Source organism: Odocoileus virginianus, chromosome 13 (assembly GCF_023699985.2).
Source record: "Odocoileus virginianus isolate 20LAN1187 ecotype Illinois chromosome 13, Ovbor_1.2, whole genome shotgun sequence".
Lineage (NCBI taxonomy): Eukaryota > Metazoa > Chordata > Mammalia > Artiodactyla > Cervidae > Odocoileus > Odocoileus virginianus.
Genome location: NC_069686.1, coordinates 12,398,249 through 12,650,257, shown reverse-complemented (window position 1 = coordinate 12,650,257; position 252,009 = coordinate 12,398,249). Strand labels below are relative to the sequence as shown.

Genomic DNA, 252,009 nt, shown 5'->3' with positions numbered 1-252,009 from the left:
CCCCAAATGTGGGAACTGTAGATAGACACTGTAATGTGGTCCCATCTTTCACCCAGCCCAGTCTTAAATTACTGCAGTGACTCAGAGTAAGTATTTCATAAAGTAGAATGAAATTAGATCTCCTTACAACATCCTGCAAGATGAGCAGTGTGCCTGAAATAATACCCAGCTTCTGTTCAATAGCTTTCAGTTACTTGTAATATAACAATGTATCATGTCTTCTAAGTCTTGTTATTATCTTTGTCTTTAGTTCTCCCAAGAGCATATTTCATGTGTGATATCACCATGGCCTTTTGAGGCCTGTTTCCTCATCTAGAACATAAGATAAAGGCTGTGTAAACACAGATACTTATAACCCCCTTCTCCCAACTTTCTGCAAAAATACCCTTGAAAACATTTAAGAAAAAAAATTGGTATCATTCATTGAAACTTAAATAGATAAGACTAAGTAGATACATTGGTAAGAATAGTAGATACTAGGAGAAATGTTTACTATAAAGCAGTAATGAGGTGGATTTTCTTTAATAGCTGACTCAAATCCCACTTTGAAACAACTTGTCACATGAAACAAGATGATACCTTAGCTTCCCAGCTTCTAACACTCCTTATTAACTTGTATATAAGAAGGCTATACTAATAATTTGATGTTTTGCATATAGGGTTATCGTTATCATCTTTCTAAAGTCCATATATATGTGTTAGTATACTGTAATGGTCTTTATCTTTCTGGCTTACTTCGCTCTGTATAATGGGCTCCAGTTTCATCCATCTCATTATGAAACTGGAGCGATAGCTATTGAGAGTCCCATCAGAAAAGGCTTTCATTCTGCGTTTCTTAACTAGTGGCACTGAAGCTGCACTGTCTTGGAGCTTTTCCTTAACCAAGAGAACCACAGCTGACATTCACCTTGGGGTGGAGAGTTGTGGAAGAGATCCCACCTCTGAGCAGAAGAGCAGTGCTGAATGACAAAGGCAGCATAAGCAGCCCAGAGAGATCTTCCGCCCATCAGCAGATTAGAACACTTAGAGCAGATTTTTTAAAATACTCATCCTCTGTCTTAAGAACTTTGGTCTTATTGCATGAAAATCCCTTAGCCTCTTCCACCCTAAGCCTAGATCTAACAGACATCCTTGCGTTTCCTGGAGAAATGGAATGGGCCTGACATTTCAGACAATGTGCTGGATATTACATCAGCACTTTAGTGAACTCTGAAAGAGCTTAAAGCAGTCCCTGTGTTCTGCCAATTCCGAAATCAGCCTGGCTACATGTGTCCTCATTGAGAAATGGGCAAGAGATTTACGCTACTGGCATTTCACAAAAGAAGGCCGAGAAAGGATTACAGTTTCTTTTGGCAGAGGAAGGGAGGATTGGGTACATTCTTTAGCTTTTATGAAGAAACATTAAAACATTCTCTCATTAAAACATTTTTTACTTTGACATTTAATGTAAGTTGAATCTTTTTAAAATCGGTTAAATGCTCAGTAATGCTGGTCATCAAGGAAACATTAAAACCACAGTAAGATACCCCTCCACTGGTAAGAGCAGCAAAAATTAAGATATCAACAATACCAGATGTTGGTATGAGTGTGGAGCAACAGGATCTCTCAACCTGCTGATGGGAGTGTAAATTGGTTCAACCACCTGAGAAATATTTGACAAATACCTGTTAATGTTAAAACATACATCCACCCTCAACTCAGCAGTTCCACTGCTAATGTGTGTATCCAAAAAAGATAAGAAAATACATGTCCCGAAGATGAACTTTACTGGTAGCTCAAAGTAGAAGCAGCCCCTAATGGCCATCAGCAGAATGGATACTGTGAAGTACTCTATAGTGAGGAAATGAGCTAATTTGCTTGCTACATGTAATAATTTGGATGAATCTTATGAACATACTGACCAAGGAGCCAACAAAAGAAAATGCTATATGATTCCCACTTGTGAAAGGGTTCAGAAACAAAACTTAAGCAGAATTAATTGGGGAGGGGTCACAGAGGGATAAAAGGGGGCTTGTGGTATACTGGTAATCTTGTCTTTCTGGATCTGCGTGGTGGTAACTTTGTGAAAACCTTTTTGAGTTGTGCTTTTTATGTTTTATGCATTTTTTGTATTTGTCTTACACATCATTCAAAGTCTTGGTTTCTTAATGCATTAAACAGTATCAACATGAGGCTAATGAAACAGACACTCCTGCAGTGTGAGAGAACAGCAGTAGCCTGAGGCATTCAGAGGGAAGGGCTTTCTGTATCCATCCAGTGCGTTTAAAGCAGGACGTGTTAGAAAATACCTGCGTCCCCGGCTCTGGTACGACAGGGCATTATGACGACAAGGACACAGAGGAGCCAGAGAGGAGGAAAAGATAGGGAGAAGCTAAATTAAAAGTTGTGTCAGAAATAGTAAATAGTCACAGATTAAAGAAAATCTAACCCATAGTGAAGAACAGTAACTACCACGCTGCTTGCAGAATGTTACGGATTCTCATGAACCAGCAAAGGGAAGACAGAGAGGTTCCCCCAACTTGGTATCAACCAGATTAAAGCTGTCTTCATCTGTGTTCTAAACTGTGCTTAATAAGCTCTCCTGTAAGGAATTCCGCAACTTAATAAAGTTACAATAAATCCAAAGCACCGATACAGGAATGTATTGAGAGAAAATGTGGAGATACAAAAGGCTGATGATGAAGATTTATCCTGTGAATAATAGATGTTCCCTAAGAAGGCAAGATGAATTAAACAAAAAAAAAAAATAGTTTTGATAGAAGAAACCTTGATTTTTAAAAGGGCTCAAGTCTGAAGATCTTCATCTGCACATTAGATGCCAGCTGGAATGGAACAGTGTCTACAGGGTTGTGTAGTTCAGGATTTCTTTACTCCAAATGTGAAGGTAACAGAAAAGGATTCTGTGATGTTCATTGTACTGCTCATTTTGAAAAAAACACTACATAGGAAAAAAGTACTTGAATATAATCAATACACTCCCAGAATGAATCAATATTCAGAATAAAAGAATGGGGAAAGACAAGCCGGTGAGTATTGAAATCAATGCAACAGTTAGAATAATACAGATAATTATTGTAAATCTGATATTGAGAGCAAGATTTATTAAATAATCTCAGTCTTTGAGTGAAGGCCAAGAAAGTATGGAAATTTCCCTTTTTTTGTGTGGGAGGTGGGGAATTAAGTGAAGAGAAATTCTTTTGTAAAGAAAAAAGTTACTGTGTTTTTTACTTGGAAAATTAAGTGTAAATTTAACAGTGAAATCTGTCAAGGTGGATAACAATAAAATTAATAACAGAATGTCTCTTGTCAAAGTCCTTGAAAAAAACATGAATGAAACTATATGAGATAAAAGTCAAAAAGAGCACTTAAGATAAAAAATTTTAGATCATTTAAATTCTAAAAAGAAAGTGAAATAGTTTGCTTCTTCCAAGAGACTTAAATCAAATCTTGTCATGTACATGTGGCACAAAAAGTATCTCAGAGTACAATGTACAGGAGGAGGTATAAGGCTGAATAACAACATGTACACTAATATAGTTACACTCAGTAGTGAAGACAGCAAACCTTAATATTTATATGCAGGGTAACATAGGGTTAAAATACAGAAGTACAAAAATGGTTTAGAGATTGTGCTGAAGACATCACAATGGTCTGTGAATCGTAACACTAATCAAATAGAAGGGAAAAATTACTCTTAAAAAGTAAGAAAAAAAAAGATATGTATGGTGATGAGAATTACATTGTCTCAAATAAGATAGTTTACAAATTGATCAGATAGTAATACTGACAAATAACAAAGCCAGCAGAGGAGACCCAGAAAGATAACTTCTGAATACCAGCTGATTTAGAATATTTAACCGCAGGATTAAAAACAACATGGGGAAAAAAAATCCTTAAACTTGTTCTTTTCAGCCTCTTTGTCCTAAAGACAAATTGCAAGGAAATCACCCTTTTCTACACTAAGCCTAGATCCTTTGAGCTTCCTTGAATTTCCCAGAGGAATGAAGTGGATCATTGTTTGGTGTCCATATGACATCACATCTGAGTGGAGTGTAAAAGCTGAAAGCAATCCTTGGAGCTGCAAGATTTCCCTGAAGTGCACGTTAAAGGGCAGAAGTTGTGCAGGGCATGTTCTTTGATCACAGGATAATAAACATAGAAAATAATAAAAGCACAAGCACCTGCATAATAATTTTGAAAAAGTCTTCTAAACAGCTATTTTGTCAAGAAAAACACACTAAAATACAGTGAAAACAGCAAAAATAGAGGATAATGTGTAATGCTGAAAGGCAAATTGATGGTCACTCAGAGTGAATGGATTAAACCTACAGCACTAGAAGCAAAAGTAACAAAGATAGGATTGACCTCTGACACCAAAACTTAGACAATTTAGTATCAAAGTTACAGCTTCTGAGTTCACCCAGAGATACAGATACAAACCTAAGAATTCTAGAAAGTACAAATAATATGTCCAAAGAACAATTTACCATTTCTATGTAGGGTTTATCTTTTGATGAAAAAGCAGCTTGCTTTAAAAATCAAAACAGTTACTATATAATACATAGTTTAACAGGGCCATAATGAGATCTGTTGACCTGTTGGTTGCTTGTCCATTTTTGTGATCATACAAACGCCATAGACTTTTTAGGATATGCATGGTTTACTTGGAACAATCACTGGCTAGAGGGGTAGGATTAGCCTGATTTATTTAAATAAATCAATGCCTAATCTTCATCTCTAACTGTATGACTCCTGTATAATAGGAAGGCACAGAATGGATATTGGTGAAGCAATGAAAGTGTCTAAAACTATTTCTTAGAAAAATAGCTAAATTTACTGAACTCTTTAACTGGCAAAATTGCCAGGCTAATTGGTTTACACACTTCTCAAAACCTGTGAAGTAGGTACTGTTATTCCTGTTTTTACATAAAAGCTGAAGTACACTCAAAGAGATGAGTGGGGAATCGTCTTTTCCAAAATCACAAGAGGGGAAGCTGGTCGTCCTAAGTAGCCAGTCTACATCGAAACCCTTGCTCTTAACCTCTACGATGAGTATCAATGGCTATAACAAAGAATTCAGAAACTATTACACAAATGTATGTTTATGCAGCAACAGGAAATCCTTCTAAAATTATGGAATAGCATTGGGATAATGTGTAACATTTAGTGAAAGCAAGCAGGATACAAAACTATATACATAGTGTGATTTATAATTTTTTTTAAGCTAGATTGAGTTTGAAAAAAACCCAACGTGTGTGTGTTTGCTTTTCACTATTGTCCCAACTCTTTTTTTAAATCTAAAATGTATACTGTATATAGGGTATATACAGGGTAAAAGTATACTGTTTGATCTTATAGGGGTATAAGATCATAAGTTTTTGTAAACAAACTCTTATTTTTGTAACCTCAAGCCCAGCTATCCTGTTTACACATAATGGGCACAAAATTTTTGTCCCCCTGGAATACCACATAAAGGAATCCTGTGTGTGTCTCTTCCTAGAGATTCTGTAAACAAGTCCATATTCTCTATAAATATTCTAATATTTATATGCCTCTTTAAAAACTAGGGCCCTACTTATGAGATTCATTTTCAAAGGTTCTGCTAATTTTAATTTCAATTTTATGTTTTTGTTGTTTTTTTGCATTCCTATTGGAGACTAAACAATCTACATACAAATCTCAGTGGTATTTAAAAATAATAGCATATATTGAACTCTATGTCACTACTGTTCTAACTGTAAACATTTTCCCACTTAGTTCTCATAACAGTTCTATGAAATTAATACTGTGAAGCACAGGGAGATGAACTGACTTCTGCCAGGACACAAGAAAAAATATTGGCGCTTGGATTCACACTCAGGAAGCATGATTCCATGTTCTAATTTAAGTTTACATACTGTTTAATTCAACCACTGTTCTTTGTTTAAGAATGACATGTAAAACCTTTATTGTACGAATGGAGCATGAACAGGGAACTTTATTCCATTGTTTACGACCCTTTGAGAAAGTGGGTGGGAAAAAAATAGAGAAGCCTAACTGAGATGAAGAAAGCAAGAAAGCAAAGGATTACAGGTGGCAGGAAAAAGTGAATGACTCAGTGGTTTGGGGTTCAAGGGACACAATGAAGTGGAGAAGACTTCCTTCCACTTAGGTAGCTTAGTCTAATTATTATATATTTTGAAAAAATGTTGTAACATGGAGTCAGATGCCACTTGGGTAAAGCAGGTTGGTTCCTTCCAAATCTACTACTTTCAAAGGATTCGCCAGAACCAAAGAATTCACCTCTTCTGTCCCCCTTAATTTGTCCACACTTTATTCTCTTTTGTTTGTTTTACAAGATCATTTTGCCTTGTTTTGGAGATTAAATTACAGTGCAGTGCAGAAGTCATAAATGTAGGGTTCAATGAATTTTCACAGATGCATACATTCGTGTAACTCACTGTAAGAGACTGTTCCCATAGGTCCCTTATAAGTCTACATTTTCTTTTTTTTAAGCTTCACATATTTATTACTGAGCCTCATAGACTGCTAGTGAGGAAACAGGGAACATCAGGAGCCAAGCATTGCATCTCCCCCATAAGCTGTTCAGACAGTAGTGATGTTCTCACTGTGACTTGAGTGGTTAATATACAAGTGATCTTAACACACAGCATGTGTGCCACTTTATATAGGAGGCTTTTTATAGAGCCAGCTTGGTTTTTCTACAGTGTCTTCTCTTGGAGTTGTACCTGATTTTATTACCAGTTTTCATTCAAATCCATTGAGGAATGGGACAATTCTGCTTTTGTTTCTTGGCTTGGAATCACTTGATCTTGAAGGTCTTGTGAGAAAACATGGTGAGCGAACTCCCAAGTCTCCACTTCGTGCAAGCAGAGGTACTGTCTCTCTTATCAGGAAGCTGTATACAGCGAACAGGCCTAGAAAACAGTCTGCTGGAGCAAAAGGCGATTGGTTTACTGTCCGGTATAATAATGTCTCCTTCCAGGGCAAAGGACAGGCAGACTTGTTGCCCTTTATAAAAGATTTAGGTTCCCTAATCCTGAGGTTCCTCAGTTCCGTCATCAACCTAAGTAAGTATGTGCCCAGCACCCATCTGGGCCCCTCACTGTCCCCTCCTGTAACACTTAGGAGGTGAGAGGAGGCCGTGCAGACACGGAGCTCGGACTGCCAACTGTGCTGTGGATAATAAAGTCCCTTGCCTCTGACCCTCTCATCCATGAGACTGTGACAGGTTAACTGGTTATTTTGCAAGCAGGGTAAAATTTCAGACCCTTCAGAGTTCTTGACAACTATACTCCCTCAAAATTGTCACTAGTTGTTCTCATTCTTATTTTTTTTAATCTCTTTTTGTTGCATTTTGGAGTAATTTTTTCATAATGCCTTCTAATATAAAGACTGTATACAGTCTAGATTGCCTGTTAAGTTTTTTATTTCAATGATTATGTTTTTCTAATTTTTCTACTCTTTTTACCCATTACTGAAACATGTCTGATTTTGTTTCCTAATGTCTTATCCTTTTGAAAAATGTATGTATTGCTTCATCTCTGAGAATATGAAACATTTTTTTAAGTTGTCCTATTATTTCAGATTATTTTTCTGATTATTGATTTTGTGGCAGTGTTTCTTAATGGTAGATTTATGTGCTTTGGAGCTTTGATTTTCGTGTTCGTTTTGAGTGGGGAAGAGTGGTTTTGTTACCTACATCTCCCTATCTAAGGATTTTGCAGTTGGCCAGCAAGCTCCAGGGTTCTCCAATCCCAAACCAGATCTTCCACTGACAATTTGAAATTTCTCCCCTGTGTTCATTAGTTATTGCCAGTACAACCCCAAAAGCTCAGTAGTCCACAGCAATAAGCATTTCTCTTGCTCACCAGTCTGTGAGGTGGCGCTGATTTAAACTGCGGTCTGCAGTCACCTGGGGCAGTTCCAAGTGTGTTCAGTGTTGGGGTCAGGCTAAGGGAGAAGCAGCTCTCTGGGGGGGAGGGGGGTCATCTCCTGATAAAGGCAAGAGCACAGTAGGGCAAGACCCATTGTACAAGCGTTCCAAGCCCCTGCTTATATAACATCCACAGATCCCTCACTGGCCAGAGCAAATCCATAGTTGAGCCCCAAACCAAGGAGCAGGTGAGTGTAAGTATACTTGCCTTTTGTGGGAGGCATTTCAAAGTTAGAAGGTAGGGACTTCCCCGGCTGTCCTGTGGTTAAGACTTCACCTTCCAGTGCAAGGGGTAGGTTTGACCCCTGGTTAGGGAGCTGAGATCCCACATGCCTCAAGGCATGTATATAAAACAGAAGCAATATTGTAACAAATTCAATAACGACTTTAAAAATGGTCCGCATCAAAAAAAAATCCTTGCACCCCAATGTTCATCGCAGCACTGTTTATAATAGCCAGGACATGGAAGCAACCCAGATGCCCATCAGCAGACGAATGGATGAGGAAGCTGTGGTACATATACACCATGGAATACTACTCAGCCATTAAAAAGAATTCATTTGAATCAGTTCTAATGAGATGGATGAAACTGGAGCCCATTATACAGAGCGAAGTAAGCCAGAAAGATAAAGACCATTACAGTATACTAACACATATATATGGACTTTAGAAAGATGGTAACGATAACCCTATATGCAAAACAGAAAAAGAGACTCAGATGTATGGAACAGACTTGTGGACTCTGGGAGAAGGAGAGGGTGGGATGTTTCAGGAGAACAGCATTGAAACATGTATATTATCTAGGGTGAAACGGATAACCAGCTCAGGTTGGGTACATGAGACAAGTGCTCGGGCCTGGTGCAATGGGAAGACCCAGAGGGATCGGGTGGAGAGGGAGGTGGGAGGGGGGACTGGGATGGGGAATACATGTAAATCCATGGCTAATTCATATCAATGTATAACAAAAACTACTGTAATGATGTAAAGTAATTAGCCTCCAACTAATAAAAAAAAAAAAAAATCCTTAAAGAAGGCAATTTATATCTGCCTCACATAAAAACAAATGCACCCTTAACCCAAGGCCCTCAAAAGCCTCATCTAATCATGGACTCAGGATCAAAATCCAATATTTTATGATATATATCAGATTTGAATGTGGTTCTCCTTGATCTATAAACCCATGAACTAAAATGTGTGTTGTGTGTGTGTAATCTTTCCTTCACCCCTCACCCTTACCCTACATGGAATGATGGAACAAGGATATATTAGGTGCATTTAATACTCTTAATCGAAAAGGGGAAGATCAGAAGGCATTAGCATTCACTTCTTCTGAAATACCCTAGGGAAAATATAACCTGTCCCCCTACTCTGGGAGTAAGGAATTTTTCTTGGTTAGACTGTAATTTTTCTCCCTGGTAGTGGGTGTCCAGTCTGTTCTCTGCTGCTGTTGATTTCATGCTCTCAGGAAGCTTAGATTTCTGCCACTGTTATTGATCACTTCCAGAGAGTGCATTGAAGAATATGCCCCTTTTCATGCTAAGAAGGTTTCTCAGCTACTTCCTGCCTATGAAATGTTGTTGGCTCAGAGATCTTTTTATATCAGTCTCATTACCTTTTAATCCTATCTGGTGATTATTTTTTCCAGTACAATTCTCTCAAAAACATGGATTTTTAAAAATGTATTTGTTTTGTGTAAACTCTACAAAGCCATACCCACAATTCCTTTGGGAACATGACATACTAGACTATTAAAAGGAACTTCCACCCATTAGCCTTCTGAGAGATCCTGCCCTTAGGTTTTTTAGAAGTCCCATTATCTTGCTGAGGGGATCTTCCAGGCATCACCTTCTTTCAGATATCTTACTAAAGGAAGTTACAGCAAAGTCCTTAATTATATTTTTCCCCCAAGCTGAATCTGAGGTTCTTCCTGACTGGAAATCTAGAACTTTGCTTTCCAGATGCACAAGTTCAGGGCTCTTTAAACCCCTCTGAATTCTTGCAAGTTGTAAGGTTTTTGTTTTTGTTTTTCCTGAATTAATCTCTTTCTTACAGCACCTTTTAAAATGGATCTAAAAGTAACATGCTACTAACTTTCAACATAAGCCTAGAAACCACCCTCAGTCTTTCATGTTACCAAACACAGGTTGCCATTTTTCCAGCTTCTGTTCATGCTATCTGCCACCTGTTCCCTACACTAATAGCATATATTTTACGTTCTTAATACAATAGCATCCCAGTATTAGGTTTCCCATATCAGCCAGCTATGCTGCAATACAACCAACCACAGAATCTCAGTGGCATGTAGCAATAAGCTTTACATTCTCTCCTGAGTCTACAGGTCAGCTAGAGAAGTTCGGCTCCACATCACAGGTCTATGCACAAGTAGAACAGTTCTTCTCCACAAATATTCATCTGAGCTGGGTTCCAGTTTGAGGGTAGCAGCTACCCTGGGGGAAAACTTTTCACTGAGGTGACAGAAGTGTAAAAGCACAAGCCCCATTTGTACTCATCGCTACGTCATGTCTGACTGTTTGCGACCCCATAGGCTGTAGCCTGCCAGGCTCCTCTGTGGAATTTTCCAGAATATTGGAGTGGGTTGCCATTCCCTTCTCCAGGGTATCTTCCTGACCCAGGAATCTAACCCATGTCTCCAACATTGGCAGGTGGATTCTTTACGACTGAGCCTCCTGGGAAGTCCTATAAGCCCCATTAGGCATGCACATTTCAAAACCCCTGCTTTCCATCACATCTACTAATGTCCCACTGGCCAAAGCAAGGCCCACAACTGAGCCCAAGGTCAGAGTGTGGAAAAGTACACTCCCTCTTGTGTAAAGAACTTCAGAGTTAGAATGGTGTAGGATATGGATACAAGGAGGGGAGAAGAACTGGGGCAAGGAATTTATCACATCCTGTGTGGTAATATGTGAGATGCTGGTTGGCAGGCTGCACTTCTGTCCTTCTCCTTCAAGACATATACAGCTTCTTCCAAGAATGTGGTGCCAAGCCAGAGTAAGCAGCAGCTTTTTAAAGATTCCTCATAAGGAGGTCAGGGTAAGTGAGGGTCACCTAGCCCAGATCCTAGTTCTTAGGCAGTGAGCTTGTCTCTTATCTCCATCTCATCTAGTGCACTTTTATTCTCTGTTCCTCAAAAGGATACAGACTCTCAATTGCTTCTACCTTCTTCACCACCTACAGGCCTGCAAGCCCATGACTCCACCTCCTTACTTTCTTAATTGCGTTTATTTTCTGTTCTTGGCTCACAGAAATGTTTATCTTATTAAACAAAGTTGTGTCTTTTTCTTTTCTAAGCTGTGTATATTGTTTTCTTTCACATATTACATATTACAGCTTTGAATTTGGAGCAAGGAGATAACCCTGAACCTTGAACTTTCAACAGCATTACCACTCAGAGTCCTAGAATCCTGTGTGAAGCTTCTCTTTTATTTTCTGTGATGGTCTTTAAACATAAAATGTGTTTTAAAATCTCATAGCACTTAAGTATGCCTAAATTTAGTGTGCTACAAAAAATAACCAGTTTCTTGAAAGATAGACAAGATGTTCAAGTTCAGTACATTTAAAAAAAAAAAAGATCAGGAAAATTATATAAAGCAAAAATAGAAAACAGTCCTCTATTCTTGCCAGTAAATCTGATCACTAAAATAAACTATGACTACTTTTAAATGCATATTTTAAATAGTATATTTTATTACAACCTGGTTATCCCATTCTCTTATCCAAGCTTTCATCTGTTGTTTTTTTGACTTTTTGTTATATAAAACTTATTATAGGAAAATTCAAGTATATAATATACACAGAATAGTGTAATGACTTCTTTATACCCATGACTGAGCTTCATAATTATTTGTCATGGTAAATATTGTTTCATTTATAGCAGGGGTTGGGAAACTATGACCCATATTAAATCCAGCCTACTGGCTATTTTTATAAATAAAGTTTTATTAGAACACAGTCATGCTCTTTTGTTTAAATGTCTATGCTTGTTTTCATGCCACAATAGCAGAAATGAGTAGTTACAGTAGAGATTGTATGGCCTGCAAAGGCAGATCCTAAAATGTTACCATCTAGCAGCTTACCAAAAAAAGAAAAATATTTGCTGACTGCTGGCCTATTACACTCTCATCCACTTCCCTCAGCAAAAAATATCTTCCATATTTCATTTTAAAATATTTCAGTATGTATTCTAAATGAAAAAGTGTAAGTTATTCAGTCATGTCTGACTCTTTGCAACCCCATGGACTGTAGTCTGCCAGGTTCCTCTGTCCATGGAATTCTCCAAGCAAGATTACTGGAGTGGGTTGCCATTTCCTTCCCAGAGGGTCTTCCCAACCCAAGGATCGAAACTGGGTCTCCCGCATTGCAGGCAGACTCTGCTGTCTGAGCCCCCAGGGAAGCCCATTCTAAAAGGGAAGGACTCTAAAAAGTAATACCACTCTCACACTAAAAATTCAGCAATTCATTAGTCTTATCTCTTCTACAAAATCCCCACTGAACAACAAGCGGGAATTCTTGAATATTTCTTTTTTTCCTAGCTCATTATCCAGGTCCACTCAGTTTTAACAAGCTACTTTCTTAGCTTTGAAAGAGCTACAGACTTTTCTGTATTTTGTTAGTAGTTTATTCTCAATTTTAATAGCTTAGCAAGCACTTAATCTGTCGATCCCAAAGAATAAAACATTCTGAATTTAACAAAGCATGTGAGAAAATTGATAAGCAATAATAGCACAATCATCAGATTTCAACAAAATTGCAATTTAAGATATATTAAAGGTCCTATAAAAGATATGGCATATCAAAGCAATCTCGCATTTTTAAAAGGCTAAGAGTGGTTTTTTTTTTTTTTTTTTTGCCACACTGGTTTTTCTTTTCTTGAGACTAAGGAGTTCACTTTTAGAAGTTTTAACATGTAAGTGATTATTAGAATTTCTGTGTAACATTTTATATTAAAATAGCTTTTTACTGTTTACATGTCAATTTTATGGGAGCTATCTCATTTAATACTTATAGCAACCTAATAAGATAGAGATTATTTTCATACTAAATGATACACTAAATGATACACAAACCCATATTGTCTGCTTAAAGTCCACCAACCACATTGCTGAACTGGCAGTCACAAATTTTACATAGACCAGTTTTAAACAGGTTTTATCACCTTTTATAGGCCTTTTTACTATAAATGCACTATGCTATGCATGGTATTATTAACTGCATTGCTTCTTAGGTATGCTAAAGATAATCTGTACAGTGAAGATATTGCAGTGAACTCTTATGAACCTTTACATATTTTAGGAGCTTAGAATTTCAAGCACAGAGCGTGTATCTTTCAAATTCAAAGAGCAAAAAGTAATCCATTACACAGTTTTCATAAATTCTTCTTTAGCATTTCTTGTACATGCTTGTGATGGGTCCAGGGTACTAATAGAGAGGGGGGGTCTTAGAAAAGACCCCCTTAGAGGCTTAGAAAAGTGGCTGATTTCACAGTTAGGGGGCTCAGCTGGTAAAGAATCCATCTGCAATGCGGGAGACCTGGATTCAACCCCTGGGTTGGGAAGATCCCCAAGAGCTTCCCTTGCAGCTCAGACAGAAAGGAGTCTGTCTGCAATGCAGGAGACCTAGGTTCAATCCCTGGGTCAGGAAGATCCCTTGGAGAAGGAAATGGCAACCCACTCCAGTACTCTTAGCTGGAAAATCCCATGGATGGATGAGCCTGGCTGGTACAGTCCATGAAGTTGCAAAGAGTCGGACACGACTGAGCGACTTCACTTTCATTTCACAGTTAGGGCAGAGGAAATACAAGTAAACCTGGAACATCTTTTTGTGCTGGAAACTAAGGAAATGCCCTTCAAAATGATGAAGGGGACCATGTCAAAAGAACACATAAATCAACTTGAAGTGAATGCCCCTAGATAAGTCTGAAACAATTTGAGCACCAAAATAATAATAGTAATAAGTTATAACCCATTGAGTGAAATATGAATCTGAGTCATACTGATATAAATAAATAAGTTGTAAGTTTGAAAAGAATGAGATACTTACATGGCCTCAAAGTACCTGCCTATAAAATACGGATTAAAAAGGGAAATGGGGTTATTTCATAATAGAGAGGCCTGGAAGATGTTATTTTAAAAGTGGACACCCTAGTAATCAAGTAATCAGACAAACTAAAAATGTAGAACACCCCTTCCCCCAGCAGGAGATGACACTTTGTCACTTCTATAAGATTCCTGCCAAAGGGGCATAATCTTTTAGGGTGACATCTATGAAAGCCACAGTGGAACATTCTAAAAATTGCTTACCTATAATCTTCAAAAGTGTCAAAGTCATGAAAATCAAGGAAAGATTGAGGAACTGTTCCAGACTGAAGACTTCTAAAGAGACATAGAACTAACCACAACACTTATTTCTGGACTAGTCCTGTGTGCTATAAATGCCACTGAAACATTTGGCAGCACTTGAACAGGGTCTAAGGATCAGATGGTAGTAATGTGTCAATGCTAGTTAACCTCATCTTGATTGGTTGCATTATGGTGAGATAGGAGAGTGTCCTTGTGCATAGGAAACACACACAATAGTATTGAAGGGTAACAGGGCAGTAGGTTGGGAACTTACTCCCAAATTATTCAAATAGCAAAATTCTTAGTACTCTTTTTCAAGCACCCTGTATGATTGACATTGATTCAAAATGAAATGATTTTTTATGAAAATACAAACTTAAATGCACACTAAGTGACAGCAAATTCTCACAGATATATCTGTCTCTCTCTTTTTTGGGGGGGGGGGGGGGACGGTGGCATGCTGGATCTTAGTTCTCTGACCAGAGATTGAACCTGTAACCTCTGCCTTGGAAGCTCAGTCTTAACCACCAGGGAAGTCCCTGTCACATTCTTTATTGTAAAGATTTCTTACTAGGCTTTCTACATGACAGAAACTAGTGTCTGAAGGCAACTGTCTGTAAAAGCTTTAATAATGCCACATTTGTTTTTCCGTTGGGAAGGGGCGAGCAACTGAAGAACAATAAGATCCATCTATTCAAAGCTGTTTGCTGAGCGACGACACACAAGAAGCTCCACGGCAGGTAGGAATGTCCTCTCTGTGGCAGCCACTGTGAACACTATCCAAATCCCCTTGCGGGACTGAAGGCCTATTCCCCCAGCTGCTAGGGCTGCTGTGGGCAAGACGGCCCTCAGCTGTCAGCCCCCTTCAGGGACTGCCTCAACTGAAGAGTGTTTTCTTCCCTCAGTCCATGTGCCCTCCCCAGGATGGTCTGCATCCAGTCACTGGTCAATGGAAGGGTATGAAGGCCTGGCCCCCTTACTCCAATTCAAGCATCTCCAAGGGTTGTCTCATCTTCAGACAGTTCCAAAGGGCTGTTTCCCGTGAGAACCCATCACAGCCCAGTTGCCCCCTCTGCCAGTCCTTTGCCCTTCCCTGCCTCCCCTTGCGTGGGCAATGACCCTAGGATGCGCTTCATGAACCTCCTGTCTGCTAATCTTCTCAGAGTCTGCTCAGGGAAGCCAACCTGTGCCAATCTCTCTCTGTGATTTTCCTCTGGAGTCAGGAAGGATCATTACTTTTCAATTTTTTGACTATTAAACAAGGCGATATTTTTTAGCATTAAAATTTTATGACTTGCCCTCTTGCCCTATCTACTTTGTGCTCTTGATTAGCTGGCATATGATGAGGAGAGGCAGGGACCAAGAATGGCTCAGAAAGAACACACGCAGAAGCCAAAGTCTGTCTTGGAAGGCCAGATTGACATGTAGGACAAGTGTGTTTTGCCTCTGCCTCCGTTTTCTCAGCTGCCCTCTTTCCCTTTCAGTCCTGGCCTCCCAGTGGTCTGTGTCCAGTGTACTCCTATTGGATGGCTCTTCCTTTCTCCAAAGACTAACTCATTCTCACTGAGGTGTTTGGACTTTGTGTGTCCTGCTCCTCAAAGAGTTTGCAGTGGAAAGAATCCAGCGGTTGTTTTTTTTTTTTTTTTTTTTTTGAGGCTTACTATGGTTCAGAGCACTTCCCAGAGAGTGGCAGAAGGAAGGTAACTAACTAGTCTGTCAGCATTAATAAGATGGATGTTTTTGGTACCCTACTGAGTCATCCACACAGAGAGCAATCCTCTTCTCCATTTATACTTTGATTGAAGTTTTCGTATAATAAGTCCTTGGGGAAATATCTTGGGAAAAATAGTATTTGGAGCTACTTCTATTTGAAAAATTGTGATAATTCTTTACCACAAGCATTAGCAGATGAAAACATTTTTTGCAGAAACAGAGTGAGGTTTAATTCTTAGAGACATATTTCCTTTGTTAACATCTATTTTCAGTGGACCATGGACAATACAAGTCAATGTTTAGGTTAAGAAAGCAATAATTTATGTTTAGAGCAGTGAGATTTAAAATTCTCCCAAATTAGGTAGTTTGGGATGTCTCTAAGTATTTTTTAAACGGTTCAAGTTAAATAAATGTGATATGCTATCTGTTTTACAAATACCTTCATTTCCATTTTTTTTTCTTTACTAAGACAAAGTATTATTTGAATGTTGCATCTTGATGCTTCAAAGTCTTGTCTAGACAGAACACTAAGCTTATTGGTTTGTGTTTGTCCAATTATCTCTTTTCTGTTTTTTAAATTGGCCATTTATTGATCATTTTTCAGTTTTTCCATTAGTCCCATTATTTTTTAATAATATGCCAGATGGCATAGTAGTAAAGAATCCACCCACCGATGCAGGAGACACAGGTCCCTTCCTTGGGTTGGAAAGATTCCCTGGAGAAGGAAATGGGAAGCCACTCCAGTATACTTGCCTGGGAAATCCCATGGACAGAGGAGACTGTCAGGCTACAGTCCATGGGGTTGCAAAAGAGTCAAACACAACTTAGCAACTAAACATCAACAACAAAAGTGATAGCTAGCGGTTCCACCATTAGTATTTTATGTGGATTTTTTTTGCAGGGAGGGAGGGTGTTTGTTTTTTTGTAGTTTAAGATCATTTTATTGAACAGGGAGAGGTGGGCTGAGGCAGGGCAACTTCAGCTCCTCCAGCCTGACCTCAGGGGGAAAACACCCCCTCCCCGCCCCCCATCCCCCTGTCTTGTGTATTTTTGGTTACCAGGACATGAGTTTTGTCAAATCATAGACCTCGGAAATCAGTTGTATAAAACTCTGTTTTAGTTTAAAATATGAATTAGCCTCAGCTCTTTCATTTTAAAAACTATATTTCTGGTTCTATTTAAGAATTGGGGTTACTTAATCTTCCTCATTCTGTGAGATTTTAGATCTATTCATGTAATCTCAGGTGTCAGATTGATTTTTAGGACAATTCTAAAGAAACCAGCTAAAGATTGACATAGCTTTTTTCCTCCTCTGTTAGTGATTTATGCATGTAGTGTTCTAATTAGTTTAAAGAAAAATGTCAAAGACCTTTCCCTGAAGAGTTTCCATCTACTCATGTAAGTAGAATCAGATGTACAGCACAAAATTAATTTGTAGTGTCTAGTTCTCATTAACCAAGTGAGTCACTTTTTAAAAGATTTTTAGGAGATTACAAGGTAGTAAAACGTGTGTTTAGACTGGAATTCAGGTGAGGATCAGGTGAGGATTAAGAAGGGGTTTGAACAACAACAAAAACAAAAAGTGATAATCGAAATAGGGTAGAGATTCTAGAAACGTGGTGATTATTGAAATAGAGTGGAAAATAAAAGTTTGCCTTCAGATAACTCTATAATTTGTTCATGTTTTTGTTCACTAGTAGAGAGCATGAAAGTCACATTTAAATCTTAGTTCTGTTAACAGAAATGTCAGTAATGTCAGTGCATTTTACTAGGTAATAAAATGGCTTCATTTTCCTTTATTTCTTTCATATGTTTTGTGTCTCAAGGAGAAAACCAAAGCAAAAGGATATTGGTGCTTTAACATTTTGAGCATATTGTAAAAATTGGCAGTATAAATTTTATGATTTTAGATCTTTTTCTTCAATACTGCACCATTCATCTGGGAATGCTGACTTTGGAGGATCTATAAGCATTTCACCTATGCCAAAAATAATCTAAACTCCGTTGGAAAAAAGCACAGTTAACATTTTAATGCGTACTTTTTAGTCTTTATTTTTTGTCTTTTTATCCCAGGCTTCTATTATACTTTTACACAAATGATATCATACCACTCATTCGATTTTAAAGGTTACTTTTAATTTGACTATGTAACATGAATATTACCCCATGTTTTTATTATTCTTATGCAACATAATTTTAAAGAGCTATGAAGTATCCTGTTGTATGGGGCTTCCCAAAGAAGAACCTGCTGGTGGTAAAGAAACTGCCTGCCAGTGTAGAAGTAAGAGATGAGGTTTGATCCCTGGCTTGGGAAGATCTCCTGGAGAAGGGCATTGACCTCACTCCAGAATTCTTTCTTGCCTGGAGAATTCCATGGACAGAGGAGCCTAGTAGGCTACAGTCTATAGGGTCGCAAAGAGTTGGACAAGACTGAAGCGGCTTTAGCACACACATCCTAATAGTGATAGTATGAGCTATCACCTCACACCAGTCAGAATGGCCGTTGTCAAAAAATCTACAAACAGTAAATGCTAGAGAGGATGTGGAGAAAAGGGAGCCTTCTTGCATAGTTGGTGGAAATGTAAATTGATACAGCCATCATGGAGAACAGTATGGAGATCTCTTTTTGAAAGAAAACTAGGAATTAAACTACCAATCCCACTACTGGACATATACCCTGAGAAAACCATTATTCAAAAAGACACATGTACCACGCTATTCACAATAGCTAGGGCATGGAAGCAACCTAGATATCTATAGACAGATGAATGGGATGAGTAAAGAAATTGGGGTAAATATATACAATGGAATATTACTCAGCCATTAAAATGAATGAATTTGAGTCCGTTTTAGTGACGTGGATGAACCTAGAGCCTGTTATAGATTAAAGTAAATCAGAAAGACAATTATCATATATTAGCACACATGAATGGAATCTACAAAACTGGTACTGATGAACCTATTTGCAGGGCAGGAATAGAGATGCAGTCATACAAAATAGACGTGTGGACGCAGCAGGGGTAAGATCAGGGTGGGACAAATTGACAGAGTAATGTTGAAACATATACGTCACCATATATAGAACAGAGAGCTAGTGGGAAGTTTCTCTACAACACAGGGAGTTCAACCCCATGCTCTGTGACCGCCCAGGGGGGTGCGATGGGAGTGGGGTGGGACGGAGGTTCGAGAGGGAGGGACGTACCTACACCTGTGTTGATTCATGTTACTGTATGGCAGAAAGCAACACAACTTTGTAAAGCAATACAAAATTTTGAACAAGTATTCTACTGTGTATACAACCACAATTCATTTAAAACCATTAACTTTTGTTGGACTTTTAGTTTGTCTTCAATTTCTTCTTATTATGAACGACATCAAAATCATCAGAGAACAAGTTTGTAGCTGAACATTTGGGCTACAGGCATATTTCACAAAGATAAATTCTCAGATGTGGACTAACTGGATCAAAGAATGTGTATGTTTTTCAGGCTTTTGATATATGTCACTAAGTTGCTTCCAGAAAGGCTGTACCAAATGATATTCCAATGAGCAATGTATAAAAGTATCTGTTTCCATACCTTCCCCAAAATTGAATTTCATAATTTTTTTACAATCTTTGATAAATGGAGGAAAAAAACTGGTATCTTATTTTTCCTAACTAAAAATTACTTACCAGATTTTCTAATTATGCCAATCAATAATGTTCATTACAGAGAAATAGTTTATTAAAGATTGAAAAAATAACCATAATGCCAAGAGTAACAGAAAACCAGCATTAACACATTCTTTGTATATACAGACATTTTGTTGTGTCTTTTACTTTTTACATCATGCTTACATTAGATAGATTTGTACCTATATTCTCTTCTAATAATTTTAAGAATTGCTTAATTTTCAAATTTCTAATTGTGATAAAACGCTGATATAAAATTCACATCTTAACCACTTTTTAAGTGTACATTTCAGTATTTTTTATTATATTCACATCATTTTGCATATAATCATCATAACTTGTACATCCTGAAAAACAAACTATTGGCAGTATACAATTTTTCCCTTCCCCCAGCCCCTAGCAACCACTTTGTGTTTCTATGAATTTGACTACTTTAGGTACATCATATAAATGGAATCATGTAGTATTTGCCCTCTCATGACTGGCTTATTTTGCTTAGCATAAGATCTTCAAGTTCAACCGTGTTGCGACACATGTCAGAACTTCTATCCACTTCAAGGCTGGATATTCCATTGTATGTATATGTGTGTGTGTGCAGTCTCTTAGTCATGTCTTACTCTTTGGGACCCCAAGAACTGTAGCCTGCTAGGCTCCTCTGTCCATGGAATTTTCCAGGCAAGAATACTAAAGCAGGTTGCCATTTCCTAATCCAGGCGATCTTCCTGACACAGGGATTGAACCCACATCTCCTGTGTCTGCTGCATTGGAAGGTGGATTCTTTGCCACTGAGCCACCTGGGAAGCCTTTCAGCTCCTTGAGGTGTATACTCATAAGTAGAATTAATGAATTATATGGTAATTTTATTTTTAATATTTTTGAGGGACTGCCATGCTGTTTTTCCATAGTGGCTGCACCATTTTACATTCCCATCAACAGTGCATAAGAGTTCCAATTTCTCCACATTCTTGCCAACACTTGTTATTTTCTGTTTTATTTGTTTTTTATGGTAACAATCCTGATGAGTGTGAGATGATAAATTATTTTTCTCTGTCTGCCTCTCCCCCTCTTCCTCTTTCCACATCTTGAATCTGCTTCTCTTTAATCATTAGCTATATGATTTGGGGCCTGCTTTTATGCTTTACACATAAAACTAGAAACGTATCCCTGATGCATCCAAGCTCATCCTTATAGCTTACTAACCAAACAGAAATAGTGCTTCCTTTTAACCCCTACTTGGAAAATCTCAGGAAAGGACCCTGATTGGCACAGATTAAATCATACACCCATCCCCTAGACCAGTCACAATGGCCAACAGGGTGTAGTGTGATTAACTCTTCTTGTTCCATATGCCTGTCCTTTGGGGAGATGGGGGTTACTGTATAACCATATGTCACCGCCCATTCAGCACATAAAGAGGATGAACACCTCCCCCAAATGAGGAGTGGTGTGAGTAGGACAGATTCAACCATGTGTAGTATCACTGTGAACTGGGTAGCCAGCTCAGTGAGTGTCTGCTACACGAGGAAGCCTTAATAGTTGTATCTGATATACATTTGAAACCTTGATTACTAGATTTTAAATTCTTCATTCCCTGATGTCTTATTTTTCTCCTCTTTTGCAAAAGAGATATGAAAGAGAAGCAGACTACTCTGATAAATGATTTTCTTCATTCCAAGCTGCCTATCTTATTTCAGGTTCACTGTCTAAAGACAAAGCCTGATATTTGATGAGGGGTGTACTCTATTTGAAAAGCGTTTTTAACTAGGAATTGTATATTCACCTGCAGCATTTCAAAATTTATGTTTATACTCTTGTTCATGTACTTTTTAATTCTATCATCTCTGAGAAGCTCAAATATTACATACCATCTGTTTCTGTGAATAAAAAGTATGTTTCCTGATGAACAGAGCTCTTTGTCACTAAGAAAATCAGACTTTTTTTTTAAGTAACATGATTTTAAACCCCTGTGGTAGGAAACCAAATTATATAATTTAGTGTTAAATAAAATAGAGGTTCATCTACTGCTGTTGCTAAATAAATGTTATATTTAAATTTAATGCATTAATTTACTTCCTTAAAAGTGAAACTAAATTTAATTTATGTCAAGGAAATTTCTGTTACCTTGTTAAGCACTTAACAAGTGCTTATAATTTTTAAAATAATTTGATATTAATACTCTTCTATATATCAGAAATAAACTTGCTTTTCTTTTTTTAAAATACATCAAATTATTTAACTCCTGATTCTGAGGCTGTAAACCTTCAAAGCCAGAAAATAGCTTTAATAATGATATAATAGCTTTGATAATAGCCAGTGATAATGATTAATATAAATTAACTTGTGGAAAAAGAGATACAGGAAAAAAACTCCAGCATCTCACTGCTCCTACTGCTACTGCTAAGCCACTTCAGTCGTGTCCGACTCTGTGCGACCCCGTCCCTGGGATTCTCCAGGCAAGAACACTGGAGTGGGTTGCCATTTCCTTCTCCAATGCATAAAAGTGAAAAGTGAAAGTGAAGTCGCTCAGTCATGTCTCACAGAGTGCCTATAATGGAACAGGAGAATAAAGTCAGATTTTCTTGATGTCTCCATTCTGCTCTGGATAAGTTTCATTACAGTATTATTAGAAATTGTACTTCCTCTAAATATAAGACAAAATTAACATGAGATTTTAAGTGAGCAATATATTAAACTACACATTGGCATAAAAATATAATAATGCTTCCCCAGATAAAGGAAAGATAACTAATTTATGGTGATAATGAGTATAGTAGTCAATGTTTATTATTTAATTATAAATAAATTATAAATGATTATTGAAATAATATCATAACTGGCATATTCTTACTTAAGATTCTATGTTAATCACAAATCAGACCTCTGGTGAAAGTGAGTTGAAATGTCTAAAATAATATGTAATAAAACAGTTGACTAGGGATAAGGCCAGCTTTGAGCATTTGTTGTTATTGCAAACATGTTCACTGTGTTTATGATTTATACTTCTATATTTCAAAAACAAATTTAGACTACTAAAATAAAATACATCAGCAGCTCTAACAAAGCAAGTAATGAAAGGAGCTGAGAAATTATCAATTTACACTTTTCTTTTTGAAACTGTCAGTTCCTCAAAGAACTGTGACTTTCACATCTTACTCATCTCAGTATGATCAGCAGTAGCACAGTACTTGGCTTATGAAGGCTCTCAGGAAATGTGTGCTGAATGAAAGGAAGAATGAAGATAACAACTGGAAAAAAATTAAAAGGATTGAAAAATATGGGAAGAGAGAACAGAAAGAAAAGTGGGGAGGGAGGTGAGAGAGGGGAGGAAGATTTTAAACTTTTTGTTTTCAGTTTCATTGTGGGTCTAATGTCACTTGATTAGAGAAAGCGCATCAGAGTCCCTAAGACCTGGAGGCAGGGGAAAGGGGAATTCTAGAGGACCAGATACCAGAAGGCACCACAATCCTACTGCTGGGACCTCCTACATCTCCGCTGAAGACAACTGTGTAAATAACTACTGACAGGACAACCTGAGGAGTCTAAACCTGTCCACCTCTTGGTCTTCCTTTGAAATGACTGCTTTGTACATTGAATTCTCAAGGGTTTTCAAAGCCAGGAAAGAGAGAATAGAGGGCGCCATTCTCAATTCCTCCCCCCGACACCAACCATCACCTCCAAATCTGATCATTCACTATTGAATTTTGTTTCCAAGTGCCTATCACACCTCTTTCAATTCTAATCTTGGGTCTTTGATGTTAAAACAGGACATAATATCCTGAACACTTTGCTGAATCTCCAAATTTATAAGTACTTCTCAAGTAGGTATTAATTGATTCTCCCATAACATGTAACTGAAATTTTTAAGTGCCCCCATCAGAGTCTTGTGGCTCGGCTGGTAAAGAATCCGCCTGCAATGTGGGAGACCTGGGTTGGGAAGATCACCTGGAGAAGGGAAAGGCTACCCACTCTAGTATTCTGGCCTGGGGAATTCCACGGACTGTGAAGTCCATGGGGTCGCAAAGAATCGGACACGACTGAGTGACTTTCACTTTCACTTTCATCAGAGTCTTAATAATAAATGCAGGATTAAGGTTCATCGCTAAGCATTCTTAGCATTAATTCAAGTACCAAAATAAAGTGTATTCTACATTTCCATTTTATCATGATTGTGATAACACAACTACCGAGTCCATCCTGAATCTGTGTACGTGATGGGGAATGCCATCCTCACTAAGTTGCATGCAATGCTTTCTCATTAGTTATCAGATTCATATCAGACTTATCCAAAAAGCAAAAAGTTCCCTAACAAATTGTGTTGTGAAGAGCTTGGGAAGCAAACACTCTCATCCTTTGTGAATACAAATTGGTACAAACATTTTGGAAGACAATTAGGCAACATTATCAAAAATTTAAAAGCATATACCTATAGACAGCAATTCCACTATGGGAATTTTATAGATGTATATACATGTCTGTGAAGTAATTTATATATTAGAACACATACCAGCCAAAAATTATAAACAAACTAAATAGTCATCATCAAGGAACTGTGATAACAGTTCATTTTATATGTCAGTTTGCCTGGGCCATAGTGCCCAGGTATTTAGTTAAACGTTATTCTGGATGTTTCTTTGATCTTGTTTTTTGATAAGATTAAATCAGTGGACTTTGAAAAAGCAGGTTGTCCTTTAATGTGGGTAAGCCTCATCCAATCACTGAAGACTGAATGTAACAAAAGACTACCTCATATAGTAAGGAATTTTATCAGTAGATGGCTTTTGAACTTGAAATTCAGCAGCATAGCAGCCCTGATCGTCAGCCTGATGGCCTTCGGAAGTGAACTACAGCATCAGCACTTACCTGGGTCTCCAACTATTTAATCTGAGTTTCAATCATATCAGTACGTGTTATGGTATGCAATATTTTCTATATTCTGCATTTGAAACAGTATTATAATCATTTTAATTTTTTAATTGGTATATACATTAGCTGCATTATAAATATATGATACAAATGCATTTTCTATGAAACTTACATATTTGTAATTTAAAGTTTGAGTCATTAAAATGCAAACAACATTTACATTATATGCTTTCACAAATTCTGAATGTGTTTATTTCACTTCTCTAATTATTGTTAATGCAAGATTTCTTTTAGCCCTTTTATGTTTGAAAAATGCTTAATAGAACTTCTGAATGGTAACTAAAGTCAACAGTTCTGTAACATGTATTTGAAAGTTGTCAAGAGAATGGATCTTAAAAGTTCTCATTCACACAAAAATTGTAACTGTGTGAGATGATAGATGTGTTAACTAACCTTATTGTGGCAATCATATATATATATATATATATATATATATATAAGAAATTATAGCATCATACCCCTTAAATTTACACAATGTTATACATCTAACATATCTCAATAAAGCTAACTGAGAGGTAGGCGGGGGAGAACTTTTAAGATTTTCATCCCAGCTCCAGTAATACTTACTAGAAGGAAATGTCACAATGAAATCCATCAAAACATGCTGCCATGTTTTTCTTCATGTTGTTCTTCACACACACAAATGATACCTGTCATCATTCCACAGCTATGTTACTGTAATTCAGTCAAATTGGTTATGAATCATGAATGTTCTGTTTTTTAGTCTAATTTGAACAGTTAATGAAATTTAGTGAAAATAATTCATTCTGAAAATGGCATTCCCAATCATCTGTCAGACACCCAAAGTAATTTTTTAAGTCTTCTCCAATGTATACTTCTAAAGGCAAAGATGATATTTTTATACTTAAAATCATGAATATATATGGTCAATTTGACATAATTACTATTATTGTAAAAGCCTTCTGTTTGGGATAAAAAGACAAGAGATAGCTTAGTTAGGCATAAACATTTCTTTTAAACTATCCAAAGAAAATGAGAGTAATTGAAATATCTGAGTATTCTGTTAATAAGTAAGGCATTTGGTACCCAGTATGAAAGTGAAGGAGGAGAGTGAAAAAGTTGGCTTAGAGCTCAACATTCAGAAAACTAAGATCATGGCATCCAGTCCCATCACTTCATGGCAAATAGATGGGGAAACAGTGGAAACAGTGGCGGACTTTATTTTTTGGGCCTCCAAAATCACTGTAGATGGTGATTGCAGCCAGGAAATTAAAAGATGCTTGCTCCTTGGAAGGTAAGTTATGACCAACCTAGACAGAATATTAAAAAGCAGAGACATTACTTTGTCACAAAGGTCCGTCTATTCAAGGCTATGGTTTTTCCAGTGGTCATGTATGGATGTGAGAGTTGGACTATAAAGAAAGCTGAGCACCGAAGAATTGATGCTTTTGAGCTGTGGTGTTGGAGAAGACTCTTGAGAGTCCCTTGGACTGCAAGGAGATCCAACCAGTCCATTCTAGAGGAAATCAGTCCTGGGTGTTCATTGGAAGGACTGATGTTGAAGCTTGGACTCCAAGATTGGACTGATGTCCAATACTTTGGCTACCTGATGCAAAGAGCTGACTCAGTGGAAAAGACCCTGATGCTGGGAAAGGTTGAGGGCAGGAGGAGAAGGGGACGACAGAGGATGAGATGGTTGGGTGGCATCACCGACTCAATGGACATGGGTTTGGGTGGACTCCAGGAGTTGGTGATGGACAGGGAGGCCTGGTGTGCTGCGGTTCATGGGGTCGCAAAGGGTAGGACACAACTGAGCGACTGAACTGAACTGAACTGAATCTACAGTAAACCATGTGATGTGTATTTAAAAATTGCTGACCTCATACATGGATTCCAGCATACAAATATCCAGCATTTATATAACAGCATGTACCAGAAGCCCTTAATACACATATGCCCAGATAAATTAATGTCCCCTTCTTAGCTCATCTGGATAATTTTATGTGCCAAAAAAGAAAACAAATTACAGGAAGGGGAGGCAGGAAGATGTAAGGGGTAACACAGCATTTTATGATTTATCAAGGTTTGAGACACCATTATTTCATTTTAAATACTGCTGAAGAAAATAATATACCTAGCACTGTTAGCATTTTTGCTAACTTCTTATTAAACAATGTTTAGTAACCACAATACTATTTGTTATTGTCCCAGTTTGTGAGAGGAGATTAGCAACAGCTACTAATGTTAAGAACTAATATATCTAATCCTCCTTTGGTTACTTTGGTTAGGTAGATATTTATTTATTGTTTACCCAGCATTCATTCCTCCTTTTCCTTTCAAACAGCATTTAGATTTACTTTGGGGAAAATTTCCCCTTCTGTTTGAACGGGATTTACCTCTACCCTAACCCCAGGTCTTTGGACCTGACTGGCCCGTAACTCCATGTTTGGCCACTTTGACTGGTTTAGGAAGAGTGGTTTATGTGTTCATTGCTGTATGCTAACTTTGTAACTAACAACTTTATTGTATTCTCTTACAGTTTTTGTAAGATTTCCTTGGATTTTCCAAATATGCAATCACATCATTTTTCCCAATTTTATTTGGGTTTTCAAATATACAAACATATCATTTGCAAATTATAATAATTGTACCCATTTTATCCCCTTTTTTCTAACTATATTAGCTAGTACCTCAAAAAAGTGTTAAATAAAGTTTAGTTTTAACTTCTAGAACATCCTTGACTTGTTCCTGACTTTAACAAGATGTTTCCAGTATTTATCCATTCAGCATAGTGCTGGTTTTTAGGGTTTAGGTATGAGTATCTTATCATGTCAAGCAAGTTTTCTCCTAATCCTATGTGATTGGGAGGTTTATTTTCTTAAACCAATAATAAATATTGAACATTATCAAATCTCTTAATAGCATATATAAAAATTATTTTCTCATTAGATCTATTGACATAATAAATTATTCTATGTTAAATTTCCTAATATTTCATTATCCTTATATTTTTTAGATAAATTTTACTTGGTCTGGTATATTGCAGTCTCAATGTGATACTGAATTCTTCTTACAATTTTTTATTTATTTTTTAAATGTTTTATATATTTTATTTTTTATTTTTATTTTTTTCATTTGTTTTTATTAGTTGGAGGCTAATTACTTTATAATATTGTAGTGGTTTTTGCCATACATTGACATGAATCAGCCATGGATTTACACGTATTCCCCATCCCGATCCCCCCTCCCACCTCCCTCCCCACCCGATTCCTCTGGGTCTTCCCATTGCACCAGGCCCGAGCACTTGTCTCATGCATCCAACCTGGGCTGGTGATCTGTTTCACCCCAGATAATATACATGTTTTGATGTTGTTCTCTCAAAACATCCCACCCTCACCTTTTCCCACAGAGTCCAAAAGTCTGTTCTGTACATCTGTGACTCTTTTTCTGTTTTGCATATAGGGTTATTGTTAACATCTTTCTAAATTCCATACATATGCGTTAGTATACTGTATTGGTCTTTATCTTTCTGGCTTACTTCACTCTATATAACGGGCCCCAGTTTCATCCATCTCATCATGTTCTTACAATTTTTTAAAGGAATTTTACAGTCATAGTCATAGTGAATTTGGTTTGCACTTTTTTTAAACACTGTTATTAGGGTTCATTTAAGTAATTTAAGTGGTTTTCTTCTTTTAATATGCTCTGAAGCACTTTAAATAACATTAGAATTATCTGTTCCCCTATACATTTCATGTGAAACCTCTGGGCCTGTTTTTCTTCAAGAGAGAGGAAAACAAATTAGGTTTTACACAACATTTTTCTTCTGTGATAGATCTATTCATATTTTCTCTCTCTTCTGGAGTCAATTTGGGGCAATTATATTTACCTCATTATACTACACCTAAATAATACCATATATAAGGTATTGTTAAATTGAGGCCTATAGATATTTTCAAGTGTCTATTTATTTCTGCATCCCTGTGTCCAACTTTATATTCATAGATACAATTATCTATGGCAGGATTAAGCACAGTCTCGTGATTCTTTTTATTTCCTTTGCCTAAGTGATTATTTCTCCCTTTTTGTTTCTTATTCTGTGTATTTGTGCTTTCTACATTTCTTTGTTGTTGTGATTATTTAAGTTTATGCTATATTGTTACCGTGTTTTTCTCAAAAGATAGTTTTTGTATGTATTTATTAGTTTCACTACTTTTAACTTTCTAAATTATTGATTTCTGTTTTATCTCTATTAATTTTTTCTCTTTCCTTAAGACTAATTTGTGATTTACTTTGTAACTTATTAACTCATATATATTTATTCTTTCCTTTTTATTAGAAGTCCTATAAGATACCTCTGTGAAGTACTTTACCTGTAACTCGGTTCTAATACAGTTTTTCATTGTCCTTATTTCCTATATAGTCTCAAATTTTAGTTTAAATTTCATGTATCACCCAAGAGTTGAGAGTGCCTGCTTTTCAAGTTTCTAGGTAATAATGGTAGAAACTTGATGTAATCTGGTTTTGCTATTAATTTCTATTCTTACTGTATTGTGATTGGACAATATTGTTCACATTTTTCCTTTCCACAATTTGTAGAAATTTTCTTTATGGCTTAATCCATGGTCAATTTTTATAAATTTCCTTTGGAAACTTGAAGATATATTCTCTGTTTTAACAATAAGGACTGTCTTATTCACTATATTATTTATTAAATTTTACTTATTTTTTGTCTTCGTGATCTATTGTGGGCTGAAGTGATTAATTTCCCTTCATTGATGCATTTCTATTTCTTATTGCATCACCTTGGATTTTTGCTTTATGAATGTTAATGCTATTTTATTTAATAACAGATATAAATTATCCATATTTTCTAGTGAATTGTACTCTTGAATGTTATAAAGAGCCCTACTTTTTCTTTTAATAGATTTTCCCCTGAATCCAACCTCATCTGGTATAAGATCACAATCTCTGCTTTCTTTTTCTTTGTATTTGCCCAATTTACTTTGGCTCATCTTTTTTTTTCACTCTTACTGAATTACTTTGTTTTAGGTATATCTCTTGAATTCAGCACTGAATTCACTTTGTGATACAAACAAAATATATGTTTTTAAAAACAGGTGAGTTTAACCCATGTGTATTGACTGACTGGACAGACGTTTGGTTTCAGTTTTTTCATGTTATTTTGTAACTGTTTTATATTTTTAAGATGATGTAACTAGTAGTCAGTGTTCTTTGATTTTTTTTCCTTGTGTATTTCTTATGCTAAATAGAAAGCTGATATTGCTCTAGTTGTTCTCTTCTCAATTACAACCTTATAGAATGCCCCAATCCTCTATTTATCAGACATATCTATTTTCCTACTGTAAGCATTGATTAAATATTTTCTCTTCCACCTCCTATTCCTTTTCTACTACATATTTTAAAAATTTTATTTATAATTGGCTTTCAGTTATTTAAAAAAATAAGGAAATTAACATATTTATGTGCAATTTACTTTCTTTCCCCTGCCCCTTGTAACCCTTATTAGTTTTTCACTTTTGCATTGTCAGGCATATAAGCTTTATGTTTTGTTCTGTCACCCTGATCCCTGTACTGTTTTATTCTTAGATAAATACATCTGTTGCTCCCTGACAATCCTCTGTAGCAGTTTCTCAGGTCATCTCTTGTTAAACCTGTCATCAGATTGAATCATTAAGTAGGGCTCAAGGGAACAATGTGCATGCTCAAAACTTTGCTTTATATTTTTACACTTGAGCAACAATTAGGTAGCATCTTTGGCTTACATCTTTTTTTCCTTAAAGATTTTCTAGCATTTCTATTACTATGGAGAGAGGTCTGTAGCTAGCTCAATTTTTTTTTTTTACTGATATTTGAAATTCAGCAACTTTAGTAAGCTATGTTTGGGTGAATTTCTCCTTGAACATATATTGGGTCCTTTCAAGATGTAGGTTCAAATATTATTTTATTTTAGGAAAAATTTTCATTATTATATCTTTAATTATTATTTAATTACTTTTGTTTGTTTTCCTCACACATCAATGACACATTTGGCTCTCCTTTGCTTGCCTTTTATATCTGCCATTACACTCTTTTGAAACATTTTTATTGAAGTATAGTTGATTTACAATGTTCTGTTCTTCGCTGCTCAGCAAAGTGAGTCAGTTATATATACATATATCCACACTGTTTTTAGATTGCTTTTCCAGATAGGTCGTTACAGAGCATTAAGTAGAGTTCCTTGTGCTATATACAGTTGATCTACCGTTACTTTCTAATCCTTTAAAATTTTTTTTCATTTCCATTTCATGTTGCTTACCTCCCCATTTCCGTCCAATTTGTCCCTTTCTGTATTCCCACCAGGATCTGTTGGCCCATGTATTCTTCACCTTTTGTTTTCACAATGGATACTTTTTTCTTCCACTCTTCCATGTACCCTGTCAGTTCACATCTCATTCTTCCCTGTTGTGTTAATATCTGTTTCATGTACTCTTCTATCTCTGCTTTATGGTTTTTACTTATAGAGGAGATTCATTTATTCTATTCTTAAGATTCACAGTAAAATGTTTGATCATAATTTTCAGCAGCTCTGTGGAAATTTTTCTGGTAAGTGTGCTTTATTAACCCTCTTTTTTTTTCTTTGTGTAGTATCTATGTATGGATACTATGAATATTCCTTCTTGATTACTTATCTCTGAAATAGCTGAATTTTTCCTATGCCACTATTTGCAAGAGGTTCATGTAGTAGAAGGAGTGGGGCCAATCATAGGCTAGCCTAAATGTCTTTATAACCTTAATTTTGTGTAATTCTGTTTAACTTTTGCTTCTGCTCAGCCAGAGGACTCAGGCAGTGGATTTTCACCATGCATTTTTCTGCTGTGCCATAGAGACAGACTGCTTTCTGTAAATATAGCTTGTCACAATATTTCCTCGTTTAGATCCTCTTGCACTGCTACTCATAACCAAACAGATCCTGGCCAGCATATGTACTTTGTCCTTCCTATTATAAACAAGGATTTTCAATTTGGGAAATGAAGATGTACCTGTCACCTTTAAGAGATGTTCTTTGCCTCCTCTAAGACTTACATTCACAGACCTCCTCTCTAAATGCACCCCTGCGCTATCTCCACTGCTTTGGGAGAACTACTCTTCCCATTTTTTTTTTGTGGTTTTGGATTTCAGCTATTTCCTTAGTACAATGGGAAATAATGGCTGGTGAGTTTTTTTCTAGCTTTCCTTTTTTCTCCTTCCTTTTCTCCTTCTTCTCTTCTTTTCTTCCTCTCTCTTTTCTTCCTTTCTTCCTTCCTTCCTTTTTTCTTTTCTCCTTTCTTTCTTTCTTCTTGTTGCTTTTGCATGATTTCCAGTGAGAGAAGAGAGAAGTGGCAACTTCACATTGACTCCTTATGTGTATTTTGAAGGTAGAACAGGATTTGACGATTAATTAGATATGAGAAGTGAGATTTCTAACTTGAGCAATTAAGTGGAGTGTGGTATCATTCACCAATAAGGAAAACCCTAGAGGTTTGATAGGACAAAAATCATTGACGTGTTAAGCTTGAAATGCCTGTGAAACATTAAATGGAAAGGTTTTAGTAAGAACTTGGAAAACTATGTTCACAACTCAGAGAATAGATTTAGACTGGAGGAATTACCTAGAGAAGAGAAGCACCGAGGGCCCTGGATGAAAGCTCAGAGAACCCCAACATTTGGAAGTTGGTAGAAGAGGAAACCATGAGAAAGTTGAGAGAAGTGCAGTTAAAAGGTCCAGTAAGATGTCGATAAAAAGGTGTGCAATGGATTTCACCACATGGAAGTCACTGTGAACAGCCTATGGTATTTCAGTAAGAGCAGTTTGCGTGGACTGCAGGGCTGCAGCCAGACTGAAGAGTGCTGTGGAGGGAAGAGGAAGTGGAGAAATTTTGCTATGAAGGTTGATAGAGAAATGTACAGTAGATGGAGAGATGCTGATAAGATCAAGGGAAGCTTTTTAGAATGGACAGTAGGGCATGTTTTTATATTGTTGGAAATGATCCCAGGGAGAAGGAGTGGTTGATAACTTGGGAGATCAAGTGGGTAAGTCAAGGAGCAAAGTCCTTGAGGTTTCTAGAGCAGCTAGGATCCAGAGAACATGTTTTGGCATTGATGGGGGTTGGGTGGGGGGCAGTAGGAATCCACATTTGTTCAAAGCTGAAAATGGAAAGCACAAAGCTTCTGTTCAATGATGTCTATATTCTCAACAAAGACTGTTGTAAGATTGTCAGCTGAAAGTTTGGAAGTGACATGAGGTAGCAGATTTGAGCAGGGGGGAGAAGAAAGCATGACATAGTATTTTCAAGAGCCACAGAAAGAAAGCTATCAAGGAAGTAGCATGATGGCCGTGTTATATAACAAGCACTTTTGAGGACTAAGATTCCAAAGATAAAGTGGGGCCAATGTGTCATTTTCTTCATCAGTGTTCAGCTCCTTAGATGCAGGACAAGAGAAAATAGGGTAGTTTGGTTCTTACACGGTTGGAATTTAGCCCATCAGAAGACGCAGTGCAGAAATGGAAGTTACCAGTATTTTATTGGAGAATTATCATGGTGTTCCCCGGGATCAGACTAGACAAAAAGAGACATGAAGAGCAGAAGGGCACCAAAGACTAGTGAGACAGTGGTGGGGTGGATGGAAATGGTAGCCTGTGTTGGATGTCCTTCCCAGCAATTAGGCGCACACTTGTTGTTTTCTTCTCTTCAACTCTGCTTATCTCCCTTGGACACCTAGGCTGCTATAAACTAAACTTTGTACAATATTTTCATTTCACTGTAGGCCAAAAATGAGCTTCCCTTGTAGCTCAGTCGGTAAAGAATCTGCCTGCAATGCAGGAGACCCAGGTTCGATTCCTGGGTTGGGAAGATTCCCTGGAGAAGGAAATGGCCTAAAATAGTTCTGTTGAATTCTACCTATAACTGAGGAAGGAAGTCACAAGAACATTCAAAATATGTTATAAAACTTGCTACATCATGGAGTGGGGGTGGCTTCAAAATTAATTGTGTACAAGTATGTCCAGTATTCTAGCCTGGAGAATCCCCACGGACAAAGGAGCCTGGTGGGCTACAGTCCACGGGGTCGCAAAGAGTCGGACACAACTGAGCAACCAAGCACAGCACAGCATGTGTCCATGTACATGGGCTTCCCTGGTGGCTCAGCAGGAAAGAATCCTCCTGCAATGCAGGAGACGCAGGACATGCAGTCCGATCCCTGGGTCTGGAAGGTCTCCTGGAGGAGAGCACGGCAACCCACTCCAGTATTCTTGCCTGGAGAATCCCATGAGAAGAGCCTGGCTGGTTATAGTCCATGGGGTCACAAAGAGTTGGACGCAACTAAAGTGACTGACCACACGCACACATGTCTATGTGTAATTCTTCATTTCATTATTTAAGAAAAGAAAATATACACTCCTCTGCTTCTCGCACGTAATCACATTCTGGGTCCTTCATCAAGAGTGGTTTAGTTCTGGAGCAGACTTGTGCCTGATCATCCCATAGCAACAGGTTTATCAAATACATAGGAGATGAATGGTTTGTAGTTGTTTAGTTGCCAAGTCATATTCAACTCTTGGGAACCCCATGGACTGTAGCCTGCCAGACTCTTCTGTCCAGGGCATTTCCCAAGCAAGAATACTGGAGTAGATTGCCATTTCCTTCTCCACGGGATCTTCCTGACCCAGGGATCAAACCTGGGTCTCCTGCATTACCTGCATATTCTTTACTACTGAGCCAGCAGGGAAGCCCAGATAAATGGTTTAAGAGCAACCAAAATATGACTAGTGATAGCTGGTCCTCAAAAGAATCAATTTCACAGACAGAAACCTTGAGAAAGATGAATGAATTAATGAACTTTTATATACCCGAACCATACAACATAAATAATATGTATTTAAAGGTAATGTGAATTAAAAGAAAATAATTAGAGGCAGGTAGCATCAAATGCAGGTCTATATGCTTTCTAAGATTTCTTTGTATTTTCTTTTTTTTTCCTCTTTTTTTTCTTTATATTTTCTATTTGCTTTTTCATTCCTTTAGTTTTCATAAAGAAGACCCTTCATCTGATTTTCTACCATCCTGAACACTCTCTGATATCACATGTCATTTTTTTCACTTTATATACTTTATTAAATAATTAAGCAAAATCATAAGTAGCCAACTATAAAAGGCATGTACTGGGGTTCTGATATTAATTTATAGAATCCCTTCTCCTAGAGAACTGGCTGGATCTCTTAGTCAGATGTGGCTACTAAGACAATAATATCTTTTTTGGTCTAGTCTCAACCTCTATTTTCTGGTTCTGCCAATTCTCTCTTCTCCATTGCCCCTAAATCAGTCTGCACTGGACTCCACTTCAGACATCAGGATATTTATTATTGCTCCCCACTTATGCACCTTAAAATTCACTTCAGCATAGATTTTTTTTCTTATTCATCAGTTGTGGTGCTTCCTTCCAAAATGTTCTAAAATGTCCTGAAACTTGTCAGATAGTAAGCAAGCAAACACAAAAAGCTAAGCTTCCTTCCTTTTCTACCTGTGAGACCTGCAGTTTTTAATCTTACTCCTGAGTGTTTCATGTTCTGCCCAAGACTGTGGTCCCAGGCAAAGCATTTTAAATTCTATTCCTTTTTAGCGTTAAGAATACCTTCTTGATCACCATTGTCCTATAGAACTTGCATTGATGGTGAAAGTGATCCATTCTGTGCTGTTCAGTAGAGTAGCCACAAGCCACATGTGGCTATTGAACATTACAAGATGGCCGATACAACTCTGGAATTCAATTTTAAATTTTTCTTTAATTTTAATTAATGTCGATAAAAATTTAAATAACTTGAGTGTGACTAGCACATACTTTATATTGATAAGTGCAGTTCTAATTGTATTCCATTTTAAAAATCTATCCCGAGTGGCCAAAAAAAGAGAGGGTTATTACACTATCTTCATAATAATATTAAATGTCTTCCCTGGCTGCAGTGATTGAGAGAATTCCCTTTTCTTCTATTTTAAGGCAACACTCACTGGGGCCACACTATGTTTCTGCTAATGCTCACACATTGTTCTGTGGTCAGTATATATTCCTGAGAGCTGATAATGGATGAGTTCATTGCCCTGCTATCGGGGAAGGGAGAATGGTCTCTTCTGAGTTCTTCCTCTGCAGAGAGAGCTGAGCACTGAAGTTTATCTATTAATAAATCAACAAAAGCCTCAATTGTTCAAGAAAGTTTTCTTTCCAGCTGAAATCAGGGCTTCTGTGAGGGAATCCAGAGGAATCTATGAATATGCTTCTGTGTATGTGATACTCATCCACAGGGCAGAAACAAATGGATGATTAAATTGTTCCTGGTGAGCTGGGAAGGTGAAATGGTGTCAGAACTACCACCCCTACCCCCTGCCCCAGCCAAGAGAGAGGCAGGAATTCCTTGCGGAAAGCTACCTGGAAAATGATAACCTATGGTGTTAAAATATAGTACATTAATTCAGAACCAGAAACCTTATCCTAGAAGTAAGGCCATATTTAAGTTATTCATAACTTTGTCTAGTTATTTTCATTTACTTTGCCCTTACTGTCTAGTGAAGATATTTTGGAAATGTCAGTGGGTGACAGCTCTGCTGAATGGAACCAAAGAAGAGAATGTTGTGTTTGGGCCAGAATTCCTGGGAGTCAGGTATGGATAAGTCAAGGAAATCCAAATGAGAACACCCTGGGAGGTGGTGATGGACAGGGAGACCTGGCGTGCTGCAGTCCTTGGGGTCGCAAAGAGTCGGACACGACGGAGCGACTGAACTGAGCTAGAGAAGTATCTCTGTGAGACAGACCCAGGCCCTCCCCCCAGTCTTGACTCTTAGTTCTCGGCCTCTTCAGTAAAAGCCTGGGCAGTAGGGTATATTGTTTCACTCATCTACATACATTTAGCCTTCAGATGTCAAGGCTCCTGTCCTTAAAGTGAAATTGGTCTCCATCTGTTTAGTTTGTGACTTGGGTTTTGAAAAAAGAAATCTAGATCTTATGAATTACTTCTGGCAATTTCCTCTCTGTAAATGTTGATTTCCTCTATGTTGATGAATTTGACTACCACTGTTTATTAACATCTCCAAACCAATATAAAGCAATAGTTTTTGGTTTTGTTTTGGAAGTTAAGACATACATCGTGACTTGAATATTTTTACAGTCTTATGATCATGGAATAGAGCTTAATAATACAGTAAGAAGATTGTGAGGTTTCATATTTATGAGGAACTGATTTGATGGGTTTTTCTTGCCAGGAAATGCTTAACAGTTGAACAGTAAATATATGTACAGTTCAGAACTGTCCTTGTGTTAGGTGAGGGAGCCATAGCTCTGGACCTCGTACTTTAGAGGTCCTTTGTGATCCTCCTTCAGCCACATGCTCCCCTTGAGGCACAGGATGTGCAGGACCCAGCTGGCACGCCCACCAAGCCTTTGCCCCTCTTTTACACCACACTCTGGATTACCAGGACCCTGGTGCCAAGGAGCAGCTGCTTGAGAAAAGTATGGACAGGGCTTAGAGGTGGGGGTTGGACTGTCCTCCTGTCTGAGCATGGAGACCCTCTCAGAATGGGTGAGAGCTGGAAGCAGGGAGAGAAGAGGACAAGGACGCAGGTACCAGCCTGGGTGTATCTTCCTGCACTGCCAAGTCATCTGGTTAGAACTGCAAGGAATTTGAAAATTCTGAATACCTTCCAGGTAGTCACAACAAAACAGTTGTCAAGGTAGACCAGAAAATATTTCATTAAACTGTTTGATTTATAATATTTGATTCTTTCTATTAATACATATGGTGTCAGTCCTCTATTTGTGTACCTTCTCAGGGAATGGAAAGATGCTCAAGGCCAAAAACAGAGTTCCAGAGCTTCCATTAATCAATGTGACAGTGGGCAAGTCACAATCTCTCAGTGCCTCAGTTTCCTCTTATGTCAAATCAAAACCTTACCTGTGTATTTCACAAAGTGGCCATGTAATTAGAAAATGAAATGTTATATCTGAATAATACCACGTAATCTGTGTAGCAATACATACCACTACTGCTTTTGGTATTGCCCTTACACCTAACACTACTACATAGCTCTTTTTTTCTGTATTGTATATCAGATAAGACATCCTTACATCTCATGAGCTAGTTTGAGCTACCATGAGCTATTATGGTACAATCTTAAGAATCTTACCAATGTAAACCTATCTTGACACCAGCTTTGACAGCATAAGCCAAGGGCAGATAATGCTTTTGATGACCATTTAATCTAGTGTTCCCTACTACTTTCAGTGCAAAGACTCAATATTGCTGTAAAAGCAAGCAAACAAACAAAAAATCATTGACTAATTAGTATACTATTTATTGAGAAGAAAACTGTTATAACTAAAACCTACTATTCATGGCAGATAGATGGGGAAACAGTGGAAACAGTGGCTGACTTTATTTTTGGGGGCTCCAAAATCACTGCAGCTGGTGATTGCAGCCAGGAAATTAAAAGACACTTACTCCTTGGAAGGAAAGTTATGAGCAACATATACAGCATATTAAAAAGCAGAGGCATTACTTTGTCAACAAAGGTCCATCTAGTCAAGGTTATGGTTTTTCCAGTAGTCATGCATGGATGTGAGAGTTGGACTATAAAGAAAGCTGAGCACAGAAGAATTGATGCTTTTGAACTGTAGTGTTGGAGAAGACTCTTGAGAGTCCCTTGGACTGCAAGGGGATCCAACCAGTCCATCCTAAGGGAAATCAGTCCTGGGTGTTCATTGGAAGGACTGATGTTGAAGCTGAAACTCCAGTATTTTGGCCACCTGATGCAAAGAGCTGACTCATTTGAAAAGACCCTGATGTTGGGAAAGATTGAAGGCAGGAAGAGAAGGGGACAACAGAGGATGAGATGGTTGGATGGCATCACTAACTCAATAGACATGACTTTGGGTAAACTCTGGGAGTTGGTGATGGACAGGGAGGCCTGGCGTGCTGCCCCTCTCTGGGGTCACAGAGTCGGACATGACTGAGTGACTGAACTGAACTGAACTATGATCTTAGTCATACTTTTAAGTGAATTCTGTTTTATTAGCCACAAGAGCATCCACATACATACATATTATGTGTGAGGTTGTGATTCTGTTTAGGGACAATACCTTCTGTACATACAGATTCTCAGGCTGTGCACCGGTAAGTCTAAGGCCTCTGAGTGGTTCTCAGCTGGCTGAAGATAGAGGGAACAAGGCAAGTCCGGCTGAGTGTAGGAAGAACGCAGGAAGCACTGGGTGGACATTACGATCGCTTTCAAATCTAGTGGGGATCAGCAGAAGTTTCATGAAAATTATGACATTGTGATTCATATCCAAGGAAGATTTTTGGAAAACAGAGATAACCCAAGTAATATTTGCCTACAGCCTTCTATATAGGAAGCTCTTGTAAAATATCACTGTAATAATCCTTACAACAACCTTACTAGGTTTGGGAAATGTTTTTATAAAAAAAAACAACCCAAGACTTAGACAGAGGTTCAGAAACATGTTCAAAGTCAAAAGCTAGGCAAGATTGGGCTTAGAATCTCAGCATTTCTGACTTTTCTCTTTCCAATTTACTGTTTGTTTGGTTTTTTTTTGGCTCAATTTTCAGTTGTTATTTTACTACTTTTCTGACTTTTGGGAGAGGCATATTGATGTACCATCTACAGTATTTTTTATCTAATTTTTTAAAATATGTTTTAAATAGAGTTTCTTTTAAAAATATCCTTAAATGAATGCATTTTATGAACAAACTTTATATCACAAGCTACAAACAATATAACTCTAAAATTAAGTGCACTGAAAATCAACAAACATAAAATGTCATTAAATTCTGGAATCATCCTACCAGCATCAAAGGCTCTGAGCCTGGGGTCTGCTTGCTCTTTGTTAAAATAGGACATTTTCAAGTGTTAAGGGGAGATATTAACATATAAGCACCAAATTGAGTCGTGCTACTTGAGGTAAATCCTTCCAAAAACAGAAAGAAAGAAAAAAGCAATACTAACTCTGTAATTCAATTGCTTTAAAATACGTGTCTGGGCACTGCCTAAATTGTCTCACCACACTTTTGGCACATGCCCTATTCTTTGTAGTAGAAGAAAATCTAGAGATAAACACTGAGAAATGACCCTCTCAGAGAACTGGAAGGATACCAACTGCCTCAGTTTAGCAGCATCCATCACTATGCTAATTATCCTTAGAGAACTTTCAACTTCCTTAGCATCCGTGTCCATCAGGAAAGTTGAGTTAGTTCCCCTTGCCCCTCTGGAGAGGAAGGAGCCCTCAAATAATAACAAGGGCACTTTTATTAGGATTGAGTCCTCCCAAAGGGTCTGTGGGCTGAGAAAGTATATTCTGGGTCTGAGCTCGATTACAGGAAAGTCTTGTTCTTCAAATTAGGCCCTCGGCTATGAAGCAAAGTGGATTCCCTTTTGCTGATTTTATTCAACAATTTTGGAGGGAGACTTCATTTTCAATTTTTGTGCTCCTAACGGATCTGTCGTGTTTATGCCCAACAGTCTGTCTGAGTGTGTGTGTGTGTGTGTGTGTGTGTGTGTGTGTGTTTTATAAAAGCATAGCGAATGGAACACTGCTGTGTTGCTGGGCAGGAAGTGGTATGAGCACAGACAACGGTCACTCTCAAGCATTAAGGTCTTAGCCAGTGATCAGCATGCCCCAATATCCGGAGCCTGCAGGACCCCATGTTTCCTCCCACAGCCTCACCAACAAGTGAAGAGGACGATGGAAATAAGTCAATCATAACTCATGCAAACATTTATCAGTAAGTACAATCCGATCCATCAAATTATCCAGTCAGCTCTCCCTTGAAAGTGCAGATTAAATTCAACCCCTTCTTACCTTCTGGCCTGATCCACTTTATCATCCACTTGAATGATGGCACAGTTTCCCGCCTGCTTACAACCTTGCCCCCTAGCGCCTATTCTTGACACAGTAGTGAGAGCAGCTCTTAAAACAAGTCAAATCATTTCAGTCCACTGCATACACCTGTGATTGGCACCCATCTCAGAATAAAACCAAAGTGCTCAGAGTGGCCTACAGACCCTCTATGATTCGGGCCCCATTATCTCTCTCTCCTCATACTCCCTTCCAAGCGCATTCTGTTCCAGGCACTCTGGCCTCCTTGTCCTTTCTGGAACATACCAGGCATGCCCATTCCCAAGGTTCTTTAGTGGCTGGTCTCTCTGACTGGGATGGGAACCTCCCATGCCTATACATCTGCGGGACTAACTTCCTCAGCCCCTTCAAGTCTTTCCTCAAATGCCATCTACTCAATGAGACCTAGATTGACCACTTTCTTTAATATAATAAGTCACTTACATATGAATGAATCTCCTTCCAGGAGTGTGTTCAAAAGTCCAATAAAGTTAGCCTAGGTACCCAATTAACACAGTCAGCTACATAGTACTGTAGTGTAATAGGCTTATAATACTTTCCACACAAATAATACATTAAAAAAACCACAAAAAATAAGGAAAACATTTTTTATCCTACAGTACCATACTTTGAAAAGTACAGTAGTACAGTACAACAGCTAGCATACCAGGGCTGGCATCAAGGAAACATGAAAGAAGTTACAGACTGGAGGAGGGAGAAGAAGTAGGAGATGATAGAGCTAAAGGGCTTCAGCAACAGGAGACAAGGCAAGCTGCAGTTTCACTCATGCCTGACGCTAATGGCATGGTTCTGGTACGAATTCAATTCTATGTACCCTCTCGGGAAAAAAAAAAAAAGATCCAGCGATGTCTTGGTAGTAACACGTTTGCATGTTTGAAAATTCTCAACTTGAAGATTCCTATGTGGGGCGCTTACTGTACAGCAACTTGGCTGGCCACCTCCATCTGTCTTAATGTGCTCATATCACCTGATGGCTTTCTAATGCATCATGTAATTTACTAATCTATTTGATCTATAGTTGAGTGTCTCCCTCTGCTGGAATGTAAGCTGTATGAGGACAGGCTCTACGTTTTGCTCACTCATATCTCAAACACCAAAAATAATGGCTAACGAACAGCAGACACTCAATAAATACTTATTAAATTAAACAAACAAAGCAGGTACCAAAACCACCTCAACCCCTACAGTTTATAATCTCAACAAAATCCAATTCTTAATCCTTTTTAGGCATCTGATAAACACTCCGAATGAATGGTTCACTCTGAAGTGGAGATAATATCCTGTGGGCTGGATCAGCAAGTCATCTGAGCAGATCACAACAATGTGGGGAAGGAGAGTATGGAACTAAATGGAGTTTGGGACAAGGGGGTTAAGCTTCTGAATTTGTCAGATGTTTATGCAGCAGTTCTTCTTTTTTAATTGACGTATAGTTGATATACAATAATATATAAGTTACAGATGGACAATATAATGATTCACAATTTTTAAAGTTTATACTGCATTTGTAATTATTATAAAATATTCACTATATTCCACATAGGAGTTCTTGATAGCAATATACTTACTAATAAAGTTTCAACAATGCATTGGTTTTTATGAAGCACTGTAGAAATTGAAGGTGTGGGCAAGTGTATGCACATATTCAAAAGCAGCACCAAGTCTGACAGACAAACAAACTTCAGGTAAGGATAGATCAAAGTCCCTCACCCTAGAAGTGCTAGGTAACATTGCACCCTTTCTGCAAGAATTCATTATTTCAAAGAGTTTGCCTTTTGATTTTCTCACTATGTTCTTTTTGTATTGTAAAATGGTATTTGTAAAAAACAAAACAAACAAAAAACCCTTACTCTACAAAGAGTAAATTACAAAGGGATTGCTCATCTTCATGCTCAACTTTATACATGGATAGGATGCTTCCATAGCTGGGGAAAGATACTAGTCATAATTTTCTAACTGAGATTTGATTTATTGTTTTCCATTCAAGGAACCAAAATGATGTTTTAACAAAGGTAAAATGAGCCATTGTTCATTTTGATAATATGGGAGTGATTCACTAAATTAGGTTAATTTAATATGAAAGTAGTGAATAATTTAGCAATACTGAAAATATTTTCAAGGCTGAACACTTAACGAACAAACACTAAGCAGATTATAAATATTAGTGTTGCTTATATAGGACACAGCTAGAATACTTCCCCAGCTTCTCTTGGCCTCACATTTCTCTGGGTCTCTGAGATACGCCTCAACTGCTTCAACTGCCCGCCCCCCACCACCAAGTGACTCATGGAGCAGAGCAGCCACAAGTTTAAGTCCTCAACAATGTGGTTCGATCAGGGAAGCAGAAGCCCTCTGAGAATGTTAAAGAATTTATTAAAAGAATTAGACTTCCACACTTGTGGGAGGAGGTGGGTAATTAAGAGACTGAAAAGTGGTTGTTGAAAGATGAGAGACCAGCCCTGACATAAGCAAAGGAGTCTGAGCTTGGAGGGAAATCTGGAAGCTAGGCACATTCAGCTGCTGTGGCAGGACCACGTGGACGACCAGTATACATGTCTATGGAAAAGTGGTGGGGTCTTTGTGACTCCCACCTCTGAGTCTCTATGAAGAGTCCATTAGCCTGACTGTGGTCGCAGTTGTTTGGCCAAGGAGAACACAGGACAGAGAAGAGTGAGAACAAGAACTTTCTTACATCCAGGCGTTTGTCTTTTGCCACATCTAACCAATTACAACTTTCAGAGTTGAATGGCTGCTGCTTCACTTCTGTTTAAATGAAACTCAAACCTCAGACAACTTCAGCTTTCTCCACCCGGACAAACACAAACCTACAACGGGATTCTGGAAAACAGGAGTTTCCAGAATAACCAATCTGCCTGTAGAACACTCCTGCAGAAATACCATACAATGGCTGCAAAGGATGGGGTTTGTTTCTTTTTACCAAATGGATCAGATGATTCAACTCGGAAGCTGGGAGGATTAACCACCAGCCGGGTAACTTTTGACCAGTGGGGGATAGGAATTGGGAGGGAGCTTGCAGGTAAATTTCTTTTTTGGTCCTTGCTTTAACAGATAGCTTCCGCAAATGTTTTCTATAGAGCCTGCTTTGGCCACCTGATGGGAGGAACTGACTCCCTGGAAAAGACCCTGATGCTGGGAAAGATCAAAGGTAGGAGGAGAAGGGGGCAACAGAAGATGAGATGGTTGGGTGGCATTACCAACTCGATGGGCTGGTGATGGACAGGGAGTCCTGGCATGCTGCAGTCCATGGAGTTGCAAAGAGTCGGGCACGACTGAGTGACTGAACTGAACTGTTCATAGACACATCACATGGCTAAGGAACTGGCTGCATCTCCTCAGGGTCATGAAGCACAGACCAGGCTGGCAATACACCACCATGTATTTGCTTCCTGTTCTTCTTTGTTGCACATGTCTTTTCCTTACTCTTGATGCTTTGGGATTGCATCTTTCGCTGAACCATTAGCTTTTCAGTATGCCTAAGAAATCCCAGCTAAAATTATACACGTAGAAAAATTACAATGAAAATAAAGTGTGAGAGTGATATGAAAAGAATTGATGGTGGGGGCTATGATTCCAATTTATTTCCGTGTCCTGAAATTATGGCATTAATAGTAGTATTTAAGAATATCTTTATCTTCTTTCATTGAAAAAGTCTATGAACAAGTATTTCTGAGACAAACTGAAGGACTGAATCAGGAAGCAGAGATCCTTTTTGCCAACATATGACTTGTGACCTAATCTCTCAACAAGAGTACATTTAATGAAAACATTGCTTTCTGGCAACTTCTGAGCAATAACCCTGTCATAGCTCAGAAAGCAGTGAGAAGCCTGTTATTCATATTTACATACATATACCAGTCTAAGTTTTCAAAATATTGTGATACACAGACTGGAAAACCTGCCTTTATATTATTTCATGTCAGCTCTCCATTTCACCCATATCCCCAAATGGATGGGTATAGTGCCATCACAGCTTATTTGATCACTAATCAATAAGACATGTAGGAGACTTGCCCCCTGATATTTAAAACCTAATTTTCAAATAGTAAAACGAGGAATTCCCTGACAGTTCAGTGGTTAGGACTCTGCGTTTTCACTGCCGAGGGTCCAGGAACTGAGATCCCACAAGCTGCACAGCTGCCAATAACTAACTGAATAAATAAAATAATACAACAGAGATACTATGGAATAGATTGAAAGCATACAAGTGTTCTTAGGGTAAAACATGATATTTAGGGTGTGATAGTCCCTCCACCCTCCCTAACAGTTTACGGTTCTCTGCTCCTAGAGGTTCCCTTAAAATATTTGAGCATTTCTTTAGGCTAACTACTCTGTGTGTGCTCTCTGATCTCCTTTCACACTTTATTTTCTTATATATGGGATTTACCTTTTTGTTTTTTTTAAGAAAGAGAGCAGTTTCAGTAGAGTTTCTATTAATAGAATCCAGATGAAAGGGGTGAAAATGTGGTGATGGTCAAGTGAAGGTCAGCACCCCAGTTGTTCCTTGAGGAGAATTTCTTCATAGGGAAGGAGTTAAGGTGAAACGGACACGTCACAGGGTCCAGCACCTATTATTTTTTGATGTTTGGGTGGAAAATGCTAAACCAAAAAGTGAGATGGGAAAGTCAAGAGAAATTGTGCGAGAATGAGTGTATATGATTATGTTTCGCAGCAAAACAAGGTGGTGGTGGTTGTTTTTAATCAGCACAGAGAACGGTGAAATGCCATCAGAATTGCCTCTGTGAGCAGCAATATCTTAAAATTTTTAAAGGCATCGCTAGTCTCCTTCATCCAGTCCGGATCCCCAGAGAGCCCACAAAGCACTCCAGCGCTGCTTTGATAGTAGCTCCTGCGACAATCCGTGTGCTCGGGATTTTTTTCTCCTGAAGATGGTGATAACAGAAATGTCTTGAGATACTTCCGATATTTCCTCAGTCATCCATCTACAGAAGAAATCACCCCGTCCTTCCTAGCATATTTGCCTTTAGGTTAAGCTGCCCTGGCACAGGCTGCGAACGGTTTAAGTGTAGAAGAATGTCAGAGGGTGGCAAGGGTCCTAGTGAGGTGTTTCTCCGGGCCTGAGAACTTTTTGCTCGCCAGTGTCAGGGACGCCTGGGAGCAGGCAAACCCAGTCCTGTCTGTTTACTGATCACCTGAATGAAGGCCCGAGACGGGCTGGGCATCGTCTCCGGGGAGGTGACCGGGCTGCCGTTCTCTTCCGAATCCGCTCTCCCACGGTGCTCGAGCGGCTGCTCTCCGGGCCCCGAGGGTTGGGGCCAGCTGGCCCACCTCCGCTGGCTGGAGCTAGGGCGAACCGGGTCGTTTCTACGGCGCTCAGGCCCGGGTCTGCCGGGTCAAGGGCTCCACGGCTGTGGTCTCTGGACAGCAGGGGTCTTCCCACCGGGGCCGGCCGGAGGTGAGCCCAGGCAGTGAGGCCCCGCGCGTCCCGAGGTTTGGCGCGCCCAGCCCGCGGCTCTCCGGGAGGCTCGGAGAAGGTGTCCAGCAGGTCCGGCGAGCGGCGGTTCCAGTCGAGCTCCGCCAGCCAGCGGGAGCCGGGGGCGGGGAGCCGGGAGCACCGCCCCGCCAGCGCGCCCCGCCCGTGGGAGAGGAGGGGCTGCGGCGCCGCGGACCACTGGAGGCGCAGCGCCGCCGCCGCCGCCGCCGCCGCCGCTGTGGGTGCCGGAGACCGCGGCTCCACGCAGGCGGCGCCCGCGCCTCGGCTCCCCGGCCGGACCGCGCGCCCGTCCGCCGGGGCCGTCTCCCGCCTCCCGTCGCTGCCACCGCACCATCGGCAGCACCGCTGCTGGTCTTCCCGGTAGGTCTCCTAGCTGCGGAGGGGACACCCGGAGCCGCACGACGGTGCCCGCACCGCGGCCCGGGGGCATTGTGCGCGGCCGGAGGGCCGAGGACCCTCAGGGACGCGCGGCCGGGCAGCCTGGCTTTGGGCCCCCGAGGCATCGTAGCCTTCCGGGGGTTCCCCTGACTGGAGAGCGGGAGGTGGCGGTGACAATCCCGCCCCGCGGCCGTGGTGGGAGGGGGCGTCTGGGTCATGGTCCCCGCTCCCCGCCCTCCCCTCCCCCTCGTGGTGGGGAATTCCGGGCGCCCGGCTCTCCCGCCCGCATCCCCCCGCGCTCCCCGCGCCCCCCGCGCCCCGGCTGCTGGGTTGGAAGCTGGGGCAGGGACAGGGACTGATGTAATTGTCGGCGGAGAACCGAACCCGCGCGCCCGCGCCAGCTCCAGCTGACGCCTACGCCGCACCTTTCTGGGAAGCTGGGGAGCCGAGAGGAGCGGCTGGGGAAGTTGTGCATTGGGTTTGATTGTGCGCGTGCACTGCGGACTGCCCTCTCGGGGCACCCCTGCCCACCCGCTGCTAGGTCCCCTGCAGCCTTCCCTGCAGCCTTCGTTCACACCCCCGGCCGGGCCGGAGCCTGCCTTCCCTGGTTCAGACCGGGACAGGGTTTGCATTGCAGTCAAGACGTGCTTCCCCTGCATCCAGCCGGGAGCTGCCCGCAAACCGTGTGGCCAGAGATGCCGGGGAGGAAGGGATGGGAGACCTGGGGAGGAAGCCGGCTAGAAGTAATGACACCAGCACATTTTTTTTTTTTTTTTAAGCCTCTGCTGAATACAGATACATCTGCATGACATCTTTTGAGCTGTTTTTGAAAGTTATGGCCAGATACTGATTTTGTAGCAGTTCTGTTACATACCTGAAGGTAGCTTAAACATAGAGACTTAAAGCTGGGGAAAGCATTACATAATGGACGTGAAGCAACTGACAGGAAACTAAAGTGAACCCACAGGGGTGCCAGATTATTTCTTTCTCCCGGATGCAAAGTCCTATAGGCTTTTTCTATATACGAATTTCCATTTTTAAATCCCTGGACTAGTTTTAGTAAATTGTGATCCCCCCACCCCAATACCAATTTTTTTTTTCTTGACTATCTTTTCTTAAATTTAAAAATTGTATGCTAACGGATAGCTGTATTTCACAGAGATGATTAGCAAATATAGTCTCTCTCCAAAAGTAAAAAAATTTAATAGGCCATCTTAATATCATTAACTTTATTTTCCTTTTGTAGTATTTTTTCCACTCTCCCTCCTCCCTTTTTTGTTTTTTGGAAGCATTTCTACAGTTTTAGGCACTGCGACCTCGCAATGTTGATATTCCTATCCAATGCTACAGCATTGCAGATACAAAGACTAATAATAAATGAAACAGAAGACCTCGCAGTAACTCAGAGTGAGCAGAGTTCCCAAGGTCGAAGGGAAGCTGCAGTGTAACTGGGCTATAATCACCTATAGAGAATATGTATGCATAGCCCTCCTTGGGTTATAAGGAAGGCCCTGATAGGTGGACTGTTAATCCTGTCATTCTTTTACCCAGAATGTCATGTGTTTCCCACTAAAAATAACATTTTTTTTTCTCCAAGTAGAAACATAGCATTTGAAATTAAAATTTTTGCTTTTAGAAAGCCTAAAAAATCCAGGGTTTGCCCGTATTTTCAGTTTTGATGTTGATAGCTCAATTATACAATCAGTGGATGAATTCCTTTTGGGATATCTTAGTTTCAGATTATGATGATTTATCAGTTGTCTCTTGGCTCTAGTAAAATGTGATTGTTAGACTTTTACAGAATTGCTTAAAATAAGTTTTCTTGTCCTTAGATTGCTTTAACCTTGTGTTAGTTAACTTTATTCCAAGAAGAAAGGTAAAGTCCGTCCAAGATGAAATATTTGTTGTTGGATATCTGTAGCATTGTTGAAGAATTGTATAGAATTATACATAATTCTATAATTGTAGAATTACGTTAATGCATAAGTAGATAGAAGTTTGTGGTCCTCTATGGAAGGATAAAGCACAAATTCTCAAAAGAAGATATTTTTGGTTGTTGTTGTTTTTAATAGCAGAACTTAAGTAATAATTATAATACCTTTTTTTAGTTTGTTTTTAATATTGAGAAAAAGGTGTCATGTACTATCTGTTGATGTGGGAGACTTTTTTTCCCTACTCAACAATATGTCACTGTGATTCATCTATGTTGTATGTAGCTGTAGTTCATTGACTTACACTGCTGTACAATATTCCATCATGTATCTGTAACAAAATGTTTCCCTGCTCTCCTACCACTAGCCTCCCCCATTTCTTTTTTCATTTTTAAGAAGATTGCAGAATTCTACTTTGCTCGTTCATATTTCCTGGGGCACACGGGCAGGTGTTTCCCTTGGGTGAATACCAAGGTATAGAATTGTTGATTGTGTAGGATGTGTGAATATTCAGCTTACAGAAATTGCCAAATTATTTTCCAAAATTGTACTAACTTACAGAAAAGCCAGGGAAACAAGCAAACACAAATAATCAAATACAAACAAGCATACGTGTATGTGTGTGTGTTAAATTGCTTTCCCTTGGCATAGTGATTTGGAGAACATCTTGCTGGTAGTTCCAAAAGCAGTTGAATGACAATGTGTCAACATCTTTAAGACAGAAAGAGAGAAGAAAGAAAGACCTCCCAAGGGAAAAACCTTGTTGCTTACCAATAAAGACAGAAGTTGTCAAAAAAGAAGCTCATAAGAGAATAAAGGACTATAAACCTCTGTTATTCAAGGATGGTTGAATAACCCCTGCTTCAGCTATACATTCCTTATACCCCCTGAATAGATGTATTCAGTGATCTGAAATTCAGAGTAAACTTAGTAGCTTTGATCAAGAAAATGAACTAAAGTTCATTTTAAGGATAACTGACATGATGTACGTTACTTCTGATACTGACATGATCTCAGTTACTGAACTTGGTGGTCTGCCCTTCTAGTGTTGTTCTGAGTCTCCATGAGCTTTGGAGGTAGTTCTGTATCCATTCCTGGGCTTCCGAGGTGGTGCTAGTGATAAAGAACCTGTCTGCCAAGGTAGGGAACCCAAGAGATGTGGGTTCAGTTCCTGGGTAGAGAAGATCTCCTGGAGGAGGGCATGGCAACCTACTCCAGTATTCTTGCCTGGAGAATCCCCTGGACAGAGGAGCCTGGCAGACTATCGTCCATAGGTTCACAAAGAGTTGGATATGACTGAAGCTACTTAGCACACACGCATACTATGTCCATCCATTTGATTACCATACCCTTGGCCGGTCATTCCTATGGGTCTCATGTGGCAGTGATATGAACACATTGCATGTTCTTCTTCATTCAGTCTGCGTTTACTGAACATCTAGTATGTGCCAGATGCCTTGTTAAGTGCTGGGTCAAAAACATGCCTGCCCTTAAGGATCTACTCAAAACAGCATCTACCAGAAACAAATCACTGTTGAATATGTATGCATGTGTGTGGGGTGGATCTGGCTTTGGTTTTAGAATTTGCATGAAGTGTCTATTTTTTCTTTTGTTCCCTAAACTTTTTCCAGATTTATGTTTAGACCTCCTTGAGTTAAGAGTGCTTTGGGGGAAAAAAATGCAGTTCTTGCAAAGAACAGTTACTTTAAATATGGTTTTATTGATTTCTTAAAAACAGAAGCTTTAAAAGGACTTATTCATGCTTAAGTCCTATTGTCACGAAGACACATATTATCAAGTAAGAGAAAGACAGAGATCAGTGAAGGGATAGTCGGATGGTTGAACTCAAATTTGTTGGGAATGGAAAATGACAGTGTTGAATTGGTTTTTAAAGAGAAAAATAGAAAATAGACAAAGATGAATGGTTATTAAGAGATCCAACTTGAGTATTACAGGAATCTCAAGAGTATATTAACTCTTGATGGTTCGAAGGTCCTAGTGGATTATGTGAAATGTTTTCTTGTAAGTGGGTATTCACTTTCATTGTGTTTTTATGAATGTAGTTTTTATTAAAATATAGTATAAAACAAATGCCAAATATCTGTAAAAGGATAATGTTAATAGAGTGATGAATTATGAGAAACGGAAATGTCCGAAGACTCTTTCTTGCAGTGGTTTTGCAGATTACTTGAAAGTAAAAACTACCCTGGGTGAGAGAATTCCAATGGATAGATCCAATGTCTCAGAAAATCTATATAGTAAGTTGACAAAGGACAGAGCTACTCCAAGGAGGCCACTCCAACTAGTTTTATGTCCAAGACTATCTAAGGGATAACTGGGCTAGAGAGAACATTAAGTATGTCACTTAACCCGTAAAATAAGCTTAAGTAAATAAAAAATAAACTTAAGTACATAAAAATAAGCTTAAATAGGTAAAAATAATTAAGTAAAATATTGGCAGATTATCATTTAATATCATATCATTTAATATCACCAGCATTATGAGACTGAGTACAAAGAATTCATGATTAATATACAAACGTTATCTTCTCCTTTAGAGATGATGGATTTTATATTTTTCTATTCAATAAAACCTAGAGGTCAATTCATAAAATATATGAAGAAGGTACCCAGACACTGAAAATACTTATATTTGCTTCATGTGTTGATTCTTGAATGATCTTTATATTAGATAAGGTATTAGAGGGCTTCCCCGTTGACTCAGATGGTAATAATTTGCCTGCAGTGCCAGAGACCTGGGTTTGATCCCTGGGTCAGGAAGATCCCCTGGAGAAGGAACTGGCAACCCGCTCCAGTATTCTTACCTGGAGAATCCCATGGACAGAGGAGCCTCACGGGCTACAGTCCTTGGGGTCGCAAAGAGTCAGACACGACTGAGCAACACACACACACACACACACACAAGGTGTTAGAGGTGTTCAGTTCAGTCAGTCCAGTCGCTCAGTCGTGTCCGACTCTTCGTGACCTCATGGACCGCAGCACGCCAAGCCTCCCTGTCCATCACCAATTCCCGGAGTTTACTCAAACTCATGTCCATTGAGTTGGTGATGCCATCCAGCCATCTCATGCTCTGTCGTCCCCTTCTCCTCCCACCCTTAATCTTTCCCAGCATCAGGGTCTTCTCAAATGAGTCAGCTCTTCACATCAGGTGCCCAAAGTATTGGAGTTTCAGCTTCAACATCAGTCCTTCCAATGAACACCCAGGACTGATTTCTTTAGGATGAGTTGGTTGGATCTCTTTGCAGTCCAAGGAACTCTCAAGAGTCTTCTCCAATGCCACAGTTCAAAAGCATCAATTCTTCGGTGCTCAGCTTTCTTTATAGTCCAACTCTCACATCCATACATGACCACTGGAAAAACCATAGCCTTGACTAGATGGACCTTTGTTGGCAAAGTAATGTCTCTGCTTTTTAATATGCTGTCTAGGTTGGTCATAACTTTCCTTCCAAGGAGTAAGCGTCTTTTAATTTCATGGCCGCAGTCACCATCTGCAGTGATTTTGGAGCCCTCCAAAATAAAGTCTGCCATTGTTTCCACTGTTGCCCCATCTATTTGCCATGAAGAGAAAGGGGCTTAAAAAATCTTTTATTCCAATTCCAGCCTCTCCCATTTTCCAAGTAGAAAAACTGAGGCCCTGAGACTTGCCCAGTGAGGTGCCAGCTCCATTAGAAGATAGTGTGCCAAATAATTTACTTCTGTTGGCGGTAACAGAAACCCTAAATTATCGGTAGGTGACTAAAGAGATGAATCAATAGCAACGTCTGCAGTGGGTTTGAAGCTTTTTTCTGTCATTTTCTTTGAGTGGTTGGTATAGGAAGTGAAATTGAACTTTTACTCCAAAGTTTTTCTTCGATTTTTAGAGAAAAGTCTTCATTTTTGAGGGTGTGATGAGGGATTAAGTAAATATCATTATTTAAAATTTTCGATGTTTGCTATTTTGATACCCATAGCTTTGACTTTTAACTCAATGGACAGGAAAGGATGGGGAAATTAAATTACCTTGTGCTTCTCTTTTCCTGTGTCCTTCTCTTTCCATGAGCTAATATGAAACAAAAGTGTAGAGGGAATTGTCTGGAATAGGACATCGGCTCTTACTTTTTTACCTTGCATCTTATTGAGGCAATTCTTACTGTAACTCTTGAGACAGACCTATCCACCTTTTGAAAAGTGTGGAAGTAGAAGGGAGAACAACAGCAGTATATTTTTAGAAAAGTCAAATCTAAAATAAACGTGGCCTCAATTTCCAGCAATAGCTTTATTTCACAGCTCCTAAACCAGTGCTTAAGTTTTATCATATATTTGAAGTTACCTTGGTATATTTTTATATGTAATACAATGTTGCTACAAGTAACATACTATGGTCAGCTAGTATAGTTTAAAGAATAAAGTATCTAAAAGAACATTGTCATTAAAAAATTTTTGTTACATGTCATCTCTGGAGATAAAGAGGAAAGTCTGATTTATTTTAAATTAAGATAACATTTTTGCTTTTTGTTTGTCTCTAGCAGCTAGACAAGCTTTTGCATATTCACACCCCATCAGGCAACAATCTGAACAGTTTTTGTGGTATAATTTCCCTAAAATAGAAAAAGTAGTGCAATTTGAATGGCATGTTGATTATGAAAAGCCATTAATGAAATTCTTTTTGATCTCAATAAACTTCAAATTGAGCAAGAACTATAAAAAGAGTGTGATCTCCAAGGTAGGTCAAGCAAATGTAGGAAACTTTAGTAAGAAAGCAGGGAAAAGAAGAGATCAAATTCTATAGAAACTCAGTAAAATGGAACAGGAAGGTCATGGAAGGAAGTAGATGGATATATTATATACCAGCTTGTCTTCCAGTTTTGTTTCCAAAAATGCCAACAGAAGAAATAAACATGTAAATCTAAAGAGATGGTCTATTGTAGATTATGGACTTCCCTGATAGCTCAGTTGGTAGAGAATCTGCCTGCAGTGCCGGAGACCCAGTTCAATTCCTGGGTCGGGAAGATTCGCTGGAGAAGGGATAGGCTACCCACTCCATTATTCTTGGGCTTCCTTTGTGGCTCAGCTGGTAAAGAATCTGCCTGCAGTGCAGGAGACCTGGGTTCAATCCCTGGGTTGGGAAGATCCTCTGGAGAAGGGAAAGGCTCCAGTATTCTGGCCTGGAGAATTCCACGGACTGTATAGTCCATGGGGTCGCAAAGAGTCAGACACATCTGAGTGACTTTCACTTCACTTCATTTCACTGTAAAAGATGTTTATTTCTACACTTAAAAATAAGTTTTTAAACATCTTAAAGAAAAAAAAGAAGGCATAAGATGGAAATTGATAAATTCATTTCATTTAAGAAAAGGTACTATGTATAAGAGGAAAGAGAAAACATCATCATACCAGGAAGAAACTATTTTTAACATGTCATAGACTAGGGTTTACTTATTAATATCCAAAGAGTTCCTATGTATCAATGAGAAAAATGACTGTTAATCTAATAGAAAAGGGGGCAAAGGAAATGAAGAAATAGTTCACAAAAAAGGAGTTATTAGTGGCACTTACAAATATAAAATTATGCTCAACTCATATGAGAAATGCAATTTGAAACTATTTAACCTGTTAAATTGGCAAAGATCTTAATGTTTGTTAATTCCTTGGGGTGGCAGGGCTTCACAGAAACTGACAGGCTCATACACTGTTAGTAGGGGTACAAAATGGCACAGCATCTGTGGATAGCAATTTGGCAATATTGCCAAAATTAAGAAGCCACCTGTCTTCTCATCCCAGGAAATCTAAGAGATTTTGCTACAGATGTATTTGTACATTGCAAAATGAATTTTACCAAGACATACATTGTGGCATTGTCTGTAACAACAAACAAAGATTTAGAGAGCAAGAGATCCATCAATATGGGATTGGTTAAATAGGGAGCAGAAAGAAGACCCAGTTCAGTTCAGTTCAGTTCAGTTGCTCAGCAGTGTCCGACTCTTTGCGACCCCATGAATCTCAGCACGAGGCCTCCCTGTCCATCACCAACTCCCAGAGTTTACCCAAAGTGATGTCCATCGAGTCAGTCATGCCATCCAGCTATTGGGGAGCTGTTATAAAACTGACATGGAATGATCTATAATTGTGGATTCTGTATTTGCTGATGTGGAATGATCTCTAAGATATAAGAAGGGAACAAATCAAGGTGCAGAGCAGTTTGTGGTCCTTGATGTTAAATCTGTGTTTATAAATATGTGTTTATGTTTGTGACTCTGGAGACTGCCTCTTGAAGGTGACACAATGAACTAGTAACAGTGATTGGCTCCAAGGAAGAGAACTGGGTGGTTGGCGTGGGAATGAGAAGGACACTTGTTTAGCATACTGTTTAAGTATACCTCTACTACTGTATGAACTCTTAAATATCTGAACATATTATGTATTCAAGCTGAGATAATTTTTAAATTTCTTGAGGATCCCTTGTGTTGACAAGAATGTTGAGTAGTCGTAACCAATAGTGTTCCTTTCCTCCTTTGGGTCCTATTCTGTGTTGATATAGGAGCATGATAGTTGTCATAAAGACTCACCCTCACTACTACCCTGATAGGCTAAAGTTCAAAGAGGAGGGAGACTGGCAACGGTTGCCCTTTGGGACAGAGTTGGCACACCTTGGTTCTCTGCAGTTGCCCTGCCCTTGCCACTGTGCCCTAGCTAACAGGTCTTCCTGGAAAGGAGACGCAAGGGAGTTGATTAGGACCAGGGTGCAGATGAGAGTTCAGGGGGAACAGACATCAAAGAAGGTGGTGGCAGAAGCCTGAGGCTGGTAGAACACAGAGAGATGGAAGTCATAGCCATCCTAACTTTATAAGATGCAGCTTACAGTGATAAAATGGAGAGAAAGTCATTTTATAGGTCACAATCTTGAGTCCTCTGCTACCCTTGAGGTTTGGTATGGTGTCCAGGAATATGCATTTTTTAAAAGTGTCCATTCTGGGAATCACTGTCTCTTCCACCTTCCTTGTTTTATAGCTAAGACGATTCCGTTCATCCCTTGAAAAAAACCATTTCATGGAATATTTTTCTAATGACTTCTGAAACCATTTATGATATTCTACTCTTAAACTCATGCATTCATAGGGTGATGTTTTCATCTTGTCTTTACCCTCCTTATGCCCAACAAAGGGGTATCTAATACTAAGCTATAGAATAGTAAGAAGGAGAAAGATGAGGAAACAGTTAAATGGTTAGTGGGTCATAACTTTGGGACGAGTAATTATGTGCTGATATGGATTTTAAAAGCAGTAATGTGAATAACTATGAGTTATACTGAAGAAAGGGAAAAAGTTGGTAACTACCAGAGGTATTGTACTGCAAGATAATTTTCCTTAAAAGAAATAAAAATAGTTTTAATTATCACCATTAATACATGTTTATGAGAAGTTAATAGACACAGCCTTCATTTGGAATTGGTCATTTTAAATCAGGAATGACACTCACCAAATACACAGTGGGGAAATGTTACATCAGTTTTTTTTCTTTTAACCTTTAGAAGTTAGGATTAAATATGTATCCTGATAAATGAATCAACTAAATACATGCATTACTTTTCCCTGTGGAAGTTCTGATAGTTTAGTAGCTATGGTCTTTTTCAAGTTTTTTTAGAAACTAGGAGGAATAGGCAGCAGCCTCGAAGTGGCGTACCATGAGAAGAATTGGCTGTCAGAGCAGGGTGATTTGAAGAGCAGAGAATGATAGAGGTGAGTGGGGAGAGGTCAGAGAAGCTCTTTATCACAGAAGAGGAAGTGGCATACCTTGAGAAGAATTGGCTGTCAGAGCAGGGTGATTTGAAGAGCAGAGAATGATAGAGGTGAGTGGGGAGAGGTCAGAGAAACTCTATCACAGAAGAGGAGGCACTAGCCGGCTCTTTGGGGCATGTGTGTCAGTATCTAGAAGATTCCTTATGTAACTTTCCAGGGCTATTGAAATTTCAGGATGCATTTGATCCTTAATCTGTGTATCTAATGTGTCTAATTCCCAGTGGGAGTTTAGGAGCAGGTTTAATTTGACATGAATGAATGTTTACATTTCTATAAGAGATTCAGTAGCATATGTTAAATAAAATACATGTAAACATGGCATTGTGCTTCTTCTTGCCAGACATTCAACTTTTTTTTTTTCCCCCTTACTGTTTCACTGTTTGAAAATGGCCTGCTATCTTGTGGTGCTTTTTATCACAGTACCCACTTGGAGAAGCAGAATATGTTTGCCAGGAAGAGCCCAGGGGTAGGTATTAATATCATGGATCCCCAAGTTCTGTTCCCAGCATCTCTGCTTGTTAAGCATCTGACCCTGGGCCAGTAACACCTGGGAGCTTCATCTGATAAATGACAGCAAAACAGTGGTTGTTGGAGTGACCACATTTCCAATTAGTATATGAAAACACTTAGAGAACTATTAAGTCTTATGAAGACAGAAAGTAAAATTATTAATCACACCTTAATTTCCCATTTACCTAAAACCCAAATAACTAGAAGACCAAAATAACTACAGTTTTCCCCTAGACTTGTCCAGTGATACCTGACTTAATGCCAACCTGCCCTGTGTCCCTGTAAATTCAGAGGTGACTTGGAAATCAAATACCAACCACAGTTATATTCAGCAGGTATTTGTTGTTTTTTTTTTTTTTTAGTTGGTTCTTTAAAAATTAGTTGATTATATGTGGAAAGACAAAGTAGAAAAATCCCAAATTTCTGACCAATCTGGGGTAAAGCAGTCATCAGTCACAAGGTCAGCCCACCTCTGGGTCCTTGCCCGGATGCTGTGCTTCCCTTTCGCAATAGAGGCCTTTTGTTCCCTCGCAGCCTCCGTTGTGCGGCCATTTTGCCTGGGATGCTCTCTCCCCTATTTGAACCCCGCGTGGCAGTAGGAGTTCCTTGCAGCCCAGGAGCTTATTCTTCTCTCCCAGGTCCACTCTGCAGCTGCATTTGGTTGCCTTCTTGTATGTTTTGCTTTCCCAAGTTAGAAGGGCACCCCCTTTTCTTAGGGCTGGAGCTCTTTCTCATTCCTTTCTGTCTTCAAAGCTCCTTAGGTGTCCACTCTGTGGGACATTTGGTTGCTTCACACTTCCCTGCTTCGCAACTCTGTGTTTTTCTAGCATTATCAAGGAAAGAAGTGTTTCCAAAAAGTGACAACCCGATTAATTATGAACTCCCCTCCTAATTTTAAACCTCTTTTTTTTCCAGATCAGAAATCTCTCTAGAATGTTTTCTATACTTCACTTTTTAAAAATTGCACATGGAGACCCCCCCCCCCCCAAACAACCGACAACCGAATCCAATAAAATGACAGTAGTAACTCTAGACTGAGTGTACAGGGTTTTTTTGTTTATTTTTTGGCTGTGCTCGATCTTCGATGCTGCAAAGGCTTTTCTCTGTTATTTGGGGTGCAGGCTTCACATTGCAGCGGCTTCTCTTGTTAAATAACAGGGGCTCTAGGGAGAGAGGGGTTAAGTAGTTGGGTGCATGGACTTAGTTGGCCCGGCGGTTTGTGGAATCTTCCTGGACCAGAGATTGAACCTGCGTGTCCTGAGTTGGCAGGCGGATTCTTAACCACTGGGCCACCAGGGAAGTCCTCCCTACAAGTGTATGTTATTGTTCTCCACTTTAATACAGAGGACTTTGGCTGTGGTGCTGCGTGAATTGCTTCTTTACCAAATAACCCTAGAAATCTTCTACTTTGACTTTTAACTGTCTCCACTTCTCCCCTAGATCTTTGCTTTCTCCTTCCGTTAACAGTCAACTTTCTGATACTTGTGGGTGCTGCCCTTCCAGGAGATGAGTCTGTCTTCTGACATGTGGGAAATACTGAAGTAAATTTTTTTTTTTTTTTTTTTTAGTCACATCTTTGAAGTAGTTAGTAGGGAATGCTTCTTACCCCTTATTTTTCCAAAGCTGTTTTTCTTTAGCTCAGGGGTTCATTTTCCAGATAGAGCAAGATAATTAAGATGGCATGAAGTCTTTCTCAGTGCTAGTTAGACCTGGATTTTAGACTTTGTTTTTAGATTATGGATGGGTTTATAGTTGCTGTGAATATTGGCAATGAGTTATCATTTTTACCTTCTGTAATCTTAACAGGATGGTTAATTTATTTGACAAAATATTTGTGCTTAGAAATCAGAAAAGGTCCCTGCTGTCCTAGAACTGACATAATGACAGAGACAGTCAGTAAAAGTACATTGCTGTTCTAAATGGCACTAAGAACTATGAGGACAATAAAAGTGACCAATGGGGCAGGAGCATTTGGTGCTGATGGTGGTGGTGGTGGGTGTATTAGTTTCCTAGGGCTGTCATAACAAAATACCATGAATTGGCTGGTGTAAAACAATAGAGGTACTTTTTCTCAGTGCTGGAGTCTAAAAGTCCAGAATCAAGATGGCTCCTTCCTTGCCTCTTCCACCTTCTGGCAGCCCCAGGAATTCCTTGGTTTGTGTTAGTAAGCATTCCTTGCTTACTAAGTGTAGCCAGTCTCTGCCTCCTTCTTTACATGGCCTTCTTTGTGTCTCTGTCTCTGTGGGTCTCTCCTTTATATAAGGACACCAGTCATAGTGGATTAAGAGTCACCCCTACGCTAGTAAGACCTCATCTTAGTTAACTACCTTTCTACAACCCTATTAACAATCAAGGTTACATTCTTAGGTGTTTGGGGGGTTAGGACTTAAGTGTATTTCTTTTGGGGACATGAATCAGCCCTAAACAGTGGGCATCTTTGGGTGGACTGATGAAGCAAAGCCTTGCTAGGTGGTAACATTTGAGCTGAGCCTGAATGATGGGAAGGGGCAGACTGTGGAAAAGTCTACGGCAGATCCTTTCCTGGTAGAGGGAACAGCAAGTGCAAGGACCTGGGGAGTGAGCCTGTTGGAGTAGAAGGTATGTACATTAGGTTTTACACTCCTAAAGGAGCAAAAAATGTCTAGTTTGGGGAGGTTACTTTTAAGACAAAGGAATGTTACTTTTGAGCACTCTTGGATATTTTAACTTTTGGTCAGGCCAAGACTGAAACAGTTTTTCTTAAAAAAAATTAACTGCTGAGAAACCAGGCCTTCCAGCAGTAGCTAATCACATATTAAGAATTTTGTTGATTAGAAGTTCACTTTGCATTTTAATAGTATAATTCTCTATCACTATATTTGGGTTTATTAACCTAAAAGCTTTAAGTATTGCACCATCTGAGAGTTAAGCAGACTTGTGATAGTGGAGATTATTTTCTAGTGGTAGGAAGTTAATTAAGGCTAAATATTCTTTAAAAACCTGATATCATAAATTAAATTGTCATTTTCAGCAAGATTGTAACATTATGGTGGTTGTCCTATGTGACACCTATGCTAAGTAGCGTTAGTGTGATTTTTGATACATATTTATGAAAATTCTTAGTTTTTGTTGAACTTAAATACAGAATCTAGAAAAATCTATATGGAAATGTAAATTTCCCAAGACACTCAAGAAAATTCCACATGGGTTGATTATACTATTAAGCATTCAAAAGTAGGATAAAGTAACTTAAAATACTGTAACATTTAATGCAGAGTTGACATTATGAAGTATGCATCAGTACATTGTATATGTGTACTTTTAGCCAGAACTTGGGCTTCCCTGGTGGCTCAGATGGTAAAGAATCCGCCTGCAAAGCAGGCGACCTGGGTTCAATCCCTGCGTCGTGAAGATCCCCTGGAAAAGGAAATGGCAACCCCCCTCCAGTATTCTTGCCTGGAAAATCCCTTGAACAGAGGAGCCTGGCGGGATGCAGTCCATGGGGTCGCAGAGTCGGACATGACTGAGTGACTAAAGACTTACTCTTCCCATGGTGTAGTTAATACAGATATATTTGTCTATATTACAGAAAAAATATATTACTTATGAATAACAAGTTTCTATAAAAAGTTCTAAATGAGTTTTAAAATGCTTATGTAAAATAGATTTTTATGGTGAATGACTATTTAGATAAAGTTCAGGATTACAAGTCTAGACTGGAGTGAAGATCACCTGGGTTTAAATCCCAACTTTGTTTTGTGCAGCTGTGCGACTTTGAATAAATCATGCAATTTTGAATGAATCGTATGATTTTGAATGAATCATTTAACTCTTCTCTGCCCTAGTTAACTCACTTGTAGAAGGGGAAATATAAAAATAACACCTAACTCAAAGCATTGTTGAAAGGATACAATTAATGCATATATATTTCCTAGAAAGGGCACATATAAGTGCTCTGTGTTAGCTGTTATTATTTTTAGCATGTTAATTGAAAATTAGATTATTAATATTCATTAATTAGAAAGCTCATTGTGTAAAATGTAAATACAGTCAGTGTCTCTTATGCCTTCTTGTACATCAAAAGTTAATTTGAGAGAGATAAGAAAATTGTCAACAGAATTTGCAAGGCTCTGTTAAAATGTTAATAATGTTAAAAGTATTTTATATGCTTACTCATTTAGTTACTTATAGCAATGACTGTGTTCAAGAGACTTTGTTAGGTCTTAAGGGAGAAGGAAAGATGATTACGCTGTTGATCCTTCTTTCAAGAACCTGCCTATCCAATGGGGGAGATAAGACATAATTTAGTATGACATGAAATGTAATGAGGTAAGTGTCATGCCAAGAATGTGATTTCGTACTATGAGTATCTCTGGAGGCTGGGAAGCATCTGAGGAGGTATTGTGGATAAGAGGAGCATGGACAAAAATGTAGGAACAATGCCATCATTAAGGGATGGGAAGAATAGGAGAAATCTGAGGTAGAGAAGGCATAGTTTGATAAATAGGCAGGAGACCAAGACTCGTGTCCCTAAGTCAAGAGAGGAAAGAATGTCTAGGAAGAGAAATGGGCTGTCACAAATACTATAGAAAACTTATTTAAGGAGAGTGAAAATTGAAGAAAAATCATGAAAAACATTTGCCTCCTCATCTTCCTTGGGGCCAGAGAGACTGTTGGGGATTCATTGGCTTTTCTTGACAAAATAGCATGAAATAGCAGAATTTCTAGGACATGACATATAACTGAAAAAACATCACATCAGTTAAGGTAGAGTCTGTTTGATGTGATTCAAACATAGTGAAATTTCTGGGAGGTTCTAATTTCTAACTCCTTAAAGAACACTTTTAAGACTACCTAGCATTCATTTAGCGGTTTTTTTTTTTTTTTGGTCTGCCGTATCAAAGTTCGGCAGCCTTTCAGCTGCTTTTGCAGCAGGTATTATTACTTCCATTTTACAGATATGCAAGACATGATCCAAAGAGGAGGTGACCAGCTCACAGTCCTTCCATCTATGATAAGCGACCAACCTGGAATCAAACCCAGCCTGCTTGGCCCCAGAGCCTGAACTCTTCACCAGTTTTAGCTAATGATTGTTTAGTAATCTCAAGGCATTTTGATGGAGAGTTAAGACCAACATTTACTGGTGACCAGCCACCTTGGCCTCCTTGCTGTTCTTTAAATAAAGCTGGATTATTCCCAGTTGTGGGCCTGTGCACTTGCTCTTTTCTTTCTTTAGAACTCTTTCCACCTCTTTGCCTGACGGGCTTCTCCTCACCTTTCAGCTCTAATGGCAGAGTAGCCTTCCCCAGCACTCTGGTCAAAGATGTCCATCACCCCTGGTGCATGATCGTCTGAGAACAGGTCCCTCCTTGGCTGTTTACCTGCTATTGTTTGCCTCCTAATATTCAGTGTCTGGCTTAGGTGCTGCTCTATTTCCAGGCCCCAGTTCATATTTTAGTAAATATTTGTGGAATGAATGCATAATGTCTCAAAGCTACAGGATTTTAAGTAATTGGTGAGATTTTTTTGGTTTATGGAGATGTTAGAAGTATCAATTAATGTCAGTGATTATTTCTTTTCTATTTAACTACATGTCTTCTTTCAATAACTTTGAACTGAAAATGGTGATATTTTAAAGAAAAGTCCTAAAACGTTCTTATGTGTTGAAAGTGATACAAGCTCATTGTAGGACAACTTGCAAACTCAGAAAAGTATATTGTAAAGTCAGTATATTTTACCTGAAGGTAAATTTTAATATTCAGGTATATTCTTTTAATTCTTTACGAATTGTTTTCTTTCCTCAGCAATGTATCATGAGTATTTCTTGTGTCATTCAGTATTCTCCTAAACTTCATTTTTAAAATAGAATTTCATTTTTGGAGCAGTGTTAGGTTCAGGGAAAAATTGAGCAGAGCACAGAGATTTCCTCTGTACCCCCTTTCTCCAAACAAGCCAAGCCCCCACCATCAACACCCCCTTCCTGCCACCAGAACGGTACATTTGTTACAGTCGACATACCTATATTGATTGACATATCATCATCACCCAGAGTCCATAATTTACATTATGGTTTGCCCTTGGTGTTGTACATTCCACAGGTTTGATAAATAGATAATAACGTGTATGCACCATTATAGTATTGTACAGAGTACTTTTTCTGCCTTAAAAATCATCTGTGCTCTGCCTATTCATCCCTCCCTCCTCCCAACCCCTGGCAACCACTAATCTTTTTACAGTCCCCCTAGCTAAATTTAATTTTTAATACATGCAGAATATTCCATTTTATGCACATGCCATACTAAATACTACCTAGGCAGTGAGGTATTATAAATAACTTGATGAATGGCCTTGTGTAGAGATCTTTGTGTACAACTCCAGTTATCTCCTAGAGTGGCTAGATTAAGGGAAATGAACCTTTTAAGGCATTTGTTACATATCTCCTGACAGTCTAACCCTTCAGATTGTTTTTAAAAACCATTTTTTGCTAAGAATGTATGGGAAAGCTTAGTAAAAAAAATTGTCTAAGCATGGTGAAAATGTTGACACAATAATAATAGCTGATATATATGCAATTTATATGTATCAGGTGTTGTTTTAAGCACTTTATTTGAATTAACTCATTTAGTATTCACAGTAAGTGCTATTATGAGTATTAATATTAGCTCCATTTTAGAGCTGAGAAAAATGAGGTGCAGAAGGTTAAGAAATTTGCCCAAGTGATTTCCTTAATTGTAATATAGGGATACTATTGAGACCTAAGTTTTAAGTTGTTGTGTTGAGTGTTCTGTGCTCTTCTGGCCCATAGAAAAACTAACCGAGGGTGGGATGTTTCAAGAGAACAGCATCGAAACATGTATATTATCAAGTGTGAAACAGATCGCCAGTCCAGGCTGGATGCATGAGACAGGTGCTCGGGGCTGGTGCACTGGGAAGACCCAGAGGGATGGGATGGGGAGGGAGGTGGGAGGGGGGTTCAGGATGGGGAACACATGTAAATCCATGGCTGATTCATGTCAATGTATGGCAAAAACCACTACAATATTGTAAAGTAATTAGCCTCCAACTAATAAAAATAATTGGGAAAAAAAAAAAGAAAAACTAACTGATTGTCACCAGTAATTTTAGGGAGTCATCCCTGTTACAGAAGTGATGATCAAAGACATGACAACTAAAATGATCATAGAGAATATATTAGCTCTTAATTTTTCAATAAATATTCAAACAGAAAGTTTCTTTCAAATTCAACTTTGTCTAAATAACTCAACATTTACTACATCATTGGTGTTTGTGCTGTGTGTGACTACTATTGAGTGATAGCTTATGAATTTTTTTTTATTTTCTGAGAGGAAATTGGTTGTAGCATATGTATATTGGATGCTTTGGATTTTTAACACTGGTTTGGTTGTCTTCAGCATATAAATACTATCTAGCACATAGAAAAATACAACTAAAATTAGTAACCCTGATTGATGATTAAAAGAAGCATTAACATAAAACTCAGTTTCCTAAACTCAAAGGGAAGCTTCCATGTGTCAGTATGTAAAGGCAGCATGTCAGTTTTTGACTTTACTATGGAAATACTGGGCTGGAAGAATCACAAGCTGAAATCAAGATTGCTGGGAGAAATATCAATAACCTGATATGCAGCTGACACCACCCTAAGTGAAGAGGAACTAAAAAAAGCCTTTTGATGAAGTTAAAAGAGGAAAGTGAAAAAAACTGGCTTAAAACCCAACATTCAAAAACTAAGATCATGGAATCCAGTCCTGTCACTTCATGGCAAACAAATGGGGGAAAAATGGAAACAGTGACAGATTTTATTTTCTTGGGCTCCAAAATCACTGCGGACGGTCACTATAGCCATGAAATTAAAAGAGGCTTGCTCCTTGGAAGAAAAGCTATGAGAAACCTAGACAGCATATTAAAAAGTAGAGACATCACTTTGCCAACAAAGGTCTGAGTAGTCAAAGCTATGGTTTTTCCAGTAGTCATGTATGGATGTGAAAGATGGACCATAAAGAAGGCTGAGCATGAGAAAATTGATGCTTTCAAACTGTGGTGCTGGAAAAGACTCTTAGAGTCTCTTGGACTGCAAGGAGATCAAACCAGTCAATCCTAAAGGAAATCAGTCCTGAATATTCATTGTAAGAACTGATGCTGAAGCTGAAGCTCCAATACTTTGGCCCACTGATGTGAAGAGCCAACTCACTGGAGAAGACCCGACTCATTGGAGAAGACCCGACTCATTGAAGAAGACCCTGATGCTGGGAAAGATTGAGGACATGGGTAAAGGGGATGACAGGATGTGATGGTTGGATGGCATCATCAACTCAATGAACATGAGTTTGAGCAAACTCCTGGAAGTTTGTGAAGGACAGGGAAGTGTGGTGTGCTGCAGTTCGGGGCCACAAAGAGTTGGACACAACTGAGCGACTAAACAGCAAAGGAAATTCTGCTTTAGACAAATACAAATCAACATTCTTTTCCCTCCTCTCTGCTGTTTCCCCCAAGCCCCAATCATTACCCCTTCCACACATTTAATCTCTCTGTTAATTTGCTCCTGATGATGCTTATATATTTGCTGCTAAGTTTTTCTGAGTCTTTTTAGAGGACAGACTGATTTTACTGCCAGGATTTGAGGCTCCATCCTATGGTTCCCTGGCTCACAAAGATATTGAGTCTTCAACCTTTAGTCTTTGAGTGACTTGTCAGATGTCAGGGTGAGACTTGATGGGACTGATAACTCTTAGGGTTGTTTTTTATTTTCACTTGTTAAATCTCCCAAACTAATGCTATTAAAGGGCTTTTCATAGAACTAAAAAGCTCAATCTAGTCATCCTTTTAACTTCCACATCACATTGTCTTGTACATAGTGGGCATTCAGTAAGTTGTTGAATATGCAATTTTTTGCTAATTGATTCATATAAAATTACACTGTACATTATTTGCTATTATACATGCTAATTGTAAGTTTATTTAGTTTGTATTTATACACAATTATTTCAAAGCACTGAAGGAAAAACCTATAGTTTTTCCTTTAAACTTTAGGAGAAACACATATTCGGATAGAGCACTGCTGTACTTCTATTCTTAAATGTCTATTATGGGTTAGCTAACTGACAATTATTTGCTTCGCTATTTAAGAAGTATTTTTAAAAAGTGCCTTGAGAAGAATGCCCAATTATCCTTTATGAGCAGGATAATGTGAAGTAACATAATGTGAAATAACACTTTAGAGATTACATTTTTCAAAGCCAGGAATAAAGTAAACAAAAGCTAAAATGCATTTCCTTAAGTTGGAGATACTAGCGCTTTTTAGTTGATTTCTTTTTGGTTTCAAACACGCCATTTGACTTCTCTCTTCAGAGCAATAGCTTATGAGTTAAATACAAGCAAGGTTCTTTTCTTCAGTCACTTTAACAACTACCCACAAATCATAAGATAACTTTCTTCATTTCTCTTTTCTGGCATAGATGTGATGACTGTACTAAAACATGAAATTAATAATCTCTTTTGGAGGACAGTAGAAAGTTATCCCTGACCAATTAACTCATATGTCTGCTCCCAGGTTTTAAATATGTAACTCAGATGATAATATTGCATTGAAAAGTGCTTCAGAACCTAAAGTACTTTCTTCTTGCTGAGACTGAGATTTCTGTTGAGTGAGTGACTGGGGAGTTGAGAGTGTTAGAAAGGGAGAAGTTGAAGGGATAGCCTGTGATTAACTAGATCAGGTAAAGAGGGAGTCAGAGATGAAGGTTGATGAGATGGGGAGAAAAAAATGTTGCAGAAGCCTTAAGGTTTCTATGGTTTGACAATGGCTGTGATGGTCTTAACGAAATAAGGGAGCATGTGCTTAGTCTTGGATGATGACAGTGAAAGTGACGTTGGCGAAGGAAGGTCCCCGGAATTTTACCTGATCTTCTAGTGAATCCTGGCTCTCTGGTAACAGTTCCAGGTAGATCATAGACCTGAGAAAGATGAAACAAAAATGTTCTAGAAAAAGTGAGCAAGATTTTAAAAAATAAAACATAAAGAGTGTTCATCATTAAGGGATAATGTATTAAAGTTCTTGTCATTGAAAACTCTGGCAGAGAGCAAAATAGCAGGCAACAGAGTTGAGGATATCTCCAGTACATATATCCAAATCCTTTTTAGGTCAGTTTTGCTTAGATGAATGAGAAGTTGCATGTCATTATTTATTGAAACACTAAAATGTTTTATTCTTTCTATCAGAAATTCATTAACAAACACCATGGCTTTGTATATTTCCAGAATTGTTTGTCTAATCCTCTTAAGGGCATTATACCACTAAGCAGCACAGCTAAGTGTTTGATCAGTTTTAATTGGAACGATCATTTGTCACACTTTAGAAGCATTTGGCTCTTGGCTATAGAAGTATCAAGGCTGGTCAAAGAAGTATTAATTCTGCCATCTTTTAAGGTTGCATTTCAAACTGTTAAAGTTGGTCACAATTCAGTCAGTTTATAACATTCAATTATACAAGCCTATTCAATATGCTGGTTAATCAGATTATGCATCTATTTTTTCCACAATATATGAAAGTCAGGTGATTAGGCTTTCTCTTATTGACTGTTTCAAGGAAATCAGCATCTATTTTTTGTCCTATTAAGAATTAAAGTTAGTAGCTTAGTTGTGTCGTACTTTTTGCAATCCCAGGAACTGTAGCCCACCATGCTCTTCTATTCATGGAATTCTCCAGGTAAGAGTACTAGAGTGGGTTGCCATTTCCTTCTCCAGGGGATCTTCCTGACCAGGAAGATTGAACACAGGTCTCCTGCATTACAGGCAGATTCTTTACCCTTTGAGCCACCAGGGAAGCCCATAGTGTTTTTCAATAGGTAGAATGAGACAAAAGAGGATTGAGGATTCTTGCATTCTTACGTAGGTTAAAAAGCTATTGCACATTTTGTCAACACAAAGGAATGGGAGAACTCGAAGACTGTGTAATATTCAGTGGTCAGAGATTACCAAGTAAGATGTTGCAAAGAGACCAGGTCCAAAGCTGCCTGCGAAAATCAGTGTCGCTGCTTGACAGTTTTATGGTAGACCAATGGGACAGAAAGAGCATAAAACCATGAGACCACAGTAGTATAGCCTATATTCTTAGTGATGTTATTTCTCCTCTGTTTTCAAGGTGAGGAAAGAGTTAGAAAATTTGATTCATGTTGAATCGCTAGCAAAAGGATTTAATTTAGTTATCAAAGGCTTTAGTACCTCTTTACCAACCCTCTCTTTCAGGAGTTGGGTTTTTAAATGAGAATATACTGTAACTCAGGGGTCCCCAACCTACCTCTGGAATCTAATACCTGATGGTCTGAGGTGGAGCTGATGTCATAATAATAAAGATAAAGTGTACAATAAGTGGCATGCACTTGAATCATTCTGAAACTATCCTCATCCCCCCCCCCCTCGGTCCATGGAAAAATTGTCTTCCACAAAATTGGTCCCTGGTGCCAAAAAGGATGTAGGACCACTGGTCTGACGGGTAGGCTCCACTTATAAAGGTGGTGCTGAGTAGGTGCCTCTCTGTGTGGGGGGTTATACTGAGGTGGTGTATTAGTTGCCTATGGCTGCTATAACAAATCACCACAAACTTTGCAGCTTGAAACAACACAAATTTATTCTCTCATAGTTCTGTAGAGCAGCAGTTCGGGCTGAACTCATGGGGTCGTAGGACCACTGCCCCTCCGGAAGCCCCAGGGGAGAATCCATTGCTTGTCTCTTCCAGCTTCCAGTCTGCCAGCATTCTCTGATGGTCCTTGGCTTGTGGCCTCACCTCTCCAGATCTGTTTTATCTCTACTTGCTCTTTCTTCTGTGTCTGTCTTCTGTTTGTGTCAGAACTCTCTCTGCCTCTCTGTCGTTAGGTGACATTTAATTGCATTTAGGGCCCTTTTGGCACGGTGGTGAAGAATCCACCTGCCAGTGCAGGAGACACAAGAGACTCGGGTTTGATCACTGGGTCGAGAAGATCCCTTGGAGAAGGAAAAGGAAGCTCATTCCAGTGTTCTTGCCTAGAAAGTTTCATGGATAGAGAAGCCTAGCAGGCTGCAGTCCATGGGGTTTCAAAGAGTCGGACATGACTGAGTGACAGTACCCACACAGATAATCCAGGATAAGCATTCCTTCTTAAGATCCTTAACTTAATCGTATGTTTTTTGTTTTTTGTTTTTTTTTTTTTTGCTTTGTATATAAGGCAGTAGTTTCTTTTTGGCCATATTAGGTAGCATTCACAAGTTCTGGGGATTAGGAAGTGAATATATCTTCGGGTGGCCATTTTTCAGCCTACCCCAGTTGGTTTTTCCAGCTGTGAGTACACCTGCACTCAGGAGATGCCTATAGAGGTACATTGGTGAACATCTGGATGCCATGAGTATGCAGGGGAAGTCACCTGTGAGAAGCCCAGGCATGGTGGGCTGGGGTTATAGCTCCTGGGTGTGTGAGGAGGGAGAAAGATGGAGGTGGAGTGAGTATTTTGAAAGAATGTTGAGGAAAGATACCAAATGTTCAGAGACCTTTCTAAAGCTCTGTAGTAAATGCTTTGAGATAGTCATGGCTTTCAGCTAATATTGAGGATATTTTTTTTCTTTCAGCTATTTGATGATTAATAAGTAATAGAACTGTGGAGATTGAGTTTGGAGACCTTGTATATATCAAAGTGATGATTAGCACAGTTTTTTTAGAAATGAAACATTGTCCAGTAGAATGCTTTCAGTATCACTGCTCATTATTTGGTCTTATCCGTTTTTGTTTTTATCACACTCTTTAAAAAATGTTCAAGCACTTAAAAAATTGTTCTAAATAATTTTAACATGATTAATTAGCTTTACATTTATTGTACTTTATTACTGTTTGTTTATCTACATTTAAAAATTCATAATAACTGTAGGAGATGAATATGATCTCCTTACAGACTCATCTGTAAAGAAATTAAGACATTGAGAAGTAAAGTAACTTGCTCGTGGTCATGCAGTTAATAGTGTATTGCCAGGATTTGAACTCAGAGTTTATACTCTTGTTTGTCAGATTGGGCAGGCTTTTTATTTAGAGTAGAATGGTAGTTACTTTAGGCTTTGCAGGCCATGAAGTCTGCTTCAGCCACTCAGCTTTGCTGTTACAGTAGTGAAACAGCCATAGATAGTATTAACAGGTAAATGAATAAACGTGGTGGTGTTGCAGTAAAATTTGATTCACAAAAGTTGGCAGTGGTCAGATTTGGCCTGTGTGCCCCAGTTTTCAGTGTTTGCACTGTGCTATACAAAGTTTTTGTTTGTTTGTTTTGTTTATGGTTTTAATTTTGTATTTTCAAATAACTTTAGACTTCCCGACCCATGAATCAAACCCACAACTCCTGCATTGTAAGGTGGGTTCTTTACCACTAGAGCCACCCAGGAAGTCCTGTTAGCTGTATACTGTGTCTGATTGCGCTGTGTTTCTGGTGGATGATCCCTTTATCAGTATTAAATGCTTTAAAAATACCTGTTAATGATTTTGTCTTCAAGTCTGTATTGTGTGATATTACTCTAGCTAAGCCATCTTCCTTAACCCAGGCTTTCACTTTGAGCCTTTCTTTATTTGTCTCTTGTAAAAGGCATAATGTTGTATTTGTTTGAATGTTTAGTCCCATTTGCATTTAAGGTGATTAGTGATATATCTAGGATTAAATCAATTTCTATGTCCTTTTTCATTTTAAGACCATACATGTCTGTAAATATTTTTACATTATTCTCATTCTTCACTGATAACTTGACTGGGCATAAAATTCTAGGTTGGAAATAATTTTCCTTCAGAATATTTAAGTCATTATCCCCTAGCTTCCAGTGTCTGTTAAAAAGACCAAGGTTCTTCTAAAACCTCATCTTTTGAATCTGATTTCAAGTTTCCTCTCGGTCTAGTAGTTAATATTATTTTCTCTTTTTAAATCCAATTTTTTTCTGGGTATATGGTGAGCCAGTTCTGACTGGAAAATTCAGGTTCTTAAGATCTGAAACATCTTTAGTTTTATTATTTTCTCCTCTTTATTCTTTTTTCTGGAATCTTTTTATTTGAGTAATAGACTTCTAGGATTCACTGATTTTCTTATCTTTTCTCATATTTCTTCATTTTTAATCTTTTTTGCCTGACTTTTTGAGAAATATCCTTAGCCTTATTTCACAGCCCTTCTTTTGATTTTTCTTGTGTCTGAATTTCCTGTTTTTTTTTTTTTTTTTTTTTTTAAGATTTCTTGTTTTATGGATACAGTGTCTTTCCTTACTCCTTTAAGGATATTAATGTTTTCTGTTCCCTTGTACAATCTGTTTCCTCCATAGTGCCTCTCTTCTGTTTGCTTATTTTAGCTTGTCTTTCATGTTAGAGCTGTTCCTTAGATGTCTGGTGATCCTTGACTGTTTACTTCTCTCTGAGTGAGTCACGGGGGAGCTGACTGGGAAGCTCCCAGCACTCAAGGCGGCTTCTGAGCTGAGGGTTTTGCGGACAGAGCTAGTTTCATGAGGAAGCCCACCCTCACTGCCACAACACTATCTTTAGGTTTTGTTTAGTCGGTCAGGGAAGATTTCACAAAAAGCAAGCTTCCTCTTGAAGACTACAGACCTGGCTGCCATTTTTCTTACCTACTGAGTGACTTAAAAGGCCTTTTAAGACATGCCTTTTATCTCTTTTGTCCATGTTATTGCTATATATTCTGAAAAAAATAAAACTATATTAAAAATAAAAGTTGTGGGTACATTAAAAGTTTTTTAAGTCAACAAACACTTTAAAATTCATCTTCCTCTGCAATTAGGACAGACTAGTACTTTGGTACTAGATTATTCAACCAATTTGATGGCTACCTTTTGAATATTTGGCTTCCCTGATAGCTCAGTTGCTAAAGAATCTACCTGCAATGCAGGAGACCCCAGTTCAATTCCTGGATTGGGAAGATCTGCTGGAGAAGGGATAGGCTACCCACTCTAGTATTTGGGGGTTTCCCTTGTAGCTCAGCTGGTAAAGAATCTGCCTGCAATGTGGGAGACCTGGGTTCAATCCTTGAGTTGGGAAGATGCCCTGGAGAATGGAAAGGCTACCCACTCCAGTATTCTGGCCTGGAGAATTCCATGGACTGTATAGTCCATCGGGTCTCAAAGAGTTGGACACAACTGAGCAACTTTCACTTTTGAATACCATTCCCTGATGGTTTTTTGGGTTTAGATATCAATTTTGGAAGACTAATAAATGTAGACAAAATGTGCTTTTTGTACACTGGATATATAAATGCCACTCTCTCTTGGGATGGAACAGAGGCTCAGACAAGGACTGGGGTGAAGATAGAGCCAAGCCACCAAGTCCAAATGGGGCGTGACTACATGGATATAACATCAGAGAAGTCTTGAATCACCTAGAAAATCCTGGGAAGGCCGGGCAGAGAACCTTTCTGTGTACAAATAGAGGAGTAGCTGCATGACTTTTGATATGGTTTCAGAGACTTTGGATAACTGTCCTGAAGGGCCCGGGCCTTCAGTCTTCGATTAATACCTAACCTTGTCTAGGACTCACCTCTCAGCTTGCCCCTGGCCCGCGAACCACTTTTCCCCTCAGGGCTCCTGCCAGCACAGAGTTGCTTCCAGCACTTGCGGCATACTTCGGACCGCAGCCTCACGTCATTTGGGTAAGGAATCCCTGACCCTCCTCTATCCCTACAGCCCTCCCAGGGCTTGTGTCTTTGTCCTGCCCCACCCTCACTTACCCTCCGCATCCTCACCTTTGGGTTTTGGCCTGTCTCATGGCAGCCACTGGCCCCAACTCCCAACTACCATCCTATCTTTACCCCTCTGCCCACATCCCTGGCCTGGAGCCGGATGAGTCCTTTTTCCACTGCTTTGGAAAAGTGGCATCTTTGTCCATTCTGGGACTGCTGCCGAGGAAACATACATCCTTGGAATACTAAGTTATGCCTGATATATTTTCTTCACAAAAGCATTGTTATAAATGGTGGTCAGAAGCTCTAGTTAAACTCTTGGGTTTAACGTATAGCCTGGGCTCCACCATTTATAACAGAACTTTTAAGGAAAAATGTGTTTCGGGTTCACGTCATAGACTTGGCCCCAGTCCCATTGATAAGATGGGGGCTGCCTTGTAACAGCATGCAAAGGAGGAAAAATGTCATCATCAAATATTCATTAAGTTCCCACTTGAGCACCATGCTGTGCTGACTGCTGGATCTGTGGGCGTCTGCTGGGCCTGTTTTTATAAACCATAATAAGGCTGCCTTACAAATTGCCCTCTGAACCTCAACACGCTATAGAGCTTTCTCTGACATATCTTGTATTGTATTAATGGGGAAGATTAAGGCAAGAAGTGTTCCTAGTCTGAGAAAGTACAGTTTCAATTAAATATGTTTTTTCCTGGTGCCTAAGTTCTTTTAGTCACTGAGCCTGCACTAATTTGCGTGATTCTCTTGGGGGCCGGGACACTCTTCTTACAGCTTTTTAAAATTAGTGCTTCCTATTGGTTCAGTGTTTTCTTTCAAGTGAGGCACTCTTAGAATTATGTGGCACATAGTGATTTTCAAAAGATTAAAGCAATGTGTTCTAATGTGAACCTTGTAACTAATTGCCTCAACTAATTATACATAAAGGACCAAGTCATTAGTGTTAATAAGAAGTGACTTCAGAAAGTACAGTTTGACCCAAAGACTGAATAACTATTGCAAACAGTAATCAGTGAGATGGTATTCATTGTAGAAAACACCTTAGCTGGAAATTATTCATGTTGGTTTAAATTGGGCTTTCCCTAAGTTGTTACCTTTGTACTTGGTTGCTAGTTCTTTTTCAGTGAAAAATGTCCACCCTTTTGAATGTGAATCTTCTCGATTGTTCCTCTTCAGGCTCTTCTTCCATCCATTTAAAATATCTGTGCTCCCAGGGCCCTGTCTTAGGTCTTATTCCCTCCCTGTACTCCTTCCCTTTTTGACCTCATCAAGTTCTCATTCCATGCTGGCAAGTTCCACATATATTTATATGGGCCAGGTATCTTCTGGATTCGAGATGCATGTATCCATATGGATATCTTGCAAGCATTGCAAACTTGTGTGTGCCCAAAAACAGATCCCAAATCTTCCCTCTCCCCACTCCCCCCGCCCTGGCTTCTCAACCTGAGAAATGATCCATTGCAACCCTGCATCCTGTTGATTTCTTTCAGCCATCTCTCTCCATCCCCGTCACCTTGCCTTGCCCATGCCCTCATTGTCTTTTTCTTTACAGTAGCGAAAATCTTGTAACCACTCTTCCCAAATATCCAGTTTGCCTCCTTTCAAATTACACACAGCTGCTAGAAAAATATTATAGCGCAGATCTGATCAGGTGACTGTCTGCTTTAAAGTGTGCAGTGACTGGTGTTGTTTGTCATTTTAGTTGCTGAGTCATGTCCAACTCTTTTGCGACCCCATGGACTGTAGCCCACCAAGCTCCTCTGTCCGTGTGATTTCCCAGGCGAGAATACTGGAGTGGGATGCCTTGCCCTCCTCCAGGGGATCTTCCCTATCCAGGGATTGAACCCGCATTTCTTGTGTTGTCAGGCGGATTCTTTACCTCTAAGCCACCTGGGACGCCCGTGGCTACAGCCTACTGACCCTTCTAATCCTGGCTGCAGTGTCATTCCTCGGAGGCATTTCCAAAAGTCCTCCCCAGTTGGTTAGATTCCCCTACTAAGTATGCCAACAGCATCCTGTATTTCCTAGCATTCATCATGATTATAATTAAATGAGCATTTGTATAATTACTGTTTTGATGCCTGATTCTCTTACTAGCATGTAAACTCCCTGAGAGCAGGGACCATGCCTGTCTGGCTCACCATTCACTCCGCAGCGCCTCTCATTACAAATATTTGTCAAATGAATGTATAATGAATATGGTTGGACAGAAGCCATGGCATACATTATGTGTATTTGTTGGAATATGGGGTATCTCATGTTCTAGGACTCAAACACTTACCACTTCATCATGAAGCAATACCGTGAAAGCTGATTTAGATCTTGTTAACTGTTCATCTATTGTATAATCTCTCCCCCTCTATTCTAGAAGTAGTCTGTTTATCTGTCAGGGTTCTATCAGAGAAACAGAAGCAGTATGAGAGAAAAGATTTGTTGCAGGAATCAGCCTTCTCACGTGATTGAAGGGGCCAGTTAGGCAAGCATGACATCTGTAAGGCAGGAGGGCAGGAAAGGCAGGCTGGAATTCTTGGGCTTAGGATATAAGAAGGCTGCAGTTCATGGGCAGAAGTTTTTCTTCAGGGAAGCCCCAGCGCCACCCTTCAGGTCTTCCAAGTGACTGGAGCAGGGCCACCCAGATTATTTAGGATGATCCCCCATACTTAAAATCAGCTGATTGTGGACTTCAATTGCACCTACAAAATACCTTCATAGTAATACCTAGATTGAATTGAATAACTGGAAACTGTAGCCTGAAGCCAACTTGATACATCAGGCTGACTCTCAAAGAAAACTTTGATACAAAGCACCAATTTAAAAACATAACTAACTGGAAAAAACCCAAACAAACCAAACTCGGCACTTCCGGGATAAAGAATGGTAATTAAATATTTATTCACTGGGCTTCTTACTAACTATGTAATTAATGCCTGTTTTAAAGAGATTTTTACGTGTTCTGCTTATTCCAAATGACCTCATTACTCTGCTATCTAAAACAAATTTGTTATTACTTCATGTGAATCAATAATAAAATTCTAGGAAAATTGGCTGTTTTGTGTGCAGTGCTTCTAACAAGTGGATAACTGTGTCTCAGGCTCAGGTACCTTTTTATTTATTAACACAGACAATATTACTGGGTACAGAGCTGGGCAGTGGAGATACAAGAAGGGGCAGAATACTGCCTTGTATTTTGAGGCCTTTTTGAGACAAATAGGTAATTAAATAATTACAGGCCTGGAGTTCAGTGAGGTTGCAGTATGGAATGCTAGGGAGATGTGGTTTGGTGCCACACACCAATCATGGGGATCCTGCCTTATTCGATTGGATCCTCCCAGTTGAGGAGGGGCATGTTTATAATAGTTAGGGAGGGGATCCTGGTGTGGAGGATAAAGTGAGGGAAGGAGAGAATGTTAAGGGCAGGAGCCTGAGCTAAAAGCTAGATTCTAGCACTAGCAGAGTTTTATCAGCTGAGGGCAGGAGAGAGAAGATTTGAAGATGACTTTGTGTTTTATTGGTCAAAAGATGGAGTATCTGGCAAGATTAGGTAGATGGAGGTACATGGTACCAGAGGAGGAATGGATGTTTACTTCTGAGGTGGGTAAAAAGACAAACATTACCAGTTGCCACTAACTGAGCATCTATACTGAGTCTGGTGAGTTACACCCATTATCTCATGTCATTTGAGATACCAGTGTGACCTGGAGCCAGTGTGAGATCACTGAGGAATGTCCTGAACCAAGGCAGATATTTGAGGAAGATGCTTGGTGTCGAAAATTCTTTCTTATGTCCTGTTTTTTTTTTTAAGGCTAATATAGGTATTCCCTTTTGAAAGCTATCTGATGGTTGATTCTAAGAGGAGATCTGTTTATAATTAAAGATGAATGTAAACTAGGAGATACTTGAAAAGAAAAAGAAAAGCTGGCATTTGTGAATGATTTCTGTGTTGTCTTACAACTCCCAAAGCAAACTGAAAAAAGATGAGGTTTTTTTGGCACTGAACAAACCTCTGGGTACACGAAATTGTATTCACTGAATCTGCTTTCCAAAAACACAAGTGCAAGGGGCTCTCACAGATCAGATCTGGAAAAACTGGAGCATTAAAGTAAATAATGTAGTAATGTATTATAAAGCATGAACTGAAATAAGATTTAATGAATCTATGTTGATCAATAAATGAATGGGAATGGGGGAGAATAAGTTCTTACAGGAGAATGCCCACCAAAAAATGTAGAAGGGTAGAAAATAGGGAAGTCATCATTTGGCAAACATCACAATGATGATTGATAAAGACAGGAGTTGTCTGTGTGGGGGTGGAGGTTTAATGAAGAGTGGATACTGGCATAGTTTCAGTATTTTCCACAAAATACTCATTAATTACAAAGAAGGAATAGAGACTTGATGGCGAAGTGCAGGTGATCAAGGTTAACACCATCAGTGATGGGATGATCTGACATCCTCTGCCTCCCAATATGATGCACTGAGAACAACATAGCATCATTTTGGGGGTTTTCTTGCTGGGAATACAAAGCCCGAATCCATATTCACCTTGAATCCTCATTATTTTGGAGCAGATGTTTTTATCCGTGTATTACAGAATAGAAAATTGAAGTACAGAAGTTGAACAATTTACCCAAAATCAAAAATGGTAAGTGGCAAAGCCCAGTTTCAAAATCCAAGGTAAATTTATAAACTTGTGGTGCTTCAGTCCTACAGTAAAGCCCATGGGGGTTGTTAGTTCCATGACAGTTGGGTTCTGCAGATGGTACCTTACGGTCCAAGGGTGACATTTAGGGGAATATCAGAAAGAAGCCACAGATAGCAAATCTTATGTTGCTTATAATACTAGTAGTGAGGGGAGGGAAAGCTGAATTTTATGTCAGCATCTGAATGGCTGGTTCTTAGCGAGTAATTATGTATGATCAGCGCATGTTCCTGCTGAAAGCCATCCCATCAGACCCCTTTCCAGCAAGAGTCTTCTGAAACAGGAACTGATTATGCACTATTAAATCTGAGACCCATTTCATATTCAGAGGTTCCAGTGGTAAACCTCATATGTCAGGAGCAATTAGTGACCTTGTGACATGTCATCTTCAATATGCTGAACTGTGGTCAATAAATCCTAGCAGGATGGATGGAATTAAATAACTACCTCTACCATCACACTAGTGCATCTGAGCAATGCTTTTTCAAGGCCACAAATGCAGGACATTATCCTAACTAGTGTTACAAAGATTCCAAAAATGTGAGAATATAGTTAATTCTGAAAGTTTTCAGATTTTGAATGCTTAGGAAAGGGGACGGAGATCTTGGACAGAGGATCAAGTCGTGCAGTATGGTCTGCAGGCAGATCATGGGGGCACTGCTCCTGTGCACCTTCAATGGAATGATCACTGTGTGCTGAGGAAATCTGGGAATACACATAATCAAAAGCCAGAATGTGACAACAGGCTTGGCCAGAACCTAAGAACTAAGTTCTGTTGTGCTAATTGACTATCTCAGATTAATGGGAAGTATGTAAGTTGGAAAATGAGTAAACTTCTAACTGGAATTTGATACCTGTTTATAAAACATATTTCATATTCTTATTTTATAGAGAAAAATGAAGAAATGAAAACATTTTTAGAAGTAAAATGTGATGTTGCAGAAGCATCATCAGTTGAGCTGCATATACAGCTGGACGGTCTCTTGTAGTTCTGCTTCTGTTGCTGACATCAGGATTATCTCCTGAAATGGGATTTTCCTGTCAATTTTGGATTTTTTTGCATGTTGCCTAGACACTCCATGGGAAAATGCAGTTACAGGAAGTTGCTAGTGTGTGGCTGAACATCTGAAGATTGCTCTTGTGGGATCACTGGACTGTGTCCATTAAGCCAGGTTCTTGCCCCAGAATGCTGATTCTGTTATGGGTTTAGCTCAGAGGTAATTGACTCTTGAGCTCACTGAGGCAACCCAAGGACTCCCTGTGGTAAAGAACCTCTTTGTCTCCCCTGCATTCTGGGGCTTGGCTGTCTCAACTAGACTATTCACATCGACTGTAAATTCTCACCACCACAAAACAAGCCTCTAGAAATCCCGCTTGTGCACAGCCAAGTGATTGCCACTTATTAAATGCCTAAAAATTGAGAGAAAAAGTAAAAGAAGAGGAAATATAAACCTGAACAAAAATAAAAATAAAGAACTTGAGCAGCTTTGGTGAAGTTTAGGTGGGCCTGGGCTATTGCCAGCTATTTCAGTGTTGGGTAGAAGCATCACTCAGAAATACCTAACAAGCACACCTGATAAGCTTATTATAAGCACATTAGGTGCTACTTGAAGGGACTGCATTGTAAAGTGAATACATAACCTCTTAATAAGTGAGTCTGTCATTATTGAATGAACCTGACGGAAAGAACCCTGCATGGGTAGATGAGGCTGTGAGCATGCTTTTTTGGAAAAGTAAATTCTAAGACTATGTAGTCCTAAACCTATTTGTTGATTGTGCATGTGTGTGTTTGTGTTATAAAATTTTCACCAGGTAATAAACTTCTAAATAGTCCCACAATGACAATAGCTGATCTTTAATTTAAGGATAAAAGTTAACACTGTTCATCAGTCAAGTGCAATGTATTCTTACAGAGATGTGGGTTGAGTTTGCAAAGGTGTGGCTTTGATTAGTGAATGATGCTCACAGGATAATTGATGCAGTCAACCAGCCATGTTTTGCGGGGTAGAAGGGAGCTGGTTTCACAACTGGGGGTATGTGAAGTAGCAAGCTTGAGATACTTTTACTTGGCAGAACAGGTAAAAATGAATCATTTTGCTTTCCTGGGCTCAGACCTGTATTGTCAAGTGACCTCTCACAAGCACAGCGTTTAGACTGTCTGCACTAGAGTAAACCATCATGGGGCCCTGTATTTGAAAAATCCTCTTAATAGATCCCACTCTCAGATCCCATGTTCTCTGTAGGTGTTGGCTTTTTTTCTGTGTTTTTTTTTTTTTTTCTATAGTGTACATTGAATTGGAGGGGAAAGAGGCAAGATATCTGCTGAGGAAATCACTCTTTTGGAGCCTATAACGAGTGATGGTTTATAGCATGTTCCCCACGAAGTTCTGATTCTGTGATTATGTCAGGGAGCAACCCTAAGCTGCAGCTTTCCCAGATACTATCTTGACTTCTAGGAATTGATGCTGGTGATGTCATTTTAATCTCTTGTCCATCCATCTACCTAAAATCCATAGATGTCTAAGGACCTTCTATATTCTAATTTGTAGAGACTCACACATTACAAAGAGGTTTAATAATCTTGGCCTAAAGCAAGTTTGCTGAAAAAAAATCTGGATATGCATGTAAGGTAATTACAATTCATTTTGACATCTTAAAACTAAATGTTATGGGAGGTAGTATTTTTCATGCCAGAAAAATAATTAAGATAGAATCTCCCCCAAGAAATAAAGATCACTCGTAATCCCACTGTCCAAACTTGGTGTTAAATACTCAGATAACATTTGGTGTTTAAATACCCATATTTCTTCCCTAGGATTTATATTCCTATATTTATTTATTTATTTACAGAAATAGACACGTGCTACTTTATAAACCCTTTCCTTAGCCTTGCTCCAACCAGAGAAAATATTTGAACTGCTGTTCCATATTGGTGACTATATTTACATAATCACTTAGAATGGCTGTGAAGATTTGCTGGATGTAGGTTGTGTCCTGATTTTTTGCTATAATAAGCAATCCTGTGATGAACATCTTTGTATACATGATTGGGCACTTGCTTGATTATATACTTAAGATAAACTCTTAAATACAGAATTTATTAGATGAAAGCAGAACCTATATTGAAGGCTTAGGAGACTTGTTACTAGATTACTTTCCTAAAAGTTTATTCTGCTTCATTAGTAATCTGTCACGTGAAAAGTGGTTTCTCACTGTTTTAAACTGCATCTTTGTTTTTCAAGCTGAACATTTCTCTGTATTGTATTGGCCATTTGAATTTTTTGGTCAACTGACTAGTTTGCTTTATCCATTTTCTATAGGAGTATTACTGTTTTTGGCTTATTATTTTGTGAGAGCACTTCATGTATTAGGGACATGGATTTCTTCTCTGCATTCGCTCCACTATATTGGAATTTTGATTGTGATTTAGTCAAATGTAACATTAATTTGGTGGATATGAGCATGTTTTTCAATGTTGTGTCTTGGTATTTGAGAATAATGTTTTAAATACTAATGATCTCAGAAAATTATAAAAAGTAAAAGGGTACAGAGTTACTTTTTCCAGACCCTTCCATTTATTGCCTTGCCTCGGGGTAGAACTCTTCCTAAATCTTTTGAGAAAACCCAAGTAGCTAAAGTGTTTTCACCAGCTAAGTGATCGGATTCCATCTGGTTGGTTTTTTAAGTGTTCATTTTGATGATTTTAGCACACTCATCTATTGTTCCTTCTCCAAACTAGTATCTTTGGCTCTCTGAAATAGTCTGTTCGTGTGGATCCTCATGGCTTTGGGAGTCTGACAGTTTTATGATTATGCAAATGTTATTGAGGTCATCTTGATGGATGCTCCCTGAGCCCTTGGCTGACTGCACAGAGACTGCGCCTTTAACTGTCACGGGGTTGGCTAGTATGACCTTCACATCAGGCTGTGTAAAACACTCTTGCCAGGCATCCTAGGACAATTTGGAGCCGTTGCCTGGGCAACCTCGCTTGCTTCTAATCGAATGCCCCAAGTCCCAGTGGGAATGCTACCACTGAAGGGAGGAACTGAGCGGAAGTATCAATGCATTTGTCTGTTTTAGGACATTCTACGAATGTTGGGGGAAGTGAGGTTATGCCATGATCTCACATGAGCTCAGGGAAGGGAGAGAACGAAGAAAAGAGAATTGAGAGAACAGAGACAGAAAGAGAGGCTGGAAGAAGAAGGATGCATAGAAGTCAGTGATAGAAATCAAAATAATAAATATGAGCAGATGGTTCATGCATAAGAAAACAGTATAGCCCAGACTGAGCAGAAAGGAATTGAGAATGAAGACCAGAAGGTTACTTTTAGGGAAAAAAATACATGGTCAATAAATGAATATCTGGGGAGAAAAAAGAATAGTGGAGACTTCTGGGAAGTATACAATAAAAATGTTTTTTCACTGAAACAGACTTGCCTATATGATGTATTTGGTCAACTCTGCTTTAGGAACTAATATTGTTTTCTTTCCAGTACTCTCCATTGTACCTTGAATAAATCATGAGTGATTTTTCCGGAATCAGAATGATGCCACTCAAAATCATAGGGCACAATTTTACTCACTGTTTTCATGAGTCAGAACCACCACAGACTTGAAACTAGTTTAGTTAAAGCAGGTTTCTAAAAAACAAAACACATCCACAGTATACCTGGATGGTTATCATGACAGGTGGCGGTGTTTTAGCTGCTCGGATAAGCGGAATGCAGGATCAGGCAAACAGGCATTGTGTGGTCCTGGGGAGAAAGCCTGGACGGGGATACCAGTGAGTTGACCATTCTCTACTCTCAGAATTCTCAGTCAGGTGCTTAATTTGTCCTATTAAAAAGGTCCATGACTCATTCTTGAAATATCCAGAACTGCTCTTAAGAGCCCCCTTTTTGCAGATCCCAAACCAGGTGCAGGAGAGATGCAGATTTTACTCCAGCTGAAGCTAGCATATCCAGCCCTTGATAAAATGTGCTGTCCAAGGCAGACCTTCAGTCAGTGTTGAAAAGTGACAGAATTTCAGGCCCTTGGTAAACCGAAGTTTTACTCAGATATTTTCAAGAGATTGGATTTTGTAGTTCCAGATGAGGACCCCCAGGTTCCCTGGAGCCAGCAACAGTGGAAACCATGACCATCTCTAGGTCAGAAGGAACAAGGGAGGAGGCAGTGTTTCTGGGACCCAGTGAGTGAAAGCTCTGGCCATGAAACGAAGTGTGAAACAGCTGCAGCCAGAAACAGGCAGGGAGATGGGGGTGAAGGTAAATACTTTGACTCCCCTTTCCTCTCCTCTCCTACCTTCTCTGATCTGCTGGTAGTTTTGTAGCCACATTCATCTGGAAAGTAGTGGTAAGGGATCTTGGGTGATGCAGTCTGTGTGTGTGTGTGCCAAGTCACTTTAGTCATGTCCAATTCTTTTGCGATCCTATGGACTGTAGCCCACCAAGCTCCTCTGTCCATGGGATTCTCCAGGCAAGAATACTGGAGGGGGTTGCCATGCCCTCTTCCAGGCCACCTTCCCAATCCAGAGATTGAACCCATGTCTCCTGCAGGCCGGGCACCGCAGATGGATTCTTTACCACCGAGCCACCAGGGAAGCTGTAACGCAGTCTGTAGAGGTTGGCTTGCTGGAACACAGAGAAGAGCAAGAAAAGACTGGATAATGGAAGAGCGGGGGAGTGGAGAATAACTAGCACGATGTGCAAATCTCTGTTCTGTAAGGCTAGCCTTTACCCTTTGAGAGCATAAGCATTTGGAAGAGAAGTTATTTATAAAGGATGCCAATTATAGGAGCTGGGCGGTAGAAAAGGAACAGCAGTCAGTCTTAGATTTTCCCCAGTTAACTGCGCCCTTGTTTGTGCTACGTGGAGTCTCGTGCATAGTCTGCAGTTGCTGTTATTTCTTTAGGTGTGTCTTTCCCCCTCTAGACTTCGAATCCTTCAGATTATGAACTTCCTTTTATTTGTCTTTGTCTCCGCAGCATCTATCCAGGTGCCTGGCATGTAGTAGGGAATTATGTCTTAAGTAAATGATGGAATGACTCTTCCTAGACTCTTTCAAGATAAACTTGGGTTCTATAGTGCTTTTCATCGTTAAATAGTTAATCATCTTTCTCCAGTGCTGGGCCTTCAGTACTGTTCTTTTTCAGTGAAACATAGGGAGAATTCATGAATCTTGGTTCCCTACCTACTGAAGCTCCTGCGTTGTTAGTGGCCACAGTGGAAATAGTTCTGCTGTCCTTGTGAGCCACAAGTAACGGTTTCATTGAACATCTCCTGTGACCAGCATGTCTACTGATCCTTAAAGCCTTTGACTCTGTGGATCACAATAAACTGTGGAAAATTCTTAAAGAGATGGGACTACCAGACCACCTTATCTGCCTCCTGAGAAATCTGTATTCTGGTCAAGAAGCAACAGTTAGAACCGGACATGGCAAATAGACTGGTTCAAAATTGGGAAAGGATGACATCAAGGCTGTATACTGTCACCCTGCTTATTTAATTTATATGCAGAGTGCATCATGAGAAATGCTGGGCTGGATGAGGCACAAGCTGGAATCAAAATTGCCAGGAGAAATATCAATAATTTCAGATAAGCAGATGACACCACTCTTATGGCAGAAAGCAAAGAAGAACTAAAGAACTTCTAGATGAAAGTGAAAAAGGAGAGTGAAAAAGCTGGCTTAAACTCAACATTCAAAAAACGAAGATCATGGCATCTGGTCCCATCACTTCATGGCAAGTAGATGGGGAAACAATGGAAACAGTGACAGATTTTATTTTCTTGGGCTCCAAAATCACTGCAGATGGTGAGTGCAGCCATGAAATTAAAAGATGCTTGCTCCTTCGAAGAAAAGCTATGACCAACCTAGACAGCATATTAAAAACAGAGACATTACTTTGCCGACAAAGGTCTGTATAGTCAAAGCTATGGTTTTTCCAGTAGTCATGTGTGGATGTGAGAGTTGGAGTATAAAGAAAGCTAAACACCGAAGAATTGATGCTTTTGAACTGTGGTGCTGGAGAAGACTCATGAGAGTTCCTTGGATTGCAAGGATATCAAACCAGTCAATCCTAAAGGAAAGGGAAAAGTGAAAGTGAAAGTCGCTCAGTCACATCCAACTCTTTGCGACCCCATGGACTATATACAGTCCATGGAATTCTCCAGGCCAGAATACTGGAGTGGGTAGCCTTTCCTTTCTCCAGGGGTTCTTCCCAACTCAGGGATTGAACCCAGGCCTCCAGCATTGCAGGTGAATTCTTTACCAGCTGAGGCACAAGGGAAGCCCAAAAATACTGGAGTGGGTAGCCTATCCCTTCTCCAGCAGATCTGCCTGACCCAGGAATCGAACTGTGGTCTCCTGCATTGCAGGCAGATTCTTCGCCAACTGAGCTATGAGGGGAGCCTAAAGGAAATCGGTCCCGAATACTCTTGGAAGGACTGATGCTGAAGCTGAGGCTTCAATACTTTGGCCACCTGATGTGAAGAACTGACTCACTGGAAAAGACCCTGATGCTGGGAAAGATTGAAGGCAGCAGGAGAAGGGAACGACAGAGGATGAGGTGGTTGGATGGCATCACCAACTTGATGGACATGAGTTTGAGCAAGCTCCGGGAGTTGGTGATGGACAGGGAGGCCTGGCGTGCTGCAGTCCATGGGGTGGCAAAGAGTCAGACATGACTGAGCAAAATTAACCAACTGATACTAAGTATGAGACCATTACCCATAGAACATGTATGGGGAACAATCTAAAACTGGATGAGGCTTGAGGTGCCAATCAAATGCAATAGATTTAAAGAGAAGAGGGGTCAGCAGTGTTCCATTATAGAGTAGGTTAAATCTGAGTTTGACCTTAAACATATGTATAAGGTTAGTAAGGAGGACGGACTTGCCCTGCCATATATCAAGACCTGTTATGAAGTTATAGAAATTTAATGTAGTACTGGGACAGGTAACTGACTAGTGGAATAAAATAAAAACCCCAGAAAATACTGTATTAGTCTGCTAGGGCTGCCATAACAGAACACTATAGACTGAGTGGCTTAAACATTAGAAGTTTTTTTCCTCACAGTTCTGGAAGCTGGAAGTTCAAAATTGTTGATGGCTGGGTTGGTTTCTGGTGAGGACTTCTCCTTGGTTTGCTGATGACTGCCTTCATGCTGTGTCCTGACATGGCCTTTTCTCTGGGCATGTATATTCTTCTTATAAGGACACCAGTCCTGTCGGATTAGGGCCACAGGCCCTATATTGGATTACAGTCACACTTAGGATTTCAACATATAAATTTTGGGAGAACACAATTCAGACCATAGCACATGCCTACACACAGGTTTAGATCTTTGGTATGTATCAGATCAGTAGGGGAAAAAAAGGGGCTATTCAGTAAACAGAGCTGAGAAAAAAATACTTATCCTTAGGAGAAAAGATGAAAATAGATCCTTACTTCATACCCTATCAAAAAAAAAAAAAAAAATCAACTCCAGAAGGATCAAAGTCTTAAATACCAAGAAAAAAAACAAAACATAACTTTAAAACTTCATACTTGGTCATAAGAAGAAATTTCCTCAGGTGTTTTCAACTTTTAGTCTTCAAAGAAGGAGACTTCTTCTGACACAAAAAACACTTAATATAAAAGAAAGATTGACAAGTTGGATTACATTAAAATAAAATCTAAACAAGCATTAATGAAATTATATGATGCTTGTTATTTGTGTCAATATAATTTGTGGGGATGGAGAGGAATAGAGGGATAGATGAAACAAAATTGGCCATGAATTGATCATTTTTGAAATTGAGTGTTGGGTACATGGGGTTTATTTTACCAGATACACAAGAGATGAAAGGATTAGTAGAATATGCAAAGAAGTCCTACCAATCAAAAAGAAAAGCATAAACATGGATACAGACAAGGATGTACATATGGCCAAGAAATATACCCAAACTGTTCAACATCATTTATGATTTGGAAGGAAATATGACTCAGGGCCACAATGAGGTACCATTTTATACCTACTCGACTAGAAAAATTAAAAGGGGTGTTCATGTCAAGTGCTAGGGTAGATGGGGATCCAGAGGCCCTCATACCCTGCTAGAAAATTGGTACAACTACCTTAGAAGATAGTTCCAGTGTTATCCCATAAAGTTGACCACATTTCTAACAGTTTGCTTTCAAGTATATATGTAAAAGAAATTCTTGCACATATATACAGAAATATTTATGGTGGCACAGTACACAGCATCAAAACCTGGGGAAACCCCAATGTCTCTGGACAAGAGAGTAGATGAGTAAACTGTATTATATTCACCCTGTGGGAGACATGCCCTAATCAAAATACAGTATAATGAAACGGTTGCAACATAGATGTTTTAACAATATAAGTGAAAAAATTATAAAAATATTACATATATTGCCTTTTCTATAAATTTAAAAGCAACTAAAGTCATAACCATAGTTTTTAGGAATACATGTAGATGAGGTGATAATAAATAGAAAGGAAAGCAATAGAATCTTGAGTACAGGATTCAGGCTGATATTATCTCGGGAGTCTGAGACTGGGAAGGCTATTTGAGTAGGTATTAATAAGTTATTGTCACAGTCTAATTTTTGATTCGGGTGATGTGTTCATGATTCCATATTACAACATTAGATATGAAGGATGAGTGAATGAGGGAAGCCTGTGTGGCCTAGAGATATGAAAGTGTTCCATATCAAAGATAGTGATTAATCCAATTCTGTGCAATTGAGGTTGAATTAAAAAAGAAAAAAGGATTAGAATGAGTGGAAAGAATAGTAGCATAGTACATTTGTCACTGGGACTTTGGAAATTGTACGTTTTGCATAGGAGGATAACAGGGTTCAGGCTAAGTAGCTATTATAAAGAGACTGCAAACAAAACTAACTGCTCATACAATACAGAAGGTCTGTCTGCCACTTTCTGTTTCTCATTCACATACTAACCTAGATCATTGCCATTCAGTAAAAATGCAGTGTGAGCAAAATATGTTACAATATTAAATTTCTTAGTAGCCATGTTAAAAAAGAAATAAGTGAAATTGGTTTCATAAACATATTTTATTTAACTCAATGTAATAAAAATATTATTCCAGTATATAATCAATATAAAATTTATTAATGCAATAGTTTAAATTTTCATCTTAATAAGTCTTCAAAGTCTTATATAATTTTACCCTTGTAGCACATATCAACTCAGACACTAAATTTTCATCAGAAGTACTTGATCAGTGTTTAGAATTCATAAAATATATAGTTGAAAAAAGTAGTTTCACATACCCAAGATATTCTAAGCATAGTTAAAAGTTTTCCATTAACTGAACAAAATATTGGTACTTAGGTAATTAAAGTTAAATAATATTAAAGATTCAGTTCTTCAGTCTCACTAGCCACCTTTCAAGTGCTCAGTAACCACATGTGGCTAGTGGCCACCCTAACAGAAGCACAGTTCTAGTTCATTAGTTATCAAGATGACCTCCCCTAGATAGAAGAGCAGCCTTTATATCACTCCGGGTCATTTTAGACATGCAAATTGTGAATCTGAAATTGGAGACGAGCCCAACACTCAGACTGTAAAGAATCCGCCTGCAATGCAACCTGGGTTTAATCCCTGGGTTGGGAAGATCCCCTGGAAAAGGGAATTGCTACCCACTCCAGTATTCTTGCCTGGAGAATTCCACTGACAGAGGAGCCTGGCGTGCTATGGTCCATAGGGTCACAAAGTATGGGACATGACTGAACGTCTAACACTTCCAATACTCTGGGCTTAACAAGTCATGCAGGTAATTGTGATGTACACTGAAATTTGAAAACCATTGGTATACAAGCCATTTAGAGACCAATGCTTTATACCTTCTTGTTCTCCAAATCACTTATAGTATTAACTTCATCTGCGGAGTAGAAACTAGCTGATTAGGGCCACTTTTGCACTCTACCTGTAGTAAGGTTGGGAGCTGGGGAGAGAAAATAGAGTGGGCAAGCAATTTCTTTTTTTAAAGGCCTAATTGCACACATCCTTCTGCTCAGATTCCATTGAGTAGAGAGAGCTGAGTGGCCATGTCTAGCTGAAAGGGAGGCTGGGAATTGTAGACAGGCTGGCTGCTGCTGTGTGGAGATTTGTGGAGGTGGAGTGGTAGAGGGAGTTCTGTTTCTGTAAGAAAGAAGGGGAGAGTGGACACTGCAGGAGGTTTGAAACCTCATGGCAGATGGGTACAGTGTGATTTATTTTGCATCCTAGGACTTAGTCTTGGTTTTATTATTTCATTGGCATATTGAGTGGGTTCCTTGGAAAAGTCAAATAGATGAAATATGGAAGCATATAATGCCTCGGGAAGTATCAAAGGTACTGTGGAACTGACTGATGTAGGTCAGACAGAGAAGGAGAAATGTTGTATGATATCCCTTATAAATGGAATCTCTTATAAAAGAAATGATTGGAAAAGGAAATGGCAACCCACTCCAGTATTCTTGCCTGGAGAACCCCATGGACAGAGGAGCCTGGCAGGCCATGGTCCACAGGGTCGCAGAGAGTTGGACACGACTGAAGTGACCAAGCACGCATGCATAAAAAATGATACAAACGAGCTTAGTTACAAATGGAAAGAGAGTCAGAGACTTAGAGTGTGAACTTATGGTTGCCTGGACATTGCCATATTTAAAATGGATAACCAAAAATGACCTACTACATACAGCACATGGAACTCTGCTCAGTGTTATGTGGCGGCCTGGAAGGGAGGGGAATTTGAAGGAGAATATATACATGTGTACCTATGGCTGAGTCTCTTCGCTCTTTGCTTGAAACTATCACAACACTGTTAATCGACTATGCGCTGTGCTGTGCTTAGGCGCTCAATCATGTCCTGCTCTTCATGACCCCATGGACTGTACCCCGCCAGGCTCCTCTCTCCATTGGGATTCTCCAGACAGGAATACTGGAGAGGGTTGCCATGCCCTCCTCCAGAGGATCCTCCTCCAGAGGATCCTCCTGATCTAGGGCTCGAACCCGGATCTTCCACATTGCAGTCAGATTCTTTAATGTCTGAGCCACCACGGAAGCCCAAGAAGACTGGAATGGGTAGCCTGTCCCTCCTCCAGGGGGTCTTCCTGACCCAGGAATCGAGCCGGGGTCTCCTGAAGCAGGAGCTGCCAGGGAAGCCCCTAATCAGCTATATCCCAGTACAAATTAAAAAGTTTAAAAAAAATAAAGTTACTATGAAATATGCGTAAACTTGAAAGGTGCCAGAGAGCTTATGAGTCACTAAGATTATCCTTGACCATCCTCCTTTGAAGTGGAAAAGGCTTCATGTGGCGCACTGCTGTGTTAAGGCAGAACTTACCCTTAGGTATGATTGTTCAAAGAATGAATTTATAATTGTCCCAATTGCATTCTATAGAGATAATTGCCATTAACACTTTGGAGTGTCCACTACCTAGACTATAAAGATTTTTAATGGAATTATACTTTCTTGCTCTTTTGTAATCTACCTTTCCCATCTAACTCATGGCACGAGTACATTTGGTACCAGTAATATAGATCTGCATTGTTGAAGACTACATAGCATCCTGTAAGTTAATCATTTCCTGTTGTGGGGATATTTCCATTGTTTGTACTTTCTGTTTTATAATTAGCACCACAGTGAATATCTGTGTGCATTTCCACCTACAACAATTCATCCATCCGTGGTCCTTTCCCCACCTCCTCACCATCTATAACATCCTGTTAAATCTCTGTAAATTGAATAAGCATATTTAATAAATTTAAACAAATAAGAGGTTAATCTTTGTTCAAATTTACACATCTTTGACATCCATCTTAAGAGTTTCTCAAACTGTGCTCCCATCGCCTGTGAACTGGACACTGGTGTTCTGAGGTTCAGAGCCTTAAACTGGGTAAAACAATAGTTAACTTTTCTCATTTCACAGACAAAATAAATCACAGCACAGCTTTCCTGTATTTGAAGTTTTTCCTGTATGTTTTCCTTAAATGTTTACCATGTTTTGCTATTTGCCTAGTCTCAAATCTACCCTAAGATAACTTGGTATCATGTAAAGATGTATATTACCCTTAGATTTATTTTATCGGTACTTTATGGTGCTTTCTCACGAGTACCTTCACTTCAAAGAGATACGTCTGGAAACCTCTAATCCAAGAGGCATAGGGCACTGTGGCTAAGGGCAGGGAACGGCTCCAGATGCCAAGCACTTGTATTTGAATCCTAGCTTTCCCCTCCCAGCTGTATGATCTTGGAAAAGTTGTTGAATCTATCAGAGCCTCAGTTTCCTCAGATGTAAAATGGGATATAGTATTTATGTTATAAGGTGGTTGTGATGGTTAAATATGAAGATTAGTAGTACCCTTGTCACAGCTCACTAAGCAATTATTAGCTACTATTATTTTCTCATAGAGGAGGAAACTGAGCTACCTAGCTCATTACTCTCAGAGTTTAAATAACATATTACATTTGCTTTTTGTTTTTCTATTGTCTTAAATCACATGGGGGCATTGTTCTTTATTTTCAGAATGCTGAGTTTCTGCTCAGCCCGATACTTTTTTCTGGATTAACAGTTTCAGACTGGTCTTTCAAAAATCGCCCAGCAACACCCCTCTTTAGAACCTTTCTGTTCAGTGTAATGGAAGCAGGACATGCCCCTTTGCCCCAGGTCTTCTTGTTCAGCTGCTGTGAGAAGGTTCACAGTGACTCAGCACTCCTGATTTTTTTTAATTGCAGCTAACATTGGATAACAAATCATTATATAAGAAAGATTTCCTAATGACTTGACTAGAAACTGTCATGGTGTACTGCCTGGGATGTATTCATTTTCATAACATTAGAAATTGTAGATTATTGTTTTTCACATTTTATAATTTTTCAAGCACCCTTAAAACAGCTGATTCAAGAAACCTGTTTAATATTCCGAGTGTAAAAATAATAAGACTTACTTCTTCAATCTTTAAGTTTGGAATCAGGGTCTTCCCTTTAAGAAAAAAATTGAGAAAATACTCAAAAGAAATCCTTGAATTAGCTTCAGAAGTGAAATACACCATAGAAGTGAAACTTAGAAATCAGGTAACAACCACTTCCATTGAATTTCTAATTCTTGTAAAATGGCCTTGCTCTCTGAAAGTTTATAGCCATTTCCATGTGGTGCTAGTGGTAAAGAACCTACCTGCCAGTGCAAGAGATTAAGAGACATGGGTTTGATCCCTAGGTTGGGAAGATCCTCTGGAGGAGGACATGGCAACCCACTCCAGTATTCTTGCCTGCAGAAACCCCATGGACAGAGGGGCCTCATGGCCTATGGTCCATAGCATCACAAAGAGTTGGACAAAACTAAAGTGACTTTGCACACACACACGTAAAAAGTAACAAGACATACTTCTTTTGGAATCAGGGATTCTCCTGTAAGAAAAATAGAGAAAATGCTCAGAAGGAATCCTTGAATTGGCTTCAGAAATGAAATGCATCATAGAAGTGAAATTAGAAATCAGATAACAACCACTTCCATTGATGAATTTCTAATTCCTGTAAAATGGCCTTGCTCTCTGAAAATTTGTAGCCATTCCCATCAGTTTTGCTTGGCCTTATTTTATCATGGCTGCTTCCTCTGAATTGGTCAAGGCTTCTCAGTGGGGTGTGAGTTTCAGTGTTAATCCATCTATAGTAACTGGAATTGCTGTGGACATTATTATATGCTCTAGTTGATTGTTAGAATGTTTGGTGTCAAATTCAAAACTTTATCAGAAACCCGAGCTCCTAATTTCTCTGACATTTTCAGAGCAGACCTGGGGTCTGCTGATCTGGGAATGTAAGGTGGTGATGATGTGGTGGGGGCAGTGGCGGTTGGATATTCAGTAGTTGTAGCATGACTTCTAACATCATAGGAGCTCTGGCCATGGACTAGCTATTAAATCTCTCTTTACCCATCTTTCATAACAGTACCTACCTCACGGGTTGTATATATTAAGAGAGATGATCCACTTATGATGAGATTATTAGCACAGTATCTGGCACATAGTAATTCCCTTATGGTTGCTATTAATTAAGTAGTAGTAGTATTCACAGTAATTGCGACACTGAAAATACTCTCGCTGGCACACTGTTTTATATATTGAGACAGTTCCTTAGTGCCAGCCTTCTCCTTTTCTCTTTAACTCTAAGCTTTTGGTTATACTAGTCATAAAGCCTTAAAAACTAATATTTGTTCAATATTACATTAATAGGAGAAAATGGAAATATTTTCATAACAATCCTTAGTGTTAACTGCTGCATATGTTTGAAGTCCTATCATTTACCCACTTTCTGTGGTGTATGTCATAATATGACTTCAGAAAGTGAAATGGTAATAATGACAACAGCAATAAACATCTGAATTAATATGAAGAGGATGCCTATGCCATTCAGGTTAACATTGTTGAAGATTTCATAAGTTGTGAGTTGTCAAGCTTTGCTGGATGATAACTCTTTAAATACTATTTCAGGTTGTAGTATAACTCACCAGCTTGTTATCAATGGGAGAGCTAGACAGACTGGCAGTCATTTAAAAAAAATTTTTTGTTTTGAGACAATGATAGATTTACAGGAAGTTGCCTAAAAATGTACATGGAGGTCCTGTGTATCTGTCACTATTTTCCTTAGGGACCATCTTACATTACTGTAGTATAAAGCAGAACCAGGAGATGACACTGATGGCAATCCACAGAGTTTATTCATATATGCAAACATTAATAATTTTCCAGTCTATAACTTGTCTTTTCATCCTCTTCAAGGGGTCTTTTATAGAGCAAACATTTTTAATTTTGGTAATGTTCAATTTACCAGTTTTTCCTTTTTATAATATAGGGTCAGGTTTCTCAAAAGGTGGTCTGCACATCACCTGCTTTGGAATCATCTGAAGTACTTGTCACAAAGCCCATTTGCTTGGGCCCCACCCCAAATATGAATCATATTCTCAGGAATGGAGTCTGGTAGTCTGTTCAATTTAAGAAACTCCTTGAAACCTGAGAACTGCTGATTCAGAGTTTGGCCTTGGGTTTTTTCCTTTTTGCTCTACCTTGTCTATAGGTTGTCCATTCATTCCTACCTCTTATATGGTCAGATATGTGTGGATAACTTCTGTACAGCCTCTCTAATGAGCTCCAGAATTGCTGCCTTGCTGGATACTCTCTGCTACTGTACACAGAAAGTCTTTAATAAGTAGATTATTGGTTAGATGGGCCCCTACGAGTAAGATGTAGTAGAATAAAAACCATCTTAGGAATTGGCAATCTACTCTAGTATTCTTGCCTGGAAAATTCCAGGGACAGAGGAGCCTGGTAGGCTACAGTTCATGAGGTCACAAAGTCAGACATGACTGAGCACCTTATAATTTTATAATTATTAGTTATAGATTGTCTGTCAAAAAGCCTAGGCACTGTTCTTGGTGTTTGAAATGACTTAATTATGTAATATTTGGGGGGAAGTTTAGTTATAGAAATCTATAAATGGATATTATATATATATATATACATACATACACACACACACACACACACACACACACACACACGTATATAGTCTTGGGGTTATTTGCCTAACAGAAGCAGATGATATGAAGAAGAGGTGGCAAGAATACACAGAAGAACTAAACAAAAAATATCTTAAAGATCCAGATAACCACGATTGTGTGATTATTCATCTAGAGCCAGACATCCTGGAATGTGAAGTCAAGTGGGCCTTAGAAAGCATCATTATGAACAAAGCTAGTGGAGGTGACAGAATTCCAGTTGAGCTCTAGTGGAGGTGATGGATTGCAGTTGAGCTATTTCAAATCCTAAAAGATGATGCTGCGAAAGTGCTGCACTCAATATGCCAGCAAGTTTGGAAAACTCAGCTATGGCCACAGGACTGGAAAAGTTCAGTTTTCAGTTTAATCCCAAAGAATGCTCAAACTACCACACAATTGCACTCATCTCATACGATAGCAAAGTAATGCTGAAAATTCTTCAAGCCAGGCTTCAACAGTATGTGAACCGTGAACTTCCAGATGTTCAAGCTGGATTTAGAAAATTCAGAGGAACCAGAGATCAAATTGCCAACATCCGTTGAGTTATCAAAAAAAGCAAGAGAGTTCCAGAAAAACATGTATTTCTGCTTTATTGACTACGCCAAAGCCTTTGACTATATGAATCACGTCAAACTGGAAAATTCTGAAAGAGGTGGGAATACCAGACCACCTGACCTGCGTCCTGAGAAATCTGTATGCAGGTCAAGAAGCAATAGTTACAAGCAGAAATGGAACAACAGACTGGTTCCAAATAGTGAAAGGAGTACGTCAAGGCTGTATATTGTCACCCTGCGTATTTAACTTATATGGAGAGTACATCATGTGAAATGCCGGGCTGGATAAAGCACAAGCTGTAATAAAGATAGCCAGGAAAAATAGCAATGACCTGAGGTTATTGAGATATGCAAATGACACCACCATTATGGCAAAAAGCAAAGAAGAACTAAAGAGCCTCTAGATGAAAGTGAAAGAGGAGAGTAAAAAGCTGGCTTAAAACCAACATTCAAAAAACGAAGATCATGGCAATCAGTCCCATCACTTTATGGCAAATAGATGGGGAAACAGTGGAAACAGTGACAGACTTTATTTTCTTGGGCTTCAAAATCACTGCTGATGGTGACTGCAACCATGAAATTAAGACGCTCCCTCCTTGGAAGAAAAGATATGACCGACCTGACAGCATATTAAAAAGCAGAGACATTACTTTGCCAACAAAGGTCTGTATAGTCAAGCTATGGTTTTTCTAGTAGTCATGTATGGACGTGAGAGTTGGACTATAAAGAAAGCTGAGCACAGAAGAATTGATGCTTTTGAACTGTGGTGTTGGAGAAGACTCTTGAGAGTCCTTTGGACTTCAAGGAGATCCAGCCAATCAATCATAAAGGAAATCAGTCCTGACTATTGGAAGGACTAATGCTAAAGCTGAAGCTCCAATACTTTGGCCACTTAATTGCGAAGAGCCGACTCATTAGAAAAGACCCTGATGCTGGGAAAGGTTGAAGCGGGAGGAGAAGGGGATGCCAGAAGATGAGATGATTGGATGGCATCACTAAGTTGATAAACATGAGTTTGAGCATGCTCCGGGAGTTGGTGATGGACAGGGAATCTGGCGTGCTGCAGTCTGTGGGGTATCAAAGAGTTGGACACAGCTGAGCAACTGAACTGAACTGATTTGTACCTCCTCTTCCATTCATTGTAGCAGATAATTTGATGCACTTTGTACTTGGAGAAAAATTTATAACACTTGAATATCAGTATTTCTGTGGCTTAACAGCGTAATATTTAAATGTCTGGTTGCTCTTTTTAAAAATTTAAACTGGTTAGACTACTTTATTTTTTTTAATGAAATTCTCATTTTGTGTTTTCTTCTGAATCATTTGCTCACATTTCTAGCTGTTGCAATCCCTTAAAAATTAAGTTGCCCCTTTAAGATGCTAGGACATGCTAGAACAGGCCTCATGCTAAAAGACAGCAGCCAAAATGATGAAATGATGAAACTGTTTCTTGTATCATCATCTTGGAAGAAAATGATAAATTTAGGGAACAGTGCTTAACGATGTTTGTATCTTCAGACAGGTAGAGTCCAGAAGGCAAGAAATTAAAGCTAATGTTGCCTTGATTGTGGAGCTGGATCCAGTCATCACCATGTTAGAGAGCAGTGATAACTGTGGGTCATGATGTACATCCTGTCATAAGGAATATTATGTGCTGTTCTGTCATGATACCATCTTCCTGCATGTGCAGCTCTCAGGGGAGTTTGATGTCAGAGACGTTTGAGTTCATGTGGGCCAGCAAACCCTGGTGACACAATCTCCACTACCTTCAGATGGCCATGTCGCTGATGTGTGCTGTGGGGTACACAGGGACATCAAGTGACGGTGTGACTGGTGAACCTTAACAGAGATATACTGATCAGTAAGTGATCTCTGAAGACTGATGCTGGTAGGAATATATTAAGGATGGTGCAATGTAGGATGCAGTCCTTCCTGCCCCCACTGGATGTCAGAATTAGTCTATAGCCATGGCTTTGTCTTGGACCTCATCATAATTTGAAACAACATAGGAGACCCCAAAGAGTTACTATCTTTGACCTTGGCTTCCTACCACTCTTTCTCCCTTCATTCTTCCTCCTACCCGACTGGGTGTCTGTCCTTCCCATGGCACCAGCCTCCCTCTGTCTTCTCAGTTCATCTTCTTTTGGCATCATTACCATAGCTTGGATATCATGTGAGCCAACTCAGCAGGGCTGCCTGGTTTTCTTACCTCTTGTCCTTCAGTGATCCATCTGGCCAATCCTGACCTTGAGAAAGCTCTGTCATTCTGCTTTTCTTTTCATTTCCGTTATCATCAAGTTTCCCCTGTAGCCTCTCACAACTCCTTATCTCCATTTTATCACTGTTCAGTCCATCGTGAATCAGGCTTCTGACACCACCCATTACTGAAAATATCCTGGAGGACCACACTGCTCTTCTGACAGCCAAATCCACTGAATGGCCTTTGTTCAGTTCCTTAACTTTTTGCAGCTTTTGACACTGCAGCCTCATCTTTAATTGCATCCATCTGATGTATTCTTTTGGGTCTACTCCTATCTCCCTGTTTCCTTTCAATCTCCTTTCTGCAATACTTTCTAAATTCGGGGACTGTCGTCCATGTAATCCTCAGCTGTGTTCTTTTTCACAGTTCTTATCCCTTCTCATGTCTCTTCTGGTCACTGCTGTGTGGATGACTTCTAAATATAGATTCCATCTCAGCTGAACTCTAGGCTTATGTGTCCTTTTGCCTTTTGGCTAACTTGCTTGATCTTCTACATGACGCATGAAACACAGCATGTTTTAAAACATACTATATGTATATTTGAAAACAAACTCCTGGGACTTCCCTGGCAGTCCAGTGGTTAGGACACTGCAATTCAACTGCAGGGGGCATGGGTTTGATCCCTGGTTGAGGAATTAAAATCCTGCATGACACATGGTGTGACCAAAAGATAGGAAAAAAATATGTAAGTAAAACTTCTTCCCCTTCCTTCTTTCACTGATTCCTGTTAATGGGCCCACAGTCCTTTATTTCAGTGGTTCCCAAATGTTTCTGGTTGCACACTGCAACAGTAAAAAGTTTTGTGCATGTTATATCCAAAATATGATATTTGTTAATAAATATTATCTGTGTATGATAATATTCTTATAAAACTTAGGAAATAGAAATTTTACAAAGATTATGGAAGATGAAATTAATATTTTAAATTTTAATAGTAACATTTTTGTTTGCTCTAAAATATTATTAATAATTTAATATGCTTCATTTTAAAAAATCCAGATTTAATACCTTGTTATATAGAAATTTGAGTACAGTTTATTTTGATTATTGATTTTAGTGTTTTAGTTGAAAAAGATACCCTACAAATACATGTGAATTCAAATAGAAGAAGTATATTTTTAGCTTTACTTGTGCTTAATCACTCAGTTGTGTCCAACTCTTTGTGACCCCACGAACAGTAGCCCACCAGGCTCCTCTGTCCATGGGATTCTCCAGGCAAGAATGCTAGAGTGGGTTGCCATTTCCTTCTCCTATATTTATGAACTCATAATTCTTGAATAGAATGATGGTTGTCGGGGACTGGGGAGGAGGGCATGGGAATTATTATTTAAAGAGTACAGAGTTTCAGTTTTGCAGCATAAAAAGAGTCTAGAGGCGGATAGTTGCACAACAGTGTAAATGTCCTGAATGCCGCTGCAGTGTACACTTAGAAAGGTAAATTTTATGTGTATTTTACCACAACTAAAAACAATAATTTGCCATAAAAAGGAATACATTTGAGTCAGTTCTAATGAGGTGGATGAACCTAGAACCTATTATACAGAGTGAAGTAAGTCAGAAAGAGAAAGATAAATATTGTATTCCAATGCATATATACAGAATCTAGAAAAATGGTACTGAAGAATTTACTTACAGGGCAACAATGGAGAAACAGACATAGAGAATAGACTTGTGGACCTGGGGAGAGGGGAGGAGAGGGTGAGATGTAAGGAAAGAGTAACATGGAAACTTACATTACCATGTGTTAAATAGACAGCCAATGGGAATTTGCTGTATGTCTCAGGAAACTCAAACCAGGGCTCTGTATCAACCTAGAGGGGTGGGATGGGGAGGGAGATGGGAGGGAGTTTCAAAAGGGAGGGGACATATGTATACCTATGGCTGATTCATGTTGAGGTTTGACAGAAAACAGCAAAATTCTGTAAAGCAATTATCCTTCAATAAAAAATAAATTAATTTTTTTAAAAAGTACTTAACTGAGAACCAGTCATATAATAAGCACATAATAAAAGTTAATGCTAATAATTGCTATTGTTATTTCTGTACCACTATCCTTGCTAATTGTTTCCATAGGCCCATTCATACTTCTCAAACAGTGTCCTAATTTTAATTCAGTAACTGATCACCCTACCCATTGGTTCAATAATTGATCACAAAGTTACTTATACATACTAGGCACTTAAGAAACAATTATTGAGTAAATGATGTGACAGCAATGGATTACAGTTGCTTCTTGCTTTTTTCTTTTTACTTTAGGGACCTAGTTCTATGACCATGGGCATGGCTTGTGATTAAATATTTAATTCATTTTGATTTGATACTTTAAATGTACTAATGACTTTCTGCATGAATATATACTCTTGGCAGAAGTTTATATTTAAGGCAATTAAGCACATAAAGCACAGATAGGCTTTTTACTCCAGAAATTATGTTACTTCATACTGTGTATTGGTCATTTTAAGTTTTATTTTGTGCCTTTAAAAAACATGTCTGATAAAATTGTGCCAAATTAACATGATTGCCTTGGATAAAAGTGGCTTTCAGATGATTTTAAAATATATCTTAGGACAGAGTGATTGAGCAGCCATCTTTTAAAGTAGGTTAGATTTGGAAATTCATGTGCATTCCCTACAAGAAAAGGGAACGCTTAAGTCTCATTAACACTCCGCGTTTTACTTGCCTGCGTAACGGCATTTGACTCTTCCAGTCTCATTTGACAAAGTACCTGCCTGTTCTTTCTTTCTTCACTGGCTACCAGGAACCTTTCTGAGCAGCGGTCTAGCTCAGCAGCCGCGTTCCAGTAAAATGTAATCTCACTCTCCACATCACTCCCGGCTTCGCTGTCTGCCGTCCTCTCCTCCCTTTCGCCGGGAATCAGCGGATGTGGGTGACGTCATTTTCCCCTTCGGCCGTCTGGCTGGTGTTAAATGTCGCCCAGCCCGAGGTCAAGTGTGAGGAGCCTGCTTCTTCAGCAGTTTTTGCTCATATTTCAATCGGTGGAAGTTTTGAATGAACAAAAAATTTGAATCATGGAAATTTAGTTAAAAGCAAACAAAAATCAACCCAGGGATCAGATATGAATGAATTATAAGTTCCTATAACCTGAAACCATAAACCAGTGGTTGATGGAAACAGTGATTGCATACCATGTTGTGGGGTTTTTCAAAATGCTACTAGTTGGCCAAAATGGGAGTAGGATGTTAATGAATGCCATAAGTTTTTATCAAAGAGATGTTGCATGAGCTCACTTAATCATCTAAGCCCTGTCTTAAACATTAAAAAAACCTATCATTTTAAGTTTTTTGTATACTACAGCTGTGAAACAATATATACGATATATGGGCACATAAAGCCTTCAAAAATGTTACTTGTATTTTCAGATATAAAATTTATTTATAAATAAATAATTAAATAATATTAATATTTTATTACTATATAAATATACATATGGGACTTCCCAGGTGGTGTTAGTAGTAAGGAACCCGCCTCTTGGTGCAGGTAGACTTAAGAGACCCCAGTTCACTCGCTGGGTTGGGAAGATCCCCTGGAGAAGGACTTGGCAACCCACTCCAGTATTCTTGCCTGGAGAATCCCATGGACAGAGGAGCCTGGTAGGCTATGGTCCATGGAGTTGCAAGGAGTCGAACATGACTGAAGTGACTTAGCACCCTTGCACACACTATATAAGTATATAATTTATAAGCTATATAAAATTGATAACATAAACATTTATAAAATCTATAACCCCATGTAGCTGGTATATTTCAAAGACTTCTTTGCTTTCTCAGGATATAAATTGCTCTACTAGAAAACGAGCGCTGTTCACAGTTCTTAGAAAGGAACTATGTACCCATCTCCTTGGTCTGCTCCTTGGCAGGGAATGGACTGTGTCTGGAAGTGAGCATGTTGGGGGGGGGGGGGGGGGGGGGAGGGTGTTAGTTGCTCAGTTGTATCCAACTCTTTGCAACCCCATGGACTGTAGCCCACCAGGCGCCTTTGTCCATGGGATTCTCTAGGCAAGAATACGGAGTGGGTTGCCATTTCCTTCTCCAGGAAGTGAGTGAGAGGGTGGGAATGACTCCTTCAAAGGAGGCTGGACAACCTTTACCTGATGTAGCTACTAACCTAGATTGTAAGAATGAAATGCCACATGTGTTACATTTCTGTTTCATATTATCCCAGCATTTACTTAACATTTCTACCTGGAGCTACCACAGATATCTTTAACTTTTTAACATTTTGGTCAAAACCAGCCTTACTTACCTGCTGAGCCTGTGCCTCTGTCCTTGTATGAGATAGCTCCCCATTCAGTTAGTTGCTCCACTCAGAAACCAGGGATCTTGTTTGATGCCTCGCTCGCTCACTGCTCTCCTGCACCCTTATTTAGCAATCCTATCCATTCATCTCCAAAATATATCCCAAGCTCATCTTCTTCTCCCATTTCCACTGCCATAGCTTTCCCATTTCTTATCCTTCTCCATCCATTCTTTTAAAGATACAAGTCCCATTCTGTCTATACCCTGTTTGAAGCCTTTCGCTGCCTTCTGTTGCACTAGGAAATGAAAACAACAAAGCAAAATTCAGATCCTTTATTTGGCTCTGAATATTCAGTGCCTACCTACAAGCGTCGCTTCATTTCACTCCTTCCTGTCCTGGCATACTCTGCTCAAGCTCCACTGGTCTCTTTTCAGGTCTGTAGTATGCCCAGCTCTTTCTCGCCTCAGAACCTTTGCACATGCTCTTCCTTTTAGCTAGAGTTTCCCCTCCCACTTCGGCCTTCAGTTTTTAGCTTAAATTGCTAATTCCTCCAAGAAGCCTTCTTCTCTTCTCGAGTTAAATTCAATCCCTGTTATTTATTTCTCATAGTAACATATCTTTTCATCCTAGTATTTAATATTTATAATCATGTGCTAAGCTGTTTAATTTTTTAATCTCTCTCTCCCATCAGACCATAAGTCCATGAGAACAAGGACAGGTCTGTTTGGTGTTAACACCATATCCCCTATCCCTAACACTGTCTGGCATGTAATGGAGGCTTAATATATTGCATAAGTGAACAAGTGAATGTCTTCAGTAAAAAGAGGATAGTAATAACCTCACATTGCTAACATTTCCCCCTTAGTGTTAGAGGTAGAAAGTTGATGGCTCTCTTGAATTGAAGGCATTCAATAGCTGGTGCTACTGTGCCTTATAGTTTCATGGAATTCTGAATATCCTGGTATTTCTATTCAAAGAGAGATTACCACTTATGCTTATTTCATGGTTCCTGACACTTGGTTAACAATTTAATTTTAAATCACTACTGAGATTTGCCTCGAATGGAAAAAATAATTTTATCTAGGTTGTTTAAAATGTATGAGCCTTACTGTACTGCATAGAACAGCAAAAATAATTTGCTGCTTTGGTTGTGAAATAAAAATGTATGTCTCTGCATGTGTTATTTCTTCCCCCTACCTAGTGTAAGTAACAGATCCAGTATTATCTCCATAATAATATTTTGATTGAATGGTAGGTAAGGCTCTAGCCTAAGCCATATTAAAACATACTTTTCCAGAGTGTGCTTCGTTTCAGAGCTAAAGGGGATGCAAATATGAAGTGACATGATGGATTTGACTGCAGCAACTTCTTACTTGGTGATTTGGCAGAGCTAGAGCGTGCCTTCCACTCCCTCTGGGTTTCTGCCACTTGAGGGGCTGTGTGGGGGAGTGCTGTCTCCTTGATCAGCTGCAAGGTAGTGGTTGAATTTTCTCTAGATGTCTTTTCTAGATCCATTGGCTGAGTATGCTTGGAATACGATTGCTTACTGTTTTCTTCTTAATTAAAAAAGAAAATTGTAACATATGGAAGCCTTTTCATAATTGCACTTCTGCTAATTTGAAAATGCTGTTACAAAGCATTTTCTGTTGTTTGCTAGGAGTCTTACTGAAAACTCAGGCTGGGAACTGAGTTTAGGGATGGTGGTGTCCCTGTGTAGCCCCGTGGGACGTGGAAAACAATGCAGTCTCTCACTGTCATGAGGAGCGGGCTGGTGTTAGTGCAAGTCAGTGCATGGTGAGCACCTGGGTACAAAATACTCTGTTAAACCCTGTGTGGAATGCACAGAGGTTGAACTAATCCTCCTTTAGTGAAAAACAAGTATACATGGAATAATAAGAGCCAGCGATTTATCCATGGGGCTGTTCTGTCTTTAAGGAGCATCTGCGTACATGCTGTTTTGGGGCCTCGAAGCGATCCTGTGAAGTAGGTGGGAGTGTGTGTGACTCGTAGGGTTCTGCCTGATTTACTGATGGCAAAACTGAGCTTCAGATGATTTAGGACATGTTCCTGGGTATATAGGTGGTGGTGGCAGGACCAGCACACAAAGCAGTGTCTTAGACTCTAAGCTCCCAGCCGAAAATTCCATAGAACAGGCCTCTGGGAGTTCAAAGAAGGGGAACGTGTTCGTATGCCTGGGCACCCTGCACAGACCCCGTCCTCCTTGCTCTCACAGGTTTGGAAGAGACCCCGAAAACTGACCTCGAAGCCGCCATCTAGACCCTGACCCCTTCCTCTCTTGCTCTACGAGTTCTGTCCTCTTTTGGTGTTTCTGGAGTTCCCACCAGAAGGGAATGACACGATGAGATGGTTGCATGGCATCACTGACTCAATGGACATGAGTTTAGGCAAGCTCTGGGAGATGGTGAAGGACAGGGACACCTAGCGTGCACAGTCCATGGGGTCGCAGAGAGTCAGACACGACTGAGCGATTGACAGCAGTAGTTCTGACCTTACCACTGGTTCTCTCCTATCTTTCTGCTCCAAGTTTTTCTCTTGATCCAGCTTCCCCTTCCTGTCACCATCCTCTGCCTCCCTTCTTCCCCCAACTGCGAGAGCATTTCCTAAATCTGTGTGAATGTCGTTCACCCCTCAACCTGAAAGTTACTTATCAGTAAGATCCCCAGCGGCGTCTGAGTTCTCGTCTCGGTCCTTCCCCTCTCTGGTCTCCATGGAGACTGCCTCAGTGGACAAGCCACCACTGTCTGAATGTCTCCTCTTGCGGTTTGGACTCAGGGCACCAGCTGCAGCCCTGTCCTGCAATGCTCTGCCCCTACTCTACCCCTTAAGTATTGACACTGAAGGTCTGTCATCTTCTGAGGCAGAAGAACTGAATCATCCGTGGCCATCTCTTCACATCCAGCAGCTGCCCCTGCCAACCAAAAGATGGCCATCTCCAGCATCTCCAGTTCCTGTGCTCTCCTGAGGTTCCGATTTCCACGTATCATATCACACGATGCCCAGAATGGGGCAGAAATTCTTTCCATCTATTATGGAATCGTTTCCCAGTTTCCCAAAAATAGCAGCCTTGGTGGCATCTTTATATGGAGTTATCGGGAAACCCTGATACTCTTTTCTTAGAATTATTTATTATGGCCTCCTAATTAGCCTACCTTTCAGTCTCGCCCCACTCCAGAGAGTCTGCCATCCTGCTTCTAGAGTTACTGTCCTCTCAATATAGTCTGATTGTATCACTCTCCTGATGAAAGGTCCCTGACTCCCTATTTGTCTTCCCTGCAGGGCAGGACCAGTTCCATTCACAATGACTAGCAACTGGGCCTTGAATGCAGTAGACACTCAAAAATATTTGTTGAGTGAATAAACTTGGTTCCAATCTCGTCTGTCAATTTTCTCTCCGTTAACTCATCCCTGTGCTATTGTGTATCCGACTTCTCACCATTTCCCAAACATCTCCACTTCTTGACTATTTCTGCTTTTGTTGGTTTTATTCTTCTGTGCCACTTATTAAATTTCAGCTCAAACCTGTTTTCTCTTGGGCATCTTATAAGTTATTTTTCTGCTCTGAAGAAAGCATCCTTTGTCTTTTTCTTTTATTGTCTTTGTTGATTTCAATCAACTCTCCTTGCATCTCTTCCTTTTTTGTTCTTTGTCAACTTCTCTTGTTAATTTTTGTATTTCTGATTCTAAGTGTTTTTAATTCTCCAAGTGCTTGTGTGAGACTGTTCAATTCAGTTTGGAATGTTGTGTTATGGTTTTCTTCTGTTTCATGATTTTTGGTGGGGAGAATTTTCAGCAGCTGTTTGATTTTGTGCTGACATTTTTCTATTCCTGGGCATTTCATGAATGTTTCCTGGTTCAGGAGCTCTCGTTTCTGTCAGAGGTGCAGTTTCTTTAAGGGATGATGGTGGTATTGGTGGATGGAGAGGATCTGGGGTGTGCAGTATCCTCAATTTCTCCTTCTAAGGTCCTTCACCATCCTGGCCCCACTCCGTTCTTTCCTTCTTTCTCTTCTAGAAGCACTAGTTTCCTGGGTCCTGGGTCTCTCTCACCTTTAAGCCCTTTCCTGACATGTAGCTGGTGCTGAGAACTGCCAGGTCTCAGGCCTGAGTGTGTTGTGTGGGCTGTCGCGCAGGCCTGTCTTTCCCTTTCTGGGGGTGATTCTCTTTGAACTTCATCTCCGTGTCCCTTTTCTCCTGTTCGCAGGGCTCCCTGCTCTTCCCACGCCCTGGACTATAGCAGCAGCAGGAGCTGAGGTGGAAGTCGGTGTTTATTTCCCACTCACAGGTAGTTTGAAGCTTGTGGTGTTCCCCGTTCCTAATAATGCTGAATGGTTTGGGTCTCATGACGACATTTGCCCTCTTATTGATTCTGTGGTCTTTCGGGAAGGATGTTAGCATGATTTGGGTCCCTGCAGCTGTCACTGCCCTCCAAACCTGAAGGTTCCTACTAGGAAAGTTTTATTCTTCCCATTTTTAGATAAGAAAACTAAGAAAAGCGAAATCACTTAGCCAAGGTTGCACAGGATACCATGTACTGGAAGAAAAGGAGACCTGGCTCTTGTACTTCTATCAGAAAGCGTTTAACCCCCTGTTGCGAAGCCTATTTATGTAATTTTTCTTGATAAATTTTGAGTGCTATAGGGAAGTGAAGGGCCTCTAAAAATGTTTAATGTTTCTTTAAAAGAAATTTCAGATTTGGTTGTGGGTGTGATGGTATGTAAATATGTACAAACTGGAAGTTTGTGTGACTTCCTCTTTTTGAAACGAATCTTTTTCTCTGATTTTCTCTCAGTGTGTGTTGTTAAAGATCAACAAAGAATATAGTCCGATTCATGACCCTGCTGTCAGTTGTTTTAGGGTTAGAAAAGATCAGCCCCTGGTGGAGAACATGGCTCTATTTCATTAAAGAAGGCTCAGGAATTACTGCTATCTGTCCCTGCAGTGGTGTCTGGATCCTTTTACTGCAGGGAGGAGAGTGGAGAAGTTTGTGCCAAGTCTTCCGTCTCAGTGTTTCTCTTGAGCTTTGGTTTGGGGATTTGAGGACAAAGAGTGTCAGGTATTTTTAAGGGAGAGTAAAAATTATCTGGCTTGTTTCATTTTCTTCCTGTGCAAGTAGCATCTACTCATGCTATATCTGAAAAATAAAAAAGTACAAAGAAAGAAAAAATCACCTAAAATCTTATTATCCAGAATTAACTTAAATTTTCTGGTATTGTATGCCCTGCTGGATTTTTTTTTCTATTATGTATTTTTTTAAAACAAAACACTCAATGTTTAAAACAAAACATTGTACATGCTAGTTTGTAGCCTACTTTTTTGAGGTACCAATAAAATATGAATATTTTCCCAATAAATTATCTATGACCTGATGTTTACTAGCTATACATTTATTTTCTTACATAGATGTGCCACACTTTACCTAATCAGTGTGCTATTGTTGATTTAGGTTGTTTTAGGTCATTTTTGCTCTTTATAGCATTATAGTGAATGTTCTGGCAAATATGTTTTTGTATATATTTCTGATATATAAAGAGTTAAAGAGTTACTGATTCTCAGTAAGATTGACTGTCATTTTTCGGTTTGAAGAAATAGATTTAAAGGTACAGAACCTTTTTCTGTCTATTGCCTTTCCTTCACTTTTCAACCTTTGTTTTGTGTTTGAGTTTAGGGAACTCCTTACAGGCTCATTCCTTGACTCTGTTTTTCTTCCTCTGGATTCACTCTTGCATCAAATAATTCTGTTTTCTACAACTTCGGGTGCCATCTTTGTGCTGTTGACACCCAGATGCTGACCTTTTAGCCAGTTTATAAGTACATCTTCAATTGGTGTTATGAAGTCTCCAACCAGATGCCTGATTCATAATCTCACAGCCGCATGCTCGAGCCCCGAACATGCGGGATCCTTTCCGCTATCTCCCACCAGGAGAGCTGTGAGCTGTAAAGCCCAGCTATCTAACTGCCTTTTGGACATTTTACTATGTCCAATAAGTAAATGTTGGACATTTTGAAATGTCCCATAAGACATTTCAAGTCCAGAATAATAACCATAGCTGCTAATCTTTTATTGAGATTATTGTTTGCCATGCTAAGTGTTTCACTTTATATGCATCAGTTTTTTTATCGCAACAGTCATGAAGTTGGTACATAATTCCCGTGTTACAGATGATGAGCACAGAAGCACAGAAGCCTGCAGAGAAGCCAGTACATCTTACTGTGCTCTTTACAGATATGCTGTGTGGTTTACAAAATGGAATTCTTGATGCCTCGCCCTACAGGATCTTCCAAAAGTATTTCTTATCTTGGTAAATGGTGCGCTACCTACCCAGGAGCTCATGCTAGCAAATCAAGAGACATCCTTGATGCCTCTTTCTCCCTCATTTGTCAGTATATCCCCTGTTGATCATGCCTTCCAGATACACCTCGATTAATGCCTCTGTTCTGCACATCTATTGCACGCCTCCCCCGCTTCCCAAAGCAGACCTCCATCATCTCCTGGGCCTCTGCTCCTGCCCCTCAGGACCAGTCCTCACACTCGGACGGGCTCTCCCTCCCCTGCTCATGGCCTCCCGTTGTACTTAGAATGAGTAAACGTCCCTGCTCTGATTTAGAAGGGATTGCTCCTCTTCCCAGCCTCACTCACCTCTCTTGACTGAGCCAGACCTTCTCTTCCTTAGGGCTTCTGCACCTGCTCGTCCTTCTGCCTGAAATACTCCTCCGCTCCCTTCTTCACCTGAACAACTCCTGCTCCTCCTTCTAGTTTCATTTTAAATGTACTGCGGTGGAGCCAAAGCCTCCTCAGATCCCTTGATAAAAATGATGATTCCCCCTTATATTCTCACACTCCCGTTCCTCACCCTCACAATGCTGAACACAATTTATACACTCACAGTCCTAGACTCATTTATAATATAATTTTAGACTCTGGGGGATTATCTATTATTATCTATTATTGCTGTCTTCCTCCCGGTGACACTCCACCTATCAGTGCCCTGAAAAGACTGGGCTGTTTTTGTTCCCTTTTGAACCTAAGTACACATCCTGGCAGATAGGAGACATTCTTCAAATATTTGAATGAAAGAAGAAGCATATTGGAGCTTCCTTGGTGGCTCAGGTGGTCAAGAGTCAGCCTGCAGTGCAGGAGACCCAGGTCCATCCCTGGGTTGGGAAGACCCCCTGGAGAATCCCATGGTCAGAGGAGCCTGGTGGGCTGTAGTCCATGGGGTCTCAAAGGGTCGGACATGACTGAGCGACTGACACTTCACTTCAAGGATTTCGAGCTCTGGCCACACCTCAAGTGAGATGAGCTGGGAGGTCTCTCCCTCTGCGGGTGTGGGTGTGTATTTGCGTCTCTTGTTTGTCCAGGAGGAGCCCAGGGACTTAAGGCCCGGGACACACATTTAGACCAGCAAGAGAAAGGGAGTGAAGGATGGTCCATAGTGGAGGAGGAAGAGCTGAAGGAGGGTGAAAGAGCCTTAGCTCTGCGTCCACCCCAGTGGGAGAGCCCAGTGTGATCCCCCACAGGGGTTGAAGGATTGAATTAGACCCAGTTTGTAAAGTTTTTATTTGGCAAGCCATCTACTCTGTCAATACCGTAAAGCCAAACTTAGCAACAGTTACTATGGGGTTTTTCTCTTCTTCTTCCTGCTCCTCTCAACTAGAGGAATTTCTGTGTTTAATTTTCTGTGGCATAAAATTTCAGTAACTGTGAGTGCGTCATGTCTGCTTACAAGGGCTTTCTGTGGGAGTAGAAAGGAGATTGCGAGGGGCCCTTCATGGTTGATTACTGCGGAGGAGGTGGCATTCAGCGAAGACCTCTCAAAAACCATAATATGTCCTTCTGGCCATCAAGTCTGTCCTTCAAGGCACCTGTGTGGAGATCTTTTAAGGCTCCCAGTAGTCTCAGTTTTGAAGACGCTTGTTATTTCTGATCACGTACTCTTCCTCCCTAAAGCAGTGAAACCACAGAACTATGTTGATTTAAATTCTAAATCTCTGTAACAGTGACAATACCCTCAAAGGCACCAGCGCCAAATGGGGACAACTTCTGTATTCCTCTTTGACTGCATTTCCTTCATCAGACTACAAATACTGGTGGCAGCAGCCATTCTACACGTGTGCTTGTCATTGTTTAATTTCATCTACTTAAATGCTGGCCTCTGAGCAGAAAGAAATGTGTTTTCTCATACTTCTGTGCCTGTGTGTTTATCCTTTGGATCCTTAAGAATATCTGAGGCTGAGGAGTGGTGTTCCATTGAAACTACAGTTAACTGTATGAGCTACTACACCAAAAATGTTCCCTGGCCTCTTTAGAGGTTGCAAAGTCTGAGTTCTTGATTGTGCTGGAAAGAACTCCTGCATTGGAAAGCTACCATTCATTTTTAGAAAATTGTTGCCCAAAAGATATAGAGCCTGGAATACTGTCACTTCATTTCTCTTTTTTAAATGTGGGATTAATGTTAGTCATTTACAGCTGGATTTGGCAAAGTTTACAGAAGGGCCAGATAGTATATATTAAGGGTTTCTGAGCCCTGCAATGTATTGCCAACCACTCTGCAGTCATAATGAGAAAGCAACCATAGATTCTACACAGATACATGGGCATGGCCGTAGATCAATAAAACTTTTATTGCAAAATAAGCAGAGGGCAAGATTTGACCCATGGATCATAGTCTACTGCTGCAATTAGCATAACTGTCCAAATCAAGGAGAAGGAAATGGCAACCCACTCCAGTATTCTTGCCTGGAGATTCTTGTGGACAGAGGAGCCTGGTGGGCTGCTCTCCATGGGGTCGCACAGAGTCAGACATGACTGAAGCGACTTAGAAGCAGCAGCAGCCCAAATCAAAACAGTTAAAGCAGGAGAAATAATTTGAGTGAAACAAAAAGTAGGAGTGCTCTCATATGATCAGTGCCTACACTCAGACTTTCAAGAGGAGCTCAAGGGTCTTTGTTAAACAACTATGACCAAGTTAGATGCCATCAGTATCACAGATAACAACATTGGTTACTTGATCAAGGCCGTTTGGGCAAAACTAAATTTGTATGTACAGAGAGCCATAATTCCTACTCATTCCTTATGATTAATGCTAATACTGTAGACTGTCTTTAGTCAGCATGAATTAGATGCCTGCTATTTGTTCCTTCTGACTTGAAGGGTTCATGGCATATCTCTATCTTAGAATAATTTTGGATCTTTACTAAAATCATGGGTTTTTAGTAAGCGGTACATCAGGTATTACCATGTGTGATTGTGGCCCCTGGTATGCTCAGTGTGAGGGAGCGCTGATTTCTCTGTATCCCCTGAGCATTTCTGACGCAGTGGACTGTGGACAGAATCTGTAGAAGGTAGCAAATACTAGAGGACATTCAAATCACTATATAAGAGGAGACGTTACCACTGGTGAGCTGTGCAAAAATAGGTTTCAGAAATTGCTTTTGGAAAAGTAGAAATGGATGACAAATTGAGTTGGTTGGCTATTTGCTTTTGTGAAGAAACTTCTTCCAGGAGACATGAGAATTTCAGACATTGATAACTAAATTTGATAAGGGCTCAGTTCAGTTCAGTTCAGTTTCTCAGTCGTGTCCGACTCTTTGTGACCCCATGCATCGCAGCACGCCAGGCCTCCCTGTCCGTTACCAACTCCTGGAGTCCACTCAAACTCATGTCCATCGAGTTGGTGATACCATCCAGCCACCTCATCCTCTGTCGTCCCCTTCTCCTCCTGCCCCCAAGCCCTCCCCGCATCAGGGTCTTTTCCAATGAGTCAGCTCTTCGCATGAAGTGGCCAAAGTATCAGAGTTTCAGCTTCAGCATCAGTCCTTCCAGTGAATATTCAGAACTGATCTCCTTTAGGATGGACTGGTTGGATCTCCTTGCAGTCCAAGGGACTCTCAAGAGTCTTCTCCAACACCACAGTTCAAAAGCATCAATTTTTCGGTGTTCAGCTTTCTTTACAGTCCAACTCTCACATCCATACATGACCACTGGAAAAACCATAGCTTTGACTAGACGGACCTTTGTTGGCAAAGTAATGTCTCTGCTTTTTAAAATGCTATTTAGGTTGGTCATAACTTTCCTTCCAAGGAGTAAGCGTCTTTTAATTTCATGGCTGCAGTCACCATCTGCAGTGATTTTGGAGCCCAGAAAAATAAAGTGTGACACTGGTTCCACTGTTTCCCCATCTATTTGCCATGAAGTGATGGGACCAGATGCCATGATCTTAATTTTCTGAATGTTGAGCTTTAAGCCAACTTTTTCACTCTCCTCTTTCACTTTCATCAAGAGGCTTTTTAATTCCTCTTCACTTTCTGTCATAAGGGTGGTGTCATCTGCATATCTGAGGTTATTGATATTTCTCCTATCTCTTTCAGAATTTTGCACAGTTTATTGTGATCCACACAGTCAAAGGTTTTGGCATAGTCAATAAAGCAGAAATACATGTTTTTCTGGAACTCTCTTGCTTTTTCAATGATCCAGCAGATGTTGGCAATTTGATCTCTGGTTCCTCTGCCTTTTCTAAAACCAGCTTGAACATCTGGAAGTTCTCAGTTCATGTATTGCTGAAGCCTGGCTTGGAGAATTTTGAGCGTTACTTTACTAGCATGTGAGATAAGGGTAAAGATTTGTTAATAATTCAGTGGTTTATAGGAATTTTAGATCTGGTCCAACCCTTTCCATTTCATAGTTGGGGAAATTGAGGCTATCTGAGTAATATCACCATACTCATTTTCTTATTTTCTGTATTATCTACATGCTATATATTCTGAAGAGATAAATTCTTAGTTAGCAAATCAAAAGTGGATATAACAGTGTTATGTTTTTTTATGTGCATTTTTATTTTATCCATCATTATAGTGGAGGTGGGCCTGACAGTTGACATTATTTAGCAAATAGAAATATAAGACCTTAAGTTAAATTTGAACTTCAGACAAACAAGGGATCATTTTTTAATATAAAAGTATAGTATTATTACTCAGTGCTCTGTGGTGACCTAAACGGGAATGAAATCCAAAAAAGAGGAGATATATAAATGGCTTCCCTGATGTCTCAGGTAGTAAGGTGTCTGCCTGCAATGCGGGAGACCTGGGTTCAAACCCTGGGTTGGGAAGATCTCCTGGAGAAGGAAATAGCAACCCACTCCAGTACTCTTGCCTGGAAAATTCCATGAACGAAGGAGCTTGGTAGGCTACAGACCATGGGGTCACAAAGAGTCGGAAATGACTGAGCGACTTCACACTCACACACACACATATATTTGATTCACTTTGCTCTACAATAGAAACTGACTTAACCTTGTAAAGTGACCATAATCCAATAACAATTAATTTTATAAAGGTGTAATATCAGGATTTCCATGGTGGCACAGTGTATAAGAATCTGCCTGCCAAGGCAGGGGACATGGGTTAAATCCCTGGTCAAAGAAGATCCCATATGCCTCAGAGCAGCTGAGCCTGTGGGCCAGAACTGCGGACCCCACACTCTAGGGACCCCCAGCCGCGTCTACTGCGCTTGTGTGCCACAACTACTAAAGCCCCAGTGCCTAGAGTGCATGCTCCACAATAAGAGAAGCCACTATAATGAGAAGCCTGCACACCATGGTGAGTAGCCCCACTCGCCGCAACTAGAGAAAGCCCTTCCAAACCAACGAAGACCCAGTGAAGCCAAAAAAGAAGAGCACAGTCTTTTTTCTTTTAAAGTGTAATATTAAATGCAGTATTTGAGATACACTAAATGATTCATTGTTTCAAATTAAACTAGGTGTCCTATACTTTGTCGACTCTGAGAGCACACAAGATGAAAATTGAGAGAGCCTGGTTGTGATGGCTACCTGAACTGGCCAGCTTGCGAATCCTAGCACCTACCTCAGGAGCTCATTAAAGATTCTAGTTTCCAGGCCCATGCCAGAGTCTGAATCAGTAGGACTGGGATGGGGATCAAGTATGAATACTGCGAACGGTGTCCCCAGGTGACTTTGCAGAGCTTTGAGGGCTGCTGTTTTGCACTGTCCACCACTGGTGTTCTCTGAAATGTAAGTCTTCGGGGAGGTAGCTCTGTCTATGGTCTTGACACCATTACCCTCCACTGCCTGAAACTCTAAGGGTTTTGCTCCATTCATTGGGTGGTTGCTACTATGGACGTTGTCTTGAGGCTTACTTACCAAATTACTCAGCCCCTCACCCTCATTTCCTTCATTCACAGTGTGATATCAAGGCCTGGGTTTAGGGGCAAAGTGGGCACAGATTTGATAAAACGAACTAATTTGGAGAAGGGAGAGAACAGAGGAAGGGGGCAGTCTAAAATCCTGTAGAGCTTCCTTTCAAACACCCTGTTCTCACTAAATGCCTCTGTTTTCCCACTTGTCAGTGTTTCCTTCTAAATGATAGAACTTCACAGTTAAAAATGACCTCTGTGGAAGTCATCTGGTCTAAAATCCTTGGAATGAATCCATTCAAAGTTTGGAGTTTACATCATCCTGTGGTTTGACCTCGATGTCTGTGATTTCTGTGCTGCAAGAGGCGGCGATCAGGATCTGGGATAAACAGTTGAGAAGTGAAGCTCCTTGCTTCAGTGGACCACACGGCCAGTGACACAGTTCTGTGGGCCTGGGGAACCTTTTCTCTTTGGCAGAAAAGCTGTACAGCCCTGTGATGTTTTAGAGGAAAAAACAAAAAGGTAAAAAGCCAGTGTTTAGAGAAAGCAGCAGAGCCTCTTAGAGGGAAGATCCCTTTCATGGATAGGAGGTGTCAAACTGTAAGAGGAAATATGAACTTAGAACCTAACTCTAACTAGAATGTGAAGGTTTTGCTCACAGGGTGATAGCCTGAGTGAGGGCTTTAGCGTCAAGCTTTGCTTTTTCTTGAATTGACCAGTTCTTTAACTGAGATTTTGTATAATGTTCTTTACCTTAACAAAGAAATAAGAAATGGACAGTTTCAGTCATGTTTTGTTAAGTAAGTTCATCAGCAGCAGTTCAGATGGTCTCCCTTGGGCCATCCTAAAACCCAGGGGTTGGCAGGGTTGGCTGGCACTTTTTAGGGATGTCATGGAAAAAATGGCCATGGCCTGTAAGGCCATCTGCGGAGTGCACCAGGTCATTTCATACAGAGCCAAAGGCGACAAGAAGAGCCGAACTGAAAGGAACAGGTTCCCCTAACCCAGATCTTAAAAGACACGGGCACACTACAAGTAGGCACTTGGTATGTACAGCTATCATTTGAAGATAAGATTAATGCAAAAGAATTTATCCAAGTGATTTATTAAAGTATATTTTGAACAAGAATGTGCTTATTTAAAACATTGCTTTGACATGCTTATTTACTTTGAAACTTGGTCCATGACAGCACACCACCCTAGCCTGTTATCCTTTCAGGGTACATCTGACTCTTGGAGATTAGACTGGGATATTAGAATAGAATCACTCCTGGAAAGCACTCACAGTCTCTCTCTCTCCCCCGTCCTCTTTCTTTGAGTTGTATTTTGTCATAGTTGTAAGGTTAGCCTGATAGGTTTAAGTAACTAAATAAACGGAGCCCAGATGTCCACTGAGCTTCCTTGAGTTCATCCTTAAGACTGGAGAGCCAGATGTTTAGTTTACAAAGTATAATCAGTTTGCCTCAAGAAATTTAATGTTTCTTATCTCTAATGTTGTGACTTTTATATGAACATTGTTTTGGATGGCCAAGCTTCAGTGGATTTTATAAGAGTGGATTTTCAATTTTGATCATGTGAATTATCACCATCATTTAAAATCCTAAATCATCTTCCTTCTGTGGTGTGGTTTTAGGCATCTTCTTTCAGCCATCAAGTTGATATGTATACAGGACACTCAAACTTTTCCTAAAGGCCTAAATTTTTGCATTATTATGCAAAATAAGTCATATAGGTATATTCTGTGACCAAATATGAGTAACATTTGTGTTATCCATATTTTATACTTAACCAGCTTTATTACTGTTTTTTTCAGGTAAGAATTAATGAGAAATGAGTGGATATACCTCATGTTACTACTGAAAGAAATATATTAATGATCTCTTCAGACCTTCCAGGATGGAATGTAGTCTATTAGTAATTACCAATCTTTATTATTATTGATTTTATATATCTGTATATTACTTTGCAGTTTAGAAGTTTTATATCCATTGCCTTCCATGATACTTAGCAACATTCCTAGGTTGTTTTGAGTGAGGTGGGCACCACTCCTTATCTCCAGCTTACAGATGAATAAAATGAGGTTCAGAAAAAATCCAGAGACCCAATAGCTACAAAGTAGTGGGAGGAGATTAAAGTTCTAGCTTTTTCTTTTTTTTTTAAAGACTTTTCTCTTGGAACGTTTCAAACATATACAAAATAAACAGAATAGTTTGGTGGATCCCCATGTACCCATCACCCAACCTCAACAATGATCAATGTACTGCCATCTTATATCATCTGTGCCTTTACCAGCTCTTACCCCCACATGCTATTGATAGTGGTTTTTATAATTTTTAAAGTAAGGTCTACATACACTGGTAAGTACTCATCTTAGCTATGTAGTTTTGACAAATGGATGTACTTGTGTAACTTACACCCCTATCATGATGATTCTGTCTCCCAGAAAGTTCCTTCATGCCTGCTCTCAGTCAACTCCCCCCTCATCTCAGATAATCACTGTTCTGACTTTTTTCACCTGATATTAGTTTGCTTGTTCTTGAACTCCTCATAGGAGTGGAATCTCTCAGTCTGGCTTCTTTTGTTCAGCATCATAGCCGTGAAGCTTTAGTTTCTTGACCTAGAATTCAGTGCTATTTGTTGAAATGGGAGCTATAGCTTCATCACTAATTATAGAAAGATGATTCTATGAATGATACCTTTTGAAAACCCAGGCTCTGGCTCATCTCTGTTTGAGTGCACATATAGACATGAAGCGGAGAAGGCGAAGGCACCCCACTCCAGCACTCTTGCCTGGAAAATCCCATGGATGGAGGAGCCTGGTGATGGGGTCGCTAAGAGTCAGACACGATTGAGCGACTTCACTTTCACTTTTCACTTTCATGCATTGGAGAAGGAAATGACAACCCACTCCAGTGTTCTTGCCTGGAGAATCCCAGGGACGGCGGAGCCTGGTGGGCTGCCGTCTATGGGGTCACACAGAGTCGGACACGACTGAAGTGACTTAGCAGCAGCAGCAACATAAACATGAAGAGTTTTTCTTTACATATGGAGGATCCATCATTCTCTTCAGTGACAGAGCTGATTCCATTCTGAGGGTTGATGATGAAAGTGTGCTTCACCCTGAAATAATTTACCAACTTAGTCATTTGCTTCTAAGGCATGCATTCTCACCCTTCAGGCCCTCAACCAATTTCTCCTAATGTATCTGCTTATATGTTCTTGGCACCCTCTTGCTCAAACTCCATTTGAGGTTGTGCTGATTTTTTAAGGTCAAGTGCTGATAATTGTAAGATCCAGAAAGTCACTTACTTGTCTCGTCATTTTTAATTAGATTACTTAATGGTTCAGTTTTGCTAATTAAGTAGAAGAGAAATGATCAACATAGTGGTTCAATTACTATATGCAGATCTTGCTTTTCATTTCATTTTATTTAAAAGAAATCAGTGAAAACTCAAAAGTAGAATTAGATCCAAATGTGTTTTTCTTCTGTAGGGAATTTTCTTTGAGTTCTTTAATTCAATTATCTCTATTTTAGGTTAGAAAAGAACAACACAGACCAAAAAAAAAAAAAAAAAGGCAGAATGATTGGTTTAGGGAGGAAATGTGTAAGAATTTATATAAGGCAGTTTCATAAGTAGAACAGTGAACTCAAGGAAGAACTAATTTGTAGTTGCCTCTGGCTCCTTTGACAGGCAGTGGTTTCTTTCTCAAAGAAAATTTATACACTGATGTTGCTGAATGACTTGTAGTTTCTGAAAAGAAAAGATTGGAAAGAAGAGAGCCTGAAAAGTAAAAATACCTTTGGCTTTATTCCCTCTGCTGTTTAAGTTTGAGTCAATACTGGATGACTTGTTTCCCCATATTAAACTTTTGAAGTAATCCTAGCAGCCATTGATGATTATTGCTGAGATCCCGTTCATTCATTAGGAGATGTACAATGCAATGGTAATCTTCTAACATTTTTCTTCAGTTATTAGCTGGAATAAAGTACTAGTTCTTGTAAAAAGAAACTGTTCTGTGTCAAGGCCTCATTATCCAAGGTACAGCTTGTAATAGAAAAGCAGGATAAATGCTGACCCTTTCCCTTTATTTACCAGTTTCAAAATGAATTAATTAGGTATCCTCCTCTAAAGGGGACCAGTGCTTTTTTTTTTAAGGATCATAATGAACTTTGGGATTTAAATGCATTTGATGTATTTCAATCCATTTCAGTAATTATTTCATTTGACAATCAAATTGTCTGATTTTTGTCTAGGGGAGCCTCCTCCAGTTGGCTTCTGAGCTGTGTGTATGTGATGTATGTAAGTATCCATGCGTGTTTGCATCAATAAGTCATCTGTTTATCTATCTTTCTATTTATTTATGATATGGTTCTACTAGTCTTTGATATCAGGATGTTCCTATCTCATTGTATTTTTTTGTTCCCAGACCTGAAATTAGCCATTTCTCCAAGGAGTTCTGGTTCCTTTTAATAGAAATTGTATTTCAGGATACAATATAAACACTCATGGTGGTGATTGCTACTTGGTTTGTCATTATTTACAGGTCTTTTTATAGAATAAACTTAGAAATCTTTATCTTTACGTAAACTGCTTTATGAGTTTGTACCAATACTTCTAATAATGCACATTGAAGAAAAAATGATGATTAGGTGGAAAATAATGGGGTCAATAAACAAGGACTGTAAGATCATGTAAAAGGCACTAAGGAAATAATTAATGAAATTACGGAAAATAGAACTGCAAAGGGAACTTAAAATAGACGTGGTCTGTTTTTCTGCCTACTCCTTTGCCTGTTCATAAAAGCTAAGTTTCAAGCTGTCTGAGTAGAGAAGAGGTTCAGGAAGGTGAAGCTCAAATATTAGTCACTGGCTTCGGCAGGACAGAAATGACTGGAGGCCTCAATGTGAAGTGATTCATGTGAACTGAAGAGATCAGAAAACAGATTACAGCATTTCAAACGGAGAATTTTGTATTGAGCAAATTTCAACCTTAGTTGACCCTCCTGCAACTGTTTTTTCACTTTGAACTTTTTCTATAGCAGTGAGAAATTTGGTATGTGAAAGGAGGGCAAAGTTAGTTGCCAACAAGCCCCTCACACACATGGTGGTTCTGGATTTTCCTTTTTGGACAAAAGAGCTCTAGTTTATCATTTTTATCAGATTTCTCCTGCTGATCTTAACTTTAATATTGTTGCTGTTGTTATTATTTAATGAGAGACAATGTGTAGGACATTTTGACTAGTGTTTTCTATTTAATATTTAGTATAATATTTAATATTATACTGGGTAGAGGCAAGAAGCCTGAGCTGTAGTGTCCCCCGTTCAGTCTGGAAGGCATATGTATTCATGTACACAAAAGCAAAATGTTGCATGTATGCAGGGTATCATAATAGAGATGCAAACTTGAATTAGTTTACTTAGTCCATAGGAAGAGTCAAAAACTGCATGTATGTGTTTAAAATGCCAGTCTTGAAAGTATGTCTGTTTTCAAATTGAATATCTGCAGTAAATGAAATAAATATCCCCAGCTGTTTGAGCATTAAATTTTCTTTAGTGCATGTTGCAAAAGAGAATTGTTTTTGATGGGAAAAAAATGCAAATGTTACCAGCTTATAAGGTTAGTATCAAAATGTTAGCAAAACTCCGTTTCATTATTAATATTCAGAATCTTTCTCCAAGGGGAGCATTTCATGAATCAAGGTACATAAATAAAGTGTCATTGTGTTTCTTTAAACTTAATATACACTTTCAAAGGGGAAATGTTAAATGCAGTGTTTTAAGGACAGGTTTCTTTTTAATGTTTCAACAAAAAATAGCTTAATAGCCTTCTCTCTAGGGCTATGGGATCCAGTGGATTAAAGGCCAAAGAGGTTGGCCTTCATTAAAATTAGAACTTCCAAGGGCTTCCCTTAAAAGGGAAAGCTAAGCGTGGCACAGTGGTAAAGAATCTGCCTGCCAATGCAGGATTTAGTTCAATCCCTGGGTCAGGAAGATCCCCTGGAGAAGGAAATGGCAACCCACTCCAATATTCTTGTCTGGGAAATCCCACGGACAAAGGAGCCTGGTGGGCTACAAAGAGGAGCATGGGGTCACAAAAGAGTTGGGACGTGATTTAGGGACTAAACAATAGCAACAGCTCTGTGGAAGACAATGCCAAGAGGATGAGAAGACAAATAACAGATTAGGAGAAAATATGTGTAAGATAAATTATTGTTATCCAAAATATGCAAAGAATTCTTTAAAAACTCAATAGTAAGAAAGCAAGCAACTTGATTAACAAATGGGCCAAAGACCTTTACAGATACCTCCATCAAAGAAGATAAATATACTCCACATCAGGTATGTCCTTAGGGGAATGCAAATTAAAACAATGAGATACCTGTATACACCTACTAGAAGGGCCAAAATCCAAAACATTGATAACACCAAATGTTGTTGAGGATGTAGAACAACAGAAACTCTTAATTCATTGCTGGTGGGAATGCAAAAATGGGCAGTTTCTTAACAAAACTAAACATACTCTTAACATACAATCCTGCAATCACACTCCTTAGTATTTACCCAAAGGACTTGAAAACATATGTTTACACAAAAGCCTGCATTGCTATGTTTATTGCAGCTTTGTTCATAATTGCCAACACTTGGAAGCAACCAAGCTGTCCTTCAGTAGGTGAATGGATAAATAAACTGGTATATCCAGACCATGTAGTATCACTCAGCACTAAAAAAGAAATGAGCTATCAAGTCATGAAAACACAGAAGAATCTTAAATGCATATTGTTAAGCAAAAGAAGCCAATTTGAAAAGGCTTCGTAGCGTATGATTCCAACTATATGACATTCTGGAAAAAGCAAAATTATGAAGACAATAAAAAGATCAATAGTTGTCAAGGTTTGGAAGATGAAGAGGGTTGAACAGGTAGACACAACGGGTTTTTAGAGTGGTGAAAATACTCTGTAAGATACTACAATGAAAATAGATAACTCCCAGTCGTTAGTTATATGGAATAGCTATGTTAGTATCGCTCAGGGAACTCTGTTCAGTGCCCTGGGGTGACCTAAATGGGTGTGTGTGCACAGTTGTGTCCAACTCTTTGTGGCCCCATGGACTGTAGCCTGCCAGGCTCCTTTGTCCATGGAATTTCCCAGGCAAGAATACTGGAGTGGGTTACTGTTTCCTATTCCAGACCTACCTAAAGGGGAGGAAATTTAAAAAAAAAAGGAGATATATGTGTACTTACAGCTGATTCAAGGGACTTCCCTGGTGGCTCAGAGGTAAAGAATCTGCCCACAATGCAGGAGACTAGTGTTTGATCCCTGGGCCTGGAAGATCCCCTGGAGAAGGAAATGGCATCCCACTCCAGTATTCTTGTCTGGGACATTCCATGGACGGTGGAGCCTGGTGGGCTACAGTCCATGGGGTTGCAAGAGCTGGATGTGACTTAGCAACTAAACAACCAGCAACATAGCTGGTTCACTTTGCTGCACATTAAAAACTAACACAACATTTTAAAGTGACTATACGCCAATAAAAATTAATTTTGCAAAAAAATACTATAATGGTGGATGAATGTCAAATGTTTGCCCAAACCTGTAGAATGAACAGCAACAAGAATGAATCATAATTTAAACTATGGACTTTGGGTGATTTTGAAGTGTCAGTGCAGGGCCATCTGTTGTAGCAAGGGTACCAGTCTGGAGGGGGATATTGATAATGAGGAAGGCTGCGCCTTTGTGGCTGCAAGGGCTAATAGAGAAAATCTCTGTATTTTCCCCTCAATTTTGTTGTGAACCTAAAACTGCTCTAAAAAAATTGTCTTGATTTTTTAAAGGTCTTGGAAAAAGTGGTACCAAGAAATTAGAATTCTTGAGTTTCTGCGTCTCTCACTCTTTCTTGAGATTAATTAATTGGAAAAATATAAAATAGAAGTTAGATAGTCAAATACCACTGAAATTCAGAGTTGGAGAAAGGATCTCCACATCCCATATAACACTCAGCATAACCAACACCTGGAACTTAATTATCCCTGTTTCATTAGTGGTTCAAGACTCCGTGTTTTGTAGGTATAGTTCCAGATTTATACTGGAAATGAGTACATTTTTTTACCCAGATTTGTTTCCTAACCTTTTCTTCTTCTTTTTTTTTTTTTTTAACCTTTTCTTTCTTAAAAGCTGGACCATATGTTCTGAAATGGGAGGTAGTTCTATAACAGGTTTCTCCAAAAGCCCAAGTGTTACCGTGATCCTGGACGAAAGTACACAGAGTAGGCTGTCAGAGTCAGAAGGAGCATTGCTGTGATCCGGTTGCCTCACACCTTCGGTTTATAAATAAAGAGACCAAGCTCAGTGATACTGCTCAGTGACTTGCAAACGGTGCCACACTTTGAAGTAGCAGAACTGTGACTAGGAACCCAGACATCCAACTCCTGGTCAGTGTGTTTTCAGCTGTATTGGGATGCTTGGTGATTGCATCTTTCTCTCTCTGACTGAGGGATTCCCACATCTCGGTTAGAAAGCTTAAGGGCCTTGCAGAGATACTGAGATAGATATGTGTATGGATTCATCATTCAGAAGAGACAGAAAATTCTCAGCATCTTCTAAAATGATGATGATGAATGTAAACTTGGCTTCAGGATATTAGGAAGCCTCTGACATTGTAGCCTTTTGGCAAGAGCTTTTACTCTCTTTTGCTGGCCAGAGTCACACTAAGTCATGTTTAGAAATAAAAGGGGGGACTGTGACTTGGTAACGTGGTGCTCAGGGAGCTCTCCAGAGCAGGTGTGGGGCCTCCTTTCATTATGACTCACAGTGCAGCTGTGCCTGGGACACAGTTCTTGCCTTTACCTAACTCATGGATGCCAGTTGCTTTGTTCAGTAATATCTTCCAGTATTATTGAGTTTTTGAAATTATCTAGGGAAAGTGAAATCCATAAACATGGAAAAAAGTAAATTAAGTCCTTGAAATTACATGATCAAAAGCATCATTCTGTCATATAAATGTCTAAACTGATCATTACATCAACTCTGTGGATTTATAAGACATCATCTTCCTTTTAAGACCTTGTAGCAATTCACAAATGTTGATGAATGAGTACTGACCATAGTCCCTCCTTGCATGTCCTGTGAATTCTGTAAGGATATTGGCAACAGCTTTGGCCCAGAGTAAAAAGGGCACATTTCACAGGTGAATTTATTCCACTGATTTCATGGGAAACAGGACTAATTGTGTGTAATTGTCATACTGCATGACTTTGAACTATATGGATTATGAGGATTCTTTAAACACACAGAATTTCATGCCTTTCAACTGGTAATAATTGTGTTTTAACGTATTCGATCTGCAGGCAATACTTGCTCATAGGTGCATTTGCAAATGCCACCTCCCCACCCCCCACCTTTGTAATAGCATAATCTTCAAGGGGTTCCTGGACCTTAGGTTGGAAACCACCAATGTAGACTTCCAAGGAGTGTGAAACTCAAAGAAGAGTGTTAAGAGTGGGGCACCCACTGGGTGTTTTTTGTTTTTTTGGCTGTGCTGATCTTCTTTGCAGCCCAGGCTTTTTCTCTAGTTGCAGTGAGCGGGGGCTAGTCTCCGGTTGTGGTGCGTGGGCTTCTCGTTGCAGCGGCTTCCCGGGTTGCAGAGCAGAGGCTCTCGGGTGCTTGGGCTTCAGAAGTTGCAGCATGGCTCAGAAGTTGCTTCTCCTGGGCTCTAGAGCACAGGCTCAGTAGCTGTGGGACATGGGTTTAGTTGCTCTGTGACATGTGGGGTCTTCCCAGATCAGAGTTGGAGCCCGTGTTTCCTGCATGGGCAGGCAGATTCTTTACCAGCAAGTCACCAAGGAAGCCCAGTATTTTTTATTTTTACTTTTTTAGGGTTTTGTACTGATTATTTGATTCCTTTTAAAAGTGTGTCTACATGTGTTAAACAACTAAATACAGCTCCCAAATATTACAAAATGTACTTTAGTTCATGCCATTTTTCAAATCCAGGATTGAATAATTGTCCCACAGCTGTATTAGAGGTCACTGACTCTTTTCTGGCGACTTTGACTTAAAAAGTTTAGGCTGGCTCTTGTAAGCATAGCACCATTTTAGTGGCAAGTATGAGCTAAATCAGCATGCTCTCCTCTGCCGTTGACCTGAATCTGACATGACTGAAGCACATGTGCAATAGATTGAATGTGTCCTCCTGAAACCCATATGTTGAAACCCTAACCTCAGGTGGGGTCTTTGGGAGATGATTAGGTCATGAGGGTGGAGCCCGCATGGAAGGGGTTAAGTGTCCTTCTAAAAGGCATCCCAGAGAGCCCCTCACCCTTCAGCCTTGTGAGGACACAGGGAGAAGATGGTAGCCCATGAACCAGGATGGTTTTTTCCCCACAAGGCAGGGAATCTGCTTGGACCTTGATCTTGACCTATGTAGCCTTCAGAGCCATGAGGAGTAAATAAACGTTGGTTGTCTAAGCCCCCCAGTCTGGTATTTTGTTACGCCAGCCCCATACACGAGGTCAGTGTTCTATAGTTTTAAACTTTTCTCTTCCCTTCTCTTGCTCTCCTTCCCTCCATTACTCTTTTCCTCTCTTTTCATGGTTCTTTTTTTTTCCCTTCTTCCCTTCCCCACTTTGTTCTACAGATATTAAGCATGTAGCCTTGGGAAGCTTACAGATTAGTGGTTGAAACATGTGCTTCAGAAGAAATCACAGAAATCTCTGACTGCAAACTGTGATAAGTGCTGAAGCAAAAATGTGGGTGCTGTGAGAATATGACAGAGATACAGCCCTGCCTGCGGGATCAGACAACACTTCCCTGGGGAGCTGACAGTTGGGCTGATTTGGGATTAACTAGATGGTAAAGAAAGATGCGTTTTCCAGACAGAGAAAACAGAATGCTTAAAGAATTAAGTTGAAGAGCGATAGTTTTGCTGAGGGGGGTGTGTGTGTGTGGTGTGTGTGAATTTCTCAGTCATATCCGACTCTTTGTGACCCCAGGGACTGTAGCCCAGCAGGCTCCTCTGTCCATTGGGATTCTCCAGGCAAGAATACTGGAGTGGGTTGCTATGCTATCCTCCAGGGTATCTTTCCAACCCAGGGATCAAACCTGGGTCTTTTATGTCTCCTGCATTGGCAGGAGGGTTCTTTACCACTAGCGCCACCTGGGAAGCTGAGAGATGAGGCGAGGGCAAATCACACCAAGGTTTGTAGGGTCTGCCTGTTTAGAATTCTGGCTTCCATCCTAAGAGTGGGTCTTAATATGGGATACTTTTATGTGCCCAAGTGATTCAAGGACCACATGGAGCCCAATGAGCTACTGTTCATATATGTTCACATACTATGTGTTCTCTGATTTTCATGCGACCGTGCTAACCCATAGCTCTTTAGTGACTGTATGTGTTCATGGGGCTGCTTTCACAGAATGCCACAGGCTAGATGGCTTAAAACAGAAACATGTTCTCACAGTTCTGGAGGTTCAAGTTCAACATCAGGATGCCGTCAGGGCTGCCTTCTTGTGAGGACTCTTTTCCTGGCCTGTAGATAGCTCCCTTCTTACTGCATCCTTATACGACTTCTGCATGTGCTGGGGGTGGGGGCGAGGAAGATCAACATCTAGGGTCTCTCCTTAGACACATGTACCCCATTGCTCATTGCAGTGCTGTTTACAATAGCTAGAGCATAGAAGCAACCTAGATGTCCATTGGCAGATGAATGGATAAAGAAATTGTGTTACATATACACAGTGGAATATTACTCAGCTATAAAAAGGAATGCATTTGAGTCAGTTCTAATGAGGCAGATGAACCTAGAACCTATTATACAGAGTGAAGTGAGTCAGAAAGAGAAAGATAAGTACCATATTCTAACATATATATACAGAATCTAGAAAAATGGTATTGAAGAATTTATTTATAGGGCAACAGTGGAGGAACATGCATAGAGTATAGACTTACAGACCTGGGGAGAGGGGAGGAGAGGGTGAGACTTATGGGAAGAATGACATGGAAACTTACATTACCATATGTAAAATAGATAGCCAACGGGAATTTGCTGTCTGGCTCAGGAAACTCAGGGGCTCTGTATCAACCTAGAGGGGTGGGATGGGGAGGGAGATGGGAGGGACGTTCAGAAGGGAGGGGACATATGTATACCTATGGCTGATTCATGTTGAGGTTTGACAGAAAACAGCAAAATTCTATAAAGCAATTATCCTTCAGTAAAAAATAAATTAATTTTTAAAAAATCTTGTGTTTCTTCTTATAAGGACACCAATCTTATCAAGTTGGACCCCACTCTTTGATCTCATTTAGCTCTAATTACTGCCCTAAAGGCCCTATTTCCAAATAGTCACATTTGGGGGTTAGAGCTTCAATATATCAATTGGTGGTGATGAGGTGGGGGGCGGGGAGACAATTCAGCACACAACACTGACCTGTCACAATCTGGAGTGTGACATCTAATGATTGTCCAGGACAATCCCTCGTGATTTACAGTGGGCGGGTGTCTTAGAAGAGGACAGACCTTAAAGCCCTGCAGCACTGGGCCTTCTCCCTTTGAATGTCAGTGAAAGAGCCAAACAGAACCTGATTCCTTTAGGTCAGCATGCTCCATCACGGAAGCTCCAGGACTTGGGATTGATCAACTTGCTGCAGCTCTAAAGTGGGCCTCCCTCACCACCTGGGACAGATGGTGCTAGGCTGCTGGGGTGCTGCAGGTCAATGGGAAGGTCAACACGAAGTCTGAACACAGAGAGAGGCCGAGACTTCCAGATGCAACCCTCAGAGTCTCATGACATCAGGTGGTAGCAGTCAGCTTCAAGAATCACGTGAGACCTGCTATATTTAACAAGGCCACAGAAAAGAGAACTATGAAACTTAGGTAGTGTGCTGTTCTTGCCCTTTTTGTGAGAACAGTGGTAATTATGTTAACTACCTTTGGCTGTGGGGCTTGTGCTTTTTCCTGGGTCTTTTAAATTAGTGATCCTTCAAAAAGTCACCTATAAGAAAAGATCCTAAGGAAATGAATAAGCATGTCATTCTCAAGGTATTTTCTGGACATGTTGATACATATGGCATCAGCAGGGCCATGAACAGTCTAGGATGGGGAAGCCAGAGGAGCGTGTCTATTTTTGTTTTTGCCAGTGCATTGCAAGCTGTCAAAGGAAAGTTTATCATTTTCTCCCCAATGACATGAGTTTATTGATTACATCTGTACTTTCCCCCTTTACCTTTTTTTAATTCTTATTATAAGATTCTATAATGAGATGAAATTATATAGGATGAATTTTGTTCTCTTATAGGTTGGAAAAGGGTCAATGAAGGAAAACTTAGAATAACAGAATCCCCATCCTACTCTCTACTGGTAGATATAGTATATATAAGTACAAGCTATATACTGTCTTAAGTGTCTTATGGGTTTTCAGGCTTCATGTGTGGCATAAAAAGTAAAAACCTGGAGAAAAAGGACATTTGCAGGAAACCTGAGGCAAAGAGAGGGACTATGATGTGATAGTCTAATAAACTATCAAACACATGCTCGGAATAAGATGCTGTGCTAGGCGTTTAAGGACATAGAAAGATTAAAAAACAACCAAGGAATTTGCATTTTAAGTTAGATTAGCTGTAAATCTAAACAAAATATAAAATGTCAAGTAATTGAAGGAAAGTAATACAGATGAGCTATCAATAGGTGGTATGTGATTTATTGCCACATGACTAGTACTGCCAATCAAGAGGTTTTCTATACTAGCATCTAAACTCTGTAACAACAAGGACTATACTTGCAGTGCTTAGCACAGTGGTAGGCATTCATTGGAATGAATGAATGAATGAATGGTGCTTTTGCTTGTTTGTTAAAAAGGCATAACTTGTATTTAGCAGAGTACACAAATTCTGAATGTAGACTCAATTTTCTGTATCTATGTCTATGCACAAAACTACCTCCAGATGAAGATACAGAACATTTCTAGCACACTGGAAGGTTCTTTCATGCCTCTCCTAGTCTGTGCCACACAATACCATACTTATTGCTGTCACTGTACTTTAATTCACCCTGTCTTTGAACTTCATATAAATGGAATTGGACAGTGGTTCTCTTTGGCTTAAGATTCACCCCTGTTGTTGCTTTTGCAGTTGCAGTAGCTTGCATTCATAGTTGATTTTTTTTTTTTCCATTTCTGTCCATTGTTCTTAATGGACATTTGGGTTTCAAGTTTGAGGCTAGCCACTGTGAACATTCTCAGATTTGCCTTTTGATGGATATAAACACTCACTTCTCCTGAACATATATCCATTAGTGGAATTTCTGTGTCATAGAGTATTATTACCTTTAGCCGACATTTTTTTGAAGCAATTATATCGATTTATATTCCCACCAGCAGTGTAAGAGAATTTAAATACAGATTCTGAACTGTTTTGTATGTCTCAGTAAACTTTATTCAAAAATGTATAAAGACTCTGGTCATTATAACTTGAGGGAGGGAATGAGTTTTTCCTAATATTAATGTTGCTCATATTTCCAGATTCTGAACTCTCGTGGCCAGATACAATGTAGGCATTCAGTCAATATTTGAGTGGATTCTGAGATACGTCCATAGTTCAGAAAAGAAGGCAAATATGAGACCAGAGCATTGTGGCAACCAGTTACTTAATTCTGTCTTTTACTTATCAAGACTTCCCATCATCAGTTTCATGATGCCATTGACTCCACAGTCAGAGTCTGTGCTAATTGAGAGTCTGTGCTGTGCCAGAAACTCTGTCCTACCGTTGCTGATGAATAAAATTAAGGGTGTCGAGCAAGGCCCATAATAACACAGTGGCTGGTGCGGGGCTGTGTTTGTGACCAAAGTTTCCCTCTGCTCCTTCCTCAGGATAGGTTGTGGGCTGCACCATAAGAGGAACCTCTGATGGGGCCCTGCAGTGGGGTGGGCTGGGCCTCAGGTGAGGTCTACACCAAGTAGGATAGGAAATAGGCCACGAATGCTTCCTAGTAATTTCCTCAGTTTGGCCCTCTTTTCAAGAAAGATCTCTTGTTTTCTTTTTGTGGGGATGAACAAGGAAAACCACAAAGCATGACTGTGAGTCAGGATATACATGCAGTGTGACTGTTGGTCACAGTTGCTTTAATAATAATAAAAGCTGACATCAGGCGCCTCCTGTGTACCAGCTATTCTTGTTCAGGCCTCATTACAACCCTATGAAATAGATACTCTTAGTTGCTGCATTTCACTGATTAGGAAACCAAAGAACAGAGGAAAGACAGAACTCTCCCAAGGTCACATGGCTAGAGAGGGGCAGAGAGGAATTTGAAAGTGGATAGTTCTGGAGATTGGGCTCTTAGCCGCTTACTGCGTGACAGTTACCTATTACTTGTGACTTTCAGCTTTTCAATTCATAGTCTTTATTTCTGTGAGCCTCATAGAAGTTGACTATTTGACATGAACATTTCAACAATTTTTGCATGTAACTTCCTCCTAGGATGGCAGATTTGTAGTCTGAAGAAAGTATATAGTCAGCCCTCTAAATCTGCAGGTTCTGTATCTGCAGATTCGACCAACTACAGATCGAAACTATTCAGGGAAAAAAATGTTCTGAAAGTTTCAGAAGCAAAACTTGAATTTGTGGTGCACCAGCAACTACAGGCGTACCTTGGCAGTATTGAGGATTTGGCTCCAGACCACTGCGGTAAAGTGAATATTGCAATAAAGTGAGTCACACGAATTTTTTGGCTTCCCAGTGCATATAAAAATTATGTTTATACTATACTGTAGTCTGTTCAGTATCCAATAGCATTATGTCTTAAAAAGCAATGTACATACCTTAAAATAAAAGTACTTTATTGGGACTTCCTTGGTGGTCCAGTGGTTAAGACCTCACCTTCCAGTGTGGGGGGGTGTGGGTTCAGTCCCTGGTTGGGGAGCTAAGATCCCACATGCCTCGTGGCCAAAAACCAAAACATAAATCAGAAATACACTGTAACAAATTCCAGACTTTTAAAATAGTCCACATAAAAAAAAATCTTAAAGAAAAATATTTTATTACTAAAGATTAATAACCATCATCTGAGCCTTTAGTGAGTCCTAATCATTTTTGCAGTAGTAACATCAAAGATCACTAATCACAGATTACCATGACAAAAATTATAATAATAATGAAAATGTTTGAATTATTGCAAAAGTTACCTGAATGTTACAGAGACACAAAGTGAGCAAATGCTGTTGGAAAAATGGCATCTGTAGACTGACTTGACACAAAGTTGCCACAAGCCTTTGATTTGCAAAAAAAAAATGCAGTATCTTTTAAGTGCAATAAAGTGAAGAGCAGTAAAAGGAGGGAAGTATGCTTGTATTTAAATAGCACTCACATTGTATTGGGGCTTCCCTGGTGGCTCAGATGGTAAAGAAACTGCCTGCATTGCAGGAGACCTAGGTTTGATCCCTGGGTTGGGAAGGTCCCCTAGAGAAGAGAATGGCTACCCACTCCAGTAATCTTGCCTGGAGAATTCTGTGGACAGAGGAGCCTGGCGGTCTATGGTTCATGGGGTTGCAAAGTGTCAGTCACACTTTCACTTGCACTTTTCACTTACATTGTATTAGGTTTTATAAGTACTCTAGAGATGATTTAAAGTATACAGGAATATGTGCATATGTTATATGCAAATACTATATACTATTTTATATAAAGGACTTGAGCATCCTTGGATTTTGGTGTTCATTGTAAGTAAGTGGGATTCCTGGAACCAATGCCCCCCAGATAAGGAGGGATGACTGTATGGCCTATAGAGGTATTAGAATGATCCATAGATCTCAATTTTTAAAAAGAAAAAATTTTAATCTAATTTTAGTTTATCTGTGTCAGAAGGTATGTAAATTGGCAGCCATACATACTACTCAATATTGTCTGTGTATTTTTAAATAAATTATGTGTTGTATGTAATAAGAAGTAAACAATAATTCTGAGGTCTGAAAATGTATGAGTTAAAAAAACCTGTCCATAATTAACATTTGAACACCTGTCATGGGGTATGCGAAGTACTAGATCCTGAATATATATCATCTGAAATCCCCAAAGCAACTTAAACTAGGTTTTATTAGAGCCCCAATCCCCATTTTTCAGATGAGGAAATTGAGAATCAGATAAGCTAAGTAACCTGCTCAGTTTCATAGCTGGAGAAGTTTGCTGGATTTGAAGTAAGTCTGTTTTACTCCAAGACCCATGCTCTTTCCAGGATGTCACAGACTTCTACTTGTGCCCAAAGGAAGCCCTGAATTTCAAGGAAAACTACTGTTATGTGATATCATAGTCTACCCAGCTTTATTCATCCATTTTTTAAATCCGTCTATGACATCAAATTAAATTTCCCGAAGAACAATTTTGAGTTGTAATGGATGGCATTGTTCATTGTCTTAGCATTTTAAAATTTATCCTGCTTTTACTGCCAGTATCATCTATCTGAATACAGGAAGCTTTAGTCATAAGAATGTTAATAGGCCTGATTCAGTTGTCAGATTTTTTTGTGGTCTAATGAACAAACAAGTAAGTCACTGTGGAAACCAAATAGAAATCTAGATGCACTGATACAGCCTGAGGACTAACAAATAGGGCAGCTTGAAATAATTCGATCAAAGTAGCATAGGAAGTAAAAGAGACGGACTCAAAAGAGAAATGAGGCCACGGTTATTCAGTTAATCCTTGTATGGAAAAAAAAAATGCAGATTACATATACAAAACTAATACTTGTTTAAGATCTTATTTTTAAAATTTTTATTATTATTTAACACCAAAAACATTTTGTGTTGGGGTATAGCTGATTAACAATGTTGTGAACAGGGAAGGGACTCAGCCATACGTATAGGGTCTATTTTGTCATTTCAGACCACTGCATAATTTATAATGATGCCACTGACAGTGTTTACCTGATTTGTTAACAGATATTAGCATTATTTTGACTTTAGTTTTCATGTGGTAGGCGTATTTGTACTATAAAAGAACATATAGCTATTTAAACTTATTTAAAAAGTAAGCTAAAACAGGCTCTCCAGCTACCTGCTCAAAGGATTCAGTTGCTCGAAGATTCCAGTAATCTGAGAGACACCAGCAATGTGATATTGGAGACTGGATGTTCCAAATGTCATTGATAGGAAAACCATCCCAGGTAGAGCATTCAACAAAAGTTTCCATGAGCATAACTCTGAGTCCAGACATCCCTGTAAAAATGTTCTTTCCTCTGGGTTTAGGGCATTAAGTCATCTTTCAGGATTTGGAGTTTAGGAAAGTTACTTATGTTTAGGAGTGGGTATTAAAACTCATTAATGTGACAGTTTGTGAACTGAATGTAAAGAAGTGTCATCTGTGAATATAGATGCACAGTGCAGATGTGGACGGGGCAGCTGTCCAGTGGCCTGGCAAAGCCACGGCGATCAGCAGAGTCCCAGAGCATCACCCCAGAGTGAAGTGAGCCTCTCCTTGGTGATCCAAATAGGTGTTTCAGTTAGCACCACCCAAGTGACTTGTCTGACAAGTGAACTTCTGCCCAAGCAATATCAGATTGCGGGGTTTAAGGCTTCTTTTCTTCATCTTTCCCTCTCTTGGCACTCGTGGGTTCTGTTATGTATCAGATTCTCCAGTTTTTGCATTTTGGTCCTTGGATATTTAGATTTTAAAGCACATTAGATATGATGACTGCAATTATCACTCTGCACAGGTCTCGAGGGCTCTTTGTCCGAAGCCCAGAGGCAGGTAGTGTTTTGAGTCTGTAGTAGGGAAAGTAGGGGACCAGCTGTCTTACGCCACCTCTGACTTGGGAGGTGTATTACCAGTTACGTGAGTGGGAGGGAAGCTTTTCATGCATCACTGTTAATTGTTGTTGACAAATCACCAGTTGGAAAATGTAAAGGGGGTGTCTGTGCCCTGGGAGTAGCACTGAAATTCTCATCTCTCAACTTGCTTCACAAGAAAACAAGTCTTACTGTGTATCTTGTTAACTGTAGCCTTTTTTTCAGCAAAATTTGTCTGAGTTCATGTTTGTCCATTTGGTCTCCGTGATCAGTCACAATGAACTTAGCACATTCTAGCATACTTCTTGCATACTTTAGCAAAATAGTAGATGTACCATGTTGCAGTCAGGTTTACAGAAATGGAGCAGGTGTGGGTATTGCCCTCAGAATGCATCCATTCTGGGAAATGAAAGACACATGTGTCAAAAACTCTGGTCAAAATGGACTGAGGACAGTCCAGGAGGTACTGAGCAAGGATTATAAAAGTTCGAAACCTGAAGAATTACTTCTAGCTGACCATGGGAAGTAATTCCATGTCATCTGCACAGGGTTTAAAAGGAAGAATGGGTTTTAGACTTTGGAAGTGTAAGGGGAAGACTGTTTTCTTTAGAGGAAACACATAAAATAGGCAAAGAGTGGGTAGGTTTGGGGGAATTGCAAGGAGTAGTGTTTGTTAGAAGATTTCAAGGAGCCTGTCATGGAAGATAAATTTGGACAGTTGGTTGGAGTTAGATCATGGAAGACCTTTAATACTGGAATAAGGAATTTGAGCTTTGTTCTCTTTCCTGAGTTTCAAAATTAACTCAAGTGTTTTACCTTAAATGTGATTATTAGGTATGACTATGCATAAGAGTACCTGATCCTTTTGGCAGTTTGTTTGGGAACAGAAAAATACTGTTATACAACTGCAATGTGTGTGGTCTGGGTCAAATGGCTCTTTTTGGCTGAAAATTTTCTGCAGAGGCGGTGCCAAATATATCACATAATCCTATCACTCAGATGAAAGTCATTACATCACTACAGCATGCACTTATTTTGATTCCTCCCTAGGTTCAATGATATTAGGATTTATATTTCACAGCTTTTTGTTTGTTTGTTTGTTTGACCCGGTGGGTTGTACTGTAACGCCTAATATTCCATGTGCCTGGCAGACAAGCTAGTTTGAAAGCTGAGTCATTAAGCTTCTGCATCTTTCTTCTGAATTTCCTACTTAGCATTTTCCCTTCATATTGGGCACTTTGTAAGCAATGGGGCGGCTACTGCCCAGGAAAGAGTAGCCCTGGTTTTTTTGTTGTTGTTGTTTTGTCCTATTCAAAGAGATTATTTTAGTCTACCTGTGTGTGCCTTGGAAATACTCTCAGCTGATATTTTTTAGCTATTGGAGGCAAAGAAAAGCATCTGAATTTTATCAGACTTGGAACACTTTTCAGCTGATAAAGATGTTAGTGAAAAGGGCCATTGTTTTTAGTGTTCTCTGGCTAATTAATTCAGTAGACAAAGCTTAAGGCTTATGTGGCAAGGTCAGTTAGTTTTGCTCTCTGATTATCTCTTGGAGCCTCTAGTCCTGGCCATTGATTTCAAAAATAATTACAGTAACAACAAGCAGTTACACAGTACTATACACATAACCTCATTTAATCTTCAGAATCATCCTGAAGGGTAGGTACTGGTACTCTCTCCATCTTTACAGATCTTGAAACTGAGGCACTCTCGAGAAGCTATGTAACTTGCCATTACTGGTGGTTGACTGAACTAGAATTTGAACCTAGGCACTTAGGTTCCTCAGTCTTCACTGTTGATCTCATTAAAGTCTAACTGTGTCCCTACACTTAAGGAAACACAATATGCATCTAAATATTTAAGGCAATTTATTTTGTGTGGTTTGAAGCTTTGCGTTTAAGAAGCTTCAGGTCAAGGTATCTTACACAGGCACCCAGAGTCTATTTAGCATCTCTTTTGTTGTCCTTGCATAGTTGTGCATGGGCGGGGTGGGGAGCAGGGCAAGGCTTCACAGAGGTAACATTTGAGGCCTGAGCCAGGACTTAAAGGATGCTCATGTGCTCATGCTCAGGCAGAGAAGAGCATCACAGGTTGGGCAAACAAACGTGCAAAGCCTTGGGGAGATGAAGGGCATTCGATGTGCACGTTTGTAGGAGCGTGTGGTGTTCACTGTATCCAAAACATGGAGAGAGTGACTAAGGTGCGATTTAAGATTGCAGATTGTACCCTGCTAAACAGCTTAAAAATTATTTTCTCAGACAGAGACCTTTAAAAAAGAATCAAGGGCTCACAGATTTTTGTGTTCAGTTTCAGAGGCTTCCTGGGTGCCCTGAAGCTCACGTGTAGGTCTGTGGGCCCCTTCCTCCCAAGCAATTGAGAATAACACGATCCAATATATGTTTTAAGAAAGATGACTCTGAAAGATGACAGTGAAAGATGGCTTGCAGGAGAGAAGAATCAGAAGCAGAGAAATCAGGAGGCAGATACAAAAAGATCTATCTGAGATGGCGAGAAGAGCCATGTCTCTGAAAGATGTTTAGGAGATAGAAGTGAGGGAGAGGACCTGGGGTGAGTTAAATGGGAGAGTCACACATAAAATAGTTAAAAGTAACTGTCATTTCTAGCTTGGTTTAAGGATATACAGTGATGTCATTAACAAAAACTAAAGGAGAGGAAAGGGGCAAGAGTAGAAAGATTTGGGGCTTGATTTTTAGGCCTGCTGAGTTTCAGGTGCCATGATGTATACCGATGGGGATGTCTACTGTACAGCTGGAAACGCAGTCTGGAAAAGAACTCAGCACTGGAGGGAGATTTAGCTGCTCTAGCAAATGGTAGGTTGAAGCCCTCTGGGTGAGTCAGGGCCACCCAGGGGAGCCCAGAATAAGAAAAGGGGAGAGGAGGAGTATCTGGTAAAGCTGGCTAGGGAGGCGGATCAGGGGAGCAGCAGCAGCCTTGAGGCATTTGAGCACTTCCTGTGTGCTGGGTCTGTTCTGAACACTCTGTGGGCATTAGCTTGCCTAATCCTCAAACACCTCCTGAAACCGGCTCTATTTTATCACGTGAGGAACCTGAGGCCCAGAGAAGGAATTTGCATAGAACTAGTAAGTCACTTTCGATGGTAAATTAGTGGTAGCCTCGTTTCACTGATGTAATTGAATTAATATAGTTTTTGTTATAACTCTTTTACAGATTTAAACAGAGATTGGTAAGCTTTGATGATACTATTTCCTTACTTTTGCCCCTGTTCTATCAAGTTAATATAGTATAATCATCAGAAGTCATGAAGAAAGTATGATAGGAGACTTGCATAAATTTCCAAATTCCCTGGCTTTTTCTCACATGAGTATTCTGTCAAGATTCATGCATTTCTTAAACATATTTTTATTTAATAGGGTAAGTTTTCCCTGAAGTTTTCTCTTAATTAATAAGCATGTTTGGCACTAATTGGAATACTTCCTAAAATGGTTTCATGAGTCATATTTTCCTATTTCCACCTAGAATATATGTTGGACTCTCTTAGCAGTGATCTGAGACATCATCAACTCTACATTCTTATTTTAATTTACCCCAAACCTCTCATGTCTCCTTGAATCCATCCCTTCCTTAGAACCTCTTCATTTTGTTTTCCCTTTTATCACTACACCAGCAGTGGAGATTTTTCTTGGCGCCTGTTTTCCCATTAATTTTTTTATTACTTCATCAGAATTTTGCACACCAGTTAGATAAGAACAATGAAACCATACCAGGTTGCCACAGCTGGATAATTTGCTAGACTGGGGTCAGCAAGCTACAGTCCATGGGCCAAATATGAGCTATAACATTTTTGTAAATAAAGTTTTATTGGAACACAGCATGATCATTCATTTACTTATTACCTGTGACTGCTTTCCAATACTACAAGGGCAGAGTTGAATAGTTGCATTAAATGGTACAGTGCATGGCCCACATAACCTAAAATGTTTAATTTCCTAATTTGGACCTTCACAGAGAAAATGCTGACTCTTGCTCTGTAGCATACTACTTTTGGAAAATTAGGGATTATCCAAAGATTAGGAACTGTCCAGAACTTTACAGTTAAGGAGGGTCTCTTTTAAATAAAATATTAAAGAAAAATTTTGAATCATGTAATAGAACCATTGAATGGTTTCTGTAATATGTGTTGTTTGGATATATAACAGAAATTGTCAAGGGAATAATAAAATTGAAGATTCCTTTAAGTAATCGATAATCAGAATTACCTGTATAATCAGTCATCTGAGTTTTTGTTCATATTAACAGAGCTGTTTAATGTGGAAGAATTTTTTTTTCTTTGAGCACTCAATAGGTGCCAGGCCTTTCCTTGTGCTCAGCTTTTGGGATTTGCAGAAATGTTACATTTCCCTACCCTCAGAGAAATATGTCTCAATTTCAGCCAAGTTAAATACAAACCAAAAAAAAAAAATTGGCCTGGATCATAGATATGTAACAGAAAGAAAAAAATATGTTTTGTGTTGAGTCCATTAGTTTAGTTAGTTAGTATATTGACCGTATCTTATACTGCAATCACATTTCTGAAAAAAAAAAAAAAAAAAAAAAAGGAAGTGCTTTCTTTTCTTTTTTTAATTGAGATATATTTGGTGTTCAATATTACTTAAGTTTCAAGTATGCAACATAGCACTTCACAATTTTTAATGGTTGTATTCTACATATAGTTACTATAAAATATTGGCTGTATTTCCAGATGTGCTTTATTTTCCATTATTTTGTTAAAAAACAAGAAATATGTGAGGACAAATGGGACCCCATTCTGCCCTCTCAAATACAAGCTCTTCACTTGTCGCTCCTGAATGCCCATCGTCCTCAGTAGCTCTGCCCTCCCTTTAGCTTTATCTTCCGAGATGCTCTCTTGCATCTGGGTTCTCTTTCCTCCAATTTGTCCTCGTGGTTCTGCCTGCCTGAAGCGTAATCACATGAGTCCTGTACTCTGAACTCCACTCCAGTCCCCTACAGCCCACCCAGTGAAATCTGGTCTTCCCTCAGCACTGAAGACCTATCAAACCCACTCTCTGCCTTTTCTTCCTCCACTGTCCTTTGTACTCTAAACTCAGTACTGTGTCTGTCCCTTCCTTTTGCTTGGTTTTCATACGCTTTCCTTACTGTTTAAAATGCCCTTTAATTTCTGTGATACATGGTAGGATTAATGAGGTTAAATAAATTTTCAGTTTAAAAGTCTGCTCTTCAGTTATTGCCAAGAAAGCCACTGTTATTGCTAGGTGAAAGTGCTTGGAGCCTTGGTTTTCTTCGGAAACTTACCTCAGCACATGTTTCCAAAAACTCTGTTGGGTTGTAGCACTAAAACTGTACTCTCTGGGGGTTTAGACACAGTGTAAAAAGTCTCGATGTATTGAGATTATCACAGGTGAAAAGAGAACAATCAATTTTTTGTCTAAACATTGCTGCCAGAGAGACAAGCAAAATAATTCCTTTTACCAACTAAGGTATTTAATGGAGACAGTAGACGAGGTAAGCGAGATAATGAAGAAGGGTACTACATGGTGTTTGGGCTACAGTTTTCTGGGAAAGCAATTTAGGATTTTTAACCTTATGTCACGACCAAACTTCCTTCGTGGAAGTGATGTGCACTTTGAATCAAACCATGGGCCACATGTTGTACAGAAAATAGTTGTAAAATAGACTTTGCTATGGAGACTGCTAGCTTTCTGTAAATATACTCTTCTGGTTATTCTGGTCATCTTTACTGCCTTCACTATTTTAAGAATCTTTTCTTTAGTATTTTACAGAGTGATGGATTTGCCTCTCCTTTCTCTGCACTGACTTAGTGCTAGAGGGACAGTCTAGTCCTCGGTAGAATACATCATGTGCTCAGTGGAGGGGCTTGAATAAGACATGAGTAGACTGTGTGGGGACTGTGCTAGACAAGAACACGGTGTCTGGTGGGCAAAATACAGGCTGTAGGAGGATTAGTCACATAATTTACAGCAAAAATTCTGTTGCAAAGATAATGGATCATTTGGCTCCTGAATGAGCCATTCAGAAGGAAACTTTGCCACGTCACCAAACTCCCCTGATGAGATTTTGCAGAGACACCTACTCAAGTACTGTCTAGCATAAAAGGCTTTGTTCAAATCAACCTTTCCAACCATTAATTTATTAAGAGCTGAGCAGGTGGGTGTCAAAGTGCAGAGGCTATCATTAAGGTAGAACATAATTCCTTTAGTGTATTTTGATAAAAAAACAGATATAATGTTTTCTTTTAAAGCGTCAATTTTGGTTATAGTTTTAAAAAGAAACTACACCTTCCCTTCTCTGAGTTTATTTTTTAATGAGGGTTTTAGGAATTAATCTTCAGTGTGTACTGTCACAAGGAATAATCAGACTTGAACTTTGTAAGCTTAGAGCCTTTGAACTTCTGCCCCGTACACAGTTTATGTGCAAGGTAAAACAAGATCCTTTATAGTTTCTAAATAAAGTTTAGTTTAGTTGCCACTTGGTTAACTTTCTGATTTTTGAATAAAGCATAATAAATTGGTCACTCAGAAATTTGGAAATTGAATGTGACAATATAAATCTTTCTGCACTAATGAACTTTTTGAAGATGAATTAAAATGATTATTCCTAATATTTCTGGTTTCAGGGATGTTTGATTTTATGTGAAACATGCATTGATAGATTGGTAATTTTTTTTTTGATAGATTGGTGATTTTTAATGCAGAACGGTCAGTCCCCCTGAAGGTTATAGAAGACACTATACTATATAGTGGTTGTTGTCATTTTGAAAATAATGCAGAATGTCTGTATAAACATTAATTATGGTCTCAGACATACCTTTTGCAAAGTACATATAAGTAGAAACCTTCTAAAATTCATTTTTTAACTCCCACACTTACAGTGTACAAGAAACTGAGGTCTGGTCCCTACTTCTGGAGTCAGCGCAGCCTGGTAAGGAGATGGGAGGTGTAAGCAGCATGAAAGACCAGGACAGACTCACATTAGTCAGAATTGACCAAAGTACCAGGTGTGATGATGAGAAACTCCTTTCTAGCTGGGAATATCCATGGAAGAGTTGGAAGTTGTGGTTTTGAGCTGGATTTTGAAGGATGTATAAGCAAAGACTATGTGGAAAGAGATGAGTGAACTGAAAAATGGCGCCCAGGCCAAGATGGGGTCCATACAGGCTAGACACAGGACATGCACGCAGTGTGTGTGATGTGGGAGGGAGGGGGGATTCCTTAGGTACGATTAGCAAGATTCAACCACCCTTCTCCTTCTTGTCTGCTACTGGATTGGAGGACACAGAGAAAGAGAGGAAACTTTGTTGTTTCCCCGGGGTCCTCTGTTCTCCCTTACCTTCCTGTTTGCTATTACAGGATAGTAAGAAGTGATGCAGAATAAGACTAGGGATGAGAAACGGGGCTGGAAGTGCACACAAAGAACTACAGTATGGGGAAGTTTCTATAGCTGACCATTCTATTCAGTCTGCCTGTAATTATATGGGATTAAAGAGCATAGATTGAGTAATGTTTGCAGAAAATAGACACATAATGCTGAGCATACAAAAATAATCTTGATGGATGCTAACCCTAGTTCTTCTGTGTCATCATCATACTCAAATTTAAATTTAATTTTATTTAGTAATTATAACGTGCGCAGAATTGTCTTAAAACACAGTAGAGACTTAAAAAGCTTTTTTTGTAGAGTTAAAGGGGCTCTAAATGAACAAACACTTTTTTTTTTTGTATAAAAATGATACTTAAAGAGCAACCATACACAAGATACTAAGTAGATAGAAATCTTTTGCACTTTTAAGTCCTGGTTTTTCAGTATATGTGTATTGCCTTTTTTTTTTTTTTCTCCATAGGTAAAATGAGAAAAAACTAAAGCATAATGAAAGAATAGGCTTGAAAGATAATCAGACCTGAGGAGTCATTTTTAAAGCTACCTTGTGAATAAACAAGGCTGCTAGAGAGAGGTCTGAGACTTGAAGGAAAAAACTGTTGTCACATTTAAGGTTCAGATATTTATTTTCCTTCTTTTTTTTTAAACTTAAAGGAACATGCTTTTGTCTTCTCATAAAATATGGTTTCTTTGCCTTCTGAGATATGATGCCAAGTTGAGCACTATGCTTTGCTAGTATAGTTAGCTCTTTTTGCTAGAGGATTGTTCTAGGAATTTGGCAATAATTCTACTCAGGGAAAATGAGAGACCATTAATAGGTCTTCATCAGGATATTGGGATTGTACATTTTTGTGCAATGGAACCACTTCATAGTGACTGTTTTAAAAAACTGAAAGAATCTAAAAATGATTGGGCATATGTATATATAACAGTCACTTTGCTGTACATCTGAAACTAACCCAACATTGTAAATCAGCTATAACCCAATAAAAATTTTAAAAAAACTCTTTGATGTTTACATTTAATTGGAGGTTTAAACATGTTTCTGGAAAATATGCTTCATCTCCTTTTAGAAAATACTTGCTCTATAAGTTGAGAGTTTTCTTATTCCCCACTCTGAGTAAGATATAAATTATGCTGAGGAGCCCAGTGGTTACGTCTTTGAGATTACATAAGATTGAACAAAGGAGATAAAAATCTGAAATGCCATCCCTTATGAACTTCCTACTCTAAAGATAACTTGGAAGGAATTTTCTGTTGGCCACAGAGGCTCATGAAAGGTCTATGGAGACGTACTATACAACTATAGTATCTCTCTTTTTCAGCTTCTGCCCCTTCCTGTAAAAGGAAATCGAGAAACCACTCATAATTTACCAGATAACCCCAGAAGGCTCGGTTGACAGACCAAATTCTCCAGTCAAAGCTACAGGCACTTGAGGATAAACTGTTTCAAACAGCTTTTACCTTAAAGCCAATATAGAAGTCTTTGACCCCTAGTTACAAGGTGAGTTAGGATAATGCAAGCTTAAAATTAGAAGCAGGACTGTCCAGTGGTTTAGACTTTGCCTTCCAGTGCAGGGGCTGTAAGTTTAATCCCTAGTCAGGAAAATAAGATCCCACATGCTTCACGGCCAAAAACCAAAACATAAAGCAGGAACAATATTGTAACAAATTTAATAAAGATTTTAAAAATTCTCCACATTAAAAAAAAATCTTTAAAAAAAATCAAAAGCAGGATTAGATTAGTCAGTGCTCAATGACAGCAAAAGATTAGTGAAATATTACCAAATTACAGGAACATTTTTTTTTTCTGTTTTATGTGTCTGTCAGATGTAAAAATAAGGCATGGTAATTCTAGTCGTGTTTAGCCATCTTAATAAAAAGTTCTGCAGTGATTTTCTTAAAGATAGGAAGTAAAAAACATGCCAAAATATTGAACCTTTTTTTGTCTGCTGTCTGGCATCATGTGAAAATAAGATGGTCCCTTCCCTTCTTGAGTGATGAGCCTACAGACCTAAGCCTGAAAATGGGTGAAAGGTTATCCTTGCTTTCATTATATATGCACGGTGTACACATTCTTAAAATGCATCCAGTTTTTATAATCTTTCATAGTGAATATACAATTGATTGTATTATTTTTGCACATGAGGCTCAAATAAATAATAAACCAGCAGTGCTCACTGTGGGCTCCTTGTCATCTTTGATATTTGCAGTTATTGTTTTCAGAGCCACCTGACATGCTATTTGACATTTTAGGCCCAGGGTCTTCACCATTTGGACCCATCCCTCCCAGTTATACGAAGCTTTCTACTTTCTGAGGTCAGTGACCCCCAGAATGGGAGGATGTACCATCATTGCTCTTGGGGATCTTTTGCAGTGTTGGTCCTCTACTCAAACCCTTATTTTCTTGGAGGCACAAGGGCAGCAGCAGCGGTGGTGGTGGTGGTGATAGTTGAGATGTCTGTAATTTGGAAAATACTCATGGGTGTTCTGATATTACTTTTACCTTGTCCTTGCATGGACTGCTGCCTCCTGGTAGAACAGAAACCAAGGCTCAGTAATTTAGTGTAGTCACTGTTATGATGGGAGCTCTCTGCTTGTTATTTATTGCATTATTTAAAGTTAAATTCTAAAGCATAGCTTGCAAACTGGTGGCCTACTGGCCAAATTTTAGGCATAAATTTTTTTAATCTATAGAAGTTTATTTTTAAAAATTGAGTTAATTGTCAACATTGGGCAATCTGGATACTTGACATAAGATACACACACACACACACACACACACACACACATCTGGCTTCCCTTGGATGATTAAAAAATATGGTCTTTTTACTATTGCAAGGACTGAAATGTGGTAGTCTTTACCATTCCCTAGGTCTTAAAGCAACCAGCCTTGTATCATACCTGCCTGGTCTGTAGGCTTTTGAGGTAAGATTTCTGCTTTAAGATCAGTTTCTTCTCTCCTTACATGAAGCCTCTCCCCTGTAGTTTACACATAACACTCTCTTAGTCTGTATTCTCTTTCTCTTTTGGCATTTTATTATTTATATAAAATTTGTGCACTGTGAGAATGATGATTTTCTGAGATTAAGCTAACACCTGCCAGGCTTGCCTATGAAGAAGGAAAACTTACAAAACCAGATGGCCCATGGTTCTTAGCTTGGAAATCTAATTTCCATGGTGATAAGGTCTGAATCATTTTTTCCAGCCCCGAGATTGTCATTTCAGAATCTGATGTGTCATAGCCTAATGGTTCCATTGCCTGATCTGACTGTTTTGGTCCAGGGAGATAAAGTGATTCATTGGGTTGGCTTCTTTTTGGATGACATCTGTAGGCATTTGGGCTTCCCTGCTGACTCAGATGGTTAAGAATCTACATGCAATGCAGGGAGACCCAGGTTTCCAACCCAGCCCTGGGTTGGAAAGGTCCCCTGGAGAAGAGGATGACTACTACTCCGGTATTCTTGCCTGCAGAATTCCATGGACAGAGGAGCCTGGCAGGCTATCGTCCATGGGTTGCAAAGAGTTGGACATGTCTGAGTGACTAACACTTTAACTTATAGGCATTTCGAGTCCATCTTCTACGCCATTACTTGTTCTGGACACCAGAGTGAATCACGGAGCTGTATACTCTGCCATCTACATGCACGGAACTTTTGACACTGAGAAGTCTCTCCATCAGAATCAGATACACCTTCAAACACAGTGGGCTGTAGTTAATCACAAATTTCTCTTTCCCCATCTTTGATCACTGTATATTGTTGGGGACTAAATTATTTGCTGTAATGTTCCTCTTAATTTGATATTGAATCAAACTGTTGTGTAGTAATAAAGAGCCTTAACCATGAACACATTTTAAATTATAGGGCCCTTATGGGCATAGTACTTTTTTGCCTGCATTGGCTAAACTCAAACATTACTTATTTGATCATAGTTTACAGATAGGGGGAAACTCTCTTGATCCCAAAACAGTGGTTTTTATCCCAGCACCTCAGTTTTCAAATGGATACTGCCTCTTACTAGAGCAGATTTTAGGTCTCAAAATACTCATTTTTAATGTTGAAGCACATAAGAAAGAAGGCTACTGGGACTGGATGTTGGTTTCTGGTAGTTTACTGTCCTCTGGCTACACTGCTTTTTGCTTTATCTCATGGGATCGCTTAGGTATTGCCCAGTATCTCTTGATACTTGACCATCAATGAAAATGAAGTGTACATGAGTCCCTTTGACTGTCAGGTTAAATTTACGGGACTAAAGTAACTAGAAATTTGTTTCCACACATTTGTGGCTTGTGACTTGACTATATATAAAAGAAATTGAACTCTTCTTCAAAGGAAAAAGCAGGTGAGTGGCATCTCATTTCCTTAGGGAAATGGGTTTGTTTCCATTCCTCTTTTGGAGTTAGTGTGTATCCATGTATAGTCAATAGCCTCAGATATGCAGATGACTGGGTTCAGTCCCTGGGTTGGGAAGATCCCCTGGAGAAGGGAAAGGCCACCCATTCCAGTATTCTGGTCTGAAAAATTCTATAGACTGTGAAGTCCATGGGGTCGCAAAGAGTCAGATATGACCGAGCGACTTTCACACTTACCACCCTAATAGCAGAAAGTGAAGAGGAATTAAAGAGCCTCTTAATGAAGATGAAAAAGGAGAGTGAAAAACTCTTTGGCTTAAAACTTAACATTCAAAAAACTAAGATCATGGCATTCCATCCCATCGCTTCATGGCACATAGATGGGGAAACAATGGAAACAGTGACAGACTTTATTTTCTTGGGCTCCAAAATCACTGCGGATGGTGCTGCAGCCATGAAATTAAAAGAAGCTTGCTCCTTGGAAGGAAAGCTATGACAAACCTATATAGCATATTAAAAAGCAGAGACATCTCTTTGCCAGCAAAGGTCCATGTAGTCAAAGCTATGGTCTTTCCCTAGTCATGTGTGGATGTGAGTTGGACCATAAAGAAGGCTGAGTACCAAAGAGTTTATGCTTTCAAGCTATGGTGCTGGAGACAACTCTTGAGAGTGCCTATTACAGCAAGGAGATCACACCAGTCTATCCTAAAGGAAATCAGTCCTGAATATTCAGTGGAAGGACTGATGCTGAAACTGAAGCTCCAAAACTTTGGTCACCTCATGCAAAGAGCCGACTCATTGGAAAAGACCCTTGTGCTGGGAAAGATTAGGGGCAGGAGAAGAAGGGGACAACAGAGGATGAGATGGTTGGATGGCATCACCTACTCAATGACATGAGTTTGAGCAAACTCCAGGAGATGGTGAAGGACAGAGAAGCCTGGCGTGCTGCAGTCCATGGGGTCACAAAGAGTCAGACAGGACATAGCGACTGAACAATAACAACATGTATGGTCATAAGTGCTTTCAGAAAGCCCCTTTATCTCTTTTTCCTTGGCATTCCTGTTATCATTTCCACATTCCACTTTCCTTAACTCCCTGAGGAAAGGACAACGAGGAGCAAAAGAATGGAACCAAAGTCCTTGAGAGTCATTCCTGACACATAAAATGGGTTGAAACATGGTGAAAACGGTAAACCCAGTAAATCAGCTAGTAAGTGAAAGCCGCTCAGTCGTGTCCACCTCTGTGACCCCGTGCACATACGCATCTCTCCGTCCTCAGTTCCGTCGCTCAGCACTGTATCGTCCATGGAATTCTCCAGGCCAAAATACTGGAGTGGGTAGCCTTTCCCTTCTCCAGGGGATCTTCCCAACTCAGGGATCGAACCCAGGTCTCCTGCATTGCAGGTGGATTCCTTACCAGCTGAGCCACAAGGGAAGCCCTGAGCCACAGGGGAAGCCCATAAATCAGCTAACCAATCAACAACTATGACATAGGCAAAAACTGGAAGAAGAGAAAGAGTACTCAGTTCTGGTACAGCAAGACAGTTGATGTTTGCTCCCTTTTACCTGTTATGAAGATACAAGACTTCTCCCTCTGGTAGTAGAAATGGAGAGAATACCCAATGAGAACTGGCAGTACTGATACCATTCGGCCTGACCTCTCTTTAAACAGTAAACTAACACATATATATGGAATTTACAAAGATGGCGATGATAACCCTATATGCAAAACAGAAAAAGAGACACAGATGTACAGAACAGACTTTTGGACTCTGTGGGAGAAGGCGAGGGTGGGATGTTTCAAGAGAACAGCATCGAAACATGTATATTATCTAGGGTGAAACAAATCACCAGCCCAGGTTGGATGCATGAGACAAATGCTCGGGCCTGGTGCACTGGGAAGAACCAGAGGGATCGGGTGGAGAGGGAGGTGGGAGGGGGGATCGGGATGGGGAATATGTAAATCCATGGCTGATTCATGTCAATGTATGACAAAAACCACTACAATATTGTAAAGTAATTAGCCTCCAACTAATAAAAATAAATGAAAAAAAAAAAAAGAAGGTGATCAAAGATATTTCTTTGTTCTTTTAGGGGGAGAGTTCCTTTTTTTCTTGAGGATTGTTGTAAATTCATGGATTTTAAGAGTCTTTATATTTTGATCAGTTGCAGTGACTTTTTTTTCTTCAGGATGCTCAAATAAAAACTTCTTTGTTCCTTGGAAACCCCTTCAAATTGGTCCCTGTAAATACATATGGAAAAGAGAATCCATCATAAGTGAATCACAGAGTTTTCACAAACTCAGTATTCTCAAATTGGGTGCTGATTATGCACCCAATCAAGATAAAGAACATCCCAAAGTCACCCATGCCCCGTTAGGTTTTTTGACCCCCACTTTTTGATTCAAAGAGATACTTTAAGCTCCTCTTGTTCACTTCATAACCCAGTCTAAGAATCAGCTATATCAGTTATTACAGGAGCTCTGGTTCCTTTTAGTAGAAAATGGAATTTAGAAACTGTAGTCCGGTCATTAAGAGTATTCATTCTTATCGGTTGTCAGTGTTTCCAGGCCTTTTTAGGAAGCAGAGTCAGAAATATATATTTTTTAAAATAAAAAATTATAAGTTGACATTGAATTTTTCAAGTTAACTTTATGGAGTTTTACTATTATGTGATTTTAGATTTGTATCTTTTTTCTCTTCGAATGAATAATCTCAGTGTTACTACTAATAATTGTTCTATTTTTTGTAGAGAAAAAAATGTAGAATTTTATATATCTTTTACATTATCATTATTTTTGATCTTCCAAAATTTTTGTATGTTGTCAAAAACTGAATTTGTTTCACCTCCATTTTGTATTTGATGTTGATATGTTTCTTGGCAGTGAGATTTAGTCTTTTAAATCTTTAGTCCACCAATAATTTGAGTAATTTGCACCTCATTACATCTTCAGCAGGAGAGGTTCCGGAAGTGACAGTGGTATTATTGTGCTTTTTGGATAGTGGATCAATTTGTGCTGCATTGAATGCACTTATTAGTGTCTACCCTTCATTATAGTACAGGTCCAGAAACAGAAGAAAAATAAAACAGTCTGAAAGTGCCACTGCAGTTTTGTTCTTCTTGCTTCTTTTTATCTGATAAATGGATATTTTATGGATGCTTATCTTAGAATGACTTTAAAAAAATGACTTTCTTTTTCCTTGCTCAGTAAGGGATCAAGTGCTTTGATTTCTGGACACATTTTGTGATATTTGATCTTGGGAGAAATGTAAGTGTTCATGGAGAATACAGGACTAGATAGTTTCCTCTCCCTTCTTTCCTGCCACCTGTCTATCCTTCCTTTCTTTTTCCTGCAACCAGGTGATTCCTTGAACTTGAAGCTGAGGGATAGACAGTAGGAGGGGAAAAGGAGAGCTTTTTTTCCCCCACTCACTGTTAGTCTTTTAAGCTTTTCACCTGTCTTCTCAAAATGTCTCATTTCCAAGCCTCCATAAGTTTGAAATACAGTATTTTTGAGTCTTTTTCCAAATATATTTTTAGGTACAAAAAGATGATTAATTAGACTTTAATTAGTCTAACTCTAAGGGTGATTTAAATGTTTTTTAATTGACTTTTCACATCAAATGAATAATGCCAGGAGGTCCTGAGTGCAGTGAACCAACAATACAGATCTACTTTGAAAGCTTTGGCTTTCAGCCTACAAGGATTTATTGGAAGTAACATTTCTAGATTTTGCCTCAGTAAGAAGTGGTTACACAGGTGGTAGACTAACAAATAGTCTCCCCAAAACTTCAGCTGTATATAGCTGGTGGTAAAGGATAGACGTTTCAGAAACAATGGCAATTTAAATAGATGTGTGTTTTATCACCTGCCTTTTATCACCCCTGCCATATCTAGTGTTTGCTCATTTATTCATTCATCCAGCGAAGTCTGCCGAGTCTCTCCACTCAGCGTGCGCAGGCGCCGTGCTAAGTGCAGAGGTTATAACAAGGAGCAGCAGGAAACACTACAGGTGAAGTCTCTGGGATAGACAAAAAGCCAGTAAACACATAAGGTAACTATCGAGTGAGATCAGTGCTGTGAAGGAAATGAAAAGAGTATCATGCAGAAAAGTGACAGGGCGTATGCCTATTTGAGGTGACAGAAGCTGAGAACTGACGGGTGGTTTGCCAACTAAATTTTCACATTAAGAAAACTAAATTTGAAAGTACTATCCAATTTATTTAAACAATAACTACACATTGGGCATTTGGATTTATTTTCAAATGTCTAATTTTTTTTTTCAACTGACACTGTAAATTGTTGAACTGAACTTTTAAATGAAGATCTCTTGTTTTGTCAGCTTCTGAAAACTGGAGGAAGTCCTGGATTTTGGGGAACTCTGTAGTGTATTTGTAACTTTTCTAAAAATCTAAAATTATTCTAGAATAAAACATTTAAAAGGAAAAACTGGTGAAGAAATACCAAAATTTATAGTAAATCAAGTATAGTGTGGCAAAAATGAGGAATCCAGACTAGAGAGGAGGGGTCTGCAAGGAGATTGGTAGGTGCTGAGAATTTGTTACTTGAATGCCCTTTATAGACTTTTGTCTTATCACTCATTTTTGAGCTAAACAAATTTTGCCCCTTTTCATGTTTCTTTTTACCTTCCTAAATTTTATAAACTTAAAAAACCTTGCAAATAGAGTTAGTTTACATTTTTCCTTTTGTTAAAAAATTTATTCCTTTTCTTAAAATATTCTTTGACTACTTAGAATGTTATCCTTCAGGTAGAGATTAGCAAATCTTTTTCACATGTGGCTTTTAATAAAACTGGCATCAGAAGTAAAAGTTTCCTCTGATCAAAGCAATCTTCTCTAGACTTTATTAGTGTTTTTCAATTCATGTATTTCTAAGCATAAAGTACCTTTTTTCCCACATGTTGGTGACATTCCTGGTAACTCAGATGCTAAAGAATCTACCAGCAATGCAGGAGAGCCAGGTTCAATCAACAGGTCGGGAAGATACCCTGGAGAAGGGAATGGCTACCCAGTCCACTCTTCTTGCCTGGAGAATTCCATGCTCAGAGAAACCTGGCAGGTACAATCCGTGGGGTCACAAAGAGTCGGACACGACTGAGCTACTAACACTTTCACATGTTAGAGGAAACAGAAAATTCTGAAGTTGGCAAGAAGCTAGTAAATTCAATATCTTCTTTATAAATAACTTTGCCAACTGTGTGTGTGTTCAGTCGCTCAGTCGTGTCCAACTCTTTGTGGCCCATGGACTGTAGCCCACCAGGCTCCTCTGTCCTTGAGATTCTCTAGGCAAGAATACTGGAGTTGGGTGCCATTTCCTACTCCAGGGGATCTTTCCAATCCATGGATTGAATCTGTGTCTCTTGCATCTCCTACATTGGCAGGTGGGTTCTTTAGTACAGATTAACAGGCCTGCCATGGGAAACTCTTTGGTAATCTATAATCTTAGAAAGTACTCTTTAGTATCCAGTCCCAAGAATGCTTCCTAATCATTCAAAATCTGGTTCAGGAGTCAGCAAATTATAGCCCACAAGCTTGCAGTCTTGCTTTGTAAATAAAGTTTTATTGGAACAAGCTGTGCTTATTCAGGTCCATATTGTCTATGGCTCCTTTCCCACTTCCGTAATCCCCCTTTATCCATGAGAGATAGATTCCAAGACTCCCAGTGGATGCTCAAAACTTGATAGGGCTGAACCCACTATATACTGTTTTTTCCTAATTATACATACCTGTGATAAAGTTTTACTTCCAATTAGGCACAGTAAGGGATTAACAGTAATAAAATAGAACAATTATAACAGTATACTGTAATAAAATTTACGTGAATGTGGTTTCTTTCAACATATTATACAAATGTAATGCCTTTTCCATCTTAACTTATGCACTTAAGCACTTATGCACTGTGGCCCTAACGTTTGCAGTTTGAGGTATAATAGCAAAACTAGCAAAAATTTCTTTTTTGTTCTTTTCAATTTCACAGATAGAAGATTCATTCTTACTGTAGATCTTATCAACCTCCACATACAGTTTTTTTCTTTACTTATTGAGTTAAGAACTTTCACCTTTTCACTTAAAGGCAAGACGTTATGGCTTCTCTTTGGCAGATCTGAATTGCCACCATCACTACTCTTGCATTTTGGGGCCATTATTCAGTCAAGTAAGGGTTACTTGAACACAAACACTGTGATACTGCAACCAATGATCTGATAACCCAGACAGCTACTAAGTGATTCACAGGTGGGATATGCTTGACACAGACATGATTCATGACCTGGGCAGGACAGAGCAGGATGGCAGGAGATTTTATTACACTGCTCAGAACGGCATGCAGTTTAAGGTAAATGAATTATTTCTGAAATTTTCCATTTAATATTTTTCAGATCATGGTTGACCATAGATAACTGAAATATCAGAAATCAAAACCATGCATAATGGGGGAACTACTGAACAATGGTAGTGTTGAATAGCTGCAATAACGTCATATATATGCCAGACCCTTACATAAAAAGTTTACTGACCTCCATTCTAGTCAATGGCAGTGACTGGGTTATGTCTTTCTGTTTCTGAATCTGGAATCCAAGAAATTTTGCAATCCCAAGGATTAGTAGACAACAAAGTCCTGTTGGTTCATGATAGAGCTTTTTGCTTTATTTTCTTTTTTATTCATAATTGGAGGTACTGTTTTGTAGTAAAATTTTTCCATGAGCTTTCTAAAGTTTTCAGAAATCGTTCTGTAACATAAAGTCCATTTCTAGAAATACTAAAATACATATACTTTAGTTATCATTTAAAATTATTATTATTTTTTTAAACTTTGCAAGAAAAATCTTTAAAATCCCTTCATTTTTGAGGCTTTAGGTCTTTACCTTGGGAGTGAATCTGTGTCTAATGCTATATAATTATGCCCTGTGAAGAGCAGGGCCCCATTGGTAATCATCTACACCTGCTGCATAGTTACAGGTTTGTTAAAACACAGAGTCTTGAGCCTCAGAGTATTTGATTCATTGGTATGGATGAGTTTCATCAAAAATTTCTTTAGAATTTTATTTGAAAATTCTATTCCTGGGTATCTGGAAAAAAACCAAAAACACTAAATTGAGACATGCACTCCAACACATAGAATTAACCAATGCATGGAAGCAACCCAAGTGCCCATCAACAGACAGTTGGATTAAGAAGAATGTGTGCGTGTGTGTGTGTGCGTGTGCGTGCACGTGTGCGCATGCACAAGTATCTACTGGAATATTACTCAGCCATAATTAATGAAATATTGCCATTTGTAGCAACATGGACGGACCTAGAGAATATTATGCTTGGTGAAGTTAAGTCATACAGACAGACAAATACTATAAGATATCACTTCTATGTGGAATCTAAAAAGTAATACAAATAAATGCATGTATGGGACAGAAGCAGACTCACAGATAGGAAAACAAACTTGGGTTACCCAAAGGGAGAGGGAAGAGGGGGAGGGACAAACCAGGGCCATAGGGTTAACAGATACAAATTACTATATATAGAATAGATAAGCAACATGGACTTGCTACGTAGAATAGAGAATTATATCCATTATCTTTAATAACCTATGTGTGCTGTGCTAAGTCACTTCAGTCATGTTCAACTCTATCGACCATATGGACTGTAGCCCACCAGGCTCCTCTGTCCTTGGGATTCTCCAGACAGGAATACTAAAGTGGATTGCCATGCCCTTCTCCAGGGGATCTTCCCAACCCTGCATCTCTTATGTCTCCTGCATTGGCAGGCAGGTTCTTTACCACTAGCACCACCAGGGAAGCCCATAATGGAATATAATCTGTCAAAATACTGAATTGCTATGCTGTACCCCTTAAACTGATGCAATATTGTAAGCCAATTATACATCAATTAAAAAAAAAAAAGACTTTGAATTTGGAGTAAGTTCCCAGGTGGCATGTTCCTGACACCACCTTTCAAAACTCTGTGTTGTGGATAGCACTGGCATTTCCCAAACTTGAGATCTGGTGTAACAGTAGCCTTTCTTCATCACAATTCAATATCAAGTGACATTTTAGGCCTTTTTTTGAATTCCTTAAACTTCTAGTCAATGTTTTTTTCAACTGGATTCACTAATGACTCAGATACAATTTTCCCACTTTTATCTGTTTTCCAGCCCCTAAATTTTGTCCTCATCAGTCTTACGAAATTTTACTTTAAGGAAAAAAGTCCCTTTACTGTTCTTTTCAGTGGTGTTTTGAAGTGAAATAGGTCCTGTGTTCAATCTGATAAGATGTGTATGTGTATTTTAAAGTAGTTCTTCCTTTCTCGATTCTCATAAAATCTCACAATGTAAATTGGGCACAGAAGTATCTTCCCTGTGCAGAGGAAGCAAAGACCCTGAGATGTAAGAGCACATGATCTGATAAAAAAGGAAAGTTCAAAGTCAGGTATTTTTTTTTATCCATTTCTTTGTTATTTATAATACAGCATGAATTTGACATTATCAGGACCCCATTCCTTTACTTCATATCATTATCTCAAGTGTTTTTGACACTAAAATAATCTTAATAAGTACATTATTTGATTGTTCTCTTGTGTTTATTTGTAAGCTTATTTTTAATAAGAATAGGCTAGAAAATCCATTTAAAGACATACAGTGGTATGTTGTTTTCTATTTTGTGAATTTTTAAATTAATTTAGCATTTTTCTTCCAAATACTTTTTATCCTTTGATGGAAAATTGGCAAAGCTTTTACATCGAGACTCTTAATAAAATAGCGTCATAGGTCAGATCAGTCTCAAAATGGGAAGTCTTGAGACTGAAGTGTCCTGAACAACCTACTCTTGGAGGAGGAAAAAGGTCTCTTGGATACATAGTGTGTCTTCAGGTCTCTTTCCCCTCACAGAGTCTTCTGGAAGGTAGGTCAGAAGAGGATGTAGTGTAATAATACTAAGCATTTTGCATAGACTATTGCATTTACTTCTCACAATTCTGTGAAGTAGGATGTTATTATCTGTGTTTTATAGATGGAGAAACTGAGGCACAGAGAAACTAAGTAAATTGTCTAAGGTTTCATAGCTTGGAACGGGCAGAGTTGGGATTCATCTCTAACCCAGGCAATCAATGAGATTTTTTTTTTAGTGTAAACATAAAAGGAAAAAGTGCCACTCAATATGGGCCATGGTGTACTGATAAATGTTTAAAACTCAGCTCTCAAAAAAAAAAAAAAAAAGGCACTGATTTGTATGGCGTCCATACTCCCACCGGGGCTGAACCCGGTTTCCAGGGGTTATGTCTCTGAAGGCTGAGTGGGGAGCGGCGTATGCTGTTGGCTCCTGAGCGCGTGTAAGCCTGTTCCAGTAACCAGCAGATGTGTGCAGAGATTGCGACCCTCCAGGGAATTGCATTCACAAGGCGGAAGAAGCTAGGCCTGGCAGTAGATCTTTGGTTATTGCCAGCTGTTTCTTCCCTCTTGTAACAATGAATGAGCAGTAATTGAAACCAAAATTCATGCTGAATGCCCAGCGCAAGGAAAATGTAATTATAGGCACTCTGAGATATGGGTAAAGGTCTGCATAAGCAGTGGTATTCTGGAGGGGTAACAGTTTTTAAAAATGCTGCTGAAGCCTTCTGAAATGTCTGTTATTGGGAAGATAATGGGTAGTAAATTAGGTAGGTGGCAGGTAGAGAAACTGTGTACCCAACCTAACCTATCAGGCAGTGCTTTGAAAGAATTACACTGCTGCCTCCATCCCTATTTCTAACGTGCAACTCTGCACCTGGGAGGAGAGAGCTTAATAGTGCTCCAGGCCTCTGGAGCACCATTAGCAACCTGGTGGGTCTTTTTTTAGTGCAACCAGGAGGTTTTCTCTTGGGAGTGTTGAACTTTGTACAGTCTTTCTCTCTAGCTGACTGCTGAACAGATAGGGAACTCCAGTCTGCAAATCACTTGGGTTATTTTGAATTATCTTTGGGCAAATATAATAAAGTCAAATAACTGATGTGAGGGTAGTTATCTTCAGACAGACTGTGCATAGTCAACTGTACTTAATGTGTAGAACGGAGGCTTTAAGTCTTAACTATAGAATGATAAGCCCAGTAAACAATCTGAGTGGATTTTGTGACCTGTGACATCAGACTATTATATTGAAAGTGACATAGTCCCCACCCTCAAAGATTGTGCAGGACCAACACAAATAAACACATGCAGTGTATGTTCAATATGTGTGCATATGTATAGAGATATTGTAATACAGATTGAAGTGACAATTTTCTCTAGCAGATTAGGAAAGATTTTATAAAGAGAATGAAACCTGAGTACAAAATCATATAAAATTAATGCCTGCATACTATTAATTATAGTTGATTATATTTTCTTATGTGCATGTATGCTAAGTTGCCTCAGTTGTGTCCAGCTCTCTGTGACCTTATAGACAATAGCCTGTCAGATTCTTCTGTCCATGGGATTCTCCAGGCGAGACTACTGGAGTGAGTTGCCATGCGCTTCTCCAGGGGATCTTCCCAGTCCAGGGATTGAACTCATGTCTCTTGTGTGTCCTGCATTGACAGGCAGGTTCTTTACCACTAGCACCATCTGGGAAGCCCCACAGTGATCATACAAGGACATTTTTATTGTTGCAAAATATACATAAAATTTACCATTTTAATCATTTTTAAGCATGCATTTCAGTGGCATTGAATGCATTCACATTGTTCTGTAACCATCACCCCCACTATGTAAAATATTCATTTTATACATAGATATTGTTGATTTCCAAAGAATTAAAAATAACAAAAACCCTTGTAAGAAAACTCCTGTGAGTTTTTTTATGTATGTTTTAAAAAAATAAAAAATGTTCTTGTATGATCAATTATGTACACAGTATATCTGAAGATAACCACACTCATGTCAGGTCTGGACGTTTGTGTGCTCCCTAAAGTCCATGTTGAAACCCTAATCCCTAAGGTGATGGTATTAGGAGGTGGGGCCTTTGAGATGATTGAGTCATGAATGGAATTAGTTCACTTAGAAGAAACCCAGAGCGATCCCTTGCCTCCTTCTGCCGTCTGAGGACACAGTGAGAAGAAAGCCACCTGTGCACTAGAAGTGTGTCTTCCAGTGCCACAATCATAAACTTCCCAGCCTTCAGAACTGTGAGAAATAAGTGCTTTTGGTTCTAAGCCACCCAGTATTTAGTTATAGCAGCCCAAAGGGACTTAGACTTGCAATTTTCTATTGCAAGAACTTTTTCATCTTCCAAACAGGGACCCTGTACCTATTAAATACTAACTCCATTTCCCTTGCCTCATAGACCATGGCAACCACCTTTCTGCTTTCTCTCTAATACACTTGACTACTCTCAGTATTTCATATAGTACTATCCCAGATAGAATCATACAATACTGGTCCTTTTGTGTCCAGTTTGTATCACTTAGCATAACCTTCAAGTTTCATCCATGTTGTAGCATGTGTCAGAATTTCCTTCCTTTTGAAGGTTGAATAGTATTTCATTCTGCAGACACACAGCACTTTATTTCACCTGACTTTATTGTGGTTTGCAGATACTGTGTCTTTTACAAATTGAAGGTTTGTGACGATCCTACGTGGAGCAAGGCTATTGGTGCCATTTTTCCAATAGCATTTGCTTATTTTATGTTTCTGTGTCTCCTCTTGGTAATTATCACAGTATTTCAAACTTTTCCATAACTATTAGATTTGTTATGGTGATCTGTGATCAACGGTCTTTAATGTCACTGTTGTAATTGTTTTTTATTTTGTATTTCTAAATTAAGGGATACACTTTCTTTTAGACATAGTGCCATGCTGTGCTTGGTCACTCAGTTGTGTCTGACTCTTTGCGACCCCATGGACTGTAGCCCACCAGGCTCCTCTGTCCATGGGGATTCTCCAGGCAGGAATACTGGAGTGAGTTGCCATGCCCTCCTCCAGGGGATCTTCCCAACCCAGGGATTGAACCCAGGTCTCCCTCATTGCTGTCAGGTTCTTCACCATCTGAGCCACCAGGGAAGCCCAAGAATACTGGGTGGGTAGCCTGTCCGTTCTCCCGGGGATCTTCCCGACCCAGGAATCAAACCAGGGTCTCCTGCATTGCAGGCGGATTCTTTACCGGCTGAGCTAATAGGGAAATCCAAGACACCGTGCTATTGCACACTTAATAGACTAGAGTATAATGTAAACATAATTTTTATATACACTAGGAAACCAAAAATTCGTGTGACTCGCTGTACTGCCATGGTCTAGAACTGATCCTGCAGTCTCTCTGAGTTATGCCTGTATGAATATACCACATTTTGTTTATCTGTTTATTGATGAACTCTTGAATTGCTTCTAGCTTCTGGCTATTATGAATAATGATGTTACGAATATGGGAATACATATCTCTATTCAAATTGCTGCTCTCAGTTCTTTTGGGCAGATAACCCTGAATTGGAATTATTGAGTCATATGGTAATTCTGTTTTTAATTTTCTGGGGAACCACCATACCACATTCAATAGCAGTTGCACCAGTTCTACCTTCCCAGTAGCAACGCACCAGAGTTCATTCGGGAACATTTTTAACCTAAGTCATTTGGTTTGCTTTAGCCAGTTCTTTAGCGTACCTCAACTCAGTACAAACCTTGTTTTGACAGGAAATTGCTCTAGAGAACGGGACATGAGCAGAGCACTCATGTCACCTGGTACCTCCATAAGAGTTTACACACGCTCAACATGGATTTGTGAGTCATGATTCAAGGTCACAAAGCAGAGGCAAGAATCTTTGATGTTTCCTGTTATTGCCAAAAAGCCCTCACTCAGTACCTATTAGCTGTCATGGGAAACATTTCATAATATTATTTTTTCCATTAAAATACAAATTATGACATTACCAAGCTTCCTCTCAAAACAGATTAGCAAGGGTCAGAAACCAAATAATGAAGGAAAAAGTGGCTGGCAAAATTCTTGAAAAATCAGCACTGGTAAAATTATCAAATGATGGTATCAAAGTGGCCTTGTCAGGAATGTCCATAGCATATGCTCCCATCAGACTCAAATGTCTTGTGATCTCATTATATTAAATATGTTGTACACCTTTTGTGCCATGTTTTTTTTAAATTATTTATTTATTTATCTTCTTGGCCATGCTGGGTCTTTGTTGCTGTGCATGGACTTTTTCTCTAGTTGTGGAGAGTGGGGCCTCCTCTCTAGTTGCAGTGCATGAGCTTCTCTTTCCAGTACCTTCTCTTGTTGTCGAGCACAGCCTCTAGGCACTTGGACTTCAATAGTTGCCTCACGCAGCTCAGTAGTTGCAATTCGAGGGTTCTAGAGTATAGGCACATATAGTATAGGCACATAGTAGTTATGGCACATGGACTTATTTGCTCCTGGACATGTGGAATTCTCCCTGACCAGGGATCTACCCAAGTCCCCTGCATTGGCAGGCAGATTCTTAACCATAGAACCACCAGGGAAGTACCCTATGTTTTTTTTTTTTTTTAAACCTGTACTAATAACAATGCTTTTAGAAATATGAACCCCCAAGGACATACTATTTTAGCTGTTTGTTAATCTACTGCAAACTATTGAATATCTCCTGAGTAATATAAAATGCACATATAGCCAACATTTTTCAGATCGTTCCTGAAACCTTTAATGAACGAAGGCTAAGAACCTCTGTAAATGTGTGCTGTATGTCATCAACAATACTGCCAGGCTGATTTGTTGCTCGTGTCTGTGTGATCAGCTGTGTCCAACTCTTTGGGACCCAATGGGCCATAGCCCCCCAGGTTCCTCTGTCCTTGGGATTCTCCAGGCAGCAATACCAGAGTGGGTTGCCATGCCCTTCTCCAGGGTATCTTCCCAACCCATGGATTAAACCCACATCTCTTATGTCTCCTGCACTGGCAGGCAGGTTCTTTACCACGGGCACCACCTGGGAAGCCCAGGTTACATGGAAACAGTGATGAAAGAATTTGTTGCATGGGCTTTAACGTCAAATGGATTCAAAAACCAACATGAGGACTCTGTTTAATAAAAATAAAAAAAGCCCTTCGTTTTTCAGGAGAGTTCCTGAGAATGTATGGAAAGTGCTTGGCATCCAGGCCTGGCATGTGGTAAGAGCCTGATATTTTTATGGGTATTTTTCCCTGACCTGATAGAGAATGCTGGGAAGGAGGTAGGTGATCTTTCTTTTAGGACTCCAACCTCAAATAATATATATATATATTTTTTTTACTCATTGATAATTTTCTGAAAGGCTGTTTGTTTTACTAATTAGAAGATGTCCAAAGAAGAAGGATTGCTTGGGGAAAGAGTATAAAAGGTAATTTGGTTCTTCAGAATAAGGAAGTATTCCCTAATCTCTTTATGATTAACAATTTTTGGAAGTTCTGAGAACAATTCAATGCATCATACCCCAAGCTCAACAAAACCTAAAATAGGAGAAAAGAACTTTCCTAGAAAGTTCCTATGTTCCTATTCCTATTCTATGTTCCTAGAATATAAATTTCATGCCAAGTACAAAATTAAAACTAGATTAGAAAGATTATATAATTATTAAATCTAGGGACATGTATCCCAAGTAGAGAATACCTCAGCTCAAGTTACGTTTCTCAAATAAAGACATTATTATATTAGAGCTTAACAAAGATTATGGGCTTCCCTGGTAGCTCAGTGGTAAAGAATCTGTCTGCCAATGAAGGAGACATGGGTTCCATTCCTGATCTGGGAGGATCCCACCTGCCTCAGAGCAACTAAGCTCATGTGCCACAACTTGATAGGCATAAAAAAAATGAAATATATTTTAAATTTTTAAAATAACTTTTAAATTTTAAAATTCAAAGCTGGTCTTTAATATCATTTAGGGTCACAGCAAAATTGAGCAGAAAGCACAGAGTTCCCCCATCCCCCGCAAACACAATAGCCTCAGCCATTATCAGCGTCCCACACCAGAGCAGTATAGTCAGTGGACCTATCCTGACAAGTCCATGGTTTACTGTAGTTTACTGCTCTTGGTCTTGTGCAGTCTGTGAGTTTTGACAGACGTGCTTCATGTTGACCATTCTAGCGTCATACGGAATAGTTTAACTGCCCGAAAAAATCCTCCATGCTCCACTTCGTGCAGCCAGTGATCTTTTTTCTGTCTCCATAGTTTTGCCTTTTCCAAAATGTCATGTAAATGGAATTATACAGTGTGTAGCCTTTTCAGGTTGGCTTGTTTAACTTAAAAATGAAGATACATGTGGGTGTGTGTGTGTGTGTTTTGTAACCAGGTACTTAAATGAAATCTCTTTTTTTTTTCCTGGTTGATTTTCATTTGATTCTCTCATTCCTTTTACCTGGATAGTTTTATTTTTCATAAATTAGTACTCTGAGAACACAGTGTCAATAAGGCAACAGCCAGCATCATTATTTTGTTGCTAACATCAATGGAAACGGTAATCATCTTTTACCATTAAGCTTGATACTGGGTTGGCGTATATGTGTGTGTGTGTGTGTGTGTGTGTGTGTGTGTGTGTGTGTGTACAGAAGAACACAAGCATATAAAAGCAGGTGTTCCAGTATTTTTTAGGAGTTCATAAATATTTGGAAATGGATATTAAATGGATGGTATTCTTTTTAAGTCAAGATGATTGTAGAATATTCTAACTTTGACTTATTATTTTAGTTGTTTATTATAGATTGCAACAATTAACTCATAATTTAGTGTCTTCTGTTCTTTGGCTATATACTTTTTATAGTCTTGTTTCTATATTTATGCTTCCTGTTTTCTTTTTAAAAAAGCGAAATATAAATAAATAAAATAAAATAGTTAAACTGATAAATCCAAGAGTAATTATAGTTACTTTCTCTATGTTTATCTTGAAGAGCTGGGTGACACAGAACATTGTTGTTGTTTAGTTGCTAAATCGTGTCCAGCTCTTTTGTGACCCCATGGACTGTAGCCCACCAGGCTCAGGCAAGTGTACTGAAGTGGGTTGTTGTTTTCTTGTCGAAGGGATCTTCCCAACCCAGGGATTGAACCTATGTCTCTTGCACCTCCTGCATTGCAGGCAGGTGGTCCCTGCTGAACCACCAGGGAAGAACATAGATTTGTCTTATTCATTTACTATGTAAAGAGCCTTTAGAGTGTGGGGAGGGATTAGAGTCTTGTATGGTCACAAGTAGAGAGTTTGTTTCTGTATTCATTCCTTTTAGTTTTGTAAATGACTGCACCAGAGGCCAGCTTGGGGATTGGAAACTGTATTTTCAGGGCGCATTGGGACATGTCATGATGCTTATCAGAAGGCAAGGTTAAGGGAAGCAGCAAAGGGCAAAGTACCTATGGCCTTGCTGTGCTGGGAGATCTGTGCCTCCATGATCTCTGAAAGCTCTCGTAATCTGTGACCAGCCTTTCCCCTAGGCCTCTTGCCACTTTCCTCTTCAGTTTGGAGGAAACTGGTGGAGCTTCCCAGACTTCCTTCCTGTGACACCACTTGACTGTCTTGAGAAGGGCAGTCACATGTTGGTTTTCATATATTCTGGTTTTGTCCTGAATTAAATGATTCCTTAGATCTTATAGCATGTGGTGGCCACTATTCCCTAGAATAAGTACTAAATTCTTTTTTCTTTTAATCCTTTTAGTCATTTTCTAGGAAAACCCTTATCAGATCTCACATTGCCATCTTTCCTGGAAGTCTCCAGCTTGCCCTCTTGAAATCAATCCTCGATTTTCTTTTCCTCATCTGTAGGTTAATGACCTTAGAAATAAAGCTTTCCTACCCTTTCTCTTTAAGGAAAAACAAAAGCTGTAATATATAATGATATTGTAATGAGTACGATATATAATGACAATGGGCATTCGTTGCTATGGTGATGATCTTGATAGAAAACTAATTTATTCCACCCAGCAGTGCAATGATATTTACCTTGATAAGGTCAGTTGGTAAGAATGTCCTACCCCAGGTGGCTGGTGTCTAGAATTATCTAATGAGGCTCCTCCTAATTCTCTATAAATAGTCATGCAAATCCAGAAAGGCAAGCTATCCGTATCCCAAACACTAACATAAAACAGAGTCTAATGTCAAAATGTTGAGGACTAGACCCCAGTTCTAGGGGATCTGACATTGAGGAGAGTCTAGCCAGGGCCTGATTATGACGAACCTCAGCTGGTCCTGAGGAGAAGGAGACGACTTGCAAAGAGAAGAAAAATCTTTGCTTTACTCAGTCTGTCCTCACACTTAGAGGTCCCGGTTGGCCCCAGAGAGAAAAAGTCATGTCAGCTCCTCCCTATTGCTCTAGAATCCTAAGTACAGTTCTGCAACACTCCAGATTAAATCACCAAGTTGAAATGAGGACTCAGAGGAGAGATCTTTTATTTTTGGGGGGGTCGGCAGGAGGAGGAGAGGCTTATATTGCAAGGGAAGACTTGAAAGATACTGTTTTACTCGACTCTGTCACTTACAGACCCCAGGTTCCACTATAATTTAGAGAGACTTAAAGGGGGGATGAGGCTTCCCTGGTGGCTTGGACGGTAAAGAATCTACCTGCAGTGCAGGAGACCCAAGTTCAATCCCTGGTTTGGGAAGATTCCCTGGAGAAGAGAATAGTAACCCACTCCAGTATTCTTACCCGAGAAATTCCATGGACAGAGGCTGGCACCCTACAGTCCATGGGGTCACAAGGAGTCAGACACAACTGAGTGACTAAGTACACAGTAGAAAGGGGAAAGGGGGGATTCCCTGGTGGGCCAGTGGTTAGGATTCCGTACTGCCACTGAAAGGGCATAGGTTTGATTCCTGGTCAAGGAACTAAGATCCTGCAAGCCTCGTGGTGCAGCCCAAAAAAAAAAAAAAAAAAGAGAGAGGGAAACTTAAAGGAGAATATAAATAGAATTTTAAAGGGAGAATTGTATCTTCCAAATTAAGGACAAATATAAAAGTCAATTAAAACTATGGAAAAGTCAATAATATAAAGAAAGGCAGATTATATGGGAAAAGCCATCAAGCATTAAAGGAAACAAAGACAAACCAAAAAATATAGTGTAAAATGGTATGGCAGGGGTAAGGTGAACTATTAGTGAAATAGTAAATGGAAATGGGGAAAACTGAAATTAGTTTTTCTTTTTTAAACAACCCAACATGATTATTACCAAGAGGAACACATAATGCAGAAGTGTAGAAAGTTTAAAAGCATGGACAAATCTCATTAATTACAAACAGGAAAAAAAGCAAATGCTATCAGATGAAACAGAGGGTGACTTTATAATAATCAAAGGTAGAAATATATAATTGTCATGAACTCTTCTATGATAAATCTCATTGTTTAAGAATAGACTGAATACAATCTAAATGTCCCACTAGAAGGATGGTGAAATGTATTGTGTTATATCTGTCTGGTGGCCTTATGCATTCATTCTCAGTTGTTAAGTTGTATCTGACTCTTTGTACCTCATGGACTGCAGCCTGCAGGGCTCCTCTGTCAGTGGGGTTTTCCTGGCAAGAATAATGCAGTGGGTTGTCATTTTCTTCTCCATCTTTCTGATCCAGGGATTGAACCCACATCTCCTGCATAGGCAAGCAAGTTCTTTACCACTGAGCTATCAGGGAAGCCCTATGGTAAATACAATACATCATATTATTGTGCCCAGGTAATCACTGAGAGAATTATACTTTCATGTCTTATGGACTTCATTTTGTCCATATGACTTGCTTGGGCCAATAAAAACTGTGTTTAAGTAGCATGTGCTGCCTACAAGCAAAAGCTCTAAGAACTTTTGGTCTATTGGTTTTGCCGTGGCTTTTTTCCTCCTTCATATGAGGCTCTTAGGCCTGGGATGAAGAGAATATAGAGTAGGGCCGCAGCCAGCCTCTGATGGACATGCAAATGGGTGAGGAATAAACCTTTCTTGTAAACCCTTGAGATTTTGGAGTTCTCTGCTACCGCATCACAACTTAGCCTGGGGTAAGTTGTCCCCAGTTTCAGATGTTTTTCTGAACACGCATGATGTATGATACCTGTAAACAGCAAGTTCTAAAAGTCTTCCCTGCTACCTTTTGCTTTAGTTAGGTCCATAGGTCATAAATCTGATTTTTATGTCACTCACTGTAAATTCAAGTGTTATAGCACTTAGAAACAATTGTAGTGATCCCACTGATATGTGAAGGAGGAATAAGACAGGAAAATTAGGTGTTAGGTTCTTGTATTGCTGTTATTTTCAGCCACAATACTTTTCTCATTGAGTATAGGAATTATGTTGGTGTTGACTTTAAAATCCATGATCTAAAATAGGGCTAGAATTTTGTTTAGGTGATTTCTAAAAATGTGCTTTGACAGAGATGAAATAAGTATTTTTTAATGTCACAACATTTCTTACATTCTAGGAATAAAGAATAAATAGATGCAACCTACCAAAGAGTTTACATTGACTTTTGTCAGTGCATTTTGAAATAGAACATTGATCAGACACTTGGCTTATAGTCAAATTGGAATGATCATTAAAGGTCATCTTATTCAACCTTATATTAGGTACTTGAAACTTTTTTTTTAAGAAGATTTTTAAAAATAATAGAAACAGTAATGTATGCATGCTTAGTCGGTCAGTTGTGTCTGACTCTTTGCGACCCTTTGGACTGTAGTCCACCAGACTCCTCTGTCCATGGGATTTTTCAGGCAAGAGTACTGGAGTGGGTTGCCATTTTCCTCCTCCCAGGGGATCTCCCCGACCCAGGGATCCAACCAGGCATCTCCTGTGTCTCCTGCATTGCAGGCAGATTCTTTACTGCCTGAACCATCAGGGAAGCCCAGCAACAACACTAACCTCAAAAACAATTCATAGAATGAATTAAATTATCTTACATTTTCCTCATTCTTGACATTATTTGAGATATTCATAATTATAATTCAACCAAAAATGCTGCCCTTTCTTCTTTGAATAAAAGTTACTCTGAAAATATCATTTTAAATTAAAACAAAAACCAAAGTGTTAGCATTGATGTTAATGAGGAAAGTGCAGTTGGATGCTATTAGGGGAAAAAGAAAAGTACATCAGAGGAAATGTTGGCCCTTGATGTAGGTTGGGTTAAATTTACTTACAAAAGGATAAGAGTTTAATGAGTTAGGTTGTCTCAGCATCATCCCTTGGGGCACTTGAGCACATCTCAGAACCTCCATACTTTTTGCTCAGGTATCAGCATCTACTTGTAAAGCTTCTTGGGCCAGTAAGCAAAGTACTTCGTATCAAGAATTTGAGCAGTGTTCTTTCTGTTTGCTGGCACCAGAGCTTGGCTTGAGAGCATTTATTAGACTACCTCATAAAAGAGAAGGATTAGCTGATCATCTTGTAAGTGCTGACTTATTACTGCCTCTTGCCAGCACTAAACAAAACCTGATCTCAAGGCAAAGAGCGAGCTCTGCAGCTCTTTACGTGTCTATTAGTTCTAACGCTAGTTTTGTTTCAAGAGAAATTCTTCCAATTTGGGGGATAAGTAGATTTTGTTTTTCCTGTGGTGACAATGGTGTTGAAATCTTGTGAAAGGACCACAAGTAAAGTCCGATTTTCCGAGTTTATAGTCATTTGCCTTTTACTTATTGGGGTTGTTCTTTCAGATATTCTCTATAGCCAGCTGACAATTAAAATCCTGATTACAAATGAGATCACATAATCAGTTAACATAATGTTGCAGGTTTTAAACATATAATGATAGGCTTTATGAAATTATTTATTTGCACTTGCAGAGTTTGCATGATCTATATGTAAGTTGCTCGATATATTTGTATTGTTAACGTAGTCTATTAAATATTCATCTCCAGCCTAAATTTCTCTGAACTCCAGACACATGTGTTTGTCTCCATTTGGATGCCTCTGTTGTGCCTCACTGCTGACGCATCTGAAACTATACTCATGGTCGGTTCTGACTGCCTTTGGCCAACTCTCGCTTGGAATACCAGAGGCCTGGGAATCATCCTGAGCCCTGCTGTTTCCCCCTTCTTGCATGTGTGTGTGTGTTAGTCACTCAGTAGTGTCTGACTCTTTTGCATCCCCATGAATTATAGCCCGCCAGGCTCCTTTGTCCATGGAATTCTCCAGGCAAGAACACTGGAGTGGGTTGCCATTTTCTTCTTCAGGGGATCTTCCCAACTCAGGTCTCCCATGTTGCAGGTAGATTCTTCACTGTTTGAGGTACCAGGGAAGCCCTTCCTCCCCCTTATCGAGACACAGCTGACAGGACCAGGTGCAGAGTGGTTCCGCCACCTCTCTGGTTCATCATCTTTTATTTTCCAATTGGGCTTCCCTTATCTTCTTTACTTCCCCATTCTGGTTCTGCTCATGGCTGCCAAAGTGGTCTTTTTAGCATACAAATCTGGTTATACCTCACCTCTTTATGGTCTCTTAGACTTAGGATAAAAATCTAAGTGCTGAACATGCCCTACAGGAATTGGACTCTGCTCTTCTTTGACCCTCATGTCACCGTCTCCATGTGTTCTGATCGTATTGACCAGCACGAATTCCTAGATCACACCCAGTTGGACACCCAGACAGCTGGTTAACTCCTTGTCATCTTTCAGATCTCAGGTCAAACCCACCTGCACAGGGATACTTCTGACCTCCTGACCCAGTGAGTCCCCCTTGCCATGTGTCTTCCTAGTACCCCATGTATCTTCTTCCTTTTTTGATTTTTTTTCATTGACTGTCTCTGCTCCTGGACTGAAAAGTTCAGGTCTCACTTTTCTTTGGTCTAAAGATCGATATCTCTTCATCATTAGCAGGTGTTTTTGTTTGTTTGCTTGTTTTTTTCTGATTTGTGCTAAAGTACTTACCCAAGGGTCTATGCTTCCTTCAAGGTATTGAGATTGGACCTGGAACTTGGCCTTCCACTTTCTTAGAAGAGGACAAAGTTCACTTTAGTTGTCAGTCTTTTGGGGACATAGATTGTTGTATAAGCTTTGCATCTTACACTATCATGCTTACCTTAAAAAAAATTTTTCCCAGCAACCTGTGTTGCCAGTTGAACAACAGGGACAAGTTTTTAGCCATAGCAGTTACAGTGCAGACTTTTCCTTTATGAATGCAAATGAAAAATGACGTGGTTCTTGGCTGTGGATAAGTGAAGCAACTCCATCCTTTCCCCAGTCCTAGGACATGCCTGTCAGCCTGCAGATGCTTGTGAGCCTGTTGGTGTTGAGAGTCATGCGTAGGTGTGCTGTGGTCTTGAAGTACAAATAACTGTGCATACGTGTATCCCTTCAGTTCAGTTCAGTCGCTCAGTCGTGTCTGACTCTTTGCGACCCCATGAACCACAGCACGCCAGGCCTCCCTGTCCATCACCAACTCCCGGAGTTTACTCAAGCTCACATCCACTGAGTCGGTGAGGCCATCCAACCATCTCATCCTCTGTCATCCCCTTCTCCTTCTGCCTTCAATCTTTCCTAGCATCAGGGTCTTTTCAAATGAGACAGCTCTTCGCATCAGGTGGCCAAGGTATTCGAGTTTCAGCTTCAACATCAGTCCTTCCAGTGAACATTCAGGACTGACTTCCTTTAGGATGGACTGGTGTATCCCTTGATCCTTCCCAAACACTGGATCATATGATGCACGAAATGCATCAGCTCTTTTCACTTTTGTCACAGACTTCTTTGTGTTGGATTTAACTGTCACATGTATGAAATGACTGAACTAAATCGGCAACAGATATGGACGGCGCTCCCATTATAATCCCTTGAGCAGAGGAAATTGCATTTCAGGGGAAGCAACTGATATACTTTGGCATGAAGGTCCAGAACATAACATTGTAATTTGCTTTAAAACAATGAGAATACAGCGGAAAATATCACTTTAACATACGGTCTCTTCCTGTTTTCCATGTTGACAGAGGTTTGTTACATATTAACACTTTTATCCTCTACCTTAAAATCTAGAAGAAATAATATTTAGTAATATGTCAGAGTTCTTCCTATCATATTTGTTTCCTAAATAAAATGATTTTTAATGTAATGTTTTTTTAAATCATTTACATGAGGTTTTTTTTGTTTGTTCACTTTACTTTTAGGTGTTTGGGACATCCTCAACATTTGTCTCCTCTTTTCTAATCAAACCTGATTCATGAAATGGACTAAAGCTGAAAAATCACCTGCTTCTTTGTGAATTTGAAACACGACTGGCATGGTCTTCAGTGCGTTCAACTAGACTGTAACTGCAGCTATGAGTTCAGACGAGAAGGGCATATCCCCTGCTCATAAAACATCCACCCCCACCCATAGAAGTGCCTCCTCTTCCACGTCCTCCCAGAGGGACAGTAGGCAGGTAAGAGAAGAGGATAAAGTGCCTTTTGTTATTTTGGAGCAACTGTGGTACCATCAGGATATGATGGGATTGCTAATTAAGTCTGAAACTTTTGTTGTGAAGATTTTTATTCCCCAGGAAAACTCACTGTGTTCTGTCGATGTGCCTGATGATGTCATAAAGACCTTGCTCTTGCTTTTCTTTAATTGAGAATCCTTTTTCAGAGTGCAAGCCACAGAAGAGTGGCTAGGTGAAGCCCTCAGTGTTCTCCTCATGTCTGTTCCTGGGGGCAGAAGGTGGCTTCTGGAACGTGAATGTTCTGCCATTTCTTCTTCCCTTGTGGAGGTGGAAAGACCTGGCATCTTCCTACAAGTCTCTCATTGGTCTGCCATGCACTAACTTCTGTTTGGAGTTTCATGGAATCTGGTAACAGATTGAGGAATGAGGTTACAAGTATAACTGTAGAATCAAGAAACTGAAGTCAACAGAGAAATTAAATTATTATTGCTTAATTACTCCATGTAGCCCATGCTGTACATTATTTTTGTTTATAGGATACTTTATTACTACTTTGGGCTTTGCTCGTGGCTCAGCTGGTAAAGAATCCACCTGCAATGCGGGAGACCTGGATTTGATCCCTGGGTTGGGAAGATTCCCTGGAGAAGGGAATGGCTACCCACTCTAGTATTCTGGCCTGGAGAATTCATAGTCCATGAATTGGGTTGCAAAGAATCAGACACTACTGAGCTGTTTTCACTTTATTACTACTTTAGTGGCTGTTACACAGGCTAGGTTGTATGGAGATTAGTCATATGAATATGCTTGTTTGTCAAGACAGGTGGAATTTTTTGCCCAGCACTTAGCTGAATATTATTTGCCATTATAATCTTATCTTGTGATAGACTTTCACAATAAGCAGATGTTAACTTTTTCTAAAAGCTTTCCTTTTGGGGGACATCCAATTAGCAAACATTATTGTGCAGTTTTTTCCCTCCTGTTTTGTATGTTCAGAGTATTTTGCTTAGTTTCTAGAAGTGCACACCTCAGTTATCTGATATTCCATAGTACAGACTTGGGCCTTGAGATGCCAGTTCCACATGAGAATTCCTTCTTCTAGATGGCGGGAATGCACTTCTGGAGTTGTTCTTTAGAGAGTCCTCAGTCTACAGATTCCCACTCCGAACTCCCTTTCCTATTTCTAGCAAGAAATTGCAGAGGAATTCAGAGAGGACATCTACATTCTGTTCATTAGAAGCAGTTATGTCATTAGTTGAATCTGTGATTACACATAGTTATAATGTTTATCGCATTACATCTTTAGAGTTTAAGAAAAGTAAGAGTACTATGAATGAAAACACATTTCAATTAAATTACTACTGCACACTGAGATGCTTTCTAAGTTTGCAATTTCATGCTACTCTTCACCTGCCTCATGGCTTCTCCATTTTCCCCTTGCCCTGAGCATTTAAATTGAGAGGCATTTTCAGCAGTGTGGCCTTCTGGCTGCTGAGGGAAGGAAGGGATTGATCCTGCTCACCCTGGAGAACTATGGCAAATGGAAGAGACTGCTGACTGTTGCAGAACCATCTGTCAGGGTTAGTTGAACTGCCTGTTTTACCTGAGCTCTGGGGTGAGTATGCAAAAAAACAGGGAGGAACTGAGACTGATCCATCAGAGGAGGTTTGGAGGTAGAATGTGTGACTCCTGGCTGGTTTCTTCACCAACAAGGGGATCAAGGTCCCACTTAGTATTTAACAATTTGCAAGACTTTAGTCACTGCTCCACTTTATTCTAGACTGATATTAGATGTTAGAACATCTAACAACATTGGCTGTATCTGTGTATATGTGTGTTTGTGTGTTCAACTATGATTCTGAAAATGTGAGAAATATACTCCCTAAAATTTTAGAAGAGGGAATAGGTTGATTAGATGCCTAGGACTTTTGCATAACCAGCAGTTCCAAAAGTATGGTCCAAGGAATGCTTGTCCCTTGAAATGATGCATGAAAAGAAGGTCCTGCTGTCAAGTAAATGAGAGAAATGCTAAACCCAGTCATTTTTTTTGCAATTAATAAATTAAAGACACCAATAAATCCTGAAGCCAGAACTTGATTTAACTGAGCACTTCTTGAGTGTGATAGATTGTGGAGCTTTTTATTTCCCTGATGTTTGGTTGTTAAAAGTCCAGATTCTTCTTTCTATTTTGAAATGGGAAGATAAAGGAACACTGGGGCCCAGATCCCAAATGGCAACCCCAGACTGGGCTCAGGGTTGGCTTCCCCTTTAGATGAGGCATTTGCTCTCTCATCAGCCACAGTGTCTTCCTCTCCTTATTATATTTCAATATTTTGTGTTTCCTGCCTGGCCCCTGAAAGCATTTGAATTCATGAACCCTGATTCGAGATGTCAGTCAATTGACAACAATAATATTTAAGTAACCAAGGGAGAGCTCCACTTGGATACTAAGAAGGCATCTCAAACTTAACATGTCCAAAACTGAACTCTTAATTTCTCTCTCAAATCTACTCCTTCCCAGTCCCCCTTATCTCAGTAAACAGCAACTCTGTCCTTCCACTGGTAAGGCCAAAAACCTTACAGGAGCCATCCTCGACGCCTCTCTTTTCTTCACACCCCGCCTCCAGGCCCTCAGTGAATGCCATGGGTTCTGCCTTCAGGATGTCCTGAGTCTGACCACTCCTTCCCTCCTCCTCCCCCTCTGCCCTGGTCTGAGCCACCATCATTCCTCACTCAGACTATGGCCGTATCCTTCTAACTGGTCTCCCTACTTCTGCCTTTGACTAACCTTCAGGTCATTTTTCACAAAGTAGTCAGAGTGGTCCCTTTAAAGCTAAGTCAGATCAAGCCTCTCACCTGCGCCCAGGCCTCCAGTGGTTTCCCATCGCTCTCCAAATATTTGAACTGCTGACCATTGTCTACAGGGTCATTCATAACCTGGATCTGCATATACCTTCTGGTCTTATCTCCTACCATGTTCCACTTAGTGCTCCCCGGCATCTTCCTTAGATGTGCCAAGCATGCTCCTAACCTCAGGGCCTTTGCATTCTGGGCCCCCTCAGACCAGCTTGCTTTTCCTCCAAGTATCCCCAGATATGCTGACACTCTTGACTCATTCTCCAAACGTACCCTCTTTGGGCAGCCTTCCCCCACCCTTCCCTGTGTATCCTCATCACTCACTGTCCACTTACCTGCTTTTGTCTTTAGAGCATTAACCACTATCTGACATGTTACATATTCACCTGTTTACATTTGTATCCCTTTCCTCTGCTCCTTATCACTGCAGTGCAGGCACCCTGGAAACAGAAGTTTTATTTTGTCTAATAATGTCTCCCTAGCACCTTCTACAGTCCTGGCATATAATTTGGCTCAGAATATACTTGAATAAGCAAGTGAATGAGAGATTGGCATGGAGAGGAAGACTGTGAACCAGGTTCCAGAGGCCTTGGTAGCTGTGAAGGAATGATCATGCAACTGGGAGATGACAGCAAGGAGACAAAGTAGCATAGTCAGGAGCTGAGTCTCCCGAAAACAGTGGGCTTTGAAAGTAGAGGAGGGGTGGTCCAAAGGTGGCAGAAGATACCAGGAGGGCACAGACCCTCCTGCTTGCTGCTAATGGCAACCATACAGTAGAATAAATGACTTGGGGCTCATGTAGGCAGAGATATCAAACAAAAGCAAAGCAATGGGAGCATTCTGCATAGATATTAAAATTATTGGTGGGGTGGGAGATAACTCTAAAATAAGAGTTGTTGTTTCCCAGTCTTTCATCTTACTTATTTTGCAGTAATATTATGTAATTGGCTTATAGCAAGCTGATTGGGTTTGGTTTGTTTGTTTTGATAATTACCCTTATGATTACATTTTTTAGAGAACTTTTTGCAGTATACAAGACTGAAGCCACCCGGTTGAGACAGTTTCAGGATCAAGCCAAGGATCTACCTTAAAAAAAATTTTATTTGTTTATGTGGGCCATTTTTTAAAATAAGTTTATTTATTTATTTTTGGATGTTCCGGGTCATGTTGCTGTGGAGGCTTTTCTCTAGTTGGGGCGAGCGGAGGCTACTCTCTAGTTGTGGTGTGCAGGCTTCTCGTTGTGATGGCTTCTCTTGTTTTGGAGCACAGGCACTAAGGGACGTGGGCTTCAGTAGATGTGGCACATGGACTCAGTAGTTGTGGCTTCCGGGCTCTAGAGCAAGGCTCAGTAGTTGTGGCGCATGCCCTGAGGCTTGTGGGATCCTCCCGGATCAGGGATCGAACCCATGTCTCCTGCATTGGAAAGCGGATTCTTTACCACTGAGCCAACCAGGGAAACCCATGTCTACATTTTTTAAAGTGAAACCTCTGTTTGGAGCCAATGCTTATTTTCACTTGTGTCATCAAACCATTTCAGAAGATCAGATACTGTTGCTCTAAGAACTTGGAATTTGGAATGAATAACTATCAGATAATGTTAGTTGCTCAGTCGTATCCAAATCTTTGCATTCCCATGGACTGTAGTCTGTCAGGCTCCTCTCTCCTTGGGATTTTCCAGGCCAGAATGCTGGAGTGGGTAGCCAGTCCCTTCTCTAGGGGATCTTCCAAACCTAAGGACAGAACCCGGTATCCCACATCACAAGCAGATTCTTTACCATCTGAGCCACCAGGAAAGTCCAATTACCAGGTGACAGTGTCTGTTACTAGAGTGAATTGTTATAGCTCTACCGAGTTAGACGTGAAAGGCACATATGAGTCAATCTGTTTGTTTAATGAAAAATCAAAGAAAAAAAATACCAGCTATCCTTAAAATGACTTAAAGTTTACAGAAGCTTAGAGATCATAAAATAAAGAACTTTTTAAGAAAAAAAAATATTCCTAATATTCCTGATATTCTAATAAGTCATAAGAGGCTGATAGTTAATCTTCTTGCCAGTGTTTAATAAAACATATATTCAATATCATGGTCAGTGATTACAACTAATAGAAGATTTCAATTACATGGATATCTAAAAATGTCTTCTGGGACTTCCCTGGTGGTCCATTGGTAAAGACGCTGCATTTCCATTGCAGGGGCATGGGTTCAATCCCTGGTTGGGGAACTAAGATCCCACATGCCATGTGGAACAGCCAGAAAAGAAAAGAAAAAAAAAAACAGAATAAAGTATTAATAGTAAGAAAAAAAGTTTCCTATACATTATCTACAACAGTGAACAAAACAAACCGTGGCCCATGCAGCTAATGTCCTCTGGTAGCATGGTAGGCTGCCCCACCAGTGATTCAGTGGGACTCAGGTAACCATGGTCTGGTTTACCACCACATAACCACCCAGTTCTGATATCAGCAGCATCTGCTCTATTTGCAACTTCCATTACTAGTGAAGAAGATGTCTAGAAAACCAGAAAGTAAAAATGCTCCTCACTAACAACTATACTTTGTGTACGGGGTTTTCATAACAAGTTTTATTCTTGGACAAACAGATTGATAAAAATATCCCCAAGCATATACACGAACTGAGTTGGAATATTTTTCTTCCAGTTGAATCTCTGAAGTATCTTTTTCAAATAGCTTTGCTTAACCAAGTTACTGCTTTGAAATATAGTATCTTTATTTTCTGAATATGAAACCTATTTCCATCTTTGGGTTGTGAAAAATATAATGTTCCCCAAACAAAAATATTCTCATTCTGGAGAGAAAAATTCAAGCATTCTTGATTTATATCTAACTTCCAGTTTAAATCATCTTCAGTCTTATCAGTGAGGAGGAGGACAATTTGAAATCTGCCAGTATCTAAATAGAAAAATTTTAGAATTCAGTGGATCCAGGGATTTGCCAGATAACCCTGGAACCCAGCTCTCAGTTCAGAGAGAAATACTAAAGTGAGAGTGAAAGTTGCTCAGTCATGTCTGACTCTGCGACACCATGGACTCTATAGTCCATGGAATTCTCCGGGCCAGATACCGGAGCAGACAGCCTTTCCCTTCTCTGGAGGATCTTCCCGACCCAGGGATCAAACCTAGGTCTCCTGCACTGCAGGCACATTCTTTACCACATTCCCTGAGTTATCAGGGAAGTGGTGTCTTAACCAGAGCGAGACTGATATATAAAGCCCTGGGTGCCAGGTTAGTTTAAATTCCTGACTTGCTTCCAAGTTAGGCTTTTGGTGATTCCAGTCATCCCAAGGAACCTAATTTTTAAGGCAGGACCAATGTTGCTGGGAAAAATAGTATCTGCTTGCAAAAAGTCACATTATGACCAAACTTTTGTGATTTAGGTGCATTTTTAAAATTGGGTGTTCTGAGAAGTCTAAATGTTAGGCACAGTTCATGAATAATAGAACAATACCAGCAACAACTGCTATCTCATGAGTTCTCACTATGGAAGGCTGAAATGTCATCACTGTTTCAGAGAGCTAAACTTTGGTATAAAGTGGTGAAATATTCTGGCCACAGCTAATGAGCAGCTAAGTCAGGGTTTGCTCCCTGGAACCCTGATTCTGGAGTTCCTGTTCCTGTTCCTGTAAGCTCCATAGTAGGGCTTGATGAGCAGGAATGTCTGGGGAAAGGGCCTTCTGTACTTGTCTGTGAACTTTGTAACACGGCATTTGTCAGTTGCCCTTGAGTTATGTATCGCCTCCTCGTTTTTTCCCTCAACAATAGCAGTAATTTTTCACATCCTTGTTGGCCTGGGAAACAATAGACCAGAAGGTACATAGATGAAAATGTTAATAATGATTGTGAAGTGTTGGTATTAAAGGTGATTTTTTGTACTTTGTGCTTTCCTGAATGTTATATTTTCTGGACTTAGACTACATGTATTGCTTTTGGAGTGAAAAGTTCCAATCATTTATTTGTTTACTGAAAACTACAGCTAGCCTTTTTTATGAAACGAAATGAGCAGCCCCACAGATTTCTTGCCGTCCCCACCATTTGGAGATTGCTCACTGCTGCGTGGTGTTTACGGCCTGTGTTCAGCCTGTGTCAAATGTGCTGTAACTGAGACCACTGGAAGGAAATTTGCCACCTGGCACAAACTCATTACCCACCAGTGATTGAGAACTCAGTGTTATCCCAGAAAGAATCTGTTTGCTGCCTGCCCTGGTATGCTTGCCAAAGCACTTTGGTTCCCTCTGCCTGCCTTAGTTTCTCACTTAAGGAATTATTTTATTACCTTCATCTGGCTGGTTTGGGTTAGCATGTTTATAGAAGCAAGTCTGTCCGTCTGTCAGAGCCAAGATGAATACTGCCTGCTGGGTTCTTAGGCATAACGTTAAATGGAGAGAAGCACATTATGATCAGTTATGAACCCCGCAGAGTCTCATTCGTAGGTCATTGATGAGGTCTGGGAATCTGTTGTTTGCAGAAGCTTCCTCAGGAGGTTGTTGTTCACCCAGGCTGGGACACAATTGCTCCTATAGAACACATTTCAGGTATTTCACTAGGACTGTAAAAACATCATCCCAAAGGACCATACATCTACAAAACTGCTTTATTTGACTTTCAAGTTGGACACATAGAAAAAATTACCATCCCTCTGTCTTAGTAACTCTCCCAGGTTGTGTCAGCAGAGTGTGTAATTTCCTCGGTTCTGTCTCGTCACAACAAAAATTTGAAGCAACGGACATTAAAGCTCTCGGCGTGTCACAACTCTTGGACAGATCAGTGTTACAGCTCAGTTTTATTTCGAAAATAAAGGAAAATGCATCCTTAACGTGTGAGGGCATGCCAACCCAAAAGACACAAAGAGAAGAGAGAGAGAGAGAGAGGAGAGAGAGAGAGAGAGAGAGAGAGAGAGAGACACCCAGCCCTTTGGCTCCTCTTTTTATATGTTTTTTCTCTTACCCCCTGGGCCTGCCCTATGTAAATTGGGCTAGCCAGGAGAGCTGTTTATTCTACCTGAGGTCCTCACTCCAGTCCTTGGACCTTCCTTTGTTCTATTTTCGCAGGCTTTTCCCTTCCTTGTCTTTTAGCCACCACCATTCTCTACTCCTTTTTTCTATTCTAACTACCTAACACTGTAATTAAAATACCTTCACAAAAGTAAAGGAAAGCCCCATCATGTTGTACCAGCCTTCTTGACCTCAAATCCTAGTTAAAGAGCAGATTTTGTAGTAATGGGAATAGCCAGGTTTGATGAGGTTTCAGGGAAATGAATGCTGTCATGCACTGCTACTTGGCATATTAATTAATTCAGCTTTTCTGGAGGGAAATTTTGCAGTATGTATCTAAAGTCTTTTAAAAAGTCAAACCATAGGACCTGGTAGCCCAGCTTCTAAGAAATGCATTCTAAGGAAACAACCAAAGATACATGTAAAGATTTCTGTGCAGAGGTGTTTGTCAAAGTATGTTTATGGTATTAAAAAATTAAAAATAATCTAATATTCAACAAGGAGTTCATTTAATAACCTGACTCATAGCCATACAGTGGACTATTGCACAGCTGTTAAAAATGCTTTTAAAAATGTTTAAAGCTCTGAGAAAATTACATATTGTTAAATGAAAAAGACCCAGGTATTAAATTGAAAATATAGTGTATTTCCAATTTTGTTTTTAAGAATCAAGAGTGTATGTTCATTTAAAAAGCTGAAAGCAAATATACCAGGATGGTGGAAGAGTTTATTGCTGGTTGTGTATGGTTTTAGTTTCTTTTTTTCCCCTCCCCTCAAATTTATGCAATGGACATGTATTGCTTCTGTAGTCAAAAATGTTTATTTTTAAAGGTTATATTTTATGGGTTAATGTGCATATGTACATAAAACATATATATGTTTAAAATAGTATATGGAATATAGTAAATACAGTATAAATGTCATCTATTTTAATTGTAAAATTATAAGCCTTAACTCCATAAGATTTAAAATTAAATGAATATGAAGTGTATACAAGATGGGACACTTAAAGCAAGTTTTTAAAACTATTTTTGAGGTGCTGTGAGCAAAACCTGTGCCCCTCTTTGCCCTCTAACTATCTATATTTATCTCATAGAAATTTAAGCATGTTTTCCAGGAAGTGGAAACTTGGACACTTGTATATTATTATAGAAAATATTTGTTGATTCTTTCAGCAAATATTTATGAGTACATATAGGCAAAGCATAGATCTATCTGCTCCGAGTTTACAAGGGTAATGAAAACAAACCAACTCTGCCTTAAATATACATGTAAAAATGTTTATACGATTTTTTTTGCTTGTATTGTTAGCAGAATCTTGAGCAATTATCATACGGAAAACCTTTGTCTGTCCTGGGTCATTTTAATAGCCTTACAGAAAAGTACAAATTAACTTGACGTTGTGTCCTTTTCTAGTCATACAGCACTGTTCTCCTGCCTCTTATTAACTCTGCATGTTCCGGAGCCTTTGCTCTTGAAATGGCTTCGTATTTGTCCCTTTTATTTGCCATTCAGTTGTAAGTGCTGTAATGAGGTATGATCATAGTTGCTGGGTTTTCAGTAGTTTTGCTGCATGTTTGTGAGTACAGGCAGGGAGCAAGCCCACAGGTAAGTTCTGGTTCTAGTGTTCCTGAAAGGCAGCCATGGGAATGAAAGAACTGTTTATTCACACGCTTTTTACCACTTCATAGTCAAGATTGCGGAACTCTTCTTGGCTATAAATGGACCACTCAATGGGCCGTGATTGTATTTCATACAATGCAGGGTTTCCAACAACAGACGACTTCACTGTGGGGCCATAGCTGTTGGCTCTTAACAAGCTTGTGTTTCTATGCAGCCAGAGTCAAGAATGTGATGACTGTTGGTTCTTCCCTCAGGGTTTCCCATATGTGCTGTGTGGAATTTTCCCAGCCACTATGTCTAGAGTTTTCTACTTTCATTTCATCTTAGTGGTGCTTATATGGAGATTTATTTTTAATGTAATTCTGCCGTCTTTCAGTGAGAGCAAGATAATTATTACTATAGAGAAAGTAGTAGAATTAACTGTTTCTTCAGTCATGGCCTTCTGGCTTTGGTGATTTTGGTATTTTATGCTATTCCAAAAATAATAAAAACAGTCCCTTTAAGAACATGATTAAAAGACAGCAGGCAAGCCCATGAGCCTCTTTTGCTATAGGCATTCACAAGATATGGAATGTGCATCACTATCCACCGCTGTTGCTTTCCCACTGGCAAGTATCCAAGGGCATCTGTCTCCATTCACTTTGTCAGCTTTCTCAGTAAGCTCCAGTGCTCCGGTCATGAGATGGTGCTGACTCCAGTTGCTGGATTGACCAGGTAACATAATGGCCTTGTCAGGTACGGCTTGTTTGCTTCCAAAGGGCACCCAGGTGTCGTACACCTGGAGAGTATTTGGACACATCTTTCTGTGGAAATAAGAGTGCACAAGATTCCTAAACATTATTTCTTACATCATTTGTAATTTGAGCTGTTGGCCACCATTTATGGCGTGCCTGCTGTGTGCCAGTGTATGGTAGAACTGTCCATACACTGGGTGCCAACTCAGTGACTTGCAGTGTCTTCTAAGGTAGACTTTAACCTCTCCGTTTTGGAGGGAGAAAGCACTGAGGCTGAGAGAGGTTCATGACTTGCCTCTTTATTTACATGGTAAATAGCAGCATGCGGGTTTGTGTGGTTGTCTATGTGACTGCAAAACTACGTTCTTTTCTCTTCATCAGACACTGCATTCCTGAAGTAGAGCTAGTTGACTTGCTGTTAGTTCTGGAAACTTGCAAGCAAACCTCACAGTTAGTTGCACCCTATTTAAGAATGCTGTAAACTTGTTTTACTCATTTCTGCCCCTCTGTTTCCATGGAAGGTTGTGGTGGATGTGTTCAGTTAGTCTTAAGGTTAAACACTGCTTGAAATTGCTATAGTTTTTTGTCATCTAATATTGTATTGTTGCTGTTGTTCAGTTGCTGAGTCATGTCCGATTCTTTGCGACCTCATGGACTGCATGCCAGACTCCTCTGTCCTCCACTATCTCCCTGAGTTTGCTCAAATTCACGTCCATTGAGTCGGTGATGCTATCTAATTGCGTCATTCTCTGTTACCCACTTCTCCTTTTGCCTTCCACCTTTCCCAGCATTGGGATCTTTTCCAGTGAGTCAGTTCTTTACATCAGGCGGCCTAAGTATTGGAGCTTCAGCTTCACATTCAGTCCTTCCAATGAATATTCAAGGTTAATTTCCTTTAGGATTGACTGGTTTGATCTTGCAGTTCAAGGGACTCTCAAGAGTCTTCTCTAGCACCACAGTTCGAAAGCATCACTTATTCAGCGCTGAGTCTTCTTTATGATCCAACTCTCATATCCATACCTGACTGCTATAAAAACCATAGCTTTGACTGTATGAACCTTGGCCCGCCAAGTGATGTCTCTGTTTTGTTTTTCAATTATTTATTTTTGTTTGTTTGTTTTTTTTAAGTTTTTGGCCGTGCTGGATCTTCGTTGCTGCGTGCTGGCCTTCTCTAGTTGTGGTGAGCGGGGCCACCCTGTAGTTGAGGTGCAAGGGCTTCTCACTGTGGGGGCTTCTCTTATTGAGAGGTACAGGCTCCAGGGTGTGCAGGCTTTGGTGGTCATGGCACGTGGGCTCAGGAGTTGGGGCTTGCAGCTCCCGGAGCTCGGGCTCAGTAGTGTGGCACATGGGCTTAGCCGCCCCACGGCATACAAGGTCTTCCAGGATCATGGATGGAACTGCTGTCCCCTGCAGTGCAAGCTGGGCTCTTAACCCCTGGACCACCAGGGAAGCCCTGTTGTCCCAGCTTTCTAATGTGTCGCCTAGGTTTGTCGTAGCTTTCCTTCTAAGGAATATGTGTCTTGGTTTCATGGCTATAGCCACCATCCACAGTGATTTTGGAACCCAAGAAAATAAAATCTGTCATTCCTTCCACTTTGTCCCAGCAATCTTGACATCTAATAGTAGCTTTGACTTTAGTAGAGGTCAGTATTTAAAAGCTTGGAGTCCAGAGGAGAATCTTGATTTCCATTCCAACTCTAATACTTACTCTGTGTCATTAACCTCACTGAGCCTCTCTCTGTTCAATCAGCCATAAAATAAATTGAATAACCATTATTTAAAGGCTTTTGATGAAGATGGAATGAAATAATCCGTGTAAGAGACAGGGATATAGAAAGCACTGAATATGAACCATCACTACTGTCATCATCATCAACACTATAAAGGTTACTAGTATCACTGGAATAGTGTTGCTATGTCAAAATTAGAAGAACTAGAAGAGAGACAAGCCTAATCGTCAGAAGCTTCAATAAGGAAATACTTTTGAAGTTTATAAATCATTTTGGATATTTTTCTTTGAAAATAGTTTATATAATTCATGAACAGAAAAATATTATAACTTAGATAAAACTCATTGGATGAGCAGTTTCAACAGAGTTAACATTCAGAGAGCAATGGTCTCTTTAATACTGTTTTAAATTTGTATGGAAAGTGAGTCTATACAGAAATTGGTAGCCACAACCTACCATTTTTCCAGCAGCTCTTTTACATCTCTAAAATGAAATTACACAACAGGCCAGACAAGCCAAGAGACCCATTCAGCAGTTCTGTGGACTTTCATTTTGAGAGTCGTCTTTCTCTCTGCAGGAGTTGCGACTAAACCATTCAGCTGTTATTAAATGTCTCTTTGTATGTCTGTTTACCCACATCTTTGATACCACGTAAACCAGACTGTAGTCACGTCAACAGATTTCTGCTTGCTGCCCAGGAGGTATTAAGGTTAGTGGGTATTACCCAGGGGACTAACTTTTACCAAATGAAAGAGCGGCAGTGAAATATGCGCTCAACTCCTGGTTTTAAGCTAAGTCTGCCTCAGTTTTCTCTGAGCTGGGAGAACAAAGGATGGGTGAGTACTTTCACCTTCTCGTATATTCTAAGTTCCTTAAAACACTGACCTGGAATGAACCTAAGTTCATCATTTGTCACAAATGGCAACACACTGTTCAGAGGGATTGATAATGGGGGAGGGCTATGCATGCTTGGGGCAAGGGTACATGGAGATCTCTATACCTTCCTCTCAGTTTTGTTGTGGAGCTAAGACTACTCTAGAAAAAAAGTCTTAAAAAAAACCTGGAAATTAAGTTGTAGTTTTAGTATTTGAAAGCAGACTTGATTTTAAAAGAATAATGAACAGATATATGTAATCCTTTATTTAACCTTCTTATATAATATGTATAACACCTTGGGGGTAGGTGGATGTGTTTCCAAGTCACCGTGAAAGAATATGAAAATAGGCAGCTTGTGAAGAAAACCAAGTATGATCTTAAAGGAAACGTGAAGATTTAATTTTTGTTACTGAAGATGTTGCCACATTATTAATACATTTTTTTGTGTTCTCCATTGACCTGTCACAGCTTTAAATCTAATAAGCAAGAGCTTAATTCACCAGATGTTAACTCACCAGATGTTTTCGTTTTAAAAGTTAAGTCCTTATTTTAAAATGTTTTCAAAAGTTCTTTCTTATTGGATCTGTGATTTTTATAATTCCAAAATGAAACTAGAAGGGAGTTTTATACCTGATCTTGTGTTAATGACTGCTGAGAGACCATTCTCTACAACTTAATAAAAGAGATCTAAAAAATTCTAGAGATTGCCTGGCTCCAGTATGCAGGGCCTTGTGCTAGAGGTCAAGGGGGTGGGATACCAAGATGAAGATAAGTTTGTTCCTACTTTCATGTAGGATACAGTTGAACTTGAGTCCAAGACTGAGTATGACAGATTTGAAAACTGTCTTCTTCATATCTGCCCATATTAAGAACATAGCATTGACGTACTTAGGTATCTCATTAAAATAGTGAGTGATTGTGTGTCTTTGTGTAACTTCAGGGATATATTTTTGACTTTTATTTAAAAACCACGAGTTTGAAGCCAATTCTTAAGGTAGTCGATTAATTTTTTATTATAAGATAGATGATAGGTTCAAATAATATACAAATATACAATATACTGCAGAAATTTGTTTAAGAGCTTTTGGCTTCTTTATTATCATTATGAAAGGTAAATGAAATAGCTTATTTTGGGGGCTAGTTACATTTATAGTAATAGATATCAGTTGGTAATTTTATAAATCATGCCTTTTCCAGTAAAATATACTGAGTTAGTGATAGTTGAAGAAGACTGAAATTTAAAGCGTGACTTTAAACAGTCTTTCCAAAAAAGAACTTAAGAGCATCTGTGATTATTTTGATAAGGTGTGTACCCAGATGTCCCTTGATAAGCAGGACACTCTGTGGCCCTCGGAGAGATTGTCTGGCCCCTCCAGAATAAGGGGTCCCCAGGGCCCTATGAAGAATTGTTAAATAGAATGATTTAAGAATTATCTTAATAAACATTTTTATGATTCTCTGTACCTTGGAAAATCAACAAAATTTGGGGTTTGGATTATCCACTAAGTTGGAGTGTGTCGTTCAGCCGCTAAGTCGTGTCCAACTCTTTATTATAAAAAGTTTGAAATGAGTGAACCTCTTACTTTTCTTCCCTAATGCAAACTTTTGTAAAATTGAGTGGAGAAAACAACTAATATTGTGTTCTCTGTGACAGGTACTGCAGTAGGTATTTTACAAATTCTGTCCTGGTTTGTTTTGTCACTAACCTTTCTGACCCACAGAATCCCAACTACACTAAGTATCCCCAGGTCTCTATAGAGACAAAACTCATTTTTTTCATACTTTAAATATCCTAAATTGATTTCTGTATCTGTGGCTTGATTTGAATATTAGGTGATTTAGTTTCTTTCACATGGCTAAGTTCCTGAGTTAGTCCTTTATTTCTTGCCTACATCGCTGTGAAGGTCAAGTTTCTTTCCAAGTTTTGCATTTCTTACTGTGTGTATGTGTTATGGGGGGTAGGCAATGGGGACCCAAAGGCAATGTATGTGTGTTTGATTGCCCAGACATCTGCATGTATGAAAATGGAGAGGTGTCCTTATATTATATAACCTCTGAAAAACTTCACTATACATTAGTGAGAGAATGAGAGTAAAAAAATAAATAACATTTTGGTATGGTTATAAAAAGTTTTCAACTTGCATATGCCCTGAAAGGGCCGTGGGAGCCTCTAAGCTTCATGGACAACCTTTTGAGAACCACTGCTACAGAAGCTAAAGGGATGAGGAGGGTGAGTTAACAGTGGGGTGGGAACTCTGCCTTCTTTTATATATTTCTATTCTGTATTTGAATATTTTGTAATGAGCACATACTACTTTTATTATTTTTAAACACACACAAACAAATGAGAGGCTGCGAGGGCATCCTCGAGGGTAATACAATTTTTGCTTCAACCCCAGCAATAATTCTCATTTAGTTCCTGTTACATACATGATCTCAGAATAAATCTAAATTTCATATTGTGCTGATATGTTTTAAATAGGATCCCATCCAGAATACCAACATGAGCAATAATGCAAGTCCCAGGTCGTTTCTTCCCATTGAAAGATCTGAACACACACCGCCTGTTTTTCTCTTCATAGTCTGCCTTTGCTTCTGGCTCCCACAAAAGGCACAGGCACAGATGTGGATACCCAGTCCCATTTATCATTTTTCCCTGCTAATTGAAGTGAACCTAGGAATGGAAAGAGCAGAGTCCCGTTTAATGCTTAAATTGTCCTTGGACACATTGGCTGTCAGATTAGAAATTCTTGCTAACCTCTGCCCCTCTGTGTTTGGTCACCAGATATCTGTTCTTATTTCTTCTGCTTCCTCACAAATTGGAAAAATAAACCTTCCACCTCAGTTATTCTCTTTCTAATAAGTGACTTAAAAAAGCAATGATGTGATTTTAAAAATTTAGTCAGACTACTTATTTTCAAGATTACAGAAATAATCAAAAGTCTGAATAGAAATTAGAATAATTTGGCTCAGGTCAAAGTGTAACGTGCTTTATGAAGAAGCAAACATTAATCTGACAATTTTCCAATGAGATAGGAAAAATAGAGACCTTAATAGGTAAATAAAATCCAACTTTGTGTATTGAAACAATGAAATGTTACAACTAGAGTAAAAATGTTACATTTTCAGCCTGTATCTGAATATTAACGCCATTGGATTATTTCTTTAATGTCTTTCAGATTTATTCCTTTGTATAAAGTGCTTAATTTCTTCCAAATATAATATATATTTTTGCACTAAAAAATTAAGAAAAAAATTAAAAATCATCTGTAATTCCACCACCTCTGTACAGCGACTGTAACATTCTGGAACATATTTTGATTGTAAGCTTAGCATCATCATATTCTACATATTCTTTATAGCCTTATTATTTAGTTAACCAAACACCATGACTATTTTTTCCATATCAATAAACCAGAGTTCATGTTACCATTTTTAATCATTGCATGGTATTAATACTTCCTTAAAAATCTGTACCATTCTCATATATATTAGATTTTGTTTTACTATAATAAGATAATGCTTTAGTAAGTATATCTGTTCCTATATCTTTCCATACTGGTCTGATTACTTCCTTAGAGTAAAGACTTAGGTATGAGATTGCTGGGTCAACTAGGCAGTACTTTCTTCTCCAAAGACTTTTTAATAAAATTGCAAAATTCCTCTTTAAAAAGTATACCAAATATATACTCCTTTTCCCCCAACCCTGATCTATTCTTGAATGTAATGGGTTAAAAAAAAATCATTATTATTTTGGTTTTCATTTCTTTAAATACCTCTGTGGTTGAAGTTGAACATCTTTTTAAATATTATGCACAAGTTGCCTATTCTGCTCATATACTTTGCCTACTTTCCTACTGGAATGTCATGTTACTGGTCTGTGAATGCTCTTTATAATCTTTGTAAAAGACATCTACTGCTTGTTGAATCATTTTCTTCTCTGCATTTAAGAATTATCATATTATTGTAACTATAATAATTATACCATTATATAATTATCTTATAAGGATTATAAGAAACTCTAGGCACTGAACAGTATTATGGCTCTGGGATTTTTGATGTAGACCTTCCTCTGTTTCCTGCCATTCAAAAGATGAGCAAATATTTCTATATAAGGCTAGCCATCTAAGGTAGTAGGTGTACCACCATTCTCATAAAGTTATGAAAATGTTGGGACTTATTCCATGGTTGTTTTTTTTTTAATTTATGTGCTCTCTGACTCTCTAAGACTAAAATCAGTATTGTAGCAGAAATGCACCATCAAATCCATAAGGGAAGGAGACAGAATCCTGTCCTGACACTTTTCTTACAGTCGTTGCTGCCTTTGGTCCCCTCTGGAGCTTGTCATCGTTGACCTAGCTCGCTGCTCTCACTGTGATGTGTGTGATCTCACCTTTCTGTCCACCCACATGAGGAATGGATTTTCTAACCCTCAGCTGTATTTCTGTGCATTTTCAGAGCATCCACATACTGGAGAGGACTTCTTCCACGAGCACCGAACCCTCTCTAAGTCGGCAGCTGCTGGAGCCAGAGCCGGTGCCACTCTCCAAGGTCAGGAGGCATGGCCCCGGGCCAGTTGAACGACACCTCTTTCACCTGACTCCCCTAAACTGGTTGTGATGCCCATTGTAGAGAACTGCTCTTTCTCTTCTTTCCACCCGCCCAGTATGTAGGTTATCTTGCCCTAAGAAGGGAAGAGATGAACGTGTATTTGCTGATGAGATTTGCAGGGTTACATACAGATGGCCAGAATTCTCTTTGTTTTGGGTTTCCCCAGTGGGTAAGAAAGTAAAGAATCTGCCTGCAATGCAGGAGACTCGGGTTCGATCCCTGGGTGCGGAAGATCCCCTGGAGGAGGAAATGAATTGAAATATGCCAGTCCACTATTAAACTTGAAATACTCCAATTCAGTATTCTTGCCTGGAGAATTCCATGGGCAGAGGAACCTGGTGGTCTACAGTCCATGGGTTTGCAAAGAGTCGGACACAACTGAGTGACACTTTCATTTCTTTTCACTTTCTCTTTGTTCTAAGGGAAAGGCAAGAGAAATTATCATCCTTCTCTCTTGGAGAGATGAGCTAATATTTCTATATCAAGGTAATTAAAAAAAAAAATCACTGGGCCCCGAAGTAACAACAACAGCAACAGCAGGTACCATGCACTGGGTACCAGGTATTGTATTAAGATGATTCCATTTACTGTAATCCCTATGAGCAGTTCCAAATAGAGTAGGTATTTATTACATTTTACAAATACAGGAACCAAGAGTTAGTAACTTGCCCAGAGTGAAAAAAGCTGCTGAGTCGCAGGTCAGGGACTCAGACTTAGACTCGGGTAAGCTCTGCCCCAGCTGCAGGGTAAGAGTCCCTGCCCAGGGGGGCTGCTCTGTGTTCTGAGTTCAGGCCCCTTCTTACAGCTGGGCTTCCTAGCAGCGAGCTCCGAGGGGGCCACAGAGACTACTGGTGCAGACCTTTTCTGAATCGTGGAAGCCAGTGTTCCCTCTCCCTGGGCTTCCTTTTCCTCAGACTACGGGAACATCTAAATTAACTTGTGCCTGTGCAAAAATCACCAAGAAGAGTCGAAGAGACACCATCCTACTTATTCCCATCCCCTGCTCAATTCCCTGAGATTTTCCGGCTCCCCTACTGAGAAACTCAAAAAATAGAATGCATGGAGATTTTGAATCCAAAGACAAAAATGGCACTTTATTTCCCCAAAAGGTTAACTAAGTATGGATAACTGATTCATCAATGTTGCTTTTCCTACATTGAACAGAATCCTTTGTGAAAAGAATGCTCTACTACACTATTGTATTATAGAATATAGTACCTCTTTATACTTTGAAGGTGTTACAAGCCATAGAGTTTATTCTGTCAGATAGGAGCAGGTTGCCAAATTAAAATAAGGGAGTTATTAAACTGTAAAAAAAAACAAACAAAACAACTTAGAAATGAAAAACAATCTTATTTCTATTTGAATGGCAAACAGAGAATGTCTACTTGGTAAATATGACCAGAAATCTCTTTGAAACCTCAGTTCTCTCTTAAGACACAGCTAAAGGACAGAAAATAACCCCATGTAGGGGTGATGGAGAAGGTGGCTCACACTGATTGAGCACCCACTTTGGGATCTGGGTAGGACCCCGGCAACATCCACTTGTCCTTTCTTCTCCATGCATCTGCCTTCTTAGATCTTGCTGTGTGACTCATATTCTTGTTGTGTTTCTGTACAAATACATAACAGCTCTCTTGGGACCCCATGAAATCAGAGTCCCGTTCAATCCAGACACCATAGTATCTCACCATCCCTCAGCCACTTTGAGAGAAGATGGACTCCCTGGGTACTGGTTGGTGGTGGAAGAACACTGTTTAAAGTACACATAGTCTTGTCTCATGATTTGTTCAAATGCTTTGTTTGATACTTTCACCTCCTAAAGCATTTCACATATCCACCACCTACACATACGCGCCTATAGAATATACTCTTGAGAAAGGAAATGTCTTTTTTTTCCAAATGAACAGCTTAGGGCTGTTATCAGGTTCATTTCTGTTTGGGGGTATTGTTATTAGATCAAAGGTGTTTTTAAAACTTTTGTAATAACAAAAATGTTTGTATATCTGTTGCAAGTACTGATTATGTTAGGGTTTTTAACTCTGTTTCTAATATGTGTAAACCTATGAATGTTGGTGACTTTAAGAAGAAAATTGATATTAATTGAAATTAAGAAAAGTTATTCAGTTTTCAGAAAACAATTTTAGCTTTCTCAAGACAGACCTGGTCTACTAAGTATAGAGATGAATTGTACGAAGTCCTAAGATAGGATATTTCATTTCTTACACACCTTATTTGTACCATTATCATCAGTATTTATAATTGAAATAGAGTTGTTTGCTCTGGCATTATCCTCTGCTTTTTTGTCTGTTTGACAGTTTACTTAACTTTAAGAACTGTATTAGGATTCTTCCTAATTCCTTTTGCTGGATGTAGTAATGCTGAATCAGAGTGAGTGCAGTTACCTGTTCAGAACTGCTGCATGTATATTTACAAAATACATTTTAAACTTTTTGCTTTTTCTGTCTTATCCACACAGCCCCGCCCCTTTTTTCCCTCTGTAGTTAAATTCCCAAAGAATAAAAAAACTGCTGTGACAGAGATCAGTAGTCATAGTTCCATAGGGACAAGCTATTACTACATTCTGAATTTAATTAAGAAAAAATTCAAATAGCATTTGTACTTATTATTAAAGATTTCCATTTTCATAAGTAAGGCAGAGTGTTCGTCACACATGGAGAGAATAAATCAAAGATGAACACTAGCCTTCAAATAAGATAAGATCTAGCCAAAAATAAAAATGCTCTTCTTTTGGAGATGCTATCCATCGATGGGGCTACTAAAAATAGAAATATCATTAAATACAGCTGATATCTCTCTAGGACCAGAGAGTGCTCATGAATATAGGTACACATATGTAGAGAGTTTTTCTTTTACTTTCTTGATTACATTAAGGCTTTCTAAAAGAAATCTATTAGTTTTATGGAATAAAAATCAATCATTTTTATCTGCTTCACTGATGGAAATGAAAAGCCAAAGATAACTGGACTTTGTACAAGAACCTGCTATTTTCTTCTATTATTCTCTCACTGTTTATAAACAGTGCTCACCTGGATTGAATTACAGTTCAGTATTAAAAAATGAATATACCAAGGCACTCTGCTTTGTACTCCTGAGGACAGTGCCTTTTACTGTCCTAAAAATAGGGTACAGAGCCTGAAATTGTCTCATCAGAAGTGTTTTTTTTTTTTTTTTTTAGGTAGGAAGTGGATTTATTTAGAAAGAAATATTTTTGAAAAAATTACCATATCTAATTAATGGTTCTGACCAGATCAATCACAGTTTCTGACAGTACTTAAGTAGAGAATCACTTTGTAGGTTGTTTTCTCGTGTACAAGGAAGTTTACAGCTCCTTTAAAGGTTCTTAATGTCACCAGATAAGCACTGGCAGCTGCATTTCCGTGAGGGATGTATGAATAGCTCATTCACCAGGCACCCTCAGAGATGACCGAGAAGATGGAGAAATGGCAATGATCTTGGATCAGTTCTCAGGGGTGGTGGTGGTTGTGGGCTTGGGCTTCAGGCAGGAGGAAGCATGATGCTGGCTTCAGAAGCCAGGAGTATCTCCTAGCCTTAATGATGTTAGCATGAAGCAATGTTCAGCCACATCTCCTGGAAACAATTTTCTGTGAAAATCCCAGTCCATTTACACATATTTGAACTTACACATAGATTTGACTCAGCCATAGAACAAGTGGGCTTCCCTGGTGGCTCAGATGGCAGAGAATCTGCCTGCAATGTGAGAGACCTAGATTTGATCCCTGGGGTGGGAAGATACCCTGGAGGAGAGCATGGCAACCCACTCCAGTTTTCTTGCCTGGAGAATCCCATAGGACAGAGGAGCCTGGCAGGCTGCAGTCCACGGGGTCTCAAAGAGTCAGACATGACTTAGCAACTAAGTACGCACAGCCGAAGGCAGGCAGCTTCTGAGATGAAAGAAGACAGAAGAAAGAGGCATGGATGGCAAATATGCAGCCCTCTCCCCTCCCATCTCCGTGGCTGATGTCAGTAGCTGACTATGGCCCCTTGGCCCCTGGGTTCTGTCAGAGCCTCACAGTCCTGCAGCAGACTCTGGACAGCCACCACCCAGACCCGGGGCTGGCAAGTCCATCTGCCCCAAGATAGAACCCCTTGCCATTCCCGCTGAAGCCTCTGTGCCATAGTCTAAAGAAGGTTGCTGATAGAACACCCCTCAGAAGTCAGCTTCCTGAGTCAGATTGGGTCAGTTCATTCTGCAGAGAGGCCTGCCCTGATCCATGAAGCTGCATCCAGCTTTCAAGAGCTGAGGTGGCCAAGCAGGTTGTGGTGGGAGATTTTGCTTCCCTGCTCCATGAGCAGGAGTGCAGCAGTTGTGCACGTGATGTGACCTCATTGTTCCTGCCTCTGCTTCTGCTTGAGTGAGCCCCAAGCCTGAGATCTAAAACACGAGTGTTTACCAGGTCAGCGGTTACTATAGAGCTGCCTGGGCCCTTGGAAATTACCTGGTCCGGGGATTTTAAAACCCAAGACGTTGCTACAGAGCAGCTATCCAACATGGAAGCAGACCCAAGGGGGACTGTGGCAGACTGAAGAAGGGCTGCCATCCCCCAGGGCAGGACCAATATTGCCAGATCTTCAGTTCAGTTCAGTTCAGTCGCTCAGTCGTATCCGACTCTTTGCGACCCCATGAATCGCAGCACGCCAGGCCTCCCTGTCTATCACCAACTCCCGGAGTTTTCTCAAACTCATGTCCATCGAGTCGGTGATGCCATCCAGCCATCTCATCCTCTGTCGTCCCCTTCTCCTCCTGCCCCCAATCCCTCCCAGCATCTTACGCTTCCACAACACTAGAAATTTGGATTTTTAAAGTCTGAAATCCTCTGATTTTTAAATATTGACAATTCATTTTAAAAGCTTTTTTTAAAAACAACATAGATGAACAAAACGTATCTTATGGAAGAGGAAACCATGATTTAGTCTGTTTTTAACAGGAAATTTTTCCAGTGGTCATGTATGGATGTGAGAGTTGGACTATAAAGAAAGCTGAGTGCAGAAGAATTGATGCTTTTGAACTGTGGTGTTGGAGAAGACCCTTTAGAGTCCCTTGGACTGCAAGGAGATCCAACTAGTCCATCCTAGAGGAGATCAGTCCTGGGTGTTCATTGGAAGGACTGATGTTGAAGCTGAAACTCCAATACTTTGGCCACCTGATGTGAAGAGCTGACTCATTTGAAAAGACCCTGATGCTGGGAAGGATTGAGGGCAGGAGGAGAAGGGGCTGACAGAGGATGAGATGGTTGGATGGCATCACCAACACAATGGATATGGGTTTGGGTAAACTCCAGGAGTTGGTGATGGACAGGGAGGCCTGGCGTGCTGTGGTCCATGGGGCCACAAAGAGTTAGACACAACTGAGCGACTGAACTGAACTAGCAGAGGAGGGTGATGATGTGGACTCTAGAAGCTCAGATTCTTGGCCGTGCAGTCGGGTGTTCTTTCCATGGGCTCCCAGCGGTGTGTTTTTCTCACAACGTGTGTCTTCGAAAGCATGGACTTCTTGGTGGGTATTTGGCAAGTGGGGCATTTTATGCTCACTTAGAAATGTCAGCAGCCTCACCAAGGGGAAACAGATGCCCACAGTGCTGCTCTTCAGCCTAACAGATTGTGAGCTACTTAGGCTACCACAGCCTTTTTATTTCTACAGAAAGTCAGGCCCACACACTAATTGAACATGTTTCATCAAAATGATCTTATTTTAAAACTTTAATGTGCCTCTGTCCGCAGAGATGAACTGCCTGGAAAAGTGCATTTTAAATCTTGTGAATACAGGCAATCAAAACCATTCTACCCCAGACTTCACCGCTGTCCAGCTCTTTTCTGATGGCCTGCATTCCTCCAGGTGTACCCAGGAGCGCGTTCTCACTTCGGTTATAAGTGCATAGCTGTGTGTGATGTTAGAGAACGCGCCAGAGTGATGTTCCTGCCTCTAATGGGTTGAGTGTTATTTCAAAAGCAACTTCTACCTTGGAATTTGCTTCTAAGTATGTCATCAAACACTGAGAAATATGTGATTTGTTTTTCTTCTTTTCTCTTAGGAAGCTGACAGCTGGGAAATTATAGAAGGACTGAAAATAGGCCAAACCAATGTCCAGAGACCAGACAAACATGAGGGTTTTATGCTAAAGAAGAGAAAATGGCCTTTAAAAGGCTGGCACAAGGTACCATTTTCATCACATTCATCTTCAGATCATCTTCTTAATTAGAGAGGGTCTTCCTTGGTGTCAGTAAGTGGTTATACAGCCTTATTTTAACCATACAGGCTGCAACCTGTCATATCTATTCGTTCTGTAATGTCTGTAAGCAGAGAAAAAATATTTTATATGATATTTAAAATCCAGTTTACACATATTGTTGTGTACTCTGCTTTATAAACTTCAATTAGGATAAATATGTTCTTATTAAACATTCTTCTAAACCCGAGCTGCTTTTAAATGCATGCATGTATTTCATTGGATGGATTTATACTATATATCCCACCACTACTGAACCAGTTTCCTATTGCTGTGTATACATGTGTCTGAATTTTTACTGTATGATGTTGTGATGAAGATTCTTATACATGAATTTCCATTTAGGTTCTTGGAGTAAATTCCTAGAATTATTGTTTGCCAGTGCAAACTAAAGATGGAAAATTGCTTTCTTGGAAATTTGTCTACTGTCCTTTAGTATATCTGGTGTATTTCTCTCTCCCCAACTCCACATAATTTTTCCATCTTCCAGTTTTAATTATGAAGAAAATATTTTGAACTGTATTGTTGCAATGACCTGAGTAGCAAGAATTCTGGACACTTAGGAGAAGCAAGCTGTCCTCTGTTTTCAATATAAGCCTTTGGATAGACCACCAGGATCTATCTAGAATCACTGGAAGAACAGGTTCATTACTTGCCACATCTGCTGATGGATTTCATCTCAAGGCAGATGGATTTGGGGGTGCAAATGGAGTGGTGGTGGCTGCCCATTGGCTCAAAAATGGAGGTTATGGATTATAACATCCTTGAGGAAATGTATTTTTTGCAAATTAAGGGAAGGACTTAAAAATTAACAGATGGGAAATATTGCCTCAACTCGCTATCTCTGAGGATGGAATGAAAGCCAGTCAGTCTTCTTCTCTCTCACTTGTCAGAAACCTTGACAGTCTCCTTGAACCCATAATATTATACCCGTACCAGGAATCTCTCTTCACCCTTGATCTCTCTTGGATTTTGGTCAACTTGCCTTACACCTTCCTGGAAGCACCTTTGCCTTTCATTCTGACCTTCCCACTTTTCAATTCCTCAAATCAATGGCCTTGCTTATCTCCTCCCCATGACCATCCTATAGGTTATCTCTGCTAGAATTCTTTGATAGATAGAAATGGAAAAATAGAAGAAAGAGGTCAAAAAAACACATTTATCTGAATTGCTGACTTTAGCACTCTCAATCCATGTTTCAGCAAAATTGGCTGTGGTTCAGCTGCAGCTCTTTCTGGATCATCCCTTAGAACGTTTTGCTACATGAGCAGTAGTAGGTCCTCCCTTCATCTCCTTTGCTTCTGGTCTGTGATACTGTATTTATTCAAGCATCAGTCCATTTGATTGCCCGAGTCATAGGCAATCAAAAACTCAAGTATTTTTCAGCTGTAAAGGTTCTTTCCTCCAGTGCTTACTTGCTGCCCCCTAGAACTGTAAGAAAGGGTTACAGTGGCCTTCTGTGAGTTCTGTATAGGGTGTCCCCAGGCCCGGCTGCCTGTCACCTCAGCAGCCTAGAGTTCCTAAGTCACATAAAAACTTCCCAGCCGAGTAATTTACCAGCCACAGTAATTTACCTGCATCTGTGGAGAGTAGAGGACCCTGGACCCATTATTTGACTGAGTCATGGGAGCTGTTTGTTCTCCTGTCAATTGTCCATGGAAGGGAAATCAACCAAAAGAGCTCCTGAGGTTTGTGGATCAAAAATAGCTAGATTTATTTGGACTGGACCAGGAGTATCTTGGAAGAGACAAAAACCACTCCAAATATATCTATTTATTCCCCCTTAATAGAGTTCAGAAATAATTTTTAATCTGTTTTACTAATAGTGAAATGGAAATATTTTTCTAAATGGAGATGCAAGCATATTGATAAGGCTGCTACCCCCACTCCCCCATTAAGAAAAACTGGTGATGGGGGGCATCCATGTGGTCTACTGGTTAGAATTCGGCCCAGGTTTAATCCCTGGTCAGGGAACTGAGATCCCAGAAGCTGTGCGGTACAGCCAAAAAGAAAAGAAAAGAAAACTGTGGTGAAAGATTTCATCCCCATTGGATTATGTGTAAAAGAACCCTACTAGGTAAATGGTATGGAACACGAGCTCAGATTTCCTTACCATTTCATGTGACTGGCTGTGGCCAGGTGCACTAAATTCAAATACATGGAAATGGTCAAACATGTTGATTACTAAGTACCAAGCAATATTAGACCCACACTTGTGAATGTTTTATGTAATTCAAAATACTGATAGTAACTGGGGACTGTTTGGTTCTTGCAGCGTTTTTTTGTCCTGGATAATGGAATGTTAAAGTATTCAAAGGCACCACTTGATGTAAGTAGACAAAAGGATTGGTTTCGAATTCTGCTTGAAGTGAGTCAACACCATAGTATACAAGTGTTGTGCCACAGTTACCAGTTCTGTGTATTTCTGTGCCTGTAAGACTTAACAACCTACCAGACTTCCATGTTGCATGGAAGGTGTGTTTTATGCTTATGCTCAAGCTAGCATAAAATCTCAAACTGCTGCATGAAAATTTAACTATTGTAATGTATGCTGTTAAAAACAGAAGCTTAAACCTAAAAGTCACCAACTAACAAAAATCACCCTTTCTGTCTTAGAAAACTCAAGTAGAATTTTTTCCCTGCATTTCTCAATAAACTATGCTTTATGTGCTTTTTCTGAAATTCAGCCTGTGTTCTTACTGATTTTTTTTTAAGACTTATCTATGGACTTCATTTCTGTTTCATATATTCCTTTATCTTGAGCATCCCAGCTCTAAAATTATTCCAAATTACCTTTCTTTAATATCAAAAGTTACTGTTTGCATGCAAAACTGGAAAGCACTCTCCTTCTTATCATTGTGTGTGGGAGAAATAGCAGAGGACTCAGATTTCAGTTCTGACCCTAGCTCCTTCGTGAGTCAGCTGTGTGTCCTTGATCAGATGAGGGCAGCCAGAAGATGAGCTGCCTGCTCTGTGTACTCAGTCCCGACTGCCCATTTCTACCCTGCAGCTGTCTGCTAGCTGATTACTTGGGTATGTTTGGGGTTGTAGGGCAAAGATGGACCATAGTTATTTTAGGAACCAGAAAAAGTCTCTCTTAGGATGTAAACTGTGTAATCTAGAGTTACAAAGAATTGACATTATAGTTATGCCGAAACAAGATGAGATGAATAGTCTTACTAATTGAAATTGGCATGAAGTCACTGCAACTTCAGCTGTCCTCAGATTAAGGACCTTAACTTCAGAACCTTAGCCATTTCTTCTCTGTTCAGGAGGTGTGATCTTCCATCTCCTGTAGATAAATTAAGTTTACATTAAGCTCACTTCAGTACAGAAACACATCAGATCACATATCCTTTCAGCCTTTTAACCAATCTTTTGATTTCAGATCCAGAAAGGGAAGGTCCATGGAAGCATCGATGTGGGACTCTCTGTCATGTCAATTAAAAAGAAAGCTCGGAGAATAGACCTTGATACCGAAGAACACATCTATCATTTGAAGGTAAAGACACCTTAAAATGGTTTCTCTGCCAATATCTGGGAAGTCATTTGCATAGACTAGTGGTTAGACAGGATATTGGCTTCACCATTACCTATTCCTCTTTTTTAATTGTTGTAGGTGAAATCCCAGGACTGGTTTGATGCATGGGTCTCCAAACTGCGCCATCATCGGTTGTATCGGCAGAATGAAATTGTGAGATCCCCACGAGATGCTAGTTTTCACATATTTCCTTCAACCTCCACAGCTGAATCCTCACCAGCTGCTAATGTTTCAGTTGTGGATGGAAAGGTATGACTTCATTATATAAAAGTCAACCCAGAAATTGCTTGGAAGATTATGCAGACATATTTACTGAGTCTCATTTGACAAACCAGGAAGAAAAGGTTGGCTTTGTAAATTAACTCTCAGAAAACAATAGTGACATTTAGCATCAAAGTTAATTACAAGTATAGAGTAGATTAGATGGAAATGTGGATCACCAAGAGAATTAACAGTTACTTTTCCTATGAATGGACTATATCTTAATTTTACATGGCTTTATAAGCATATTAGAGAGTAGAGTGAACGTTTGGTTAATCAACACCTAGAAATCAATGTCTTCCTGGGTGGTAATAGTGTTTTCAGAATGAAACTTGCTTTTTTGCCTTGAGCTGTAATACATACATGACCATGAAAGAGACCAGTGAATTTCCCCATGATAAGGCAAGTGGGCAAGAGATTGCGATAGTAACATAAGTAGTGGCATGTTTGAGACTAGGCACTGTGTTAAGCGTTGGACATTCATCCATCACTAATCTTGAATATAGCCAAAGCTCAGAGACAGTTAAGCATTTTTCCAGAAGACATTATCAGCTGAGTCTTCATCTCAGCTTCATCTGAGTCTTCATCTTTGTTTCCAAAATTGGTGTCTTTTCCATTGTACCAGATTAAGGGAGACTGAAGCTATTCTTTGGGCTGTTTTTTTCTGTGTTGTTGAAAAACTAGAGGTGTTAACCTGTTAAAAACCAAGGCTAAGTCAATGGAACAGGGAGAGAGCTGTTTTTGCCTTTGCTGCAATAATTAGGTTTTCTGAACCATAGCCACATTGCACTACCCAGGAGTCTTCCAGTTTCTTACTTGGCACCTGATATTGAGAATAGAGACATCTGTGAACAACTGGCTGCCACAGGGAACTGAGTTCAAGTGTGTTTCAGTGAAGGTTCTGCTTTTCTCTGTTTTCCTATGTAGGGATATATGGACTAACATATATCCAAGTTTTCTTACAAAGCATTGAAAAACCTTATGGGGTGACTGGAAGACTCATCAAATCAGATTAAACTAAATACAGCTGTATTTAGCTATTGCTGTTTTGATGGAAATCACTGAAGTAATTTTTGTTAAATCCTGTTAATTATATTCGGTTGACCCAAAAGTTCATCCAGGTTTTTCCATAACATCCTACAGAAACACGCAAAAGAACTTTTTGGCTAACCCAGTATTTCACAAGGCTCTCAAACGTATTTCATTCTGGAATATCTCTCTCCTAGAAACAGGGTGTTAGATTAACCCTAATACTAACTGCTTCTGAAATATAAGAAAATGAACCAATTGTTGTTTAGTCACTAAGTCATGTCCAACTCTTTTGTGACCCCATGGACTCTGCCAGTCTCCTCTGTCTGTGGGATTTTTCAGGCAAGAATACTGGAGTAGGTTGCCATTTCCTTCTCTAGGGGACTAATGAATGTTATTAGGGAACAGGTCACTTACTGAGTAACACACACAGGATGTTCAAGATAGTCCCCAAGATTCTCTGGGCCTCCTGTGTTCTCATCACAAAATGGAATGAATCCCAGAGTTAGTCCAAATTAAACAAGAAATGTATTCTAGATGGATATTAAAAATACATACATATTTAATCATTTGTTTCTTCCAGCTTCTGCCTGTGTCTTTGGCACAGTGTTGATAAAAGATGTATTATTTTCATCTCTTGTGTTATGTATTAAATCACTTGGGTGACATCTGAGACTGGAGAACTGAAACCAAATCCTCCCCATTGTTTGCCTTGGAATAAGAAAGGGCTTCAGCTCTGGTTTTCATAGATGTATTGCTCTCATTACAAACAACATACCGCTAAGATCTAACTTGGTGAAAGATTTCCATTACATTTATCAAAGTGCAATAAAGAGTGAAAAGAGCTTTTTATCACTTTGCTTGCATTCTAGGCATCAAATGATGAGGTTTCAGAATGTTAATTGCTTTGTGGCCCTGTGTGGGTAATAAATAAGTCTGGGTTTGCTAAGCATGCACATCCTTCACTTCATAATGATTTACAAGAGACACAATCAGTTGTAATTGAATATTAAAGTTAGATACGGAGCTTTAAAGTTGTTTCAGGTTTAGGGGAATACGTTTCTGCTTTTTTCTTGGAGTGTTTCTTACACTCACTTTAGTATCTACATACTTCATACAACTTTATTTCACATAAAATCTCTTTAACAGAAAGTCTGTCAGCTATAGATAATAATAACTTGCCAAGGCTGGCTTTTTTTTTTTTTTTTTTTGCCATGCTGTGTGCCTTGTAGAATCTTACTTTACTGACCAGGGATTGAACCCAGGCCCCCATCAGTGAAAGTGCTGAGTCCTCACCACTGAAGTGCCAGGGAATTCCCAAGACTGCCATTTTATATGTTACAGTTTTCAATATGCAATGCCATACTGAATATGCGGTTTTCAATATTTTGATGGAAAGGATGCTTGCTGGTGCATAATGTATTTAAGAATCACAAGTGGCTGATAACACCATGAGTTAGTCATAAGGGTACAGAGAGCTTTCAAAAAGTAAAGGCCTTCAGTCGTGAGTTGAGGACTGCAAGAAGGACACTATCAACCATAACTTAGTGAGTAATCAAAAACCATTGAAAATTTGAGTTGGCAGGTCCTTGCAAGTATAAGATTCATAAACATTGTCCACTTCATTGTACAGCGGAGATGGCAGCTTAACAAGTGTTGTGGTCACCTATGAAATTTGACTCCCCTGAGCTTGTACCACATTTAACCAAGAGGCTTCTTCCATATTTTGAGCTTGTCCTTCCCCCCCACTTTTTTTAATGTCACTTTGAGGAGGCTAGTGTTCTTTTTAGTCATTTACATGTACTATTCCTGCCTAACCCTACACATTTTTCTGTTCACTGTAGGTGCAGCCAAACAGCTTTCCATGGCAGTCCCCTCTGCCCTGTAGCAGCAGCCTCCCTGCAACCTGCACGACCGGCCAGAGCAAGGTGGCAGCCTGGCTCCAGGACTCGGAAGAGATGGACAGGTGTGCGGAAGGTCAGTTCATGCCCAGCGTGGGCTCTCAGGGTGAGCCAACAAGACAGACACGAAAGGGGCAAATTCTATGGGTCCTGCACCTTTCAGGTTTCTTACCTGTCCATTCCCCTGCACCCTCAGAACTACTGAATCTGGTTTCACCCCTACGCTGACTCCCACCCACTTCAACCCTCTCACCTCATTTCCTCAGCAGTTTCCTCTGGCTTCCTTAGCCTCCCACACCCTGGACCCTGGGGGCGATCACCCACCTGAGTGCTTCCTCGGGAGCAGCCTCCACCCTCTCTCCTGACAGTCCACTAGGTCACTTACACGGCCGCCTTCTCTGCTGCTCTGTCTGGCCCACAGAACTGTGTGTGTTCCCCAACTACCAGCAATAAACAGCCATGTTATACTGCATCTTATAGCCACAGTTGCCTGGTGTGGTGTCCCACTGTGGATTAGTCCTTGAAGACTCTGAACTAGTACACAATTCCTTCATTATACCATCTCTCAGCCTCTTGACCTACAGAAGCTTTTTCCTTCCATGTCATGAACCTGAGCATGTTGGTTCAAACTGGATCCGCAGACCATTTCCAGTCTGTGAGACGGCTTTCATTTGACATTCAAAAATGAAAAGAAAAAAAAAATAATAATAACAGGTATTTAGTAAATCTAAATTGATTTAATTTTTAAATTATTTTTTAGGTAATATTGGGCCTCTTTTTTTAATATTAAATTTTTTCCTTTATAAAGTTATGGTGAAAGGAGATGTTACATTATTGTGTGACCTCAGTTAGAAAAATTGAAATTTGGTGATCTGTGTTCATGCCCTGACCAAAACAAGTTTTTTTTTGCTCTACACATGTATGAACTCAAAGTCTGCGGCATTTTTATTAGTTCTCACCACATCCCAAGCTCAGTATTTATGTGAAAAATATGACTTTAAGGGGGATGTTATATTCATGAAGTGTGTCAAGCTGACATTCCATTGAAAAGGTTTTACTTGAGTGTATACACAAAACACAGATATCACTTTGCCTTTGTGAACTTCAGGTTGGGGAAGAGGCCGAGCTCACTGTCCTACATACGGAAGACTCGCTCACCTCTGCGGCTCTGCCAGTCTCCTCTCCTTTCTGCCTCCTTGTACATGCTTGTGGCGTTCAACCTGGCCACTAACGTTGTTGAAAAGATGGAGACTGTCCACCGGGACAGAAGTGCATTCATGTGACCAAGATAGACAGACATTGGCCGTGATGCCAAGAAGCCCCTGACTGGTGGGGGATGTCTTTGCGTCCCTGTGTGCTTCTGAATACCCTGTGGCCCGTCCCTGTGCCCTTTGGCCAGTCTCGGGGGCGACCCTCCTTTCTTCCCATCCTGACGTCTCCATATGTGTCCTCATCCTGCCGTTCTCTTCTCCTTCAGGATTTAGCGGAGGAATGATCTCTTCTCTTGGAAACAACCTAAGTCTCTCCCACTTTCCTTGTTCCTGCCTACAGACTCCAGCTTCTCTCCCCTAAGGTGACTTGGCCGTTATGACTCTATGGCCAGAGCCTTCTTGGCAACAAGAGGCCATCTGATTTCTGCTGTGTTCTCAAGCCTCATCCTCTGACCCGCCCTGCAAGACCTTGTCTAATGAGCCTCCGCTTTTAGGTCCTGTGAAGTTTTCCCTTTTTTTCCAGTTGTTCCTCCTTTATTTCACTGGGATTCTACTCTGGTCAGCCTTGGTTGTGGAGATGATCAAGATTGAGTATTCTGCTTTTAGCTTCAATAATAATAAGCTTAGTTTATTGAGTGCTCATGTGGGTCAGGCACGGAGTTAAGTGCTTTACATATGTGGTCTTTTATACATTTTCAGAATAGTACCAAGCAGGAATTGTGAGCCATATTTTTATAAATAGGAAAACCACAGCTCAGAGAGGTCGAGTAACTTGTCCATGTTACATAGCAAGTACTTGGCAGAGCTGCAGGGCTAACCCTGATCAACTTGATCCTAATACCATGCTCAGTGCTTTGGAAACAATAGGCATGCTCTAACCACAGTCTCTATTATGATGATGATAGTGATGATAAGATGGCAGTGGTCGTGGTGGCAGTTGATAGGATGGGTCACGTCTTGTGCGGCAGGTGCTGTTCTAGGTGTTTTGTATGCATTGACTCATTTAATCCTCTCAATGCCGCTTTACAGGTGAGAAAACATAGGTTCAGAGAAGTCAGGTCACTTTAACCAAGTTGACACAGCTAGTGATAGTGGAGCTGGCATTCAGACTCATGGTCTGAGTCTGGAGCGTGTGCTCTTAATCACTGTACCATATCTCCCTCAGAAAGGCGGGACACTCTTTGTGTCTCAGTCCTCTGTACCCAGCCTGTGCTGCATTCCCACCCGCTCCCCTTACTGTTGACCCTTTCTGTTGATGCACTCGGTCACGCTGTCTTCTCAGCCTGTCAAAACCCAATTCTGTCTCCTCTGTGAAAACGGCCCCAGTTGCTGGATTCCCCTGTGTTTGTCGGTGCTGCCGTCATAACCACTCCTGAAACCTCTGTCGTCTCTGCCCCACCCAACCTGTCCATCCCACTGAGGCTGAGGTCGTTGTTTCTTTGGAACCACTCCCCCTCATCTGCCTTCCTCTGGAATTCCATTTCTGCCAGCCTAACTCATGCTCCCTCTTTGCTCACCAGCCTCTGACTGGTACCCGCACCCTCAGTCTCTTGCTCTGTGACTCCATGGCTCTCAGAGGCTCCTGGGGAACTCCTCTTCTTGGATATGCACTTAGCAGGCATCATCCCATTGCCCTTGGCTGTGAGATATATGTATTACTGCTGCCCCCACTTTGCCGATGAGGAAAGTGAAATGCGTGGAGGTTAAGGAATCTTCGCAGTTATGCACTGCCCTGATGGAGAGCCTGGGGCTCCAACCAACCCACAGACTCCAGCCAACCCACATTTAGTAATCCCAAAGCCAATTCTTTGTTCACTATATAAAATATGTAGTCCCTTAAGACCACTATTTCTTAAAATAACTTTTTGCAAACATCTCTTCGAGTGGTTTTCTGTGGACTCTTGGGCTGTAGTCCAAACTACTTAGCCCAGCATTTAACATCCAACTTTCAGCTTTCTAGACCTGCCTACCCTTTCAACCTTGCCTTCCATAGGCTGAATTAAATTTACGTGCTATCTCCAGAGTGTCCTTGCACATTCCTGCCTCCACGCCTTCGCACAGGCTGTTCTCAACCTGCTGTGACCACTCTGCCCTTCTCCATCTTCCTAGTTTTCTGGATCCTCTGTCAATCCTCCAGACCCACAAAAGTTTCTCCTGTCTTATCTACTCTGACGACCTCAAACCACAATAACTATCCCTTTCTTGAACTACCACAGCACTTTTTTTTTTTGTCTATTCTGATTATTTTATAGAGTCCCATTATTGAGGTTGGTTGCAATTCAAACGTTCATCATGTAACATCTTCTTGAACCCATAACACAGTACATTTATAGTTCCAGTACTTAAAGAGGTTAGCTATTCATAGGTCTGGATGTCTGTCAGTCCAGAGCTTAAGTATATAAGGGAGTTTCTTAGCTCTTGGAGCGCACTTTTTCTCACAGATGCAAAATGTTAAATTAGTATTTTATGTGCTTTCCTTGTGTACCAGTATATGCCATCACTGAAATAGGTACATAATAGTTAAGGTACAGATTATTTATTGTATATATTTTCTTTAAACCAGAATGTAAGTTCCATAAATCTTACTTTATTGCTATATTCCCTATGCTTAAAACTGTGTTGGTTACATAGTATCTTCCTAACCAGTGGTACCGAAATGAAGTAGTAAATGGATAACTTTGGATGTGCTCTGAGTACGTAGTCATCAGTTGTGTCCGACTGTTTGCAACCCTTTGGATTCTGGTCCACAAGGCTCCTCTTTGTGTGGGATTTTCCAGTAAGAATACTGGGGTGGGTTGCCATTTCCTTCTTAGGGGATCTTCCTGACCCAGGAATCAAACCTGTGTCTCCTGTATTGCAGGCAGATTCTTTACCCACTGAACCATCGGGGAACCTTAATTTATTTAATCATTGCACAATTGGATAACATGTTTCTTTTTATTTTTTAATTTAACTTTTTATTTTATGTTAGAGTATAGTTGACTTACAATGTTATGTTTGTTTCAGCAAGGCAATTCAGTTATACATATACATATATTCACTCTTCCAGACTCTTTTCCCATATAGTTTATAACAGAATATTGGATAGAGTTCTTTTTAGGACTAAGTAGGAATGATGAGAAAATAAGTAAACTGCTATATACTTAAGTTTTCAACTTTTTACCATAATAAACTATCTCAACAGTCCTTTCTTGGAGTAATTTTTCCTTTTTCCCAGATTCTAAAAGTAGATTTAATCTTGATTTAATGAAATTCTAGAGATTTTTTTAAAAAGGTATTTTTATTGTCTTGGGTAAATTTTTATAATCCTTATGTACAGCCAGACACCTAGGCAAGGAGTAAAATTCTGCCAAGGATTTAATTTCTTCCATATTTTAAATGATAGGAGTGTCAAGAAGTGGTGAGGCTCATTCCAAATTAAGGCTCTAGAAGAATGATTAAACATAATGCAATTAATATTCCATAAAGACAGTTTCTAGTTTTCAGAAAATTTTCTCATCTATAGTCTCAGTTGCAACTTTCATTAAGAAGGCAAGAGAGTAAATATTAACTGTTACCATTCAACAGGTAAGAAAACTACAGCTGAGAAAAATAAAATAAATCAATGTTTCCCAACCCTTAGTTTTGAATCCTTTTGCCTTCAATCAAATCCATTCACCAAGTTCTATTTCCCTTCTGTTAGAAAGGGTTTTAAGCCCCATTTTTAGATCTCTATACTACCTACATATACCATTTGTATAGAATAATCACAGTTATTAAGAAGAATGAATGTAATATTTAGCAAATAGAATGCTTAATGGATAGGTAGTGTTAGGTTATGTCCCTGTCAGCATGGCGCTTATGATGCAGCTTTAAGGCAAGTTAAAATGAGGTCTCTCTTCACCATCTTTCTCGTCTTCCCTCCAACCCCTTCCTTCTTTCTTTGTATTGCTTTTCTCTCTCATCTCTTCCCTTTTATCTTTTGTATTTCCTACCCATCTGAGCCACTTGTTTTATTTTCTTTGTGGGGGAAACGGGAGGAGTACAATGGTGCTGCCCCCCCTGAAATGAGGAGGGGGTGATGGAAGGGTCCTGGCCTCCTCGGCATGGTCTTCTGCCACCTCCGCTGGTCATTTCCTCTCTTGAGGAATGTAAAGGTCACTGATGGCCAAGAGTTCCCCGGAAGAGCCACAGCAGCACTTGAATAGCTCACCCAGACCCCAGCCTGGGGCAGATGCTGCTGAGAGATGGAGCCTGGGGGGGCCTGGCCCCTAGTGTATTGCTGCTGCCCTGCTCTCTGTAGGGTGTGCAGGCCTTCTGAGTCCTACACACGAACACATTCACAGCAGGTAGGCAGGTTCCTAAAAGCAAAACTGGATGACCACTGAAGTTCCCTGGAGTGTGCTTCTGATGTGACAACGGCCGTCTCAGCAGAATCTCCCAATTTCACTGAGATTTTAATAGCCTTCTTACTAATTGTTCATCTGTAAGAGTGGGTTTTGAACTCATGCAGCAAATAATCAATGGTTTTATAGTTCTAAACTAGAGAAGGGTCTGTTTTCTTTCATTTGCCAGTATCATCGTCCTGTAAACTTAGATCTACCTTATCATATTTGCCATAATTTGGATAGACTGCCTTTTTTTATCATCACCACCACTTCCTGCCCAGTTGTAACATATTTTTATTTCTAATCTGTTTTAGACCTTGCACACTGCCAGTCAAACCTTGTGGAACTTAGCAAACTCCTGCAAAATTTGGAAATACTTCAGAGAACTCAGTCAGCACCTAACTTTACTGACATGCAGGTAAAGATATTATAGCTGCTTGTCAAAGGAACTTAAAATATTCACTCAGAATTTTTACTGGACTTTTATATGAATATATAAGGTAATATTTAAAGGGATATAACTATAATACAGATTAGTTTATATTCTGGAGTTATTCTTAATATTTTTGAATCTTGGTGTCATTGTGTTAAGATGTCTTTTTTAAAATGTTGTACATTTAAATACAGAATAACTATAAGTGAATATCTGAGTCATTCTTCTACATTTATGTTACATTAGAAATGATAATTATGAAGGTATAATTTGGGTCCTGTAAGAATTTGTGCTATCTTTTCAAGTAGCAAAAAAACACCAAAGATGTCTAATCCTATTTTCATTTTGTATAGCAGAAAAATGTGTTTTGTTTTTGTCTCTGCTTTTAATACCCTTTATGCATCAGATGCACCTTTATCTCCTGGCTGGTTTGCTTTAGGTATCTAACAATGATTCTTTACTAACTTGCTGTGCTCTCTTTGTCTATGCCTATATTATCTGTGTTAACTTAATAACGCTTTGTTGCTTTTAACTATTTATGCAATGTAGGCTAACTGTGTAGATATTTCAAAGAAAGACAAGCGGGTCACAAGACGATGGAGAACAAAAAGTGTCAGCAAAGATACAAAAATACAACTGCAGGTACAGACCTTACTTTTCCTTCATTCATATTTATAGATTTTTTTTAATATTAGTATTTATATATCAGTTCTTAGAAGTTTAAAAGTTTAAAGCAACTGTTAACTGCTTTAAAGCTAGTGCTTTTCAGACTGAGTTATATTACCTAAAATAGTGAGAAATCTATTCTTATTGTGGCATAAGTAAAAAGAATGTAAAAGAAAGCTTAAAATTATGTAATATAGCTATCTACTGGCATTTTCATTCTCAGTTATGGCCATTGAACCTTATTTTAACAAAAAGTCACCTTAAAAATCTAGACTAAAAATCAAATGGGTTGTAATGAACATTTACATATACTAAATCTTAAAAGAGCCTTTTCTGTGTTAGTGTTGTCCAATCTTATATCTATCAATACATGAGATGAAGACTGCAATAGGTTAGAAATGAACAAACTTGGATTCTAGTCTAATCACTGTGATTTCCTGGCAGTATAATCTCATTTATTTCTATTAAATTGTCTGGGCTTCCATTAACTTCTGGGTAAAGTGATAGAGTTGCTTTAGTGACCTCTGAATTGCCTTTCAACTCTAAAATTCTGTGATTCTACAAAAATAGATATTATTGGCCATCAACAGCTACTTTTAAAATTTGAACTAATGCCTTCATGATTCATAATAAATTTACTTAAAATTAATTTAAAATAAGTTATATGAATAGTTGAAAAATTTTAAAGTAAGATCCTCTTATGTCATTGCATTGCAATGATACAAAATATGGTAAATGCCTACAACCTCTCATGTTAAAATTCATGTTACTTTCAGATCTTTAAGCTTGAAATTTTACCACTCCAGTCCTAACTATATATTAATATTATAAAGGACTCTTGCCCTGCACAATCAGAATTAGACTTCTTATTTTGCTTTTCTTTTTGTTATGCAATAAATCAATCTGTAACACAAAAGAAGGACTGCTTTTTAGAATATTTCAGTGTCTTTTAAATAAGAACAATAATTCTTCCTTAATTCTGATTTTATTGATAACATTCTTTGTGTTTTAATTCTAAATGTGTAAATAACCAATTCTTTGTTACTTTGCTTACTAATCTGATTTATTTGAAAATAGATTTTTGCAAGCATTAAAGATCTATTTTTTTTTAATTTAGAATGTCCACATTGTGTGAACACAATTTTTTGTGGTCTTTTGTTCAGTATGTTTTTCTGTTTTTTCCCTTCTATTCAGAAAATTAATACTGTAGAGACAAATGTGCCAAATGACTTCACAAGGAATTGCCTAAAATTGCTTTTGGGAATACCATATTTTTGAGCAAGTGGTTGTCTAGTTTTGTGTGTATTTTTAAAACATAGTATCTATGGTTATCATAGGCAGGAAAAGAGAACCTTAACTGTAAATAGAATAACTGAAGAAGGCCAGCATCATAGGAAAATGCACAGATGTGGGTAGATACCATTTCGATCTTGGTTTTTATAAGATATCCCATTGAGCATATTGCCATTCACAACTATGGTCTGGAGTAGGTTGGTTCTCAGTGACTGAGCACAGTACCGCTGGCTGTCTTGTTACAGTTTCAAGGACCACCACAGTCACTCACTCACAAACAGAATGCCACTCCGAATAACCCTCCCATTCACGGGCTGTGCTTTTCAATGTGTGGAGACTTTGATGAAGGTTTTTCTTTTTTTTTAATCATCCAAAGAAGTTGTTCAAAAAGCAGGAAAATATTCTTCTTTCATATTTATATGACATTTTGGGGTTGATTGTTCTTAAAGTTTCATTTATGCTCTATTGCCTTGTTTCTGTTTTGCCAAAGAGTGGCAAAATGGCCCTTGTGATTCTAGTTTAATTATTTGGGGGAGAATTGAAATCATTTCATCCCCATACTCAAAGAAAATGTTAAACTTTCAAAAGTAGGAAATTTAATTCCAACTCCAGTGGAAATAAATAGACAAAGGGATGGTGGTAAGCTGTTAGTCATTCCCAGAAAAACCTCACTTCCACTTGAAATGGTAAAACAAAGGATCATAGGGTAAATGCTACAGAATTTAGTACAACCCCTAGACTTTTTCTGCTCACTCAAACTAGCGACCTTCCAAGACCCCTTAGAATGCCCATTCTCTATGACTGTGAAGTTACCAGAAGTTTCTTCACCATCATACCTTACTGGGGAACCATAAAAATTAGCCAGCAATGACTATGACTAATATGAATGTCATTACTCATCAGTTTTTTACCTACAGAAAGGCATAGCATTTATTTTCACTGTGATGGATTAAACATACCCACCACTTTCTCCCACCCTAATATTGCAGATTTCCTCCTCCTGTTTTAAATGTTTCTTGACCATTAGAACTGCATCTTATGGTTCCAAGTATTTGTTTTGAGCTCATAATGGTCTCACTACTTGAATCACTTTCTCTGAATGAGAGGCTTTTTGCAGTAAATGGCTCATTTTTCGTCCTCTCTGTCATTTAGAACGTTTAGTCCACCAGCCATTTATGGAGGAAATCTAAACTGTCTTGTGGTGGTGGTGGCAGTGGTTACTATTATTTCTGTTGTTGTTATGGATCTTGTTTTATGGAACTTGGTCTTTAGCATTCTGTAGTTGTAATTGAAATAATTATAAAATAGATCATTTTAAAAATTGACCTCAGAAAAGTAAAAAATGAAGAACATGTTAAACTAGATGTTTGATTGCTTATTCTTACATAAGTACACTATTGATTTGAATGTGAATGTTAAAATTTGGACCACATTTCTACATGAAGCTACTGGGAAGTTAGCTCAAGAATCCATTGAGTAATTCATTGGAGGCAGTAGGTGGCCTTGAAGTCTCTGTGGAATTACCTGTTAGGAGAAATATTCCCTGTGTCTCAAAATTCAAATTTCTGGTTCTAATAAAAATCTCGGTATCATCATTATGCAATAAAACAGTTTGGTTGTGTTTTAAATGAGTGGAGGATGGCAAAAAGAGAATGATTTTATAAGGGTTGCTGGAGAAGAGATTACTACTAGATTTCCTGTGTTAGTAATAGCATGAATTAAATACTAGGTCCCTAGGTATTGGAGAGAATGAGAAATAGTTGGAGGTACGGGGTAGCAGGTAAATGATCTGTTGTCATTCATTCATCCTGGATCTCACAGGAGCGCAAATTACACTGAAGAGTAAAACTACATTCTTTCTCTCTTTTTTTAACTACAGTAGGCATAAAGAGATTTTGTATAGAAAATGTTTTGTCTGAAACCGATTATGTATGTGTGTTTGTGTTTAATAATCATATACGTGTATGTACACAAAGGATTTGTGAAGATGGGAGAGAAATGTGAATGTAATTTGGAAAATTTAAAGAGAATTGGAGGTATAAGAATTTAAAATATTTTCCTGTTGTCCAAAAAGACTAACATAGCCATGCTGTGTTTTTTTTTTTCCCTCAGTCTGACTGTTATGTGACTCTGAGAACATTTCAGTTAATTGGAACTGAAATTAATTCTCACAACCTTGAAGAGTCAGGGTCTGTCAAATGCAGGCACAGTTGAGTTGATTAGAAGGAAATATTATTATCCCTTAATCCTGTCCACCAAAAAGAGAAAAAAGAAAGAAAAGCTTCTTCTTTCTTCTACTGGCATAGGTGCACATCACTAAATGAAACATAGGCCTTCAGATTTTCATATTTGATTTTTATAGGTGTTGTCCCAACACACTGAGGACATTGAGATTTACCTTCCTATTCTCTGGGGACTGGCTTCCTCCTTGGAAAATTCTTCAATCCGAAAATCCCAACACCATTCTTAATACTGAATCCCAGAGACCTTTATAGGAGGAGAGAAAGTGGGGAGTTGAATATTCCTGGTATCCTTCCCCTTACTTTTCCTCCCAGCAAGAAACAAAAAAATTCTTCCTGGCCAACAGGAGGCTCTCATTACAACCTGTTTGTTTTAGCCTTTGCATTTTATTTATTTAGTCACTTTCCCCTGAACTTATTTTTCCTTTGCTTCCGTTTACTGAATGGCCTTTTGGCTTCGTATAACATGGCATTGCATGAATAAAACAAAAGGTACATTGATTTTACCTTGAAACCGTAAGCTCTTTATCGCTTCATAACTTTCCATCTCCTTTTGGGGTAGGGGTTATATTCAGCAAATAGATTTAAGTGTTTGGGTGGTCTGCCATAATAAACTTTTCTCATGGCGTGAATACTCTTTCAGGCTCTTTTCAATGCTAAGATTTAGCAAAAGTCAACTTCAGTTAAGAATTCTCCCTCTCCCCTGTCTGACTGTCTTTCATCCTCCCGTATCCTCCCCCTCCCCACCCCGTGTTTTCTGCCCCCTCCTCTTCTCATTCACTGTCAGGAAGGGCCATCTGCGAAGGGCCAGTTCAGCACAACTCGGCGCCGGCAGAGGCTAGCAGCAGCAGTGGCCACAACAGTGAGTGGATTTCAATCTCCAGTGGATGTTTAAAGAGAATGAGAAGCTGTGCACTGCTCTCATGCCCCTGCTCTAAGGGTGCCACTTGCGGGGATGGCAGCAAGCACAGCCTCCTGGGTTGGGGGAGCTCTCACGTGTTCTCTGACTGTCTGCGTGGCAGGCGTCTCACACACACGGGTGTTTGGGTTTGCAGTGGAAAACCATCATGTGATCCAGATCTCTACTCCCACTCTCAGGGTTAGAGACAGTTTAAATTCAAGGATGTGTGTGGGATTTCCTTAAATGGTATGAGCTAGTGAGGGGTGGGGTTGGTTTTTGTTTGGTTTGGCTTTTTGCCATACTGATCTTAGAACCTTTGCTAACTGATTTCAGTTTTTCTAAGCAAAGTCAGTTACTACAGACATAAATTGTGCTTTTTTGGTCGCAATGTGACTGTTTGAAAAGGTGAGAATAAAGAAATGAGAGGGTACAAAATGGTGAATTTTGATGCTATTTCTCGATGGCTATGCAAACTTACACTTAGCAAAGGAAAATTGTTTTCTGGAAAGAATGTTGAGCTGAAAATCAGAAAATATAGTGTGGAAAGGAGAAAACCACAAAGTTAAATGGTGTTTAATTCACATCTAGATGTTGATTTGATTTTTTTTTTAAGAGAAAATAGTATGGATTTTAGGTGGATAGAGGAAGTATTGAGATAGATAAGGCAGATAACCAAAACTTGCTTAGAACAGTCAACTATCCACATGGAATATGAAATAGAATATGTAAACACAAGAAACTTATGCTGGATAAAAATACATCTAAATATTTGCTTAATCATAATATCCTATCAACTTTATAAATACAGAGTTCTGAGTTCATAGCAAACATTAGTTTTTTGGCTGTTGTATAATATTTCCTGAATTATGGTCTTGCTTTTGCTGCTGGTATATTTTAAGACGAAAATTGCTGAAAAATATGAAAAGATTTTGGTTGTATTCAAGAGAATGGATATCGGTGTATGGACTGTTGGTTTTATGCTTCATAATTAGTGACTGACTCTTGATTTATATCTGAGTACTTAACTGGATTGTTTAAGAGACAGAAATGATTTTGATTATGAAATGAACTAGTGACTTGGAATTTATTAGAGAAGTGACTGAAACTCACAGTTCTGTGAACATTTGAACAAAGAAATATTTTAAATTGATTTCATAGTTAGTGGTTATCTTACACATGTATTCAAATAAGATGAATAAAGTATCTTATACTGACATGGTAGCAGATTCTGACAATAAATACATGTAAAATCAATTTTAAAATTCTTAAATGTAACCTTTCATTTACAAAATTCAGAAATCCAAATGATTATTAGAGAACGGTATCTCAGTATGGAAAGGAAAGGTCAGTCATTTTATGAAAATACAAATGTTTCCTTAAATAATATACTTCTAAGATGGCATGCAGAAGTGATTGTATGTCTACTGTGTTCATTTTTAATTGCAGATAAATATATAATGAATATAATAAAACTGAAATTAGAGCCTATTTGAATAGAATAGGTTTATATTTTTTTTATTTGGAAGTGCAGAGAAAAAGGTTTTGAAAGATGGAAGAATTAATGCTCACCTTCCCCGCAGGGTAACTGTGACCACAGAGGTTAAGAATAACTTAAAGCAACTAATGAGCAATGTTGGCACATTTAGTCATATATTCAGGAATAACTAGAGGGAATGGGTATTCTAAACTCTCTAGGACCTATACTTTTAATTGCATACCGGAGCAGAGCAACATCTAGCAGGCTCTAACAGAATCATTTCTGCCTCCCTCGGCCTCCTCACCCACATCTCAGTGACCTGTCACTGGCGACTCAGCCCTCCTCTTTCTTTGACTGCAGTGGTTCCCCTTAACTCCCTGTCATTCCTCCTCCCAAAACGAAAATTAGCCCACGTGTTTGAGTCTATCCTATCCTGCTCGGTGCTTTTTATCTGGAATTTTTCCAGGAGGTTCCAGTCACTTGTTCTCCTTGCCCAACGCAGATGTGTTAGGGCAGCTGAGATTGCTCCCAGAGATAAGTACACCCAAAATGTTTCTGAGATTTGTTCTTGTTGATTCTTAGCACTCACATCCATGATGGTCCACTTAGGCCCTCAGCCAGACCCATCAGAATAGGGGGATGGGAAAGAGAAGCACTAGCGCCTGCCCGTGGGGAGCCCTGAGAGTCCCAGTGCCCCTGGTCCTCCCCGCAGGCACCCCTGTCCGCGTGATGCAGAGTAACAGCAGCAGAAGCCTTCACTTTGGCTCTGTGAGCTGTGTATGCTGTGTCTTCTGTATACCTGCTGTTGTATGCTCTCTTTCTTGTCCTTGTTTGCCATGTTTTTCTTCTCAGCATCTGATTGAACTTTTAATAGAGAGGCCTTTATCTTAGGAACAAGTCTGGGTCCTCACTGGACTCTCTAGGCCCCCACTGCACCCGGGCCTCCCATCACCCCCTCTCCCTCCCTACCCACCCAAGGGAGGAGACCGTGTCTAACACAGTGCTAGCCCCTGGAGTGTTAGGGTGCCTGAGTGCAGGTAAGATCCTTTTACATGATCCTCAACACATTTCATTTTCCACCATCAAACACCTACATTCCTTTTTCTCAAATGCTCTCCTAGTTCCTTGTATCCTGAAACCACATCCTTAAATCTGCAAACTCCTTGGTCTGTCTATTTCTGCTAGTCACAGTCTCTGCCCATGACCTCCTCATCACCAACATTTCCATGGACTCTCTCTGTCCCTCCTAGAGGGCCTTGGGCTGTCTCCTCTTTCTATTAATAGATTTAACATCACCATAGTCATGATCAGCAATTTTTTTTACCTGTCTTCAAACATTCTTCTACATAAATCCCATTCCTTTATAGATGTTTTAGAAAACCTCAATCATTATTGTCACAGAGTTGCCGGGATAGGATTCCAGCAAATTATTGAACCCGAGGACTCCATTTTCTCACATGGGTTGTCTACACTTTAGTATCTGTTCTCTGGAAGAGTCATAAATTCAGTTGCTAATGAGATAAACAAGTTGTTGACATCTCCCAGCCCACTGTAGCCAAGAGCCCCATGGAGGATGAGGAAGAGTTACTCTGATGTTTCCAGATAACAAATGCTTCAGATATCCTATATTACCATGCTTAGCTTAGCTGAATCTGGGGAAAAGCTTCATTCCCTCTTTCTTTCCTGGGAAGCCTGAATATCTTTTGAGATAAATAACTCCTTGCCAGGACCAAGCTGCATCCTGAGGACCCTCTTAAGTCTCAACTTCCATCACCCAGACCCACAAACTGCAGCTCAGGCTAGATTTTGGGGGGTCTCTCCTTCCCCCCCCCCATCCTCTATGTCCTCTGTGCACAGACACATGCTTGCTTGCTCCCTCTTGCCCCTTTGCCTCCCTTTTTCTATCATGAGAGTTAAAGCTAAGTCAAAAAATGAAGAAAGGAAGAGGGTCTAGCATGCCTATACATCAGACAAAATACTGGTTCCTTCCTCCTACAGCATATTTTCTGTTAGATAAAGGAGGTGAATTAGCTTTTAATTTATACAAAATTCAGCTTGTGGAGGTATCTAAGTCTGGTTCTTGAAGGTAATTGAATGCATATCTGTGTAGTAAGAATTAGGGGAGGTTACTGGTGATCTGATTTATAAAAGGAATTGGCATTCTCATTCTTCAAGAATGGTTGGCTGACAGCATTTATAATGGTCAGGTAGAACCTTCTAGAAGGAGAGAGAAGGAGTATTTTGCCTCCACCCATCAGAAGCCTAGCCCAAATCCAAGGGCAAGGAAGTGCCTCTAGCCATTTGGGAAAATCTATAGTAGTATGACTTTATTTTACTTAATGCTTTTTGGCCAGTTCATAAGCCATGTTCATGTATGTGACAGAGTTGTGTGTCATATACAAAAGTAATGATAGTAATTTATGTAATATTTCATTTACAGATGTTTTTTGATAAATCAGTTGCAAATTTAATTGCAGGTCTCTTTAAGTCATTGTTATATGTAGTATTAAACTTACTTATGTTTTATCTAATGACGATGGAGCAAGTGAATCTTTCTGTATATGCACCTCTTGAATTTTTACCTGTTCAGTGAATTCTTGCTCCAGACTCAGAAAGAAGGCGGCATAAAAAGCCATCTGACTTGAATACCCAGACCTTGTGAGAGAAGGTCAGCTACATCACAGTTCAGATTGCTTTCTGCCAGCATTGTTTCGGTGGGTTCAGAGCTGAAGCTTGTCTGGGATTATGCCTTTTCTTACTGTCATTTTGCCATCATCTCTCCCTGTGACAGTGAACAGCCCATGAGTCCGTAGCAGTACTAATTCAACTATGGGAAACTGAGATTCCTTCCTACCCGAACCACCTGCAAAATAGATGAGTACTGTCTCCAAGTGTGTCGCCAGGGAGGAATCTGTTATTTTGGAGAACAGAGTAAATTTCTGTGTAAGAGATTGTAGGACAATGTGCTGGTGCTCTTTAATCATTTGTGTCCTCCCTTTCAGGTTCCTTTCAGTGCCACCATGTCCCCCGTTCGCTTGCATTCCTCCAACCCCAACCTTTGTGCAGATATTGAATTTCAGACTCCCCCTAGCCACCTCACAGACCCTCTGGAAAGTTCAACGGATTATACAAAGCTTCAAGAAGAATTTTGTCTAATTGCACAGAAAGGTAACAAAAAACGTAATGTGGCCTTTATAGTGGCTCTCTGCCTTGATGGGAAGTTGCCATTCGTTCTCTTACCCTTGTCTAGGTGGTCATGGTGGCAAGGTCAAATGGTTTATATACTTTTTGCAGTTCTATAGATAAAACACAGTTGGATATGATGACTGGGAAAACACACATCATAGGTTTTCAATTTTGACTGAGGAGAGAAAGTATTATTGAGGGTGAGAAAAGGCAGAAAGACTAAAAGGGTGAAGTCTTTGATGTCTTTGATGATGTTCCTCCTTTTGCCTTCTGACCTGGCACTAGGTTTTTAGGTCATCATAAATTAAAATTTGCTTTTTCTTCACTCAGAGAATATTAGAGTAATGGGATTATCTGTTTATTCTCTGAATTTTCAGAGTCAAACACTTAGGGAGAAAAATAAGATATTATGTTAGGCAGACGAGCCCACAATACTATTCAGCATCTTTTTTTTTTATCATGTCATACATACTTGTGAGTTAGCAGATTCTGTTTGAAACCTTTTTTTTTTATTATTATATGGCACTCACTGATTTTACTTTACAGTTTGTGGGTGACGAATCAGGAGGGCTCAGCTAAGCAGTTCCTCTGTCCTCCGTGGCATCAGCTGGACTCTCTCCGTGGTATTCAGCTGGAAGCCTGGCTGAATGGTTCAAGGGGCCTTCACTGGCACTTTCGTTGGACAGCTTGGAGGCTGCAAACAACTCTGTCCCTCTCCTCTCCCCTTCCACGGCAGCTCAGGGCTCCGAGTGGAGTGGATTGCAGTGGAAGTGGCCAACTCTGGGTCTGGAGCATTGTCCCTTCACTGCTAGTCCAGATTAGAGGGGAGTGGACATCCAGCCCACCTTGGAGTCTCTGTTTTGATGCTAAATGTTCAGTAAGTCATGTTACAGAAGCTCCACTGCTGTCATCAGGCACAGAGAGCAGTATCATAAATGAGAAGCAGGAGAGTGGAGAGCAGGAGGATTGGACAGTCCTGACTGTTCACCAAGAAGAGCCACAGCTCCTAAATTAATTCCCTCCCCTTAATGCTAAAGTATCTAAATTTCAGCCACTGACATTCATTTTTACCTCATAATAGTGCCTTCCCAGTCATCGTTTTTTGAAATTGTAATCTTTAGGAGAAAGGCATTATGTTGTTTTCAGTCACTAACACCTTATTATGAATTTTTCGCATATATTTTTTCTGGGGCTACTGGCAAGAGGTTATGAAATATTCTTGAAAATGTGTGTCAAATGGAACATCTCAAGTAGTGCCCCCCATAATATTCAAAAGCCTAGTGACTCGGGAAAAGGAGAGGTGCACCCTGAGGATATTTCTGAGAAAGCTGAAGTCAACAAAAATGCATACTCTCAAACCATCAGCAAAGATGTACTACCAGAGGTTTCTTTAATTCCACCATCCTGAAGCAACAAAAGTAAATCTTCTCCCCCCACCCACCTTTTTTTCTACAGATTTTTCAATTGAGATTCTGTAAGGCCAATTCTCTTTCACCTGTTTTACTCCTTGTACATTTTTATTATGTCTTAGCCGGATGCTAATCGTGTCATTAGACTAGAGCAATGCTAAATTATTTATGTAACAGCATAGATTTATGATCAGGAAGCCAGTGACTTTGACTTTTAATGCAAGATTGTAGGAACAGGTAAAATGAGGCAACAAATGTGTGAATTAAATATAGCACAGCTTCTAAGGGAAGATGGATAAATTTGAAGGTAGCCCCAGGAAAGCTTTATGTATTTGGTTGCACTCCTGAGGCTTTCAGGTAATCCAAGTTTCAACAGACTTGTAAAGCCTTTGTTGAAACAGCATATTTTCTTTTCAGCCATGCTTGGGGAAAAAGGTGGCTTTTATATGACTATTGAGTGAACTCTTTAGGAGAAATTATGGATTTTGAAATGAATGAGAATCCACTTTTAGAGCTGCTAGTTGGGTTAATGTATTTCAGCTATCAAGTTATTACCTTAAAATTGATGACAACTGGAACGTAGCACATAAATCAGTGAATTGTACATTCTTTATGATCCCCTTATTTTTCCCCGTTTAATTCAGGTCACTACTTTCTGCTAAATTTGTCCGCTTCTTTTAAAAGTAACCTTTCTCTTACAAGGAAATCCCTATTTTAGAAGACTTTACATTTTGCAGAAACTGTTACTATAAAGATGAGTTGGAAATTCAACATTTTTATGTTTCAAAATTAAAGACTGCCCTGGATTTTTACAAATGTCTGTTGTTAGGTATGCAGAAATGAGGGTGGAGGTTGTTTTTAGTTGCCTTTATTTTGTTTTACTTTATTTCCAGCTTTATTGAGATAAAATGAACATGTAACATTGTATAAGTTCAAGGTATATATGTTGATTTGACATACTTATATATTGCAAAATAATTACTACCATAGGATAGCTAATATCTCCAACACGTCACATAATTACCATTTCTTTTTTGTGGTAAGAACATTCGAGATCTACTCTCTTAACAAATTCAGGTAAATAATACGGTACTATTAACTATAACCATCCTGCAGATTAGATTCCCAGAACGTATTCATGTTATAACTGGTTGTTTGTATTCATTGAAAGCACTTTTGATATCATGATGTTTTTGGCTGAGAAAGTAATGCAAGTGTTCTTAAGACCAAATCATTTCAACAAAACAGAAACAGAGTCACAGATGTAGAAAACAAAGTTATGGTTACCAGTGGGGGAAGAGGGAAAGAATAAACTGGGAGACTGAGATGAACATATCCACGTTATTATATATAAAATAGGTAACTAGGAAGGACATACTGTATAGCGCAAGGGATGCCACTCAGTACTCGGTATTGACCTATGTGGGAAAAGAATCTAAAAAATAGTGGATATGTGTATATTTTATAACTGATTTACTTTGCTATGCAGCAGAAACTAACACATTTTAAATCAATGATACTCTGATAAATATTTAAAAAAAAAAAACCAAATCATTTCCCACCACAAAGAGAACTAGCTCCAACTTCTAAAACAGCTGTTTGATTTATATTTGCAAGACTCATAAAATGCCCTCTTTTGGATGCATACTTTGGGGTGATAATTTGATAGTTCTAAATTATTTGCATGATACTTCATTGTACACATAACTGCCCTAGTATTATCATTGACTGTGGCAGAGTAAAATTTGTTCTCTTTTCCTTCTAGGAATTATAGGTTAGTTTCTAAGTATTGAAATTTAAAAATTGTTATTTAATATGCTGCTTCCAGGTCTTCATTGTCTTATCTGGTATGAAATGGTAAAACTTTCATCCTGATTAATTACCATTCCCATATTTGTTTTGTATTTAGATATTCTGGTAGATTCCATTTTAAGGCTGACTTTCAATTAGACTGTAACATAACCTTTCCAGAAAATATTCATGAATGAGTTACAAGTGCTGATAAGTTTATAATTCTGTTTATTTTTCTGGATCCATTTGATCCTTTTCTCTTACTTTTCTCCCCACCCAGTGCATTCTCTTTTGAAGTCTGCGTTTAACAGCATAGCTATAGAGAAGGAGAAGCTTAAGCAGATGGTTTCTGAACAGGATCACAATAAAGGCCACAGCACGCAGATGGCACGGCTCCGACAGTCACTGTCTCAGGTAATTGAGAGTGTTTGTATCACTCTCAGGACATGTTCCTAACCCTCCAGGCCAACTGTGGGAGTGGAGACAGTCCATCATGGGAATGACACAGCTGTCTGAAATTCCCCCAAGCCATCACAGTGTCAGTATTAAATTGTACTACTTTTCTTCCAAAAGATATCAAGGTAACACTGACAATCAACTGAACTTGCGCAAACATAATTTATATTTTGGCTGATTATAATGCCCCTCTGTGGTCTTATAAGGCCATCCCTGGTTTAAAAAACTAATGCATTTATACATGATTTACCTACACATCTAAACTGTCCAGACTATGTCCAATCCCACGTCAGACAAAATCTACCAGATCTTCCACACTTAGTATTTTTCCTACTTATGATGCATTTTAGTCTGTTGAAAGCTACTGATTACTATTACTTATTTTTTTATTCTTTTGATTTGCACTCTTAGGATTTTCTTCCTGTCTATGTTCCCTGAATCTAGACTCTAAAATTTCAGTGTATATTTCACACTACAATATGTATTACTTAATATATATTATATTGATCTTATTAATACTAATCAAATCCCTATATATTTCAAAGTTGTAATTTCTGTTAAAAATCCTTTAAAACTACACTTCTGCTTTCTTAAAACTGAGCACTTCTTCTGAAAGTGCTTTTCTTCACTTCGTCTATAAATGCACCTTTAAAATTTCCTTTAAGACTTCAATGTTGTTATTGATTTTTGTGTGAGAACTCAGTGATTACATAAAATATTGTTCACTTCCTGGTGCCTTGGATCAGAGCGAAGGAGCAAGCAAATCCTGGGTAAGTGGTTTTCCATGTGGATCCGCTCCTGCTTGAACAGTTTCCCTCAGTTCCTGCAAATTAGACTTAAACCGTCTCACCATGTTTTATGTACCTGAACTGTCAGCTTCTTTTCAGTGTTAAGTTTCATGTTATTGAATGCTGTTGTCTGGGCCACACTTTCTGCTGTTTGCCATTAAACACTGTCAGTTGAGGCACATATGCTGCTTGGAAACTCAAGAGCCTGCGCATTCAAAGCAATAACTGGGCGCCAGTTTGCAGAGGGCTTCCTTCACAAGCACACTTTAATGGTTTGCCCTGGCCTGATCTCCTGTCATATATCTGTTGAACACCTTGTCCATCTTAATGGATCTACTGAATCATGATTCTAAAAAGGATCATAAATCAGAAAGATCAAAATAATGGCTAGTAAGCATCTTGTATGTCATCTTGCAAACATGTCAAATACACTTTTGTTTCCCTACATGCTGCAGTGTTTTATTCAGATGTACTAATGATTAAAGGCTTAGTGGTATGAAATAAGCTCGTACTAAGAAAAATGAGAAAATTTGCTTGTTTCTTGCTTGCTTGCTTTTTATTCGCTTCTTGGTAAGGCAGAGAATGGGCTTCCCTGGTGGCTGGTTAAGAATCTACCTGCAATGTGGGAGACCTGGGTTCTATCCCTGGGTTGGGAAGATTCCCTGGAGAAAGGAATGGCTACCCACTCCAGTGTTCTGGCCTGGAGAATCCCATGGACAGAGGAGCCTGGTGGGCTACGGTCCATGGGGTCACAAAGAGTCGGACATGACTGAAGTGACTTAGCAGCAGCAGCATAAAGAGAGTTATACCCTATCCACTAGAGAATCCCATGTTTCCAGTTCTGTGTTATCTCAGCATTTTGGCTGTGTTTACATCCTTGTGTCTATACGTACCTTCCCATTGGGTGGGGTCAGGAGAGAAGCCCAAGCTGGAGAGAAAGATGTGGATATCCCAGTATCTTGGTGAATTTATAGCTGTTGATAAATTGTGTTTTCAGTCAGAATAAAAGAGGTCAGTGGTGCTGCTGTAGTGAACATTAGTATTTAAAGGACAAGCTGAAAAAAGAAAAGAGAATCCTTCGATGGAAACCCAGGGGGAACCACTGACGAATTTAGATAGCAATGACCACTGAGATCAAGAAGAAAGAAAAAAAAAAAAAAAAAAAGAAGAAAGAGTTTTGATAATTTCAAGAACAAAAAGGTTAATAGGATCTGATTTAGCAGTAAATGATATATGGACTGAAAGTCAGCCTTGAAATTTCACAGTCGCCTCAGTTTGTTTGTATCATAAAGAGAAAGAACTGACAGATAAGGAGACATTGAAGAGAGGGAACAGTTAACTGATGTAGCCATCCTGGTTGGCTAGCTCTGTTGTCCTCATTGTGCCTCTTCAAATATAGGATTTAGGATTAAACAAGATATGAAACAGCTTGAGTATATTGAGACAGCTGTTCTGAGTATGTTTTTATATTAATATAATTTCACATTACAATGTGATTGCAGGTAGTCTAAAGACATCATTGATCCTTTTTCAAATGTCATCAGTTAGAACCCAGGTTTTTTTAAATGAATGATTTCCAAGCCAAATCTCCCCCTAGAAAGGGAAGGAGAGAGACTATTTAAATAACTTATTAGATTAGTCTAACATTTTGGAACTTATTTTTTATTTAATGTAAGTTCTATTTACATATGTCTAATGGTTAAAATGCTGCTTTTCAATAAAACTTTTAAATATAACAACTTGGCAAATTCCATCATCCTTTTAGAAGGCACATAGCATAATAAAATATATAAAATTAGCATTTTTCACTACATGCTCAGCATAAATTTTTACCTGCCTTGATGGTGTAATGATTTGCAAGGCTGAACAGTGTAATGAATTTCTCTTCTATAGTAATATTTCACCCCTGATCTATACGTATACAGAGACATGCATAATTCTGATATTTTACTCCCATGAAGCTTTAAAAGCAAACTTTTACACCTGAAAGGCAGCATAGGTGTTGGATTTACATCTGTAGGACAAGGTATTTTATGTGGCATCTCTCCTTTTATAAATGACTTTATTTCACATCAGCTATAATTTTATGTATTAAACACCAAAATCAAATAATATATAATAAGACTATGGTAAACTCAGCACTCTAGATTACTATAGTAAAAGATTCAGCATGAATGAGTCTGTCTTCAATACATTACACTTTGTCACTGTTACTGGTTTGATTTCTGACCCCAGAGTTTATGCACAACTTGTGCTAAATGCTTTGGGTGTTGTGTTCATACAAGTGTGAACAGTACAATGATTCTCGTACTCCATCTACAATTATTATATTTCATTAAATCAGTATGGCATTCATTGCTCAATATGCCATCATTCTGTGCACTACTAAGAAAGAAAACACTACTTTCAGTTAAACTGGCCAGTGCTTCAGAAGTGTTAATTTTGAGAACTGTGCATCTTAGAGTCAATGAAATGTGGTGTGTATGGGAATGTAAGCAAAAAATTGGCTTAAGGCACATGGCAGCATAATTAAAATCCCAGTCATAGTATTTACCATCCTTCCTGTCTATAACATTTTATACATCCAAAATAAATATTCTGTGTTGGAATAAATGTTTTAAATATATTTGTTCCTAAATTTCACAGTTCCCTGAGACTTAGCCAAATTTGTTGTTTATGAAGATATTCTTCATAGAATCCTTTACATTTTTTTTTTTTTTAGCTATCCAGTAACTTTAAATCATTGTCATTTTGGGCATAATTTGGTAATGTTTATTTAAAACCTTCAAAGTATTTTATGCTTTGGTCCTTTGGTTGATGGCTGATATGCATAATCTAAGGGAGTAACGCTGAATGTAGAAAATGTATGCACATAAACACTCATGGCAGCATTATTTGTTCTAATAAAAATCAGTTAACAACATCATAAGTGCCCAATAGTAGAAAAATAACCACCTATTCCACAGTTACTAAAATCAAATTTGTGAAGAGTTTGCAACATTAAATATATATCTTGTGTACCAAGAATAAATAGCGAAGGATATAGAGTATGTTCCTGTTTTTTTTGGTTCCCATTTTTTAATGTGAAAAATGCATAAGAAAAAAGCTAGAAAGAAGTATACCAAGCTACCAAAAGTCGGTTGATTGAGTAGCAAGATATGAATTTTTTAGAAATATTTTTCTACTTTTTAGCATTTTCCAAATACACTATCTTAGTGTTAGTTTATTTTAAAATAGAAAACAAGGTGATTTTTAAGAGCCAGCCATGATTTGATTCTTGATAGCTCTAGCTTTGACAGTTGGCATACTCACATTCTCACTCCTTTTGAACCAGTTTTGCTTTTATCTGAAGAGTTTAAATCTTCCCATAACACGCAACTCCATTCAGTAGAATGCATTTACTATGCCAGACTCTCCCCCACTCTAAGGTAATTCTCACCCATTGTCTGCCTGGGTGGGAAAATGGTAGTTAATAGCCAAGTAAGTGAGGATTTGGGCAATTCATTCTGACTCAGAGCTTCAAGATGGTAGCTTCCTTCATAGCTTGGTCAGGAGTGCTGTGTCTCGTGGATATATGGCACTTGAGTGTGTATGAGGTGTGGGAAAGTGAGCATACCTTGTGGAGAGTTTATACTGCGGCCTGAGCCCGCTCATGAGAGCAAGTGTGAGACTCACTGAAGAAGCCAGGCGTGGTTCCTGAGCCGAGGCTGCTTCCGGCCACTAGCCCTTCACCCCATCTGCCCCTCCTAGAGCAGTGTTATCCCTCGCAAGTTTCCATGCCTTTTCTTGCTCACAGGCTGGCGCCAGTGGCTGGCGGCTTGCCTCCTTTCCCCTCGCCTCACCACTGTCCAGGCTCCTCGGCTGCTTTCTGTGTGTTGTTCCTGCCTGTGTTCAGCGAGGGAAGTCGCAAATGTGGTCCTGAGTCATGGGGCCCGGTTGCAGCCACCTCCCACTGCGGTCTGTGTCCCGAGGCGCGCCCAGATGGGCTGCTGCATGCTCTGCATCTGCTTACACTTCCCACCCTCAGGGTCGCCGGACTTGGAATAGTACTTATTACTTCCAGGCTTTTTTTTTTGTGCTATGTAACAACATTTTTCTACCACTGCATTATATGATTAACACAGTATTTCTTTAATTTTCAGCTCATGTCCTATTGATATTAGCAGCTAGAGGCTACCTCCTGTGCCTTCAGACACACCTGTAGGCAGGATCACATTTAATGAATATTGGATGAGATGAGAGATTACGTGGGAGTTTAACTTTCTTAAATATCCAGGGCAAGCAATTCTACAAAGTTTCCTTATGAATGGAAAACTTGTGTTTTAAACTCCCACCTGCTGGGGCAGGTGGGGGCGGGGGCAGGAATTACTTGTCGTTGCCTGTGAGTTTTTGTGGGGTTGTTCTGTTAACTTTTTTCCGGGGCAACAGAAGGTGGTGTCACTTTGAAGAAACCCTTACGTGAGGTTTCTGTGAAACCCTGAAGTCGTGAATGTGATTCTGCCATTAAAACCATCAAACAACATACAACAAGGCCTCCTACTTCCAAGATAGCAAAATATATCTGGGTCCAATTATATCAGTAACTAAGATGACTTTCAGTACCCTTGTGGAGACAGAAAAACAATGAAAGAGCAAATGAGCATATATAGTTGCAAAGCATAGGAGTGATGCAGTATTTTTTTTTTCAAATTTCAACTGTTTGAGATTTTACTCCAAGAAAAAGTTCCTGAGCACTTTTGCAGAAAGTAAAGGTACTGGGAAACACATGATTTATTTACTAAAAATGTAATCACCTTTTTTCTCACTAACACATTCCTGTTTGCTCAGCGAACTGGACACATATTTTCTCCTGTCTGCAATGTAATGACTGTAGGATCTGTGTCCACCTTTAATCCCTCAATACCTGACAGCCCACAAGACCAAATGTATTCTGTTTTGCATGTATTTTACAGACTGGTTCTAAAGACTTTAAATGAAACCCGAAAGCTGTGAGTGAAGAATTTTCTCCTTGAAAAGAGAAAACTGAGGGAATTCCCTGGTGGTCTAGTGGTTAGAACTCAGCACTCTGACTCCCAAGGCCAGGTTTGATCCTTAGTCAGGGAACTAAAATCCCATAAGCTGGACAGGGTAGCCAAAAAAAAAAACAAAGCTGAGCAGAAAGGAAAGAGGGGAGACTATTCTATGCTGCATGCTCAAGGACTCTGCACCGCTCAATGCAAGTGTGAAGTTTAGCCACTTTATCATTTATCCTGGGTGATTGAATAGGTACCAATTTAGAGTTGGGCTGTTGTATCTGTGTGTGTATCAGTTTAGTGTATTCATTGACTCCTTATGAAGAAAAGCAGAATCCTCACTCCCTGGGGCAGCTTCACTCTTCAGTAAGTCCTGACATTTATTTTCCATTCTGAAATATCCACTTCCATCTTCTCATTGCTGGTTTTAATGGGAAGGAAAGGAGCAGTCCAGCTTTTCACTGGGCTCTGTCCTCACAAAGGTCTCTTACTTAAGACTTGGTGTAATCTATTCAGCCACATGTGTCTTCTGTATATGGAACAGATTTCCATGCACTGATGTGATCCACGAGCCTCTGTCCCCAGGGCCCCTATAGGGAGCCCATGTTTATGTAAATATGTTCCCTTTCCACCACACACACTAAACTGGGATACAGCAGATGGTGTTTTACTGATGCTGACTTAGGGTGTGTTAAGAATCATGAGATGCAGAGAGCTTAGTTTCCTGTCTGTGATATGGTCTTTATTATGCTTGTCAATGTCTGCACTGTTCAGGGAAGGCAGCTTTGGTCTACACTTGAATCAGTTCTGCTGTACTGTCATAGGTACTAATTATGTGCTCCTAGAAAATGGAAACACAACAACTGTTTTCTTTCACCAGGTCAAAATATAGCTCTATGAAACATAAAGCCAGTTCATTGTTCATTCCATTTACAAATTATTTATAAAACATCTGGCTTTGAAACAACTCCCAGATTTTAGAAACTGGAACCAAAAAGAAAAAAAATTAAAGAATCAATAGTTTTTATCCTAGGGTATAAAATGTTATATGTATGTGGTGGTAGACTGGGCTTGGATATAGTGGGCCTGACTGTAAAGGATAGAAAATTCCATGAATCAATTTTATGAAATCCTTGAACTCTTTTCAACCCACTACTCTACTAAGCAGTAGTCTTATATTGCAAAAAATGAATACCTTAATTCTGAGCCATTTCTTTGCTTCTTACTGGTGGGATCTGGCCTATGGTGGCTCCAAAAGTTACAGCTAAAAGCATCATAGACTTTGTTGTCTAAAGTGTACCTGTGTGCTGGTTCTGCTTTATGTTTGCTCAATAACTTGAAATTACATGTGTGGTTTTTGTTATTTTAAGGCACTCAACCAGAATGCTGAACTAAGGAGCCGGTTGAACAGAATACATTCAGAATCTATTATTTGTGATCAGGTTGTTAGTGTAAATATTATTCCTAGCCCTGATGAGGTAAGATTCATTTTTAGTAGATATAGAATACTTATTTTGTAGCATCTATACCTACTGCATATTTTTATTTATTTTTATAAACTTCTTTCACTACTAATGCAATTCCCGGCATAAATCTTGTGTTGCTGACAGTTCAGTGTCCTTTGGAGTGAAGGATATACATGAGCTTAACATCATTTATTGTTGGTGATCGGTTGTCTATTTTTATTTATTCCTGTGTTCATCTCATGCTACTGATTATTTAATTTATATGTACTCCAGCTTGTGACTTTTCTGTCACTCCTCATTTGAAATATTCATTATCATTAATGGTCCATGAAATGTTGAAACAAGCACTTTTAGCAGAGAAGGTGCTAAATAAAAGTTTTCTTAAGGTTTGTTTTAAAAGTTCTATCTAAGAAGAGACATCACCTGACCTTGCTAAGAAAATATTATTAGTGCTGCTACAGCTCCTGGTGATGATGCTAATAATTAATGGTTAACATGTGTCAAGCGAATGCTTACTATGTGCTTGGTATTGCTAACCCACTTTACATGTGTTATCTCATTTGATACCCCCAACAACTCTCTGATGTAGGTGCTATTATTATTCCATTTTTCAGAAGAATTTTTGAAAAAAACAGTAAGAGGATAGGAGAATATTCAGTATTTGGACTTAACATGAGTGTATAGTTCCAGTGGCTCAGACAGTAAAGAATCCGTCTGCAATGAAGGAGACCCAGGTTTAATACCTGAATAGGAAGATCCCCTGGGAAGGGAATGGCAACCCACTCGTATTCTTGCTTGGAGAATTCCAGGAACAGAGGAACCTGGTGGGTTAGAGTCCGAGAGTCTCAAAGAGTCAGACACGACTGAACTACTAACACTTTCATAAAATTATTATTTTTAGCCAGGAGAATTTATATTTTTGAACAGTAATACATGTAACAAGGTGAGAGTTTTAACTAATGCTAAGGCCATATTTGTACCAAACATACATTTTTCTAGAAATCTGTAAGTATAAGGGTTCTACTATCTAACTGCTTAAGAAATACCATCCCCAGACAGCTTCTCTTGGATGTAAGTTACCGACCCTGTCTCCATTCACCTCCATGGGTCCTGTGATCTCTGATGACACTTACGCCCCCTCAACTGCCCAGAATCTAGAATATTTCTAAAATTTTATCATTTAAAAATTAGTCAACAGTCTCAGTATGAATCTTCTTTTCAATTTAAAATGTGTATTAGAAGTACTAGATGTTTAAAATGTATAGTTCTCTTGCCTGTTTTTCTTGTTGCAATTTAAATTGCTTTCTTGAAAGCAATATCATTTGCTATCATTGTATGAATAAAATTACAGTTTGAAATAAGGTTCAATACTCTAATCATATGTTTCATTGGCTAAAATTCGTGATCAAATTGGAAAGTGACTTTTTATATCAATATATTTGGTCTCAAAAATTAGTCTTATAGAATGTTTTCTTAGCATATTGCTAGTGGTTACTACAAATACTTTTTTTTTTTTTTTTTTTACAAATACTTTTTGAGTTGTAGTATACTGGTTAGAATATGGCTAGTAATGACAGGCCAAAGCATATGGCAAGAAACTTGAATCCACAGTCAATTCAGGGTATTTTGGGGCCTCAATCTGTTATTTAATCCACTAAATGTCAACTGAGCATAGATTGAAAATCTACTCACCTTTTGTCTGCACTTTTGGATTCTTCAGGCATATTGGAAGGAAATTTATGCAGTGGTCATTATTCAGTTGCAAGTGAAAATTGCTTGTGCTCACCAGTCCTTTAACATATGCTGTGAATTTTTCTAGAGATCTGGCTAGTACTTCATTGTCTAATTTGAACAAATAGCCATTCATACAAGGGAAGAAAGCGATCACACCATCTACTTTTCTCTCCTGTAGGCTGGTGAGCAAATCCATGTCAGTCTACCCTTGTCACAGCAAGTAGCCAATGAGAGCCGCCTCTCCATGTCAGAATCTGTCTCTGAGTTCTTCGATGCCCAAGAAGTGCTCCTCTCTGCAAGCTCATCAGAGAATGAGGTAAGGTTCCTAGATGCGTCAACCCCAACTGCTTCTGACCATGAGTTTGGGTAAAAGAAAGTAAGACTTTGGAACTTGGTTTTAACATCATAATAAGATGTCCAAATAGTAGCAAAGCCAAAAGCATGCAAACTGTATGGATTCCATTTACTGAGCCCTTAGCCTTCTGGGCACCAACTCAATACTCTTAAATTTGATGAATAAAAAGAAAGAATCAAGATTTTTTCTGATTTACCTGTACAGTTCATATTTCAGGATAAACAGATAGGTGATAACAGTTCTTTATAGAAGGAGACTAGCTAATAAATATAAAAAGAATGAGAGCATAAGAAAAATACCATTCGTATTTGTACATACAAACACACAAACAAACACACATCTTTGCCAGAGACTGAATTTGAATTTAGAATCATAATGTCTAGCATATATCTAGTTGGATAATTTTGGCTTTTGGAGGTTACCACTGGCTACCATGAGGCTTCCCTGGTGACTTAGTTGGTGAAGAATCTGCCTGCAATGCAGGAGACCCGGGTTCAATCACTGGGTTGGAAAGATCCCCTGGAGAAAGAAATGGCGACTCACTCCAGTATTGTTGCCTCGATAGAGGAGCCTGGTGGATTTCCAGTCCATGGGGTCACCAGAATCAGACACACTGAGCGACTAAACCACCACCACCACTGGCTACCACTAAAGATTTATTGGATTCCTGTCATGCTCGTGAATCTTGGCAAGGTCTTGGTCAGGTTGCAGAAACTCTTTTACTGAAATTTTAGTCAAGTACACTTTGATTTTTTTCTTTTTTTGGCGTGAGAGAAGCAACCAAAGCTCTTTCCTACACAGTTGTTTAATTTTGTCATTTAAGACTGCAGATCTGTAATGCATTTTTGCAAAAAGGGAATGAAGTAATTAAGTGTTAGTTGCTCAGTCATGTCTAACTCTTTGTGACCTCATGGATCGTAGCCCACCAGGCTCCTCTGTTCATGGAATTCTCCAGGCAAGAATACTGGAGTGAATAGCTATTCCTTTCTCCAAGGGGTCTTCCCAACCCAGGAATAGAACCTGGGTCCCCTGCATTGCAGGTAGATTCTTTACTGAATCTGAGCCACTAAGGAAGTTTAAAAGGAGATGAAATCATTGATAGATGTTATTTCCATATGCATAGAAAATAGATTGGAAGGAAACATCCTGAAAATTAGTAGTAGTTCCTTTTGGACATTTGGAATTATGAGTGATTTTAGAAAATAGAAATAATGAACACTTATCACTTTGATAATGGAGAAAAATTAAAACAGAATTGTTATATCAGGTACTGAATTTGTTACCTCATCAAACTAAGCACCTGCCTCTCAGATTCCAAGTCATAGATTAACAGATTCACAGATATTCCCATTCACAAGGCAGAAACTAGTTTAATTATAAATAGACAATTGATGTTATCAAATAGACAAAATAATCCTGTTTGCTGGTCATGTCTCTTTCCCTGTAGGCAAATCTGCCCAGGAAGCCTAATTATGGTTAGGAGGTTGGTGAGCAAGGAAGGAATGGGAACAGAAGTGAGCTGAAGGCTGTGAGGGCCAGGATGTAATTGCTCCAAAATGTCATCTCCATTACACGGATGCTCTCCCATGTGGTGGGGAATTAGTGTCTGTGAGTCAGTCTCTACCCTAGGGACCACAGTGCTGGAGACGTGCTCCCAGTATTTATTTCTTCTCTGATTCTCCCTTTTCTGGGATCCTGTTGCTGACCAGTTCTTTGTCCTTATTCAAGCAAACTTGACTATACATTATCTAGGCTTTGACCCACCATCTGATGACCTCATACCTTCCTGAGAGCAACCTAATTGCCCTATGTCTAAGTTCTTGGGGGCACATCTGCCCGGGTGCCCACTTGTCACTTGCACCAGCCACTGGGGAGACAGAAATGAAGATGTGAGGTGGGTTATTGCATGGGTCCAAGCTAGGTGGTGGTGCCACCACAGGGAAAGAGTGAGCCCATTGGCCAACAGAGGCGCATGGAGATGATCCATTCATGTTAAGGCACTGTGAACTTACCAGACCTCTCAGCGGAGGTATCTGGCAGCCTTTTGGATATTCAAGTCTACAGCTCAGGAAGAAAGCAGGTCTGAAGAGAAAGCAGGCTTTGGCTTGGGATCCACCTAACCACCGACCTGTGAGATGCTGCCATCTGGGTGCTCCACAGAATCTCTATTTCAGCGTGTCCAAATGAAGTAATTAATAACCCCCTAACACATGCATGCATGCACACGCACACACACACACACACACACACATCAAGGGAAAAAACACAAGCCTACCTCTACTTCTCATATTGCCTAAGTACTTTTCTACTTAAGTGTTCACATCAAATACCCGAATTTCCTCAGTATTTCCCTTCACTCCTATGCCTAACTACCACCCACCACCCACATTGTATTGCAACCCGTTCTGTATTCTGTCACCTAAATTATCTAAGATACATATATTTTCCTAAGAAAAGCTTCACTGCCTCTCCTCCCATTCAATTCTCCATCAACTCCCACCTATATTACCCTGTCAATGTCCATTACTAGTTTTCCTGCCTGCTTGCTTTCTGTCTTGAATCCGTTTCCACTGGGCAGCCTGGTTAACCTTTCCAAAGTGCAGATCTGATGGTATCTCTATTCCCCAGTGTTCCTAGGATGACACTAAACTCCTTAGCTACCATACAGAGACTCGTAATCTGGTCTCTGTTCTCAGCTGCAGCCTCTTGGAACCCCTGTTCTTTGAAGCCATCCAGAGGCCAACGGAGTACTTCCTGGAGTTGTCAGTTTACTGCAGACACCCCATGTCCCTTGCTGATACAAGAAGAGTAAATCTGCTACAACCCACATGGGAAAGAACTGAACTATGTGTTTGTTCCTTGCAACTGTATCTTACAGGTTTTCATAAAATGACTGTTTTTTACTCAAATCTCTTCTGTTTATCACAGCACTCAGTCTTAAGTATTTGAAGAGGCTGGAGATAAGCCCAAGTGACAGGCACCTCAGTGTTCTCAAGGTTGCTCTTCCCCTTTGGCTGAGACTTGTTTCTGAGACAACTCCATCTGTCCAGGTTTCTGAGTTCCCTTGTGATGAGATGCCCCCGGAAGGCTCCTCCAGTCTCCATACCACAGACTTGGCCAGCCCCCCTGGTTGGTTCACTGTATGTGTGAGAATCTAGTAGCAGCTGCAGGATGGGCTCAACTGCACATTCTCCATGACAGCTGGTAAGGGCTGTTGGGCCTCTGTGTTGCCACCCACCCTGGTTGGAACACTTCCAGGGCCATGCAGTCAGATTGCTCACTCGCTTCAGTCTACTCAGAAGTCACCTTCAAGCCTGCCCTGGATGCCCTGGCTACACTGTAGAGCTACCATTTCCTCCTTGCCCCTGACTTTTCACTTGCCTGGTCCCTTCTGATTTTTTTCCATAGTGTTTATCACCATCTAACAGAATATATTGGAGAAGGCGATGGCACCCCACTCCAGCACTCTTGCCTGGAAAATCCCATGGATGGAGGAGCCTGGTGATGGGGTCGCTAAGAGTCAGACACGATTGAGCGACTTCACTTTCACTTTTCACTTTCATGCATTGGAGAAGGAAATGGCAACCTAGTCCAGTGTTCTTGCCTGGAGAATCCCAGGGACGGAGGAGCCTGGTGGGCTGCCGTCTATGGGGTCGCACAGAGTCAGACACTACTGAAGTGGCTTAGCAGCAACAAAATATGTGTTTCATGTTTATTGTATGTCTCTCCCACTGGAGTGAGGGGAGAGATTTCAGCACTCTGTCTGCAGCACTAGAACATTCTTGTGAGCCCAGAACTCAGAAAGTATTTGCTAACTGAATGAAGGAAGGAATGCTTAGCACCTTACACATGATTAATCTGAGAAACCTGGGCCTTAGCTGTCTTATATTAACATTTTCTGGGACTGAGAGAAAATTCTTTATGTGTTTCACTTAATGAATGTACAACCTCTTTTTTAAAAAATGCTCTTTCTTATTTTCAGAATGATCTCCTTCTTTGTCTCTACTGTTAAATGTGTTTCTGCAATGCTGAATGGTTGCATTTTTCTAAATGGTCACATTTAGAAAAAAAATTTCCTAAATTCTTTTGAATTCCAAACCCCTTAAAGAGAAATATTTGGCTCCAAGACTTCTTGACCATGGGAGAGAAAATAAATATATATTAATCATTTTATTATAATACTGCAGAGTACTATATCCTTATATACAGTATAACATGAGTGGACCACAGCCAGCCTGCCCAGCCTTAGCTACTGCTCACACATGTGATAATATAGATCTTATTCAAGACCCACTGTAATTGTAGAATTATTTTATATTCTACACAGATCTTTCTATGTGGACATGGATATTGGGCCATTTCTATCTTGTGTTAGTTTGAGTGAAATTAGAAATTGAAGAGGATAGACTGTTTACAGCTTCTAAACGTTCATCTAGTAAACATACATGCAATATGAATTAGGTTGGGGCAGGCATTTATTTCCTCTAACATCACTGGATGTGATTAGCTTTATTCATAGTAATCACATGGAAGAGTTTGATTAACTTTTTATTTCTATTAAGGTTCAGAGTGTGACTTTCATGGGCCTGAAGGTTTAACCTTCCATTTTGTTGCAGTCATGGGAAAGTGGAAGCCTGCTGCAGTGGGAAAATACAAGTTAGAAAAAGACTTTATTCTCAATTTGCCATCTTTATAGCCTTTCTCAGAGTACAAAAGCAAAACTACAGTTATTAATTTATGCATAAAATCATTCTGCCTATAATTCTATCTCCTTAAGTGTATCAACTCTTCCCAACTCTATTAAAAATATCAGCAGTAAATTCAGAAACTGTAAAGGCAAAGACTGTTGTTTTTATTATATACAAATTTTAGAACCTTTACCTGACCATAAAATGGCATAAGCAACATTTAAAAAGAAATTGCAAACTAGAAAAAAAATGCTGTTTATATGAAGAGCTGAAAAATGTGTGAAAGAGAGTTTCACTAAAGATGAAGTTTAGACTGTAAAAAGAGATCTTTTATGTGTGTTAGGTAGATAGATACCAATGTAGATTGATCATGTGTAGTGTTTAAGTGGGTGAGAGATGGGTGCCCTCGTATGCTGATGGTAAGGATAAACTAATATAGTACAGTCTTCCAGGAGAGCAATTTGGTGACGTAGGGCTGAAGCCTAAGAGTGACTCATTTGCCCTAGCAATTTCACTTCTGGGAATAAATCTTAATGAAATTGCCAGGCAGATTCACAGAAATTTGTTTCCAAGATTGTTCATCCAAGTATTATCTATAAATAATAAAAAATTGGATGCCATGTGAATGTTGGTTAAATTCTTTGTGTTACGTAACTATCTGCCATTAAGTAAAGATGGAGAGCTGTTTTCATTAGAATGGGAGTATATTCAGAATACTATAAAATGGCATGTAAACCCATCTGCTTTTTCAGTATCTAAAGATAGATGTATCTGTGTGTTCAGATAGGCATTTTGAAATTGGGGGTAAAACCTACGAAATGTTGAAAGTGATTTCTTTTAGGTCACAGTATGGGTGATTTTCATATCATCTGTGTACCTTCATGTAATTTCTGATTTTTTACAACAAGAGTGTTCTGTTTTTGTGTTCAGAAAAGATATAACATATTTCCATTTTGAAGACAGTGAGTAGGTGTCAACAGCTTTCTTGCCTATAGTAAAAACATCGGTTTTCCCATTCCTCTGAATGGCTCTACAGTAATTCTCTGTTTTCTTATCTGCTCTTTCTCTAAATCCCCTTAGTACATATGTTGTCCTTAATTTTATTCTTATGTGAATCTTGGTTTCATTTTAGTTCCGTATTTTTCTTGTGGAGAGAATGACTTAATTCTTGATTTCTCTGTTTCCCTAAATCTTTCTTCCCTGCCCCCAAATTATCTGCCAGATTTTGTCTGTTACACTTTAAATGTGGTTCCCAAATGCAGCTGTACTGCCTGAAATGAACCTTACTGTGGGCATCTTAGTGAAATCAGTCAGTGTTTCTTATCCAGATCTACATAGGATCCTGTTATCTGCGCTCCCTAGGACAAGTTGCAGAGTGTCTTCCTGAGAACCAAATATGACTCTGTCATTTCCTTGCATTTAATAATTCATACGATTATATGTGAGGGCTTCCCAGATGGCGCTAGTGGTAAAGAACCTGTCTGCCAATGCAGGAGACATAAGAGACACTGGTTCAGTCCCTTGGTTGGGAAGATCCCCTGGAGAAGGAAATGGTAACCTACTCCAGTATTCTTGCCTGGAGAAATCCCATAGACAGAGGAGCCTGGTGGGCTGCAGTCTTTGGGTTACATAGAGTCAGACACAACTGAAGTGACTTAGCTTGCACGCATGCACAATTATATGAGAGACCTTATTTTGACATGCAAAGCCCTTCACAGTCAGACCTCTTCATCTTTGCCCCATCTTCTGTTATAGCCACTTGACTTCTTAATATTCCAAGAAGGAATGTTTTTCTCATGGTCCTTGCTTTTGTACACCATCCCTTCTTCTTGTACTTCTCCCCCACTTCTAACCCCCAGGCAACTCTGCATCCTCCAACACCCAGTTAAAATATTATTTCCTCCAGCAACCTTTCCTGACTCCTCTATAGGGATTTGTAGAGTCTCCTTTTTTGCACATTCTTACCGTGTTGGATTGAAACATTTCTCGTTATGTACTGGCCTCTCCCAACTTCTCAGCCCAACTTAAGATAGAAAGCTACATAAAGATAAGGGCTGCTTCCTGGCAGTCCTATATTCTGGCTCATGGGACACTCTAAGGGGTTCATTGTCCATGTGCCACATATATTTCCCACTATGACCTCTGCTTTCCATGAGCAATATCCTGTTGTCTTTAATTGTTTAATTTTTCTGAAATGTCAAGACTGAATGAAACTTCTGATCCTTTCTATGTTCTTCTCTTCCTTAGGCTTCAGATGATGAGTCTTACATCAGTGATGTGAGCGATAATATATCTGAAGACAATACCAGTGTTGCAGACAACATCTCTCGGCAAAGTATGCATCCTTTGAGTCTTGAGGTTGTCCTTTCTACATGCCAAATACAACGCTGATGATTCAATGAACAATCATTTTGGCCCCCTTGCTAATTGTTCCTTTTGCAGCTTATTGTTCAACAAATTTTATATTTGTATAATCTGGTGAGGTAAATGGTTGAAAAATTTGTTAGGGAGAGGATTAAGATAAAAAGTTTAGTTCTTGCCCAAACCAAAATTTTGAGTCCTTTGTAATTAAATATATTTATATTTAGTTTTTTAAATTTTGACTTGTTTAGGACTTCCTTGGCAGTCCAGTGGTTAAGATTTTGAGCTCCCAAGGCAAGGGGCATGGGTTCAATCCCTGGCTGGGGAACTAAGATCCCACGAGTCCTGAAGCAACACCAGAAAGAACTATACATTGATGTTTTGTGCATTTATCGGCAACCTTGTATTGACATAATTCTGTTCACTCTTGAGAGAGTGTAAGGGAGGCTTAAGAAATGTATCACAGTCAGAATTATTTGAAAGGGTTCTTTCCCTCCCAGGTTTTGGGAAATCAGGAAAGCAAAATATCTTTCACTGTGATTCTCCTCTTCTTCTAGTCTTGAACGGGGAGCTTACGGGAGGAGCCTTCCGCAATGGACGTCGAACATGCCTGCCAGCTCCCTGTCCCGACACCAGTAACATTAACCTGTGGAATATATTGAGGAACAACATCGGTAAAGACCTGTCTAAAGTCTCCATGCCTGTGGAGCTAAATGAACCACTTAACACTCTGCAGCATCTCTGCGAGGAGATGGAATACAGTGAGCTCCTGGACAAGGCTTCGGAAACTGACAGTCCCTACGAGCGCATGGTAATAAATAGCAGAGCAGCGCCCTCTGGAGTTGCCAACCCTAGACCTGGGCTAGGGAAGATTCATTAGGATAGTGTATCTGCTTGTTGCCTAATACTCTAACTGCATAGGTAAGAGAAATCCGTTTGCGTAAACCAGGCAGAGCCAAAAAAGCTCTAGATACCTCTATTGAAAGATACACTCTTTGTGACTTACTCTTGGGTCCGAGTAGTTCTGAAGTTAGAATGTAAAGGCATCACACTTCTTATAGGTGCCTGGCCTTGCTTTATCAGCTTTTTCTGAATGCCAGGGAAGCCCATTTGTTTAGGAACTTGGGTCTGAGAAGGAAACTTCCTGTTTGTTCTCTGCCCTGGCCTTTACTCCACGTGACTCTGGAAAACTTGACCTGCCCTCTGAAAAGCACCAGCAGCCACAAACTTTCCTGCTAAGATTGTGTAAATGGCATAACCTGGCTTTCAGAACCTTTGAATTCTGTGATACTCAAGAAATTGGATAGACAGATGAATGAAGACTATTTGGCCTCAATTGCCTGCTGTTTCCCATGCAGAGTTTAACTGCATTTTCATTTTTTTTTTTTTTTTCCCCATGAGTATATGAAGAGTTTGTGCAAGTAATAGAAAATGCAGATATCATCAAATCAGCACCCATTGATGTGGTTATATAAAATCTAGAGGAATAAGGGACAAACAGACCTGGAAGTAGTCTCTCCTATATTATTTTCCTTTCTTAAATGTTTTAACAGGTTCTTATTGCTGCATTTGCAGTTTCAGGATATTGCTCCACCTATTTCAGAGCAGGAAGTAAGCCATTCAACCCTGTCCTTGGGGAGACTTATGAATGCATTAGAGAGGACAAAGGATTCCGATTTTTCTCAGAACAAGTAAGTGCCACTGGACTCAGGTTTCTGTGTAGAAACTGTAGGAGGGCTGTTTGATGATGAAAATAGCTTTTTTTTGTAAACATCTGGTTGAGATGGGTCATAATACTAGTTAACAGAAAATTCACTTAGCTTATCTATATAATTACATCCTCTAAATGTTTTTAAGCATGAAGTTGTAAGATTTGGCAATTTACTTACACATTTTGAGAATAATGCAGTAACAGAGATGGATGAGTTGAGTAGCTTTTATTTAAAGAAAGATAAGAAAGTGAAGTCGCTCAGTCGTGTCCAGCTCTTTGCGACCCCATGGACTGCAGACCGCCAGGTTCCTCTGTCCATGGGATTCTCCAGGCAAGAATACTGGAGTGGGTTGCCATTTCCTTCTCCAGGGGATCTTCCCAAACTAGGGATCGAACCCAGGTCTCCCACATTGCAGGCAGATGCTTAATCCTCTGAGCCACCAGGAAAGCCCAGCTTTTATTTGGGGGTAGCCAAATACATGTTGTGAAAAATGGTCATTTGTGGAAGTTTTAACACTGATGTCATTGCCTTTTTTTTTGTTTTTAACTTTCAGGTTAGCCATCATCCACCCATTTCTGCCTGTCACTGTGAATCCAAGAATTTTGTGTTTTGGCAAGGTTTGTATTTCAATTATAACTTCAAAATCCAATTGATAAGCCTATAAGAAAGTTTCTTGTTTCCAAAGTGCTCAGTTTAGATTTCTTCTTTTAGAACTCAGAAATGTTGGTAATTGGCATGGAGTTCAGTTTAAGAAATTAGGTTTCTTGATTTAAATATGAAACTATGTCACCTGGGAGATGGGATTATTTATCTAGGAAGCAAAGCCCGATGAGATAGCAGAGCTGTATGCTGACATTGCCAGCTCAGGGCAATCTCTTTACCTCATTGTGCCTCATTGCCTGCATCAGTAGCATGAAGTTTGCATCTGCTGTCTTCTCGCTTTTCTTAAAGATGTACAAATAGATCTTAATCCTGAAAGAAAGCTCTGCTGTACCTCTGTGCTCACAGTCTATTGAGAGACACATGCATAGCAGTAATTTCTGTTTTTTAACTCATTGAGGCTTGGGGGTTTGAATTGAAGTCTCTATTAAATTAATATCCATTGTTAAGTTAGAATGTTGCAGACTCACCTAGGATAAAAAGTTTCAAAACCCTTCTAGAAAGAAAAGTATATATATATATGTAAGTGAAAGTGTTAGTCATTCAGTTGTGTCCAACTCTTCGTGACCCCGTGGATTATAGCCTGCCAGACTCCTGTGTCCATGGGATTTCCCAGGCAGAAATACTGGAGTGGGTAGCCATTCCCTTCTCCAGGCGATCTTCCCGACCCAGGATGGAACCAAGGTCTCCTGCATTGGAGGCGAGTTCTTTACCATCTCAGCCATCATGTATGTGTACATTTACCATTAAATGTGAATAATTCCCTCACATTTGAAAGGGCACTTCACTGATCACAGTATGACTCTTCTCACATGCACTTCCTCAACCTAAAAATGATATGAAATGATAGAGCAGCACCATGACTATACTTTAGTGCAGATTAAGAAAGTAAGTCATTTCTTGTTCATAACAAAGAGTCAGAAATTTTGTGGAGAGAGCACTAAGCTTCCTTATCTCATTAAAAACAAGACCAGGCAATAATACACAAGCAAAGATATACCTGAGTGTCCAGAAGTAAAACAAAAATCCATCATGTGAGATAAAATTCTGGGCCCTGAGTAGTATCTTAACAACCAGCATAGGAACATGTTTATTAAGTTAATCTCACTTTCTCATAAATCTTACCCATCTATAGTTAGAGGCTTTATTTTTTTTAATACTGGTTTTCCCAAGTCATGTAACTTTTCAAATAAATGTGTATATAAATCAGTGTTACTGCCATACTACAATCTACAATTACTTTTACCATATACCATATATATACACACACATGTATAAAATGTTTCCACCATTTAGCTAAATCCTCTAACAGCATTTGTGGAGACATTAAAGCAGAGTAGAGTCTATGTATATGTGTATATGAATATGCACACATAGATTATTCCAAGTCTTTCCCAGTGTTATTTGTTGAAAACACATATAGAGAATACATTATGGAAAAACAGATAGATATTTTTGGGGGTTCCCAGTTAATCTTCTCACCTTGGACCATCCTCAGGCACTTGTTGTGATAGAACAACAGTATAGAATTGATTGTGATTACAAAAGTTCTTTGTAAAATGTAAAGTATATTATAAAAGTTCACTTTTCTAGAGTAAATGATTAGATACAGAGTGTAATTCTTTTTGTCCTCTGCCTTATGTCATTTAGATATCAGATGGAAAAACAAGTTCTGGGGCAAGTCAATGGAAATCTTGCCTGTGGGAACCCTGAATGTCATGCTTCCAAAGTAGGTTGCTCTCATCTTCCTTTTGGTCTCTTATCTGCATTTCTAAATCATAAATGGACATTTGAAAGTCCTGTTTATTATTGTTCAGCCACTCAGTTGTGCCTAACTCTTTGCAACCCCATGGACTGCAGCACTCCAGGCTTCCCTGTCCTTTCATCATCTCCCACAGCTCGCTCAAACTCATGTCCATTGAGTCAGTGATGCCATCCAACCATCTCACCCTCTGTCGCCCTCTTCTCCTCCTGCCTTAGATCTTTCCCAGCATCAGGGTCTTTTAGAATGTGTCAGCTCTTTGAAACTCTAGACTGTGCCAAGGAGCTTTTGCCCTTTATGGCCAAGGCTTCTGTCAGCTTCATCAAAGATTGTTTTTTTTTTAATTGGAGTGTAATTGCTTTACAATGTTGCATTGGTTTTCATCAAAGTTTTAAGACTGGAACCCCTCAAAAGCAAATGAGAATTTTAGCATATATGTCAAAGCTTCCTTTTTATCTCTATATATCCTCCATTCAACAGTCAGCACCTGCCTGTCCCAATCACCATGTTAGCTTGCATTTTATTTTTATTTTATTTGTGTTGACATATAGTTGAATTACAATATTTTGTTAATTACTACTATACAGCAAAGTAACTTTGTTATATATATATATGTATATATATATATAAACATTCTTTTTCATATTCTTTTCCATTATGACTTATCACAGGATATTGAATATAGTTCCCTATGCTATACAGTATGACCTTGTTGTTTATTTAGTCTATATATATATACTAGTTTGCATCTGACAATCCCAAACTCCTATTCATATCCTTTTCCACCTCCCTCCCCTTGGCAACCACCAGTCTATTCTCTGTGTCTCTGTTTGCATTATATATGAAAGTTTCTCTTTTTAGCCATTTATTTTCTATATAATTTATACTTTCACTTCTGAGTTCATCTTAGCCCCAGGCACTGTTTTTAATGTTTAAGTTATTTTATTAAGGAAGTGATGGAATCCTTATACAGTTGTTTTCTGGAGAATGTAGCCTTGTTGTTGTTAATTGTTGTTTAGTCACTAAGTCATGACTCTTTTGTGACCCCATGGTATGTAGCCCTTTAAGGATTTCCTAGGCAGAACGACTGGAGTGAGTTGCCATTTCCTTCCCCAGGGATCAAAGCGGCATCTCCTGCATTGGCAGGTGAATTCTTTACTAATGAACCACCAGGGAACCCCTGAATATAGCCTATGCATCTTAAAGTTTAATTGAAGTCTTCATTGAGGCCAAATGTTTCATTGTTTTTCTTTCTTCATTCAGTTGATTTTGTTTTTGTTTTGTTTTTGTCTATTTGAATGACAGAGTTTTCTGGTATATTGAATATGGAGGATGGTTGGGAAAGGGAGCAATTCTCAGGACCACAAAATCAATTTTCAGTATTTACAAACTCATGAGGAAGAGAGTTTTCCCAGGTATATATAGTGCCTACATCATACCAATTCATAGATTTTCCAGAAATCCAGAAGCATTTTAGATTAAAATAGCATTTTATTTGAATATATAACAATGTGCAGTTTCAAGTTCAGTTCAGTTGCTCAGTCATGTCTGACTCTTTGTGACCCCATGGGCTGCAGCACGCCAGGCTTCCCTGTCCATCACCAGCTCCTGGAGCTTGCTCAAACTCATGTCCACAGAGTCAGTGATGCCATCCAACCATCTCATCCTCTGTCACCCCCTTCTCCTCCTGCCTTCAATCTTTCCCAGCATCAGGGTCTTTTCCAATGAGTCAGTTCTTCACATCAGGTGGCCAAAGTATTGTAACTTCAGCTTTAGCATTAGTCCTTCCAATGAATATTCAGGACTGATTTCCTTTAGGATTGACTAGTTTGATCTTCCTGTCTAAGGGACTCTCAAGGGTCTTTGCCAGGACCACATTTCAAAGGTATCAATTTTTCGTCTCTCAGCCTTCTTTATGGTCCACCTTTCACATCCATATATGACTGCTGGAAAACCCACACCTTTGACTATATGGACCTTTGTCAGCCAAGTGATATCTTTGCTTTTTAATATGCTGTCTAGGTGTGTCATAGCTTTCCATCCAAGGAGTAAGCATCTTTTAATTTCATGACTGTAGTCACAGTCTGCAATGATTTTGGAGCCCAAGAATATGAAATCTGACACTGTTTTCACGTTTCCCCCATCCTTTCTCCATGAAGTGATACAACCAGGTGCCATGATCTTTGTTTTTTGAATGTTGAGTTTTAAGCCAGCATTTTCACTCACTTCTTTGACTCTTATCAAGAGATTCTTTAGTTCCTCTTCACTTTCTGCCATTAAAGTGATATCATCTGCATATCTGAAGTTGTTGATGTTTCTCCTGGCCATCTTGATTCCAGCTTGTGAGTCATCCAGCCCAGCATTTTGTATGATGTACTCTGCATATAAGTTCTTCTGCTTCTGTTAGGTCCTTGCCATTTTTGTCCTTTATTGTGTCTGTTTTTGCATGAAATGTTCCCTTGGTATCTTCAGTTTTCTTAAAGAGATCTTTAGTCTTTCCAATTCTATTGTTTTCCTCTATTTCTTTGCATAGTTCAGTTAAGAAAGCTTTCCTTGCACTTCTCTGGAACTCTGCATCCAGTTGGGTATATCTTTCCCTTTCTCCTTTGCCTTTCACTTCTTCTCTTTTCTCAGCTATTTGTAAGGCCTCTTCAAACAACCTCTTCAAATGCCTTCTTGCATTTCTTTTGCTTGGAGATGGTTTTGGTCACCACCTCTGGTTCAGTATTATGAACCCCTGTCCATAGTTCATTAGGCATCCTGTCTACAGGATCTAGTACCTTGAATCTATTCATCACCTCCACTGTATAATCATAAAGGATTTGATTTAGTTCATACCTGGATGGCCTAGTTGTTTTCCCTACTTTCTTCAATTTCAGCCTGAATTTTGCAATAAAGAGCTGATGATCTGAGCCACAGTCAGCTCCAGGTTTTGTTTTTTCTGACTGCATAGAGCTTCTCCATCTTTGGCGGCAAAGAACAGAATCAATCTGATTTCAGTATTGACCATCTGGTGATGTCCACGTGTAGAGTCATCACTTATGTTATTGGAAGAGGGTGTTTGCTATGACCAGTGCATTCTCTTGGCAAAATTCTGTTAGCCTTTGCCCTGCTTCATGTTGAACTCCAAGACCAAACTTGCGTGTTACTGCAAGTATCTCTTGATTTCCTACTTTTGCATTCTAGTCCCCTGTGATGAAAAGGACATCTTTTTTTGGTGTTAGCTCTAGAAGGTCTTGTAGATCTTCACAGAATCATTTGTTCAACTTCATCTTTGACATTAGCATTTGGGGCATAGACTTGGGTTACTGTGATGTTGAATGGTTTGCCTTGGAAATGAACTGAGGTCATTCTGTCATTCTTGAGATTGCATCCAAGTACTGCATTTTGGACTCTTCTGTTGACTCTGAGGGCTACTCCATTCCTTCCAAGAGATTCTTACCCACAGTAGTAGATACAATGGTCATCTGATGGATGGATATGAGAGTTGGACTACAAAGAAAGCTGAGCACCAAAGAATTGATGCTTTTGAACTGTGGTGTTGGAGAAGACTCTTGAGAGTCCCCTGGACAGCAAGGAGATCCAACCAGCCCATCCTAAAGGAAATCAGTCCTGAATATTCATCGGAAGAACTGATGCTGAAGCTGAAGTTCCAATACTTTGGCCACCTGATGCGAAAAACTGACTCATTGGAAAAGACCCTGTGCTGGGAAAGATTGAAGGCAGGAGAAGAGGACAACAGAGGATGAGATGGCTGAATGGGATCACCAACTCAATGGACATGAGTTTGAGTAAACTCCGGGAGTTGGTGATGGACAGGGAGGCCTGGCGTGCTGCAGTCCATGGGGTTGCAAGAGTCAGACACGACTGAGTGGCTGAGCTGAACTGAACTGAGTTAAATTCACCCATTCCCATCCATTTTAGTTCACTGATTCCTAAAATATCATTGTTCACTCTTGCCATCTCCTGTTTGAGCACATCCAATTTACCTTGATTCATGGACCTAGCATTCCGTGTTCCTATGCAATATTGTTCTTTACAGCATCGGACTTTACTTTCACCACCAAATACAACCACAATTGGGCATCGTTTCTGCTTTGACTCATCTTCTTCACTCTTTCTATAACCTTACTCCCCAGAAATTGCATTAGATTTTTGTTATCTATGCTCATCTGTCTTTTCCCAAGGAATTATTCACATATTTTGCCTTAGCATGAAGCCCTATCCTCAGAGTAGCCTTTCTTAAATGCATGCCCTGCTGTGCCTCTCGCCCTCCCCACCCAAACCCTTCCCTTGATGGCACATTGCCTGCAGGGTAAATCCAGACTCATTGGTGTGTCTTTTAGGGCCTTCCATGCTCTGCCCCCTCCACCTTCCAGCCTTACCCCCGCCACACCCACTCACCTATAGCATGCTACACACAGGTTCCCAGATGCATTGTGCTCTTTTGGCCTCTGTGGCTTTGTCTCTGCTTTTCCCAGCCTGTAGTATCTTCCTGTCCTTGCTCCTAGCTTAGACCAAACCAACCTCCTCTAGAAAATCTTCCTTGACATTCGCCCCACATGTCAGGCAGATCTAAGGACCCTTCTTCTGTGCTCTCATAAGCATCCATCTACCCCTACCTTACTGTTGGACCCAGGAGAGCAGGAGACAGGCTCTACTCAACTTGGTAGCTTCAGCACCTGGCCCATAGAAAGCACTGACATATTCCTTAAATTAATGAATCATGTGGTAAATGTCCTTGACCACATAGAAACTTCCAACAAAGAAATGAGAGGAAGATGAAGTTCAAAAAGGAGGCTTTGGTGAAAAGTATTCTCATTGCTAGAAACAGTAATATATATTCGTGACCTTCATTGTTTTTAATCAGTGTTGTATTCTTCACTAGGTATGGAGATTGCTATGTGTGGAATAAGGTCACCACGTGCATACACAACATCCTGAGTGGGAGGAGATGGATAGAGCATTATGGAGAAGTAACCGTTAGAAATACCAAAAGCAGTGTTTGCATTTGCAAACTCACATTTGTCAAGGTAAATAATTTCATACAATAACAAAGGATAGATACATAAAATGCTTCCTAGGAAAGAAAGAAAGCAATTACCTTAAACGGCAGCAAGTGATTCAGTCCTGTAGCATTAATCCTTATGGACATTTAGTTAAGAAAGCAGAACAAAATGGTGGAGTTGCCCCAGGGGTGCAGACATCTGACCATGTAGAAGTCACAAAGGGCACCATCTTGAAACAGAAAAAAGAATTCTTTTTAAAGAATGTTCTTTTTAAGCAGTCACTCAGTTCATTAAGTAAAATTCCAGAGAGTACTTCTTGCCTGTAACAAGTCTCCTGGTTTATATTCTATTTATATTCCTGCTTGATTACAACATATTCAAGTGATCTTATTTTAGGGAACTAAATATATCACAGTTGTGTTTTCTGAGGATACATAGAGATGACAGCTTCTAGTCCCTATAAACTTATCCAACTCTGCCACTATTATATATAATCTGATATAAGTTCAACAAAAAGCAGTATCTTTCCTAACAAGAGAAGATGTCAGATATTTTTCTTTTTTCCTTTTTTTCTTATAGATTGATTATGTGGCTCAGAACTGAAGAGCCTGAATCAGTATTTGCTCTGACTGGGTCATGACAGTAACTGTGTGTATTTAGTTTTCTAGTCTAGGAGAAACTTCAGCTTAGGCCTGCCTCTAATATTTGCAGAGCTCAGGGTGAGAATACAAATGGACATCCCCATTCCGTATGTGTAAATATTTAAAATATGTAAACCAAGCCCACAAGCTGTCAAATAAAATATGTTTATACTGACAAAAGTACTTTTGTAAAACTAAAATCTGCAAGTCTAGGTTGGACACTTGGGAACGCCAAGCTGGAAACCCCGCAGCTCCGTAGAGCCAGTCTGGCCCACAGCCTTCATCACTCACTCCCCACCCCATCTCTGCCCCGCACTGCAAGAAGCCACACTTATATGCAAACAGTCCAGCCCACACTTCTAGACTCTGTCCACACCCCTTCACACCGCCACCCTTGGCCAGTCCTCTGGCCTAACAATTCACACTGGCATCTGCCTGTGAGTAGTTGAACCAAGGAAAGGCCTGTGCAGGCTGTGGAATAAGCTTAGACAGGAATTGGACAGGAATAAGCTTGGATAGGAATTGGGACTGCATCTAGAATGAGGCCATGGGATCCAAATGGGTCAGTGCTCACAGGCTTCTGACCCCTTGAGAAGGAGTATGGCTGGAAGAGAGCTAGAAAAAGGTCTTCCTGGTTAAATTCAGCCATTTACAGCTACTATGAAAATTATTTTACCGTTTTCTCAAGTGTTGCCAATTGAACATCATTAAAATCCAGGAGCCAGGGAAAATGCAAGCAGGAGGATGGGAAGAATTACTCATCTATAGATTAATACTCAGTTAAGATAGAAACTCAGCCTTCTCTGGATGTGCTGTCATACTCTAGCATGGAGTAGGGGCATCCCCTTCTTAAAAGTTAAGCCAACTAATGCTTAGAAAGCCACCCTTCCTTGCAAAACATTTTGAGATAGGTGTCTAGAAATGGCTTGCCTGAGCAACATCAAGGTTAAGGAAATTTTCCGTATGAAAATTATAGGGATTGGTGTTATTCAACAGATGAGGTGTTTTAACGGGAGTTTGGTTTTTCCAGGTGAATTACTGGAATTCTAACGTGAATGAAGTCCAGGGGGTTGTGATGGATCAGGAGGGGAAGGTGGTGCACCGGCTGTTTGGGAAATGGCACGAAGGGCTGTACTGTGGTGTGGCCCCTTCTGCTAAGTGCATCTGGAGACCAGGTGAGACTGGCTTGAGTGTCCCGCCTCTAGGGGGCGCCATGAGTGGCAGAAAGTGGGGAGGGTCCCACTGTCTACTGAGGTACACCTTACGTTTTCCTTAATAGTGAAATCATAAACATAAATGCTTAAGGCAATTACAGTCACATTTATACTTAATCTATAAGTTTAATAAGTCCAATATTTGATAATAAGGAGTTGTCGAATTGAGACCAAATCTGATGTGTGGTCAGAGATTGGGCTTCATGTAAAATCTCTCTAAATGTAATGCCCACATTTCCAAAGCTAGGTTTACTTATTAAAGCATTTAAGTAATTGAAATATGCAAATTTAAATACTTATGTTGTTTATTTATTCTCTGTTTTAGTAAAAACAAAAGAAAGGCTGCAAACATCCATAATCCAGAAATTCAATTATTTAACCAGAATAAGTGACCTTTTTACTTGAGCAGCAAAGAGCTACAATATGTTGACATTTAATAAAAGACATCAAGAGAGCTCTGACACACTAGCACATAATTGACTATCAAGTACAAACGGAACAAGTATCCACATGATATTTATTTTTATTGGAATTTTGTCAGTTAATTCCTAACTTTAAAATTAGTTGTTAGTTTCCTTAGAGACCTCACCTGAGTATATGAATTCCCTGCTAGTAGAGTGGTTAGTTCATTTATTTGTCAGTTATGTACTGAGTAGTGAATAAGCTTCAGGCTCTGTTCTGGAGGCTTGGAAGTACATTACTGTGCAGAGCCTGCAATGGTTCTACCTTCTCATTTAGTTTAAAAGTGCCAGTAAACATTAGATCTGAATCTTTTTCTTTTCTAAATGGAAATAAATTTTAAGTGTTTCTGGTGATATCTTAATGCTGCTCATAGTTAATCACTTAAACATTTAGTTACCCAGTTGGATATTTGAGAGAAAAATTATGGTGTAGTTTAGCCAGTGAAGACTACTATATGTGCAAAGTTGTATTTTAAAGGCTAGATTTTATTAAATATATGAATCTATCAATTCTAATAGTCAACATGAAAGTTTTTCATCTTACAAAATAAAACCGATTTAATTTTTTTTTGAATTTGTAATCTAGGGGCTTCCCTGTGATCCAGTGGCTAAGACTGTGTGCTTCCAATATAGAGGGGCCCGGGTTCAATCCCTAGTCAGGGAACTCAATCCCACATGCTGCAACTAAGTGTTCTAATGCCACAGTGAAGACCGAAGATGTCACATGCTGCAACTAAGACCCAGCACAGCCACATAAATAAATAAAATAGTTTAAAATTTGTAACCTAATGTCTGTGACTACAGATTTAATGTTCATGTGAGTGTTAGTTAAACATCCGGGTTAAGTCAGCCTCTGCATGCCCTGCACACCTCTTTGCCTCTCACGGCGGTTTCTTGGCTTCATTCCAGGTTCCATGCCCACCAACTATGAGCTCTACTATGGCTTCACAAGGTTTGCTATTGAGCTCAACGAGCTAGATCCTGTGCTAAAAGACCTCCTTCCTCCAACAGATGCCCGATTCCGGCCAGATCAGAGGTGAGCAGAGCGGTAGTGTTTAAAATGAACAGTAGGTCATGACATGGTGCTGGCAGAAGTCATCAATACTTTGATCACCATCCTTTACTCATTCACTGAGTAAGTGAATTCATTCCCTTATTCACTCAGCAATAGTTGAGCCTTCTAACTCTAGATAAAGAGTATTCAGAGTATGATCATAATAGAAGATTAACTCAACAAAAATGCCCCACAAAAGATAACACAGATGTTTTTTAACAAAAAGTGCAGTCCCCCAGTCTACCAAAAGTCTGCAAATTGTTGAACTCTTCACTAAATACACAGTCACTCCTCACCTCAGTGTTTGTACTTCTATACTTCTATTACTTTTTAACACGGAACATCTTTTTTTATTCAAGTAACATTGGTGTTACATTATATAATCATAACATTATATATGTACTAATGGGCTTCCCGGATGGCACTAGTGGTAAAGAACCTGCCTGCCAGTGTAGGGGTCGTAAGAGATGTGGGCTCAGTCTCTGGGTTGGGAAGATCCCCTGGAGGAGGGCATGGCAACCCACTCCAGCATTCTTGCCTGGAGAATCCCATGGGCAGAGGGAGGAGCCTGCTGGGCTATGAGCCATAGTGTCTGTAAGAGTTGGACATGACTGAAGCAGCTTAGCATGCGTGCATATATAGTAATATTATGTAATTTTCATGTGTGCAAATTATATTATACATCTGTATACTTATGTATACCAAAAATTTAGTTTCTATCCATCATCATACAGTTGATCTCCTTTATCCATCTCAGTGAAGAATAAGAGAAGATACAGGGATACCTAGAAATCATTATTGTCGTCGTTTAGTAGCTAAGTTGTATCTGACTCTTCTGCAACCCCTGAAACGGTAGCCCTCCAGGCTTCTCTGTCCATGGGATTTCCTAGGCAAGAATACTGGAGTGTGTTGCCATTTCCTTCTCCAGGGGATCTTCCTGACCCAGGGATCAAACCCACATTTCTTGCGTTGGCAGGTAGATTCTTTATCACTGAGCCACCAGGGAAGCCCATACCTAGAAATTCTTCGAGTCAAGAATTGGAGTTTTCCCAGCATGTTTTCAATCCCCTAGAGTGTGAGATATGCTCAATATACAGTATCTTTAATACATTCTGATTTTTAAAAAATTATTCTTACATATTGCTATACTCATGTTGTCTACTTCTACAGAATTAATTTTACTCTTTACATAAATTCTATGTCATACAGATTCCATCCAAGATTTTCTGTTTCCAGTGTCTTTGTGGCTTTGTCTATCTTCTGCCAAAATGTCCCCAGTATTGGATGTTCTCGTATTCAGTTTTCTTATATTCCGCCCTCTTTCCCTCGAACATGCAATATCACTGTTTGACCTTCAAACTTGTCAATAAGCTTCCTGTACAGTGTGTATCATATTGTATCCCTGTTCTTTGCTCTCATTTTGAAATTTAAATATTTGCAAGTCACCATTGGGTCTGCTTTCTCAATTCTATTTCAATATTCCCTTTCTGAATTTCATTTACTACTTATTTCCTTTCTGTGGCCTTTTGCAATTTCCCCCAACTGTTACCTTTTCTTTTTTCATCAGTTTTACTCTCCAATAAAAGATGAGAGCTCCTCCCTCTCAATCTGTTCTAAATGTATCTGGAGAACGACCAGGTCACATCCTCCGTGCAGTAGCCCTTCACAAGTGCTTCATTATAACATGGAAAAGGAGCAGAGCCAGGGACTTCATGATGTTCTAACCTCAGACTCTCCAGTTGTCCTGAAAAATCTCAAGTTTTGGAACCCTAGACAGCACAGAGAAGCTGACCACTTTTCCTTTCACTTCTGCCTGCAATGCAGAAGACCCAGGTTCAATATACCTGGGTTGGGAAGATCCCCGGGAGAAGGGAATGGCAGCCCACTCCAGTATTCTTGCCTGGAGAATTCCATGGACAGAGGAGCCTGGTGAACTTCAGTCCATGGGATCACAAAGAGTCTGACACAACTGAGTGACTTTCACACTTTCACACACACAGAAAATACATTAGCTGATGGCAGACAGAGACTGTGGCAGGGGCAAGGGGACGTTATCAGAGTGTTACTGTTCATTGTGTTATGTTAATAGCAACCAGAATTTAAGTTTATGCAAACGGCATGATTTTTTTCTCAGAAAAGAAGATAATATATTAAAAGATAAACTGCTTTCTGCTTAGATTTTTGGAAGAAGGAAATTTAGAAGCTGCAGCATCAGAGAAGCAAAGAGTAGAGGAACTCCAGAGATCTCGAAGACGATACATGGAAGAAAACAACCTTGAACATATACCAAAATTTTTTAAGTAAGTCAGTTTATTCCCGCAACAAGTTCATGTTTTGCAAATGGTTGCCACAAGCAGTGAAAAACTTAGGGTAAAAAGAAAATGAGGGATAGTTTCATGTCCAGGGCACTTTGAGGTAGAAGATTAAACTGATTTTGGTCACTGGTATTTGGCAGTGAAAATACTGAATCAGATTTTTTGGTCTCATGAAGTTTGTAGCCATAGAAATAAATTCTGCTCGACAGCTCTTTTCTTTTCATGGGCAGCAATAGAGAGTGAGGGTCCTGCCCAAAAGGCTCCTTATCCTCCAGCTACATCCTTTTGAATGGTAGAAACTTGTTCCCACTCCCTCACCCAGAGATAAGCTGGGACCTTATTGCCCACAGGGTCATTCTGGCTTCATTAGTATTTTATTTTACTTCTTTCATATGGAGGGGCTTCCCTGGTTGGCTCAGACAGTAAACAATCTGCCTGCAATGTCAGAGACCCGGTTCGATCCCTGGCTTGGGAAGATCCCCCGGAGAAGGAAATGGCAACCCACTCCAGTATTCTTGCCTGGAGAATCCCATGGACAGAGGAGCCTGGCAGGCTACAGTCCATGGGGTCACAAAGAGTCGGACACGACTGAGTGACTAACACTAACACCCTCTGTCATATAGAGCTTTGTGTCCATTCAGATTTGACCCTTCTGTGGTCTGATCATGGTGATTTACAGGATTATTTGAGGGATTATATACACATCACACAGACTAAGCTGTGGTTTCCAGACCCATCTGCCACCCTTTAGAATCAGGACACATCAGCTCAGAGTAACCTCATACCCTTTTTAGCTGCCCTGTCCTGGCTGGCCTGGAGCGGAACTGCAGTCCTGCTGTTTAGATGTTGAAGGTGTCTTCACTGGGCCTGGACCCTGCAGAGGCTCCTCCAGCTACTGAGGCTGATCCCTTCCCCATCAGTGAAGCAGAGAAAATTCCTGTGGGTCTGGGGTCTTGTTACAGTGTTTGTACATGCTTTGTTTGGGCCACTTCAATTTCTAGTCCTGCCTTGAGGTGACTTATCCCCGCTCTTAGCCCCCCTCTCTAGGACCCTGCCCACTTCCATTTCACAACAAAATTGAGTTTATTTCTGGTCAAAAATAGTCAAATCATCAGCCAGCAGATAGAATGTTCACTGGCTGACAAAGTACTGATTCTAATACACACCTTATCTACAGAAGGGGGTCCAATTATCAGGTCACCTGAATGAGACTTACATCTAATGTTGATTTGTGTATTTTCACAGAAAAGTGATTGATGCCAATCAAAGAGAAGCCTGGGTTTCTAACGACACCTACTGGGAGCTGCGAAAGGACCCTGGGTTTAGCAAAGTAGATAGCCCTGTTCTCTGGTAAACTGGAAACGTAGAGCTAGCCGACATATCACGCTCTGAATGAATAAATAACTATGCACAATTATGTTTCTTAGAGCTCCGCGTGGTTTCTGGGTCTACTGAAAACCGACCATTTGCTTTTCTATTCATCTTTATAATGAACTTTCAGAAGTGCATTAGACAAGGCCTCTAACCACTTTTGGATCCTTTCTGTTTTGCTGCAACCATATTCCTTAAAAAACATCCACACCCTCCTCAAAAAGCAGAATAAAAGGAGCAGAATATAAAATCCAAAGTCTGAAGAGTCTGTAAAGAGAAACAAACCGTAACAGGTGCTTCAAAAGCTGATCCAGAGAGTTTAAAGCAACATGACACATGAACCATGCATCTGGTCCTTTTCCAGAAGCGCCATCCCCTCCTTGCAGGAGCTCCAGGGCCATGGCAGTTGGTCAGCTCAGACTTGGAGCTTGTCTGTTTAATGTGGTGTACCTGTGCTGGCCTTTTCAAAAGAGATGTGATGCTTCTCAGAACCTGTTCCATCTGTACGCCATTGTTCATGCCTTAAGAAATGCAAAGATGTACAATAAATCATTTTTTTAAATGTGCACTCCTAGGTTTATGTGAAGGACAGATCTTTTGAATCACGGCATGATTCACTTTATGGGATCAGAAGAATTATGAGACTAACTCACATAGCTTGAAAAAAGTAAACAACACGTGCTTTACTTTGATATATTGGTTACTATATCATATGTCTGTAGGGCAAGAAGGAAAAGGTGTGCTAAGTAGATCTCTGTATTCACGTTGCTCGTCAGTTTCCTGTCCTGCGTACAGTTAATAAACCATCCCTCTTCCACCTAAGCTCCCAGTGTGCCCTATTATTTGGCAACATCCATATTTGATTTGAACACTTGGCATCAGTGTTAAAACTTCGGAAGGAAAAGGCAGAAAGCGTATAGAATTTCTCTGTGGGCTTTGGAGTACTGTGAGTCTAACTATTTTTGAGTGAAGCACAGTGCAGCCCACACCTATCCTGTATCTGACCCATTGACCCTGGTGGAATTCCACTGGGAAAGGAAGCGAGAACAACTAGTAGCTTATTTGCATTGTTTAAATGAGTTCTATGCAAAACCACATGTCATATTTTCATCAAGTGTTTCTGTATGATACATAGCCACAGATTAAACATTTACCTTGCTATTGGCAGAAATATAAAACTTAAGCTAAGGAATTTATCCATCCTGACGAAAAAGGAGGGAGATGAGGGGCAGAAATGTGTTTTGCATATTTCAGAATTTGTTTGAAAAAAACAAAGAAGTTTTGTAGGAACTTGCATCAGTATTTCTGAGTTCCTGCACGTAGATATTTGTGTAAATGCTTATATATATTTTTTTTTAATCTCTTTAGAGATTTTCCTAGAGAATTATAAAATCTCATGTATTTTATTCTGTTGAATTTTTATTCTTAGACTCTTATCATCAGATTTTATGTGTCATTTTAAGCTCTGATGACAAAGTTACTGATTTTTTTTATTATGAAGTGTTGATTTTAGTTTTGTTTCTTTTCCTCAAAGAATTCCTAATTATGGCTATTTCACTATCCAACCAAGACTGCTGAGAGCGTAAGGAAAAACTCCGAAGCCTCCACTAGGTGGAGCAGGTTTTAATTATCTGAAACTCATTCCTCCTGTTATCTGAGTCTATACCTTTTATGTACAGCGTGCAGTGGTTCAGAATGCAGTCTCATTATCAAGCAAACTCCCAGCTCTGAGCATGTAAGCAGAACCCTCCCTCAGTTTCTCAATGCCTTTAAGTCCTATTTTAAGTCTTTGTTGGCTTCCCCAGTGGCAGTAACATGTTCCTTATTATTGGTTCTTTTTCTGCTTATTCATTTTGACGTCCTTTTATATGCATCCTGAGATACATGCCTTTAATTTTGATTAAATTTTAATTAGAATTTCGTTGGCTTCCTCAAGGAAGTCTGTTCTCCCTTAATTGGTAAAATTTTAGATACTATTTACAGTGGTTCTTGTCTGTATTTACTAGCATGTCCCTGAAGAGTCTCCGAATTTTAGCCTAAAGATAAGGAATGAACTCTGCAAAATAAAGGTACTGCAAATAAGAAGATACTACAAGTAGGAAGGTAAGACTCCAGGTGACCAACGATATCAATCAGGCGGCTGGACGGGGACCCGTGACCCAAGAGGGAGGCGACTGCTATACCTCGCAGTGGGCTTTGAGAAAGAGACCAGCTGGTAGGATGGGCCTTTACTACCTAATAAGTTAAAGGTACAAATCAGGTAGGTGAATGTTGGTCAGAGCTAACCGGAAACTCTAACTAGGATTTCAAGATGAGAATGAGAAGAGTGTCAAATTAGTTAAAATCACCACATTCTTTGTAACTCTTTTGAGATTCAGATATACTGATTAGAATTCCAGTTCAAGTGATCAAGTTTTAGATAATGCTTCTGTAGTGCCTGATTCACAAATATTCCCTTCAGACAGTCATACCAGTGTAATGGCCCCATCCCTCATTTCGTTCTCACTTTTTATTTGATAATTGCAGAATTGTAAGACTCTGTATTCATCTGCATAATTTGGGGGCTTTTGAGACTAGTTTCAACAGCAAAAGGATAGACTAGATATTAGATCCTTCTTGATAAAACTTGACTTAGAATTTGATATAAACCTTTTCATTTCAGGGGCACTTCCCCCGCCCCCAAAGCAGCCTAGGATAGAGGAGGACTTAATATATCTTTATACCTCCCCTGTGATTTATTCTAAGCTCCTTCATATTTTTGAGCGGGTCATTAAGGAAAGCAGTAATAACTGATGATGGTCCTGTGGATGTGGCTAGACAGAAAAGAGTGATGGCACACACCAGCACGTGCAGAGGCCAACCAGAAACCAATTATTTTGCTTCCATATGCTGCTACCAAGGGTGCAAATTTACTTTCAGATTTTGCTATTATTTTATTGGGTTTTTTAATTAATTTATTGCTTTTCATGGG

The 252,009-nt window shown here is 39.5% G+C and overlaps 1 protein-coding gene, 1 non-coding gene and 1 pseudogene across 11 annotated transcripts; 2 read left to right on the top strand and 1 right to left on the bottom strand.

Annotated features, from left to right (window-relative positions):
- Positions 1-6,679: 6,679 nt before the first annotated feature.
- On the bottom strand, positions 6,680-6,835 carry LOC110147107 (large ribosomal subunit protein eL39-like; annotated as a pseudogene).
- Positions 6,836-46,166: 39,331 nt separating this feature from the next.
- OSBPL6 (oxysterol binding protein like 6) lies at positions 46,167-249,084 on the top strand. 10 transcript variants are annotated; one of them, XM_070475975.1, is made up of 27 exons: positions 46,167-46,349; positions 117,042-117,083; positions 166,319-166,572; positions 183,852-183,944; positions 190,079-190,201; positions 192,549-192,602; positions 193,662-193,775; positions 193,893-194,063; positions 196,949-197,081; positions 202,898-203,001; positions 203,566-203,658; positions 208,003-208,077; positions 212,596-212,761; positions 216,260-216,393; positions 217,182-217,205; positions 223,606-223,713; positions 225,614-225,751; positions 232,726-232,813; positions 233,397-233,650; positions 234,393-234,530; positions 235,105-235,168; positions 236,862-236,940; positions 241,862-242,006; positions 243,654-243,798; positions 245,208-245,334; positions 247,530-247,652; positions 248,913-249,084. In XM_070475975.1, exons 3-27 carry the CDS (start codon positions 166,471-166,473, stop codon positions 249,019-249,021), a joined length of 2,904 nt encoding a protein of 967 aa, XP_070332076.1. In that variant the 5' UTR covers positions 46,167-46,349; positions 117,042-117,083; positions 166,319-166,470; the 3' UTR covers positions 249,022-249,084. The 10 variants fall into 10 exon arrangements, with proteins under 10 accessions (XP_070332076.1, XP_070332075.1, XP_070332077.1 ...); XM_070475974.1 differs by having other exon boundaries at positions 117,042-117,087; XM_070475976.1 differs by lacking the exon at positions 117,042-117,083.
- Positions 213,026-213,168, top strand: LOC139038111 (small nucleolar RNA SNORA79). The gene has a single exon (XR_011491058.1). It is a non-coding gene; the product is annotated as a small nucleolar RNA SNORA79 (small nucleolar RNA).
- Positions 249,085-252,009: the final 2,925 nt, after the last annotated feature.

Coding starts and splice junctions, on each gene's coding strand:
- OSBPL6 (XM_070475976.1), top strand. CDS start 166,471: ATGAGTTCAGACGAGAAGGGCATATCCCCTGCTCATAAAACATCCACC. Junction 192,603..193,661: donor ATTCAAAGGCACCACTTGAT/GTAAGTAGACAA, acceptor TTTTGATTTCAG/ATCCAGAAAGGGAAGGTCCA. Junction 247,653..248,912: donor CATATACCAAAATTTTTTAA/GTAAGTCAGTTT, acceptor GTATTTTCACAG/AAAAGTGATTGATGCCAATC.